This window comes from Danio rerio, chromosome 2, assembly GCF_049306965.1.
Source record: "Danio rerio strain Tuebingen ecotype United States chromosome 2, GRCz12tu, whole genome shotgun sequence".
NCBI lineage: Eukaryota > Metazoa > Chordata > Actinopteri > Cypriniformes > Danionidae > Danio > Danio rerio.
In genome coordinates, this window is record NC_133177.1 from 12,050,524 (window position 1) to 12,338,881 (window position 288,358).

General features: G+C 37.0%; 6 protein-coding genes across 16 annotated transcripts in view; 3 read left to right on the forward strand and 3 right to left on the reverse strand.

Annotated features, from left to right (window-relative positions):
• Nucleotides 1-5,977: 5,977 nt before the first annotated feature.
• bpnt2 (3'(2'), 5'-bisphosphate nucleotidase 2) lies at nucleotides 5,978-25,687 on the reverse strand. The gene is made up of 5 exons (NM_001037568.2): nucleotides 25,021-25,687; nucleotides 19,948-20,107; nucleotides 19,654-19,749; nucleotides 16,947-17,108; nucleotides 5,978-10,767 (listed from the first exon to the last, which is right to left on the reverse strand). Exons 1-5 carry the CDS (start codon nucleotides 25,357-25,359, stop codon nucleotides 10,499-10,501), a joined length of 1,026 nt encoding a protein of 341 aa, NP_001032657.1. The 5' UTR covers nucleotides 25,360-25,687; the 3' UTR covers nucleotides 5,978-10,498.
• A 2,451-nt stretch (nucleotides 25,688-28,138) lies between these two features.
• Nucleotides 28,139-39,899, reverse strand: mffb (mitochondrial fission factor b). 3 transcript variants are annotated; one of them, XM_005171167.4, is made up of 7 exons: nucleotides 39,863-39,899; nucleotides 38,082-38,293; nucleotides 37,797-37,972; nucleotides 35,862-35,950; nucleotides 33,637-33,804; nucleotides 31,294-31,381; nucleotides 28,139-28,681 (listed from the first exon to the last, which is right to left on the reverse strand). In XM_005171167.4, the coding sequence occupies exons 2-7, from the start codon at nucleotides 38,287-38,289 to the stop codon at nucleotides 28,550-28,552; spliced, it is 861 nt and encodes a 286-aa protein (XP_005171224.1). In that variant the 5' UTR covers nucleotides 38,290-38,293; nucleotides 39,863-39,899; the 3' UTR covers nucleotides 28,139-28,549. The 3 variants fall into 3 exon arrangements, with proteins under 3 accessions (XP_005171224.1, XP_005171225.1, NP_001018402.2); XM_005171168.5 differs by having other exon boundaries at nucleotides 39,828-39,899; NM_001020566.2 differs by having other exon boundaries at nucleotides 28,143-28,681; nucleotides 39,542-39,875.
• Nucleotides 39,900-40,896: 997 nt separating this feature from the next.
• On the forward strand, nucleotides 40,897-55,582 carry ftr01 (finTRIM family, member 1). 4 transcript variants are annotated; one of them, XM_073923481.1, is made up of 8 exons: nucleotides 40,897-41,011; nucleotides 43,095-43,177; nucleotides 47,542-47,837; nucleotides 48,034-48,129; nucleotides 49,708-49,941; nucleotides 50,014-50,170; nucleotides 50,283-50,345; nucleotides 53,892-55,582. In XM_073923481.1, exons 3-8 carry the CDS (start codon nucleotides 47,700-47,702, stop codon nucleotides 54,425-54,427), a joined length of 1,224 nt encoding a protein of 407 aa, XP_073779582.1. In that variant the 5' UTR covers nucleotides 40,897-41,011; nucleotides 43,095-43,177; nucleotides 47,542-47,699; the 3' UTR covers nucleotides 54,428-55,582. The 4 variants fall into 4 exon arrangements, with proteins under 4 accessions (XP_073779582.1, XP_073779577.1, XP_073779585.1 ...); XM_073923476.1 differs by lacking the exon at nucleotides 43,095-43,177 and having other exon boundaries at nucleotides 47,368-47,837; XM_073923484.1 differs by lacking the exon at nucleotides 43,095-43,177.
• A 7,203-nt stretch (nucleotides 55,583-62,785) lies between these two features.
• greb1l (GREB1 like retinoic acid receptor coactivator) lies at nucleotides 62,786-211,435 on the forward strand. Of its 4 annotated transcripts, none has more exons than XM_009298040.4 (34): nucleotides 62,786-62,930; nucleotides 137,854-137,938; nucleotides 141,476-141,635; nucleotides 141,946-142,122; nucleotides 149,505-149,681; nucleotides 150,593-150,769; nucleotides 153,943-154,065; nucleotides 154,891-155,007; nucleotides 161,322-161,462; nucleotides 162,881-163,006; nucleotides 163,459-163,599; nucleotides 166,213-166,398; nucleotides 166,526-166,828; nucleotides 168,925-169,053; nucleotides 170,449-170,583; nucleotides 170,694-170,891; nucleotides 172,240-172,420; nucleotides 172,507-172,696; nucleotides 175,335-175,471; nucleotides 180,430-180,769; nucleotides 180,844-180,959; nucleotides 183,614-183,864; nucleotides 187,875-188,407; nucleotides 191,539-191,641; nucleotides 191,748-191,903; nucleotides 191,999-192,144; nucleotides 194,128-194,289; nucleotides 197,142-197,346; nucleotides 200,869-201,037; nucleotides 201,135-201,341; nucleotides 202,837-202,978; nucleotides 204,170-204,370; nucleotides 206,775-206,913; nucleotides 208,366-211,435. In XM_009298040.4, the coding sequence occupies exons 3-34, from the start codon at nucleotides 141,479-141,481 to the stop codon at nucleotides 208,527-208,529; spliced, it is 5,829 nt and encodes a 1,942-aa protein (XP_009296315.1). In that variant the 5' UTR covers nucleotides 62,786-62,930; nucleotides 137,854-137,938; nucleotides 141,476-141,478; the 3' UTR covers nucleotides 208,530-211,435. The 4 variants fall into 4 exon arrangements, with proteins under 4 accessions (XP_009296315.1, XP_068078469.1, XP_021322587.1 ...); NM_001362307.1 differs by lacking the exon at nucleotides 62,786-62,930 and adding an exon at nucleotides 134,230-134,476 and having other exon boundaries at nucleotides 208,366-211,434; XM_068222368.2 differs by lacking the exon at nucleotides 137,854-137,938.
• On the forward strand, nucleotides 126,576-131,592 carry LOC141377798 (uncharacterized). The gene is made up of 2 exons (XM_073923490.1): nucleotides 126,576-127,129; nucleotides 127,211-131,592. Exons 1-2 carry the CDS (start codon nucleotides 126,682-126,684, stop codon nucleotides 129,577-129,579), a joined length of 2,817 nt encoding a protein of 938 aa, XP_073779591.1. The 5' UTR covers nucleotides 126,576-126,681; the 3' UTR covers nucleotides 129,580-131,592.
• A 19,097-nt stretch (nucleotides 211,436-230,532) lies between the features above and the next one.
• abhd3 (abhydrolase domain containing 3, phospholipase) overlaps nucleotides 230,533-288,358 on the reverse strand; it is a 60,174-nt gene continuing 2,348 nt past the window's right edge. The window contains exons 2-9 of one of the 3 annotated variants that reach the window (XM_073915985.1): nucleotides 287,943-288,106; nucleotides 257,180-257,362; nucleotides 245,421-245,466; nucleotides 241,130-241,786; nucleotides 239,198-240,435; nucleotides 236,720-236,768; nucleotides 236,453-236,618; nucleotides 230,533-233,817 (exon numbers count right to left, since the gene is read on the reverse strand). In XM_073915985.1, coding sequence (XP_073772086.1) covers nucleotides 233,636-233,817; nucleotides 236,453-236,618; nucleotides 236,720-236,768; nucleotides 239,198-239,490 — 690 coding nt within the window. In that variant the 5' untranslated portion in view covers nucleotides 239,491-240,435; nucleotides 241,130-241,786; nucleotides 245,421-245,466; nucleotides 257,180-257,362; nucleotides 287,943-288,106 and the 3' untranslated portion in view covers nucleotides 230,533-233,635. 3 annotated transcript variants of the gene reach the window in all.

The window sequence follows — 288,358 nt, forward strand, 5'->3', positions numbered from 1 at the left end:
ACCCTGCTCCAACACACTTACCTGTAGGTTTCAAACAAGCCTGAAGGACTCAATTAGTTTGATCAGGTGTGTTTAATTAGGGTTGGAATTACACTGTGCATAGCTGCGGCCCTTTTGGAACTGAGTTTGACACCGTTGTTCTAAAACAATTTAGCAAAAGAAAAAGTTCACAAAATGTAATAAATTACAGCTTGACCCAAATATACATGTCAAAATTAAAGAATAACATAAAACATTCACATTTTTATGATCACTTCTTAAGGCTGATTTATACTTCTGGGTCAAGATATGGTCTGGCACGTAAAGGATGACCCTTTCAGCCACAGCAGGAGAAGTTGATCATTCCAAATCTGTAATTTCTAGTATGTTACATCATTAAGATGCCACTGACTAAGCATTGCTGACCTGAAAAGACAATGCATGAAAGGACAGGATAGTAAAGAGCGTAGCAATACATATTAAGTACAATGCTACACTTGGATGTGCCCAGTTCAGTGCTCAGCAGTTTAAGCATCTATCTCTACGTAAAGTGTTTTACCAATTTAAAGAATGTGGACATGAAAGACCAAAGCTCTCATCAATTGAAAGAATAATTAAACTAGAATAGATTTCAGACTGACTTCTTCCTCAATGTACTGCCTCTTCTTGTTCAATTGCTGAATGCCTTCTCAATTGTAAGTCGTTTCAAACAAAAGTATGTAAATGACTAAATGTAGATGTAATAATCACATATGACAAAATAAATACGACAAAATACATACAATATTTGCTTACGACAATAACCTCTTGCTAGAAATGCCAACAAAAGGTCAAAACTTTGGTCTCAAATGTACATTTACCACAAATATTTTGTAAAATACTGTACTTCTGTCGTAGACAACACTGGAGATCTATTATCGACACTACCGCATAGCATTTTAGCAAGAAGATCCAGATTTTGGAGCTTATCCAGAGATGGTGAATAAAGACGCCATTAAGTTAAATTCTCTTTAGCACATCAAAGGATCGGCTCTAAGCCTTTTAACAACACATCAATATGACCAGTGTGATGGTAATAGATAGTTACTATGAATAATGCAATAATCCATAAATATGGCCATCATCACAGGAATCAGCAGCCAGTCGTGTTTATCATCGTTTATCATCAGATGTCTCGCACACATCTGTCACATTATAAAACAATAGGCCTTCTCTTTGTAATAACTTCTGACAAACATGAATCAGTCCGCCAGATTGATCTACTGTAAATATGGATTTGTTTGGTCTTCCATGAAGTCATGTCTCAGGAGGTTGGCGTGACTTTTGCATAATTCCGTATTGTCGCAGGGGGTTCATCGGCACACTAAAGTGGAGGATCTGTCATGCTGTGATAATTGAAGACATCTGCAGAAATGAAAACGTAAGCGCTAGAGAAAATAATGCTGCGTCTCTAGCTGTGAAATGCTGGCAATCTCATTTAAGCCGCAAGAGTGTGATTGTGTGGAAAAACAAGATGTCAGGTGCCCCGTTTCACTGCTCACCATCTCCCATGAAGTAACTGATTCTGAGAAAATGCACAGTTTATGCTGGTCTGTGAGATTCTAATTATGCTATACTATGCTTTATCTACAATCTTAGCCTAATATTTTTTGTATAGCATAAAATAAAAATATAATCAGCTGAGTTGCCTTTAGGGTATTACACAAAACCAAGATTAGAGATTACGCCAATAGTATGTTCCTGCACATTGGAGAGGCTGGAACACATTAGGCATGCATTTAGGCATGTAGACATGGTCAAGTCGATCTGCTGCATTCAAATTGAGCAACAGAATGGAGAAGAAAGTGATTTTGGTGACTTTGAATGTGGCTTGGCTGTTGATGCCTCACAGGCTGGTCTGAGTGTTTCAGAAACTGCTGATCTACTGGGATTTTCATGCACAACCATCTCTAGGGTGTACGGTGAATGGTCAGAAAAAGAGAAAATATCCAGTGAGCGTCAGTTCTGTGGGCGCTAGGGTTGGGCATCTAAGCTATAATGCCGATCCGATACGCATCTCGATACAAAGAATACGATCCGATATATTAGCGATACATTTGTGACATATTGCGATGCAACACGATACGATTCACACCCATATCACGATACGATGCGATATTTTAGCACTAACTTATTAGATCAAGTTTATGAGATGATGTGAAAGAGGATGCTGTGCCATTGAATGAGTTTGATTATTTATTAACCAAGCAAAACCAAGACTTTTTTACAAACTGGCTTTTCTCTCAGAGCCAGAGTGTCAGTTTACAGTAGAGGGCCATTTTAGAACATATAGCACATATTATTTAAGCATTTTCAAGATAAACAGAATGTATAAGTGCAATATATATTAAAATATATATATATATTTGCACTCTTTCAACATAAATAAATTTAGCATTGCACAACAAGAATTGTGATTTAACTTTTCAACTATGAAAACAAGTTTTACAAAGATATTTTGCCACTGATTATTCAAAACTTAAGGTTGTGAACTAGCAGTGTTATGCTGCTTTGAAACATCACTGTCACTGTAAACAACAAGCTAATAAAAATATAACAAACCAGCAATCTTCTTGCTGTGAGGTGGTCAAACTACCCACTGTGCCACCGTGACACCCAATTATTTTTATCATTATTATTATTAATATTATTATTAAATAAAAATTAACAGGAGGAGGTGTTTAAAACCTTCGTTCTCCGTGACACTAGGCTGAATATCTTTGCAGATGAACAATGCAATAGCATTCGTTATTGGCGTAGAGCGAGCAGAACTGTTGCGCATGGGAAAAAAAAAACTTTCAATGCTTTTCTCACCACTTTTGGAGCTGGTTGATGCAGTGTGAAAGCCGGGGATGCAGAAACACTAGAAGATGCTTTCACAACAACACCGTGGCGCCGCTTCAAGTAAGATATCAGATTAGTCGTACTGCCCGCGTATTTTACAGATGCGCGGCACATTTTGCAAATTGCATCTGTCCTGTCATGTCGTCCATCCTTAAATCCATAATGTTGCTTGCCATACTTTAGATTTAAAACTCAGTGGGGAATAAAATGTTTGTTTTGCTTCTCGCGCTTTCTGAGGGCGCTCCACTAGCTTCATCCGCACACCTGATACACTGAGTTGTAGTGTGAGTGTACACATCCGCAAATCCGTTGCTAAGGCTTACTTTATGTAGGTCGATTAAATTATGCGCCAAAAACAGGTTGACAACACTTGTTAATAAATAAAAAATACATTCTATATTAAAAATAAAAGCTGTATCTCGGAAAAATCGATGCATCTCGCAAAAACCGATGCATCTCGATTTGCTTCCAAAATTTCATTCATCCTCTGCTGCTCAACCGATGCACTCGCATCGTGCACGCGCATGACCGCGTATCGATACATATCGGTTAATCTTCCCATCCCTAGTGGGCGCAAATGTCTTGTTGATGCCAGAGGTCAGAGGAGAATGGCCAGACTGGTTCCAGCTGATAGAAAGGTAACAGTAACTCAAATAACCACTCGTTACAACCGAGGTATGCAGAAGAGCATCTCTAAGCGCACAACACATTAAACACTGGGTGCCACTTTCTTTCAGCTAAGAACAGGAAACTGAGGCTACAATTTGCACAGGCTTTCCAAAATTGGACAAAAGTTGCCTGTTCTGATGAGTCTTGAAATTTGCTGTGACATTCAGATGTTAGGGTCAGAATTTGGCATCAACAACGTGAAAGCATGGCTCCATCCTGCCCTGTATCAATGATTCAGGCTAGGTCTGGTGGTGTAACTGCATGGGGTATACTTTTTTTTTTTTGGACACTTTGGGCCCATTTGAGTATTGTGTCAGTTCTAAACGCTAATACTAGTAAGGTGTACCTAATAAAGTTGGTGGGTGTAAGCTACCAATGATAAAAACTGTGCTAGCATGACCAAACGTAGTAAAAACATTTTTTCGATGTGCAGATGAGATTCCAGCGAGTAGTTGAATGTTCATGTGTTCAACAAAACGTTAAAAACACATTGACTAGGTACTGTTGTATTAAACGTTTGTGTAATGCAATATAAATTCTGTATATTTGTGAATAAGTGAGCAGGTTCAACACACAACATAGAATGCTATGGTTAACAGGAGTGTCTGTCATTGCCTAGACTGATGCTGATGTTGTATTGGTCACCAAAGGAGGCACTACAACAGAGGTCACAAACACTTTTCCTGGAAAACTACCTTCCTTTCAATTGCTACCCTGAACACACCTGTCTGTAATTATCAAGTGCTGCTTCAGCTCCTAGTTAATTGGTTCAGGTGTGTTTGATAAGGGTTGGAGCTGAATTCTGCCGTGAGGTTGCTGTCCAGGAACATGGTTGGTGACCTACACCTACACCATAATAATGAAATAAAATCTGGCATTTCAGTTTCATTGTCCAAGCCTTGTACATTTTGGTCAAAAACTGTTATTAAAAATTTTAACAACCATTTAAATGTAGGTAATTGATGCAACATGGCACTCAGCCCTGAAAGTATGCCTTATGCCAGAGTAATTTGTGGTTTATTCCACTATGACAATATGACAACCCCTGATGAAACAATGACTGAGTCGAAGGAAAGTGAATGTGTATAATTTAGGGAATAGAAAAAAAAAACCTAGGCAAGTGGCTTAAAGTAGTCTAAACTTGGCAACCTTCATAAATAGGCTTACTTGCTTTACTGCTTAGTCTAAAAAATATAAAAGAAATCATGCCATCTTGTGGTAGAAAAACAGATTTTTATTTTTATGTCAGACAATGTTACTAAAGAAGAAAATATTACTTAAAAAAATAAGTTCATAATTTTATTAAGTTAAACCTAAAAGTAAAAAACAATGCACTGGAAAGAAAAATACTATTTTATTATAGAATTAACTTTGTTAGCACATTATGAAAAACGGGAAAAAAAAGTAGTGACTTCTAAATTTACTTTGACTTGTATTTCATTGCAGACAACACAACAAACATTGACAAACTAACAAACTAACAACAAACTAACAAACATTATTTAATGCGATCCTCATGATTTCTACCTCTTTTTTTTTCTTAAAAATAAAAACATTTAAAAAAAAGTTTAATAGTAAAGCTATAACCTGGTTTTTGTTGTCACATTTTGTTACCACCCTTTTTCTAATGAAGACAGGTCAGGACTGCAGACAGGCCAGTCATGGACACAGCATTTATACATCCCAAAAAAATACCTGAAATACTGATTCATCTGACCACTGTACACGTTTCCACTGTGTGATGTTCCATCCCAGATGCCTCCGAGCCCAAAGAAGTCAACAGCACGTCTGGACACTGCTAAGATAGGGCTTCTTTTTGGCACAGTCCAGTTTTAACTGGCAGTTGTGGGTGTAACTATGTATTGTGGTATTTGACAAAGGTTTGCCGAAGTCCTGAGCCCCGCTGGTGATATCACTTATAAATAAATGGTAATTCTTGATGCAGTGCTGCCTGAGAGATGGGAGATCACGGTTGTTCAGCTTAGGCTTTGCACTCTTGTCCTTTACACACTAAAATTCCTCCAGATTCCTTGAATCTTTAATAATGTTCTGCACTGTTGAAATGTCCAAATGTCTTCCTATCTTTCTTTGTGGAACGTTGTTTTTAAACAATTCAATTTCCTCACAAATTTGTTGGCAAAATAGCGATCCTAGGCCCATCTTTGCAACTAAAGGATTAGATCTTTCTTGGATACTATTTCTGTACCAGATCGTAATTACAATCACCTGTTGACATCACCTGTTTCAAATGACATCCTTTAACCAATTTACTTGATTACTAGCCCTAAACTGTTCCTGTCCCAACATTTTCAGTAATGTGTTGACGGTTTAAATGACAGGAAAGGATGTATATTTACAAATGAAATGAAGTTGACCAGGCGAAACACGAAACATTTTGTGTTCATATTGTCTGCAATGAAATACAAGTAAAACTACATTTTGAAATCACTACTTTCTTTTATTTGCATTTTCCTACTGTCCCAACTTTTTTTTGTTTTGGGGTTGTATAACATCACATAAAAAATGACAGTTCGCTACTCATAGAACCTATTGTCATTTATTTATTAAAGGCAGAATGAAGACGTCGATCAGTGTGATGTCAAATAACATGCCTCAAATCTCTGAGAAGAAAAGGGCACATGCAGCAAAAAGAAATACAAATAATAAAATAAAATCATTCCTCTACATGATTTTTTCATGCACACTTTTTTTAAATCAGAGGGAAAAACAGTACCATGGCAATCTGTGGAATCTCAACAATCATAGCAATGGTATGAATATTCATACAAAAATACATTTTTTAAACCTGCAATCACAGTGAAAGCCCTACAACAAATCAACATCAGTGTGAATAACCCAGGGCCATCATCTGAGCATCTACTCCACTCAATCCAATTAAACTTCCCTTAGAAACAAAATAAGACCTTAATCTTATGCTTTATTTATTTTTATTTACACACTGCTTAAATCTCTGCAGTTTAATTCACATAGCAATTCAGGAATCAGTGTATAAACCATACGAACTGAGATCCGACACAAAACCAAATACACGCTACAGAGAGAAGGGACAATGCAGTGAATTATATGAAAAGTAGTCAAGTCTCTGGATTCACAGTTAAATCTTCACCCATAACCATTTAAACCTGGTTTTACCAGACATTTTGGAAACATTCTAAAAAAAATAGATAAATAAAAATAAAATCACATGACATGACATACAGCTACCGGTTCATCTTGGAGAGTTTTTATTAAATAAAATAAAGGTGACTTGATTTGACCCCAGACGCTGTTAGAGACAGTTCATCCAAAACTGAAAATTTGCAATTAAAGGGTTAGCTCACCCAAAAATGACAATTCTGTTCATAATTACTCAAGTTGTTCCAACTGCTTGATGGTTTAGAACAGTGGTCACCAAACTTGTTCCTGGAGGGCCGGTGTCCTGCAGATTTTAGCTCCAACCCTATTCAAACACACCTGAACAAGCTAATTAAGGTCTTACTAGGTATACTTGAAACATCCAGACAGGTGTGTTGAGGCAAGTTTAGGGTATAGGGTATTAACACAATATCTATATAGCACAGGATTGAGCGAAAGAATATAATAAATAATTTAAATTAAAATGTATTAAGGACCCGGAGGGACTAAGACTGGAAGCAGGAGGAGCTGAACACGCAGTGCCAGCTGACAGCTGAGTCCTGATGGAGAAATTTAGGTAAGCATAATAGTATATATAGATATAGATAGATATGAACTGTAGGTGGTGGTATGTGCATTTTACACCAGCCCGCTAATAAAACTTAAGAAGAAGAAGAAGTGTTGAGGCAAGTTGAAGATAAACGGCCCTCCAGGACCGAGATTGGTGACCCCTAGTTTAGAACATGAATTATGATATGGTAGATGAAACCTGAGAGCTCTCTTATTTCCCATATACAGCAACGATGCTGAAATGCCCATAAAAGGAACTAAAACATTGTCAAAACATTCCATGTGGCTTCAGTGGTTCAACTGTAATCATATTCAGTTCATATTCATACTCCAAGAACATTTTTGTGCACCAAACAAACTCTAGAAATTACTTTATTTGCTTATCAAGGACAGTATAGTGTATTGTCATTAGTGTCAGCAGTGCAACGCACAAGGCTCGTAGCCACCATGATGCAACGTGGAATACAAAGTGTTTTTACAGTATTTTGGTGCACAAGCGTGTTCTTGGAGCTTCGTATAATTACAGTAAACTACTGAAGTCACATGAAATGTTTGGGCTCCTTTATAAATCATACTTAGTCTTATGCTTTTAAACTCTATGAATAACTTTATTTGCTTTTGTCTTCTATTTTAAGACATGTCAGGGTGCGTGTTTATTAAGGGCAGTGCAATGTATTGACACAAGCATCGTAGTGCCGATAGTAAATGCAAACCATGATGCAATGTGGAATACAAAGTTGTTTTTACAGTATTTTGAAGCACAAACGTGTTCTTGGAGTTTCACATAATTACAGTGAACATCTGAAATCACATAAAATGTTTTGAAAAATGTTTGGGTTACTATCCTGGACTTTGAAAGTCTTGTAACCACTGCTGTTTATGGAGGATGAGAGAGCTCCTGGATTTCATCTAAAATATCTTAATTCATATTTTGAAGATGATCGAAGGTCTCAGGAGATTATTGATTATTTTGGGGAAACTAAAACATTATCAAAAACATTCTTGTCAGCGCAATAGCCTAGTGGTTAGCGCACTGACATATGGTGCAATAGCACGTCAGGGCGTCGCGAGTTCGAATACCGGCTCGACGACATTTCCCTACCCTACCCCCTGTCTCTCTCTTCCTGTCTAAAATCTGTCCTATCTTATAATAAAGGCAAAAGGCCAAAAAAATTAATCTAAAAAAAAAAAAAAACAACATTCTATGCCACTTCTTTAGTTCAACTGTAATCATAAAAAGCTCCAAGAACATTTTTGTGCTGCAAAAAACTCTATTAATGACTTTATTTGCTTTTGTCTTCCATTCTAAGACAGGTCAGGGTGCGTGTTTAATTAAATGCAGTTCAATGTTTTGACACAATCGTAGTGACGATAGTAAATGCACACCATAATGCAACATGAAATACAAAGTTGTTTTACAGTATTTTGGTTCACAAACATGTTCTTGGAGCTTCGTATAATTACAAGTGAACATCTGAAGTCACATGAAAAGTTTTGAAAAATGTTTGAGTTACTATCCTGGACTTTGAAAGTCTTGTGACCATTGCTGTCTATGGAGGATGAGAGAGCTCCTGGATTTCGTCTAAAACAGTTGTCACCAAACTTGTTCCTGGAGGGCCAGTGTCCTGGAGATTTTAGCTCCAACCCTAATCAAACACACCTGAACAAGCTAATTAAGCTCTTACTTGGCATACTTTAAACATCCAGGCAGGTGTGTTGAGGCAAGTTGGAGCTAAATCCTGCAGGGACACCGGCCCTCCAGGACTGAGATTGGTGACCCCTGGTCTAAAATATCTTAATGCACATTTTGAAGATGATCGAAGTTCTCAGGAGATTGTTAATTGTTTTGGGGTGAATTAATCCTTGTATTTGCTCACTTTAAGGCTAAGATATAGGTGTCTTTAGTAGTCTCAGTAGTTTTAAGGTAGTTGATAATTCATAAAATGCAAGTTAATGGCTAACGACACTTTGAGAGTTAAAATAAACATAGAGGGAAAAGAAAACGAATACTCCTGATGACACATGACTAATCGTTGTTAACTTTAGTTAAGTTAAACGTTAACTATTAATGTTAATCCTTAGCATTAACTAATCTTACCAAGCCCAACTTTGGATGTTAATAATGCATCATTTTATTCATTTTCCTTCAGCTTAGTCTCTATTTCAGAGGTCGCCACAGCAGAATGAACCACCAACTATTCAGCACACATTTTTAATAATCCACCAATAAATGTTAAACAATACATAATAAAATAAATACATGAACTAGCGGACCGTTATTATATTTAGAAATACATCATACAGTCTGTGAACCATTATTTCCAATGGTTTTAACCTTCTTGTCACATAACGAAACTGTTTTCAACAGACAGGGAGGACACATGTGCTGTACTGTTTATCAAAACGGTATTTGTGCTTATTCTAGATGCTGTAAACTATATAAATAAGCTGGTAACACATTACATTAGTTATAGGTTACATTAGTTAATGTATTTAATAACATGAACATTTAGTTTTTATTCAACTTTGTTTATGTATGTCAATGAAACTAAGTCCATCTGTCTTAGTTTTTAACTCTCAGTGCATTACCTAGTGTTAATAAGCACAACTTTGGAATTATTAGTAAATGTTGAACAATGATAAGAGTATTGCTCGATAGTTTTTAGTTTGTGTTAGTAAAAACATGAATTATCATTAGTTAATGGAATTTTATTGTAAAGTGTGACCAAAAAGATTAATATACATCATTATGCGACAGGAAGTTCACTCTCCTTACTGGTGCGAATGCACTTGAATCTCAAGACTGATTACTGTTAATTGATTGTTTTGCATTAGACCTCAGCGCATCATCACTAGCCATGAAAATGTATTTAGTATTAACTCTCAAAGTGTTCAATTCATTGCATTTTTTAGAATCACCAAGGACCAGAGATTCAGCTAAAAATCATCTTTAAATGTTTTACTAAAGGAAAAGGAAGTCAGCTACATCTTGGATAGCTTTATTGTGAGTAAATTTTAATTTGGATGTACTGTCGCTTTAAATGTGTAGCACAATGCATTATTAATGATCTGTACAAACCAAAGGCACACATCCTTACTATAAAACACATCTCAAACTTGTTTTGGGTATTGTTACACATATTCCAGAGTCAGCGATGTTGGATCAGTCGTTTCCTCTTGCAATCTGTTGGATCTTCATATTTCTAAACGAATATGTGGTACCGAAGAAAATGGGAGTGTTATGAACAGAATTGGTGATTTATTATTGTTTGTTGTCTTCCCAGAGTGGAAGTCTTTTCACCAATGCTTTGTGATCGACTTTCATGCTGGCTAACAGACCGCCCTTGTTTCCTTCTAACCCAGAGTAATCAATCTGCTCTCCTTTCAGAGTCGTCATCTGACCACCGAGAGACTTCAGGATGGCGTCGCCCGCACAGATATCCCACTTTTTGATGTATGTGACGTGGATGTAGATATCAGCAGTCTCTTGTTTGTCATCAGTGGGGTTTAGGAGAGCCAGTGCCTTATATCCTTAAGGGAGAAACAAAGACAGTTTAGAACTTAAGGTCATATCAGCCTTTAATAGCTATTTTATGGTAAACACCGATCAAATTTACAAATGGTTTATAAATATTACTTTTTATAATACATAGGTTTATAACTATAGGTGGGCATAGATAAATTTTTTCTAATCTAAATTATTCTCACTGTAATCTTGGAATTATTCTAGATTAAAATGGTTTTTATTTATTATTTAAAATATGTGCGCTACCCAAATAATGACTTAAATTAAGTCTCTGAAAACTTGTTTCTCAAGCCAGGTGGCGCATTAAACCAGGGGCTCATCTCCTGTTTCCCAAATTGCATCACAAACTGCTTGAGAAACTGTTCTACTATGATAATTGGTGATGAAAATAAATGATGTTCAATTAGATGTACTTGTGTTTACTAACTGTTTATTCAGTTAAACATGAATTGTGAACGGTGGCCTACATAAGATCCAAACCACGTTTTTGATCACCTTAATCCGACTAAAGTCATAACTGAACTAAACAGAAATGGAATTAATTAGGGCTGTGCAATTAATCGAAAATCCCATTTCGATTTCGATTATGGCTTCTAACGATTATGAAAAACCATTAATCGAGATAAACGATTATTGCATCATATACCAAAAGCGCGAAAGACCGCGTGCTTATGTGAGTGTGCAACAAGGGCACACACATAAGCATAAGCACGGTCAGCATTCGGTCTCATTCGCACACTGAGACGAGCAGAGGAGCGCAGACATCTAAAGTAATCTTAACATGAGCGCTTTTATGGTCAAATAGGTGTCAACGCGGTGATTAGTGATTATTCATATTAACCCTCATTTGCGTAATAAACAAATGTGTTAAGAATCAAAAGACACGTAAAAGAGAAACCATTAAAGTGACAGTGCGAAATGCTGCCGCCTGTTTTATCATTAATTAAACGACGAGAACTTCCCTTACTGCTCCTGACTGAAGGATTTTTGTAGCTAAAGTGCTTTTCTTAGGGTGAAGATGCTTAAATCACAGTTTGTTTTATATTTTTATTCTATTGTATTTATTTCTCTTTCCTTTGCAGGGTGGAAAATAACTATATATATATATATATATATATATATATATATATATATATATATATATATATATACAGTTGAAGTCAGAATTATTAGCCCTCCAGAATATTAGCAACCCTTTTCCTCCAATTTCTGTTTAATGGAAAGAAGTTTTTTTTAAACTTATTTCTGAACATAATAGTTTTGGTATATCATGTCTAATTACTGATTTGTTTTATCTTTGCTATGATGACAGTACATAACATTTTACTAGATGTTTTTCAAAATACAAGCATTTAGATTAAAGTGCAATTCAAAGGCTTAATTAGAGTAATGAGACAAGTCATTGTATAACAGTAGTTTCTTCTGCAGACAATCAAAAAATATATTGCTTAAGGGGGCTAATAATATTGACCTTAAAATGGGTTTCAAAATAATTAAATCTGCTTTTGTTCTAGCTAAAATAAAACAAATAAGACTTTCTCCAGAAGAAAAAAAATATTAGAGGAAATACTGTTAAAATTCCTTGCTCTGTTTAACATTTTGGGAAATAGTTATTTAAAAAAAAAAAAATTCTCAGGAGCGCTAATAATTTTGACATCAACTGATGATCGTTTAGAATAATCGTGATTACAATTATGATAAAAATAATCGTGATTATGATTTTTTCCTATATCGAGCAGCTCTAGAATTAATACATGTGAAGTATGCATATATTAGTGACATTACTGAAGTAAACACAGCAATCAAACTATTATCGTCATGTAGGATTTATCATCATATTTTCTGACAAGATTCTGTAAAGGACCACACACACACATCGCGAAATGCAGAAGATTTTTGTTTCCAGTTGGCGTGCATTATTAAACTCCATAACACTCTCACCAGTCCTTACTCCTTATTTGCGTCTAACACCCTAGTTTGTCACGGGGGCATTAATGAAATGTTCATGAGTTAAAGTGAAACTGCCAAACTGCAGTTGAAGTCACCCAAAATTACAGGAAACTCTTACATGTAAGCACTTCATATAAACACCTTAATTATATTATTGTCTATTAAGGCAAATGACTAGACTACAGATTTCCATGTAGCTGTAGTCAGTAGGGTCTTCGAAGAAAGTGAAGGTTTCAGAAGGACATCCTGCTGATTTGATTCAGAAGGGCACTTTTTTGTCAGATGCTCACCGGTTTGACTTTCATTCACCGTCATTCATTTTAAAAAGCACCCGGTCCATTTTATTTGTGTATGTTTTACTCGAACGCATAAACTCTACAGGTGCCTGATAGTTAGATATAAAGCTAACATTAATCAGATTCACTCTAGTGAACTGCATCCATGTTAGCACGTCACGTTTGATGTGGTAATTTCACAGTAGCAATACACACATGTTCGAAGACTCGTTCTCGCCCCCTACAGTGCAATTCAGCCAGGTATACGTCTGAGCAAAAATATCAAGGTGAAAGTCATCATAGCTTGCGTAGAATAGACCGTGCTCCCAACCCAACTTTGAGAATAGATTAACGGCGATATTTTTCACTGTTAACACAGCAAGTTAACGACGATAACGACCCACCACTACTAAAAACAAACATCAACAACAATAAAAAATACATAATATAAGATGTAAAAAAATATATATAAAACAGCTTTTTAAGTTTTATTTTTGGTTAAAATAAATTTATTTTCAACTTTTCTCCCTTTTTTCATCCGCTGGTGCATATTATTATAAATAGAATATGATTGTAGTATGATAGTAGTAGTTAATTATCATTTTTATCATTATATTAAAAAAAATAATTAAGTAGCATTATATTACATTTCATTACATTATACAATTCAAAACTTTTGAGGTGGAACTTTTGGCGGTTAATATTTAAATTTCTCTTAGACATATTAAATACCTTAAACCTGAGGCAGAAATGTCAATATTTGGTATAACATCACACTTATGTTTTAATAAAAGTAAGGAAAACGTGATTGCCTCTGCAATGCTTGTAGCTAGAAGGTTAATATTGCTCAAATGGTCAATACTGATTAAATGCTCTTCAACTGTTTGGGCCTTCAACTGGCTTATGGGCCTTTTACACCACTTGACCTTAGAAAAAAATATGATATGCTATAAGAGGATGTACTGATTTGTTTTATTGTACTTGGCAACCTGTTTCAGATCACAAAAAAAAATCTCTTTCTCTTTCTTCTCTTAATTCCTTTTGTATAATATTCTTTTTTTTATTTCACGGTTTATATTTTTACTGCTACAATTCCAAGACTTTTCCAGAGCTTTCAAGTACATTTTTATAACGTAATGTTTCATGTAATGTCTACATATACAAGGTAAAATTATAAGAAAAACAATGACGTTCAAATTTATTACAGCATATCATAGAACACGCAACTATCTACTTTGTTTCAATTTGCTTTTATATTGATCTTGATAATGCTTATACAGCACTCACAATGTGAAAGCAAGTTTTTGGCCAAGGACAGAAAAAAGTAAAGACAACTAACCTATATTCAAGTTAGAACTGCACAATAGATCGCTTCAATATCGATATTGCAATGTCTGCATCCACAACAGTCACATCGCAGTATATGCAATGTTGGGATTATAGTTTAATATAGAGTTTAATCATGATGGAGTAAAAGTTTATCATCTGCATGCAGTTTTAAAGAGATAGTTCACCCAATAATTACTTAACATTTTCATTTTACCATTCACTTGTTTCAAACATTTATGAGTTTTCTTTTTTTTTTTTAAATGAACACAAAAAGAATATAATTTAATAACTCCTATAGTATTGAAACAAGTGAAGTGTGAGTAAATAGTGAGTACATTTTAATCTTTGAGTAAACTTCCCTTTAAGGCTTGTGACTGTAAATATTTCAACATTCATTCATTCATATTCTTGTCAGCTTAGTCCCTTTATTAATCCGGGGTCGCCACAACGGATTGAACCGCCAACTTATCCACCAAATTTTTACGCAGCGGATGCCCTTCCAGCCGCAACCCATCTCTAGGAAAACATTTCAACATTTTAAATTTTAAAACATCCTGCCAGAAGAATTGCTTTGTAACTTTAATAAAGATTAAATAATACACAATAAAGACTATTATTTAATATTTGTACCTGAATAGTAAATACCTGAAAACTATAATTCACTTTTATCTTTACTATATTTTATGTAAATTTTGTAATGTATTTGTTATATATTATTCAAGATTTTGTTCTTCACAAAATCCTCTCAATCAATCCAAATAAACCCGTTTAATCATCTGGTGAAATTGTATTCACAGCAATATATATCACAGACACACAAAATGCAGAAATGTCAGATTTTTCAAATATCGCGCAGCCCTAGTTCAAGTGTACATTTATTTGTTAAACAAATTACCATGAATTTTCCCAAACTTTTCCAGGACTGGAAAATGCCTTGTCCATGATGTTTCCAGGTTTTCCATGACCACATGAATCATGTTATTTGTATTTCATTTTATTATTATACATATATTTTTACAGAACCTAAAAGTATATGTGCGCGAGTTTGGTTTGCTGTCAAAAAGAAAAGTTTGAACTTTTGAACAACAAAAAAGTTGGGTTTGTTCACATTTCTGAATGTTTTTCAAATAAATCTCTTCATAATCACAAAGATTGCAGAGAAAAACAGTTAAACAGGGTTTCTGCAGATTTCACCAAGTCAAATTTAAGTCTTTTTAAGGCCATGAAAAATGAAATTTCAGACTTATATACAGCTAGACACTAAGTTTTTTTTTTAAATGGCGCAGCAGACAAAAAAATCTAATTAGTCATTATGAGTCGGAATTATTAGCCCCCCTTTGAATTTTTTTCTTTTTTAAATATTTCCCAAATGAGGTTTAGCAGAGAAAGGAAATTTTCACAGTATGTCTGATCATATTTTTTTCTTCTGGAGAAAGTCTTATTTGTTTTATTTCAGGTAGAATCAAAGCAGCTTTTGATTTTTTTAAAACCTATTTTAGGGTTAAAATTATTAGCCCTTTTAAGCTATATATTTTGTATATAGTTTATAGTTCTACACAACAAACCATCGTTATACAATAGCTTGCCTAATTACCCTATCCTGCCTGCTTAACCTAATTAACCTAGTTAAGCTTTTAAATGTCACTTTAAACTGTACAGAAGTGTCTTGAAAAACATCTAGTAAAATCATATTTATTGTCATCATGGCAGAGATAAAATAAATCAGTTATTAGAAATGAGATATTAAAAATATCATGTTTAGAAATGTGCTGAAAAAAACTCTAATAAACAAAAATTGGGGATAAGAATAAACAGGGGGCTAATAATTCTGACTTCAACTGTATATTAAATAATTTGTCAAAACAAACATAGTTGTATACATTACATACAGATTTATTCAACAAAATTTTAAAAACTAAAAGTTTTTTTTTTTTTTACAACAGACTTATACTATTATTCTATTATAATAGAGTTATACTATTAGTTATGAGTAGTTTTGCTAAAAGTTTTATTGAGATGTGTTTTAGATCGATTGGGCAGCTTTACATAAAAGAAAATTATGACCCTTTTAAAATGATTTAAGACAATATTTGAGTGAATTTAAGACTTTTTAAGACCGCGTGGATACCCTGTGATATTGTGAAATATTACCCCAATATGAAATAACTTTTTAAAAATAATAATTTTAACAATACACTTTTAAAAAAGAATTTAATCCTGTGATTCAATGGTACATTTTCAGCTTCACTGTTCCAGGTTTCATTGTCACATGACCCTTCAGAAATGATTCTAATATGCTCATTCATTGCTAAGAAAAAGGTCATTTTATTGTCAACTTATTTTAAAAAATGTGCTTAATATTTTGGTGAAACTGACACATATGTATTATCCTTTGAGGAATAGAAATGTTTAGTATAATTTTAAAAATATTTACCAATTATAATTATTTACATATTTACAATATTTATATATCATAATTGAAATATTTACCAAATTTGGGACCATTATAAAGGCTTTTAATCTCACCTTTGTTTAATGAATTAAACTCTTACTGAGCCCTGCACACATAAATAGTAATGTACATATACAAGTGAAACATGCATTTCAAACAGATCTTCAGAATGCAGTACCTGCGCCCCCTGCTGGTATGATTTCTGTATTGTTGCCGAACGCCGTCTGAACGAAGCTCTTCACTTTGCCCGCGTGAGAGCGAGAGACGATCACCTTCGGAGAGTTTGTGTTGTAGGAATCACGAGGAGCCACATTGGATCCCTCTCCAACAAAACCCCAAACTGAGGATCAGAGCAGAGGTTTGAGCATCAAAGGATGAATCCATTACAGACAAAAGATCAGAGGAGGTTTACTGATACAAACTTGATGAATATGAATAAAATGAATCAGTGACTCTCCATTTTATAGCAGTGCTAGCATTTTTCCCATTTATTTATACCTTTTTGTAAGTGTGGTAAACCTGATTCTAAATATATGTTGTTTTATGGGACCACACTGCAAAAAAAAAAAAAAAAAAAGTATTTTATTAGATTTTGTCTTCTAGTCCAAATGTCTAAAACTCTTAAATCAAGAAGCATTATCTACACAGGCAAAACATATTCTCTTGTTAAAACAACCAATAATACCAATAACCAATAATAATCTGCCAATGGGGTGAGCAAAAGAATAAACAAGACTATTTTGCCCACTCGTGTCCATTATTTTGCTTGTTTTAAGAAAAAACTCACTTAAAATCACATATTATTTCTTAAAACAAAAGTATAGCTTGTCTACGATATGGTTCTTGATTTAAGAGTTTGTACATATTTGGACTAGAAACAAGACAAAGACTCTAAGGCACAGGTGTCAAACTCAGTTCCAAAAGGGCCGCAGCTCTGCACAGTTTAGTTCCAACCCTAATTAAACACACCTGATCAAACTAATTGAGTCCTTCAGGCTTGTTTGAAACTTACAGGTAAGTGTGTTGGAGCAGGGTTGGAGCTAAACTGTGCAGGGCTTCGGCCCTCCAGGAATTGAGTTTGACACCCCTGCTCTAATGTGAGGAAAGCATTTTTTGCAGTGCATAGTGAATTATGGGTATTTAGGTTACTATGTTTGTTATTAATCTTTGTTGTTAATCTGAAGCACAAGCAGTTTCTTAGCTTGTTACTTGCAAAACGAATTATTTTACAACATTTGGAGTCAAAGGGAGTACTAAGATTTGACATGTGGATAGTGAAAGATATTACATTTAGAAAAGAAATTAAATAAACGTTTCATTAAAGAAAGGAAAAGGCATGTTTTTTGTGCATGTGGGATTTATTCATTAAACTGTTTGACAAATCTGCAGATTGTGTTGGCACATCACAGTTTTTGTGGTGTTTGTATTTATTTATTTTTAATTTAACATTTTATTTAGAAATCATGGCTTGTTTTTTTGTTGTTAATACTGTCTCAAGTACGCTGTTATGCAACCACCAGTTTGTAAAAAAAATAATAATAATAATTGTACAAAAATTTATAATATTAATAATCCAAATAATAATAATAACAATTGTGAACAGATTTAACAACAGCAAAAATAGATTAAATCTTGGAACTCACACCAGGTTTGACTTTAAAGGCTTATCAGTAATTATAATACAAAATTTCCTTATGAAGAAAATTAGCTTTAATTCCAGAACCAGACTATTGTGCTCAATAATGATATAATGCTATTGTATTGACATTTCCCTGCTAACCGTTAAGCATTGTGTGATTCTTTTAAAAAAACTACTGTTTTTATGTTAAAAACTAACATTATTTAAAGGGATACCTCACCCAAAAATGAAATTGTGCTGAAGTGGTTCTTAATTTTTAAGAATTTCTTTTTTCTGTTGAACACAAAACAAAACATTCTGAAGAATTGTAGATAAAAACAGCCTTTAACATCCATGGTAAAAAAAAATACAGCAAAATATTGAAAGTCAATGGCTATCTTTCCATCCAAATATGCAAAATAAATTTATGCAGATGCTCTTGACAATTCTGGAGGAAATTAATAGTATAATAAAACTAATACTGGCGTTTTAGAATGACCAAAACAACATTTCAGATGTTTTACAATGTGCTCAGCCTGCTGGTTTGTCCATTCACACACATTTTTATAATCACATGATCTCTTATAACAAAATCTCATAACCTTTTTTTAATGCGCATACTGGAATTTGTTTGGTAAAAGTGTTTCCATCGTAGTTTATGCACATCTTATCGATTAAAAAGTTTATTTTACTGTATTGTTATGTGCATTTTCTAAATTTTTGCGCATGTTGCCGTTTCCATCTATCAATTTTTTATGCGCATCTCCAAAATACACATAAAAATAGGTGGATGGAATACTGTAGCTAATGACATTCTTCAGTAAATCATCTTAAAGATTAAAAAAAAAAAAAAAACTTTTAACTAGAGGAGGATGAGTAAATGAGTCATTTTTGGGTGAATGACATCCATTTTGATATCTTCACTAAATAAGTCATATATTTGAACAGAATTGCTAAACATTTGTAAATGCTGCTTAACAAAAATGATCACACTGTGCTTTAAAAATGCACTGGTTAAGGCAGAGATTACCATTAACTACCATTAATAAATGCTGCAGAAGTGTTTTACATTGTTAGATAATGTTAATGTTCCAAAATGAAACAATCTTACCAATAATCACATTTTTATGTCATCATTAATGCATAAAAAAAGAAAAACTATAAATGTTTTATTTTTCTTAACGTCATACTATTGCCAGAATAGCTCTTGGATTAAGGATCTGTTAGTTTGGTTTTAAAAATGTCTGTGGAGCTCAAATAGACACACCTGTGTACCCAGTGAAGGGTTTATGGATCACACCTATAACAGGTTCCCCGTCCACAGCCACACACACCATGGTTGTGACATACTTCAGGAGATTTTCTGTTGAAAGCACAAACAGGATTTACATCCTGGTACAGCACATGTGCGCTACAGAAACATAAAACCAACCATTCCTCCTAGGACAACAACAGTCTCGCACAGACAATAGGCAAACAATGAGGTGATTCAATGTTTTATATTTCCTCTTGATCCTCTCTCGCAGCTGATTTACAACAGAAATAAAGACTTGCCACAAACCTGTGTATTCCTGAGTGGCGTCCAGTGGATCAATCCAGACTGTGATCTTTTCTGCAGGAATCTCCTTCCCGCCTGAGACTTTAGCAAGAATATCTTCAGGGATCATTCGTGTCCACACTGTGGCCTCACCTTCAGCGTTCGCGTGCTCTTCTGAGTTTACCTGTGGAAGTAAATAAAACACATTTTGAAGAACAATCACAAAGTAAAACACTACTATGAACATCATAAGGTTACAGGTTTTTTGTTTTCATGCTTCGCGCCACAATTATTCATTTATGGGAGAACATGCATCTGTTAATAGATTATATATTTTGGCCACATATAAAGCACTGGGTTTTTACATTTTAAAATAAATACACAGAAAAGTATTTATATGTGATCATTTTACTCATGTTATTAGGAACTTAGACCATAATAGAAAATTTTTTTACTAAGCTGAAATTCAAACCATTTCCCTGATGACGTTTGACAGTCGCCAAATCAGTTAAATAAATGAGCAAACTATCAAATAATACCTGTCATGAGTATAACCACATTCACCATCGGGAGGCGCTATACTCACTCTCGCAGGAGAAATTTGCTTTCACTCAGTAGGTACTGCATTTGAATTTAAACATACTACTCGGCCATTAAAAAAGTATGCTCTATTCAGTATGAATGTGAAAAGTATGAATGGAATTCAGACGTACTACATCCGCCATTTTGTCATGGTCACGTGACCTACCTGCGTCAGTTGCGTCGCCTCACTTCCATTTATGAATTCTCTCACGGGGCATTATGGGATAGCGCACCGTGCATGGGATGCACACTTCAGAATCTCGCCGGAAGTAGTAAGTCATCCGGGTACTTCTCGCCTACTGATTTTCGAATTCTATGAATTCGGGACATACTACTCGGCTCGCATACTGATTTTACCGTACTATATAGTATGGAAGTAGGGCTGGACAATTTTTCGAATTTACGTTTTAAGACGATTTAATTTTGAATCAAATCGAGAAATCACGATTTTCTAAAAAATATATATATATTTAATACATTATAATGGCACCAATGCGCTTTGGTTCACTCTCTATATGAAGCAGGAAGCACACCAGAAGCGCCTCTCGGCTACGCGCAGCACCATGCAGTGGCATGGATTTTAGAATTCTAAACAGGTTTCTATACACACACCGACACCGCACAGCCACAATTCACAAAGCAGTTCATATTTCAGCCAGCCCACAGAGCGCCATCTGATTAGAGCGTGAAGCGATCTGTTAAAGCGTGAAGTCATGTAGGATTTTACTTGTTGCACGTCTGTGTGGATTGTCAAGACATTCCCTCATCAAGTCGATAAACTCGATCTCAACCTGTATGAAGAACGTAAAAGCCTGCCATGTGAAAAACCGCGCCGATCTTTTGGTTTAAACACGAGTACAAGTGAGGGACTGTAGCAGTGAAAATGAAAGTACCCGCCCCCATGACGTCATTTAGCGGACCTAGTTGAAAACCAGACAGATCAGGCAGCATAATACAGAAAGTGGAGCAAAGCGCATAAAATAGATTACATTTATTATTTTATATTAGACACACATCTGGTACTTGTATTTGCTCCTGCTATACGTCCACAACTTCACACATTGGGTTAAATTAGGCTTTACAGTTTCCATGTTCAGTCCTTTTCTTCCACTGTATCTTTTTAAGAAAAAGGCAGCAGCTTTACAACCTGTCATTTAATCAGAAGACAAAGTCAAAGCCGAGCTGACAGCCAATCTTTCCTAGACTCAGCAAAACTTACCTCTAAAATACCTCTGTATTCCTGCAACTGCAATATTTACACAAATATTTCTTATTCAAATCTTCAGCAACGCTTTTTAACTCGTGAATTTGTTTAATATTTATTTACACCTTGACCGATTTTAGTATGACATGGCCATTAAAAATACAATGTTCCTTAACCAGATGGTTTTTCAAGTTATTTTTAAAGACAAAGTTACTTCAGTCATGCTGTTTTAATGTTTTGAGAAGACTAATAACACAACAAAAAAAAATTGAAATCGAAATCGTGAATCGGTCAAACTTTATAAAAAAAAATAGATTTTTTTTTTTTTTTTGCTAAATCGCCCTGCCCTATATGGAAGTATGCGGTTTCGGACGCAGCTATAGTTATCCAACATGTACGCCCGATAGCTCCGCCCCTTCGGCTACGTGAGCAAACCTGCGGTCATTTAGTACGTGAACTGTCCATCATTATACACTTCATTTTACCAGCTGAATGAGTGCATCATCTGGGTAATTAAAGTCCACTTATTATTTTAAAGTTTTCAGTGTGAACACGCTACTTACTGTTTATACTACAAAATGGCTTAGAATAGTGCAAAAGTATGCGATTTGGGACGCAGCTTGTGTTTAACTGCCTAGATCTTATAATGATGACCTTAGTGTCAGCCCTCTTTAGGGTAAAACTAGAACAATTTGCTCTGTCTGTATACCAAGATATTTCTGTTTTCAGGATCTTTGGGCTAGGTCAAGGGGTCACTGGGACCTCTGAGGTGGACTGGACTGATTGACCAGTTGTACTATTGTTAAAAAGTTGATTATATTAAGTGAGTATGTTAGGTAACACTGTCTGCTGTAGTAGAGTATGTTTATTTTAGTATTCTGATAAGATGCCTGCTAGAGAGCAAGTTAGTCTATATTTTGTTATTTCAATTATCATTAATGATCATAATTCTCAATAATTCTCTCTTCATTAAGAATAAAGCATAGCAGGGATTTTATTCTATGAAAACAATCATCTGGAACCGAGTGACATCATTGTTGTTGTTACGGTTGTATCATTGAATGTGTTGAACTTTGTCACGTAGATTCACAATTTCCAGTTTTATCATAGAATACATCCCCATTTGCTACTATTTGTTGTTCCTACTGAGGATGAACAACCCCTTAATACCTTTTCTACAAAAAAAAATCTACTCGAAACGTTTAGTCTCTCAAGCATTTGCTTCTAGCTTTAGCCTGCTAGCATCACTAGCCAGCTAAAGCTACCAGCTCCTTTGACATGTACCTTTTCCCACTTATTACACAGCTACTTGCCACAAAACATAACAATTATGCACTAAACATTGTCCTGAGCTGTAATAGTTTGTCAATTCCTTATTTAAACGCAAGCTGACAAATGAAAACAGCTAATTATGGAGATATTATGAAGAAAGCTGTAACCAAGGAGTTCTATAATATTCGTTTTTCCTTCTAAAGAAGTCAATAATTACAGGTTTTTAGCTTTCTTCGAAAGATCTTCCTTTGTGTTCAACACAAGGAAATCTCATTAGGAACAGAAACCACTTGATGGTGAGTAAATAATGAAAAAAAATGCAATTTTTTTGGCAAACTATCCCTTTACGTAGCTTATTTTACACGTAACTTACATAAAATAGTACTTCTATAAACGTATGTGAATGATCCCTAATATAACATATCTTGGAATGTTGCGACTGACCAATCATAATAAAGTATTCCAGACAGCCATGTAATAATAGTAATTATTAGCGCATTATAGGGTTGGGTATCCTTTGGGTTTTTTCGATACCGGTGCTAAATCGATACTTTTAAAACGGTACCGGTGCCAAAACGGTGCCTGATGACACGGATCGCACATGACAGTTGATAGCATCACACACCAGACGTGCATATTCGCATTTTATTTAAAATGTAACTATTAAGAAGTAGCTCTGTGGCATGGCAGCAGTATAAACAGTCATGAGTCGTGGCTGGCCGCTGGATGCCGCAGACAGCCGCTGACTTGCGAATTCACGTCCCCGAGCGGTGCTTACGGTGCGCGACTTGCTTTATGTTCATGTTGCAGAACCGAAATTTGGCACCGAAATTCATATGCGGATTTGATCTGGTGCATACCAGTTCCAAAGGTACCGGCGCCATAGTGGCACCGAGTTTCGGTACCCAACCCTAGCGCATTACTAATTTTAATGAATTTTAGAAATTCATTTATTGCTTTTTTCCAAATAATAATAAATGTTCAGCAATTACAGGGTTTCTGCAGGTTAAATTTAAGACTTTAAGACATTTTTAAGACCATTATGAATGAAATTTTAGACTCATAAAAGGCTAAACGCAAAATATTTTCCAAATGGCCCAGATAAAAAGTTTTTTTATTAGATTTTAATGCATTTAATAATACTATAATAATTGAATAATAAAAAATTAAAATATGTTAGATATTTCTTGGCAAAACTTTTTAATATTGTTTAAAAACACACAATCTCTACTTTTATCCACACTTTTTACGCAACATAAATTTCTTTAAAATAATAATAAAAAAATGAACGAATGTTTTAAAAAAAACATAATAAACTAAATCTATGCACAACAATATGTCCAGGTCGGTGTCCTTAGCCTTAAATACCTAAAGCACTTTTAAACAAATATTATTGTAATGAAAATAATTAAACCATTATGATTAATAAAGTTAAAAAGTTAAGATAATGTTAAGATAAAAAGTTAAAAGTTTTATTGAGATGGATTGTTAGTAATTGTATGGGTGTATTAGGGAAATTAGGTGGCAATACATGAACAAAGAAAAATTAAGACCCGTTTAAAAAAGATTTAAGAACTACAACACAACATTTAAGTAAATTTTACTGATTTTGAGATTTAAGACATTAAGACTTTTTAAGACCTCGGGGAAACCCTGAAGTAAAAGGAAATCGAACAAAAATGGAAATTCTGTCATTTACTCATTTTGATCTTCTGTTGAAGATATTACGAAGAAAGCTGTAACCACTGAGTTCTATAATATTCGTTTTACTTTCTAATGAAGTCAATGGTTACAGGTTTTAGCTTTCTTCGAATATCTTGTTTTGTGTTCAACCGAAAGAAAAATCATTAAGGACAGAAACCACTTGATGGTGAGTCTAATTTTTTTTGGCAAAATATCCCTTTAAGAGGCTTATTTTTTTACTTATAAGTTGCACAGAATAGTAATTTTGTACTCTTTGGAATCATTATAAGATTTTCTGAACTAACAAAGTTTACAATGCTGTTTTGTACAGCACACCTTACACAAATCAGCAGTACCTGTATATTAGGGAATGTGTTCTTGATCAGGTAGTACATCTTGCGGTGGGAGTTGAGATCCCCCAGCGTGTACTTCTCGCTAGCCCCTTCTTTCGTTTTGCCCTTTGACTTCTCCTCCAGTGTGTTGTCCTCCCGGATCCTCTTCACCTCCCGTCCGCCCTGCACCGCAGCGTCTATGGACAGCGCCAGCAGCTCTCTCAGATCCACGGTCCTCTTCTGGCGGAAAAAGGCGAGTCTGCTGGACAAAACCCCCGCGTACAGGTGATAAATCACACCGACCCCGAGTAAACAGAACACGGCTATGCCGAGCGGCGACAGCCGGATGCCCATAGGAGCCATCGCAATTATAGACGTGCGAGCAAAGCCAGGGGAATGCGAGAACAGTACAGCAGCTTTACCAGTCGTGTTTCTCTTTGCTGCGCATAATTTGAACGCAGCTATAACATAAACGAGAAAATATCTTACGAGCTAATCAAAAGTCACTTGTTTCCTTCACTGGCGAAATCCAGGTTAGGTGGAACGAACGCTTCCCTCATAGACTCACAGTGTATCCCGCGGTCTAAGCATAAATGTCTGGTTTCTTACGTTGACAGATCCATTACGGTGACAGCGACTGATACATTGACGGCATTCCACGTCCACTGCTGTGCCAGGCAGGGCCGAACTGACTGACACTGCGTTTTTCTTCCAGGTCAGGAAGACAGAAACGGTGGACTCATCACGAGAGAGCGCCCTCTACCAACAACACAAACATCTGCTGAGAAAATGCTACCAAAATAAAATGCAATTATTAAAAAAGCTTTAGGTGTTTGTTAAAATAGTGCTTTGAGAATAGGGAAAAGCCTTATAGAACGGTAAGGTAACCCTTATTTAAAAAAAAAAAACACACACAAATAATTACATGTTAAAATCGCATGTGGAAGAACTTTGCTGAAGAGAGAGTATTGTATTTTATTTGAATTAATATTATTATAAATGTTTTCTTTCATTACATATTTAATGACCATGTTAGTGTTTTTTATTTGTGTATATACGTATTAAATTTTAATTGTATTGTTTGTATGCATGTATTATAATTACTTTACTATTTTATCCACTGTTTATGTAATGTGCAATGTTTTGGCACTTGACAAGTCATGCCAATAAATCTAGTTTGAAGTGAATAAAGATATTTATTATTTAATCTTTTGTTAAAGTATTTATTTCTATTTAACAATTTCATGGCGGAATTAATTATCCTATCAATGTCTCATCACAAACCCCACATTTGGGAAACCCTGATATAACATCATGTTTAACACACTTATGTTTTTAAAATAAAAAATAAAATAATCAAAATGTAGTCAGATTACATTACATTATTAAGTCATCTAGATGAACTGTGATTATTTTCATATAACAGCTCCACCAAAAATAAATGGTTTCTTATTTAATATAATTTAAGGTATAATTCATGTCTCAAAGCTGATTTTTCAGCATCATCCTTTTCTTTAGTGTCACATACTTGTATGTATACAAACATACAAATATTTAAATATTTTGATTTGCTGCTCAAATCAACCAGTTGCCCCTAAAGGGATAGTTCACACAAAAATGAAATCTCTGTCATCATTTACTTTCCCTTTACTTGTCCAAAACCTATTTTGAGTTTCTTTCTTTTTCTTTTGAACACAAAATATAATATGGAAAAAGCTGGTTGATAACACCCATTGGCAATAGTATATATATTTGTCATTAGGTACCATTAATCAGCTTATTTCAAAATGCTGTCTTCAACAAAAAAATTAATAAACGCTTAAAGCCACACAAGGGAGTTGGGTGAACTATGTTTTAAAATGCCATTTAAACTATTATCCTCTGCAACTGCTTTCCACAGAACCGATACTTGCTGCAGAAAAAAAAACATGTGACAGGGACTTAATCCTGAAGATTTAGCCAATTTGTTTAAAGAAATAAATTGCCATTTTGAGTTGCAAATATATGTTCTGTAACTTCAGCATGCTTTGACAATAATAAAAATGATTAATAAACTGTTTATACTTTTCCTACAAAGTGGTATATGTTAAACAACTGTTATGTACACTCACTGGCCATTTTATTAGGTACACCTTACTAGTACCAGGTTGGACACCCTTTTGCTTTCAGAACTGCCTTAATCCTTAGTGGCACAGATTCAACAATATATATATATTCTATACTGAGATGATAGTATCAAGCAGTTGCTGCAGATTTGTCAGCTGAACGTCCATGATGCAAACCTCCCGTTCCACCACATCCCATCTATTAAAGAAAATATCTCCCGCACCATTACACCACCACCACCAGCCCTGAACCGTTGATACAAGGCAGAATGGATCCATGCTTTCATGTTGTTGACGTCAAATTTTGACCCTACAATTCAAATGTCACAGCAGAAATCGAGACTCAGCAGACCAGGCAACTTTTTACAATCTTCTATTGTCCAATTTTGGTGAGCTGTGCGAATTGTAGCCTCAGTTTCCTGTTCTTAGCTTACAGGAGTGGCACCCGGTGTGGTCTTCTGCTGCTGTAGCCCATCCGCTTCAAGATTCAACACAGCGTTCAGAGATGCTTTTCTGCATACCTCGGTTGTAACGAGTGGTTATTTGAGTTACTGTTGCCTTTCAACCAGCTGGAACCAGTCTGGCCATTCTCCTCTGACCTCTGGCATCAACAAGGCAATTGCAGAACTGCCGCTCACTGAATATTTTCTCTTTTTCTGACCATTTTCTGTAAACCTCAGATATGGTTGTGTGTGAAAATCCCAGTAGATCAGCAGTTTCTGAAATACTCAGACCAGCCCGTCTGTGACCAACAACCATGTTACGTTCAAAGTCACTTCTGATGCTCAGTTTGAACTGCAGCAGATCGTCATGACCATGCCGCGCCATGTGATTTAACAGATTAGAAATGTGTGCTAACAAGCAGTTGGACAGGTATACCTAATAAAGTGGCTGGTGAGTGTATATTTCCACCCATAATTAGTTAATACAAATGCACTGCAATTTTTAAAAATATGAACTAGGATTTATATACATCTTTTCAAATGAATTATTGGGTCTGAAGGGGAAATACAATAATTTAGTGAATAAAAAGCAAGGAAGTTTATGCATTTTGCACTTTAATTCTTTGGTGATCCCACATCTTTTAATATGTTCCTGCATAAACACTTTTTAATGAAATATAAGTGCAAACTTCCATGTATTCACAAAAATGGAATATTATAAACATTTACATCTTTACATCACAATGCACATAACCATGATACATACAGTTACAAAAACAGTTACAAAAACACCATAACAATGACAAAAAAACAATAACTTAAAAAATAACTAGATACATTTGTTTGAGCATAATCAGACTGTTATAGAAAGTGCAACTGTTATATTATTAAATTGACTCTTTTATGAACTGAAAATCATAAAACACCAACTTTACATTGTGAATGAAACGTATTTTTATTATTTAGTTTGACACTTAAAGGATGTGTGGAAAAAAAAGAGGCTCTCTAGCGACGAAGCCAGATCCATGAGTTAACTAACCAGAATGCAACAGTGAGGGAGTACATGACCATTTCACGCTTGGCTCGCTCTTTATTCTCATGCTCCAGTAGCTGCAGTCTTCGATTCAGCTTGATAATCTGTTCACAACACATGAGAAATCAGCCATGAGAGCAGATTTTTTATGCATTATTTCAATAATGATAATAATAATAATAATAATAATTATTATTATTATTATTATTTTTATTATTTATTATTATTATTATTATTATTATTATTATTATCGTTGTTACAATAAATAACTGCATAATTGAATACGTTATAATTTTATGGTTATAATATTATTATTATTAATAATAATAATTTTATTATATACATTTGCCTTATATTTAAAACACATTAGTATTGAATTATCAAGTAGTTTTTTATTTTGTTGGCATCAGATTTAGAAACAATTCTTAATCAAAATTTTGGAGACTGTGTTTTTAAAAGCACACAATAGGTAACACAAACTGACAGAGCTTATATAGACTAACATAGAGTTTGTATCAGCATTTATTGCAAATCAAGATTCTCATAGACACTGAAAACAAAAACAAAACAAAAACAGTCAGCTAGTGATTTTGTGTTGGCTATCTACAGTTGAAACCAGAAGTATACATACACAGTATAAAAAGGCACATAACCATCTAAAAAAAAAAGTCAGACGTTAATGTGCCTAAACTTTTTCTCTTTCAGGTAAGTTAGGATTATCATATTCGTTTCTGTTATGCTTAATAGCAGAATAATGAGAGATATTTTTTGAGAAATTGTTATAACTTTCCTTGAAAGACAAGCTTGCACACAATAAGATTATTATGCCTCTGAAAAAGTTCAGATCATGGTGTCAAGGTTCTGGAAGTTTCTGATTGGCTAATTGACAACATTTGAGTTAATTGGAGGCACAACTGTAGAATAGTATTTAGGGAAAACCTCAAACACACTGCTTCCTTGTGTGACAACATGGGAAAATCAAGCCAGAGTCAACAAAAAAGCCAGATTACAACTTGCTAAATTACACTAGGAAAAGGAGTAATTTTTGGAGACATGTTCTGTGGTCTGATGGAACTAAAGCCGGCACCCGGTCAGTACCTGGATAGGAGACCACATGGGAAAGCTAGGTTGCTGCCGGAAGTGGTGTTAGTGAGGCCAGCAGGGGGTGCCCAACCTGCGGTCTGTGTGGGTCCTAATGCCCCAGTATAGTGACGGGGACGCTATACTGCTCAGTGAGCGCCGTCTTTCGGGTGAGACGTTAAACCAATCAGCTGGTGTGTGGTGTGCGGTCTGGCGCAAAATGGCTGCCGTCGCGTCATCCAGGTGGATGCTGCACACTGGTGGTGGATGAGGAGATCCCAACCCCTCCCCCCCCATTGTGTAAAGTGCTTTGAGTGCCCAGAAAAGCGCTATATAAATGTAAGGAATTATTATTATTATTATTATTATTATTAAAGCCTGGTTTATACTTCTGCTTCAAGTGACCGGCGTAACCCATGGCGCATGCAACACTCGTAGCTGTGCATTTATACTTCTGCGCGCTGTCTCTGTTGGTCTGTATTAACACTTCCGAAACGCTAGTTGGCAGTGAGGTGTAAATGTTCCTTTTGTGTCGAGTTTCTTCGCTGCTGTTTTGTTTTCCTGAACACTTCCGGGATGTACAAGTGGCTCAAACTCGCTCATTTTGAGGCAGGAACCGGCGGACGTGCAACAACTTTAACTATGAGGTAAACACAAAACAAAACTTTCCATCCGGAGCTCCTTCAAGGGACTTCACACTTGTAAACAATCGCTCCATCGTGCTCGCACCATTCACGCGGCTCTCGGTCCCGCCCACACTCGTCAGCGCTACCAAGCCGACCAATCACAGAGCTTGCGCTACGCAGGGGCAGCAGCATCATGTTGTGGGGCTGTTTTGCTGCAGGAGGGATTGGTCCACTTCACAGCATAGATGGCATCATGAAGAAGGAATATTATGTAGAAATACTGAAGCAACGTCTCAAGACATCAGCCAGGAAATTAAAACTTGGCCACAAATGGGTCTTCCAAACAGACCATGACCCTAAGCATACTGATAAATTAGTTAAAATGTGCTTTAAGGACAACAGAGTGAATGTTTTGGAGTGGCCATCATACAGCCCTGAGCTCAATCCTATAGAAAAATTTTGGGCAGAGTTTAAAAAACTTGCGAGTAAGACAGCCAACAAATCTGACTCAGTTACACCAATTCTGTCGGGAGGAATGGGCCAAAATTTATGCAAACTATTGTGAGAAGCTTGAGGAAGGATACCCAAAACATCTGACCAAAGTTATACAGTTTAAAAGTAAAGCTATAAAAATACCAAGAAAATGTATGTCACTTTTGACTGTCCAGCAATGAATAAAACATTCTACAAAAAAATCTTTAATTATTCTGGCAATTAGCAAATATAAATGATTTAGGTAATCCTAATGGACTTAAAATAGTAAACGTTTAGTATGATTTACCAAAAGACTTTTTTTTTTTAAATTGGTTATGTTCCTTTTTTTAAGAGTGTATGTAAACTTCTGGTTTCAACTATATCTATCTACATAAGTCTGCACAGATTAAATAATAAGTAATATATACAGTATAGTCTTATATAATAATATACAGATATTGTAAAATTGCATACCTAGATTTGTTGACATTTTCTAACAATGAATGAAGAGTTGAAGGCAGAGCAGCGAATATTACCTGTCGTCGCAGTGAGGCAGCGTCTGTTAAACCAGCATCATCAGGAGTGTTCTCCACACTCGCATCGAAAGTCACAAGAGATGCACGACTACAAGAAAAAGAACGTTTACATTTAAAAAAAAAAAAACCTTAGTCAAACTAGCAAATGAAAACTTAAAGGTGCTGTATGTAAGCTTGACTCCTCTAAAGCAAAAAAATACCATAATATGTTTGCAGATATTTAAGAAACATGCTAAGTGAACATTGTTGATTATCTGAAAAACATGGCTGAAGTCAGATATTCTGCTTTGAAAATGTGCATTATATGCTGGAACGGCTGTCTTTGTTTTGGTCATTCAACCCGCCCAATGCCAGTTCAGCCAATTATATTTCAGCTCCCTGAGTTGCCCAATTGGAATACCATTTATTTCATTCATTCGATCAGGAAGGCTCTGAAAGTATGTGCCTGTGGCCGAAATGGACCTCCAGTGCACAGTAGCAGCCTCCAAAATAAGACGCAGATTCAGAGTTCCAAATGAGGTGGCTATTAATTAGCAAATAATATAAATATTCCAAAAGTAAACATTAGGCGAGCAGGTTGCATTGTAACCACATTTCCTAACAACATGCTAAGTGACAGGATTTGCAGTAATAAGCAACTGGGCTGTTTGCACCAAACTAAACATGACAGAAATTTAAATTCAGCGATTTAGAAGCACAGAATAGTGCACTTACTGCACTTCAACAAAATTGTAAGGTTTATAATTAATTAATACACAAATACACATTCAACCTCTTTAACATTATTAAATGCACATCTGTCATTAATATGTGTTGGCTTGCACTGAGTTACAATTTTCAAGATCGAGGTGAACTATCTGCTGCTGCTTTCAGTAGTATGGTAATAAATGTCATGTAAAATGGCATTCAAACTCACATTATTAACATTTCACACTGAATAAAGCACATGAGGTGTACCTGAGGTGATCATTGTCATAGTTTTTTGTTGTTCAGCTGCAAGAAATATAAGCTGTTTCTAATATAAATTGTAGGTGTTAGTTAGAACAAAAACTCCTTTAAATATGGAAAATATTCCTTCTATGACGTGCCATTACTTTTATTTAAAACATGGTTTAAATGAGCCTTAAATCAGGCTTGACAGTCAAGCACACTGTTGTTGGTGTCATCAATCTGGCAACCTACGTTTGCCTTCGTTTTGAATCAGCTGTGCAATACCCAATTCAACCACTGGGTGTCAAACGAGCATACTGCATCTTTAAACAACTTAATTATCTTACAGTTGACATTTAAAAATTTGCAATGGTGCTTACAAAAACATAACCACCATAGTCAATGTAGTGGCTTGATATATTTTGGCTATCTGTGTCGGACTTTGGCTTGAAGCAAGGTAGCACATGAAAATCTGATGAAAAGACAAAGTATGTGTGTGGATACTTAACATCTTTACGTGGTAAAAAAACTACATTTCCATAATAAATTGTGAATGAAAAATAAAAGTAAAGCACAAAAAAACAGACAGAAATATAAAACTATTTAACGTTGCTGGTTGCATCTATATACATTTTTATTTAGTGTTTTATTACAAGTTTTATTGCCAAGTAGGTGCACTTACAAACATACTATATATATATATATATATATATATATATATATATATATATATATATATATAGACAGACAGACACAGTAGATAGATAGATAGATAGATAGATAGATAGATAGATAGATAGATAGATAGATAGATAGATAGATAGATAGATAGATAGATAGATAGATAGATAGATAGATAGATAGATAGATAGATAGATAGATAGATAGATAGATAGATAGATAGATAGATAGATAGATAGATAGATAGATAGATAAAATAACAACATTAGAGCTAGATTTATTTCTTATTATTGAAAATATCTTTCTGTATGGAAAAAACAAATTGAGTTAAACCTACACTGTAGCGCATTATTATCAGAACTGGACTTTTATTTTGACACCTCTAAGCCAGAAGTGTTCTTCATTGGTTTATGTCCTAATATATCATACAGTACTGCAAAGTAATACAGAACAGCACAAATTGTTAAGAAAATAAAGCAACTGCTACATACTGTAAAGAATGTACTGCGGTATTTAACGTTCAACAATACAAGTAGTTGAAAGGCGATGGTTCAAACTAAACAGTGTTATATCACATAGGGCCTATTGCATAAGTATTGACAGATATAGTAGCCTACTGCCAAATGCCTCCCAGCTCTCTAAGATACTGGCATCAGGCGATCACTAATTCATTGACATTTATACTCTGCAAATGCATAATTAACACCACTGCATGCTTCGGTGAGAGCTCACCCGCGCTGACTGTCGTCCAGCACCTCCAGGACCTGCTGGTAAGCCCTGCGAGTCGTGCTCTTGATGTAATTGAGGACACCACTGGCACTGTTTAAATTCTGACTGTCCTCAGGACTTATAAGAGGGGGACAAACACGGACAGGAGCACGAGATGGAGACGGACTTGCACTAAAAGAGAGAGACATAATTGTGACAAAAATCATATGCACATTTAATCTATTAGCATATCAACACAGGTTTGGCTAGACTGACCTGATAAAAAAAAAAATATATATATATATATATATATATTAAGCATTCAAACAGTTATTTCCAACCAAATTATACAATCTGGAAGTCATTGAGCAGCCAGCAGTATGTAAAGCTTAATGTATGTGCATGCTTTGTTTAGCCATCTCCCCTCCTCCTAATAAAACATTATAGACGGGACATTTTTGTCTCAATTCAGACTTGTGATAAAACTCGCAGACTACAGACCTCTTGGATGGACTTCTTGAAGATGCTGTATGACTGCAGATTAACCAACATGTCTTGTTTCGAGTAAGGCAAGGCAAGTTTATCTATATAGCACATTTCATACACAGTGGCAATTCAAAGTGCTTTACATAAACAAGAATAAAAGAAACAAGTAAAATAAAATAAAAACAAATAATAAAAATTAGTAAAAACAGGTCAAATGTGATATAAAAGAATGAAGAAGAAGAGAAAAACATAATAGTGCAATCTGTCGGACGCAGCACAGTGCTCATTCAGTAAAGGCACAGCTAAACAGATGTGTTTTCAGTCTTGATTTGAACATGCCTAATGTTGGAGCACATCTGATCATTTCTGGAAGCTGATTCCAGCAGCGGGGGGCATAGTGGCTGAAAGCTGATTCACCCTGCTTTGACTGAACTCTTGGAACTTCTAGTTTATATGATCCTAAAGATCTGAGTGATCTGTTGGGTTTGTATTCAGTCAGCATATCTGTAATGTATTCAGGTCCTAGGCCATTTAGTGATTTATAGACAAGTAATAATACTTTAAAATCTATTCTGAATGGAACTGGCAGCCAGTGTAAAGACCTAAGGACAGGTGTGATGTGCTCTGATTTTCTGGTTCTGGTCAGAATTCTGGCTGCAGCGTTCTGGATGAGCTGCAACTGTCTGACTGTCTTTTTAGGAAGACCAGTGAGGAGGCCGTTACAGTAATCCACCCTGCTACTGATAAAAGGATGAACAAGTTTCTCTAAGTCTTCACTGGAAACAAAGCATCTGATTCTTGCAATGTTTTTAAGATGATAGTATGCTGATTTACTAACTGCTTTTACATGACTATTGAAACTCAGATCTGACTCCAGAGTCACACCAAGATTCTTGACCTTATTTTTTGTTGTTTGACCTTTAGTGCCAAGGTACGCATTCACCTTGAGAACCTCATCTCTGTTCCCAAACCCAATGACTTTAGTTTTCTCTTTGTTTAACTGAAGAAAGTTTTGGCACATCCAACTGTTCATTTCATCAATACATTGGCAGAGGGTGTCAATGGGGCTGTAGTCATTAGGCAGTAAGGCTAGGTAGATCTGAGTGTCATCAGCATAGCTGTGGTAGGAGATATTTGGCTCAGAGGGAGCATGTAAAGGTTGAACAGGAGAGGTGCCAGAATCGAGCCTTGTGGGACTTCACATGTCATTGGTGTCCACCTCGACCTGTGGTCACCTATACTGACATGGTAACCTCATCCTTCAAGGTAAGATCTAAACCATTTGAGGACCGTCCCAGACAGCCCAACCCAGTTTTCCAGCCTATAGAGAAGTATGCTGTGATCGAAAGTGTTAAATGCAGCACTGCCTGAATCTGTATTTAGGCGTATATCATTGATTATCTTTATAAGAGAGCTCTCTGTACTGTGATGTGCTCTGAAACCAGATTGAAAATTGTCTAAAACCCCCCTCAAGTTTAAGAACTTGGTAAACTGGTTGAAAACAACTTTTTAGTACAACCAATTCTGCTTGTTTCGAGTCTCCTGGACTGGGTTCTGTCTTTTTCACTCATTTATTTTTTTTTACAACACATATTAGATATGGTATTTTTTATTATGCTTTTGACTATCATATGTCATATTTCTAAAGGTTAGCAAATTAAATGTGTAAAGAATATGATTATATTGACTTTATAATTACTGTACAGAAATACTACAGTTCGGCAGGACCAATGTTATTAATGACAGGATTTATTTTTACTTACAAATCATGTTTGTTTATTTGTCCATTGCGACGCATTGTAGAGTTTTCACTCCTACATCGCTCCCGTCTTGACCTAAAGTGAGATTTCATCTGTGAAGAGACAGATAACAGTTCTTAAAGCGATAGCTCACCTAAAATGGCAAATTCTGTCATCATTTACTCACTATTCAGAACCTGTTTGAGATTTTAAAGAAAGCTGACAACCTGTAACCATGACTTCTATAGTATTTGTTCATCCTACAATGCATGCCAAGGGTTATAGCTTTCTTCAAAATATTTTTTTAGTGTTAAACAGAATAAAGAAGCTCCAACTGGTTTAGAAACAAGTGAAAGGTGACTAAATGATTACAGATTGTTCAGTTTTAGATGAACTACCCGTTTAACTCTATAAGGTACATGTCAGGATGATGATTCAGAGTTCCCTCATTCCTCAATGTCAAATTAATTTTAATAGGGCTATTAAAACAACACATGTTGACCAATGCGCTTTACATCATTTAAAACAATAACAAAAATAAACATCAACAAGAATATGCCATGGCAAACAAGTCTTTAACTTTACTTTTAAAAAAAGTGTATAGTCTGCATTTCTGACATGGTGCAGGTAATGTGTTTTAAAGTATTGGCACTAGGGCTGTGTGATTAATTTAAATCATATTTAAAAATTGTGATTTGTACATGTGCGATTTCTAAATCGCCTTACAGCACGATTTTCCCGCAATATGCTGTTTGAACCAATCATAACACAGCGTGCCTAAACAAAGCGCGAGAATAGGAGACTGAGCTTAATTACAAATAGCCTGCAAAAACAGGAATGATGAGTTCCGCCCAGGAGGACTTGGAGTCCAAAAATGTCGACATATGTAGTGTAAGAAATTACTTTGGATAGAGGAAGGCTGATGTATCGTAGAACCAGGTGATTTGTAGGACTTGTTAGTTAAATATAGTGTCTAAAAGCGTGTGGAAAGCGTAAGTAGCATTGCTTCTGTCAGCATTTTCAATGCGCTTTGGGCTTGCGCTCCTTTGTCATTGCTCGGTGTCCATCAAACGTTTTCCCAGGGGATGACAAACTAACAAAACATTGTTACAGCACTGAAACAAGTTTTATTTGTGGAGAAAATTCAATGTTCTTTGTTTGTCTGAGGTAATTATTCTACTAAAATGTGTATATTCTATACAAAGTATGAAGCTGAATAGGTCAGTTCTTGTTAAGAAAAAGTTAAGATGTTTTCAACTTAGTGCTACAGATCTAATTGTTTTCCTTGAGAAATATGTTTTAGATTTACACTTGTAAACGTCTGTGTGTATCAAAAGCGTGATTAAAATTGAAATCAAATTATTGTTCAAGAAAATCATGATAGGTTTCTTTTGTCCATATTACACAGCCCTAATTGGCACCACAACAGAGAAAGCTTAGTCTCCTTTCTGTCTTAATTTTGTCCTTGGCATTTGTAGGAGATATTCAGTTGGTGATCGAAATGTTCTTTCACTCTGATATTCAGATAACAGTTCTGATAGGTAGGATAGTGCAGGGCTATATTAACTTACTGTATATATACACTAATAAAAATAAGCTTGAAATAAATCCTATATTGAACCAGACGCCAGTTTAGAGAGATCAAATACATGAAGTTATATGTTGATGCTTTTTAATGTTCAGTAACAGTAGCATTTTAACCTTCTGTAACTGTAGGACAGATGTTTGGCCGATACACCCTTGTATAATGAATTACAATTGTCAAGCCTTAATTATGTGAAAACATGGATTGCAATTTCGATAATTTTGGATGTCAGGCATGATTTTATCTTTGCTATATTTCTAAAATGAAACCTAATAACTTTTTAATACAGGATTGATTTGAGTGTTTGACTTTAAGGAGCTCTAAATACACACAGCCAAGTTTTTAACCTGTTCTTTGACATGCAGTGATCTCACCTCTTCTCTCGGCTGGGCAGTGGAGTTTGCTGCTGGCTCTGGCTCGAGGAAGTCCAGAGGTTGATCATTGAGGGTAAGAACCCGTGGTGGAGTTTTCAGTTCGACTGTTTCTAGTGGAGTAGACTGGATCAAATCTAGATCTCTGGGTCTTCCAAAGCGAGCGTCATTATCATCTCCTTGGAGAGTGAAAGGGACGGAGGTTGATAGGCATTAGTTGACTTCTGCTAACTTAAAAATTTATTTTGACTTCATTTAACCCAAAACTACACCATGATATGGTATTACCTGCAATCACAATCCTTTCTGGCACATGCATCATAGTACTGTGAGATGCATTTAGGAGACCAGGCGGTTCCTCTGAAGAACCGGAGGCGATTTTGAGCCTCTCAGGTATCCGCATCTGTTGACTGATGCCTTCTGTATATTCTAGTTCATAGTGGATGCGGTTTACTTCTGCCATATCGGCAGAGTGGAAGATGTCAGCCTCGCTCATTTACCTGCAGACAGAAAATTTCATTATAACGCATGCAAGATTTGTTTTACTATAAGACTGATTGTATGTAATCAGTAACAAATAGATAAGTTATGAATTGATAATGACAATAAGCATTCAGACAAGGGCTTCATGATAATGGAATAAATCTGACACTGCAATACATTTTTTTCTGCGATCTTCATTCATTAATTTTCTTTTCGGCTTAGTCCCTTTAATAATCTGGGGTCACCACAGCTTTATGAACTGCCAACTCAACCCAATTCACCTGTACCACATATCATTGGACTGTGGGGGAAACCGGAGCACCCGGAGGATACCCACGCAAATGCAGGAAGAACATGCAAACTTCACACAGAAGCACCAAATGACCTAGCCAAGGCTCGAACCAGCAACCTTCTTGCTGTGGGGCGACAGCACTACCTACTGCGCCACTGTGTTGCATATATAATTTCACCACATGATTTGAATGGCCATTTTCATTTAGATTGGGATAATCAAATCTTTTCTATGCAGTGTGTTTACATCAATTTTAATAAATTACAAGAGAGCAAAAATAAAAGTTAAATAAACAGCGCTTGATGGTTTTTACAGTAGTCTAACAGTATTCAGGTACAGAAAGTAAACAATCAAATGTACAATAACATGGTCAGCATTGTATAAATTATTTAAAAATATTCATATTGCATGTTTTCATCTTTAATGAATAATCAAATCCTGTGATATTGCGAATACACACATTGCGATATATATGCTCAAACGATATATTGTGTAGCTTTAATTCAGACAATGATGCTTCATGTTAAACAGAAGCAGTTATAGAATAGATGCATGTATTCAGGGAGGGCAATTACATGTGTGATTGTAACCTGGTTATATAATGTCGCGTGAATAATTCAGTAATGTTTTATTAAATCAACATATAGATATAGAAAAACATTTGAAATCTAGAATATGAGTATCAAACTAATATCAAAATAAGGGATTAGATTTCAGATCTTTTTTTCTTTTTTTTTTAGAAAAATGCATCGAATGAATAGTTGACACCCATTATACTACGTAAAGTATCTTTTCCACAATAAGTTGAATTGGTTAAATCACTAACATATCCGACCTTACAAATGTTCTGATAGGAAACGAAATCAATAGCGAAGCCGTGCTTGCCGTTGTTTACATTTCAGACCGAAATCCGAGCGTTCATCGAACCACAATGTAAAGCATTGCATAACGTTAAATAATAAGAGATATTTACCCGTTGACTTTGTAACGATCGGCACTTCGGTTGCAGCGGATGTTTCGGATAAAGATTACAACCCCATTAGAGAATAAATATTTCCATCAAACCACCGTAAGTCCCTTGGTACAGCTGTGCTCTGCTGCTGAATGACAACTGCCTGGCTAATCAACGAACTCGCTGTTTGTAAAATAATATTATTGTTATAAATGCTGACAGTAAGCTACGTTTATTTGGCTTATGTTGTGCAAACAGACACCTTGGGATTTATGTTTACTAGGAATGTGGTATCTTTATTACAAACATTTTTATCGGCAAGAGGTCGCTGGTTTCACTCACTTCCGGTTAGCGTTACGCATCCTGCGAATCCTACTATGAGGAACTCTGGGCTCATGAATATAAATAAGATTAATACGTCGAGCTGCAGGCAGACCTTTTTTCTCTGACAGTGTCACCTGCTGTTGGGTTGGGTGAAGAGGCAGTTACGGAGACGCAACTGCACTCTCATCAGACAAACACTTTTTTTTTTACTTTTTTTTATTAACAAACTGCAACATTTACATTACATTATATTACATTACATGCCAGGGATTAAAACAGAAATGTATCTTTTAAACAGATTCACAGTTTTTACAGCTTTTTTGTTAGTACATTCAGAAATCAAAGACATATAAAGATTTAGATCTTAGAGAAAAATCTAAAAGAAAGGTTTACGCTTACAAAATTTACACTTATGTATAAAATATTTGGCCAAAAATATAATAAGATTAAATAAATAAAAAGTATCTGGATGTTCATTTTGATGGTTATATACAAACACTTTCTAGAAAGTAGCAACATCTGACATGCCAGTAAGGTTATTAGCAATTAAAGCGATTCCTGAAAATTGCAAGTTTTATGACATAATGTGGTGTAAAATATTACATTAACAATTATTTCAGTGTTTGATTAAAACATTGATTAAAATTAGTGCCAAAATATATTTTATGATAGTTGCAACTTGCTTTTTTTTCGGTGTTATTGTACCATTCTGGGACAATTTTCTAGCAATGTTTTCTGGCAAAATAATAATAATAATAATAATAATAATAATGTTAAAGTAAAAATGTTAAAATAAAATGTTTAATATATAACACAATTATTATTTGAAAGATATTTTAGAGCTATAAAGGTCTACAACTATTGTATTGTCTATCTGAAAGTGCTACCAAAGACAATAACAGTAACACAGTTTAACAATTATTAAGTTTTGTAATGATTACAAATAAGTTTTTTGGAAATCAAAATATTAGTTAATCTGCATAGAATTTACAATATGAGCTCTCTTAGGTTAAAGCAATAATAATTTGCTTGCGGTGTGTATTTTTTCCCAGATGGATATTACAATTCAAAAAGGGGGTCTCTGCCAACACAAATACAGTGCACCAAAGGCTGAAGATATTTCCACTGTTTTTTGATCGAGAAATGAAAAATCTCCCCAACAAGAATGTAAGCATTTATTTTATTTGATGTTATTTTCTACACAAAAAAAACAAAACATTTTCAATATTCCAATTATTATTTTCACCGTTTTTCTCTGCATTGTTTACAGTTTGATGATTTGTAGGACCTCATTAAAAAGTAAACAAAAATAAAGTTTGTTGTGAGAAAATTACCCAGAGAACTATAATTTATTGTATGTGAAGAAATTCCTTGTAGATAATATTCATTCCCTCAACTCAATACGAAACAGTGATAAATTATTTAAAAAAAAATAAAACAATAAATGTCTGAAAATATTGAAGTTACTGAACAATATCTATTTACGAATGCAATTAATAGATACGACAGAATTATTGCATTAAATCAAAATCTAGTATGTTTAATATCTTATATAATAATGCATTCAATCATAGCGTAATATTTTATAGTTGAAAAATTGTTTAAGTTACAATTTCTTAGCTGCTGAATTCAGGTTAGTCGATCTTTCAAACAGCAGGAGACACTGGAAGGTCTGGAAGTGCAAATCTAGCCATCTGAGCATTTCATTTTTGAAGAAATCCATACATACAATTAGTATCAAGCAAAAGCTAAGTGTGAACTCTTGAAATTTACATCAAAGATATCTGACATTATCAAAATGAATGTCATACAAGCTCCACAGTGGCAAAGCAACCCTGCCTGTGTATCTTAGGTCTCTGGATATTGTGGGGCTGTCTTTGCTAACACGTCTCTACAATATTGCATGAAGGTCGGGGACAGTACCTCCGGACTGGGCAACTAGGGTGGTGGTTCACTATTTTTAAAAAGGGGGAACAGAGGGTGTGTTACAACTATATGGGGATTACACTCCTCAGCCTCCCTGGAAAAGTCTATGCCAGGGTACTGGAGAGGAGGATCTGGCCGATGGTTGAACCTAGGTTTCAGAGGGAAAAATTAGGTTTTTGTCCAGGCTGTGGTTACACTGGACCAGCTTTGGGTTCTTGGAAGTATGCCCAACTAATACACACTTGAGTATGGGGTTAGAGGTGCTCTGTTAAGCACTGTCTCATCCCTGTATAAACAGAGTAGGAGTTTGGTTTACATTGCTGGCAATAAGTCAGACTTTCTCCCAGCGAATGTTGGACTCCGGCAAGGCTGCCATTTGCCACCAATTCTGTGAGCAGCCTTGGGAAGATGTTGTTCTGTTGGTTTCATCAAACATGGACCAAACATGGGGTGTTTTGCTGCTGAGTGTGATGCAGCTGGGATGAGAATCAGCACCTCCAAGTCCGAGGCCATGGTGCTGCACCAGAAAAAGGTGGTTTGCCATCTCCAGGTTGGAGGAAAGTCCCTACCCCAGGTGGAGGAGTTCAAGTATTTTGGGGTTTTGTTCACTATTGAGGGAAGGAATGTGAGATTGACAGGTGGATTGATGCATCGGCATCAGTAATGTGGTCGATGTACCATCCATTGTGGTAAAGAGGGATCTGCGCTAAAAGGCAAAGCTCTTGATTTACCGTCAATCTGTGTTCCTACACTCACTTATGGTCATGAGCTTTGTGTCATGACCAAAAGTACAAGATCTTGGGTACGAGCTGCCAAAATGAGTTTCCTTCGCAGGATGGCAGGGCGCACCCTTATAGAAAGGGTGAGGAGCTCTGTCACCCAGGAGGAGCCTGAAATAGAATCGCTATTCCTCCACATTGAGAGAAGTCAGATGAGGTGGCTCGGGCATCTGTTTCGGATGCCTCCTGGACGGCTACCTAGGGAGGTGTTCCAGGCATGTCCCACTGGGAGGAGGCCTCGGGGAAGATCCAGGACACGTTGGAGGCAATATATCTCTCGGCTGGCCTGGGAAAGCCTCGGGATCACCCCAGAGGAGGTGGAGGAAGCGTCTGTAGAGAGGGAAGTCTGGGGTTCTCTCCTAAGACTGCTGCCCTACAACCCGGCCCCAGAAAAGCGGATGAAAATTTATGAATGAATAAAAGATATCATATTTCTATTTTCTAAATCGTCTGATTGTAAAATGTCAGATTTTTTATTCTTGGTTTCACTCTATATGCATTCAGAATATATCAAATGTTAAAAACTTATATGTGTTTCTCCTTAGATCACTGTCAGCTTACTCTGGATTCAAACACAGTGAACCGTTTCCTCCAACTGTCCAAAGGCAACAGTGCAGCAACTGAAGATGTACTATGTATTATATGTTGGCTTTAATTAATGTTAATATTACTTTATAGACATTTATAAACTATTTACTATTGTAAACTAGTAAAACGATAGTAAAACAATGGTAAAACTATGGTTTTACTATCGTTTTACCATTGTTTTTCTGTCATTTTACTATCGTTTTACTACAATTTAATTATAGTAAATACATACTAAAATCATAGGTAAACTACTATAGTACACTAGTAAAACAATGGTAAAACGATAGTAAAACAATGGTAAAATGATGGTAAAACAATGGTAAAACAATGATCGTCAATGAAACATCGTTTTACCATCATTTTACCATTGTTTTACCATCGTTTTACCATTGTTTTACCATCATGTTACCATTGTTTTACCATTGTTTTACTATTGTTTTACTAGTGTACTATAGTAGTTTACCTATGATTTTAGTTCTGCAATGCATGCTGGGATTTTTGAACTTTGCCACACCCAGCGAGTGTAAGCTGTAGGCCAGATCTGATCCAAAATAAAAGCAAATTGTGGCCCAGGATAGGGTCAGTTCCGGTTCATTTGGTTGAATTCTGGCTAATATGTGGTGTAGTGTTCTCATACAGTATGTATTGTGACTAACTAAACACTGAGTTAAACCATAGCCAATGAAGACAGAGTCGTAGAAAGGTTGATCATTTACTGTCACTCTTCTTATTAGAATTTATGGTAAAAAGGCATTCCTCTGTGATGATTTTAAGCAGATGGTTTAAATCAGTGGTCACCAAACTTGTTCCTGGAGGGCCGGTGTCCTGCAGATTTTAGCTCCAACCCTAATCAAACACACCTAAACAAGCTAATCAAGGTCTTACTAGGTATACTTGAAACATCCAGGCAGGTGTGTTGAGGCGAGTTGGTGCTAAACCCTGCAGGGACACCGGCCCTCCAGGAACGAGATTTGTGACCCCTGGTTTAGATTGTCCAAGAGAGCACGTCTGACAAGGGTTCCACAAAGAGCCAGGAGCACTAAAAGGAAGTGATTTAACAGGAAGTATGTCATAACCCAAAATAAAAGTATTACTTTTCACACATGAAGTAGATTAATTAATTAAATTATGAATTTTACATTTTAACAAAGGAAATATGCATATAAAATAATTACATATTTTAAAGTGAAACTTCTCAAAGGGCAACACATGTGGTTTTGCTTTATTTGTGGCCCAGATCTGGCAAACAAAAGTGGACTGCCCCAGAGCCTACATTTCCATTCAGTATGTGGTCCAGATGTAAGTGTCTGGTGTGGGCCGGATCTGGGCCAGAATAAAAGCAAACTGTGGCCCAGAATAGGGTCAGTTCTGGTTCATTTAATAGAATTCTGGGTGATATGTGATATTGCTATGTCTTAATTGTGGCCCAGATCTGGCATACAGGAACTGCCCAAGTGCCATTATTCCATGCAGTGTGTGGGCCGGATGTAAGTGTCAGGTGTAGGCCGGATTTGAATTTTGCTAGCTGGGTTTCATCTGCTGTGCATCTGGCTCAGTTTCCTCGCTTCAGCCATGTGTCAAAACTTGGGTGTAAGACTAGGCAGTAGTCTAAAATTTGATAAGCAGATTGATTCGGTGATTAAAGCAAGCTTTTTTCAGCTTCGCCTTCTCTCCAAAGTCAAGCCCTTTCTGAGCAAGGCTGATCTTGAGAAAGTCATCCATGCTTTTGTTAGTTCACGTTTGTACTATTGTAATGCACTTTATGTTGGCATTAATCAGTCATGTCTTCATCATTTGCAGCTTGTGCAAAATGCTGCTGCTCGCATGTTAACTAACAGTAGGAAAAGTGAACACATCACACCAATTCTCTACTCCCTCCACTGGCTCCCTGTTAAGTTTAGAATTGATTTTAAACTTTTGTTGTTTGTTTTTATGCCATCAATCTTGCTCCTATTTATTTATGTGAAGTTTTGCACATGCACAAACCCAGCAGAGCTCTGCGATCTGCTGACCAACTTCTGCCTGAAGTCCCTCAGTTCAATTTCAATTCAATTCAATTCAGCTTTATTTGTATAGCGCTTTTACAATGTAGATTGTGTCAAAGCAGCTTCACATAAATGGTCATAGTAACTGGAACAGTGTAGTTCAGTTTTTTGTGTTTAAGTTCAGTTCAGTTCAGTTTAGCTCAGTTCAGTGTGATTTAAAATCATTACTGAGAGTTCAAACACTGAAGAGCAAATTCATCGATGCGTTGCTCTACCAATCCTGAACCATGCGAGCCAGTGGCGACAGGGGAGAGGAAAAAAAAACTTCACCTGATAGGAGTGAAGAAAAAAAACCTTGAGAGAACCAGACTCAGTTGGGCACGACCATTTTAATTTCTCCGCTGGCCAAAAGTCTTGTGCAGCACTTCAGTCACCGCGGTGGAGGCTGGAAGCTGGCCTCAGCGAAGACTCGTCTGTCCCTGGAGCGTCGCTGGAATCAGACTCATGTTCTCCACTCCCCATGACCATCAGTGCAGCAGCAGCTCAGGATATGGCCTGGTCCCGGATATGGAAACCTTGAGATTATCTCGTCGCTGGTCTTGGACCCAATCAGTGACTCTGCATAATCTGTGGACCTCAGGATGAGTATCCCCTGGTGAAAATAGAGAATAAAGAGAATAATTAGCGTAGCTGCTGTTCATAGTGTATATAAGCAAGATGCTAGGTGATGCATTGAGTTTATGCTTTACTAAACAGATAGGTCTTCAATCTAGTTTTGAACTGGGAGGAGGATAAAGGAGGATAAAATTGGGGTGATATGATCATATTTTCTAGACCTGGTAAGAACTCTGGCTGCTGTATTTTGTACTAACTGAAGTTTGTTAATAGAGGATGCTGGGCAGCCAGCAAATAGAGCATTACAGTAACCCAGCCTCGAAAACATAAAAGCATGGACTAGCTTTTCTTCATGAGAGATGGATAGCATATTTTGTAATTAAGCGATATTTCTCAGATGAAAGAAGGCAGTTTATGTGACATGGGATATATGGTTTTCAAAAGTTAGATTGATGTCTAATATGACACCCAGATCTTTTATAGTAGAGCTAACGCTAACTTTGTATCCCTCTAATTGTAGATTGAGTTGCGAGATCTGCTGTGTACAAGATTTAGGCCCAATAAGTAATAATTCTGTTTTGTCGGAGTTTAAGAGAAGAAAATTGTTGGTCATCCAGTCTTTAATGTCTTTGATACATTCAGTTAGTTTAGACAGTTCAGACGTCTCGTCAGGTTTAGTTGAAATATATAATTGAGTATCATCTGCATAGCAGTGAAAGCTGATCCCATGTCTTCTAATAATATCTCCCAGTGGTAACATGTAAATTGTAAACAGCAAAGGGCCTAAAACTGATCTTTGAGGCACCCCATACTTTACTGGGCTGACTTGTGAAGGCTGTCCATTAATATTCACAAACTGGTAACGATCAGTTAAGTATGACTTAAACCATTGTAGAGCCTGTCCCTGGACACCTGTAGACTTTAAGCGATTTATGAGGATAAGATACAAGCAGTGGGGTGATCGCTCTTTTGCAGTGGCAGGTCCTAAACTCTGGAACACCCATCCTACTGAGCTTTGTATAATCCCGGACCTGCCACTTTTTTAGCTTAAGACCCACTTGTTTAAATTGGCTTTTAATGCATAGCACTGACTCTTTGTTATGTTTTAATGTTTCTTGGATTTTATTGATATTTTTTTTGTATTGCTTTGCATCGTATCCTTTTCTATTGTGTTCTATAATTTGCTTTAACTTGTGTAAATCACTTTGGTCAACCGTGGTTGTTGTAAAGTGCTATATAAATAAAAGTTGATTGAAGTTGATTAATAAAGGTTAAAATATCTTAAAAAAATATTTCTATATAAAAAAAGATTTTTTTTTTCAATAAAGGGCAAAGGTATTTCAAATAAGGACAATTTTTATAAACCAAGATTGTTTGTGGACTTTGTACTAAGGTAAGGACAAGTCACACCTTACAGAACCAGGAGTTGATTACTTATTAACTCATCATCTGAGATAACTTGTGTTGTCAAACACATATGAACCTATCTAATCGTGTGTGTACACACAAGGTAAGATGGCAGAAGCTAGTTTTTCTCAGGACCAGTTCAGCTGCTCAGTGTGTCTGGATATCTTAAAGGGTCCAGTGACCATTCCCTGTGGACACAGTTACTGTATGAGCTGTATTACAGACTGCTGGGATCAGGAGGATCAGAAGCAAGTCTATAGCTGCCCTCAGTGCAGAAACACCTTCACTTCAAGACCTGTGTTGTGTAAGAATGTCTTGATTGATGAGATGGTGAAGAAAGTAAAGAAGACTAACTTACAAACTGCTTGTCCTGCCCATGCTCATGCTGAACCTGGAGATGTGGAGTGTGACGTCTGTCCTGGAAGAAAATATAAAGCTGTCAAGTCATGTGTGGAGTGTCTGAACTCTTACTGCCGAAGCCATCTTGAACAACACGAGAATCTGTTTAAAGACAGGAGACACAATCTATTGGATCCCACTAGACAACTCCATGAGATGATCTGCCCAAAACACGACAAACCACTGGAAATCTACTGTCGTACTGACCTGCAGTGCATTTGTTATCGATGTTTAATGGATGAACATAAAAACCATGAAGCTGTAACAGCTGAAGCTGAGAGGACAGAGAAACAGGTATGAACTGAATTTAGTTATTATTGTGCTTATAATTCTGACTTATACTGTACATGCTAACGCACAAATCTACATTGTTATCTTGGTGTCATTTAAAAAGGAATGTAGTAGTAAATAATAGTATCATTGTTTATTAATAAATAATGGTATTATTGTTTATTTGTTGTAATTGTATATCTTCCTGCTTTTCCTACAGAAGCTTTTGGGAAGAATCCAAACAAAGTTCAAGCAAGCAATCGAGGCAAGACAGAAGGAGCTGCAGGAGCTAAGAGATGCTGTGAAGTCTTATAAGGTGAATTTTCTAACGTTTGAGGATACTTTTAAACACATTGAAGCTGACTGAAGGTTCAAAGTGATGTGATGATATGTGTCCTGATGCAAGTCCTAATTTTGCATAGTTTGACACATTCCTGTGTCCTATTTTATAATTCCTGGAACATCATTCGTGTTCAAAAATGTAATCCCTATCAAATTCCTACACCCAAACAGAACCCTGTCCTGTCACGGTTCATATAGCCATTGTAGGGATAGTTTACAGTTTGACCCAAAGAATGACCAGTCTGGTAGAGGAAGAAGAGCCGGAGTCAGAGATTTAAATAAATAAATCAAGTTTACTGAAGATAGTTTGCAGTTACATGAGCAGAAGCCAGCTTCAACACTTGCAAAGAGTTCCTAGGCCGCTCTGCTTACAATCACCAATCAATAACAATTATACTCTCACATAACGTCATTAACTGTGTCACACATACAGGTGTTCAAACCTGATTGGTTAAAACACAGATAGACTAGGAAATAGAACACACACACACTGGTTAAAAACTGGTATAATCTACATTCAGGCAGTTATATTCTTACTATACAAAGTCTATCTTGAATAAAAGTAGAATCACTTTAAAAGATTTAACCGTAAAAATAGCAAAATTACTTTAGACATTTTAGATAGTAATAACTATTAGAAATAACAATAGAAACAGTTGATTCCAGTCCTCAGCCATCAAGAGAAGACTGACTGAGAGGATGATTCCTGCAGATCTTTTATAATGCTTCTTAAAATGAGCTGAATCAACACAATTCTTGAGTGTTTTATGTTCAATACACTTAAATTTGTAGATTAATTGAAATGTGTGGAGCCCAGTGTTTATACGGTGTGGCGATAACACACGTTTATAGCAGGTGAACCTGCTTTTCTAGAGATGAACTGGAATTTTGTTGCCATATGGGTTACACTTTACAATCTTTACTCAAGGTCTCCGTGACCTCTGACCTAGTTTGGTGGCTTCTGGAAATAATTATAAAGAGTTAGGCAAATGCACTGAACATTCTTATATTAAGCAACTTATTCATTAATTAAAATCAATTCAAAGTTAAATACTCATTCAAATGATCAAATATATATATTTAATAAAAAAATTATGAGAAACAAGATGATGAGTAAAGGATAAACGTTGGTCCAAGATGAGACGGATTGGAATGCAGAAATCCGAATCCTTCACCATGTTCTCCTTTTGTTACTGTATGTCTGTCGCATGGCTGTGTTTGTTTACCTTTCCTTGACAGAGCACATTCTAGTCAGCTGACCAATCAGTGAAGCCACCTGCAACCTATTATTGAGACCTACTTAAGGACTAAGTTTCCCACCTTTCAACATTCAGTTGTTCACGTCTCGGTCTGCTGTTCCCCATGACTGTTATCTTGCATTCCTTGCTACCAGAGTTGCTGTCAGCCTTTGTTCCTTGAAATTGGTACCAAGCAATTAAGCTAATAAGCTTTTTCTTGCAATTGGATGCCTTTACATTTCATCCTTGTGACCTGTCCGTAAGCGATTGCTGAAATGTTGTCCTGAGTAAAATCGTATTATGTGTGTCAACAGTGTTCTGCACAGACAGCAGTGGATGATAGTGAAAGGATCTTTACTGAACTCATCCACACCATTGAGAGAAGCCGATCTGAAGTGACACGACTGATCCAAGATCAGGAAAAGGCTGCAGTGAGTGAAGTTGAAAAACTCTCGGAGCAGCTGGAGGAGGAAATTGATGATCTTAGGAGGAGAGACTCTAAGCTGGAGCAGCTTTCACACATAGAAAATCATATTCATTTCCTCCAGGTAAACCCTAAAATACAAGACTTGGTAGGGCTGTGGTCAGGAATTCTGACAGACTTCATGTTTTATTTGCAGATGTTCCAGTATATATCTGAACACCCTAAATCTACAGACACATGTGGCATCACTGTCAGTTCCCTCATCCCTTTTCATGATGTGGTAAAGTCAATCTCTAAGCTGAAGGAAAAAGAGGGTTTCTGTAAAGAAGAGCTAGAAAAGTTCTCTGATAGAGGTAAAGTATATTCATTTACTTTTATTTTGTCTGATATTACATACAAGAATGTCTATTTCTTTTAAATGCTTATTTACATATTGATTAAAGTGTTTCTGCTACTTTTCCATAGTGACATGCAATGACATGACTCCCATCAGTGAATCAGTTCATACCCGGGAACAGTTTGTCAAGAGTAAGGCATTATCACACGCATACACTAGTCCAAAAAAATTCATGATGTAAGGAATAATAATGTTAAAGGGGTGGTTCACTACGATATCATATTTTAAACTTTAGTTGATGTGTAATGTAGCTGTGTGACCATAAACAATATCTCCGAGTGTAAAGTAATGCGCAAAAAGTTCAATACAATGGGAGACATTGGATTTTACAGAGTTAACTTGGAAAAGCCTACAGCAAACAAGTTTGGGGACTACAAAAAAAATACATCCGGGTTAATGAGATCATAAACGCTTAAAGTTACATGCATTTATAGCAGAGAAAGCTAAAACGCTGTCCATACACTGTTTCTGTACTTGGGCTTTCAAAGGACATGACACAAAGAGAGAAATGCTTGCAGTTTAATTTTAATTATGTTCTAGAGAATTATAAAAATATATACAGCTAACCTTTTTACAAAGGAGAACTACCAGAATCTCAGTTCTGTGCTGGATTCGGCTAAAATCTACTCCAACCGACGAAGCTGTGGATTATTAGCCACAACCTGTAAGTCAGGGGTGTCCAAACTCTGTCCTGGAGGGTCGGTGTCCTTGGGCCTCATTTATCAACGCTGTGTACACACAAAAACTTTGCGTACGCCAGGTATCACACTCAGAATGGCTCACGTTTGGATTTACTAATGATGAAATGAATGTGGGATTGTGCGCAGCTCCACGCCAGCTTTATGGCTGGGGTACGCACATTTTTTGTGTTTTTTTCCATTGGCGACTCCTAGAGGCAATTGTGTTAAATTGCACTTTACAAAGTGTCTTTGAGCCGTGTAATGGCAGCTGTATGAGACGGGTTCATCTAGCAGGTATATAAGGTTTCCATACCATGCAGTTGACCAGCCAAATATTAAAGCGCAATTTGCAGCGGTCGCCTGTTTTCCCAATGTAATGGGAGCGATCGACTGCACGCACATTGCTATAAAAGGCACCATTTGAAGATGAATTTACGTGAATCAGAAACATTTCCATTCAATAAATGTGCAAATAAAATATGATGCACAGATTTATTAATGATTCCTACTTGTCTTCCTCTTGATTAATAATAGGCAAAATCTGATATGAATGAATCCAGCAGACGCTGGATTCGAACCGAGTTCATGCTCGAACATGTCAAAATATGATGATATGCATTTTACTAGCTGCACCACTCTGACTGTTAAGAGTATTACATCATTTTGCCCCTATACATCTCACTATCTCTTTTTTAAATCCACACAGTGCAATGTTCAGACCCAACTGTGTTAACCGCATCAGCTAAACTCTACCCACTCTATTTTTTTCTTTTTTTGTTAATTCCGGAGGACAAACTTGCAAATAACACCGCTTTTCTCTGGTCTACCTCCGAAAGCAGCACCTCCAATTCACATTCTGTTCAAAGTTTCTCTTTTTGCTTGCTTTTGCTGTTGCTTTTTCGTCTGGTTTTCTTGCAATTTGGTTTTTGGTTTTTTGGCGCTCGTGCATGTTGCACTTAGTTTCACGTTCATTCGGATGTACAAAGAATATGCGTGTGATTCGGCGTACACAGTGTTTCATACATCTGAATTTTTTTCTGCGTACGCACATTTACAGCTTTGTGCGTACGCAATGTTTTAGTATGATTTCCACGCAAGTCTTTATACATGAGGCCCCAGGTCAGTTTATCGCCAACTCAATTTTACACACCTGCCAGGAAGTTTCTAGTATATCTAGTAAGAGCTTGATTAGCTGGTTCAGGTGTTTGATAAGGGTTGCAGCTAAATTCTACAGGACACCGGCCCTCCAGGACCGAGTTTAGACACCCCTGCTGTAAGTGTTTTTTTTGTTAAAATTTATCAATTACATGCATAGACTGTTTACACAGCACTAACACGTGTGCTCATAGGGGCGTAATGTGGCGATGCGGAGCCAAATCACATCATGTTAGCTGACCAATCAGAGCCTCTTAAGAGCAGGCCTTTTGGAGGAACTATTTTCATGTTAGCTGAGCTGTTTATAATCAAAGTAAGATATATGAACAAATAACATGATTTTCTACAAGCATGAGCACACATTGCTTTGCATCTTATAAAGACAACCAAACCTTAAATACATTGTGGATCACCCCCAATTTTACAAGTACAGTCCCCTTTTGTAATGATTGTAATTACACAGTGAGATTATTATCTGAACAAGGAGTTTAGGCTGATTTATACTTCTGCATCACACGCCGGCGTATGCTACGGCGCTGACGCATAGCCCTTCGCCGTGGCCGTCGGCGTCGCTGACGTGCACCTCTCAAAAAATGTAACTACACGTCGCAATGACGCATAGCGCAAGCTCTTTGATTGGTCGACTTGGTAGTGCTGACGATTCTGGGCGGGACCGAGAGCCGTGTGAATGGTGCGAGCCTGATGGAGCGATTGTTTACAAGTGTGGAGTCCCATGAAGGAGCTCCAGATGGAAAGTTTTGTTTTGTGTTTACCTCATAGTTAAAGTTGTTGCACGTCCGCCGGTTCCTGCCTCAAAATGAGCGAGTTTGAGCCACTTGTACATCCCGGAAGTGTTCAGGAAAAGCAAGAAAGTAGCGAAGAAACTCGACACAGAGACACATTAACACCTCACTGCCAACTAGCGCTTCGGAAGTTTTAATGCAGACCAACAGAGACAGCGCGCAGAAGTATAAATGCACAGCCACGCGCGTTGCATGCGCCGTGGGTTACGCCGGTCACTTGACGCAGAAGTATAAATCAGGCTTTTGAGTACAGCCAGTGCTCCACACATCTAATCTGATCTAATCTAATCATCATTCAGTTTGTCTGCAATAACATGAAAAAACAAAACAGACTGAAGCAAACTAAATCCAGAAGAACTTTGACAACATCTCTAAATGCTTAAAAAAACCTAATGTACCTGGAAAACCATGGGCAGGTGTTCAAAGTGTTTTAAATGCAAAGTGTGATCATACCAAATGTTATTTAATTTATATCATTATTATTATTATTATTTTTATTATTATTATTATTATCATTATTATTATTATTATCATTAATTAATAATATTAAATTTTTTATTGATAAACTAAATATTGAAACCATCCTCATTTTACAGCACTTTTACACAAGTGCCAACAACTTTAAATAGTACTGTACCTTTACAGGTAGGTTTTTTGAAGCATCTTAGAGATGTTGCCAGATTTCTTCTGGACTTAGTTAGCTTCAGTCTGTTCTGTTTCTTCCAGTCAGTCCAGACAGACTGGATGATGATCAGATCTCTGTGTGAAACTTCTTGTGCAGACAAAAATCTCACTGTACAATTACAATTAATAACAAAAATAATTCATATTTAAAACTTGTATGCTACATACAAATATAAACACAACCAACTTTTAAACCTTTTTTTTTTTTGGCGGTGGTGGGGTGAGTGACATTTGCAAAGTAATGTATAAATAGAAAAAACCATGTACACACACGCACACAGAAATATTAATTTATTCACACACTTAAACACGCACATAAGCATTCTAATAAGTAATTGTGTTTTATCTTCTCTAGGTTCCTGTCAGCTCACTCTTGATTCAAAGACAGTGAACCGTTACCTTCGTCTGTCTGAGGGAAACAAAGCAGTCAGTTTCACTGAAACACCCCAGCAGTATCGTGCTCATCCAGAAAGATTTGATGGGAGTTTTCAGGTGTTGTGTAGACAGAGTGTGTCGGAACGCTGTTATTGGGAGGTTGAGTGGAGTGGAATTAATGGTGTGTGTATATCAGTGTCATATAAGAGCATCAGCAGAAAGGCATTGTTTAATGAAGATATGTTTGGATTCAATAGTCAGTCCTGGGGTTTGTACTGCTCTCCCTCCAATTACCTATTCATGCACAATAAGAGCAAGACTAAAATCCCTGTGTCCTCCACATCCTCTAGAGTAGGAGTGTATGTGGATCATAGGTCAGGAACTCTGCACTTCTACAGCGTCTCTGAGACTATGGCCCTCATCCATACAATCCAGACCACATTCACTCAGCCTCTATACCCTGGGTTTGGCTTAAATATCGGCTCAAATGTGAAACTGTGTCATCTAACAACATAGTAGAGAAATTTGGCATGTTACATGATGTAGCTTTGATTATTTTTATTGGGAATCTCTCACACAAGCAGTAACAATTGTGTATAATGTGTAAAAACACTAAGGACTGATGTACTGTAGCTTCTACTTACATAATCGTAGTCTGCTGTCGCAAACATGTCAATGTAAAGCTTTAACTAACAGTAGGGGGTGCAATCACTGTTTGTATGTACTGAAACACTGAAGCGGGAATTTAATTTGTAAAATAACCAACATAGGCTCATTCTGAAAATGTAGCCCTATATACATTTCTGGAAATTGCTAACTATGTAGACAGAAGTGCGTATGGCTGTATTTCATCTTTAAAACGAACGCTAAGGGGCAGTATGACATCGTTCCTTTTCACGCTACCAGCTGACCACTTAGCTCCGTATTAATGGCTTTCCCTCTGTTACCAGTTTGTCAAGTATAGTAGCTCGTCATGTACGTCAATGGACTTGAGACACAGAAAGGAGTTGACCATGATGACGGGGTTCAAGTTTGGCGAAGATCGGTTCCAGAAGTTGGATAAGACAAAAACAGAATAAAATAAAATTAACAAGTAAATAACAGGTTGAAAACGTGGTAAAATCTTAAAACATTGTAAAGTGAGGACTTTTTTTTGTGGATTACTTTTTAAAACTGTCGATTGGGTTTAGTGAAGTGGGTTTTACAGATAGATTGTTGCTTTTACAAATATGATTGATTGGGTTTAGGTCAATTGATTGGTCAGTCAGTCAGTTGACAGCGGTGAATTAACGTGAAAACAGCAGGCGCGAATGGCACCCATGCAAAAAATGAGATCTGAAAAAGTGTACACATCGGCTTCTGGTGGATTCAAGAAAAAAAAAAAAACGGCAAAAAAGCGTACCTCCTGGGTTGTATTTGGCTCTCTCCAGAAATGTATATAGTGGTACGTTTTCAGAATGAGTTCGAGTTGAAAATAACCTTAACAACAAAATAGAAATGTATAAGTAGAACATTAACTCTGATAAGTATGTTATGTCCTTGTATTTTATCCTTCTTTTCCTTCCAAAGAAAATAATGGAAATGTTATGTGATCTCACAGTTCAGTCTCATCATTGACAACCTTTATAATCTTTAAGCTATTAAAAGGATTTGTTCACCCAAAAATGAAAATGATGTTATTAATTGTTCACCTTCATGTCATTTTATTCTTGTGAGATCTTTGTTCATCTTCAGCATACACATTTAAATTTTTAATGAAATCCTGGAGTTCTCTGATGCTCCATAGACAGCAAGGAAGGGTCCTGAGACGTTTGCCTGACTTTGTTCATGTACATCTTCTCCCTTCAGCTGCGTCAGATAAGGATGCTCGTTTACTCTGGTAAATACAGTGCTTGCATTATGTCATGCTGCCTACAGTATACGTGCACCCTAATAATCTCACAAGTAGTTTTTTGCCACAAAATGTGTTCTTCTAGCTATGATTAGAGTGCTGTATTAATTGACTTGGGTCAATGCATTCGGACACATTTTAAAGCAGTCAAAGAAAAGCTTGTGTACATTGGTTAATAATAAAAATAAAAAATAGTAGATGTGCTTGCTGCTCCAAATTGAACTAAATCATTGGGAATTCTTTAAAAGCTTTACACTCAAAAAATGGATTATGGCTTTAGTTGGTCCAAAGAAGATAACTGTTTAACTTAAACAATTCACTTATGTTTGTCTATTAAAACCAAAAGAGTTGTGTTGGAAAAAATAGAAAAAAAGTATGTTTTCAAATTTAAACAGCTCGCTTAAGATGAATGAAAGTGAGTTGTGTTGCTTCTGCAGTACCACATTTTAGTCAATAGGTTAGTTGTTGTTTCAAAACAACAGAGGAAGGAAGATGCAAACCACAACAATCGCTCTCATTAGATGGGAATCATAAGAGAAAGATTACAGTGAAACAATAGAAAAATGCTGTTTACTATGTTCAATGCACTGAAAAAAATATGGTTGATTTTAACCGTAAAAGTCTGTACAGTCCACAGTGAAAATCTGTTCAACAATCAGCAGCTCATATCTGTACAAAATACGGAAAATAACTAACAGATCTAACCTTTATTTTCCAGAATGTATTCAGAGTGTCTGAATCCTCACTATACACCCTTATTCACTAGTCCCTAAATTAGTCGATTAATTTAGTCCACTACACAGAGTGAATGACCACAATGAGTGAATTCAGACACTGAAGAACAGCTGCTGTAGACAAGCTCAATCACTGAAGGAAAGAACAAAGACATAAACACATACAGACACCGCCTCACACTAAACCAACTGAATTAAAACAGATTAAACACCTCCATTAAATAACAGCATTAGCAGCTTGACTGATTACAGCCTGAACACATTTCTGTCATATCTGCAGGAATATTTGATAATTAACAGAGGTTTATATATTTTTTTGAACATTTTTTAATTTGACCTCACCGTCATGGAGATCAGAGGCTGCTTTAGTTGGGCTCTTGATCCTTCACTCTTCCATCCTAATTTTATCTGGCTGTTATTACTGATTTTCTGAAACTCATCAGTTATAGCAAAAAAAGCAATGAGAAAATATACTGTACTAAACAAATACAGATATTAATTCTGAAAATTTCTTAGTTAAAATGTATATGACAAAAACACAAACAAGAATTGCAAATTTATATTAGTGCTGTTTGTTACAATGCTGCAACTTTATTAAGGGAATTATACACAAAACCTTCAGGGCTCCGGGAACATCTTAAGACATGCAGACATCCAGAATCAGGATATGAACCTCAACCATGGTTGCTAAAAAAAAAGCTGCATAATTCATTCATGCTGCAATGCATGCTGGGTGTCAGCATAGTACAAAACTCCCAGCATGCATTGCAGCCTGAAAAAATTATGCAGCTTAAAGTTCTTACAATCTCTTTTTCTGCCTTTAGCTTATGTTGTTTTTAGGAGGTAATATTTCTGTAGAGTGTTTTGTATAGTTCTGGGTTGTTTTTTATTAGATTTTTATGTTTGGTTTGTCACCATTGTTGATATCTGTGTGTTTTTGAGTACTGCCATAAATCAAACATTCTCATTGTGAATGATGTAATTAGGGCTTAAGTTTCAGTGATTTTATTAGCAAATGTTGTTCATTTCTTACACAGAGCTTACAATATATACAAAATATAGACGAGCAAGTGAGGAAAGATACAATATTGTAATTAATCTCGTCAGACTGTTTCCTATATAAATCTGTCATGTCCTTTCATGCTATACTGTCAGTGTGATGAAAACAACTATAGCAGCCAAACAAAATCTAGTGTTGAAATAAGCAGCTGAAGAGCCCAACTAAAGCAGACGCTGATCTCCATCATGGTGACTTTAAATGAACAACAGAAATGTCATGAAGAGCTTAGGTCCACATGACAGAAATAAAGTCAGAGCTCTGTAATGGGTGAAGCTCGTGATGTTAGTTGAATTGTTTAATGATCTCTGCTGAGATCTTCAGAAAGAACATTTTCATTGTTTAATTATTTTGATTATTATTATTTTATTTAGAGTTTTATTTGGTTGATTTCATCTTTGGTTTCGGCTGTAATTTGTGCTATTCTTTCCTTCAGTGATTCTGCTTGTTCACAGTTGTTCATCAATTCATCCTTTAATTAGACTCTTAACTTCATTACTGCCTGAGTGTTCAACCCTCTGTAGAGAGGACACTAGTGAGGAGTTTGCTCTGGGATTTAAGGGGTTAATTGTGTTTGATGAAAAATACAGACTGTGAAATGTATTTTACGTATATGTATATGGATTTACAAATGTACAGTAGATTACTGGTACTGAAATTTAACAGATTTTTTTAACAGTGTAAATAAATTAAAGCTAAATTATAAATGTTGTGCTGATTGAACTAAACATTACCTTTATGTAAATAACTTAATTTTACTTAAATAAATATGCTTTCTTTAAGGTAACTTAACTCAGTTACATGGAACCTGTTGACATAAAAAGTTTATTAAAGCCAACATATAATATTTTTTTGAGTGTAGTAAGTGAAGGAATGTGAGATTGACAGGTGGGTTGATGCATCGGCATCAGTAATGTGGTTGATGTACCATCCGTTATGGTAAAGAAGGATCTGCGCTGAAAGGCAAAACTCTTGATTTACTGATCAATCTGCGTTCCTACTCTCACCTATGGTCATGAGCTTTGGGTCATGACCAAAAGGACAAGATCTCGGATACAAGCTGCCAAAATGAGTTTCCTTAGGAAGTTGTCAGGGCGCACCCTTACAGATAGGGTGAGAGCTCTGTCACCCAGGAAGAGCCTGGAATAGAGTCGCTGCTCCTCCAGATTGAGAGAAGTCAGATGAGGTGGCTCGGGCATCTGTTTCGGATGCCTCCTGGACAGCTATCTAGGGAGGTTTTCCAGGCATGTGCCATTGGGAGAAGGCCTCGGGGAAGACCCATGACACGTTTGAGGCACTATATCTCTTGGCTGGCCTGGGAAAGCTTCGGGATCACCCCAGAGGAGCTGGAGGAAGTGTCTGTAGAGAGGGAAGTCTGGGGTTCTCTTTTAAGACTGCTGCCCCACAACCCGGCCCCAGAAAAGCGGATGAAAATGAATGAATAAATAAAAGATATCATATTGCTTTTTTCTAAATTGTCTGATTGTAAAATGTCAGAATTTTTTTTTCGTGGTTTTACTCTATATGCATTCAGAATATATCAAATGATAAAAATGTATACGTGTTTCTCCTTGGATCACTGTCAGCTAACTCTGGATTCAAACACAGTGAACCGTTTCATGCAACTGTCCAAAGGCAACAGAGCAGCAACTCGCACTGACAAGTCCCAGCAGTATCCAGTTCATCCGAACAGATTTGATGGTTGTGTACAGGTGCTCTGTAAAGAGAGTGTGTGTGGACGCTCCTACTGGGACATAAAGTGGAGTGGAAATAAAGGTGTGTGTATATCGGTGTCATATAAGGGCATCAGCAGGAAGGGAAGCAACGAACGAACGAATTTCTGTTCAGATTTAACAACCAGTCCTGGGGTTAAGTACCAGAAAACAGATGTAACACATTAATATAATTTAGTTTGCAGTCACGCTCATGTAAAAGTCATATTCAAGTTTTGACTTCATTAATTTTTGTTTTTACTAGTGACATAAAGCACGAGTCTTCAAACACATGATTTTTTCACAGCACGTTTTTAAACATAATAGTTTAACTAATTTCTAAGAATAATTAGCCAAGTTATTGTATAACTGTTTTCTTTTGTGTATAGACAATCAAAAATATAAACATTTCGTATGGAGGCTAATAATAATGACCTTAATTAAAAAAAAAAATAAAATAAAAAAACTGCAAGAAAAAAAAAAAACTTTAAGAAACAAGACTCAATATGACTCCTGAATAATTATTTTTGTTTTATAGGAAAAACTGTGAAAAATTCCTTGGTTTGTTAAAGATTACTTGGGAAACATAATTTTAAAGAGCCCCTATTTTGCATTAAAAAGGTCATATTTTGTCTTCACCATGGTGACAGTTAGTGCATAATATTTTACTAGTAATTTTTCAAGATAGTTGTATTCAGATTAAAGTGTAATTTAAAGACTCAACTAGGTTGTGTTAACTATAGGGAAGTTAGAATAATAAGTCAAATTGTTGTATAACAGGTTTGTTGTGTTGACATTCAAAAATGTAAATATTTCTTAAGGATGCTAATAATAATTACCTTAATTTTTTTTATTTTATTTAAAATTTCAAGAGGGGCGAGGCAGTGGCGCAGTAGGTAGTGCTGTCACCTCACAGCAAGAAGGTCGCTGGGTCGCTAGTTCGAACCTCGACTCAGTTGGTGTTTCTGTGTGGAATTTGCATGTTCTCCCTGCCTTCGTGTGGGTTTCCTCCGGGTGCTCCGGTTTCCCCCACAGTCCAAAGACATGCGGTACAGGTGAATAGGATAGGCTAAATTGTCCGTAGTGTATGAGTGTGTGTGTGAATGTGTGTGTGGATGTTTCGCAGAGATGGGTTGTGGCTGGAAGGGCATCCGCTGCGTAAAAAACTTGCTGGATAAGTTGGCGGTTCATTCCGCTGTGGCGACCCCGGTTTAATAAAGGGACTAAGCCGACGAGAAAATGAATGAATGAATGAATAAAATTTCAAGAAAAAACTATAGGAATTAACACTAATTATGACTCCAGAAGAATTATTTGAGTTTTATAGGAAATACTGTGAAAATTTCCTAGGTTTGTTAAAGATCATAGGGAAACATTATTTTTAATTAACAGGAAGGCAAAAAACTATATCTCTTAAAGTTTGCAGGTGCAAAAATGTGCCTTGATGTACTTGAATGTTAAAAATGTGTTATCCTACTACATTACAAAGTTACTTCTCAAATTAATTAACATGGAAGATAATTATTTAGAGTTTAAGTTATTTAATTAGCTTGTTTGTGAAGACTGCAAAGAGAAGCATGAAAAATGAATATAAACAAAACAAATTATGACCTGGAGAAAATCTGATCTGTGCCTGAAACACCTGTAGGTGAGCGTTACAGCCAAAATTCTATTAAAAACATGTTTACTATAAGTATAAAACGTTCTAACTTTTCAGGCCTGTAGCCAGGGGTGTTTGAGTGGTTCAGAAGACCTATCCCTCACAGCCAAAGGTCTAGAGTTTGTGCTACACATGAGCTCATTTGTCCTATTTTGACTGCTATGCCATCATAAATAATGAAAATGATCCATCAAAAAAGGCTTTAAGAGCAAACAAAATCATTTGTCGGCTGTTGCTTTGGTGGGACTATAATCTGATGTGAGAGAAGTCTTCTTTCACTACTGAATTGTTTTTAAACAGATAAAACATTTTACAGGTAACTTTTATTCTAAATCTTGGACCTTATTCCTGAAATAAAAATGAGCAATAAAAAAAGTGTCTTTTTCATTACATTTTATTTGTTTTTATTTTTCTTATACTTGATTCTTTTATTCTTGTTTATGTAAAGCACTTTGAATTGCCACCTTGTATGAAATATGCTATATAAATAAACTTGCCTTGCCTTGCCTTGCCTTGAAGCACCAGAAGTAGACCATATTACATTAATTTGAATATATTTTGGCTACTGTTGATATCCAGGAGTTTTCAAATGTACTTGAAAAATTCTGAAGAATTCATTATTATTATTATTATTATTATTATTATTATTATTATTATTATTATTATTATTATTATTATTATTAATGATATATTTTAATTTTAATTTTTTTATTGAAACGACCAAATTTTGACCAAGGACAGCTGAATGTGCTGGCCAGTTTGTTTTTGTCTAATAAATGATAGTACGATACAGTTTACTTTAAAACTTTAACAGATTGCCATTTTTTTATAATGAAATTTGTATTTTTAAAAATGACTTTTGTTTTAATTTTTTAAATGCAGTTTTTAGGAAATATATTTTAGTACATCAAAAAGTGTGGTTATGATGACATCTGACTAATCCAGCAAAATAAATTTCACTAAAAGGCAGTATTTAAATCTAATAGTTAAATAGAAACTGAGGTGTAGAACTGCAAAAAGGTCCACTTTTTGAGGAAAAAAAAGAACCACCCCTTTTACTTTACCAGGCTGGTTACGGGCCTGACTATTGTATTTCGTGAGGCTCTAAGTCTGAGGTCACTTCAAAAAAAGAAAAAAGAAAAAATCATGAGCCTTCACCCAATTGTCCAGCAGTGGGCGCTGCAGTCCCGTTCTTCCTAATAGTACCTTTAAAATATGGACCTTACTGGGTTATGAGCCTATTATGATTTTCTGAAGGTCTGAACCAATGGTCTGAACACAAATAGAAGATACAGATTCTCTGCTTATGTGTTTAATATATTTAATAATACGCTTTGTACAGTGGCTTGACTATTTTCATACATCTTTTTTATTCCATTATTGAGAAGTTGCATCAACTTTAAAGACATTTGACATATCAAAAAAAAAAAAGTTTAATGAATCCATTGTTCAAACAACAGTCTTTTTGTTGTCCTGTCATAATGTAATAGTGTGCATCAAGAGAAAACGTTGGCAATTTGTTGGTTATTAATGAAATATGTAAACAGCTGATACTGGCTAATTAGGAAATGGGCAATTGTTTTTGTCCACAATATTTCACAATTAAGAAATTGTTTGTTTGTTAATGTGCTTTATGTCGATTTAGTTAGATTTATGATGATTACATTAGAAAACACATTAAGTATATAGTTTGAACATCCCAAAATCCCAAACAGTAATAAAACATTAGTTCGTCCCTGTTTAATTTCACGGAGCTGGATGTTTTGGGCAGATAAACACGCTGAAAACAAACGGTACGTGACGTGACAGAACGTACAGTCAGTCCAGCCGACGTCATATCGAGCTTCCCAAGCAGTCAGTCAGTGCGCGAGAGAGGCAAAATGAAGTGAAATCAGCTGAAAGAGAAGCAAGAGAAAGATTAGCTCACACATCTGGACGAAACCGATAACCTGCTCACCTAATTCGGTAAGTACTGGCTATTCTGAACGGTGCTATTTCATTTTATTTTCCATTGCGTGATAACGCTAGGTTCAAGGTTGAGTCAAGACTGATGGCAAAACTACTTCAGATGCACATGAAAAAGCGTGACTACTCTCTGTGCTTGGTTTTCTAGAATTACGCAATGTCTGCTTGAAAGCAATGAAGCTTGATAGCATATCATGGATCTTTAACTTTATCAACATCATGTCAGCAAACAGATGCTTACAGGACTGAAAATGTGAAAAGATATACAACGCAAACTTTTCTCCGTTTTGCATTCTTAATTAAATGGCCTTAATATAATATTTACGATAAGTTAAATACCTTAGCCTGATGTTAATATGACATTAATGTGTTTAGGAGTCATGCATCAACGTTAAATCACACCATAGGGGCCATACATTTCTAACTTAAAGGATACACCCTCATTTGATTCTAGTGATAACAATGTTGCCAAAACTGATAGTTTGATGGGCTATTATTGTTTGTGTATACAGAGGCTTTGTTTTGGTTCGTTTATGTTGGTTATGAGGGTACTAGATTATAATAACAGTAATAATAATATGTATATAATAAAATTAAAACATTCTAGGTTTAAAGAAAAGACTTAAATCTCCAGTTTTTTTGTCATTTTAAGACTGTTGCAAGTCATTAAGCAAAAAATATTTAAGTTAAAGATTTATGCCAATATGAATGCTGAAAAGGAAAACTGTAAACCTCTAAAAATAAGGTTTATTATTTGGCATCTGTGATTATCTGTGACAATTTTTATTCCATATATATATGCATATATTTTTTAAACTGTTCACAGAACTGTTCTTATATTGTCTCAGTATGAAAGCCTTTTAAAACTTATTTTTAGCAATGTTGTTTTGGATATTTTAACAGGTCAACATTTAACAAAATTGGCTTATTTTTAGAAAGTGTCAAATACCTGATATATTTGCTTAATTAGCTAAACTGATAAACAAAGCGATAATTATGCCAAACGGGTGTTAACATTGTAAAGTCTCCTATTCAATCTACAATAAACAAGGAATCTTACAGTAAGTTGCCATTTTGGTTCAGTGCCTGTAAACCAGTTTATCTCGACCACATTCCCATCTAAACTGGACATTCATCTGAAGTCCTTCAAGGTCCCATGACCTGAAGGTTTAAAGGCAATGTTTTGGTCACATTCCTGTGTCCTCACAGCCTCATTCTTTCCCACCCCCTGAATATTTCTGCTCGGTGGCCTTAGAGGTCACAGACACTTCGGAGCCTAAGTCAAAAGCCAGCTATGAGAAAACTGGACTCCTAAACATGCATTTGCTAATGACACTGAAAATACACCTCAGAATAGAAAGCAGAAGGTTGACTGTTTTTGCTATCTTATATTTGACTTTGGTCTTTCTTGTGAAGTCAAGGTGAAGATATTTTCTGATGACCTAGACCCCATAAAATATTTTATTCACATTTAATGAGCATTTCTCATCATGGGATATTCTGAAAGAGAGCAAAATTATACAAATATAATATAAATAAATATATGTATATATATATATTAGGGATGTAACGGTATCAGAATTTCACGGTACGGTAATACCTCGGTAGGAATGGCACGGTACAGTATTTATTGAATCATTTACAGGAAAAACAAAACTAATGAAAATACCCCAAAAAAAGTGGCAAAAAAGTCAATGACAAACAAATTAGCCGTCTATCTGTAAGCTTTGAAACAGGAACTTCAATTTTTCAATTTTAATAACAAAAAATTATTAAACCATGTAAATAAAATTTAGTTTCAATTTAGTATTGTTGAATCACATTCAACATTTAATCAATCACTCACTCACTTAGATAGAGATGGGTTTTAAGGAAAATTATCATATAACTATAATCTGGTAAAAGCTGGTATCTCTGGGCATTTACAATGTCCCCTGCAAAAGAAAAAAACCCTCTCATTTGGGACTGAGGTTTCTGGGACAGAGATATGACTTGGCCCAGGTTGACAGCTGTGGGTAACGTTGTGCATTGTCTTTTCCCCACTTGAGAGGACAAGCCATGAGTGGTACAAATCAATGTCTGCATCAATCTGAACAGTGTGCTGTATTCTGCAGTCCCCATGACTGTTATTAGTCGTATTCCCCAACTTGCAGGCACGTGCACACACAGGGCTCAACCTGTGCAGTGCACATGCCCTTTTTAGTCTTGTATAGAAAGTGCCCTTCCAAAATGATCAAACGTGCCCCCGCGACGCGACACACCCTCCGCCCCGCTTTACAGTACGTGCGCGTCAACACAGCTGATCAGAATGCGCGCGACAACACAGCTATTCAGTTCTCTTTTTAGAGAGAAACTGAAATGCTTCCTCACATCCGATTTAAAACCCGCTTTAGGTTCGATCATCTCCAGCTCTTTTTCATCCCCGCTACCAGCAGCACACTCCATTTCCGCATTACTGGATCTGTAGCGACAACAGACCGCAAAGGATGATGGCCACGTCTGGGCTGATGGGAATTGTAGTTTCCGCTACCTCCTGTTCGCTTCATTCGCCTGATCAAATTTTCTCAGAAGACCTATAGTTTTACCGAGTCATGCGACTACGGTAATATTGAAAAAAATTGCTATTGCGGTATGACGGTATTTACATATATATATATATCAGTGCTGCCAAAATTAACGTGTTAACGCATGCGATTAATTTTAAATAATTAACGCAATTAACGCAGTTCAGGTTTTTTTTTACTTCAACATGCAATTTGTTCAACATGCAATAAATGTAGATAAGACCAAGGAAGCACTTTTTGAAGGCAAGTTCCAGTATACTACAATTAGTTGCATCACAAGTTATCCAGAGTTTTATGCAATTTCGGGTGTTTCATTTTTAACTTTCGACATCTGTTGTAAGTTGATACCGCATGGCGAACAGAAAGAAAATCCTCCGCATTTCGTGACTCGGTGTTCCTTTAAGGTAAGGTTCCTTTTAAGGCTACACGGTAGAATTTTAATAAGAGTATTATCTTAATCATATTAAAATCGGAGTATTGGTGTCTTATGTAAATGTACTCAGAACGTCTGGTGAAGTCGCGAGCTGTCAAAGAAAGGGCATTACTCTGCCTTTCAGCATGAGCCCTCCAAGTTTAGCGTGTTTCCTCATTAAACGCAACGAAAGTGTATGCTTTGCGTTGTTCTGTCAGAATCCTTGTGAAATACAGTAATACTTTAGGACGCTTAGTTTAGGACGCTTAGCAAATTTGATGAACTTGATCATGCGTGTTGAATCTGAGGGGAGTCGCTCCAGTATGGAAGGCCGTTGGGGCCAAAACATCTGCAGCGCGTTGTGTGTGTCTGTCTGTGTGTGTGTCTGTGTCAGGCCCGTTGAGGGGTGTCAGGGGTGGAGTGAGCGATGTATCTGAGTAGGGGCGAGAGGGGTGTGCAATGTATTTAACGACCGGTTTGCAAGAAATTATCATTCATTTGCGGGCATTTGGGAGTCTCTGTGCACTTGCGGGATACTCGTAGTCTTAGCAACTGGATGAATGTAAAGGAGGATTAGGCAAAATTGTTTCTACTCTATAATTAATGTTCTCAACTTACAGCAATAAAACTTTACAATGAGTGCAACAGTTTGTATTCTATAGTTTATTATTATAATTTTTCATTTTCCATATCTGCAATTTCTGTATTTTGGCATTTTTTTGCAGTCCACTTAGAATCCAACATGGAAATCAATGTTTTCTTTATTGGCATTGATTCTTTTGAAATTTAAATGTCATTAACATGCCTGTGTTTTAGTTTCTGTAATAAATATGGCTGTCAAGCCAGGATCTTGATGGTTTATTGTGGGTATGTTGTTTACATGAAGAAATCTGTGTTACAAGTTAAACAAAAATTCTATTAAACAATAATATTTTGAATTTAAATATTTTTTTCTTGTGTTTACATGAATTTTACATTTAAGTAGGCAAAATGACAAGTTTCAGTATTTTAAATGCGATTAATCGCGGTTAATCGCGATTATTTTTTTTAAAAAGGTGTGATTAATTAGTTAATTTTTTTTATCGATTGACAGCACTAATATATATATATATATATATATATATATATATATATATATATATATATATATATATATATATATAGAGAGAGAGAGAGAGAGAGAGAGAGAGAGAGAGAGAGAGAGAGAGATAGATAGATAGATAGATAGATAGATAKAGAGAGAGAGAGAGAGAGAGAGAGAGAGAGAGAGAGAGAGAGAGACCCTCAAAAGTTTTTTGTTTTCCAAAATCTGACCAGAAATGTGTCTGCAGCATGAAAGCAATATTGAACTTACTTTTTCTAAATGGATATTTATTGAGACCATTATGACATTTTTTATTAAAGATGATACATTTATATGTATATTTATTTATACCTAAAAACTAAGGTTGGGTGGGTCGATAGACAATGCCTTCGACCATTGCTGATGGCCCATAGCATCACAAGGCTGAGCCGACATCATGATTCATATGCATCTGAGATTTAGCAGTCAGCACAAAACGCCAGAGAGCAGTGCACGTCGGACAGTTCATGAAGGATGTACCGGCTGGATCATGTCTTACTATAGTTGTTAAACGTGATATTTAACTCATCTTGTCTATGTCTAACTACTCTTCGGTCTTTTGAAACTATCAGGTAACATGTCACGGCGTCAGTCTTTCGGTTTATGCTTGTACTTAGTAATTTTAACGGAAACCTCAGATAATCTTGGTTGGTGCCTGTTGGTTTTGAAGTTTGTCGATGCCATTATAACGACACTTTGTCGTTATAATGATCACTTTGCCTATTCATGCCAGAGTCCTGCGGAAAAAGTGATTGACGTGGTAACTTGTGCGTAGCTTATTTTTATTTATTTATGATTTGGTTATAGGTAAAACAAAGACCATGCGGATCAGGTAGTTGAAACGGTAGGCTACAAATAATTAATTTGTTATGAATTAATTATTTATTCATAATTAATAATTAATTTACTGCCGCCTACGACGACAGTGCTATCGTTCATCACGATGTTTCACATTAGACATTGTGCGATGTCAAATTGGTCGACATTGCCCAACCCTACTAAAAACATAATTTTAGCTGTCTTTAGTGTGGCGAAAAACTCCTCTACTCTCTTAGGCTGCACTTATTTAAATAAAAACGATAATAAAAATAGTAATATTGTGACATTTTGTGCTGCTAAATATTTTGCTTTATTGGAAACTTTGAAAACAGTTTGTTGCTTTATGTATTTGTTAAAACATTGCCACACTTTCACACATTATGATACATTTTTATTGAACTTTTACTGACAAATAAAAGGGGATATTGATGTGCGCATAGTTCAACAAAGAGAGAGAGTCATTGTTTATTTACATTTAACCCACAGTTGTTGAAATTTTTGATTCTGGTTGGCTGGAAAGTGTGCAAGAAAATCGTTTATTGCAGTTTTAATCACAGTTTGAAATAAAAGCTTGTCCCTCAAACATTAGTAATAGCCATAGTATTAGTTGCAGTAACAGTTGCTGGAGCCTTCATTCCTCTGTGTATTCTCGAGGACACAGACGTGTGCTTCATCAGGGAGCCAGTAGACATCAACAAACAAGCTAGCATGCTAACAAAGATTTGCAGAGCGGAAGTTAACATGTGTTACTATGAGCTTTTAGATTTGATTATGTCATTTACATGCACACACACATGATCTCTCTCTCTCTCTCTCTCTCTCTCTCTCTCTCATGTGTGGTTCCTTTCTATCTGTCTGCCTGATTCAAAGCAGGGAACTATCGTGTCATGATAGATTTTAACTTGGCAATAACTTCATCAGCTTGCTGTGCATTAAAGGATTTCAAATGGAGGCAACCACCATTTGGGGAAGCTACCTTATAGGCAATATATAAATGATATAATGCTGCAATCAAGACATAATAACATTTTGAATTTCAGCAGTAAAATGAGCCACTTCTGACCTCAATGTGTTCTGTAGTCAATGGTGTGTCATAGTCACATTTTTACCATGTCAGTTGGGAATATTTCATAACATTTAATGTTATTTTATTATGTCTAAAACAAAAATAATAGAAAATGCTAGCTGGCCTTTGAATACAGCTGACAAACACAATAGGAACATATAGCACTATAAATATGTATAAATTATAATATTACTATAAAATATATCTCAGAAATAACTTATTAGCAGTGTTTCTACTCATTTTGTGTATTAAACATACTTAAAATTTTGTGCTGTAAACATACAAAGTTTACTTATAAGTTTTACATATGCTAGATCCGTGCTAATTTTGTTGTTGAAAACGTGTAGGGTATGAGTAGCTTGATCCTGAATGGCAGTGTAATATTGTGCATTTTAAATGATGTTGCAAGCATTATGCTGTCTGTTGAAGCACATTTTTTTCAGGTTACTGATGCACTTCGTTTTACTAGTTGTCTAATTTCCCTTAGGTTATGCATGTTAAATTTCATTTCATTTCAGTAAAATGTGAGGCTTGATCTGTTTTTTTTTTTTTTGCTTGTTTTTTGGCTTATTGTGCTCGCTTGCACCCTCTTTTGGGCGTAATAGACAATACATTACTTTTTCCTGTAACATTAAAGGGATAGGTCACCCAAAAAAAAGAAACATTTTACCCAACTTTTAGTTGTTTCAAACCTTTTTTTTTCTTTTATTGAACACAATAAGATATGTTGTAGAAATCTGGAAACATGTAACCATTGACTTTAAAAGTATTTGTTTTTCCTACTACAGATGTCAATGCTTAAGCATTTTCGGCTTTCTTGATATATCTTCTTTGTAAACAACAGAATTAAAACATTCAAACTGGTTTGAAACCACTTGAGGGTGAGTAAATAATCTGAGATTTTAAGTTGTGTGTGAACTATACCTTTAAGGTATGCTTTTAAAATTAGAATATAATAGGCTTTATACACAGAGTTTTAAAGCCAGCGATAAACATCCGGTGAAAGCTTATTGTGACTATTTTCAATTTCACAAGGTTGTTTTTACAGCATTTAGGGTGTAATGTAATTCAGATATAATCAGTTAAGGAGACATTAGCATATGTTTAGTTGTTCAAACGTAAAACGAGATGAAAAACTGTTGTAACCATTAGCTGCTTCAGTAGCAACAGGTTAGCGCAGAAATTCCATTGAAAATACTTGGGTAAAATAAACTGTCATATTTTAATGACATGGCGGGGGGAAATGGGATTTAATGCAGTGCTTCTTGTCCAATCTGAGACCCACTTCATATCGTATATCTAACAGGCTGTGAAGATTGCTGATTTTTAAAGAAATCGCATCTTAAATGTGAATTTTTTTTAATGGAAAGACAAGTCACCGGAAGCCCTTGGGCTGCCTGGCTGAAAATAAAAGTCCATGTGCATATATTCATTCAGTCAATCAGTCATTCATTTTTTTTTCCGACTTAGTACCTTTATTGATTTAGGGTCGCCACAGTGAAATAAACCACCAGCTTTATCCAGCATATGTTTTACACAGCAGATGCCCTTCCAGCTGCAACCCATCACCGGGAAACATTTACACACACTCATTCACGCACATACACTGCGGACAATTTAGCTTACCCAATTCACCTATACCGCATGTTTTTGGACTGTGGGGGAAACCGGAGCACCCGGAGGAAACTTATGCGAACACGGGAAAACATGCAAACTCCACACAGAAATGCCAACTGACCCAGCCGGGGCTCGAACCAACGACCTTCTTGTTGTGAGGGGATTGTGCTGCTGTGATGCAGAAATTTTTATCATACATTTTTTTTTTTTTTTTTTTTTACTTAAAAGAAATCTGAGTTGCAGAAAAAAGTAGTTAATGGAGTGCTTTAAATTAAAAAAAAAGAATTACATACGTAATTAATTTCTGCTATTACATTTATAATTACACTGTTGACGTCCCTTAAACATTAATCAACCTTAAACCTACACATAGCATCTGAACTTACCTAGATCATTCTCAATAGCACCAGTCATGTGTAATATATTATGAACACATTAAGTACATTGTATTTTATTTTTATGTTAGTACATAGTAGTTACTTAATATAAAGTGGGACTGAAAAAAATTATCCTAATTATTATTATTTTTTTGTATTGATAGCTTGTGTTAATGCTCACTGTAAAATGTTTGTACTTTGAAAGGCTGCACTTTTGACTGTGCATATGTTAATGTTCACATTTAAAGAAAAAAATGTATACTTGAAACTTTAAGTTGAAGGAGAATAGGAAGGAAACCACCAAGACTCAAGTAAGGTCAGGTTTTAATCAAGATGGCATTAGTGAGGTATTATGTTATACAGTCTCTATGCAATCAGCCTTTAGTGGTAATTCAATCTGGTTCCTCCTGCTTCTAATTTACCACTCTAGGGTGATTAGTAAGCCAGACCAACTGGCTAAGCTGCCACTTTATCAGCGCGAGCTTAGAGCTTATAAAAGTGTGAGTCCATGTTTGATTGGCTGAAAAGACAAGGTTTGCTGGGTGGCCTTTCGGTGCTGGAGGCATGTGCAGTTGTGTCCCCTGGCGGAGCCTTTAGGTCAGGGGTCTTGGACGGTGACCATCTGGACCTTTAGGGGGTGGTTTCCTAAGATGCTGCCTTTGTTTGCCCAAAACAATTGGAAGTTAATCTGAAGGAGATAAGAAAAGCCTCTGTTACATTGCCGCCATCAGCCAGTCTTCACGTAGTGTGTAAGGAGACATCTCTTTCTCTTTCTTGAAAGAGGTTTTGACTGACTGGCTTCCCTTTTTTTGGAGGGGTGGAGGGGGGTTACAAAATGTGATACTGTAGGCTATAGGAGAAAAAAACGACAGTTCACTCGAAAAATAAACATGCTGTCATCATTTACATTTAACAAGTCTTTATTGAAGAAGATTATTTAAGGAAGATATTTTGAAGAAAGCTGAAAACCTGTAACCATTTACTTCCATAGTATGTTTTTTTTAAACTATGGAAATGAATGGTTACAGATTTTCAGCTAAATTTCTTCAATGTGTTCAACAGTAGAAATATACTCATAAAGGTTTAAGAACTCTTGAAGGAGAGTGAATATGAGTACTTTTTATTTTTGGGTTGACTACAGTTATAGTTTTGCTCAAAATATTTAATCAAACCTTGATTAAAGGGGATAGTTACCCAAATATGACAGATTATGGCCTTTTTCTGTAAAGATGTCTCAAAATCATATGTTATTACTTACTGGAGCAATTTTACAATTATTTCAAAGTTCAAACTGAGTAAAGTAAAGACAAAGTAAAGTTCGTCTTTTGCCATACAAATACCTTATTGTGAACAAAATCAGAGAAGTGTCTTTAAATGAATTCACAGATTCTACCCAGTGAGTAGCTTTTTAAAGAGATTTACATCAGATATTGACACAATATGCACTTTCTGTAAATTATAAAGTTAACAACTGTACATTTATTTCGGTACTGCACCTACTCAAAAATATTTGGGGTAACTTTTGCTAATTTGTGATTGAGTTTATTTATTCCATTTTTTATTTGGTTTTATTGAAACGGACAATAATACTAAGAAAGTGTTCTACTTCCTAAATCTTTTTCTTTTTCTTGCTAAATATTACATCCATAATTGCAAATTTTCCAACAATAAACCACTTTTTAAGGTCTTCATAAGACAATTTAAATAATATTTTGAAAACACTTTCCGGTTCAGGAAACACTAAAGCTAGGAAAACATTATCTTGTCATGCCCTATATTCCCCTGTAACATTAGTACTTTGAAATACTTACATTCTTAATATTTTATTTTTGTTTTAAGCTTTACTTTCTATCTATTTCTTGTTTAACTTATTAAATTTGTATTATTATTAAATAAATATAGTGGCGGTCATTCATCTGTTTATTTCAATTTCTTAATTTAATTTTTTTTTTATTTCTTTATCCTCCTGGAGTCATCTATGTTTCTTCTATAGTTCACTATGTTTCATTTACTGTAATAATTGCTGACAATTTACTGTTCAATAATAATAAAATAAAAGTGGATATTTTTTAATCGTGTTTCTCATTGAGACAGGCACTTTGACAGTCAAGACAAAGAATACCAATGTCTTCTGACAATACATTGAGGTCATGTCATGTAAAATGACCAATCTGTATAAGAAAGTTAACATTAATACATAAAAGCCTGTTCAAACAATCCTGAGTATGTTCACAGCATGAGCTTCATGTTACATAGTGACATATGAGCCTAAACAAACAGCATCAGCTGATAAATTCATTGCATCCCACATACACAGTGCTCACAAATCTATCTTTTAAATTAATATTTTTAATAGGAAGCTTTACAATATTATTTTTGTGCATATACGTACTGAAGCCAAATCTAACAAAATAACTTACGATAATGGTCTAAAAACTACTACATCCAAATTTATGTTATAGAAAAACATTAAATGCAAATTTTAAAAAGAAGAAAACTCAAGAGAAGCAAAAAAATAAAAATGTTTGTTTAAATGTTGTAGTTTTTGCAATATTTTGCTTGAATTTCATTGTATTGTCTTTCAATTTCTAAATATGTTTGGTGATGAAAATATTATTTTAAGAAATATAAATCTAGTTTGTTTAGATAGACCAAAATACATTGCCTATATTCACTGAGAAATGGATAAACATATTAATTTTTAAAATAGGGTGTACTCAATTATGCTGAGCATTGTAAGTCATTGTGTAACAAGAGGCTTGTGCTTACTTTTAGGGGAAAAAATAGGGTCAAAAATGAAGGTCTGTATTTGCCTTAGTAGCTCTATGAAACAAAACCTTTAACATCAATGAATCATTTTATCCCACAAAAGGTTTGTTAAAGAAAATGGATTAATTGGATCATTACAATGTTCAATTTAAAGGGAAAAAAAATGTTTGTTTAAGAACCATTGACTGAAAAGGTCTTTGGGGAACCACAAGTCGGTTCTTCAGTATCATCTCTGTGAAAGCCATTTGGGGAATTCAGATTTAAGAGTGCTCCCGATCAATCTTGGAATAGTTTGCCAAAGCTGTTTATTTGATTATTACAGTAAATGTTATTCAGTTTCTTGCATAGACCAATCATTTTGCATCATAAGACCTATACGATCATCAGGTGCCAAAGATTTAATAGTGTTTTACTGTAATCTATCATAGACTACCAAAGTGCCAGTGGCCATTTTAGAAATCAACAAGGACTCATTCATTCATTTTCTTTATGGCTTAATCCCTTTATTAATCAGGGGTCGCCACAGTGCAATGAATCGCCTCAACAAGGACCAGTTTCATTTAAAAATCATATTTAGTGTAAATTAAATGCAAAATAAGATCAAAACACTCTTTTAAACCAGGGTGACCGCGGGGTCTTAAAAAGTATTAAAAGTTGATAAATCAATGTAGATAAAATTAAGGCCCTTAAAAATTATTAAACTGTCTTAAATGCTATTTTGCAAGGTATTAAATTTTATATCAGTTTTGATTATGCATAGAATGGTTGTATGTAGGTATGGGACGATAACTGTTTTCAAGGTATACTGCGGTTTGGAAAAGTAAAGGTTTTAAAACCACTAACATTTTCAGTAATACCGTTCCAAAGGTATGTGTAAGATTTTTTTTTTACTTTTTTTTTTTTTTTTTTTTAGGACAACAGTATCCAGCAGAAAAAAATATTCAAAGATCCCATTTTAAATTGTAAAGAAATTAGTGTTTTTTGAAACTAATGTAGACAGCAGAATTAATAATTCATTCATTTGAATTATTTTGTCTTGCATGTTTACTGCTCCAAAATATTTTAAACCTTTCAAAAAATAAAATATATTGTGTTCAAAGGGGGAAAATGTGTTGTTTTTACCCAGACATTTAAAAAGAATATATTTTAGACCTGTAATCACGATACCGTGAAACAGTGATATTTTCATCCAAGGTTATCATATACCGTCAGAATCTTATACTGGCCCATGCCAAGTTGCATGCTAAAGTTTGACTGAATTAAATCTGAGAATATCAGAATGCTGCATAGTTTATAAAATCAATGATATCCGACTAGATTTGACACCATGCTGCTTTGTTTACTGCAGTAAACAAGGCAACACCATTATTTCTGCACTTCTATGGGTGCCAACTTAGCCAATTAGCTAGATTAAATATTTTTTTATTCAGTGAATAATGTTTGAATTTCGGATTAGTTACTTATATTAATATTTAGTAAATATACTGCTAGTTAAAATGTTGCCAGTGTTTCCGGTTGAAACCTAAAGTGTTTTTAAGGTCTTAAAATGTCTTAAAATAGGGCTTAAAAGGTATTGAATTTCACTCTGATTCCTGTACTCTGTAAACTTAAATCCCTGAAATGGCTTTAAATGGTGTTTCGTTACAGAGGAAGCAGAATATTCAACGAATAAATACACATTATGTAACCTCACATTAAAACAGGAGACATTTCAAATTCTTCTCAGAGGTCAGGGTTTTATAGTCCAGTACACATCACCAGAATGAAGCTTATTATTTTACTGGAAGATTTAAAGGAGTTGTTACATTGATTATCAAATTACCAGGTCAAAACTAACATATTCTTATTAATAAAAATTACTGATGGTTTAATTTAAAGCTTTATAATTGGGGTATTAATAATATACTTCCAACTATTTTCAGTGTTTGTTTGAAAGAGCTTGTAAAATAACAAAAATAAGCAATATTTCACCTCCTTTGCAGACATTTGGCAGTTTAAAGCCAAATGGTATTATCTGGTTGCGTATAAAAGGCCTAAATGAGCTTTTGAATCTTCATTTTACATCCATATCAAAGAAAATTCTTGCATTTTTGTTTCCAATTTTGCCTGTCAGCTCCTCTTCCTGTAGCCTGAGTTTAAATTCAACATTCGGCTCCAACAGTGTGATTGAAAGAGAGTTTGCTGTGTTTGTTGGTTGCACTCCTTCATTATAAAGCTCTCGTCCACGGTTATACATGAAACCCTTTGTCTCCGTGGGCCAGGAACCTGCAGGGAGGACACAAAGCTTCTGCCGAAAGCTGCTTGACATCTCCTCTACAGATAACGCAGCTGAATGTGACTTAGGCCCTTCATTGTTGATTGATTTCTTATTTTTAGTTTGCCCGTTGCCATGGTTACAGCTTCACAAGGCCTTCTCCTTGAATCTCGGATTCTTTCTTTCTCGGATGTTTTATTATTCTAATGTGTTGTGACATGGGAATGTGTGTGCTGAGCTTTTTCTGTCATAACAGAAGGGGGCTGGAAGAAAATCTAATATAAACTGTATTGGATATCAATAAAGTCAAGAGGGGCCAGCTTTCAATATCCAGTATTGATCTGTGTAACACGATGATCAATCACCGAACAAAGAAGAGCAAAATCAGCAGACAATTAAGTTGTTTAAATTACAATTAAACCGTATAGATGCTGTTTCTTTAATTTATTCCTGCGGTTGATTTATAGTATCACTTATCAGTGGGGTATATGCACAGCTAGTGCTTTTCAGCCAATAATAAACTTCCGAGGAAAGCTTAATATGACTATTTTTAATTTTATAAGGTTCTTTGTACAGCATCAATGTTGTTTTGTAATTACAATACATTCCGTTAAATAGACTTAAGCATTTATTTAGTTGTTCAAGCATAAAACAAGACAGCTAGCGCCGTCAGGATCAGCAGGCTAGCGCAGAAACTCCATTAAAAATACTTCGGTAAAATAAACTTTATTCATTCATTCATTTTCTTGTCGGCTTAATCTCTTTATTAATCTGGGGTCGCCACAGCGAAATGAACCGCCAACTTATCCAGCAAGTTTTTACGCAGCGAATGCCCTTCCAACCGCAATCCATCTCTGGGAAACATCCACACACACTACGGACAATTTAGCCTACCCAATTCACCTGTACCGCATGTCTTTGGACTGTGGGGGAAACCCACGCGAAGGCAGGGAGAACATACAAACTCCACACAGAAACGCCAACTGAGCCAAGGTTCGACCCAGCGACCTTCTTGCTGTGAGGCAACAGAACTACCTACTGCGCCACTGCCTTGCCGGTAAAATAAACTTTCATATTTTAAAGACAGGGCGGTAGGGCTGTGCGTTTAATTGAAATCGAATCACGATTTGAAAAGTTGCAATTAGCTAATCGCAAGAGGCTGCGATATAAGCACACTTTCGTTCTGCCCAATCAGAATTGTACAGCCGAACTGTGCGGAACGCCAACAATAAAAGACAAACAAACAGGAAAGCGCAAACGAGTGGGATCATGGCATCTGCCACTTCAGAAGCATTAACAGACTAATTAATATCAACGAAAAACAGCACATCGGTAATATAGATATGTTTTGGTCACAGCCAACAAACAAAACCAGAACTGTTGCCACAGCGTGAGGAAATACAACAACCACGACCTAAAAAGCACCACAGGTGGTTATATATGGAGCGTCTTGTTAAAAAGTAAACTAAAATTACTGCCAGTGACACTCAATCTAGTAGCAAGCAACAGCAAAGTACAACTTTAGAGATGTTTGCTAATATAAGCTGATTCAGTTCCTTTTCCTTTTCACTGCATTATAGCAGTAAGAAGCTATGATACAGATTATTGAGCTGAAGCTTGACTACAAAATTAAATCGCAAATCAAATAGAAATCTCAATATCTGAAAAAAAAAAAATCTGAAAAAAAAAAAAATCGCATATAGATATTTTCCCCAAATCACACAGCCTTACATGGCGGTGGGAAATGTAATTTCATGCAGTGTTTCTTGTCTGGTCTGATACCCACTATACATCGTATATCTATTAGGCAGTGAAGGTCAGATTTTTAAAGAAATCAGACCTTAAACGTGGCAATTTTGAAGTGATGAGACTGGCTGGCTGAAATTAAAAGTCTGTATGCATATACCCTGTTAATATGCTCATTCCAAATGCTTTTTTTGAAGATAAATGTTGTAGTAAAATAGGTTATATTTGACAAAAAAAATCTAAATCAAGATAAAAAAGAAAAAAATGTTTTATTTGCAAAAAAAAAAGAAAAAAAAATTAAAACCATTATTGTGCTTTATTCATTCATTCATTTTCTTGGCAGCTTAGTCCCTTTATTAATCCGGGGTCACCACAGCGGAATTAACCACCAACTTATCAAGCATGTTTTTAAACAGCGGATGTCCTTCCAGCAGCAAATCCATCTCTGGGAAACATCCCCACACACTCATACAATACGGACAATTAAGCCTACCCAATTACCCTGTACCGCATGTCTTTGGACTGTGGGGTCCAAACAGGAGCACCCAGAGGAAACCCACGTGAATGCAGGGAGAACATGTAAACTCCACACAGAAGCGGCAACTGAGCCAAGGTATCATATATTATAAAGCATTAATACTGTGCAATTAATTGCAATCAAGACTACGATATGGAATATATATGTAGTATTTAATTTCCCCAACCCAGAGCAAATGCCAGTCTTATCTAAGCGATTTACACACTTTATTCTGCCCAATCAGAACTTTTCAATCTGCTTCTTATCAGTAATTTTTGTTTGCTAAGTGTTCTGTATTTTTATAATTATATTTTTGGTTTCTAGAATAAGCTACATTATCTCCCTAATTTGAGTTGAATGTGTTTAAAGAAAGGTAAGGTATTTTTGTTTGCATTTATTGCTCTAGAGAAAAAATAGTAGTTAATTTCTAGATATTTAAAAACAAATTTTAATAAACGTTGAAGTTAATATCTTTTCAGTTCCTTTTTTTAAACTAACACTCACTGCATTTTAGCAGTAAGAAGCTACGATACAGATTGTTAAGCTGAAGCTTGAGTACAAAATCAAATCGAAATTGCAATATCTGTCAAAATAAATAAATAAATCGCAATTAGATATTTTCTCCAAATCGCACAGGCCTACTTTTTGACATTTTTGAACATAATGTTTTCAGTTTCTAATAACTACTTATTTTTTATGTTTGCCATGATGACAATACACAATATTTTACTAGTTATTTTGCCTGAATAATATTCAGCTTAAAGTGCATTTTAAAGGCAAGTTAGGTTGATTTGGCAGGTGTTTAGGGGGCTAATTAGGCATGGGGCGATAACCGTTTTCAAGGTAAACCGTGGTTTGGAAAAGTCAAGGTTTTAAACCACCAAAATTTTCTGCTCTACCGGTTCTATGGTATGTGTAAGATTTGTTTAATTACGTTTTTTTTTTTTTTTTTAGTTTTATAGGAAGACTATCTAAGAATAAGAGTTTCTCCAGCAAAAAACCTCTCCAAAGATGCCGTTTTAAATTGTAAAGAAATCTGTGCGAAAGTCAATGATTGATTTGAATTATTTAGCCTTCCAAAATATTTTAAAGGTTTCTCAAAATAAAATGTATTGTGTTCAAAGTGGAAAAAAGTTTTTGTTTTTTACCCATACATTTAAAAAGAATTTTAGAGCAGTAATCACAATACCGTGAATCTGATATTTTTACCTAAGATTATTATATCAAAATCTTATACCGGCCCATGCCTAGGGCTAATAATATGGATCTTAGCAGTGTTTACATTATTTACATATAGGTTGTGTCCGAAAATGCATACTTCCATACTATATAGTACACTAAAATCAGTATGTGAGCCGAGTAGTATGTCCAAATTCATAGAATTCGCAAATCAGTATGCGAGAAGTACGAAATGGCGAGATGCTTAAGTGGGCATCTCTGTGCTATCCCATGATTACCAATGAGAGAATTCATGAATGGGAGTGAAGTGACGCAACTGACGCGGTAAGATCACGTGACTGTGACGAAATGGCGGATATAGTATGTCCAAATTTCATTCATACTTCTCACATTCATATGGTATAGAATGTACTTTTCTAACAGCCAAATAGTAAGTTTAAATTTAAATGAAGTTCCCGCTGAGTAGTAGGCGGTTTCAGATGCAGAAATAGTTTTTTTTTTATACCCAGCCAAGTTTAAAGAAATAACATTTACCCCAATGCGGCAAAATAATCTAATTTCAAAGCAAACCCAAGATTATTTAGTTTACTCCATTTGCAGATTACTTTGTTTGTTTTAGAGATAAATGTATCTTTGGCTGATCATTTCTAAAAACAAAACAATATTTTTCCTTGTCTAGAAAATGCTTCTTTGTTTTAGACTTTTTAGATATTTGGAGTAAAAACGAGACAAAAACTCTAAGTAAGAGAAGCAGAAGACTCTTTTGGCCAGTGACCACTAGTGTCATGTGCAGATGGCAAGATAAAAGATGCCCGACTAGCTGATAAAATCCCTCCTATTGTGCGCAGCTCTTGAAGAAAGCAGGTGCTTCTTTTTTTAGACAAACATATTGACCTTTTTAAGCAACCGTTCCAGTGGATTTACAACGTGCATGAGTCAAGATGATTATAGCCACACTGTGCCATATATAGGGCTAATGGCTAGATTGAAAAAAAAAAAAACGAAAGATAAAAAATGTGAAAAATGTGTAGTGTTGCCTAGAGATTGCAGTGAAAGATAGCAGATTTCAAGGTGAACAAATACACATTACCTCCTCTTCTTGTGACCATGGTTACCCAGGTGAAGGTCACAGGAGGAGAATCAGCATTCAGCTGTAGGTTTACAGAAGGGATTCAATCAATGCAGCTATGTTTAGGGGTGTAAAGGTACATTAGTACCATGGTTTGATTTGGTTCATGGTAATGAAACCATGGTTTGGCTCGATTCTGTTTGTTGTGTGAGAAGGGTTTGTACTGTGGCATCAGCAATGTTAGCATTAAACGCCACAGAGTAAATTTTAACTGTTGCTGTTTTTCAAATGAACATGCACATTTCAAAACCTTCATGCCGCTAAGTCATTTACTTTTACTAAAAGTGTCTCATTTACAATTTCCAGATGTTAAAAATTGTTTATGAACCAATAAACCACCAGTTAATCTGGCATGTGTTTTATGCCACAACCCAGCACTAGGAAATACCACACACACTCTCATTTACACACTCTGCCAATTTCGTTTACCCAATTCACCTATGCCGCATGTCTTCGGACTTTGGGGAGAACTGTAACTGTAACAGAGGAAATTCATGTGAATGTGGGGAGAAAACGTCTTGAAATGTAATGTAATGTAATGTAATGTGTATTTATATAGCGCATTTATTGTGTATGGCCATACACCCAAAGCGCTTCACAATCATGAGGGGGGGTCTCTCCACACCACCACCAGTGTGCAGCATCCACTTGGATGATGCGACGGCTGCCACAGGACAACGGCGCCAGTGCGCTCACCACACACCAGCTATTGGTGGAGTGGAGGGACAGTGATAGAGCCAATTCAGTGGACGGGGATGATTGGGAGGCCCTGATCGTATGGGCCGATAGAGGGACTTTGGCCAGGACACCGGGGTTACACCCCTACTCTTTCACGAGAAGTGCCATGGGATTTTTAATGACCACAGAGAGTCAGGACCTCGGTTTAACATCTCATCCGAAAGACGGCGCCCACTGACAGTGTAGTGTCCCCTTCACTTTTACTGGGGCATTAGGACTCACTTAGACCTCAGGTTGAGCGCCCCCTGCTGGCCTCACTAACACCACTTCCAACCTTTTTACTGTGAGGCGTGTACCACTGAGCCACTATGCCGTACACCAATCCACTAAAAACATTTTTTTTTTTTTTTGATAAACTCCACAGAAAGTATTACCATTTTCTATCACATCAGTTGAAGTCAACCTGTGGCTTTCCATAGTTTTTGCAGTGCTGCAATATTAATACCCTCATTTCCTTTTTGTTATGAGGCAATGATTCGCACAAGAAAGCTCCGCCTCTACTTAATAGCCAGGATCAGTTGGAAATACATCAACATACTGAAAGAAAAGTCTCAACAACTTCTAGTTCACGATATTGCAGCCCAAACCATCCCTGATCAACTCCCATGCTTCACAATGGGCATGCAACAGTCTGGGTGGTATGCTTGTTTGGGTCTTCTCCACAACGTAACTCTGTTCTCTGGACTCAGCAGAGAACAATACATGTTTCACATTGTCCACAGCCCGAGATTTTCACTGCCGGCACCATTGAAACTGGCAGTTTGCATTGGCACACATCACCAAAAGTTTGGCTGTAGCACCCCGGTCATGTATATTGACCCTGTGGAGCTCCCAAGGAACAGTTTTGATGAAAACAGGAGGGTTGCAGTGTATTTAATTCTGCAGTGAATTAGGCATGTCATGATCATCAGCAATCTAGCCAGTATGATGAACATGAATGAACTACAACTCCCAGAAGTCTTTGCACACACATATTAGTTCCTGATTCCCTCGGATTACACACACACACACACACACACACACACACACACACACACACACACAGCTGGAAGCTCATGTTGGACTAATTAGATGGACCATAAAGACAGCACACACACATCATTGCTGAGTCTTGTGATCTGTAAGTGTGGATTACCGAAGTGTTTTCCTTGTCTTGCCTTGCCGTGTTTTTGACCTTTGTTTTTTTACCATTTACATTGATTTGCTGCCTGTCCTGACCATTTGCGTGTATTCTGACCATGCTTTTGGCTTATCTGCATGCTCCTATCTGTCCCTGTTTGATCTTTGCCTGCTTGACAATTTTCCTAATAAACTGCACATGGATTTTCAACTCCGTTGTACCCCGACTCCTTACATTGCGGGCAGCAATCAGGGTTAGCACCCAAAGCATCCCTTTCAGACAGCTTACTCTTGCATCCACAGTTACTTGATGGTATGCTGACATTACTCTAGATATCGTAGCTCTTTATATCACAAAGTCTTGCTATCTTGGTCACAGACACGCCAGTGCAATTTGTTCTCCTTTCAACTCTGATAGGTCACACATAATGTTGTGTACATTACAATATTTTAAGCAAAACTGTGATAATACTCTGCTAATTTAAGCTCTGCACTCTGCTCGCACTGCAGAAATGTGCAATCAATGAAGATTGGGCACCAGGCTGGTCAAATTCAGCCATGAAACCTCCAACACTAGATTGGCCAGTGTTTCAGTTTCATTGTCCAACCCCTGTATGTTTCTTTATAGTGATTAACATGCTTCAGTACTTTATTGTCAGCTGATCTGGTAAATCTAAATCAAGTTCCTCAACACCTGATTAGGCAGAAATGAACACGTTATGCTCTACATTCTTTGGTCGGTGCATTTTGTTTTTTAATTTCTTTTCTCCATTTGGTTTAAACATTGATACATATTGTTATGTTGTTAGTTTTAAAGTTATTTGAAACACCTAATTGGTTCTGTGAACTGTTATACTACAGAAATAGTTTGCCCAAATTGAAAATTTTGCCATCATTTAATTATTTTTTTTGTCTGTAAAACATGGATAAGACATTTTGAAGGAAGCTGTAATCCTATAAGGATTGACTTCCATAGTAGTTTTTCCAGCTTTCAATAGCTACATGAGTTCAGCTTTCTTAAAAAATATTTCCTTTGTGTTCATTAGAGTAATGAAACTTGTAAAAGGTTTGAAGGCACTTAAGAGTGAACGAATAATGAGTACATTTTAATTTTGGGGTGAATTTTAGTGTTATCATTATCTCAACTGCCACAGCACTTCCGAGTGTTTTGTAAGCAATAATAATGGAGATTTCTGATAAAAAGTAATAGGTAGAAAATGGTCTTTCTTGGCAAGCAGCATGTTTCCATTTGAATGATTATGTGTTTATATAAACCTTTCAGGACACACTGTTCACTCCTGCTTATTCAGTCACTTTAAAAAAGTACTTTCCTCCTCACCCACAAACCACCACTTGGCAAGACAAAAAGTGCATAATATGTTTGAAAGGTGCCATAAAATAAAAAAATGTGTAGGCATAGAATTAGAGTTCAGTACTTGAAAAAAACATACCATGAATCCTGAGATTTTTTTTTACATAATAGTTTCATAATAATAGTTTTGTTAATATATTAAGCAATATATTATGATATCGCAATGTACAGTTGAAGTCAGAATTATTATCCCCCCTTTGAATTTTTTTTCTTTTTTTTAACGTTAATTTTTTAATATGGAAGCAATGCTAATAATCTTAGAGTGTAAGTTTGTCATTTCCAATAGAGGCGCTCGACTTGCAAGACCCGCATATGGGAGTGACGCGCACATGTTGTGCAAGCGGCGCACACATGAACCGTACACATTTTCCAGCCGCACCTAGTTAAAAACATCTGGGGCCTCATGTACGAAGACTTGGGCTGAATTCATACTAAAACATTGTGAACGCACAAAGCTGTAAATGTGCATACGCAGTAAAAAATTTTGATGTATGGAACACTGAATACGCTAAATCCCACGTATATTCTCTTTGTACATCCGACTTAACGTGAAACTGAGCGCACGAGGTAGGCCGGAGAAGTCATTCGGAATTAATACCAAAAGAAACAAAAATAGAGTGGGAGAGTTTAGCTGACGCGGTTAATGCAGTGGGGTCTGAACATCGCACTGTGAGTGAATTAAAAAAGAAATGGTCCGATGTAATGGTGTAAAATTTTGTAATGTCTATTTAGGCTAAGTGCAAGTAGCACACCTCGTTGAAATGAGCTAGAGGAGTGTTTCCCTCCTATCACCGTTTGATTGACAGAGACAACATAACTAACATAACAGCGGGAGTGGCGTAGCTCGTAAATCGCATGGCAACATGTTCGATCATGAACTCGGTTCGAATCCAGCGTCTGATGAACTCATTATTTTTTCCCCCACTACATATCAGATTTTGCCTACTCTGCATCACGAGGAAGACGAGTAGGAATCATTAATAAGTGTGTGTATTATGTTAAGCGCATTTGAGCATCACATATTATTTGCACATTTATTTAATGGAAATGTTTCCAATTCACATATGCAAACTTGTCTTTAGATGGCGCCTTTATAGCAATGTGCATGCAGTCGATTGCTCGGATTATATTGGGAAAACTGGCGATCGCTGCAAATTGCGCTTTAATGTTTGGCTTGTCAACTGCATGTTATGGAAACCGTATATACCTGATAGACATGCAGATGATCCCATCCCATACAGCTGCCATTGCACGGCTCAAAGATACTTTGTAGTGTGCAATTTAAGATAATTGCCTCTAGGAGTCGCCAATAGAAATAAATTAAACACACACAAGAAATGCACATACGCCAGACATGAAGTTGACGTGGACCAACGCACATTTTCACGTTCAATTCATCGTTAGTAAATCAAAACGGGATCGTAAAATCTGGCGTACGCACAATTTTTGTGCGTACGCAGCGTTGATACATGAGGCCCCTGAACTTTTCGGTGTGCCACGAGTGCACCGCGATTTATGTATATATAATATACACATACATTAACGGCAGACAAACACAGCGCACTCAAACACTGCAGTGCTTTTTACTTTTCTCTATAAACTTGCATCAAAGCAGCAGCAATGTTTGTCTGTTGGTCATCCTTTGAGAAAATGGTTGATGGTCACTTAAATACAAGAGACTTGTCAGGGATTTCAAGAAATCCACGTGCACGTGCTTGTCACTTCAGGTTAGAATAACTGTAACACACATGTAAATGAGTGCCATATAGCAGCAGCGAGGAGACTGTAAATAAAAAAGGATGTAAGAATGTCGCCAGAGTGGCTTTTTGGTTTCTTTTTTGTGCATCCCAGCCACTAGCACCCCATCTGAAAGAATTTTGGCTTAGGGGCAATATAGTCATTAAATTCCTAATTTGTAATTTTGCAGTATGTATTAGAATAATGATGGTTAGATCCTTTACTTGAAAGCTCAGAATTAATTATTATATTTTTGTTGTTGAGTGTTGAGGTTTTCTGTGTTATTATTAATAATACCTTAAAGTTTGCTTTGACAGTTCAACATTCACACTTTACCATTGCACACACTTTGTAACATTTTATTCATCAAGTTTAAGTGTCTCTTTATCACTTATGTTTATTTTATAGCAAAGACATCAGGTATTATGTTTAAATATTTTTGTTTTTGACTATTAAAACTATTTGCCTTTGTAATGTTGGTAAATTAAAATGAGGTAGTTAAATAAAAAAAAAACGTAACATTCCTAAATGTATTGATAAAATATATAAAAAATTATCAATATCGAATTATATAAAACATGATATTGTGATAATTTTCTCTTTTTTTTTGCAATATCGTCCAGCCCTATTGCAATGTAAGATTTTTCCAATGCCGTACAGCTCTACTTTTTCAGTACTAATTTCTTTTATTTTTGGCATTATGACCGTAAATAATATTTTAGTAGATATTTTTGCAAGGTTAAAGTGCATTTTAATTGCTAAATTAACTAGGTAAGTTATGGTAATTAGGTATGTTTTTGGATAACAATGGTTCCCCTTCGGTTGGGGAACTTCAGTGCCATGAATGGGAGGATTCGGATCAGAAGCCGCTTATCTGGAGAGTATTGAACGGGCCAATGAATGAAATTAATTGGCAGCGTAAGCTTGCGCAGGTGTGCGACATCTGCAATTATCTCAGCATATAAGCACACCTGAAGCCAGCAGACGCCATCCTTTTCGCTTCAGATCCTTTCTGAGTGAGTCGATGAGGGTTCCTCTTGCTGATCAGCACTTCAGAACGAACGAGTGTGTCTCCCGGTCCAGAGTGGGTCTTCGCGGTGGCAGACGGTCGAGCTGGGTTACTCCCTTGCCTGCGGTTCTTTGGGTCCGGTCCTCCAGAGCGGTGCGTATAGTTGCAACTTTCCTAAAAGAGCAACACAGTCGTGCAGCACGTCCTTTTCAGGATGGCGCTCCGACTGTGCGTTTCTGGATGCGGGGGTTTCCTGTCTCCGGATGATGGACACGATCACTGCATTGCATGTTTGGGGGTCCAGCATGTTAATGCGGTGCTCGCGGGCGGTTCATGTCGTCATTGCGATGCCATGACCGTTGCACAGCTAAGATCGCGGCTAACTTTCGCAAGAGAGCGAGCCACCCCAGTTGCCTCCTGTTCTAAAAAAGCAGCGGGCGCTCGGGCAGATCTGAGGGTTTCAGCGGGAGATAATCCGCCGCCCACGGGCTCGCGGACCTCTCGCTCCTCACGGCGCTCCATCCAAGCTTCGGGTGGTGAGAGTGATCCGTCTAACCAGATGGTAGCTCTCACACTCGCTGACACCGGAGATCAGATGTCCTCCGCGGCATCGGAGGGTGGGCTTTCACTGTCCGACGAAGATCCGGACCCGCTCGCCCCCTCCGGGCAGGTGAGCGCTGTCAAATCGGATCCTGAAGCGGACATGTTAGCCGTGCTTTCCCGGGCTGCTTCGGCCGTGGGGTTGGAGATGGTTTATCCCCCAGCTCCGCGGCCGGACCGACTAGATGGGTGCTACGTAGAGGACCAGAAGGCGAAGCCTTCGAAGCCTCTCGTCCCCTTCTTCCCGGAAGTGCACAGTAGGCTCACGCAGTCCTGGAGGGCACCTTTCTCTGCCCGTGCTGCGAGTGCCTCCGCCCTCACCGCCCTTGACGGCGGAGCTGCCAGGGGGTATGAGGCAATCCCGTCAGTGGAGCGCGCTATCGCGGTCAATCTTTGTCCGCGCGGCGCCTCTACGTGGCGGGGTTTGCCCCGCCTCCCGTCCAAAGCCTGTAGGTTGTCTGCCTCCCTCGGAGCCAGAGCTTATAAGGCTGCGGGCCAGGCTGCTTCTGCTTTGCACGCGATGGCCACCTACCAGCGCTACCAAGCGCAGGCGCTGGCCGAGCTGCACGAGGGCGGGTCCAACCCAAGCTTATTACATGAGCTGCGCACCGCGACCGACTATGCTCTTCGGACTACTAAGTCCGCCGCGTGTGCGCTGGGGAGGACGATGTCCACACTTGTGGTTCAGGAACGCCACCTCTGGCTAAACCTGGCCGATATGCGCGACGTTGACAAAGTTCGCTTTCTTGACTCGCCCATATCCCAGGCTGGCCTGTTCGGCGACACCGTCGGTGAATTCACCCAGGAGTTCAAGGCGGTGAAAGAGCAGTCGGATGCGATGGGCAATGTCATCTATCGGCGTGGCCGTAAGCCCGCTCCGCCCGCCGAGCCATCCACCTCCGCTGTTCCTCGCCGAGGGCGCCCGCCAACGAGTGCTGCCCCGCCCCCGTCTGCGCCTCCGGCCAAGCGGGCGCGGCGTTCACCTCGAAAGCAGGCAGCCCCTCCTGCCCAGGGCGCCGTTAAGTCCGGTAAACGGACCGCGAAGCGTCCCTGAGACAGGCCATCCGGAGAAGAGGAAACTTGCTCTTTCCCCGCTGGAGGGCGGGGCCCCGATAACAACGGTACTTTTCAGTGCCACCAAAACATCAGTAAAAGAGCACTTTTTCCCTTCCCCGGATGTGACTGCACGAGTTCTGCCAGTCCGGGACGCGCTGCCTTCCGGCTCGCAGACTCTACGTGCTTCGCCAGTGGCTCACGAGCGCTGGGGGGACGGTCTCCCTTCCCTCAGCCCTCCAGCCCCCTCTCCGGAGTCAGGGTGCGGAGCCAGAGCGAATCGCTCTCCTCCAGCTCTTCCGCGGGACCCTCGTGCTTCCCGGATCAGCACACCCACTCCGCGCTGCCCCACCGCTGGTACGTCAGCGATTGTAGCGATGACTCCATTAGCGAGGGCTCTGCCTGCCTGGTTAGCGCGGGCCAGCCCCTCGCGGTGGCTCATACGCACAATCAGACTCGGTTACGCGATTCAGTTCGCGAAACGGCCCCCCAAGTTTACGGGCGTGTATTTCTCCAGGGTCAACCCCCTGTCCGCCCCTGTCTTGCGAGAGGAGATTGCTGCCCTCCTGGCGAAGGGTGCAATCGAGCCGGTTCCTCCAGCCGAGATGGAGAGTGGGTTTTACAGCCCATACTTCATCGTACCCAAAAAGAGCGGTGGGTCACGGCCAATTCTAGATCTGCGCGTTTTGAACCGCTGTCTGCACAAGCTGCCGTTCAGAATGCTCACGCAGAGGCGCATTCTCCAATGCGTTCGTCCTCGGGATTGGTTTGCAGCCATAGACCTGAAGGACGCGTATTTCCATGTCTCCATTCTTCCACGCCACCGCCAATTTCTGCGGTTTGCGTTCGAGGGTCGAGCGTGGCAGTACAAGGTCCTCCCCTTCGGGCTCTCTCTGTCTCCGCGGGTCTTCACCAAACTCGCGGAGGGTGCCCTAGCGCCCCTTCGGCTCGCGGGCATTCGCATACTCGGTTATCTCGACGACTGGCTGATTTTAGCCCACTCGCGGGAGCAATTGATTATGCACAGGGACGAGGTGCTTCGGCATCTCCGCCTACTGGGGCTTCAGGTCAACCGAGAAAAGAGCAAACTCGCCCCCGTGCAGAGGATTTCTTTTCTCGGGATGGAGCTGGACTCGATCACCATGGTAGCGCACCTCTCCGAGGAACGCGCTCGCCTGTTGCTGAACTGTCTGAGGGAGCTCGACAGCAAACTAGTGGTCCCACTGAAGTTCTTTCAGAGGCTCCTGGGGCATATGGCATCCGCAGCCGCCGTCTCGCCGCTCGGGTTGCTCCATATGAGACCACTTCAGCACTGGCTTCACGATCGGGTCCCCAGACGCGCATGGCACGCGGGCACACACCGGGTCTCGGTTACTGCGCTGTGTCGCCGCGCCCTCAGCCCTTGGAACGACCCCTCGTTCCTACAGGCCGGTGTGCCTCTAGGACAGGCGTCCAGCCATGTTGTTGTTTCAACAGACGCTTCCAACACGGGTTGGGGGGCCGTGTGTCGCGGGCATGCGGCTGCGGGCCTCTGGAAGGGTGCCCAGCTGCATTGGCATATCAATCGCCTAGAGCTGTTGGCAGTGTTCCTCGCTCTCCACCGCTTTTTACCGGTGCTGGAGCGGCAACACGTGCTGGTCAGGACGGACAGTACGGCGGCGGCGGCGTATATCAACCGCATGGGGGGTATGCGCTCTCGCCGCATGTCTCAGCTCGCCCGCCGTCTGCTCCTCTGGAGTCACCCGCGGCTGAAATCGCTGCGCGCCATTCACGTCCCAGGCACGCTCAATCGTGCAGCCGATGCGCTCTCACGACAGCTGTTACGCCCTGGAGAATGGAGACTCCACCCCGAGTCTGTTCAGCTGATATGGGCGCGATTCGGGGAGGCCCAGATCGATCTGTTTGCTTCCCCCGAGAACGCTCACTGCCAGTTGTTTTTTTCCCTAACCGAGGGCTCTCTCGGCACGGATGCACTGGCCCACAGCTGGCCTCGGGGCATGCGCAAGTATGCGTTTCCCCCAGTGAGCCTGCTCGCGCAGTTTCTGTGCAAGGTCAGGGAGGACGAGGAACAGGTTCTGCTAGTTGCGCCCCTTTGGCCCAACCGGACCTGGATATCAGAGCTCTCACTCCTCGCGACGGCCCTCCCCTGGCGGATCCCTTTGAGAGAGGACCTACTCTCTCAGGGACAGGGCACCATCTGGCACCCTCGCCCCGATCTTTGGAACCTCCACGTGTGGTCCCTAGACGCGAGGAAGACTTAAGTAACCTACCGACTGCGGTGGTTAATACCATCACTCAGGCTAGAGCCCCCTCCACGAGGCGCGCCTACGCCCTGAAGTGGAGTCTATTCACTGAATGGTGCGTCTCTCGCAGAGAAGACCCCCGAAATTGCCAGATTAGTGTTGTGCTCTCTTTCCTTCAAGAGAAGTTGGACAGCAGGCTGTCGCCCTCCACTCTCAAGGTTTACGTGGCCGCCATCTCCGCTTATCATAGCGCGGTAGCTGGCGGCACCGTGGGAAAGCATAACCTGGTCATCCAGTTCCTTAGGGGTGCTAGGCGAATTAATCCATCTCGCCCCCCTCTCATGCCCTCTTGGGATCTCGCCCTCGTTCTCACGAGTCTGCGATCCGATCCCTTTGAGCCACTCGAATCAGTATCTCTAAGATTTCTGTCCCTGAAGACAGCTCTGCTGGTTGCGTTGGCCTCCATCAAGAGGGTCGGGGACCTGGAGGCATTTTCGGTCAGTGACTCGTGCCTGGAATTCGGGCCGGATTACTCTCGCGTTATCCTGAGACCCCGCCCCGGTTATGTGCCCAAGGTTCCTACCACCCCCTTTAGAGATCAGGTAGTGAACCTGCAAGCGCTGCCCCCGGAGGAGGCAGACCCAGCCCTTTCTTTACTTTGTCCAGTTCGCGCTCTGCGCATTTATGTGGACCGTACTCAGAATTTTAGATCATCTGAGCAGCTCTTTGTCTGTTATGGCGGTCGGCAGCAGGGAAGTGCCGTATCGAAACAAAGATTATCCCACTGGATTGTGGATGCCATTTCACTCGCTTATTCGAGTCGAGGTCAGCCGTGTCCCCCGGGAGTACATGCACACTCCACTCGGAGCGTTGCATCCTCTTGGGCGCGTGCACGCGGCGCCTCTCTAACAGACATCTGTAGAGCTGCGGGCTGGGCGACACCCAACACATTTGCAAGGTTTTACAATCTGCGAGTGGAGCCGGTTTCCTCAAGGGTATTAGGTAACCCTTTGGTGATTGAGGAGACAACTCGGTAGGGTGTTGAAACACGCTTGCGGCGCCATTCTCCCTAAACACGGAGGTACGTGCGCCTTTTTTATCTGTCAGTAAAGTTCCCCGTCAGGTGAGCCCTGCAGATTCCTCCGTGGCCCCCAGCACTGACTCAGCGGAGGAGTCACTTGCTGGCCCACTACGTTGTAGGTCTGCCCGCTGGTCAGCCCGCGTTTTGGGTATAGGTGCCTGCTATGCGTGATCCCCACTAGGCGATCCCATATGCTTATTCCGCCACGGTTAAGTCCCCCCCCTGGGCGGACCCGTGTCTTCCCTCTCCGCTAACCACTCTTTTGCTATGCGTACTCCCCCTTTTTAGGGCTAGTCCATAGGTAAATTCTGCCATCTATCCCCCCCTTGGGTAACGGATGGCCTCCGCAGCGTCCTCCCTATCGGGATTGCACGCTTCCCAACGTACTGTCGTATTTCCTAGAATTATCTAGATGCTCACGACTTCCCAAAAAATATATCTAAATCCGTAAAACTTCTGTTGAAGTAGGATAAATTAGGGCCAGGGACACGTTGGAGGACCGCGCCCCCCATGATGTGGGTGCGTCACGCTTGCTTGACTATCTCCTCATCGGGGGTGTTGGTAAGGTGCAGTCATTATGGCGCTTTCCATATTCTCCCATTCATGGCACTGAAGTTCCCCAACCGAAGGGGAACGTTCGAGGTTACAGAAGTAACCCTTCGTTCCCCGAGGAGGGGAACGGAAGTGCCATATTCCGTCGCCATAATGACTGTTCCTTAGCTGTTTGAAAGTCTCTTCAGCTTAAAAGGATGGCGTCTGCTGGCTTCAGGTGTGCTTATATGCTGAGATAATTGCAGATGTCGCACACCTGCGCAAGCTTACGCTGCCAATTAATTTCATTCATTGGCCCGTTCAATACTCTCCAGATAAGCGGCTTCTGATCCGAATCCTCCCATTCATGGCACTTCCGTTCCCCTCCTCGGGGAACGAAGGGTTACTTCTGTAACCTCGAACGTTTGTTCTGTAGCTAATCGAAGAATATTAATTAAGAGGGCTAATAATGATTATATATATATATATATATATATATATATATATATATATATATATATATATATATACATATATATATATATATATACATATATATATATATATATACATATATATATATATATATACATATATATATATACATATATATATATATATTTATATATATATATATATATATATATATATATATATATATATATATATATATATATATATATACATATATATATATATATATACATATATATATATATATATATATATACATATATATATATACATATATATATATATATATATATATATATATATATATATATATATATATATATAYATACATATATATATATATATATATATATATATATATATATATATATATATATATATATATATATATATATACATATTAAAAACTGCCTTTATTCCAAACAAACAAGACTTTCTACAGAAGAAAAAAAATGTTATAGGAAATACTGTGCCTTGCTCTGTTTGTAATGGCAGAAGGCTTTCACAAAGGAGCGAATTCAAATGCAGAGTTGTAGTTCTCAAGCGATCCGCAGTAGCTAGTTTGCTGGTAACTGTAACATTGTTAAACATGACTTAAAAATATTTGAAAAATTACATAAAAAAAAAAAAACATTTCACAAGAAAGCTGATATTTTTGCCTTTAACTGTATATATAAACAAAATTTGACAAAAATTGTTTTCTATGAACAGCAGACAACCTTTCAAAGGTTTCCCAATGCTCAACGACAAGGTTACAGTTCAGTAAATTTCATCAGTTAACAATTACCATATTTAATGGAATTTTATTATACACAATGATAGAAAACGAGTAGTAAAAAATCATACTCAAGTAAAAAGTACCATTACTTGCCTAAAAATGTTGTGCGAGTTCAATTATCTGTTGGACATATTACTCAAGGTATGAGTAAAAAGTAACCCTTTTGAAAAGTACTCAAGAGTATTGAGTATTACGCTGTAAATAGCTGATGTGTTTATGTGTATTTGTGGAGGTGTGTAAACTTAGTACACTTATTTATTGGCCAGCAGGCTCACAATGTCATAAGTAATATCAGGTTAGATTTAGGTTGTGATGGCAGGTGACCAAAATTCAATGTCTAGCCAGCGGCTAAGGACAATGTTAGTTTGACGTCTAATAATGACATCAAATGACGTTGATATCCAACCACGGGCCAACATCTTAAATCAATATCATATTGACGTCAAATACTGATATTTATTCATCAGGTATGGTAACTAAAATCAAACATCTAATAGACGTAATAGTGGTAACGTCCGCACAATGTCAAGCCGTAACATCATTGGATGTTGATATTTGGCTGATTTTAGGTTGGACGTTGGACAACCGATTTTCAGTTTCAAACAAAATGCAACGTCCCCACAACATTGGGATACAACGTCAATCTGACATCATGTTGATGTCTTGTGCCTGCTGGGTGTTTAAAGCTATTTCAGTCATCATACAGTAAACATCTGTCATCTTTTCTTCAGTGACATGCATCTAAACTCTATTGGTTAATGCTTGTAAAGAATTTGGACATCTTATCTGACACTTTTAATGCTTCCAAACAGTTTGCTGCAATTATAAAGCGCACATGTCTTGAGGTAGTTCATTGTGATGCGATTTACCTTCTACGTGCACTTTGATTAGACAGGAATCACAGAACTGGCTTTTCTAATCCCCATAAACAAGAAAAAATAAAGTAGTGACTGCAGGTTGAAGGAAAATAGTGAGTAAAAGTACCAAAACAGCACAAAAAAAAATGTACAAAAGGGTGAGTACACATTTTGAAAACTACTTATTAATTTACAATTCCTGAGAAAAACTACCCAATTACAGTAGTTTGAGTATTTGTAATTTGTTACTATACAAGATATTGGACTAAGGACATTAAGAGCTTTAGATTAGACTTAAATGACAGCTTACATACAAGAAGTTAAAATCTCAATTGAATTGCTTTAAACATTTCAGATAAAAAGACATTTTGAAACACAATATAACCTGAAACAATCCAGAGTGGTAATGACACTGTACAAACTGACCCTTCCTTGACCCTTAATATCCGTCATAAAATGTTCTTTGACCATCTGTCCGTGACACTCAAACCCTCGGTGACCTTTTTCCACAGACTTTTTGTTTTGTCCGCCATAAACTCGATGCTGATCTGAGCTCATAAAGCATCCTCTGCTCAGAAGCGCATGCTCGATTAAAGTTAACTTTGCCTCTGCCTTGATGTTTGAGATTTTTCCGAGTCTTTCTCCCACCTGATGGCTGTGGGAATCAGCGCTGACCCCTGTCCTGTTCCAGCGGAGACCTGGCTGTCTTCTGCCTGACCGCTTGTAAACTTTTAACCTGTCCCCTTGCTTAACGACAGGACAAGAATGCGAGGAACTCTTCTTTGCATTGTCTTTCTCTCCCGTGCATAAAAATGACAGAGGGAATTAGAGCCGGGATGTTGATTGATTTAATAAGAGCCATATTGTCATTATGATCTTTATTACTGTCAATAATGCCACACTGATAACAGAGATAAACGAATGATTCGTTTTAAGATTAGTTATCTTAATTTATTGTACAATTATTACATGATTTTTCAATTTAAATATTTTGTATTACAATCAACTTTTAATTCAATATATTATTTTATATTTATTTTATTTATGTATTATTTTATGTTACTTTATTATTCATATAGTTGAAGTCAGAATTAGCCCCATGAATTATTAGCCCCCCTGTTTATTTTTGTCCCTAATTTCTGTTTAACGAGAGCAGATATTTTCAACACATTTCTAAACATAATAGTTTTAATAACTCATCCCTAATAACTGATTTATTTTATCTTTGCCATGATGACAGTAAATAATATTTTACTAGATATTTTTCAAGACAAGTATTCAGCTTAAAGTGACATTTAAAGGCTTAACTATGTTAATTAGGTTAACTAGGCAGGTTAGGGTAATTAGGCAAGCTATTGTATAAGGATAGTTTGGTCTGTAGACTATCAAAAAAAATTGACATTGAAATGCGGCTTTTAAAAATTAAAAAAACGTTTTTTTCTAGCCAAAATAAAACAAATAGGACTTTATCGAGAAGAAAATTATCATCAGATACTGTGAAAATTTCCTTGCTCTGTTAAACATCATTTGGGAAATGTTTAAAAAAAGAAAAAAATCAAACGGGGACTAATAATCCTGACTTCAACTGTACTTTAACTTATGAAAAGGGGTATTCAAGCATCAAAATATAAAAAAAATTAAATACTCTTATATATTTTTAATACATTTTCTGTAAAAAGTAAAAAGTGAGATAATAATCATGTAATTTTAGCATGTATACAGTATACACATTTTTTTTTTTTTTTTTTTAAGGACAACAATAGTTTATACAGCAGGCATATTCAGAACAAGAATAATTTAACCAAATGGTCAAATACTCTCTTTAAGGATCATGGTGCAGCCCTAAAACAATCAATAATGGTCATTTTAAGTCCTTCAAACCAACTGAATGTACCCGTTTGTCAGTGAGATGTTTGTAATCATTTAAATTATAATTTAGTTTGATTAAATATACTTATACATAACCATCATTTGGGAAATATAAAATAATAATAATAATAAATAAATTCAATTCAATTCAATTCAATTCAGCTTTATTTGTATAGCGCTTTTACAATGTAGTTTGTGTCAAAGCAGCTTCACATAAATGGTCATAGTAACTGGATCAGGGTAGTTCAGTTTTTAGTGTTTAAATAAAAGGAGGACTAATAAATCTGACTAATCTAATGATATATGAAGAGTTCAGATGCAAAAACCTATAAATGCCATCTCAAATGTTCTCCTGAAATGGGAATTTTTCTCAACCTCCTTGGTTTATGTTCAGTTATGTCACTTGAAAGGCAGTGAAAAGAACTTGTTGGTCACTATAAAGATAATTTAACTGAGCCAACAGTTAAGGTTACTCAAACCATTTGATGAAATCAATTGCAACAAACCATGTAAGTTCAAAAACTATTCTAAATGAGTACTGTGAACTTCATTTAAGTTGAAGTGATGAGGTATTTAGTTAACTCATTACCTTCAACACTGAGTTCAAAACTCTTTTCAAATGAGTAAAATTAACTTTCAGTGAATTTTGAGTTAACTACACTTATTTTATTTGATAAAGAAAAAAAATGTATATAATTTAATATATAAAATGTTATTTATATAATTGTTTATTTTTTTTTCACTTTTGAAGCCATTTATTTTTAATTTTTTTTATAAATATGTTACACTTTATTTTTACTTAAGTTTTTAGGAAAAATTAAAAGAGACTTTTAACTTGTATTTAATATCCTTCCCACATATGCATACAAGTCATGTATAAAATTTGACTTGACATGATATTGTCCAAGTGTTTTTGGTGACATTATTTAGTAGCGACAGTTCAGTAAAGACCGATTTCAAAGAAGTGTCTGCCACACAGTCTGGGGTTCAATTCGACAATATCACACAATTGGATCAATGTAGCTAATTTTACAAAAGATCACGTCCCCTCCCCCATCTGAATGGAGATGTCAAAGGTTGGTGACCTCTGCTTTCATGTGCATTGATCGCTTCTCGGGAGGTGGCCTGCTCCCCTCCAAAGCCCTTCACATCAGCTAATATATCTTTGTTTGGACCTGAAAGCTGTTTTCTTACATTTTGTCCACCAGGTTTGCTTCCACATGCTTTATTCTACTGTACAAAATAAAGCAGAACCAACAGCTTAATAAATGTGGTTGCTTTGCTTTTAACACTAACCCCTCAACTACTCATTTGTACTTAAATTATAAAATGGTCAACTTTTATAGTACAAAAATGAACAATAAAGTTGTTGGTAGTGGATATATGGCCATGAACTTTCTTTTGATTAAGATTTTAGTTTGAAATTTACAAAGATGTTTAATTTATATATAAAATACCTGTTTTTTTTTGTAATCACCCTTTGGTCTTCCGTTATAATTTATTTGATTGAAATGTGTTTTATGTTTTAGGTGAAGGTTTTTTAACATTATTTAATGAACAGAAATCCATTCAATTACAATAAAACAGCTAAGTTATCATTATTATTATTATTTTTTTTACTTTTTATTGAAGTTTTTTTTTTTTTTTAAATCCTTACAGATGAGGGAATAAATAAATAAGGGATATTATAACAATTTTAAAATAAAATAAGAAAAATAATACAAAATAAATAAATAAATAAACAAATAAATAAATAAAGTAATGCTATCATAAATACTTTTCAGGGGATACATTTGTACATCAAGCTACATTGTGTTATATTGTAGTCATACCTCTAAATGTACATACTGTATCTTAATATGTTGTAATACTTTTCCACCTCAAAAAAATATCAGTTTGCACTTGTAGACATGCAGTCATTTTTTTTCCATTACATAGACCTGTTTAATTCTCTGAATCCATTGAGGGACCTTTGTAGAACTTTTGTCCATACAATGTCCTGTTATCATTTTATTGCAACCAGTAATAATATCCTCAGTACAAATCTTGTTTCTTAATTAAACGTTTCTTTGGACAGTGCTTCCAATAAGCACACAGCTGGATCGAGAGGTATTTCTACAGTATATCTACTAACTTAATCTGTTTCTTTTTTATTTTTTTTTTATTTTTTTTAATCGTGGAGCAGTCCCAAAAAATGTAGGTATGATATCCAATTTGATCACATATTCTCCAACAACAAAACTAAATTTAAAGATAAGATTTAATGTACAAAACTCATGTTACCACTTTTAAGAGAGTGGTTTGACATTTTATGTAACATAAGCAAAGTAGTAATTATAAATTGTAAAAAAAAAAATTCAATAACAGCAATAGTTTTATAACTTATGTAGCTGATAATAACAGTAATATGTATATAGATATACAGTACCCAGCATAAATAACTACACCCCTCACAAGTCACTCTTTTTAGATTAATATTTTCTATAGCAATGATGCCCAAAGTAGGGCCCGCGGGGGAAAATTGGCCCACTGCAACCTTTGATTTGGCCCTCCATTTCATCTAAGAGGAGAATGAGTATGACGGAGAGGGTTGGGGCGAATGCCTTTAACAAAAAGATCATAATTTTTTATTTAACGTAACCTTTTTGTTTTATCGTTAAGCTACAAAAAAAAAAAAAAGAAATTAAATGTTTCATTTAAATGATGTAAATAAATCTGATTTTATAAATTTAAAATTCTTTCACTCAACAGATAGAAGACTATGCCGAAGACATCGGCGAGCAAATCAAGGCAAAAACTAGTGTAATTTTGTCATAAATTAGATCTTCTTGCTGTGAGACAAACCCACTCTGCCACGATGCTGCACGTTTTGATCTTTATGGGTAATTATGGGTATTTAAACCAAAGATTAAAAATGTATTTCTGGCCACTGCTGTATATATAATTGTTTATTCCTTGTGTTGTCATAAAATTCTGTATATTTCGTTTCTCTCATGGGTCAAAATATGTAGCAGCAAATTTGAATACAATTCTCACATCTATTTGGCACAAAGTAACAACCTTTTCATTCATCACAGACCTTGTGAATGTTTTCCCTTGTCAGTGTGCAGTGTTCCATCAATGTTTAATCAGTGGGCACCACTCAGAGGGGGTGTGTGTTGGAGTATGCCTGTGTGTACCAGTGTGTGCCTACACTTTGTGGTGTAAAAATATAGTTTTTATAACTGATCAATATTGATCCCTAAAACAACGGTTGTACCAAATGTAAAAAATAGAAGATGGTTAGTTTTTTTTTAAATGTTTGGGGTCATTTTAGACAAAAGTATCCAATCTTCAAGGTAAAATAAAACATAATGTAGTTTTTTTCTGCTGTTAAAATGGTCACGGGTCATTTTTACCCCTCTACAGGAGGGTTAGACACATAATTTTGGATGGGCTGTGTGTGCTTCAATGTCTATAGTGGTAATGTCCTTCTGTGATGTTGAGAACTAAACTGTAAATGGATGGGGCCCAATCCATGGTATACTGTATGCACACACAAAAATGTTGTATCATATGTTTATCCAGTTTTATCTGGCGTTTAGGGGGTGTAAAATTATGAATTGTGAAATGCCCTTGCCTTTTTGTCTGTACAGCAAACCCAAGTACACACTGCATGATTTTAGCTCTCATTTTTTAAATCACTAACAAATACCAAAAATCAGTGGCAAATATCAAAAATCACTGGGAGCATCAGAGAAATAACTACTTACAATTTGTTCAAAAAGCATAAAAAAATCTGGTTTATAGAACATCAGGCATATCATTATTCGTATTAGCATGTGTCTACCTATTATGTTACCACTTGTTCCTGCCATCGTAATGATATGTTGTTTAAGTGAAGTTTATTTATAAACTAATTTTGAGAGGAGCATGTGCTTATGATTGATCGCAGCTGGTCCTGCATTAACTAACACATGATTCACTGACCAGATGATTCCTAACTCACTATAAATAACCAGGGTTTCTTACTTTAGTTATCTTTGCCTTAAAGAATACACCCTTCCACCCCTAATCCTGTAGCTTTTACTTAATAGGGCTGCACAGTGGCCCAGTGTTTAGCACTGTTGCCTCACAGCAAAAACATCACTGGTTTAAATTCTTAACAGGCTAGTTGTTGTTTGGGTGCAGAGTTTACATGTTCTCCCCGTGCTAGCGTGGGTTTTTCCTGGGTTCTCCAGGTGCACTCCCACATTCTAAAAATGTGTCATAAGTAAACTGATCAATCTAAATTAGCACTATAGTCAAGCTCTTAGAGAGCAGTATATTTCTATATAGCAATTTATAATCTGTCATTAGCTCTAAATTAGTGGGGAGTGCTTGAGACCGACCTGAGCTTAAAGTTTCCTCTCGCCCTGCAAATGGGAGGGAGCCCCAGGCTCGAGGATCCTATGAGCTCAAGGCTCTTTCCCAGGACAGCATGCCAAACTCACTTTATAATCAATCATCAGCTTAGTGTGAACTCTTGAAATATTGTTTAACTACTCTTATCTCCATTACATAATGTTGGTGTTTTTAGTTTATTTTGCTCTTGTATATTTTATGTATTAAGATCTATTTAACTATGTCTATTTTAGTTTTTCTTATTCTTAAATGATTGTATAATTTTTGTGTTGTTTTTTAGGGTGACAATTTTAACAGCTGTTAAATAATATCTGAAAAAGGCTAAAAACAGCCTTATGATTAATTTTGGTGCATTTGCAGCAATGCTAATTTATGTAAACTGTTCCTGCCCAATAAACAAACAAATCAATAAATTAGTGCTTGTTTCACAGGAGTGACAGTCACACAGTGTGAATTATAAAGCAACTACAATTCCTGTGAAATAATTGGCAAGCTAAATACCAAATCCTGTCTGCGATACAAAGTCACGCTGTGTGAAATGTGTTCTGACTGAAAAACCATGATAACCTACAGCCAATCAGAGAGCAAGAGACGGGGCAGCAGAGAGTTCAGGGAGAGGTTATAAACCACAATATAATAACGAAGCAATGACATTAAGCAGAAACTAAGAAGAAACATTTGCTTGGCCAGCCACAGCAGCATGTTAACAAAATATTTTATTGACCTTCCTGATTGTTTCTAGTGTAGCTATGCAGTGTGTCTGATGCATTGTGCTGATATGTGAACATAGCAGCAACTAAATACTAAACCGGTTAGTCATGAAGTGTGAAAACAGCAGTGAGATGACTACTTTAAAAATCATGCAGTGTGATATATCAGAAGTAAAAGCACGATTAAAAACTGCCTTTCTAGTGTAAACACTCTTCTGGTGCACTGTAAAAAAAATCTGTTATTTTATGGGGTTTTTTCAGCAGCTGGGGTGCCTGAAAAAACTGTAAAATAACAGACGTTAAATTACAGAAATTTACCGTGATTAATAGATGTTAAATTACAGAAATTTATAGTAAAATAACAGACATTAAATTACAGAAGTTTATTGTAAAATAACAGACGATAAATTATAGAAATTTACCATAAAATAACACCGCGAATTACAAAAATTTACTGTAAAATAACAGCCAATAAATTACAGAAATTAACCCTAAAATACCAGACGTTAAATAACAGAAATTTACAGAAAATTTTAATTTCACCCACTGCTGGAAAAAAAAGTTAAATAACGTATTAGTTAGTGAACTGTGAATTGGAAGTGTGAATGCATTTAAAACACCACTATTTACCACCTACATACAGTACTGCTTTACAGACTTGTTACAGATTTGATTACGGATGTGATCATTAGTATTGTGTTATGAGAAAGTACATTAAAACACATGTGAACTAGTTATATCGCCACAGCCATATCACCCTGCAGCCCAAGACTGGTTACTCACTGAAGATAAGCAGGGCTGAGCCTGGTCAGTACCTGGATGGTAGACCACTAGGGTAAACTAGGTTGCTGTCGGAAGGGGTGTTAGTTAGATCAGCAGGTGGCACCCAGCCTGTGTTTTGAGTGAGTCTTAATGCCCCAGCAAAGTGAAGGGGACACCATACTGTCAGTGAGCACCGTCTTTTTTGTGAGACGTTAAACCGAAGTGCTGATTCTTTGTGGTCATTAAAAATTCCATGGCACTTCTCGTAAAAAGTAGGGGTGTAACCCTGGTGTCCTGGCCAAATTCCCTCTATTGGCCCATCATGGCCTCCCAATCATCCCTATCCACTGAATTGGCTCTATCACTCTCTCTCCACTCCACCTATAGCTGGTGTGTGGTGAACGCACTGGCGCCATTGTCCTGTGGATGCCGTCACATCATCCAAGTGGATGCTGCACACTGGAGAACCCCCTCATGATTGTGATATGCTTTGGGTATATGTCCATAGATGATAAAAGCGCTATATAAAAAAAAAACATTACTTACTTTCTCACTTACTCCGAAGGCCATTTTGGAATGAAAATAATCATGGCCACCATATTGAAGTGTAATTCCAAAACTGAAGTGCTCAAAACTGGCCACTTCTAAGGGCCCCTAGGAATGAATGGTTTTGAAGTGTACAACTGATAGACACTTTATCATGATCTATTGTTCAGGGAAGTTGTTTGGTGTTGCATATTGCGATCCATTTGGAAAAGCTCATCCCTATGCCTAATCACTTTGAAGCATGTCAGTGTGGTGGGTAAATCCATCAAATGGATTAGGATACAGAGATGAACCTTTTCAAATAGAACATAGTGTACATGTAAGTTGAAGTCTTCTTGATATTATTTGTGCATCCCTGTGGCCAAATTACAGCACCACACACTGGTTTTGCATATATACTACATCATTTTGTTGTGAGTTTCTGTAGTTTCATGTGTATGCAGATATTTTTAGAGACAGCAAAACAGAGGTCAGGTAGAAAAAACTCTTAACTTTACATAGATGTAGCCTCTGTTTGTACAGTTTAAAATGAGGATTGTGTGGATGTGTTATTGTTCTGGGATGAGGCACAGATGGATGAGGATCTCCTCGTCCTGTCATGGTTATCCTGGGCGCTGACGGGCAGGATGGCCCTTATCTGGAGCAGATGGGTCCTGGACCTCCTCCTCCTCTACTTCAAAAGGCTAATATCTTCAGCGCACGTGGCTTATCTGGCCCGGCCTCCCATTATTTGTTAGGAAACATGTCTGGATACAAATCTAAAAAGGTTGCCAGTAGTTTAGTTTGAAGGAAGACATGATGAAGGATGAGGAGGCTGGGTTTGAGTGCTGTCCAACATAACTGCACTTTTCAACAACTGATCACAGCCCTTGAGCAAGAAGCTGTCAGGCTTAATCCGCACCTGGTGTTAAGATGTTTTTATCTGTCTGATCATGAGAATTAAGCTGTCTAAAAGGTGTCTAAAAAGCATTGTCCTAGATGTTTTGAGCTCGTTTATGTTTTCAATCACTTACTTATGTAAAAACACAATTGAGAAGATTGCTTTTGTAGTGTAAATGATCATCTGGTGAATGCATTTAAACCATTACTAAAGACCACCTAATGTATGTACAAATTAACTCATATGACAACAAAGCTTCAGTAATAATTTGGCAAACATATGATGGAAGGGTCTCAGCAAAATCTGAACACAAATGATTACCAGAGATTATAAGCAACACAGGGTCATGATGAAAACGCACCCCCGTATACCTTTCTGGAGAGTGTGAAATATGTAGCCAGAGCTACGTATGGCTGCATTTTTGTCTTTAAAATAAACACCATGGGAATGATGCTGCCGATGGCTTCTGTTGCTTTTCGCGCTACCAGCGTTGGACGGCTTTTACGCTGTTACCAGTTTACCCAGTAGATCACCGCATACTTTGGCAGGCTTGAGATGCAGAGAGGCATCAACCGCAATGAAAGGCAAAATTAACAAAAGGCAAAAAATAAAAACTAATAAAATAAAATTAATAAAACTAGTAAATAAAAGGGTGAGAACGTAGGTAAGATCTGAAAATCTAGTAAAAATCATATGAAGGCTTTTCTGGATTACGTTTAAAAACATGGTCAGTTGGTTTTAGGGAAGGGGGTGATTGGGTGAATCGTTGCTTTTGAAAACACTATCGGTTGGGTTTACGTAAGGGAGTGCAGGTCAGTCAGTCAGTCAGTCGACAGCAGTCTCTAGTGAATTTACGCAAAAACAGCAGGCACGAATGGCACTCGCACAATACATTTGAAATCTGAAAAAGCTACACAGTGGCCTCTAGTGCATTTGTAAAAACAAAAACTGCAACAAAACATACATCCCGGGACTTATTTTGCGAATTACAAAGATGTATATTAGGATACGTTTCAATGATAAGCCTGGGTTAGATATTAATGTGTATCAGTTGACCACTTTTGATCAAATTACTGAAAATGCATGTTAGTAGGTGGAAACAGAGCCTAGGGTTAATTGTATAACTTGTTTTAGATAATTTACAGCTCCACTATACTAATGAAATTGCTTTCGAATCTGTCAGGTTTTTTAAATGGAACCTATGAGTTAGGTTACAAAATGAAAGTATATGTGTGTGTGTGTATGTATATATATATATATATATATATATATATATATATATATATATATATATATATATATATATATAATTTTATTTCTGTTTTATATATTTTTATTTTATTTATTTTTTTATTTTCTTTAACTTTTTAAAGAAAAAGTTAAAGTAAAGTGAAGTAAAGTGAAATGCTGAGTGTTCTCTCCATAATAAAATGAATACGGAGCAAACACAAAAATTGCAACAATAAATTGCTTTAAACCAAGTAGCTTTACAGTGTAAAGCAATTCGGTTTACATTTTAATTAAGAATAACTCTTCAGTTTTTTCTATAAACAACTTTTTTCAGAGTTTATGATTTTATATTAACATAAAGAAGACTATTATATCATATTAATGGATCAAAGGTGTTTACCAGTTAAAGCAAACTAGTATGAAAAATTTATTTTGGCACTTTTGAAACAGTTATAGACTATAAAAATGCTGGGTCCCACACAATTCTTTCATGTTGTCCCAACACAAATCGATCAAATTACCTTATTTGTAAATGTTACAAATTTAAGTGCATTGAACATAAAACAATTAGGTTGACCCAAATAAATAATATTTACAAATTGTGTTGATTCGGCTCATTTTAAATAAGTAGTTTGAACAAGCAGCAAAAATCATCTTTTGAGTGTGGATTTGGTTTGATTTAGTTAAAAATGACATCTTCTGCTGAAGTAAATTGAGGCATGACATTCAAGCAGGCATCTGAAGCATATCTAATAGCCAGGATGTCTTAAGGGTTTTTACAATGGATTTTTTTGTCTCTGTCAATTAAATACACACTTAGCACCTAACTTCTCGTTTATCATTCAGTATCTTATTAATAGCCCTTAAGGCTTTTGTGTAATTTGAGGTTGTCTGTTTTCTGTTGTAGCAGTATGTAACTCTTCTATTTTTCTGTTGCCATAACCTCACTTGCCCTGTATCTTGGCTTGTTCTCTGAAGTATGTGCTGTTCAGTTAAAATTGAAAAATTGCAGGCAAGAGTAATTTGATTTACTTGCTTTAACAGAGCACAGAGTATGTTTTTCATGAAATGTGCTCTTTTGGAAACTTGCTGCTAACATGATTTAATGATTTTGAGTTCATACAGATGTTGTGATTACTAATCCGATGACTAAATCTATTCTTCAACTTATTATTAACACAGAAAATTGCACTATAATCATAAGAACTGTATGTGCTCTCTGCATTTATGCACTCCAAAGCATTCTTTGGAGGAACAGCATAATCCTGACAAGCATGGCATTTTCTCTTGGAAAAGATTCAGGAGATTCTTTCACTTTGAGGAGATGAAGCTTTTAAAATCACACACTGTAACTGCTTTTCTTTGGACATTCTGTTTTGTTTCCATCTAGAGCTCCATCCAAATGTTTTAGCATTCTTAGACCACTTCTTTGCTCTGCATGAACCCTTTTACACACTCGGCTCAGCTCAAGGTCACCAATAGCGGCTCAGGGGAGATGGGGTGAGGGGTGGGGAGTGAAAGCTAACAGGGCGGGCTGGCCAAAGTCACGGTGACCACGACCCACTGTTGGACTCTACATACTAGCTGGTTGAGAGAGAAAGAACAGAGAGAGAGAATGAGAGAGAAATGGCCGCTGGCTCTGAGTTTTCGCCTGATCTCTGTGGAATACTGTTCTAGATGAGTAATTGGATATTTTATCCGTAAGTGTAGTCTCACAGCTTTCGTTATAGATATTTTTTAAACTCCTCCTAGACTGTTTTTCTGATTTTCACCAAATTTGATCTACTTCAGACCATGCTGGGAAAAAGTTATGGAATTCATGTTGATAGGTGACGCGGTTTTTGTTTAAGGCACTGACAAATGTGGTGACACAATGTCAAAGATCACCTGAGGATGTAATTCTGCAATGTTTAATATATTGCTGAATATATGCTGAACTTCAGGTGTGTCATTTGCACCTCACAATAACCAGAACACAAAAATTCGGTAACAGCGCCACCCAGCAGTCATGCATTATAATCCCTTAACTAACCATCAATAATAAATCTTACAAAATGGGTAATAGATTTTGATTGCACAAGTTTGTTGTGGTAAAAGTGATATCATATAATTTCTTGTGTCATGCCGAGAACATTGATACCAAACATGCCATATTTGGACAAACTTCCTATAAGCCTTTTGCGAACTCCACCTTGACCGTTAATTCAATTTTTACCAAATTTGATTCAGATCATCTTCAGACCATGCTGACCAAAATTCATAGAAATCATATCAATCAGCAAAATGGTTGTCATTTAGGTCATCAACACATGTGCTAGCATGATGTCAAAGTGCATCTGAGGCAGTGACTTTGCAACGCTTACATTTATTGACACTGATCTTTAGGTCTGTCATTGGCAACTCACAAACACGTAAATTTGGTAACAACGCCACTTAGTGGTAACCATCATTAATGACTCATAAATTTGCTAATAACTTTTGACTGCATATGTTTATTGTGGTTAAATCAATCTCAACTTTATCCTTGGGTCATGCTGTGAACATGGATACCAAATATGATCTATTTGTCTAAACTTCCTGCCATATTGATTTTTTTCAAAAAGTTTTTTGCAAACTCCTACTAGACCGTTTGCCAAAATATCACCAAACTTGACTCAGATGATTTTCATACCATGATTACTAAGTCTTGTGAAATTTGTGGTAATAGGAAATGGATTTTGTTTAGGTCACTGACAAATATGCTCAAACGTGCTCATTCTGCCTCTGGACTACTTTACTCATTTTGGCTCTGAACTGCTTCGTCCCGTAATTGCTGCTTGCAGCTATATATGGATATTGTATCCAGAAGTGTAGTCCCACAGCGTTCCTTATACGGCTTATAATGATGTTCTTTATTTGTTTAATTAGTTGGGTTTTATCTTTTATTTCTTAGTTTTTATTCTGGCAAAAGAAAAAGAGAAGGAATCCTACTTTTAGAGCAGAAGTATATCGAGAGAGAAGAATCTCGTGTTTGAAGGGCAAACAAAAAAGCGATTATATGACAAAAAAGTCATGACAATAAATGTTTTATGTTACTATAATATTTTAATAAATAAACAATGTTTCAGCTACATTTTGTGAAGGGGTAGTTCATCCAAAATCTGAAAAAATCATTCATCATCATATTTTGAAGAAAGCTGTTACCATTGACCTCCCTAAAACAAATACTATGGATGCCAGTAGTAACAGGTCTTCAGCATTCTTCAAAATATCTTGTTTAGTGTTCAATACATAAAGGTTTGGATCCAATCGAGTGAGAGTAAATAGTTTGTACATTATCATTTTAAGGAGAAAAATTGTACAAAATTTGCCTAGAATTATGTAAATTGAGAGGACTAAAAAAGTAAATTTGATTAGCAATGGTATTTTTTTTCTTCATTTAGGGGTAGAAATTAACCTGAGCTCTGATTTACTGTTAGCAAACATCAATTATCAATTTACCCACACTGCTGAATATGTCAATTATATAGATATGTTCTATTTTCTCTCTCAATAACAAAAAAAAAAATATATATATATATATATATATATATATATATATATATATATATATATATATATATATATATATATATATACACTATTTTTAAAAAGTAAAATAACTTTCCAGTTTTAAACATGAAAAAACTGTGCCTGTGTTGCTTTTAGTTAGAATTACACTTAATCTACTACTGTAGTTCTTCAATGTTCATGTTTTTGTTTTTGAATGTGGCCTTGACAGACTGAACAGAGATGTCCATAGATCCTCCTCCATGTCAAACAGGGTGGAGCCTCAGAGCCACACTTAACCACATCATCTCCATGAATAAATTAGCCAGAGCAAAATTTTCCATAAAATTTGATTCGCAGAGAGCTTTTTCAAATTCTTGAAACAAAATCTAAATAAATTTATTTTTTTGGCCTGATATAGTATATAGATTTTTCTTAAAGTATAACAGGGCCTTTAAATAATTATTTTATTATAATTGCATATTTTAGCTTTACTTAACTATTAAAAGTCACAGCACTCTAAGTTCAATGAAAAGGGAACTTGCATTTTAAAGCCTACAGCAAATGGCAAAAGAGATGTGACATCACAGAGCCTAATATTTACATAATATTTAAATCAAGACCCCAGACTTGATATTTCCTTCAGTATTAACTAGACGGCTCACGAATCAGAACATGTTTGGCTTCATAGGTCCAGGAAATCAGCTTGTTTCTAGGAGTATTGAAACAGTGCTAAAGAAAAACATTTGAAAAAATGTGATTTATGAAAGGGCGAAGCAGTGGCGCAGTAGGTAGTGCTGTCGCCTCACAGCAAGAAGGTCGCTGGTTCGAGCCTAGGCTCAGTTGCATTTCTTTGTGGAATTTACATGTTCTCCCTGCGTTCGCATGGGTTTCCTTTAGGTGCTTCGGTTTCCCCCACAGTCCAAAGACATGCGGTACAGGTGAATTGGGTAGGCTAAATTGTCCGTAGTGTGTGTGTGTGTGCGTGAATGTGTGTGTTGATGTTTCCCAGTGATGGGTTGTGGCTGGAAGGGCATCCGTTGCGTAAAAACTTCCTGGATAAAGTGGCGGTTCATTCCACTGTGGCGACCCCAGATTAATAAAGGGACGAAGCTAACAAGAAAATGAATGAATAATATTCAATAATAATATGTTAACAATAATAATAATATGTTAATAAACGGATCTACAAAAGACAACACCTCACCTTTTTTGCCAAATGTATAGGTTTTTGTTTTTTAATTGATTGCAGTAAATTAAAATGATACACATCCTCGTGTTCCAAACCTGTAAAGACTAAAAGTAAATAAATAAATAAAAAACTTTTTTCCATGCTCCACAGAAAGAAGAAATTTTATACACATTTGGATCAACCTGAAGATGATTAAATGTTACAGTTTAGCCTACATTTTGGGTGAAATATCCCTTTAACATTTAAATGATTTTACAGATGTTGCTATCTAAAGGATGTTTTATCTCTCAGCGTTAAATACAGTAAATACAAATCCAATGGACTCTTGGAGCTGCTGTGTTTTGGCTGGAGCTCATATGTCCTCAGAAAGCATCCAGACCCATGGCCCTGCTGCTCATGATAAGACAGAGAGCAAATATTTACCCATGAGGAACATACGCTACGGTCTTGATGGCCACTTCTCTCTCTAAATAAACTCTCTTTCTGCCATACTGGAAGACTCATTTAGCACGATACAGTATGCAAGTTGAAATTATTTGTTTTTTTCATTATTTAAAAGTATGCTTTCATTATTTTCAAAGGATTTTATTGGCAAGAACTTCATACGGATCTACAAAAACAACTGAACACTGGTCTATAAAAACACTGAACTATTCATGACAGGTCATGCAATCGAATGTCATGATTGTTTGGTTTTGTCTACATGCCTACATTCTGAATTGTCCCCATTTTTACAGACTCACATTTTTGTAGTTTACATTGAGAAGCAATAACAATACCTTTTTCAAAACTTGCTTTGTAAAATCTGCTTTTAAAAATGTTCAAAATGTAGTTGAGGTGTTGTGCCATTGTATGTGTAAACTACAAAACATGTTTTGTGAAAACAGTGATGTTATTCGTGTGTGTATTACATTGTCTTTCTAAGGGTGTACTCACACTAGGTACAGTTGCATTGAACCGTGCCAGGGTGCAATTGTCTCCCTCTCCTCTCCCCCTTGGCCTGCACTCACATTGCATTTGAATTTCTGAGCCAGAGTACGCTTGCGTTCAGTTTATCTGCCCTTTAAAATTAGCGTCACGTCTTCAGTTTCGTGCCCAGGCACGATTTGCACTCACACTACAAGGGTACCAAGCCAAAGCACACCTCTTCTAACTGGGCCAGGGCCGGAAACTGAACCAAACCTTAGTGCGATTTGGAGCACTTACACTTGTCAAATAAAACGGGAAATCGGGATCAAATGTGCCCGGCCATGGTTCGGATGGTTCGGATAGCAAAGTGTGAGTACAACCTAAAGGCTGATTTATACTGCACAGACTTCGTGTAGTTGCCTTGATGTCTATGCTGATGTGCACATTGCAACGACGTCAGCTTGGTAGCTGTAACGAATGTGGGCCGTACTGAGAGCTGCGTGCCAGATGGAGCAAGTGTTTACAAGTGTCGAGTCCTGTGAAAGAGCTCCAGATGGAAAGTTTTGTTTTGTGATTACCTTATGAATAAAGTTGTTGCACGTCTGCCTGTTCCCGCCTCTGAATGAACGAGTTTTAGCTACTTGTACGTTGAGGTAGTTTTCAGAAAAAACAAAACACCCATGAAGAAACTCGACACAGAGGAATATAACATAACGTACTGCAAGCTAGCGCTTCGAACGTGTTATTGCAGAGCAACACAATCAGCACACAAATATAAATGCACGACTACGTGCAAGGCATGCATCATGGGTCACGGCGATCGCTCGACACAGATGTATGAATCAGCCTTAAGGGAGAGCTTAAAACCAGAACAATAATTGCGAACAACGTGTAACAGACAAGTTGTCTTTCTTTGCACAATGGCAGCTACCGCCTGATGCAAGAATGATATAGGGCGTACTCTCACTATGTACAGTTGCCTTGAACCGGGCCAAAGCACGCTTGTCCCCTCTCCCGTCTCCCCTGACAGCCCGCACTCACATTACATTCGGGCCTGGGCACGCTTACGTCATGCTCTGGTCAGAAGCGCAGCTTGCTCAGCACAGTGGAGATTTCTTCAGTTTTATCGTCGTTTAAGACATTTGATATGCAGTGACACGCAGTCAAATATTTTGCCGAACAGATCGGCCACTTTTGACGCTCATAAACAATCATAAAGTCCTCGTGCTGCAGGAATTAGGAGGTTTGCTGAAGGTGCAGGGCTTTTGTGCAGTGATTGGTTTGCATCTTTAATAATCTACGACAGTTTGTGTTCATTGAACAGTAAGAATGATTAATTAATACATATGAAAGAGTCCCTTTAAAATCACGTCTCGCTTTCAGTTTCGGGCCCAAAGCCCAAGTGAACAGCGCACTCGCATTTTTCAAAAGATCTGGGAAACAGGCCTGGGCACGGTTCGGATAGCATAGTGTGAGTAGGCCCATAGTCTTTCTAGATATTCTGTTTAAATGAGCATGCCAGTATTGCCATACTCAGAAGGTGTTGTTGCCTCACAGCAAGAAGGTCGCTGGTTCTAGACATAGCTGGGTCAGTTGGCATTTCTGTGTAAAGTTTGCATGTTCTCCCAGTGTTCATGTGAGTTTCCTCCGGGTGGTCCGGTTTCCCCCACAGTCCAAAGACATGCTGTATAGATGAATTATACTAATTTGGCTGTAGTGCTTGTGTGACAATAGTCCCTTTCACACAGTGATACCGGTAAATATCTGGAAAATTTCTAGAACGACTTTACCAGTATTTTCAAAAAAGTGCTGTTCACACAGGCGATGACGTTACGGAATTTTTCCAGAAAAGACCGTTCACACATCCATTCCAAAATACCGGTAAATTCTGACATCATTCACCACAAATGAGCTTTCAACGGCTGCGCTTGTATTTGTAAACATTTGAATACATTGCAAACTCTGTGGATGATCAATATTGTGAACAACTTCGATGAAAACATGGAGGATCACTTTGGCATGTCGAGATGTTCATAATATGTGCGTGTGCTGGCGCTCACAGGCTGTTTCACAGGCACACGCAAAGCTTGAAGGTAAACAAACAGTGGCTTATCATAAGCTTCTTATCGATGATTTTTTACACAGTTGGCATTAAGAAGAACATATAAACGTGATCTGACTAACTTCTAGCAGCTAAACGCGTTTGGGAAAATATTCAAAGGCTTTTAATCTCACAAACCGCACGGACGTGAATGCGTCTGACTGTTCTGGTTGGCTAAAGCAGACGTCTCACGTCAGCATGTTCTAGACGTGCACACGCTTTTTCTGGCAATCTTCCTTTTGCATTCACACAGCGCAGCATTCCGGCAAATTACCAGTAATGTTACAACTTCTCTTTCCGGAAAATAGCCAGAACGAATTTACAGGTATTTTCAAATAGGACCTGTTCACACATACAACCTTTCCGGAAAATTGCCGGTAATTTTCCGGAAAGGTCTGTATGTGTGAAAGGGGCTAACGAGTGTGTATGCATGTTTCCTATTACTGGGTTGCAGCTGGAAGGGCTCAAAAATAAAGAAAAGAAAAAAAAAACGTCACTATTGTTAATGTAAATGTAATCCTGAAACTTTTTTTCCTCATATAAACACTGACTACATGACTATGGGACATTAAATATGGTAACAGCAGCATATGCGATTAAAATGTGTGTAAATGAAAGATACCAATTCATGATGCTGTTCTAATGCTTATTTCATGTACAAACATAATGGTTTAAAGCGGTCATTAGTTGTTCAAATGTACGTTATTGCTGGAACATGAACTCTTTGGTTAACATAATGTGTCTTTATGATCAATAACACTAACTTGGAATAACATCACAAAACATTTTAATTTTCCCATCAGGTCTGAGGGATGAGAGCTGAACTGAGAGCAGTCTGACTCTTTACAGTTGATTTGTTTGTGAAGGGGTTTGTGTCTGTCAGCATCGGACAATAGATTGAACCTGCCTTTGTTACATCACAACAACAAAAAAAGAAGTAAGAGGATTTAAATTGTCTGCCCTATCACCGTGGGCAACTCACTTGGCTTTATCAGCATGACACTGCTGTTACCCAACCCACACACACATACACACACACTCAGCAGTCCTGATGTGGCAGAGGCTGCCTGGGGTCAGGAAGAGGAGCATGATGGATACAGTTGAGCGCTCCACGAGGAAGTGGGGAGGGGGCAAAGACAGGGGTCTTTCCTGAGAACATTAAAGACCCTCATTGTTCGTTTGTCACTTACTCATTCAAGGTGGCATTGTAACTCTGAGAAGGGGAAAGCTCTGTTTCTTTGCTCTGAGTTACAAACACTTTTATTTAAACTGATTGCATGATTGATTTGCTCAGTTCTTTTTGGCCGGATATTTTTTTACTCTTTTGAGAATTCCATATGAGCCATTCCATGCAAAAAAGTTTTGACCAAAATAGTGAAATTTTTTTGAGTAGGCTTGTATTTTACAGCACTGTTACAATACTCAAAAATGGCTCTTTCAATGTTTTCTAACAATTATATTTGATTTACCAAAGTCGCACAAGTGGCAATTTCACATATGTCACCTCTATATAAAGCTTTTTCTTCATAAATGCAAAAATGTCAAATTAAATTAAATCTCACAGCAGGAAGGTTGCTGGTTTGAGTCCCGGCTGAATCAGTTGATATCTCTGTATGGAGTTTGCATATTCTTACCTTGTTCGCATGGGGTTTCTCTGGGTGCTCCGGTTTCTGCCACACAGGGCGGCCTGTGGCATAGGCAGTATAGGCAAATGCTACGGGCGCTGTACATCCAGGGGGGGTGCCAGAAATGGGGAAAGAAAAAAAAAAAGTGTAACTTTCACTGTTCTTAAAATTAGTTGGTATTATGACCTATAACATAATACGCCCACATTGACTGCACAGTGCAAAGCCTACTTAGTAGGAGTAGTGGTATTAAGTAATGATAATATAGCCTAATCACCTAAGACACCCCCATTTGAATGATTAGACTTTACCTGCTACAAAGTGTTAGTTTTTTTGATTGGTCAACAAGCTCAACATGTCAAAATGCCTTAAACTGCCTGGTGCGTAGAGGAGGCAAAAAGAAAAGAAGAGGAAGAAAAATGCGACAAAGACAGAGGTAATGTTACAATAAAAATGATTATTTTGCTGCATCCAAGCATTGATTGAACGCCATTAACAATTAGCATGACACATATCAGTCAACCCTCCCGTTTTGCCAGCTATCACGTTTAATTTTCCCATATTTCCCCCGTATGTTTAATCTCTATATGAAAAGTGAAAGTACTAGTTGAGCCGATCTCAGATGTGATAGAACTGCAAGAGCTGATCAAGATAATTAGGCCTATGCTTTCGCTTTATTTGGGCTTGAAAGCATGTTAAAATGAATATAAAAACGTCTGCATTCACGTTCTTTCAATTAAAGCTAAGCGTCGATTGTTGCAACCGCTGAATTCAGTGTATGGATGCTGACTGACGGACGCGCTCCGTATGATAAACTGTTCCCAGATCAGCTTCTCTTCACATCATTTAGAGATGAGCGAAAGTTGGGATACTTTGGTGATTCGATGTGTTTTTAAGCAGACAAATACACTTAAAAATATGTAAACATGTCCGTCCTGCGTGTTTTATTTTAAACATAACAAATTTTCTCTTAAATGAGCACAAACAGTTACTAAAGTAGTAAATATTAACTAATAATAATAATTAATAATATTAATCTATTCAGCAACAACATTAATTGCATTGGTATATGTATCTGACGTTCATCAAAAAGCTATTTAGTTACTTATGACTATATGTACACTAGCAGTGTAATTTACTGCGATGTGATGGGGTGCCACCTGAAATCTTGCCTAGGGCGCCAAATTGGTTAGGGTCGGGCCTGCCCCCACAGTCCAAAAACATGCACAGGTGAATTGAATAAACTAAAATGGCCGCAGTGTATGTGTGTGAATGTGAGAGAGTATGGGTGATTCCCATTGATGGGTTGCAGCTGGCAGGGCATCCACTGTGTGAAACATATGCTGGACATGTTGGTGGTTCATTCTGCTGTGAGCCCTAATAAATAAAGGGACTAAGGGCCTACTCACACTGTCCTATCCGTACCATGCCCAGGCCCATTTCCCGGATCGTTTGAGAAGTGTGAGTGCGCTGAAAAAGGCTCGGGCACGGTTCACTTGGCCGGCTTGGCCCGGTTGGAAGAGGTGTGCCTAAGCGCGGTTTACTTGTGCAAAGCCCGAAACTAAAAGCGAGACGTGACTTTTAAGGGACTGTTTCATATGGATTTATTAATCATTCTTACTGTTCAGTGAACGCAAACTGCCATCGTTTATTAAATACGCAAACCTCTCACTGCACGACAGCTGTGCACCTTCAGCAAATCTCCTAATTCCTGCAGCACGATGGCTTGATGATTGTTTATGAGCATCAAAAGTAGCTGGTCTGTTCGGCGAAATATCTGACTGCGTTTCACCGCATCCCTAAGGACTAAAGCGATATAACTAGAGAAATCTCCACTGTGCTGAGCGAGAGGGCTTACTGAACAGCACAGCATCGATGACGTAAGCTTGCCCAGGCCCGATTGTAGTGTGAGTGTGCCGTCGGGGGAGACGGGAAGGGGAACAAGCATGCTTTGGCCCGGTTCGTAGCAACTGTACATAGTGTGACTACGCCCTAAGCCAAGGGAAAATGAATGAATGAAACTTAAATACTTAGGAAATGAAAAAGGCTTCACTTTTTTACCTAATTTACTGGTTAATTAACATATTTCACAAAAGTGTTAGCTTTTCACAATAAATTTAAAACAGACTTGTGATTTTTCTGACCCCAATTGATGCTTTGTTTCCAAGTAGAACTTTGTTTTCTTTCATTTTTGTGAATAAATCAACAGGGGCTGTAATGTTACACAAGTGACTGTTATACTTGCTGAGGGATATTGTACACAGTGTTCCGTTGTCATGTTTTCAGTTTCAAGTCAGTGATCCATAACAGTTAACCTAAATCAAAGGTAAAAGTTAACTTCAGATTGCTGACCTGATCTAAATTTAAGTGCTCCAGTCAGTGCTTCCCTCAGACACATGAGCAGCTTCTTGCTCAGCCTCACTGCATGTGAGTTAGCCAAACCCATTTATTTACTTGTCACTCTTTACATTGAATTTTTAAAAATCTATTATGGTTTACAAATTTTTTTGTCGTAAACATATGTACCGTCATATTGCCCAGCCCTAGTGTAGACACTCGTGTTTGAACGCATTTAAACAGCCACAAATGACCAGCTACTCTTGACCTACTAACCTCATTCTTAAAACACTACAGAAGGTGTTGAAGTTGTTTGACCAGCCCCGGTTCTAAAACAAACCAACAGTGTTTAACATAAACTAAAGCTGCTTACCTCTGTTTCATATTCTGTTGTTCTTTGTGCTCGTTCAAATTAAGAGTTTAGATGCAAAACACTTTAAGGGCTATCTGAAATTTTCGACTCCTGTGTGGTTCAGTTATTTAACTTTAATAACAATGAAAAGCTTGTTTTGATTGCTTTAAAAGGGAAATAACTGAACACAAACATATGAGGATAAAAAAGCACACATTTTAAAAGGAAATTTCAGATGGCAGTAGTCACATCACAGATGTTTTCACACTGCATGACTATCTGGGTTACCATTCCGCTCCTGCTGTGTTTACATTGCAAGATGGATTGGCAACAGGGAGTTTCACACTGCATGACTTTACAATAGGAAGAATCGCTAACAACTTTGACGCAAACTACTTCTCACAACCAAACACATGTGAGAAGTGTAAACAAAGTGATAACACGTAGTATATTTTGTTATTAACTTTTTCATGAGAAAGAAACCTTTAGTGTGGTAGAAAATGTAATTAATTTGCTTACCTGGGGGAATTAGCAATTTTTGTCCTCAACTTTATTCTTCTTTGACCCACTTGTGGTGTTGCTCAGATGACATATCAAACAGACACAGGTGCTCCTGCCAAATTTCCATTTGTTTTCTTGGGTCCAAATAGACCGAAAAAAAAAAACTTCTCCCACAATCTCTCTTTGGTCTGCAGATACCTATACTTGTGGATGCTGCTTTCATTGGTTGTAGGTAATCGTCAATGTTATTTTCAATAAGAACGCATTTCACACAGCTTGATTTTGAATTGCCGACAGCTCCAGATATTTAGCAAGCCAAATATCACACCGGTCTCATCAACGATTCTCTCAGATTGTGTCTTTGATAGTTTACACTGTGTAATTTTTTCTCACATGAACAAGCATCGATTTGTTTGTGATTTCAGGCGTTGGTCTGCGATTCCTCAAAACTTTCTACGAGTCAAAGTCGGGGCTAAAATCACGCAGTCTGAACTTGGCATTAGAGAGTTTTGCATCTAAACTCTTAAATGTAAAAAAGCTTTACCTGCACACTCAGAAATAAAGCTATAAAATCTGTCACTGGGGTGGTACCTTTTCAAAAGGTACACTTTTGTACCAAACAGCTGGACAATCGTACCTTTAGGGGACACTTTTGTACATTTAAGATTCTTTTTTGTACCTTTAAGTTTCTATAAGGTACACATTTGTACTTTTTGGGGCATTAATATGTACCTTTAACGACCTGTTAGGAATAAAAATGTAACATTTGAAATGGTACCGGCCCTAGTGGTAGATTTTGTATCTTTATTTCTGAGAGTGTGTAGCTGAAATAGTAGAGTATAGCACTACACTGTAAAACACGACGAGTTACTTAAAAAAATTGTAAACCTGTTGCCTTAAAAGTGACAAGTTGATTTCACTTAAAAAAAAGAGTAAATCCATTTACACTTGGAACTTTTAAATTGACTTATTTTTTTTGCAATTCTGTACATCTTTTAAAAAAAATTATTGGTCTACTTACCTTTTTTAAAGTAAAGTAAACTAATCTCTTTAAAAGCAATGCATTTACTCACTTTTATATAATGCCAACTAATCACTTTTTACAGTGCAGCAATGCCAATGTTGTGAATTCAGTTCCCAGGGAATGCAATTACAATGTGTAGATTTAATGCAATGTAAGTCTCTTTAAATAAAAGCATCTGCCAAATGTGTGTGAATATAAATTATCCAAGCTTATTTGATCTACTGTAGTGTGATTACTGTAGTTGCTTTACGTAAAAAAAAGAGTAAACCTGTTACCTTAAAAGTGACAAGTTAATTTTACTTAAAAAGTGAGTAAACCCATTTAAACTTGGAACTTTTAAATTGACTTAGCTTTTTTTTTTGTAATTCTGCATATTGTTAATTGACTTTTTTTCGTAACTCACCTTTTTTTAGTAAAACTAAATAGGTTTAGGATGCTTTCACACCTAGACTTTTGTTTCGGAACCTGTTTGCCCAGTTAGCGCAGTTAGTTTGGCATATGTGAATCCAGCAATCACACCAAAACAATCATTCTGAGATAGCCTGAATGACGTGGTCTTGTCTCTATTGAAGCGACCTCTGGAGCTGATCGATTGTAGTGAAAATATGATCTGAGTCTGGCTATATCACAGTGTATTATGGATATGTAATAGACATATACAGCTATATGAAGAGAGAATGATGAGTAAACTGCAGTAGTTTATGTTATTTATTTCTATAATGTAAAGCCTATAATGCATAAGCCAACTGCTGTGTATGAGAAAGTCTTACCTCTGCTCTATATTTAGTGACAACGTCTGTGCGTGTCAAAATTCAAAATTAAAGCACAGCTTTTCGCTTATAATGTCTCATTGCTTATTGTCATAAATTAAAATAGGGATGCTTGACAGCTGAAACTCTGGAAAATAAACCCTGAAACTGACCAATGTGAGGAGAGTTTACTCGTACTTGTTTTAGCTATTTTGGTCCATTTAGAAACTTTGCCATGTGAAAGCGAACTGCACCAAGAACAAAGTTCAACAATATAAAAATTGTAATCGCTTTTTTGGAAAAAAATAATCGATTCACTGGTGTGAAAGCACCCTTACTCACTTTTTAAAATAATGTCAACTAATTGCTTTTCACAGTGTAACAATGCTAAGGTTGTGAATTCAATTCAGGGATTGCAATAACAATGTGTACATTTAATGGAATATAAGTCTCTTTAGATAAAAGCATTTGCCAAGTGCATGTAAATATGAACTTTCCAAGCTTATTTGATCTATATTAAACAGAAACTTAATACAGGACCATATACTCACACATAGACTGTCTTCAAAGAAAAGTGGTCAAAAGAGGTTAAAACACCAGGAGTGTGTCTCCATCAACTGCATCTAAACTCTTCAAATGTAAAAAAGCTTCTCCTGTGGCTGAAGTTGTAGAGCATGGCACTACACTGTAAAAGGTGATTAGTTAACACTTAAAAGAGTAAATCTATTGCCTTAAAAAGTGAAAAGTTTTACTTTAAAAATGTAGTAAACCCATTTATACTTGGAACTTTTAAGTTGACTTAGCTTATTTTTGTAATTCTGCACATTGTTTATTTACTTTGTTTGGGTTACTCACCTTTTTTAAGATAAGTCAAATAGGTTTACTCACTTTTTAAACGTCAACTAATCGCTTTTTACAATGTAGCAATGCCAATGTGTGTATTCCGTTCCCAGGGATTGCCATAACAATGTGTACATTTAATGCTATGTAGATCTCTTTAGATAAAAGCATCTGCCAAATGCATGTAAATATTACATTTTATCAATATTATACAAAAACTTAATACATTACCATACACTTACGTATAAACCCTGTCTTCAAAGAAATTAGAAAAGTGGTCAAAAGGGGTAAACACAAAGAGTGTGTCTCCATCAACTTGTGATCTGATTGACCAAAACACATCTAAAAACAGGTGCTAACTGGGTCTTTGGTTGTCATCAAAGCAGTCTAGTGAGAGAGAACTCATAAAATGTATAATCTGAAGAATTTGAAAAAGTCAAAAGATACAAAGTTAAAGCTAATTTTATGACAATTCAATTTGACAGTTTATAATGGGGCTGCACAATCGAAAAATCGAATATTACAATTTTTTGTTTTTCTGCAATAAGGACTTGACATTAACTTTTTTGACATTAACTACTTCTAGTAGTTTTCCAATGTTTCTAGAAGTGGCCATGTTCACTAGCCACAATTTTGTTGTTGAGAAAATATATTTTAAATGCATAAATTTGATTTGGGCATTCTGAAATATCTTTATTTTATGCCTCATCGTTCATTTATCTTTTATTTGTGTGTCGTCTATGACCTTACTCTATAAGAATGTTCAAATGGGTTGTGGTTGCACAGTGTCGCATTGCAATTAATTTTATTTCACATGACATTTTTTAGGGCTCAACACTAACGATTTAGCCCTTTTTTTCTGGCCAGCACCAAGCTAGTTTTTCCTTGCCACAAAATTTGAACAATGTGTCAAAACAAGCTATATAGAGCAGTACACTAAAACTAAACACAAGTTTTATACATAAAACTATACATAAACTAAAATTCTAATCTTAAGTGATAAGCCAGCACTGGCAATTAAAAAATTTCTTTCAACCAGCCAAAGTGGCTAATGAGGGTGGCTTTCTAACACCTGATTTATTTTTCTGTGTCGAGTGATCGCCGTGACCCATTGTGCATGCCTTGTCCATTGCTGTGCATTTATACATCTGCACTCTATTTGTGGTCCTCTGTGTCAAGTTTCTTCTCTGATGTTTTGTTTTTTCTGAAAGCTACCTTTTTGTGCAAGTTGCTAAAATTCGCTTATTCAGAGGCGGAAACCGGCAGTCGTGCAACAACGTTAATTATAAGGTAAACACAAAACAACAGTTTCCATAGTGAGTACTCGCTCCAATGGGTTTGCGCGGCTCTTGGTCTGCCCCATACTCGGCAGCGCTACTAAGCTGACCAATCACAGGTTGATCAGCTTAGTTGACCAATCACTGGTTGGTCAGCTTAGTATGCATCGTTGCGATGTGTAGTTGCATTTCTTGAGAGGTGCGACCACGCGAAGGCTGCACCTAAGCATATGCGTGCGCTTCACACAGAAGTATAAGGCCCCGTTTACACTAGTGCGTTTTAGTTTTAAAATGCCGTTTTAGATCAAAAACGATCTGCATCAACACTAGCGTTTCACCTAGCGTCTCTGAACATATCTCCGTACACACTACGCCACCAAAAACGTATATCACGTGACCATTCGCGCACTCTGGGCATGCGCGTTCTAGTATAAACAGAAAGCATGCATCTCGCTCTGCATTTGGTTATTGTTAGTCAACAAACGCTGGTTGTAAATTAAACGCGATGGCAAAGAAAGTAAGAGAGGTATTTTTGTGAACAGAAGACGAGGTCGAGTTGTTACTAAACGTAACAAATGAATAACTGCCCAATGGTGCCTAAAACAGACAATAGTGCAAACAACGCTCCCAGTTGTGTCTGTGTTGTTGTTTACAGTGAAGGCTGGTCTGTTGTCTTCAGGTAGCTTTAAAGCCATGTGTTATAGTCATGTGATAGGTGCTTGAGAAATAAGGGAAGGATACGCAATGACACTAAAGCCCCAATCAGGTAGCGAATCTCAGCAGCCCCACCTCCGTTTTCAGATGTCTGCGTTTTCCCATCCACACTGAAACGGAGCAGCAGCATTTTAGAATGAAAACGGCCTCTCCAGCGTTTTCAAAATGCTCTGTTTTCGGTGCTCGAGAACTCCGGCGTAGTGTGGACGGATGGCGTAACCGTAGCAAAACTTATGCGTTTTAAAACAAAAACGCATTAGTGTAAACGGGGCCTAAGTCAGCCTTAACCTGCTAAAGATGAAATCTAACTGCATTTGGCTGGTTGGCAGGTGTTAATGTCAAGCCCTCTCTGCGGAATTTCACCAGATGACTTGAATATCTCTATTTGGAAAGACTGAATTATTTTAGATTGATTAGGATGTTTCTGTAGGGGAGTGAATTATGCAAAAAAACAAAAAAAAAAACATAAATACAGATACAATCTACGAACATAGGTAAATACAATAGAGAAAAAGATACAAATGAAAGAAACAGTGTTTTACATTTGTTTGAGGTATTCAATTACTGTATTCAGGTACAGTAATTGAATAATCACATGTAAATAACACTGTGTAGCCTTCATCGAATAAGCAATTCAATAAAGATTATCGTTATTAAAGTTACAAATGGTACAATTTTCTTATGCTTGAATGCGTTTAAAATCTTCATGCCGCAAAAACACATGCAAGTAAACCATAAATCAGACTTAATAATGCCTTTGCTGCGATGTAACTATTGTGAATGATCACATTGCCATATCGATGCTGAAACGATATATTGTGCAGCCCTAGTTTATAATGCTCAAAAACTACAGATGTTGTTCCGATTGGACACAACCTTGCACTGTTTCAGAAAATGTTCTTCAATTTATTCTAAATATATAGGTTTGTTCCTAGTCTGTTTGCTTGCATCCCTGATTAGGTTACAGTAACAATTAAACACAATTTATTAACACTGTTAAGTGTAATCTTTGGCAAATCTCAAAATGAACATCTATTTTCATATTGCACTTTATAGTCTTCGTTCATTTTCCTTAGTCCCTGAATTATCAGGTGTGGCCACAACAGAATGAACCACCAACTATTCCACCATATGTTTTACGTAGTGGATGCCCTTCCAGCCGCAACTTTAAATACTTTATAGTCTTGTGGTTCCTAAATTTAAAAGGTTTTAAATATGTTTAGACAAAACATCAGGATATAAGTATCAACCATTTATCAGTTATAAGTAGGCCCACCCAGAATCTGTGCGCGCAGATTTTTAGCCCATCATTAATTCTGTTTATTTACTTGAGTAAATGTGTGTAAATCTATATTTATTCAGTTTTTAAATTAATTAAAGTAATATTATTGACTAATGTGAAAATGTTCATCTGATTTATGTGCAATGCAGTTTGTACAGTAATATCTTCTTTTAGTAGATATATTATGTGATAGACTTGCTTTATTTACCAAATAAAGTGAATATAATTGGATTTGCAATTTAAACATTAAATAAAAGTTAAAAAGATATTATTGTTTATTTCATATATTAGGTTTGAGTTATGATACTCCCAAAATAATTTCACAGAAATCCGCAGGTTTTTACTAAAATTCCCTGCAGAAATAACAAAAGACGTCCACAGATTCTGTCTGGTTCTAGTAATAAGCAGATCATGAGAGCAACTGTTTGTTTCTATTTTAATTTTTTATAGATCTCCACCTAAAAATAAACATAATTGTGGTTATACTAACAAGGAAAGAATTCAGCATTAACATGTGGTTTCAACACTTTGCCTTTGAGAGAAAGGTGTAAAATTGTGGTTGACCATTATCAGTTAACCAGATGTGCAAGATCAGCGAAGCAAAGATTCAATCAAACAGTGCTGAGAAACTGTTTTCTCGTGTTTAACGTTTTGAAATTCATACTAAAACAGATGGATTAACTTTTGTGTCGTCATAAAACGTTTGCTATAGTTCTTCAGCATTTGTTTTCACTTGCATCTGGTTGAACGACAACGTGAATCATCGGTTCTTGACCAGCAGTGCCATTCCTCGCCCGAATAATGATGGATGAAGCGTCAAAGCAGGAGGAATTGTGTCAGGAAGCACATCTGACCTCTCTTTGGCCCTTGTCACCTGATAAGGCTTGTCTGTTTTGATAATATGTGCTTCATGTGACACAGGGCCATTAAACAAGACCCTATTTTACACTGTAAAAAGTAAAATCTCAGACTATAATGGCCATTTAATCAAGAGAACAAGAGACGGACAAACAAACCATTAGGAACCATGAGGTAAATGTGCGCGTTTACCAAATGTTAAATTAAAACATAAATAATTCAATTTGTCAAATCCCAAATGGGATTGAGCCAAATGGGATTCGGTCATCAGCACATAACTGCAAACAAATAACAAATCACACAGCGAAAAAGAAATGAATTTAACCTGTTAGTTGAACTATTATTGTCCCTAGTGAATAACAGCTGTGGTCTGTTGTAAAATGCAGGGCTGGGTTCATCGGCAGGTCTCTGGTTTATTGGCCAGAGTAGCTTTGCTGGTTTTTACCCATATTGAGCTCTTTGTTTGTTGTCATGGTATCGAGGCACTTAATTCTCCCATGGACACCATAGATTTTTAGGTCTTATTGTTTTATTGTTGAGAATGCACTCCCCTACGTTGAAAAATATTTGCACATAACTCTCAATACTGGTGTCGTTATTTGTTGTTTGGACACTTTTGTAAGACTTTTTGTAAAAATGTAGTGGAGGCTTCGCATGGAAGAATTAATACTTGTGCAGATCATTGGGAACGCTTACTAGATGAAGATATGCATTGGATTTAGTCATTTCGTTAACCTCTATCTAATTATTCAATGCGACTTCCATTTTGAATAACAATCTGCCAAAAAAGTCTAAGAGCAGTCAGGTTAAGTGCTAAAATCCACAAACAATTTGGATTTATTAAATATTACATTTAACAGTGTTCGAAAATGTTACTTTAAATAAGATTTAGATTATGACAAAGGGCAATCTAAATGTTAAAACTGAAACAAAAGCACATGCACAATGAAGTCATTAATATTAATCAAAACCAACGAATTTAAAAAATTCTAAAAATGGCCTTTAATTGATATAGTTCAATCTGTGAATCACCTTTGCCAGCGTTCCTTAATTGCACTAATATGAGGTTCCAGAGGGGCCTTTGTTAATTACCGACGTAAAGCATTTGTCTAAGTGCAGGAGTTGGTTGAAGGTTAAATTAAAGCAATTCACTCTGGATGAATGTGCGGCAAGGTCAACACTCTAATCAGTGCTTCGCTCACACAAAGACCCATTTCTGACTCTAATAAATGAGCCCAGAACTCCCACGATCCCATCCCGCTGCAGTCTGCTGACCGTACCTCGGGGTTGCCCTCTTGCCCCTCTCATTTTCCAGTCACTTTTATAACTGGACAGTAAACTTCCAGTGGCTTAATGATGATGACTTCTTCATCTGCCCAAATACTCCTTTTGTTGATCCTCCCAGGCCTCCACCCCCTTAAACCCTGGCTAACCTTGGCCCACCACCACCCCCGTCCACTGCTGGACTAATCCTCTCCCCAGGCTGTCACCTCCACCCCCCGCCAGCCAATCCCTTGCTGACCAGTCAGGGTTTTCTCTCCTTTGCCGATTTCAGCTTTGGCTTTCAGCTTGTTGTGTTGCCTCCCCCATGCCTCCCTTCCCCCCTTGGTTTGTGTGGCCAAGTGGAGGAGGTTATCTCCAAAACCCTGGCTCATGTTGGCCTCGCTGGAAAAGCCCCGATTTGCACTTCAGGACCTCAGCAGGAAGTCCGTGAGAAGGCTTTAATAGGCAAATGAGCGCAGGGCTTAAGGAACAACAACCTGCCAGCGGTGTGACAAGCGGCGTGAGACCCCACGCCTCATGCCCGGAATAGACCTTATGTGGTCAGGGAGGCAGAACGTGCCACGGTAGCATTGGCTTTCACGTGACGTCGACATTGTCAGGCTGTTGTAATTGGCCTGTGTTAAGGTGGATTTGTTTTTTCTGACACTGAGTAGATAGCTCCTGAAGAGCACAATAAGCTGTGGCACTTGACACCTCCATCTCTCCCTCCTACCCAGCTGATGCTCATTTGTCACTGCGTTAAAATCACGTTCCGCTATCACCTCATCGATGTGATTCTCAGTTGTTTTTACAACCATGCTAGGATTAGAATTTCATCACACTTCTGAAATCCTGCACTCGAAAGGCTTCCCATAAAAGAGGCCAAACCACTCTTTCCATCACTCTTTTCACACTGAACAAAGCAAACCAGATAATGATATTCATAAATAGATTTTCATATAGGGTAACACTCTATTTTGATGGTCCATTTGAGTATTAGTAGACTGCTTAATATCTGTTGATACTACTTCTTCAGCAGACATTTAACTGACTATAAGAAACTTCGCAAGTACATGTCAACTTACACTAACCCAAACCCCAACCCTGACCCCAACCTAAGAGTCTACTTATATCTTAGTTGCCATGTAGATGCAATGTGTCTAAACTCAACGAACGGACCATCAAAATAAAGGGTGATCTTATATAGCTCCTTTTTAAAAATATATATATTTTTAAAGCTCTTTACGCATAAAAGAAATAAAACAATATCATGTAACAGTATAACCAGTCGATATAAAACACATAAAAAGCACACCTCACGGATATATCTAAAGAAGTGTGCTTTCAAAGATGATTTAAATACCTCGAAAGGTTATGCAAAGGTTATAGCTGTCGAAAGGTTATAGGTTATCGAAAGGTTATAGCTGAATTCAATCAGCTAGTGCTTTAGGGGTTATATAAACAACTAGTTCACCGCGGCAGCGGTCGCGGCAGCCTCGTGTGAAGACCGCCTCGTGTGAAGACCGACGAGGGTAAAGACCATCGACTCTACCTGCGCGACTCCACCGAGCAAAGACACCGACAAAGCACTTGAGTACTTTACTTTATTGTTTTACTTTACACTTATCTTTTTTTGTTGTCAGTGCACTTTTATTATGTGTTTTCTAATTCCTGTTGTTACTAACACTCGCAAAACACGGGAGGTACGCTGCAGGCGTAATCCTCACAACCTTCGTTCAATACATGTATCTACTATTTCACAACTCTCTCTCTCCGTGGGCCTCTGGAATTGTCAATCAGCTGTTAACAAGGCTGATTTTATTACCTCCATAGCTACATATTCTGACTATAATCTCATGGCTCTAACTGAGACCTGGTTGAGGCCGGAGGACACTGCTACACATGCTACTCTTTCTGCTAATTTCTCTTTTTCCCACACTCCTCGTCAGACAGGGAGAGGGGGTGGGACTGGACTACTAATTTCCAAAGAATGGAAATTTACTCTGATACCGTCCCTGCCAACAATCAGCTCCTTTGAATTCCATGCAGTCACCATTATCCACCCCTTCTACATAAATGTGGTTGTCATCTACCGCCCACCAGGTAAATTAGGTCACTTCCTAGATGAACTGGATGTTCTTCTCTCATCTTTTTCTAATTTTGCCACTCCCTTATTGGTGCTAGGTGACTTCAACATTTACGTTGACAAACCGCAAGCTGCAGACTTTCAGACTCTGCTTGCCTCTTTTGACCTAAAAAGAGCACCTACTTCTGCTACCCACAAATCGGGTAATCAGCTAGACCTTATTTACACACGACACTGCTTCACTGATCAAACAATAGTAACTCCACTACAAATATCTGATCATTTCCTTCTGTCTCTCAACATCCACATTACTCCTGAGCCGCCACACACTCCAACACTGGTCACCTTTCGCAGAAACCTACGATCTCTCTCACCCAATAGACTATCCACCATTGTTTCAGACTCTCTTCCTCCATCTCGCAAACTCACTGCACTTGATTCGAACAGTGCCACTAATACACTCTGCTCCACACTAGCATCATGTCTAGACCGATTATGTCCTCTTGCATCCAGGCCAGCCCGTGCCAGTCCTCCTGCACCCTGGCTCTCGGATGCTCTCCGTGAGCATCGCTCAAAACTTCGGGCTGCAGAGAGAATTTGGCGGAAAACTAAAAATCCTGCACACCTCTTAACATACCAAACTCTTCTGTCCTCTTTCTCAGCTGAGGTTACTTCTGCAAAGCAGACGTATTACCGTCTGAAAATCAACAATGCCACTAATCCTCGCCTACTTTTTAAAACATTTTCCTCCCTCCTCTATCCTCCTCCTCCACCCGCATCCTCCACACTTACTACTGATGACTTTGCTACATTCTTCTGCACCAAAACTGCAAAAATCAGTGCTCAATTTGCTGCACCTACAACAAACACGCAAGATACAACACCAACACCACACACACTCACCTCTTTTTCTCAGCTCTCTGAGTCTGAGGTGTCCAAACTTGTGCTATCTAGCCATGCAACCACCTGTCCACTCGATCCCATTCCCTCTCATCTCTTGCAAGCCATCTCTCCTGCAGTCATACCAACACTGACTCACATAATTAACACATCTCTTGACTCTGGTTTATTCCCCACTACATTTAAGCAGGCTAGGGTAACCCCACTGCTAAAGAAACCCAACCTGGACCATACGCTACTTGAAAACTACAGACCAGTATCCCTGCTTCCATTCATGGCCAAGATTCTGGAGAAAGTAGTGTTCAATCAAGTCCTGGACTTTCTTACTCAAAACAATCTCATGGACAACAAGCAATCCGGCTTTAAGAAAGGCCACTCAACTGAGACTGCCCTGCTCTCGGTCGTGGAGGATCTCAGACTGGCTAAAGCAGACTCTAAATCATCAGTCCTCATTTTGCTGGACTTGTCAGCTGCTTTTGACACTGTCAACCACCAGATCCTGCTATCTACGCTTGAGTCACTGGGCGTTGCGGGCACTGTTATACAATGGTTTAGATCTTACCTCTCTGACAGGTCATTCAGGGTGTCTTGGAGGGGAGAGGTGTCCAACCTACAGCATCTAAACACTGGGGTACCTCAAGGCTCTGTTCTTGGGCCACTTCTCTTCTCCATCTACACATCATCTCTAGGACCAGTCATCCAGAGACATGGATTCTCCTACCACTGCTATGCTGATGACACCCAGCTATACCTCTCTTTTCATCCTGATGATCCCTCGGTTCCAGCTCGTATCTCAGCCTGCCTGTTGGATATTTCACACTGGATGAAAGATCATCATCTTCAGCTGAACCTCGCAAAAACGGAAATGCTTGTAGTTTCTGCCAACCCGACTCTACACCATAACTTTTCAATCCAGATGGATGGGGCAACCATTACTGCATCCAAAATGGTGAAAAGCCTTGGAGTAACGATTGATGACCAACTAAACTTCTCTGACCACATTTCTAGAACTGCTCGATCGTGCAGATTTGCACTCTATAACATCAGAAAGATCCGACCCTTCTTATCTGAACATGCAGCTCAACTCCTTGTTCAAGCTCTTGTTCTCTCCAAACTGGATTACTGCAACTCTCTACTAGCTGGGCTTCCAGCTAACTCTATCAAGCCTCTTCAACTGCTCCAGAATGCAGCAGCACGAGTTGTCTTCAATGAACCTAAACGAGCACATGTCACTCCACTGCTAGTCCGTTTGCACTGGCTGCCAGTTGCTGCTCGCATCAAATTCAAAACTCTGATGTTTGCCTACAAAGTGACTTCTGGCCTAGCACCTTCTTATCTGCACTCACTTCTGCAGATCTATGTGCCCTCCAGAAACTTGCGTTCTGTGAATGAACGTCGCCTCGTGGTTCCATCCCAAAGAGGGAAAAAATCACTTTCGCGAACGCTCACGCTCAATCTGCCCAGTTGGTGGAATGAACTCCCTAACTGCATCAGAACAGCAGAGTCACTCGCTATTTTCAAGAAACGACTAAAAACTCAACTATTTAGTCTCCACTTCACTTCCTAAGCTGCAATTGCCTCTTTGAATATCACACTAATTGTACAAAAAAAAAAAAAAAAAAAAAAAAAAAAAAAAAAAAAAAAAAAAAAAAAAAAAACTACTAACACTTCCCTTCTTAGACTTTACAGACCTGAAACTTGCCTTTAGTACTTATTCATTGTTGCTCTTGGTTGTGTAAATTGCTTCCTTGTCCTCATTTGTAAGTCGCTTTGGATAAAAGCGTCTGCTAAATGACTAAATGTAAATGTAATGTCTCATATTATAGGGTAGTGACTTCCAAAGTTTTGGGGCAAGGTGTATGGGCTATAAGCACAGTGTTTTTCAGCCAACCTCCGGTCAAAACTTTATCCCAGCAAACTATTTTCTGTTTAATAGACGTCTAATAGACATCTAAACGTAGACAGCTTGGCTAAAACAAGGCTAAACTTAGGCTGTCAGTGAAAATCTAATAGACATCTAAGAATAGCCCAATACAAATAGATTAGACAGACTTTACATTGTGTAGACATTTGCTTCTGTTTATTTGATGACTACTCTAGTTTTGGCCTATTCTGCAACGTCTATTACATTTTTACTGACAGCCCAAATTTAGCTTTGTTTTAGCCAACACGACTATGTTTAGATGTCTATTAGACATCTTTTAAAAACAAAAAATGGTTGCTGGGCCTGGGATGTAAATATTTTCCATTTCATAAGGTTCCTCTTACAGCATTGATGTTGTAATGTAATTCAAATATAATCAGTTAAAAAGACTTAAACATGCATTTAATTGTTAAAGTGTAAAAAGAGACAACAAAGTGCTTAAACACAGCCGCCGTCATTAGCAAAATACTGTGGTAAAATTAATTTCCATATTTTAAAGACATGATGCGAAGCAATATAATTTAATGCATTGCTTCTTGTTTGGTCTGATACCCACTTTATATCATATCTCAGCCAGACAGTGAAGTTTACTGTTTTCTTAAAGAAATCAGATCTTAAACCCAGCGATTTTGTGTGGAATGACAATTAACCAGAAGGCAGGGGCTTCTGACTGAGAATTAAATTAAGAATTAAATGGCTGACTGAAATTAAATTAAAGTCCATGTGCATATACCCCATTGAGGAAACTGTTAAAAAAATAATAATCAAAAGCACAGAGATCACATTTTAAAAGTTCTTATAAAAAATGTTCTGGGAGATATTCTGAAAGGTCAGTAATTAGGTTTTAATTTACTTCAATCTTGGCTATATACTGGTATGTTCTAAATCCAACATATCCTGTTATGTTTATACATGCCAGTATAAGCAGACCTCTTTTTTCAGATTTCAGTTAAAGGCATTGGTCCCTAGCATACTTTAAAATATTTAATTTATGTTCAACAGAATAAATAAAATCAGGAATGCTTGGAACAACTGGAGAGCAACCAATAGTAAGTATTTGTTATTATTAATACTGAGGGAACTACAGTCAGAATTATTATGCCACTGGCTTGCAAGGTTCAGGATCTGTAAAGCTACGCATCAATGAATTTGCTCTTCCGTGTTTGGACTCTCAGTCATGATTTCAAACCACACTGAACTGAACTAAACTGAAATGAACTTAAACACTAAAAACTAAACTACCCTGATCCAGTTACTATGACCATTTATGTAAAGCTGCTTTGACACAATCTACATCGTAAAAGCGCTATACAAATAAAGCTGAATTGAATTGAATATTAGCCCCTCTTTGTAATTTTTTTTTTCTTTTTGTAATATTTTCTAAATTATGTTTATCAGAGGAAGGACATTTTCACCGTAAGTCTGATAATTTTTTTTTTTTGTTCTGGAGAAAGACTTATTTGTTTTTTTCGGCTAGAAAGAAACATTTTAAGGTCAAAATTAGTAGCCCCTTTAAGTCTACAGAACAAACCATAATTATACAATAAATTGCCTAATTACCCTAACCTGCCTATTTAACCTAATTAACTTAGTTAAGCCTTCAAATGTCACTTTAAGCTGTATAGAAGTGTCTTGAAAAATATTATATACTGTCATCATGGCAAAAAAATTAGTCATTAGAAAAGAAGTTATTTAAAACTATTATGTTTATAAATGTGTTGAAAAAGATCTTATCTCCATTAAAATTGGGGAAAAAATTAACAGGGGGGCTAATAATTCTGACTAACTGTACATCTTTAAGATCCATTTTGTTAATTAATTGACCTTTAGATTAGATGTTTCTCAGAAAAGTGTATAGGAAAAGATTTTCAAATCTTGCATTTTGCATTTCTTTTTTTCTTCTTTGGTTTTACTTTTTTTATGGATGAAAGCCAGGAACACTTTTTAGTACTTACATTGTGAACTTTTATTAATCCAATGCTTGGATCATGTTTTTCCCATTGGAACTGAGTTGACTATTTCTCCAGAAAGAAACCAAGGATGAATTATAGTATAAAACTCCGATTCTGTACTCTATAATCCTGCTGTGGTTTACCACAAACTGGGCTTTTGTCGGTTCAAAGATTTACCCATTAGTGTTTGTCTCACTGGACCTAAACAATGATGCTCTCTGTCTGGAATGAGCCAGTTTTGCTGTACCTTAAGAATGTAGCACTTCTCAAAAGGAAGTAGAGAACAAGACAAAGCAGAACTCCAGAAGATGTTGAAAGAGCCGCCACCACATGACTTATCTATTCTCAGGTGGCAGTGGAAAAGATACTTCCCATTGTCAGTGCCCAAGGCTGGAGACTCAAAGCAGTGCTGAAGGATGGGTGAGAGGAGGGCCAGCTCACTCACTGAATCTTTTGTTTTACCCACAAGCTCAATTGAGCAAAGGAAATCCCTGCTTTGCTCTCTTTCTCCTTTTTCACTGACCTATTATGGTCTGATAGTGTTAAAGCCAGAGACTTGATTCGGCACTTCAGGTTACACAGAAGAATGAACTTGTTCTGCGATACTATACATAAAAATCTTTTCTCGTTCAATCTTGAAAAAGAGTCTTTCACAACAAACAAAATGAAGTCTCAAATGAAATGCATTTACCAATCTCTATTCCTCATTACACATTAATGGACATTGTGTGGTCCAAATGATATCTTAAGGAGATACCTTGCAATTAAAATAAACAATGTTTAGACAAAGCCTCTAGATTAGCTGGAATGACAGCATTAATGACTCTGAGGGGCTAATAAAGCCCACTGAGGGCGGGAGGTCATTGTTTAAAGCTGACTCCCATACTGCTTTAGCCCCTATCTACTAATTCATATTGGGGTGAGAAGAAGTATACAGCTTGATCTTGACCAACTGTTGTGTTTGTCCTGCAACGAAAGATATAAAAAGCATAATAAATAGCTTACATACTGTGCAGCTTGATCAAAATTTATTTCTTTTGCTACAAAATGTTAAATTCTCACAGCAAAATTATTTTTTATTGTTAAAATTCTTTTGCTTTATTACATCAAGTGCTTGCCTGTAATCCATCTGATACTTTGGTTTGTTGACATGGCTGTTTTGTTGTTTGCCTGACAAATTCTTTGTGTCTTTAACTTTGACAAATGCATTTCACTGGTCAGGTTCTCAGCACACTCTTTGAACTGTTGCGTCAAGTAACCTTTTTGTTTCATGGACAAGGCTATTATCAATTATTAACAAATCTCTCTACTCACTGCAGATAAAATAGGATCTTTGGGTGTGTTGATTAAATCTACAGTGTATATTTAACCTCTAAAGTCAAATGATAGGGTCATGCTAATGAAACTTGTGGTGACATTACCAGAATAGGGCAAGATTAGTGTTTGAGGTGCGTGTTGCATACATGAGTCATATTGTGTCAGTTCAAATGGAGTAGTCCTGTTTTTATTTCATTCATTCAATTACTATTCCTGTTTCCCAAGATTCTACCGAGTCACAATATTTTGCTGTTGAGAAAATGAGAAATGAAGTCATTGTTAGAGAGAGCCTGAAGCACCAGGCGAACCCGATCCTCCTGTATTTGCGTTTAAATCACTGTTGTGTTCTCAACTTCCTCTGAGCCTCTTCTCTGTGGCACGCAGTAGGAAATGATCAATCCCGTAAAGAGCAAAACATCAATCTTCTATTAAGCTATTTTGACCAGATGAGTCCTTGCCATTCGGCTATTTACAATGGGCCTAAATTCTCAGTTAATCGTCAACCTTCAGTGAGGGGAGGGCCATGAGTGCAAGCAAGGCTGATGGACAAACTGTGGACTGACCCCACATTCTTTAGCAAGTGTCCCTAGTTTGCCATTGGTGTGCCCTATCAGTAAAATGGCCCCAATAAAACGGGGAGCGGCAGAAGGGTAAGAAAATGATCCTTCGTCTTACACTTTTGCCCCATCTGCAAGTGCAGATCTTTGTGTTCTCCGGTGTCATGTCAAGAGCGAGGCATCTGCACATCGTGCATAGCGACTGCAGCACGCGTGTGGCGCATGGAGGTGGCTTGCCTCTATTGTACCGTGCCTGGCAGTATGGCCCTCTCCACAACAGCATCTGTCACCTTAGGGGGTCAGCAAGGGCCAAGATGAATGAGTCCTGAGAGAATGCCCCTCTCGCCCCACAGAGCAAATGGCCAAGAAGAGGGAGGGGGCAACGGGAACTGGGGGAGGGCCTGCTGTTTGTGTATGTGAGTGTTAGAGGGTTTGTGTATCCAGATCTACCGAGTACAGGACAGAGAGGGTGGCTTCACTGGAGTTCCTGGAATCAGGCATTGCTGCCCCGACTCAGGACTATCATGACCAGGGAGCTGCTAGGTCGCAACAAGGACAAGGAATACCATTACCACACACACAGCCTTGATGTTGCTTTTGGATATTTGAAGGACGTTTACTATGGAAATGGAGTCTCTTTTTTTCAGTGATTTGCCTTAAGGTCTACATTGGGACTCGTCGAGGCACACTCCACACCCTGGATGCTTATGAAAGGTACAGAAGCATCATGTTAGATTCTTTGACACTCACCGGCTCCTGTTAACATGGTGTCAATGGCTATGGCTCTTAACACCCCATTTACTTAAACATATTTGCATTTTTGCATTGACTAAGCTCTTTCCCATCCCCCTTGCTCTATCTCTCTGCCTGTAAGTGAATGTCTTTGAATGTAAAATTAAAACTAAGTGTGAACTGGTCAGTGATAAGTGTGAAGGTCAAAATTTAAGAAGTACTGTGTTCATTTTTTGTTTATGTTGAAAGGCAGGCACTATTGATTTCAGGCAATAGTGTTGCTTTGGGCTTTTAGTCATAATTTTTGAGTTTTGTAAGTGTTTTTTTATTTTGAGGAGGATTTTTATTAAACAAAAGTTGATTTTGTTTATTGAAAATGTATTAAAAGCTAGCTCTGCTCTTTCATTGTTAGTAGTTTAATAAAAGTATGCCGATAAGGTGAAAAACTTTAGATGAGTGAATAGAATGAAAGAGAGAAATTGATTTAGTGCCACAGTTTTTCTGTAACCACTTTTTTTGGCCATTTTTAATAACTTTTTACTTCTATGAATTGTATAAATGTTCAGCAACATTCTACCAGCAAGTTCTGGTTCTGATGCCAAAGATAACTTGCAAGACAAAAAGCCTGCATTCTAAAAGTGGCCAACAATATATTTAAGTACTAATTTTTTCCTGCTATCATTATTAATACAGCAACCTGTTATATGGACAAGTCTACTTTTCACAGTTTGTGTTTTCATCATGTGGCACTCAGATAGTGGGTCATGTTGTGTCTGTTGGAGCACATTGTTGCAAAATTAATCATTTGAGACATAACAAATGTTACCAGCAATGCAAGCAAATGTTTGAAGTTTACATAATTATGTCTATGGCTTGGTTTGTTTTGGCTGCCCAAGGTGTTGTTTCCTTTATTGGTTGTGTTGTTTATACTTTTGGTGCTTTTGATTTCATTAGTTAGGAATAGACAGCCTTGCAGGACACAGAGTCCTTGGTTATAAGTATACATGTTTTTTGAAGCCAATGTGTTGATCATTGCTTGCATGCTTTCAACGTCATATTGACTTATTTCTGTGTTTCGGTGGAGGCATATTCAGATTTAGAAAGCAAACTGAAAGCCTGCATGGAAGCAGAAACAGAAACAGCTTACAGCCTAAAGGCAGGGCTCTCTGCAGGCATGTCCACATTAGCATTTAACACTCCTTAAATGTCATTAGCAGTCAAACTGGACTCTGAAAGCCCTGAAGGCAGCACAGAACTGTTTGGTTGCTGCTGCCTCACTTTTCCTCTGCTTACCATAGTACCTAGATAAGTGATTAGATGAAACTAGGCCCAACAGGCCTTTGGTGAGCTCTTTGTAAAACAGGGCGTGCTACTAGTTGTTAAGATATTCAGTGGTGGTATCAGTCGATTTGACTCATCTTCTGTCACATAAAAGATTTGCCATGTTAATTCTTTTATCTGAAAACCTGATCCACTTCTATGTGCAAGGGAAGGTATTTTAATATGGTAACACACATCGCTTTCGACTGCAATCTCTATTAGATCTCATTTTGTTGGTAATCAATTTACCATGTAATAGACAAACACATCATATTGTAACGATAACGGAGCTAATATGCTTAAAAAGTAATGTATTAGTTCCTGTCCAAAATAATGCTGTTACAGTAACACATTACTAGTAACGCATTATTGCCCAACACTATCAATCACAAAGTGAACATTTTTCCAAAAATTGGACATGTAATACTTTATTAATTAATGGTAACTGTTGTTTTTATCTTGAACCCTACCCTGGTGGTAAAAGTAGAGGTACTTAAACTTAATAGGATTATTGATGCAAAAATGTAAATTCGGTCCATATTTATTTACCCTTCCATTGTTCAAAACCTATTTAAGTGTACTTCAATAGTATTTTGAAGTATATTATTTAATAGGTCCTAGCAACATAGATTCTTTAAAATATCTTCATTTGTGTTCAACAAGGTTAAATTCACTTGAAGGAGAATTAATGATAAAGTAATTAAATTCTTTTGGGTGAACTGTCCTTTTTAAACTAATCAAATTCATCTCAAAACCTACACTGTGAAACCCAACAGTTAACTTTATAAAAATGAAAAATAAGTGTGGTTAAATCCAAATGTACTGAAAGTTATTTCTACTCATTTTAAAAGAGTTTTGAACTCAGTGTTGAAGGTAATGAGTTAATTGATTATTACAACTTAACTCACATTTACAACATAAATTGGAGTAAGGTCACAGTAATCATATAGATTCATTTTTTTTTTAACTCAAATGGTTTGTTGCAATCTGTTTCCTCAAACAATTTGAGTTGCCTTAACCTAACTAGTTTTACATTACTCAGTTGGTTTGAGTTCTCTTCCTTTATTGGGTTTTACTGTGCTCAAATTGCTTCATTTACTCAAATAGATTAAGTTCCCGGTGATCATTTGGATTCGTTTTTGAACCTAAATGGTTTGTTGCAATCGGTTTCCCCAAATGGTTTGAGTTACCTTAACTTTTTGGGTTTTACCGTGTAGTCTCTAAAAACCTGTATTAAAAACAGCCCACACACTTTTCAAAAGTGCTCCAGTCACATAATCCTTGGATACTCAAAACAGAGGTATTAACTGGTTGATTGATAGCTTTGCTACATTTCACTCTTGTTTTAACCAGGCCCAAAGAACAAAACCTGTCCCATCAGTCTTTGTGTAAGCCTGGAAGTAGGAGACGTTGAGTTCCTTTCCCCGATGCGTTCTACAAACATTCCCTTGAGGTCACAGTGTAACTCATCCTTCAGTGTTATCAGTTAACAGCTACATATGTTGAAGATCACTGCAGTCTGTTCGACTTTGCAAACAACTGTCTGATTGGAGATAACGTAGATGAATACTCACAGCATACTATTCGCAATACTCTATTTAGTGCTCTTCAAATCAAACTATGCCTATTGCCAGTTTCTAATAATGCAATAGTCACTTTAGTTTAGGTTACAATTCACGCTATTAACTAATAGCTTATTACCTGCCTATTAGTAAGATATAACTGTTCCTCAATAGTTAAAAAGTATAATCTTATGCTGCATTCCTAATCCTACCCAAAACCTAAGCCCAACTTCTGCTTTAAAATCTATTAATAAACAGCTTATTAGTAGTTTATAATGCTAGTAGTGTTAGTTAATGGTTTGTTATTACCATGAATTGTGACCTAAACTAAGTAGCCGAATTTAAATGCATACTAGATGTGTATTAGTCTTGTTTTTTTAATGTATTAGCTAGCAGAAAGTTTTACCGTAAGCTAATTTATGTACATTTTATACTGTAAATCAAACTGTGATTTGACCATCTGCCCCATGTCTGTAGGTGCAGGAGTACTACAGTTACACTTTGATATACCATGGAGAAGAGGTGATCTTGTTCTTCTGCAGCTAAAGAAATATAATCAAAGGTATAGTGGCTTCCTGCTCCTTGGTTGTAGCAGAAATTTTCTACATTGATGTTTTGCGTGTTTTTAGTACCCCTTTTCGAGGATACACCTTTCAAAATAAAGGTTTTCAAATGCTGTCAATGGAGCAGTGCAAAAGGTGCATGTTTGTTCTTTAAAAAGTCCATATTGATCCAGATATTAGTATATTTAATCTTTCAATTTCCTTCAGCTTAGTCCCTTATTTATCACGGGTTTCCACAGCGGAATGAACCATTAACTATTCCAGCATGTGTTTTACATAGCGGATGACCTTCTGCACTGAAAGAAATGATGTTTGCAAAATTTTTGCAAACCATTTATATGTGTTAAATTCAAACAAACAAAATAAATTTAATAATGTTCAGCTTAATTTTTTTGTTTAAATTCAGCCCAAATAAACCACTTAACTTAAAGAAAATTAGTAAATCCAAGGAATCATATTTGAATAATTTTTTTTCAGTGCAGCCGTAACCCAGTACTGGCAAACATACTAATAAGTGTATTAGTACATAAAAAGTATGAAAAGATACCTCTCTAGTGACAATTTGTTCTTTATTTCAGAGAATGTAGAAGTTGTCAAAACTCTTGGGCTTTGCTATATCTTTGATAGTAACAAACTAATTTATCATTATTTGCTGTATGATAAATACAAACAGAAACCAATACTGAGCTTATTTCTAAATGTTTAAAATGAAGAAAATGTAACTAGAAGTGAAAATTAAAGCGTCAATGCGGAGCAGATGGTCTGACAGATGAGAAGGGTATACCTGACGTGTGTAGTTGTTTGTTACGTGCTAACAGTTGTATTCCATGACAGGTTGTCAGGGGCTATGTGTATTATAAATGGCCACTGTTTCTTTTCAATATAAATACTTGTTTATTTTATTTATCGGTGTGTAATTCAATATTGGGCTACGCAGTGACGCAGTAGGTAGTGCTGTCGCCTCACAGCAAGAAGGTCGCTGGTTGGAGCCTCGGCTGGGTCAGTTGGCGTCTCTGTGTGGAGTTTGCATGTTCTCCCTGCATTTGTGTGGATTTCCTCCGGGTGCTCCGGTTTCCCGCGCAGTCCAAAGACATGCGGTTCAGGTGAATTGGGTAGGCTAAATTGTCCGTAGTGTATAAGTGTGTATGGATGTTTCCCAGAGATGGGTTGCAGCTGGAAGGGCATCCGCTGTGTAAAAACATATGCTGGATAAGTTGGCTGTTCATTCCGCTGTGGCAACATCAGATTAATACAGGGACTAAGCCGAAAAAGAAAATGAATGAATGAATAATTCAATATTACCACACTACCAAATTGTTTTTTGTAGCTGTGCTGTTCTGGAGAATTTTGAGAGCATGTAAAATTCATGTTGGATTATTGTTATGTTTGTTTTATTTATTTTTATTATTGTGGAGTTAGTATTGTGTTGGTACTTCTCTCTGTAACATCTAGCAAAGAGACGACCACCAATAAAACTTGCCTTTGGGCTAATTTGTTTACATTTACATTATTGAGGAATGTTGATTATTGTACACTATCTTTTCGTTGTAAAATAAACAAACAAACAAACAAATAAATAAATAAATCAATAAATAAATAAATAAATGTTTTTGGCAGCCCTATTAGTATGTACACTTTTCAAAATAAAGGTACAAAAGCTGTCAATGGAGCAGTGCAAACGGTGCGTGCTTGTACCTAAAAAGTCCTTATTGCTGTCATGAATTCACATATTACTGCCCTCAATCATTCAATTCCCTTAAGCTTAGTCCCTTATTTATTAGGTGTTGCCATCACAGCGGAATTACCCTAAATAATTATTATTATTAATATATTTGTTTAATTTATTTGTATTAATGTGGAATTTGTAATTTGTTGGTATTTCGGCCTGTAACTTCTGGCAAAGAGATGACTTCTAATGTAAACTACCTTTGGGCTAATTTAGATAAATTTTCATGATTGGGAAATTTAGATTAATGTACAGTGTCTCTTTGTTGTGAAATAAATAAATTAATTAATTAATAATAAAGAAGTAAGTGAAACGATACCCTTGGTTTTGACATCAGGTTGTTGATCATCCTATTAAGTTCATTTTGTGATAATGACCATTTGACCTATACATTATCTCCTACTTGTCTATTGTTCATAGAGCACAATGCAGATTTACCAAAGAATACCAAGGAAGAAAGTCATTTTTATTGCGTTATAGATAGTCAGACCTCCCTTCCAGTCTGATTTGGATTTCCTACTACAGCCAGTACAGACATTTAATCTCTATGCTGCAATTTACACAGTGATCTCATCACCTTGACGTTACTTTGAAATATTTTTCAAACTGGTAGAACCAGTTATCGTTTAGTGAAATATATTCAATTGAATAAAATTCATGTTTATTTATATAGTGCTTTTGCAATGTAGATTGTGTCAAAGCAGCTTAACATAGTTGTAGTAAAGTCTAGATTTCATAGTATACGGTGTATCACTGTCAACATCTCAAAAAATGTGTTTTGGTGATTCGTGACCCTTTAAAATCAAGCCTTGTAAGACTTTTGATGAAGGATAAATGCTGATGTTTCTGTTTTGGGTCTGATTATTTGTGATAGTAAAGGCTCAGATATAATTACAAATGAAATCAAAGAACAAACTAGTGTGATGTTACTTCAGACCAAAATGAATTTTATTTGAAGCACTGAAAAAGTGGCTTTTCTGTGAACAAATTGTATTCTTAATATGACAGATTCAAGGACTGTTCTACGATAGATTAAAACTAGCCTTGTTCAGACTGGAACGAAAGCCTCATCTTGCAGTCCATCAGAAACATTTCATTAATTTTGCTTCCGTCTCATCTTCCTTATAGATGAAAACATTTGAAATGAAACCCTCGTCTACCCTATTTAGACAAGACACAAATCTGAACTGATCACAGAGTGTGTATGTGATGTTTGTAAAGGATATACAGTTGAACTCAGAATTATTAACTCCCCTGATTTATTAGCCCTGGTGTTTATTCCCCCCCAATTTCTGTTTAAGGGAGAGACAGCTTTTTAAACACATTTCTTAACATAATAGTTTTAATAATTCATTTCAAATAACTAATTTATTTAATCTTTGCCATGATTACAGTAATAATAATATTTTACTAGATATTTTTCAAGACACTTCTATACTGCCTAAAGTGACATTTAAAGGCTTAACTAGGTTAATTAGCTTAACTAGACAGGTGTAATTAGGCAAGTTATTGTATTATGATGTTTTTTTCTGTAGACTATCGAAAACAAATAGCTTAAAGGGGCTCATAATTTTGACCTTAAAATGGGTTTAAAAAATTTTAACTGCTTTTATTCTAGTCAAAATAAAACAAACAAGACTTTCTCCAGGATTAAGAATATTATCAGACATATTGTGAAAATTTCCTTGCTGTGTTAAACATAATTTGGGAAATGTATAAAAAAGAAAAAAAATCAAAAGGGGTTTAATAATTCTGACTTCAACTGTATTTAAACTAAGTTAACATTGAAAAATATGATATTTTGTTTCAGATCATGGGAAATTCATACGCGGGGCAGCTGAAATCTGCTCGCTTTGAGGAAGCTCTCCATAACTCAATAGAGGCTTCATTAAGGTCAAGCGGTGGTGACCCACAGCCGGTTTTCACACAGCTATATCTCGAGCCTGATCAGTATTCTGGCCATGTAGAAGGTAAGCAAGGCTATTTGTCCTACAGGAATTGATATTAACTTTTATTATCAGTCATGAATTGCATTTTTTAGCTGATCAACACAAATTTAAAAAGTTTTTTTTACTTGTTCAGACTAATTTAAAATGAGCTAAAACAACACAGTTCTTGAGATTTCATTGGTACAACTTCATGGGTAATCGATTTGTGTTGGGACAACTTGAATGAATTGTGTGGAACCCTGCATTTTTTACAGTGAAAAACTAGCTCAGAAGAGAACTTCATGCTCTATATGGTAATTATGCTGTATATTTTCCGTATTCTGCCCTTCAGATATTAAGCCCAAAATGGACCTAAGCCTGAGATCCGACCCATCCACCCATGTGCTTGTGAAATGCCACTCTTCAAATTCTGTAGAGGATATGGATGACGAGGACGATTCAGACACCAGCAGCCCACCATTGCCTTACCTGCAGGGACCCCCTCCTGATGGCTGCTGCACTGTTGATGGTTGGGAATTTAATCTAGATTTACAGTGACAAGTTGTTTATTATTTACCCGCTCTCAGAGATGGCAAAAGTACACACATCCTTTACTTAAGTAGAAGTACAGATACTCATATTTGAAACGACTCAGTACTAGTCAGTACTTTGCAAGTTGAAGTACTGACTACACTTTTGTACTCAGGTAAAGAAGTACGACCTAAAAAAAAGTACTTAAGTAAAAAGTATTCATTGGTATACCTGTTTTAGTTTCACGGTCATAACTACACTGCACATTATGAACATCTATACAAAATAACTTACATTTCAAATTTTTTCTCAAAATTTTGTTGCCAATGTTTAGCGGCAAAGTAGTCATATTCTAGTAGTAGTATATTCCAAAACAAAATTCTTCTGCCTATATACTGTATTTATAACTCATAATTGTCTTAAATTTAACACTTCTTTTTGTCCAAAACATATTTTAGTTTTTTTTTCTTTTTATTAAATAAAAAAACTGAATGTATTTGAGGATAAATAGTTTTTATGCATTATGCTAAAGCTGCTTCATTTTCTTCAAAGAGCAACACTCTTGCAGCTCATATGATTTCACTGTTTGTTTTTTTGTTTTGTTTGTTTTCAGGGTATTGTGTATATTTTATTTAACATATTTTAAAGTCATTAATGCTGTTAATACACATTTTTGCATCATCTTTCTTCAGATGACAAATTCCTTGTCCTTTGCATTATATTTATATTCATAAATCACCCAGTATAAATGCTTAATTTTCTAAAATATTTATCTAACATTTTGTCTAACAAATTTAAACAAAGACAACAGTGTATACAAAATATACACATTGAAACTATAATACAGAATGAATTATGTTTCAGGAAAATATGAACTCGGAAACTTAGGAAAGAAACCTCATTGCATAGTGTGTTAATAGGTATTTAATTGCTTTAGTACTAACTGTACAAACATTGACAAAAAAAGTACATGATTGTTATGTATTTATTTATTTATTTTGCTGTATTAGATTGAAAGATTAGATGTACAGTACACCATAGTCGGAAGTGGACAAAAGACTTTAATCCCATTTAAATGCCAGATTTAAACAGTAATGCGTCTCTTGTTTGACCTGTGATCTGATCTACCAAAACACATCTTATTACATCGCGGACTCCCCCTGTCTCATCCATGTTAACCGTTCCCATGTTAAGCTTAAATAAATAAGGTTGATAATAAATAACACGATGACAAATAGATTGAGAGAAACAAAAAGGCGTTCAAATTGCGTAGTGACAAGAAATACTATAGATAGCGCCTCAAAATACATACAAAACGAAAGTAACGAGCTCGATTTAAAAATGTAAAAAGTAGAAAGTACAGATATTTTTGTAAAAATGTAAGGAGTAAAAGTAATAAAGTTGTCCAAAAAATAAATAGTGAAGTAAAGTAGTGATACCAGATAAATCTACTTAAGTACAGTAACGAAGTATTCTCTGCTCACTCTAATGATATAAGTTTGTCAAGTGAACATATTTTTTTTACTAGGGCTGTCAATAGCTTACATTATTTTGTTGTGTTCCTGGACATCAAAGCAGTCGTCTTTAGCTTGATTATAGATCTCATCAATCAAAACAATAGGATTCTGGTTTGCTTTATGCAAATGTAGTTTGCGTAAAATTTAGCCAAACACTGAAAAAAATGATTCAAAGATGATTCCTTGGATTTACAATTTTTTTTAAAGTTAAGTGGTTGTAAGTAGTTTATTTGGGCTGAATTTAAACAAACAATTTAAATAGAAAATTACAAAATTTAATTAGTTTAAATTAAACACATATAAGTTGTTTGCAACAATTTTGCAGACATCATTTTTTCAGCGCTTAATTTGAGCTGGATCTTGCCGGATCCTGTTCTGGAAAATGTCAAATATTTTTCATTCTTTTTCTTGTCGGCTTAGTCCCTTTATTAATCCGGGGTTGCCACAGCGGAATGAACCGCCAACCTATCCAGCAAGTTTTTACGCAGCGGATGCCCTTCCAGTTGCAACCCATATCTGGGAAACATCCACACACACATTCACATACACACTCAAACACTACGAACAATTTAGCCTACCCAATTCACCTGTACTGCATATCTTTGGACTGTGGGGGAAACAGGAGCATCGGAGGAAACACACGCGAACGCAGGAAGAACATGCAAACTCCACACAGAAACACCAACTGAGCCGAGGCTCTAACAAGCGACCCAGCGACCTTCTTGCTGTGAGGTGACAGCACTACCTACTGCGCCACTGCTTCGCCCGTCAAATATTTTGTGTTCTGATATTTATTTTAATGGATCTGACATTAACTTGTGCATGGTGAATACCTGTGTGTGTGTGTGTGTGTGTGTGTGTGTGTGTGTGTGTGTGTGTGTGTGTGTGTGTGTGTGTGTGTGTGTGTGTGTGTGTGTGTGTGTGTGTGTGTGTGTGAGTGAGTGAGTGTGAATGAGTGCAAGCAAAGGCTGTGTAGATTGTGTGAGCGCACGCACACACATGACGGTTGTCACTATGCGCACGATAAAGCATTTTCAGTCAATCGGCTTTCTTATGTTTACGGTCACTCTTAAATTAATTAGCAAAAATAAGTAATGGCATAGTGGCCAACCTAAATAATATTTGTATTTTCAAAATGGCAAAGAGATAGTCTTGCATATTAATTTTTTTTAAAACCACGAGTATGATAATAATGATAATGTGCCTGATCAAGTCTAATGTGCGTTATCAAGTCTGAAAATGAGCCTGATCAAGAGAAGATGAAACTGCGGGAATGGATCAGGATAGCAGGAGACAGAAGCAAAGCGATATTAATTCAGCCAGAAAACATGACAGAAGAGGTAACTGTGGGCTTTTCTTGAAGATTAGACTAAGTCATTTAATTATTATTTTTCATTTGGCACATAATAGTGAAGTAAACTGATTGTTCATACGATTTATGTTTGTAGCTACATGTTTTTAATATCCATGACTGGCCTATAACGTTTTATAGCACAAAATAATTAAAGACTGTTCCGAAATGTGATGCTATTTTTTTGCAATATCACCGATTAATGACGTCATGTTCTGGGAAAACTGAAATTGTTTGGTAGAAGTCGGTCAAGGTAACGTTTATTTTTTTAGTTTTGTTCCGGAAATTATTTATTTCTAAATTAAGCACTGCATTTTTTTTATTGTACAGTGGTGAAAAGGTTTGACATTCTGTTTAGTCTGTACACTTTAAAAAAATAATTTTTGCTGCTTGTTCAAACTACTTTTTAAAATAAGCTAAAACAACAATATTTTTGAGATTTTGTTGGGACAACATTTTTGTTTTATATTCAATCCACTAAAAAAAAAAAAAAACAATTACATTAACGTAATCGATTTGTCTTGGGACGGCATGAAGGAATTGTGAGGAACTCAGCATTATTAACAGTGTATGTCACAGAGCAATACACAAGCGCACTTTGGAGACAATCACAGAACATAAATGAGCACAGCACACTAAAGTGAATAAATAACTGAAAACTGGTCAGGAATAACTGTTCTCTTTACATCGGGGAAGAACCCTGCCTGGTTTTTCAGTCCAACCTCATAGGACAACTTAACTATTTTACTAATCGAATATAAAATGTCAGTCATACTAAAACAGTGGTTCTCAAAGTGTAGTATACGTACCACTAGTGGTACGCTGGCTTCATTTTAGTGGTACGCAAAGGAATACTGGATAATGTATGAAAAAAACATGTATACACTTTTAACCCCTTGATGCGAAAGATTACACTGATGTTATCAGCACTGGCTGTACCCTGAATTGTCCGATTACATCGGTGTGCTTAGAATGCTTACTGTTGTTCATCACGCATCAGATGCTAATCAATAAACCCGCTTTGGCGAGCCAGAGAAAGAGGTGCGTGGCCGCGACGCTTGTGGAGCAGATATACGCTAGAGAAGCACTTTTGCAGACCAGTGCTGTTATGTTGGCATTTCAGTTACTGCAAACTCGGTAAATAATTTTACATGTAAATAATTATCACAAATATGTTCGATTTCTGTTTGGAGTTGTGTAAAACAATGCGTGTTTAAAATATATAAAGTTATTTGTTTTTGTAAAGCAGTGTGGCTTTCAATTAATTTGTTACTTCAGATTTAGCCTAATTCATCTGGATTTGTTTTAAATGTCGCAGGACACAGAACATAGACTCACGCAACTTTCTTTTTACTTTAAGAACATTAGCCATTTTTAATTAACTTTTAAAAGCACATTTTTTAATGTTGACTTTTTATTAAATTTTTTACCTATAAGCACAGTACAGTGTTAATGATCAGACTATTTAAAATGTTTAACGTGGCTGACAATCATAAATATTTTTAATAATAGGAATTGTTTTGCCTCATCATTATGGGGGTACCTGGAAAGATAATCATTTTCTGAGGTGGTACTTGATGAAAAAAGTTTGAGAACCACTGTGCTAAAATCTAGCAATTGTTTGAATTTTTTTTGCAAAAAGAGAAGCAAAATTGGATTAGGGTGCTTTGTTAAGAAATACAGATTTGATTGTAGTGGTAGGTACCCAGCAGGCACACAACATCATAAGACATTAATATTTGGTTAGATTTAGGTCATGACGTCAGGTGACCAAAATTCAATGTCTGGCCAGCATCTAAGGATGTTATTTTGACGTCAAAAAACGATTTTAAATTACGTTGATATTTACTTGATTTTAAGTTTTGTTGGAAAGTTACCAAAATCCAACATCTGATAGATGTCATAGAGGTAACATCCCCACAACGTCAAGGTGTAACATGATTAGAGATTGATATTTGGTTGATTTTAGGTTAGACATTGGGCCTGATGTTGGGTTCTGACGTCAAGCTAATTTTCATTTTCAAACAAGATCCAACGTCCCCATGACGTTGGGCTACAACATCAATATGACATCCTGTTGATGTCCTGTGCCAGCAGGGTAGAATCACAAGTTTCATAAACATCTTACTTTTAAGATTACCTGATTTATCTGTGTAACATAAATGACCTTTAACTGCTCCACCAAGAATTTGGTATGCATTTGTTAACTCCTTATGTTGCTAGTTAACACACTCAATGCATTTTTTTGCAACATATCCCATAATTTCTAAAATATCAACCTCTACCAAATGGTTGATATGTCAATTTTTGGTAAAAGAACCAGAATTATTACATGTATTGTAATAAATATGAAAATATGAAGTGTAAGACCATTTTAATTAAAAACAATCAAAATAGAACATTTTTGAATACTAAATCACCTTTTTTTTAACTATGCCCATTAAATATTTCAGATTCTCATTTAACATGTTTTTCTTTTTTTTTTTCTTTTTTACAATAAAACCACAATCAAGTGTAGTAGTGCAACATTTTTTTTTGTAAATAAAGAATAAACTTACCCAAATGCAGTACTAATAAATACTTACGACTTACATCTAAACTTCGGACATAAGCAAGCGGCTCATAATCAAATATCCCCCTAACTAACCCACATTTCCCACTAACTAAACTTACCTAACTCTTCTGTGTTTTCCCAAGAGTCAAGCCTCTTTAAGCAGCTAATACCACTGCTGCACAGCTGAACTGTCGGCTCAGAAATGCAACCACGGCCGTGCACTTAACCCAGCAAAACACCAAAAAATAAAAAAAACTATAACCTATCCGGGCATTTCCAAAACATATTATGAGCCGAACTTACCTGTCCGAAGCCAAACGAACGCTCTGCTCTACCAAAACATGCACCTGATTCTCCTTAACAATTACCGGTCCGCATGCCTCTCAATAAGACAAGCCCCCATATGTTACAACCGGCTCAACGTTGCAACATTAGAGAGACAATAATGACCAGGTAAATTGAAAAGACAAATGATTTATTAACAAAACGTATAGTTAACAAAAATATTTAAAGCAATCAAAGTCAGTATAAGTGAAAGTCAGTAGTGAGAAGCATGTGTATGGTAGTGTACTGAGCTCATGATCCAAACGCAAACTAAAATAAATCAAAAGCGTCAAGCAGAGACGTCCGGCTAATCGAGCTCTCCCAGACAGAATGCCGGACTCCTTATTAACACCACACGATGAGTCTCAGGTGGGATGACCAACCCACCCCTCTGCAATCATCATGCAGGCTCTGCAAATCACAAAAACACACATACAAACAGGTCCCACATGGGACCTAACACTAACTGTGTGTAAACCATTATTTAAAACAGTCATTCTTTAAATAACTTTATATATATTATTTAAAACAGTCAAAATATGGTCAACCATTTGGTAGGGCAGGCAGTTAAAGATAATAAATCTTAAATTTCAATGTGCATTGCTCCTAATATATATTTTTAGCTGCACGAAAACAGCAGTTATTTCACCAAAAAATAGAAAATTCTGTTATTAAAACTTCACCCTCATGTCTTTTCAAACACCCGAGATTCTTCGTTCCACTTCAGAATACAAATGAAGATATATTAGATGAAATCTGAGAGCTTCCTGATCCTCCATAAGCATTAACAGTCCTGATTCGTTCAAAATCTAGAAAGGTACCAAAAAACAGATCATGTGACCCCAGTGGATTAATCTTAATACAATTTGTGCTCACAGAAAACAAAAGTAACAACTATAGTCAACACTTTCTTCTCCTCAGTGTCAGTATAAGGCACGTGTTCACAAGTGCTGTGCATTGTTGTATACCCCAAATGCCCATGCTCGACTATCTGTGTTTGAAAAAAGCACAGACTTATTCAGGGAAATATACTAACAACAAAACTGAGCTTGGAACATGAAGGCACACCCTATACTGACACTGAGGAGAAGAAACTGTTTAATAAAGCTGTTATTTCGTTTTATATGTGCACACAAATATTATTGTAGCTTCATAATATTCTGATAAAACCACTAAGTGCATATGGTCTGTTTTGAAGATGTTTTTTGTTCCTTTTCTGAACTTTGAACAAGTTTGTGGTTGATCAGGAAGCTCTCGGATTTCATCTGAGATATCTTAATGTGTGTTCTGAAGATGAATGAAGGTCTCAGAGTGAAGGTCTCACCCACAAAATAAGGGTGAGATGTTGATAGAATTGTAATTGTTTAGTGAATAACCCTTTAGTTTTTCTTTTTCAAAGCTTAATGATTTAGACTTCCTGTGCATTTACAGTAAATGCTTGCTTGTGCTTAGCAAATTGTGAATTAAAATGTAAAATGAAAAAAGTAGTTGATTTAGAGACAATTTGTCAGTGTCAAGGTGAAATACATGAGAACGGTTTTGCAGAACCGCAGACGGTAGCATTAAAACATTGTGCAAACTGTGAATCATCATGCTTTTTCACTGTATAGCTGACTCAAGTCATCTGTGCACAGGTTTCTGTCAAGCAGGAAAAGATCTGCGCCTGGTTTCCATGGCAACAGAGTCTATCGAGGTTCCTGCAGGGTTTGAGCTGGTCGGTGCCAAATCGCCCAGCATCCCAGAGCACATCCTCGTCTGTGCAGTGGACAAGCGCTTCCTGCCAGATGAGAATGGGAAAAATGCACTTTTAGGTTGGTGTTCCAATACATTTTCACAACTTCAAATGATTAGTTCACTCAAAAATTAAAAATCTGTCAATAATTACTACTCCCCTTACCCTCCAAATATCTGAGGCCCTCACTAAACCTCATTTCAAGAGTTCACACTTAGATATGCTTAGCATTATAGCAGGTTTGGCATGCTGTCCCGGGAGAGAACCCTGAGCTCGGAATTATTTGAGCCCAGGGCTCCTGCCCGGTCAATAAGCATATCAGAGGATCCGAGATCAGGAAGGTCTCGATAGTTCCCCCTTTTAGAAAGGGGAGAAAAAAGAGGAGATGGGGTGGAAGGGGGGATTCTTCCGAAACGAAGATAGGGAAAAAGGTTACAAAGTGATCCATTTGTAGTAGGCTAGGATCACTCGGATTGGATTATTACTGATTACAAATGAGTGACCAGCTGTGCTCAATCATATCACGTGCTCCTCTCGAAATTAGTTTATGAATCTTCACTTATTTTTGGAACACAAACTAAGATAATCTAGATGAAATCTAAGAACACTCTTATCCTCCGTAGACAGCAATGGTCATGACTTATTCCTGAAAAGTATGTCTACTGAAAGCATATGAAAGTCTGTATTGTTTGTATACTTTGGGACCATTGTGGTCAATGAAAGACGAGAGAGATCTCAGATTTTATCTAAAATGTCTTAACATCTGTTTAGAAGACAAACAAAATTCTCAGGGGTCTGGAACTATAAGAGGCTGAGTAATTAATAACATAGTTTTCATTTTGGGGTGAAACTAGATGAACTAGATATTGTGATTTGGACCAAATAGTGGTCATGTTCAATGTCTGTATATATAAACAGCATCAAAAAGACTATTCTTTCTATCAGAGTCTTTCACAGCAGGTAGTGATTTGTGTTTGTGTGTTTCTAAAGGGTTTTCAGGGAACTGCGTGGGTTGTGGTGAGAAAGGGTTCCGTTACTTCACCGAGTTCTCTAACCACATTAACCTGAAGTTATCCACTCAGCCGAAGAAGCAGAAGCACTTAAAGTACTACCTGGTGAAGAACTCTCAGGGTGCTCTGTGCAAAGGAGCCCTCATTTGCTGGAAAGGTACTACACACGTGCAATATATGATAAATTAGCATTAATTACTGGTGCCAATAGCATAGTATTTAAGTGCATCGACATGTAGCACTGAAGTAGTCAGTCCAAGATCGTGGTCCTTTGCACATCCTTCTTTCATTCTGCTTTCCTGTCTCCAATATATTGTCCTATAAAAAATAAAGGTTAAAAACCAGGATTAATCATCCAAAGGTCCTTATTTTTGCCTTGTGTTTACATATGTTCTAATTTCTAATTTCTAATTTATTGTTGAAACTATTCTTGTTTTGTCATGTTCTACATCTCTTTCATGGAGCTCTCAACATAACACAAGTACTATTGAATTAATGAACCCATGTTATGAATGTCTAAAACATACAAATTAAAATGACGAGTATGCCAAGAATGCATTACCATTACCTTTTTTGGGTTAGCTTACCCACAACATATGCTTGGTCAGTAGTTTCATAAAGGGACATTTATTTACATTTTAAAAGTGAAACAATATATACAGTCAAACCCGAAATTAATCATACCCCTGGTGAATTCTGACTTAAAGTTATTTTTAGGGTTTTTTTGGACCGGAAATTGCCCAGGCTACTACCTAAATATAATAAGATGGTGTACAAGAGGCATAACTGTGAAAAAAAAAAAACATATTTCTCAGATTTTATTTACATTTCAACAATAATTTGCCAGGTGTATAAATATTTTTGGCTTAACTGTATACAGTTGAAATCAGAATTATTAGCCCCCTTTTAATTTTTTTTCTTTTTTAAATATTCCCCAAATAATGTTTAGCAGAGCAAATACATTTTTACAGTATGTCTGATAATATCTTTCTTCTGGAGAAAGTCTTATTTGTTTTATCTCGGCTAGAATAAAAGCAGATTTGAATTTTTTTAAAACCGTTTTGAGGTCAAAATTAGTTAAGTTATATTTTCGATTGTCTACAGAACAAACCATCATTATACAATAACTTGCCTAATTACCCTAACCTGCCTAGTTAATCTAATTAACCTAGTTAAGCCTTTAAATGTCACTTTAAGCTGTATAGAAGTGTCTTGAAAAATATTTAGCAAAATATTATTTACTGTCATCATGACAAAGATAAAATAAATCAATAATTAGAAATGAGTTATTAAAACGATTATGTTTAGAAATGTGTTAAAAAAATCTTCTTTATGTTTTACATTAGGGATGTCCTGATCAGGTTTATTTGCCTTCAAGTCCGAGTCTGAGTCATTTGATTTTGAGTATTCACTGATGCAGAAACCCAATCGGATACTTCTATAATACATAAAAAAATAATAAAAAAGAGCAAAGAAACAGATGCAGGATGTTCCTTATTTTTTATATAATTCATCTGATTTATTCAACTGTATATATATATATATATATATATATATATATATATATATATATATATATATATATATATATATATATATATATATATATATATACTATTGTGAAACAATTACCTTAAAGGGGCTAATAATTTTATAATATATATATATATATATATATATATATATATATATATATATATATATAATATAATATAATATAATATAATATATATATATATATATATATATATATATATATATATATATATATATATATATATATATATATATATATATATATATATATATATATATATATATATATATATATATATAGATCCCCCTTTGATTTTTTTTAATATATTTCCTAAATTATGTTTAACAGAGCAAGGAAATTTTCACAGTATGTCTGATAATATTTTTCTTCTGGAGAAAGTATATATATAAGTATATATATACTATTGTGAAACAATTACCTTAAAGGGGCTAATAATTTTATAATATATATATATATATATATATATATATATATATATATATATATATATATATATATATATAATATAATATAATATAATATATATATATATATATATATATATATATATATATATATATATATATATATATATATATATATATATATATATATATATATATATATATATATAGATCCCCCTTTGATTTTTTTTAATATATTTCCTAAATTATGTTTAACAGAGCAAGGAAATTTTCACAGTATGTCTGATAATATTTTTCTTCTGGAGAAAGTCTTATTTGTTTTATTTCAGCTAGAATAAAAGCAGTTTTTAATTTTTTATACCCATTTTAGGGCCAAAATTATTAGCCCCTTTAAGGTAATTGTTTCACAATAGTCTACAAAACAAAGTATAACTATACAGTACCTTGCATAATTACCCTAACCTGCCTAGTTAACCTAATTAACCTAGTTTAGCCTTTAAATGCTACTTTAAGCTGTATAGAAGTGTCTTGAAAAAGATCTAGTAAAATATTATGTACTGCCATCATGGCAAAGATAAAATAAATCAGTTATTAGAAATGAGATATTAAAACTATTATGTTTAGAAATGTGTTGAAAAAAAGCTTATCTCTGGTAAACAGAAATTGGGGAAAAAATTAAACGGTAATTTTTTCCCCAATAAATCTGATCTCATGATTGGAAATTTTGCCTGATAACACGGTTTCAGATTCATTCGGCGTTGGATGTTACCTAATATACCTTATATATATATATATGTATATATATATATATATATATATATATATATATATATTTATATATATTTATATATATTTATTTATATATATATATTCGACTTTTAAGGTGACATCCAATGCCGAATGAATCTGAAACCGTGTTATCAGGCCCAATTTCCGATCATGAGATCAGATTTGGACATCCGTACTTGCCCAGCTCAGACATTATATCAAAATGCAAAAATGTAACAAAATAACACTTTGTTAAACGTTTCAAAATCACGAGATGTTGGAGCGGAGATCAAGGCCCCATAATGCAATTTAAAAGCATGAATATTTTTTTTTTTTAAATTTTTTTCTTTGAATCACAAAATACAGGAAACAGAGAATCTCTATAAATTTTTACAATGAGATTACTCCCTCACTTTCATTCAGCTTAATCTCTGTTTATCAGGTATTGCCACCACGGTAAAAAACTGCCACATTAAGATTATTTATTTAGAAATTATAGAAGAGGAATTAAAAAGTAAATACAGTTGTGTTTGTTGTTACTAAACCTGTTAAATATGATAGAGAATGTTTCACCAAACATCATATTTTTTTTCAACACAGATTGTAAGACACGACCATTCTCAAACAGTGCTTCTTCATCCAAGCCTAGTTCCTCATCCTCACTAAGCAGCAAAGAAAATGGAGACACAAATGGCCACAGTCCATCTCCCTTCCCCCTCTCAGGTGAGTGGACGTGTGGACCATCAAATATTGTATGCCTGGTCGCACGGTTTTGTTCTAAAAGCTTTCTGGTGTTTACTGGAGGACCAGTGTAAGACAACACATGCAGCATCTGTCCAGTGGAGGTTGTCCATCTTCTGCTGGTTTCAGCATGCACAGAGGTCATGTTCTGTTTTGGGGGGAGGGGACATACGGGGGTGGGGGTGAAACCTGGGGTTAAAGAGAGCTGGGGGGGGGGGGCTACTCAGCATTTGGTGACATCTGGCTAGAGGCCACACTGTGTTTACCCAACAGTGTTTGGTGAAAGAAAGCAAGTCATTGTCTCATTCTTCCTCGCAACACCATTCAGAGAAACAGGCAGCTGGCAGCAGAGTGCATCCATTAGTGCTGATAGCAGTCTTTTACAGTGACTAAAATAGGTTTAGGAGAAGGGCTTATTAATGTACACCAAATTTGATAAATGAAGGCTTTTTGTCTAATACATTCCGGATGGGATAACTCACTCAAACATGAAAATGTACTTACTATATACTCACCATCGAGTGGTTCCAAACTTTCATGAGTTTCTTTCTTTTTGAAGAAAGCTAGAAAACCTCTAACCATTAAGTGACTTCCATAGTGTTTGTTTTTCCTACTATGGAAGTCAATGGTTACAGGTTTTTGGCTTTCTACTAAAAGCTTTTGTGTTCAACAGAAGAATAAAACTCATAAAGGTGTGGAACAAGTAAAGGATGAGTAACTGAGGGTAAAATACAATTTTTTTGTCCATCACTTTAACCCCCAGTAAATCGTTGTGTTTGTATAATATGTTGTTTTTCTGACCTACAGACTCGCCTCCTGCCCGCATGCAATCTGGCTCATCCTCAGGGATTTTTGGACCCCAGGAGCTGGGCTTCCTTAAACCATTGAACACACCGACCCACGGGACCAAGACATTACCGATCGGTATCAGATATTTGTCTTCATTTTGAATTCAAAGTAGCATTGATTTCTCATAATACCAGGCTAAAGCCATGAATCATTCTCTACTGAAGTAGATATTTCTTTTGAAAATGCAAGCAGTTCATAAATTATTTTGTAATTTCAGCAATATAAGCTAACAATTCAGCATGCTAAACAAATAACATGTTTTTGCTATACCCTATGTTAATGGATTACACATTTGAACAGGTCACAGTGTACAAACCATACGGGGATATTTGACCCAGAAATGAAAATTACTTCATCATTTATTCTCCCTCATATGGTTTAAACTCGTAGAACTATTATACCAAGAACTATTTATTTGGGCTTACAACTGTAAAACCCAACAGTGAACTTTATCAAATAAAATAAGTTTAGTTAACTCAAAATTTACTTAAAGTTAATTCTACTCATTTGAAAAGAGTTTTGAACTCTTTTGTTGAAGGTTATGAGTTAATTAAATACCTCATCACTTCAACTAAAATGGAGTAAGTTCACAGTATTCACATAAATTATTTTTTTTAACTTAAATGGTTTGTAGCAATCGGTTTCCTAAAACGGTTTAAGTTGCCTTAACTTATTGGGTTTTAAAGTACTCAGGTGGTTTGAGTTCTCTTAATTTATTGGGTTTTATTGTGCTCAAATAGCTTCTTTTACTCAAATAGATTAAGTTCACAGTATTCATTTGGATTAGTTTTTGAACTTAACTGGTTTGTTGCAATAGGTCTCCTCAAATGGTTTGAGTTACCTTAACTTTTTGGGTTTTACAGTGTATGAAACTCTATTGCTTGCTTGTTGGTCAGTAACTTTATAATTATTAATTAAAAAAATGTCTCATTACGCAATTAATATGTAACCCACTTGTCCTACTGCACCCAATCTTTGCTGGGATCGAACCGGCGATTCTTTGCATGGGAGTCAGTTGCTCTAACAAGAAGGCTAAAGGCCATGGTCTCTAGTGTCTGTCGCTAGAGCACCTTTTGAGGTCAGAGAAGTGAGGTTTACCTGCATAGCACATTGCTAGCTAGCCTCCGTTACAAATATCTAGCACTATTTAATAATTATCAAATCGCACAAACTATATTATGGTCTTTTATGTGCAATCAATCAGATTCAAAACAGTCTGAGGGAATCTTTGGAAGCAAAGATTAAACAAGAATCAACCTTAGCTTAATCATCTTCCTCTTTAACTGCTTTAGCTTTAGCTATATATGGCCATGTATGAATGTTTATACATATAATTCATCTAATTGTAACTTTAATGTGCAATAAGTCTGATTCAAAACAGATTGAACTGCATGGGACGATAATCTTTTTCAAGGTATACCGCAATTCAGAAAAGTAAAAATGTTCTGCTATACAGTTCCTAAAATATATGTAAAAAGGTTTTTTTTTTTTGTTAGGTGTGGGGGGTGGGGGGAGGGGGTTAGAGGAAGGAAACTAAAAAACTAAAAAAAAAAGTAATGAAGAGCTCAGACGTCAATAATTTATTTGAATTCTTTAGCCTGACATGTTTGCTGCTACAAAATATCTATTCTCAAAATAAAATATATTGTGTTCAAAGGGGAAAAAAGGTTTTGGTTTTTTACCCAGACATTTAAAAATAATATATTTTAGAGCAGTCACAATCCCGTGAAAATTATTATACGGTTTTTATACCGTCAGAATCTTATACCGGCCCACACCTAAATGTGAGCAGCACATAATAACAGTGTTCAATTTCAGCATCTCAGAGACACTCTGATGCACTTCATCTCTCTCAAATCTTTAATAGTTCTTTGTTTAGGTCACTAAAAACATGCATTTGAAATAACAAAATAAAACTCCATCAAACTAGAAGCTTGTCTGCAGTTTTCTACCAAAATAAAAGCTTTTGGATGCAAAAATTAAATAGGAATAAACCTTAGCTTAATCATCTTTCCCTTAAACTGCTTTAGCTCTAGCTATACATGAAGGTTTATACATATAGTTTCACCTACTATATCAGAAAATAAATGTACCGATTAGTATTTCCAATGGTTAATATATGAGAATATACAGTTAGGTCCATAAATATATGGACATAGACACAATTCTAACATGTTTGGCTCTATGCACCAACACAATGGATTTAAAATGAAACAAACAAGATGAGTTCTAGAGAGGTCTGGCAGAGCACCACCAGGAATGAAAGACAGCGTCTGGTCATGTCTATGCATTCCAGATTTCAGGCTGTAATTGACTGCAAAAGATTTGCAACTAAGTATTACAAAGTGAAAGTTTTATCTGATTATTATTCTGTCCGATTACTTTTGGACCCTTAACAAGTGGGAAGCACATGTGCAAACTGTTGTAATTCCTACAGCGTTCACCTGATTTGGATGTAAATACCCTCAAATTAAAGCTGACAGTCTGCAGTAAAGCACATCTTGTTCATTTTATTTTAAACCTATCGTGTTGGTGCATAGAGTCACAAATATTTATAGACCTAACTGTATATAATAAATATGTAAAAACTGCTATTTTTGCTAATATTTTTTAAAAATATATGTTGCATATATGCATATAAAACAATACAAACCACACAATATACGTTAAAAAAGACAGTTATGCCAATATTTTATCAAAGATGACTGATAACACACATCAGTAAGCCTAGGGTTTATGAACAACATTAAAATTAATTATTTCAAGAATTCTCTAATCAACAGATAAACTTAGAGATCAAATTTTTCATCAAAGCAAAAATTATTGAGCTCTTACCTTACAAAATAGTTCACTTACACTAAACCATCTTCAGTAATGACGTGGCTTAAATATTTAACAGTTTTACTAACATTTAAAACATTTTCTCTGACAAATAAAAATCTAGAAAAATCATATCTCTATGTTCTTTAGTTCCACATGTCATTTAAATTCTCTTTTTTTATTATTATATTGTACATCATATCTCTGCCCATAATCTGCACAAATATTAAACAGCTGCTGAAAACCAGCACTACTTGGGCAAAAGATCATCAGCATACATGTAATGATTTATTGTAGCATCACCAAGCACACAGTCAGCCCTACAATCACTTAATTCCTCAGACAACTCATTCATGCAAACATTAAAAACGGCAGGTGAACATAAACCTCCTTGTCGTACTCCATTACATACTTTAAATGTTTTAGATACAAAATTGCCAAACCTTTATTTGGGTACTTTGATTAGTGTACCAGTAAATTCTTTAAATACTATTAGGTATTCCTCTTAGTTTTAATTTACTAAAAAGCTTTTGATGATTAACCCTATCAAAAGATTTAGGGGCATCAATAAAACCAATTATAACTGTAGAATTTAGCCTTTTATACAGTTCTAATACTTTCTTTATAGCATAAATACATAAATCATTACTGTGATGAGACGTTAAACCAAATTGATAAACAGTGGTCCCCAGAAATGAACCTAATTTGTCTAACATTTTATATATATTTGGAATCCAAATATCAACTTGTTTGTCATGTATGTCATGTGCATATATTGCCATATGTTTCCATATAGATATTGTAGCTATTGTTTTGATTTTAGATTTTTTTTTTAATTACATTAAGCAGCCACAAAGCTGTGTTCGATGTTGTTAACTGCCTTGTTTTTCTACACAAAAGGACAAAATAAATCTCCTCTTTGAAGGTCATTTGTATTGGCTGCTTACCATCACAACCCCTGTGCACACTTATGGAATCGCACACAATAAGTCACTCAGAAACATCAATATAGGTCTAGAAATACTAAATTAAGGGTCTTAATGTCACCGCCACGCTTCAATATTTTTCTGATTGATGTTTAAGACATTTATGTTACTATTTGTGTGTGTGTCAAGAATATTAGATGCAAAAGTGGCCCAGCAGTTCATTATCAACATGCCATCAGTTAAAGGAAATCAATAAACTGTTCCACAGGAACCATTCTTCTTCAGAAATGAGCAAGAATGCATTCCCTGTTGAATTTGTGTGCTTCTAGGTAGGCATTTGCATAGTTTGTCACAAAAAGAGTAGCTATTAGCAATTAATGTGTAAAACATGACACCTTTTGGGGCACATTGGAAATTGTGGAATATTCATTCATTAATTTTCTTGTCGGCTTAGTCCCTTTATTAATCCGGGGTCGCCACAGCGGAATGAACCGCCAACTTATCCAGCAAGTTTTTATGCAGCGGATGCCCTTCCAGCCGCAACCCATCTCTAGGAAAGAAATTGTGGAATAATAAAAAAAAAAATTATAATTTTATCATTTGTGTGCGGAGCCTAATACTACCATTTTGAGACTCCTGAAAATATTTTACCAGCCTGTTTTTTAAATGCATATAGATAATCAGATGAATAAAGATATATCACTCTCTATATCACTACATATATACTGCTGACCGTGAAAATACTTTACAATAAGGTTGAATTAAGCCTCAGTCAGTTCACATGGCTTTTATTGTCGATTACAAAAGTCACTATGTCAGATTATGCGATTTTTGTCGTGATCAAATTTTCACTTGTCGTGGGTAACAAATGTGCCAGACTACGTTCCTTCACGATCAGTCATCCCTTGATGTGTTGCTATACAATAACATAAGTAGTATAACAATACTTCTTATCTTAATTACATTTTTTTAATCTCATTTCGATCTCAATTTAAAAATGATGCTTGCTTACAACTTGGCTACATCATTTAATTTAAGTTCTTTGCTTTACATTGATAGGATCAATCTTGCCTAAACAGTCCCTCGCCTGGACTTGCCATGAGTGAGATGGAAAAAAAAATTAAAGTACACCAGCACCAAGGAAAAATCAGAAGCTCAAGACAATCTTTAAAATACTGACATAACAAAAAAATAGCAAATATATGATAGAGGTTTGTGATACAACAGTAACAGTGAAGCATTAATTAAATTCTCCTTTTCCACGGAGCGAAACAAATCATCCACCTGCACAGTTGAGTAGTGGACAAACACAAACAAAAATATAATTTGTATATTTTTCTTAAAAAATATATCTTTTTGAAACAAATTTTGTTTGATTTAATTTGTATATTAATTCTAATGTACTTTTTGTTGGTCAGTTATCTACTAGATGAACAAGAATAACGAATAACATTTGAGGTTAAGTGCTTCAAAACAAGTCTGCTATATACTTCAGCGCCAAAACACGAATTGCCATTAGATTGTGTTGGTTTGTTGAGTATAATGATAATCTAGCCCAAATAAAACAAAATATTCACAGTTTCAGAGAAGCCTATATTAAACTATTTCACTGTTAATGACAAATTTGGATTAGCAGCACATGCTTTTACAATGTATTCGCAGCACTAAACATGTTACCAGATTACCTCGGAAGAACAAACTCTTTTGGAAGGATGAGAGAACTCAGACTCTTCGCACTGTCAAAGCACAGACCCGCACAGAGACCCACACCTTTTTGCATCCAGCTGAGGTTTCTAAACCTACTAAAATGTCCCGGATTTGGTTTTGCTTTCATTTTCTAAGCTGTCAATAAGTTTATGCACAGAGCCGCAAGAGAGACATTAAATAATTAATTTTGTAATGTAAACGACTCTGAGAGGACGAAAGTACATTCAAAGTGCCTGCAGAATATTTTAGAATTAGAAATAAGCAATTAACTCATTCATCTTGTTTAAATAATCTAAACGTTTTATTCATGCAATTACAAATGTATGAACTTGACTGAGAGATAGAGAGGAGCAGATTTGACATGTCAGTGCCTCATGCCTCCTGATTAGCATAAAAGAGAAACAGTGGATTTTTATTTATTTATTTATTTCAACAGTCTTTTTGTACTTTAACCCATTGAAAAGAGAAAGTTTAAACGGCTTATAATAAAAATAGTGTTAAAAAATCTAATTATGTTTTGTTCGTTGCGTATGGTTAACTGTTTAAGTGCAGTGGGTAAAAGGTGTTTGAATCTGGCTACCACCACAAGTATATTACAAACCTGTAGGAAGCACTGTATGTCCATACATGAGTTATTATTGATGACTGTATAATTACTATCTAACAATTATGCTTTTTGTTTTCAAATTTTAAACCATATTATTGTTATTTATGTGGGGAAAAACCCATTGCTTCACTTTTGAAAACACCATTATCATGAACCGTTCATGTAAAATCTTTAAAATCTTTAAAAATTCATTGTATTTGTATTTTTTTGCTATTGTTTTGATCACATAGATAGCACTTTTTTCAGGAAATCTATTCCAACCCCACACTTTTGAACTGTAGAATGTTTTCTCTGCACTTGTTTTAATTCTTTAAATATTTTTATTGCAGTTCCCACTGCCCTCCGAGTGAATGGTCTAACTAATGGTCTCAGTATGGATGGACGCTCCACTCTACTGAGCCCACCTCGTACAAACCCACTCTCCACCCCTAGTCATGGCTATAGAACCACAGAAACAGGAGACAGTCCAGGTAAGCATTACACTGGCCAATCGCAGCACTACCTGGTGAATGCCATTAATAATCAAATCACCTTGCTTAAGGCTGATTTATACTTCTGCGTCAAGCGCACGCGTATGCTACGGCGCAGCCTACACGTTGAGGCAAAGCCCTACGTCATGGTCGTCGGCGTAGCTGACGTACACCTCTCAAAAAATGCTAAAAAAAAGCGTCGTGAGCCAGATGAAGCGATTGTTTACAAGTGTGGAGTCCCGTGAAGGAGCTAAGGATGGAAAGTTTTGTTTTGTGTTTACCTCATAGTTAAAGTTGTTGGACGTCTGCTAGTTCTTGCCTCAAAATGAGCGAGTTTGAGTCACTTATACATTCAGGAAGCGTTCAGGAAAAGCAAAATACCAGCGAAGAAACTCAACACAGAGAAACATTAACACCTCACTGCCCACTAGCGTTTCAGAAGTGTTAATGCAGACCAACTGTGACAGCGCGCAGAAGTATAAATGCACAGCTACGCGCGTTGCATGCATTGTGGGTTACGCTGGTCACTTGACGCAGAAGTATAAACCAGGCTTTATACATATGCAATGGTCTATTTTAAACATAGGGTCCTTCTGAACACCTAGCCCTATATACATTTCTTGAGATCGCAAATTATGTAGCCAAAAGTACGTATGGCTGCATTTCGTTTTTAAAACAAATGCTATGAGGCAGTATGATACTGTTCCTGTTCAAGCTTACAAGTTGACCGCTTACCTCCATAAGGATAGCTTTCCTTCGGTTACCAATTGGTCTAGTTAGCTAGTAATTTACGTTGGCAGACTTGAGACGCAGAGAGGAGTTGTCCACAACAACTGGGTTTGAGTCCAGTAAAGAATGGTTCCAGAAATCATATAAGACAAAAACAGAAGACAAAAAATAAAATAAAAATAAATAACAGGGTAAGAATGTGGTAAAATCTGAAAACGTGGTAAAAATCAGGCAAGTGCTTTTCTTTTTCTGGATTGCTTTTTTAAAACTGTCGGTTGGATTTAGGGAAGTAGGTGAATGGGAGGGTCAATCGGTGCTTTTGAAAACACTATTGGTTGGGTTTTGGGAAGGAGGAAGGTAGGTCAGGCAATCCGTCTGTTAGTCAGTCAGTCAGTCAGTCAATCGACAGCTGGTGGATTTACACGAGAACAGCAGGCGCGAATGGCACTCGCTGGAGAAATTTGAGATCTCAAAAAGCTGACAAAGCGGCCTCTGGTGGATTTGTGAAAACAAAAACTGCAAAAAAACTTACCTCCTGGAACGTATTTCGTGATCTCCAGAAATGAAAATATTGGTACATTTTCAGAAAGAGTCTGGGTTGTCTATTTAAACTCATCAAATATTTCCACTATCCAATTTGAAATTACATATTGAGTAACAGATTCACCATCCTATGTTCTTTCTCGCAGCATCCACTGCTATGTCGACAGGTCCACCAAAAAAGCGGCATCGTAGTTGGCATCCCACCACTTTAGTGCCCATCCCAGCCACAGCTGTTCCTGTACCAGCCATCCGACCGCTGACCTGCAGCTCTGGTAAATTGAAACTCAATCACACTCAACCTGTTGTTTTTTGATTATCAAATTTGTATTGCCATTGGTCAGTTCATCCAGGGTGTTTATGCATGTCCCTAAGCAGACATGAATTTGTTTATCTCTGCTTTTCCTTTTAACAAGTACCAAGTGGTATCCATGTTTTCTATCCACAGGGATGATTTATTAATTGTTTCTGTATATAGAGGAGTGAAATGTCAGGCTAAAGCAGGTTCTGAACTGTTTCATAGCAGCTTGAAAGGTTCAGCTGAGGAAATGGAGCTTGGAGATTCATGACAATCTTAGTCACCATTGATTGGAGTGCCACATTTACAAAGCTTGAGGGAGAACTGTGAAGAGATCCATCCAAAGTATTATTATCATTCAGCAATGGCTTGACCCCTCACTTTATATGTTCAAGTACATGGATTTAATGTTTTGCTCTTTCCTTTCAGGTCCTTTATTGTCACTGTCCAATCAACAGCCTGCATCGGTGTCAGGGGTCATACAACCACAGCCAATCACAGCTGGAGAAACGGTCATCATTCCTGATAACCTTCTGAACTCTTACGGGGTCCGGCCAGTCCTTCTCATTGGTTAGTTTTTCGTTTTTTACTTACACAAAGATTTAATTTCTAAATAAAAACTTTAGTTTTTTTAGTTGGAATAAAGTAAAAATGGGTGTTTAGCATTGTCGCCTCACAGCAAGAAGGTTGCTTGTTCGAGTCCCGGTTGGGTTAGTTGGCATTTCTGTCTGAAGTTTGCATTTTCTCCACCTGTTCACATGCGTTTTCTTCGGGTGCTCTGGTTTCACCCACAGTCCAAAGACATGTGTGGTATAAGTGAACTGAATAAACCAAATTGGCCGTAGTGTATGTGTATGAATGAGTGTGTATGGATGTTTCCCAATACTGGGTTGCAGCTGGAAGAGCATTCACTGTGTAAAACATATGCTGGAGAAGTTGGTGGTTTTTTCCGCTGTGGTGACCCCTGATGAATGAAGGGACTAAGCCGAAGGAAATTGAATGAATGCATAAAGTAAAAATGTGACAGTTATTTAGGATTGACATATTTGCTTTTTCTACCAACTATGGCACTCCCACTGTCAGTTTGTGTTTTTTTTTTTCACAAATCTCTTTTTAAAATGGATGTTTCTGGCAAGAGTAGGCTTGATCTTTGTATATTCCGCAGTCGGACGGTTCCTGATGTCCCATATGAGCACCTTTTTATAGATTTTCAAGTCTTCCAACGTTATTCCAATCCACTATTTTTTAAAATGTCAGATAGCAACAGAAGCCCTAAAATCAAATCTGATGTGTCAAATTACCTGTCAAACAATCTCTCCGCAAATGCTCAATTAAAATGAAATCAAAAATATTATATTCTTAAAAAGTAGATTTTAGATATGGCATCATAGACAGGATCATTTATTTCAGTTATTTAATTTTAGACTGAGGTTTCATTTGTTACATTACTTAAATGCGCAGTAGATGATTGTCTTCAGAAACAGTTTTTGTTGTGCTGGGCTCTTCATTTTCTGATTTTAATGATTAAAGTAAATGATCTAAATGTATTTATTTGTATTTTTATTTTCTGGTTGAGGCATAAGACAAAAAAATGTTTGTCTAATTAAAATTTGTCATGCTGATAATTCCCATAACTCTGATTAGTAGCCCAAACTCTCTGTCAACAAAGTGTTGCACCTCTGTTCATGCAGATCCACCGTTTGCATGTGAGAGAGTGATAGCAAATTTAAAATCCTGAAACAATATTAGAGTTACTTTGTATTGAAGTATTTGTTTTAGACAGGTCATATTATGTTTTAAAACTGTTTTAGTCACACAAAGCTGATGTAGATTGTGTTGTTTTACAAATAGGTTATATGCACAGAAGTGTTGTTCTGCCAGTGAAATATTCTGGTGAAAGATTGATGTGACTGTATTTAATTTTATAAGTGCCTTTTACAGCATCGAGAATGTAGATTTTTTTTTAGTTTTACAAAAAAAAAAAAAACAAGTAAATAGCGCTATTCCGCCTAGCCTGCTTTACTGAGGTAAAGTTGGTTTTATATTCACATTGGGTCATTTTTGAACAATGGCAACCTGTAACGCGCTCCCTATATTGTTTACCATGCTACTCTGAATATTCACTCTGAAATAGCAAGTATGACTTCTGTAATAAGAATAATTCCTGCACCCCGCTGGCCAAGCATAGTGTAAGCATAGTTGCTAGATATAATAATTGTAGTATTTTAAAGTACTATAAAAATTTCTAACTGGCAAATGGCATAATCCAGTGGGTTTCTGTCATCTTTAATGTGTGCGTTCGTGATATTAGGAGGTGTGGCTTTGGACGGGAGGGAAGGGACTGTGCTTTCAAAGCTATTATGCTAAAGGATAACATTTTTGTCAGACCACCTACTGCACCTTTAACTATATTAGTTAACATTTCTGCACATTAGTAGTTAATACTTCTACAGTATTTTTTAATGTTAATGTTGAGTTCAACAAAATAGTTTTTTAATGGACTTGACCTAAAATGAACTAACAGTGAAAAGTTGTATTATTACTGACTAACTTTAGTAATGACAAATACATATTTGAACATAGTAGTAGACTTTTAGTTACTTAATAGCTAGCCTAATGAGCTATTTATTACTAGTTAGTAAGGTAGTAGTTAGGTTTAGGTATTAGGGATGTAAAATAAGATCATACCTTATTAGTTCACATTAACAATTAATAATTTAATAATAGGCAGATAAAAGTCAATAGTTGATAGTGTGAATTGTTACCTTAACTAAAGAGTTACAAAATAATTTATATATCAATAAGTATTTTCCCAGAGATGGGTTGCAGCTAGAAAGGCATCCGCTGCGTAAAAACATCTGCTGGATAAGTTGGTGGTTCATTCCGCTGTGGCGACCCCAGATTATTAAAGGGACTAAGCCGAAAAGAAAATGAATGAATGAATGAAGAATCAACAAATATCTTATGTATTGCTCATTGCTAGTTCATTTTTGTTACTACATCAACATCTGTAGAGTTTTCTACTTTTTATTTTTTTTTATAAAGCCACTTTTATATTAAAGTAGCATAATCTGAAATAGTATTTTCACAATGAGGCCCATTTTACAAAAATAAGTCACCTTCACCTCAAAGAAGTGTTTAGATGTTTGTGTGAACTCATGGTTGTTTGAATTTCCTCTCCAGGTCAAGGCACTTTACCATATTTCTTTGGCAATGTGGGTGATCTGGTGGTGAGCCCCCTGCTGGTGAGCTGCTACAAGGGCAGAGAGCTCAACGAGAAGACCCTGGCCAGCCTGGGCATGTCAGCAAACCAGTTACTGACCACAGAGACCATGATACTGCTCACACTGCAGTACCTCGCTCGACTGGGTATATGATACTAACACGCCTAATGAATTTGGATTTGTAATACATCAGTTCTAACAGGTTTTAATGGATCAGAACCAATAATTTATCCATTGTGAGATCAACACATTCTTTTCAATTGTCTGTTCAGGTACAGAGCAGATACCGTTACGGGAAGAGTTTGAGCAAATCATGTTGAAGGCTATGCTGTGTGGTCCGACTGGCCCTCCAGTGTCGCCTGCGCAGCTGCCCTGGTTAGCCCGAATGGAGGCCAGTGTGTCAGGGGGCAGTGTTCAGGTGCTGGTCACCCACGGCTCTCTTGGTGAGGGTATCTCTGAGTCTCTGCGCTCACTGAGTGAAACATCACCACAGCAGCAGCAGTGTCTCCCCAACTATGTGCTCATTATCTGCACCTCCAAAAGTGGAGCCAATGAGTTCTGTGTGCTCGTGTTGGGTAAGTTTTGCTTTATTCTCCAGTTCATGGTTTAAAGAAACACTCCCCTATTTTTAGAAAAGTAGGCTCTTTTTACAACACTACTAAAGTCAAACAGTTCAAAGAGTTTTGCAATTTTTGAATCCATTCAGCCGATGTCTGGGTCTGAAAAAGGGCACTTTTAGCGTATTTTAGCATAGATCATTGATTCTGATTAGACCATTAGCATTAGTACAGTGTTTTGATAATTTTCCTATTTAAGGCTTGACACTTCTATGGTTATGTAAATGAAAAGTTATTTTCATTTTTTTTCGAATAGCTATTTTCTAGGTGGATATTGCTAAGAATTATACTCTGGATTTAGTGTAATAATTAAGGAATTTTGCTGCTGTACCTTGGCTGCAGCACATATTCTAACTTGTAGTGCAAGTGTAGGGCTTGGGTACTATTTTCAGGTACAATGTAATATCGTTGCACCTGCTAAAGCCATTGTTTTGGGAGCTGTTGGTTTGGTACTTTCAGTATTATCTTTGCGTGAACTGGCCCGATCTAATCCTGTTTATATGAATTTAGCCTGCTCCCAAGTAGGTTTGAGCTACCAGAACTGTTGCTATGACAACAAGTCTCAGATGAGTTTTGAAGAATAAAATGATCCTGGATCATGTCAAATCGGCAGTATCCAAATCCAGCTAACTGAGTAAGCCATGTCCGAAGAACAGACCTCTGCGATACAGTCAGTCAGCGCAGTCCTCCCTCCAAAGTAAAAAGCGATATTTTGTGTCTGTTGGAGTACTTACAGGTGTTCCATTGGCATTTTTCTGCACATTAATTCTGACCAATCGATAAGCAGTTTAGGAATTATGTTCAGTATCATCTGGCCAAGGAGTGATGTGGATTTTGTCACAAGACTGCATTTTGGTTCTTTTCAAGTGGTTCGGACCAAAGCAATCAGTGTAAAAAGAACCCAAAAATGGCAGAAAAATGCTTTAATGTATCAATTGTTGCCCTTAGTCTGGACCAAATGAACCGGACCACAGATGTGAAAGCCCTTTTAAACAGGAAAATGTTAAAAACTCTTTGGACATTTTTGAGGTTGATGCTAATGGTCTGATTCAATGATCTATGCTAAGCTAAGCTAAGGCTCCCGCCAGATCTAGAGTAAGCTGAATGGATGAAAAATTGGTAAAACTCAACTGTTTAACTCCAGGGAAGCTGTAAAATAAAATAAATGTTATGTTTCTTTAATCTTTAGAAACTTTAAACGATATCAAAAAGCAACTAATGCTGAGTTCACACTGCATGATTTTAGCCATGACTTTCACTGAATCACAAGTTTTACAAAATTATGAAATTGTCCTATTGTTTGAATTGATTTCTGACTGATAAATACATCTGGGATGACCTACAGCCAATGAAAGTGCAAGATACAAGGCAGCAGGCAGTTTGGTAGGAGTTATAAACCACAATATTATCAAGCATAGCTTCATTTCAGAGAAAGACTTCTTATTGTTTCTAATCACTTCTCTCGAAAAGGTGATTGTGGACAAGACAGAGCATATTATTTTCTTGTCGACTTAGTCCCTTTATTAATCCGGGGTTGCCAGAGTGGAATGAACCGCCAACTTATCCAGCAAGGTTTTTTTTACGCAGCGGATGCCCTTCCAGCCGCAACCCATCTCTGGGAAACATCCACACACACATTCACACACACACTACGGACAATTTTAGCCTACCCAATTCACCTGTACCGCATGTCTTTGGACTTGTGGGGGAAACCGAAGCACCCGGAGGAAACCCACGCGAAGGCAGGGAGAACATGCAAACTCCACACAGAAACACCAACTGAGCCGAGGTTCGAACCAGCGACCCAGTGACCTTCTTGCTGTGAGGCGACAGTACTACCTACTGCGCCACTGCCTCGCCCCACAGAGCATATTAGAATCATCATAGACGTGTGGAATCATCACAGAGCATATATAGAATCTTCATATTATAAAGTGTGTAAAATCCTGTTGCCAATCCATTTTTGCAGTGTAAACAGATAGCTGTGCAATGTGAAAACAATGACCATTATTTGGATTTGCCAACTAATTATTTTATGTGGATCTTTTATTTAGGTAAGTATCAGTCTCGAGCCTTGGCAGAGAGCATGCTGTCTACAAACGAGTTTCTGAAGGAGATCAGTTATGAGCTCATCACAGGGAAAGTTAGTGTACTAGCCTCACACTTCCAGAGCACCTCTTTAGGTGAGTATCAGTGCATGATAAATAGTGGATCCAATCTCTGTCGTCATCATCTTTTCATTGTTCTTTATTTAGAAATGAACTGAAAAATGTAAATGTAAGCAGCTGTTTGTGGAGAACACAAAATGTCATGCTCATAGCCAGGCAGCGTTTGGTCATGGCGCCCTCTCTGGTTATTTTTGAAAGTAGTTAAAAGACTATAGTTCTTTTAAAAGGCTATAGTTCACCCAAAACTGAAAATGTACTGAACTTCAATTCCTTTTAATGTTAAAGACACAAAAAAAGATAGTTTAAAGAATGTTCAAACCTGTAAAACCTGCAACCTCATGACTTCCATAGTAGGGAAAACATATAGTAAGAAAGTCAAAGGTTCCAGGATTCAAGCTTTTTTTTTTTATATTTTGAAGAAATCTCAGGTTTGTAAGAAGTGAAGGATGAGTAAATGCTGTCAGAATGTTCAGTTTTGTGTAAATTATGCTTTAAAGCTTAGAATCACTTGTACACTTCTATTATAATATGTTATAAAATAATTTCTACTATGCCTTTTAATTGTACTGTATTTTAAATTGTAATTTCCTACTGTAATTCAAGGCTAAATTTGGTGCATGATTTCTCCAGTTTTAATATGCTTTTATTATCATTCCAAAATGTTTTTGTTGTCTCATGTTTTATAAAAACTGGGGTCCATTTTATTTTTTAAGGATTCTCTTTTGTTAAAATAGAGACTATTAAAAGGAATATCAGTTATTTAACATAGCCATTCCTTTGTAACTATACTGTCACTTTCAGTCAGTTTATCTATGTCAAGGGTGTCAAACTCAATTCCTGGAGGGCTGCAGCCCTACAGAGTTATGTTCCAGCCCTGCTTTAACACACCTATCTGTAGGTATTAAACAAACCTAAAGCACTCAATTAGTTTGATCAGCTGTGTTTAATTACGGTTGTGGTCACACTGCACTTTTTTCCCAATAGACTTCCATTCATATGCATGCAAATGCGTCAGACCAGAAACGCAAGCTTGTGCAACAAGTTTCGCAGTTTGCTGCGGTGCAAAGTTCAAGCTTGCTGAACTCTGACCTGCGAAATCACATAACGTGATTGTGTAAGACCAACCGAAGATCAAAAGATGTCCTTTCTGGACAGAAATTTAATATATGGACCAATCGCTTGCTTTTTAAATGTCTAATCATCTTGTTTAAACCCGCCCCTTTTCACAGCGTCGTAGTACAGAATTTCACATGCTCAAACTTGAGTGTGATCACAGCTTAAACTGTGCAGAGCTGCAGGAGTTTAACACCTGTGATCTATATTAACTGTTTACTGACCCCAAACTTTTGAGTGATAGCAGTGAGTGAGAGTGTCCCTATTATTAATTTCATCTGGCTTGTGGGGCTACAGGTGACAATATGGACAAACAGCTGGTTCGTTATCAACGTAAACGCAAAGACAGGGTGGTTCAACCTTTTCAGGGGCATCTCACCGAGTACATCCACTCCCAGGAAGCTGCGACCATGATACCAGAATCAGGGCCAGGTGAGACTTTACTGTATATCACAATCTGTCATTTTTTCTTGCCTACAATTAAAAGGTTTACTGCCATGATAAATCTTAACGCTAAAATAAACATTTAATATGTGTTACAGATCTGCTGAGCGATGACTTTCAGATACACCCTCCTCAGTTGAGCGTTGCACGAAGCCTTTTGTCACAGGTTTGTGCTATTGCCGACTCAGGGAGCCAGAGCTTAGATCTGGGCCGATTCTGCAAAGTAGACTTTCTGATTCTGGTGCCGCCCTCCCATGTTCTGGTTCACCAAACAGTCCAGCGAATACGACAATCAGGTACATCACAACGGAAAAGAAGACAAATTTGAAGCAATATTGCTGTTTTTCTACTCATGTCAAACTCACTACTGAATACAAATCAATCGTTGAAGGTTCTTGAATTTCTGGAATATGATGGAATTTTAAAGTGTCTATTCCAGACATTAAAAAACAGGGAATTTTTATATATTTTTATATTTAAGTCATGGAATATTAGAGATTTTTGTTTTGTCTCTTAACATTTTAGTTTCTATTTATCAAAATGTAATTTTTATTTGCCTTTTTTATTGTTTTGTTTCACACTTGTTGTCATGGTTAGGCTATTTTTCAATTCAGTTCAGTTCATCTTTATTTCTAGACCACCTCAGCAGGCACACAACATCATTAGACTTTAATATTAGGTTACATTTAGGTCATAAAGTCAGGTGACCAAAATTCAATGTGTAACCAGCATCTAAGGACAACGTTATTTTGACGTCCAATAATGGTGTTAATTACGTTGATATTTGGTTAATTTTATGTTGTGTTGACCAAAATCCAACATCTGATAGATGTCATAGTGGTAACGTCCACACAACATCAAGGTGTAACATTATTATACAATGACATTTGGTTGATTTTAGGTTGAGATTAGGTTGGACGTTGGACATTGACGTCGGCCTGATGTTGGGTTCTGTCGTCAACCCGATTTTCGTTTCCAAACAAAAATGGACTACAACGTAGTCGGCTACAATGTCAATATGACGTCATGTTGACGTCCTGTGCCTGCAAGGATTTTTACAATGTAGACTGTGTCAGAGCAGCCTAACAATGAAGTGGTTCTAGTAAATTGAAATTGCTTGAGTCCAGTTTTCAGAGTTGAAGTTTAGTTCAGTGTAATATTAATGTCATCTATATTTTACAATCATTTTACGCTCATCAACTGGCAAAAATATAATTCATAGGCAGTCATCAGACTGTACCTGCTACCTGAAGTTAACATGCCAGCAAAATATACATTTTAGGAGCTTTGGCTTCAAAGAATGGGTGTTAAAAGCAGACAACGGATAGTAGTTTGCAAAACTACTATCAACTATCAAATTTGAAAGAGGGAGCCGTGCAAACAGTGAGTACAGTATCTATTGTTGTTCTCATAGTGGCTGTTAATGTTCTGCAGATATGATATTTAAGCTAAAACTAATCTAATATTATGCAAAGCACAACAGCAACATGTTTTCTGTTCATTATAGGTAAAATTATTCTTTTTATTTAGTAAAAGTAAGGGAAGAGTCATAAATTTGATATTTGGCTTAGAGTGACAACCCTGATCATTAGAATTGCTATGATTTATTACAATAATATTACACATTGTTGTCCTCATGTCTAGGCGTCCTAATAGATCTCGGTATAGAGGACGTGTCATTAGCCATGCAGAAGTCTGACAAGTATGTGGTGCGTCTGGACACAGAGGTCCACACAAAAATGGAGGCCTTTATGAGGAAGGTCAAGCAGAACCCTTATACACTCTTCGTCCTCATTCATGACAACTCGCACGTGGACTTGACAAGGTGAGAGATGCAGCTATGTGCTTTATTGCAGGATTTGTCAGGAATATCTTGCGTTAACGTCTTGTCTTTTTCTCTTGGTCCACTAGTGCTCTTTCAGGGTCGGTTTGTCATGGGGAGCTGCAGGGATTGGCTGATCGCGTGGTGAACTGTCCAGAGGTTCTGGAAGCAATAAACTTACTGGTGCTGCAGGTCAGCTGCTTCCCGTTCACCCTGCAGAGCCGGCAGTCACGAATCAGTACCCAGAATGAAGTGCACTGGCCCGACACTGAGAACCAGGTGAGTTTCACTGACCACCAGTAGATCTAAAGGAGTATGTGGAGGATAGAAAAGACTTCAAATAGCCAGTGGTGTAAACTAACAAATTACAAATACTCAAATTACTATAATTGAGTAGTTTTTCTCAAGAATTGTAATTTACCAAGTAGTTTTCAAAATGTGTTCTTTTACCTTCCTTTGAGTACATTTTTAGTACAGTATCAGTACTTTTACTCCACTATTTTTTCTTCAACCTGCAGCCACCACTTTATTTTTTTCCTGTCTATAGGAATTTAAAAAAGTCAGTCCTTTGATTCTAGTCCAATCAAATCGGACATAGAAGTAAATAGGTAAATCGCATCATAACGAACTACCTCAAGACATGGGTAATTTATAATTGTAGCAAACTGTTTGGAAGCATTAAAAGTGTCCAAGAAGATGTCTAAAATCTTTCCACGCATTGACCCAGAGACTGTTTGGATGCATGTCACTGATGAGAAGATGACGGGTGTTTACTGTATGATGACCGAAATGGCCTTAAACACCCAGCAGGCACAAACATCAACATGACGTCAGATTGACGTTGTACCCCAGTTTTGTTTGGAAATGAAAATCAGATTGATGTCAGAACTCAATGTCAGGCTGAAGTTATTGTCCGACGACCAACCTAAAATCAATCAAACATCAATATTGATGTCAAATGATGTTACAGCTTGACTTGTGTGAACGTTACCACTATGACATCTATCTATATGCTGGATTTTGGTTGCCACACCTGACAAATAACTATTCAGTATTTAACGTCAATGATGTTGGTTTAAGATGTAGGCTCCATGTTGGATTTTGGTTGCTTTCTAACACAACCTAAAATCAACCAAATGTCAACATCATTTGAAGTCGTTATTGGACGTCAAAATACCGTTGTCCTTAGACGCTGGCTAGACATTGAGTTTTGGTCCCCTGACATCACAACCTAAATCTAACCTGATATTAACGTTTTATGGCATTGTGTGCCTGCTGGGCAATAACTAAATAAACTACAGTATGTTATGTTTACACACATGCACAAATTACATGTAAATGCATCAGCTTTTTACAGCGTAGTACTCACTATGCACTACTCTTGAGTACTCTTGAAATGTCTACTTTTTACAATACTTTGAGGAATATGTACAACTGATCATTTTTAATTTTAGGCAAGTAATGGTACTTTTACTTGAGTATGATTTTTCACTTCTTTTTCCACCACTGCAGATAGGTGATGTGCGTTTATATGCATACACATTGTGACTTTGCTCATGAAAGTGTCATGGGTGTATTTTTATTTATTTATTTATTTAATTAATTTTGAACATTTGTAAGTTTTACAATTGAATAACTTTGTTGAAATAAAACAGTCATATCTATTTTTCCCTGACTTTTACTAAATATGTGTATATTTCCTTCTAACATTGTTATTTATTGAAATGACAAAACACAAAAGAGTTCTGATTATTTCAACCTAGAACTACCATAGCGGCGTTTCAATGTCTGCTACTTTTCCCAGTGACTTTAAATATGCATGTTTCTGTTGCCTAGCAATTTCCTGCTAACAAAAACACAACTTTCTGTTGACAAAAACATAACTTTACTTCAGATTTGTCTTTCAAATCAGCATATTCATTGGCATGAAAAAGCCTTCTCTCCTGCATGTGAAAGTGAAAAGTGCTCTATTCTTGCTTAACTATTCATTTATAGGCTGTATTACCAAAAAAGATCATATGTTTAGCATCATGACTTAATTAAATATGATGACAGACATTCAAAGCATCTTTGAAATATCCTAATAGAAGCTTTGAATGTAAATATGATGTCTTACATGAGAATGTCAGAATGTGTGCTATGGTATTTCTAGTAACCATCATCTGTAAGTGGCCCTCTGACTAAAAATCATAGATAATATGCCAGGAAATGCATCATTTTTATATTTAAAGTGTGCTTATTTTAAAGTATAGACACAAACATTCCTAGCTTTGAAGGGACTGAAAAGTGCTGGGGCACTTGAGCATTTGAAAGTTTGATTGTCAGCATCTGAATGGCGTTTCATTTCAATGACGATCAGCTGAAAAATGCAACACTCCAGTCTTTCTAGTGTTCTTGTGAACGCTCTTGTAAAACGGTGATCATTACAGCAAATCACAGCCATATTTGTTGAGAATGTGAACACAATGGCAAATCAGCAGTGTTCAATAATGTATGTGGGAAATACTGCTATTGTCACAATTTTTACATTTAAGTAGACTTGTGAATGTTGTAGATCCATAAAAAAAAACACTTTGGGGTCTCATAGTTTGACCGAATAACTCAGAAACAGCTTTTCTCATATGATAAAAAAATCCAGACTTGTGAATAATATATAGACATTGACACATCATTGAAGTATTCACAATCATATGCTACATCATCACAAGTGACGCCACCCAGTTATATGTTTAAAAGCCAGAAGAAGAAAAAGTTGGAGGAAAGTTGAAAGCCAGATACTCCCTCCAGTTAAAGCTAATAGGTGCAAACATTGTCTTTATTGATGTTCAATTCAAACTAATCTGCAAAAACCTTAGGAAATGTAGTCCAGGGTTTCATGATGCTATGAAATGACGATGCTACTGTTTGCATGTAACAGCAGGGTGAAGCTTCTCCTAAAGACTTGATCTACTTTGGGCTGAAGGACTACAGCAAGTCTCTGCAGTGGGGAGTGGCGAGTCCAATTCTGCGATGTGATGACGCCTTTGAGCGGATGGTTAAAACCCTGTTGGAGAGGTTAGTCCATTTCACATAGTTGAATGTACTTCTGAAATAAAATCACATGAAGAAAATAGAAAAATATTGTTTTTGTTGCTCTGATCAGTTCTGAGATTTTGTTAAAGACAAAATCAGGAAACGAAATGTGGATTACGTTTGTTTATACTATGGTCCGTAACTGACCCGCATGTGCAGAAGTAAAGATACGGACAGCACAAAATGTTTAATTATGCACAAGTTATACTGTATGAAGTAAGCCCGCTGTCAGATCATGCTTATATGATTATTGCCCTTTTCACAGACAACCGTGGTGTATTTCATGAACTGTAAATGATTGTTCTGCTACTACTAATTTGGGTTTCGGCATTTTAAATCTACAATAAGTCACTTGTGAATGAAAACACTGATGACTACCGCGTTGCACGTTTGTTTGATCACCGGTGTAGTGAACTCAAGGGTTGATGAGCAGCCGCAGACAACTGTGAAGGCGGAGTTGTTTTATCTCCGTTTGCACTTCGTATTTTACTTCGTTATAAACAGCAGACACGTACAGAAGGTGGGTTTGGGTGCTCAAACACCTGCCCTTTGTTCTCTTGGAGAAAGTTCTCCCTCCTTTGCACTTGGATCCCTTATCCGTAACATGCACGAGGCTCTTCAGCTTCGCGATCAACCCGTGCCCCAATCCTTAACAAGCACCAGTTTTGCCTCCAAAATTTTTTCAAAATGAACAACCATCTTTTTTGTGGTAAAACAATTGCCATGTGTGCTATTCTACTATGCTGCTGAGAAGTAGAGGATGTTTGCAGCACAGAATGATGACGCATGTCACTCGAATATTATGTAAAAGTCGCATGAAATTCGACATAACCGTTTACACTGCGGTCGCACTGCAAAACATCAGATCTGTGTCTGATTTAAGACTACATATGAGAGGCTACGTTCACACTGCAGGTAAATGTGGCACGAATCTGATTTTTTCCCCCTCATGTGACATAGGTGATGACAGTGTGAACAGCCCAAACCGCATGGAATCTGATCTTTTCAGGTCAGATCTGTGCCACTTTCATATGTGGTCTTAAATCAGACACAGATATTTTGCAATGCGACCGCAGTGTAAACGGTTATGTCAGATTTCATATGACTTTTACGTAATCTTTGAGGGACATGCGTCATCATTCTGTGCTGCAAACATCCTCTACTCCTCAGCAGCACAGTAGAATGGCACACAGGGCGATTGCAGTAGCACAGAAAGTTGGTTGTTCATGTTGAAAAAGAATTTGAAGGCATAACTGGTGCTTGTTAACTAATCTGGTTAACGATTGAGGCACGGGTTGATCGCGAAGCCGAAAAGCATTGTGGGTGTTGCGAATGGGGGATCTGTGTGCAACTGAGGAAGAATTTTCTCTCCGAGAGAAAAAAAGGGCAGGTGCTTGAGCACCCAAACCCCCCTATGCACATGTCTGCTGTTTATAACGAAGTAAAATTAAATAACTCCACAAACGGAGAAGAAACCCACCCCGCCTTCACAGCTCAGCCTGCAGCTGCTTATTAACCCTTGATGAGTTCACTACACCGCCGGTGGTCAGAGCGCCACGCACCGCGGTTGTCATAAATCACAAATGATCAGTGTTTTGTTTTTTTTTTAATCACAGGAGACTTATTTTAGATCTCAAATGCCGAAATACACAGTAGTAGTACCAGAACAATCATTTAAAGTTCATGAAATACACCCCGGTTGTCTGTGAAAAGGGCAATAATCATATAAGCGGGATCTGACAACGTGCTTACTCATGCAGCACACACGTGTGTGGATAATTAGACATTTTGTGCTCTCCGTAATGCACTTTTGCGCATGCGGGTCAGTTTAGGACCATGATCTGTTCACACTGCAAATCTGATATTGGCCACATTTATAAGATCAGTGTGAACAGCCATGCAAAACAATCAAATCTGAGAAAAAAATCAGATTTGAGCACTAAGCCTTGCAGTGTAATTGTAGCCAGAGTTGCACAGATCTGACCTGAAAAGTTCAGATTCCATGCGGTTTGGGCTGTTCACACTATCATTACCTGAGTCACATGTGGGCAAAAAAATCAGACTCGGGCCACATTTGGCTGCAGTGTGAACGTTGCCTTAATGATCTGTTTACACAGCAAATCTGATATTGGCCACATTTCTAAGAGCAGTGTGAACAGCCATGCAAAAAAAATCAGATCTGAGTAAAAAAATCAGGTTTGAGCACTAATCCTGGCAGTGTGAACGTAGCCTAATGCACTTTATCTGTTTGCATCTCTGGATTTAAATTACACTACAAAAAAAATGATGTCCAGAGGAACTTATGAATGATATTTAGCTTTAACCTCCTAGGGCTTAGTGGCCACATACAGAACGTGGTCAGCACATTTTAGCTCTTAAGTGGCTATTTAAAATACTTTGAATGTTTTATATTTTGTTACAGACATACAGATTCATTCTGCAACTGTTTTGCAGCATGTGAAATGTCCCAAACACTATTTTTAACTGCCCTAAATGGGGGAAAATATTTTTGTTTTTACTCTGATAGACAAAACATGTTCAAATATGTTTAAATATACATTACAAATCAGTCAGGAATTTAGTGTTTTATGTAAATTTGGACCACAAGTCCACATATATATCATATTTCTCTAAAATAACATCATATCAAAAGATGATACTTAGATTTTATTGTAATTAGGTTCTAATAAGCCTAAATAGCAAAGAAAAATAAAAAAAATGCATGTAAACAAAACACCTTAGGCCTTTAGAGGTTAATAATCCTACAAGTTTAAAGGAATTGTTCACCCAAAATTAAAAATTAATTTACTCACTCTTCAGTTGTTCCAAACCAGTTTAAGGTTTTTGCTTTGTTGAGCACAAAAGAAATTAATTGAAAAATGTTGGAAACCAGTAACCCTTGTGTTTTATAGTATTTGTTTTTCCTGCTATAGAAGACAATAGTTATCAATGAATATACTTCTTTAAAATATGTTCAGAACACACAAGCAACTAACAAGCTTTTTAAGTGAACTCTCACTTTCAATAGACTATTTCTAATTTTTATAATTTTGGCAAAAGAAAAAAAGCATGTATTCTCTGGAAAACCTGGAGACTCTTTTACACTATTAAATAATTACAATATGCTAAAATCTACATCACCAACAGTAAGTTTATATAAAAATAGACTAAATATTTGCATTACTTTCGGCTCTATCTTTTTAAAGACGGTTTTCTTAAAATAATTTGTTTATTTACATTCAAAAAATGTATGTACGATTTTAGATGACAAGCTCTTCAAAACTTTTCATACCACATTTGCAACGTTTTCCTTATTTTATCTCAATAAAATAATACTCAATGAAATACTAATCAAAATATTTATTCTGACAAACGAAAAAAATACATTCACTCAAATGTAAAATGATGTTTCATTAGACCATGAGTAAATTTGTTTCATTATGTTCAACTTAAATATTTATTTGTTTTGGAAAAGATCTTTTATTTTTTACTACAAAATCGAAGTTGTACTGTTTGACCAAATAAATACATGTAACATTAGGCAATGCTATTGCAAGTTATTTTATTTTCAAGATGTGAGGTAAACTATCAGCTTGTGCTTTTAGTATGGCTATAAATGTCACGCTAGATCAGGGGTGCTCAACCATGTTCCTGGAGATCTACCTTTCTGCATAGTTCTGCTCCTACCCTGATTAAACACACCTGAACCAATTAACTAGGCACTTGAATGATTACAGGCAGGTGTGTTTGATGTGGGTTGCAACTGAAATCTGCAGGAAGGTAGATCTCCAGGAACAGGGTTGACCACCCCTGCGCTAGATGGTAATCAAACTTATATTGGAAATATAAAAAATTAATAGCAGTACATTTTTTAGTGGTGGGCAAAGCGAGGCTTCATGAAACACTGAAACAGTTGAAGCAAATTTGTCCAAGCTTCGATACGTTTTGAAACCCCACTCTACAGTAACACTTAGTGGTCATTTTTTGATGTATTGCACTGAAATCGCTTCAGCATAGAACAGTTGAGCAAATTGAGGTACTAAACTCCACTTTGTAGAGTTGAACGTTCAAGTGATTTAGTGGAGTGGTCAGGGTTCCTGACAACCAGCCAGGGATAGTGAGTTTAAATTCAGGCTGATACAGCTATTTTGAAATGCTTAATATCAATTTGAACTGCTTTGTTCTTGTATTGTTTTGTTTCAACATTGGTCATTCGAATAAATGCTTTGTGAATAAAAATGTCTTGGTTTGGTTATAAAACAAGATTGTTGCTAGATCAGACAAGGTTGTTGTTGAAAGTTAACAAGAGTTATTTATATTATTAATTAAATTTCCCATTTATTGTATTTTATTAACGTCTACCCAAACCCTAAACCCAACCATCACAGTACTGTAAAAATATTAGTTATTGTTTTACAGTGTTACAAAAATGATGCTAAATTGATGGCCTATCCGCAGCTGTATCCTATCTGGACTACAGCAGAAAACAATAACATTATTAAAATACAAAAAATCTTGATTTCTGAGAATTCGAACCCAAAAGCCATTTGAAGCACATTAACAACGTGTACTCTCATGGTCCACTAGGCTATATGAGACAAACACATTTTCCGACCCTGTCAGTTAAATCCAGATTCGCAAGGGCTTGAAACGCTTCTGAACTGATTGATGCTTTGAGTCGCTTTAGACACGTGACCAGGCGTTTTGAAACACTTTAGTCATGTGACCTGGGTGTTTCAGATCATGCTTTGGTGCAGTGTTTCAAAACATTTGCACTAAGGAATCTCGACACTGTGTCGAAACATCAGTTTCATGTTAGCCATCCCTAGATTTTTTTCATAGTCATATAACATGAAAACTATCAATTTTGTGAAAAATCTAATGTCTCTGTCTGTTAGTATACTGTATCTCAGTCATGAAACCTTCCTCGCTGATTTCAGGCACCCACATTTGCACAGTATGGTGATCCGCAGCTACCTGTTGATCCAGCAGTACACAGAGGCTCTGATGGCCCTCACAGCGGCCCCTTCTTTGCGGGATCACGTGACCCCTCAGACACTTGCCATGGTGGAGGATCTGCTGAGTGTGCCAGGCCGCAGCAAGCATGGGTGCGGACACATGCTGCTGGTGCGTGTGCCTTCTCTGCAGCTGGCACGACTGGCACAGGAGCGGCTGGAGGAGGCTCGGGACAAGCTGGGGCTGCAGTACCGCTTTGCCGTGCTGCTAGGAAGCCCTGCTGCGGAGATCAGCCTGCCGGTGCACTTCTGTGCCCGTCTGCGGGTAAGAATCCGATCCTTATGCGTCTGGCTCTTATCACGAGAATAAACATGGAATAAGAAAACTGTGTATTTTAGGCTTGGAGGGGCTGTAAAAATGAGGAGTGGGTCCCACATACATATGAAGATCTGGAAGGACTTCCATGCATTGTCATCCTCACTGGAAAAGATCCTCTTGGAGAAACCTTCCCGAGGTACTTCATGCCAACTGTGTGAAATTATTCTTTCTGTGTATAATATGTACTATATATACAGTTAAAGTCAGAATTTTTAAACCCCCTTTCAATTTTTTTTTTATTTATTTATTTATTTTAACAGATTAATTTATTTATTAACAGAGCAAGGAAATTATGACAGTATGTCTAAAAATATTCTTTCTTCTAGAGAAAGTCAAACGTGTTTTATTTGAGCTAGAATAAAAACAGTTTTTAATTTTTTAAACCCCATATTAAGGTCAAAAATTTGTAGCCCCTTTAAACTTTATTTTTTCTGAAAGTCTACAGAACGAACCATCGTTATACGATAACTTGCCTAATTACCCTAACCTGCCTAATTAAGCTAATTAGCATAATTAAGCCTTTAATGTCATAATTAAGCCTAAATGTCACTTTAAGCTGTATAGAAGTGTCTTTAAAATATCTAGTAAAAAATATTTACTGTCATCATGGCATAGAGAAAATAAATCAGTTATTAGAAATGAGTTATTAAAAGTCTTATTTTTAGAAATTGGGAAAAAATGAACAGGGCAGCTAATAATTTAGGGGGGCTAATAATTCTGACTTCAACTATAAGTACTTGTAGAAAACCTAAGTAAGTAGACAGGGTGTGTGTGTATATATATATATATATATATATATATATATATATATATATATATATATATATATATATATATATATATATATATATATATATATATAAATGTCTATGAAAAATAAAAATGTAGTTTTTGTAAATAGGAAATACTAAAAATAATTAGAATATTATAATATAATACAAAATATTAGAATGACTTCTGAAGGATCATACGAAAAATCAAAACAATATATTCAATTTTGGAATGTGTTACAAAAAAAAGATAATTTTAAATTGGATGAATATTTCACAATATTATTACTATAATTTTAATAAAATAATTGCAGTCTTGCCGAGAAAAAGAGGGAAAAATTAATATTTGAACTGCACTATATAACATAAATATTTTTTATTTATTCATTAAATAAATGTAAATAGGTACAATTTAACAAGGTCAATTCAAGCTAATAGAAATTAGCTACAAATATGAATACATTTATTGTATTTTTGACAATTTTTGTGTAGCCTTTTTTTAAACCTTTTTAGATTCATAATAAAAAATAAAACATTTAGTTTTAAAAGTTATGTATGATAGATTTAAAAGTCAAATAGATATTTTAAATATAAGACATATATTTTTCCCAAAACTTCCCAAACTTTTCAGCCCACGACCCTCAAAATAACAATGCCAGTGACTCGTGACCTCCAATATCCTCTGAGGTGGTTACCAATAGGTCGAACTCTATTCTTCGGTTTTTTTTTTTTTTAATGTAAGTGAGTGCTGTAAATGTGCCAGAAAGTTTAAGCTGCCACCATAAAATCAATCTTCTGCATCTGACGCTATTGCTCTGTCTTTAATATAATATAATCACCCCAAGGGTCATAATCCAATACGAAAAAAAAGATTGCTACTACTTAAACTACTATTTTAAGCTTCAAAATAGATAAATATGGCAATTATAATGGTTTAATAAAATTAATTTGATTTTTGGAAATCAACAAACAACCCTTTGTCCAACTCCTATTTTGGGAACCACTGATCTAGATCAATAAAAATGCTGCACAGCACATGTAAGTATTTTGATTGACTTTACTTGCCTCTTAAAAAAGAGCACCACCTTTTGGCTACTGCAGTTGCTACAAACAAAATAAACAGTTATTTAGATTTAGATTAAAATTTTATAGAAAAACTTTCAGGATGTTTTAGAACTTCTCATCGAGTAACATTTACTGTCCTGTAGATTTTTTCCAAGATATTTTTGATACACTGAAGATTAACATCCTGTAATGTCTAGTTCAGACTGCATGATTTTCAAAGTAGTCGTGTCACGGATGTTTTCACACTGCATGACTATTTGGGGTAGCTTTCCATCCGTGCTGTGTTTACACTGCAAGATGTATCGGCGACAGGGGGTTTTCACACTGCATGACTGCATTTTACTATATATATATATATATATATATATATATATATATATATATATATATATATATATATATATATATATATATATATATATATATATAGTAAAATATTGTAATATATATTTTGTTACTGCATAATGAGAAAGAAGCCTTTAGGTGGGGTAGAAAATGTATTTATGTTGCCCACCTGGGATTGAAGGGAGCAATTTCTTTTTTTATTTTTCGACCCAGTTGTGGTATTGCTCAGATAACATGTCAAACAGACTTGGGTACTCCTGCCAAGTTTCCACTTGTTTTGCCTCAATTTCTTTGGTCCAAGTAAACTGAAAATGAGCACTGTAAACTTCTCCTCCAACCTCCTGCTGACCTGCAGATACCCACAGTAGTGGATGCTGCTCTCTCATTTGCCATAGGTGATTGTATTTCACACAGCATCATTTGAATCGCAGACACCTCCAGATATTTAGCTAATTTCTGAAATCCTGTCGCCAAGTCAAAATCAGGGCTAAAATCATGCAGCCTGAACTCGGCATAAAGTTCTACTGGATATATCAAAATCAAAAAACGTTTTGACTTCAAAATAATTCCATGGAGACTACTTAACATGTTTATTCCTGTATTTGTATAGGTCTCTAAAGTACTGTGACTTGCGGCTGATTGACTCCAGCTACCTGACACGCACAGCGCTGGAACAGGAAGTGGGTTTGGCCTGTTCATATGTGACACGTAGAGTAATCCCTAAGACCAAAACTGCCACAAGCAGAGAAGAGAGACCGAGAGAAGGTGAAAGGAGCTCTGGAGAAACAGCAGAACACGATGATCTCCCTATGGAGCTGGAAAGACCACCCAGCAATGCCAGCGCTGCTACTAGGACCTCCGGTGAGTGACACTGGACTCAAGGGTCCTCCTGTTCAGACAGTACAATTTCAGGAGTGACAACTGCATCTGAATATAGGAGAGAATTATTTAAAAAAGGTCACACTTTATTTTGATTGTCAGTTTGTTGAATTTAAGTTACATTGCAACTAATTCTCATTAGATTATAAGTAGATAATGTTAAGTTGGGGTTAGGGATAGTGTAATTTGACATGTACTTGCAAAGCTTCTTATAGTCAGTTAAATGTCTATTGAAGGAGCAGTATCAACAGATATTAAGCAGACAGTCTTCTAATCCTCAAATGGCCATCAAAAAAAGTATTACCTAAGATATTTTTATGCACAAAACATGTACTCCTTAACACCATGGTAACCATAGCAATGTAGTTGAGTGACACCTATTTGATCTCCACCATTTGTAACCAATTTTCTGTCATTTTAAGTAAATCACTGTGAACAGATGAAAAAAGCTCTTTCCTTTTCAGCATTTTCTAGTGTTTTTCAAAAGTTTCTCTTCCACATTTAAACATCTAAAAAATGCTGACATTGTCTGTGTATTGTTCATCAGTAAATCCAGACAATAATTTATTGAGTAAACATTCTGTCTTAATTGAAAAAAAGTGCTATCGATCGCTTGTGCAAACTAAGATTAATCTTTAAAGAGCCCATATTATACATGAAATAGGGTCATATCTTGGTTGTAAGGGTCTCCAACAACAGTTTAATATGCATGCAAAAAACACTTTCGTGGTCTTATAATCTGCATTTATTTTTACCTAATTATCCCAGTGACTCACGTATGAATCGTCCAGTGATTCATTTGTTTCCAAACCCCTCCTTAGCGCGAAGCTAATCTGCACTGATTGGACCAATGACAGTCTGTTGCGATTGGTCGACTGCCTTCAGTCAGAGAGTGAAATGCCAAACAGCTAATCAGCAATATAAAAGTAATCACAGTTCATACACGCTCGATAGTGTAGGCTTGGACTTTAGCTGCCAGTGGGTCAATGTAAATACAGACGATGGACTTGAAAATTCAGACGACTAACTATTTTATTGAGCAAAAACTCCAAAAACAGTTGAGGAGATCTCCTAGCTTCTCACTCTGCTCTTTTCACAGACACACACACACACACACACACACACACACGCACTTAACCCTGCTCCGGACGACAACGCGCGCGCACACACACACACACACACACACAATTACAAACACCTCCGGACGACATCGCGCGCACACGCACACACAGACACACACACTACTCCTCATCCACAGAGCTCCGTTAACAAAGCTGCACGCGTCGCGTTTTTAACGTGACTTTGCACGCGGTAAGAGAATATAGCCAGTTAACCTGATACAGTACACGCGGTTACAAGTAACAAATCACAACTAAATACATTTGCAAGCTAGAGTCAACGAGGCAACTTTAATCGCAAGTACTTACACTTGAGAAATGGAGGAAGAAAAATCCATCCTGACGTCCATCAGTAAGTTACTCTTTACTGATCCTTCCTTTAACAAACGCTGATGAAGTACTCTTTGTAGCATGTAGTTTCCAGAAGTTTCCAGTAGTTTCCAACTGCTTGGCTATAATGCTGAGGTTTCATCTTTGGGTAGAGACTCAATATATCCATCTGCAGTGTGACTTCAATCGACCGGCATGTTTGTGTGTGTGTGTGTGTTTGTGTGTGTGTCTGGGTTTCTGCGTCAGAGGGCGGGGCCTCAAGTTTGAAACCTCCCGGGTTTGCGCGTGCACGTGAATAACTTGGTTTCGTTCGTACGTCATGGCGAAACACCTAATGAGTCGGTATCAAGGCGACTCGTTTAAAGCACTATGAGTCGACTCTTTTATAGATGAATCAACAGTTTTAAACACTGTACACAAACAGATTTAAGCCTTAGCTGGATACTTCACTTCACTTAGAGCTGTGTTACACACTACATGGAGGTGAATTTTCAAAAACCCATAATATAGGCTCTTTAACAGGACTGTCAAAGTAGAGAGCAGACAAAACAATGGTGCAAACATCATCCACCATCTAGATTTGGGCCAAATGGATCACATGATTGCATCACATGAATAAAAATGCATAGTAGTTTGCCTAAATGCATATTTTACTGGCTTTCTTCCGAACAAACCATCATTATACAATAACTTGATTAATTACCCTACCCTACCTAGTTAACCTAATTAACCTAGTAATGCCTTTTAATGTCACTTTAAGCTGTAAAGAAGTGTCTTGAAAAATATCTAGTAAAATATTATTTACTTGTACCATGGCAAAGATAAAATAAATCAGTTATTAGAAATGAATTATTAAAACTATTATGTTAAGAAATGGGCTGAAAAGATTTTTAAAGAAATTAGGGGAAAAATAACAGGGGGGCTAGTAATTCAGGGGAGATAATAATTCTGACTTCAACTGGATGTAACTTTACTCTTATTGTATGTGTAATAGCGTGTTTTTTTATTTTAGCTTGTGTTTTTAAAATCTGGCAGGGGCAACAGATTAAAATTAGCTTATGTGGCTGAGTCTGACTTATGTACAGTTTTACTGTTGATTAATGAACATTGTCCCTGTTACATAAATACATTTCAAAAAAATTTTGTAGTATAGTATAGTATAGTATAGTATAGTATAGTATAGTATAGTATAGTATAGTATAGTATAGTATAGTATAGTAACCTTCCTTCTGGCAGGCGCTTCAGGTTTCCCCGGAGAAAAACCAGCAGACTGAAAAACAGCTTTTTCTCCAGAGCTGTCTCCCTTTTAAACTCTGACCCCCACTAACTGTTTTACACCCCACTCCCATACAAACATTATTTAATATTTACAATTTAACAAATAAAATTGCACATATTAGCACTATATTGCACATTTCATCTTGTTTAAAACACAATACAAAATATAAATATAAAAAATAATATAAAAAATATATATTTTTTAAAACAATATAAGGACAAAATTATTAGCCCCGTTTTTTTTCGATAGTCTAAAGTACAAACCATCGTTGTACAATAACTTGCCTATTTAGCCTAACCTGCCTAGTTAACCTAATTAACCTAGTTAAGCCTTTAAATGTCACTTTAAGCTGTATAGAAGTGTCATGAAAAATATTTAGTCAAATATTATTTACTGTCATCATGGCAAAGATAAAATAAATCAGTTATTAGAAATTAGTTATTAAAACTATTATGTTTAGAAATATGTTGAAAAAGCTTCTATCCATTAAACAGAAATTGAGGAAAAATATAAATGGTGGCTAATAATTCTGACTTCAACTGTACATTTGTAATTATGTTCATATCTATCTGCACACCCTGATTATAATAGTATATATTCATCTATTGTAAATCTCTGTTCATAGTTAATACAACCTGTATGTAATGCTTATAGTACATCCATCTGTAAATATCACCTAAGTTTTTTTTTTTTTTTTTTTTTTATAAATGCACTTTACAACATATACCTATATCCAACACTTGTTGCTATTGCAGTCCTGGAGGCCTTGTACATGTGTAATGACAATAAAGTTTAATCTAATCTAAATCTAATCTATAATACTGTATTGGTATGGCATTTTAACAACTAGTATTTGATATAATGTGATGAAGTATGTATGTAAATGTGTAATTTGCATATATGTTACTTGTACAATGCTGGAAATGTTTGAAAATGCACCTGAAAAAGTGTTAGAAAAGTGCTAAAGTTTGACTTTGAAAAATGTGTAAGAACCCTGAAAATAAAACTGAAGGCTCTTGACAAAATCCAAACACGGGTGTTCTCAACAGATTTGAATGCATGTTATTATCATGTGGAAACTGGCCCTAGAACAAACTAAGAAATATCCTTAAAATCACTATTTGTTTTGAGCAATAAATCAGTAAACATCAAATAATCCAAATTTAGCTGCAGTATGAAGTGAGTTTGTTGGTGAACCAGATTGTTGTCTTGTGTGGTCGCATGATCTAATATAATTCATTACAATATATTCTCTTCTCTATCAGGCTCCACCACAGAAAATGGTGTCAGTTCCTCAAGTATACTTGACAAGCCATCCTCGCAGAGTGACCCTTGTGGAAGCAGGACTATGATGGACTCTTGCTCCTCTCCTGTTCGCTTCAAGCAGGAGTGCGACTCTCAGGCTCCCTCATCATCCAGCACGTCCTCATTCTCCTCTGCTTCCTCCTCCTCTTCTTCTTCCTCGTCTCCGGCAGCTCAGAGACCGAGTCAGTCTACACAGGCTCCACGTGAATGTAACAGGACACAGGTCTTTCCCCGGACGGCGGTGCTGTCTCGGGCTGCGTATACCCTGCTGGCTCCTGAAACTCTGGGTCATCCCAGTTCTGCCTCTCTGCTGCCACATGCGGATGTGTCGTGGAGCAGTCCGCTCAGACCACCGGTTCCTCATGGCCTTGGTGGAGCAGAGCAGTCCCTCTACTATCGTCAGTGGACCACAGCCAGGCAACACCACGCTGATTATGAAGGCCCAGTACCCCATCCCCACCCAAGAAGACTGCTTCTGAGCGGCCCACCACAGGTCAGGAGTTGCTTTAAAAATCATGATCTATTTCTATTTAATGGATTGTGTGTTTTAATGCAAAGCATCACTACTATTTGTGACATTTACACAATAAAGGGACCAAAATACAGAAAGGATATATTAAGTATTTATTATTATTGTATAATAGTTATAAAATAAGCGATGAAAGTAAATGGACAAAAATACAACAAATATATTTTTTAAATGTTTCAAATATTAATCTATATAAAATAGGTCAAATAAACAGGATACATTGTTTACTAATGTGCAAAACACTTTTTTGTTTAAATATGCAGAATGCATCACGTAAATGCACAAAAATAATTCAAATTGAAATATAAGAAACCTTTAAAATATAGGATACACTGTTAAAGTATACAAAATAATTTTACTATAAAATGTAAAAAATTAAATAAACAAAAATATTTTACATTTTTAATACACATTGCACTTACATAAATTTATTTTTTTAATAGTTAACAAAAACTGTTGTTGTAACGGAGTTGAGGATCCACTTGCAGTTAATTTAGGAGAATAGTCAGGCAGGGAATGGTCAAAACAGGTTTAAAGAGGGATGGGTGACGTGAAACTGACCCAACAAACATGCATTTTTTCAAAGGCAACGTCGCCACTTACGTGCTCGCTACATTGTTACAACGTAGACATAGAAGGCTGTTGTAACATTGTGGTGTAACATTCAGAAACCTTGAGACGACGTTCTTACTACATATTACTACATATACTAAATATTGTTCATTCATTTTTCCCTTTTAATTTAATAGCTGCATATGTAAACTTTAAAGTGTAAAAATGCCACACAAATGCATATAATCAAACTTAAAAGTATACAATCAAGAAAAGTAAACAAGAAAGCAAATTAAAATACAGACACTGAGCATCGAAGCTCTGGACTGGAGAATACAGCAGACCGGGGAGCGCAACCGAAGACCAGACATAGTTGTTTGTACGGAGAAAGCAGTCATACAAAGAAATCCAACAAAGAATCCAGTTCAGAGATGGATCCACAGCAGCCACAAGTCAAAATAGGTAGAGAACAAGAGAGGACAGATCAGAGCTTGACACAACAGACAGACGCTGAACGGTCTGTTGAAATTTGAACTAATTCATTGATGACGAGAAAATGTTGTAGAATGGTCGTCCACAACTTAAGGCAACGCCGTTTTTGGCAACATTATGACACCGTTGTGACAACCTTTAGCAACAACATAAATCCTCAACCTCTTTACAAGTTTGGTACAATGTTGTAAGATCATCACTAGGTTGAGGCAAGGTTGTGTGTTTGTTGGGGTTTCGTTACAGTGTCGAGATTTTGAAGGCCAAGCTTTTTAAAACACTGCACTGAAGCATGATCCCAGGTCACGTGACTAAGGTGATTCGAAACACACAGGTCACATGACTAAAGTGTTTCGCAACACTAGGCCATGTGACTAAAGCAATTCAAAGCATCGGTCATTTCAGAAGTGTTTGGAGACCTTGCTGTATTTTTAATAATGTTACTGTTTTATGACCAAAACAAGACATATTTATTTACAAAGTGTTCATTGGGACGTCAGACCAGTGTCGAAACAAAATATGTTACAAGAACATAGAATTTAAAACTAACTATAACTGCATCACCCTGGATTCAAACTTAATACCTCTGAATACTTGTCAGAAACTCTCATCGCTTCACTAAATCAATTGAAACCTCAACTCTACAACGTTACAACGTGGGGTTTAATACCTCAATTTGCTTAACTGTATTTTGCTAAAGCTGTTCTAGAGCAATACATGAAAAATTATCACTGAGTGTCACTGTAAAGTGGGGTTTCGAAATACTTCGAAGCATCGACACACTTTCTTCGACTGTTTCAGTGTTTTATGAAGTAGGTACAAACTGGAAAGGCTTACAGAAAACAGAAACAAGACTCAGCAAAGAGTGTGTGAAACTGTAGTGTATATATAGTCCATGTAAACATTTAATGGTGAACTTCAGGTGTGCTTGTGTGCGTGTATGCGTGTGTGTGTGTGTGTGTGTGTGTGTGTGTGTGTGTGTGTGTGTGTGTGTGTGTGTGTGTGTGTGTGTGTGTGTGTGTGTGTGTGTGTGTGTGTGTGTGTGTGTGTGTGTGTGTGTGTGTGTGTGTGTGTGTGTGTGTGTGTGTGTGTGTGTGTGTGTGTGTGTGTGTGTGTGTGTGTGTGTGTGTGTGTGTGTGTGTGTGTGTGTGTGTGTGTCACTATCCAGATGAATGTCAGTTGTGGCAGGAATGATAGGAGCAATGACTTCTGGGAGTTGTGATTCGGTCCAGTGGCAGAATTGTAGTCAAATGTTAGATCGCTGGTGATCAAGACATTAATGTTTATTAAAATTCATTCATTCATTTTTTTAGCTTAGTCTCTTTATTAATCTGGGGTTGCCACAGCAGAATGAACCGGCAACTTATCCAACACATGTTTTAGTCAGTGGATGCCCTTCCAGCTGCAACCCGTCAATGCAACATGTCAATTTAGCTTACCCAATTCACCTGCACCCCATGTCTTTGGACTTGTGGGCAAACGGGAGCACACGGAGGAAACCCATGCGAACACGGATAGAACATGCAAACTCCACACAAAAACGCCAACTGACCCAGCCGAGGCTCGAACCCGAGACCTTCTTGCTGTGAGGCGATTGTGCTACCCACTGCGCCACCGTGCTGCCAGGTTTATTAGAATATGTGTAAGAATTAAAATATATTGAATATACAAAAATATTTTAAACTAAGAGGACGACTCTGTGGCTCAGTGTTAAGCACCGTTGCCTCACTCAAGAAGGTCGCTGCTTTGTGTCCCAGTTGGCATTTCTGTGTGGAGTTTGTATGTTCTCCCTGTGTTGATGTGGGTTTCCTTCGGGTGCTCCGGTTTCCCCCACTGTCCAAAGGCATGTGGTATAGGTGAATTGAATGTTTAAATAGCTTAAAAAATACATAAAACTGCAAAAGATTTTACTGTTCACATTTTCTACATAAGGTTTATCCATTTAAAATGAGACTTCTTAAACAAGAAGCTTATTTTACATTGACCTCTGATTCAGCTTATTGCCCCTTTGCCAGGCATCCAGTGCATCATTCTTTGTTTTTCCTCTGTGTTAGGTTGGAAAAACAGGTGCATATCTGCAGTTCCTACGAATTCTGTTCCGTATGCTGATTCGCCTTCTGGAGGTAGATGTTTATGATGAAGAAGAGCTGGAGGAAGGTAAGAAAGCTAAAAGTGTCCTTTTCATCTTTTTTTATTTAACCTAGCCATATGAGATGATACTTATGTAAAACTGTTTTTAATTATCTTAAATTACAATCTCTAGATGTGCAAGACAAATCAAAGGTTCCCCCTTCTAGTGGGCCACAGTGGCCTGATGTGGAGGACGTCCGCAAACTAAGATTTGACCTCTGCCCTCATGACTGCAAGTTCAAATATTCAAGTCCAGTGTATGCCAACAGGATGCCAAAAACACAGAGTGGTATGAAACTGCTTTTTTATGATGCTGTAAGTCAGTTTAAAGCTACAGTTGTGTACGTATGCTGATGTTGTTTTGTGTGTGCTCATAAAATGTAGGGGTTAAAACCGAAAGACTGGATACAGAAGCGGACCCACCAAAGAGAAACACAGTATCTGTTAGACTCAGCCTTTTTGCAGCCCACAATGCATTTCACCACTGTGAGCAGTGCCACCATTACAGTGAACCTATTCCTGCTGCTCAGGTATGTAAAATGTGATGATCATGTGATGCATCCGGTGGTGTAGTAGAGGCCATATATGTTTTGTGCACTCGTGTTTTTATTGGAGCTCTTTAAATGCTTGAAAAAACAAAATTAACTCTGCTAAGAAAAAAAAATACTCAACGTCATTCAGTGATTCAGTGTTTTTTTTTGCCTAGCAACATAAAATAACTGCAGCATATTACTCTTTTCTAAATTAAAAAAGTTCACCAAAAACAAGCTAGACAACGTAGTTTTTAAAAAAGAAAAGCACATTCTATATAGATATATACAGTATGTACACTTACCGGCCACTTTATTAGGTACACCTTACTAGTACTGGGTTGGACCCCCTTTTGCCTTCAAAACTGCCTTAATCCTTCGTGGCATAGATTTAACAAGGTACTGGAAATATTTCTCAGAGATTTTGCTCCATAATAACATGATAGCATCATGCAGTTGCTGCAGATTTGTCAGGTGCACATCCATGATGCGAAACTCCCATTCCGCCACATCCCAAAGGTGCTCTATTGGATTGAGCTCTGGTGACTGTGGAGGCCATTTGAGAACAGTGAACTCATTGTCATGTTCAAGAAACCAGTCTGAGGTAATTTGAGCTTTATGACATGGCACGTTATCCTGTTGGAAGTAAACATCAGAAGATGGATACACTGTGGTCATAAAGGGATGCACATGGTCAGCTACAATACTCAGGTCGGCTGAGGCATTGACACGATGCTCAATTGGTACTACTTTTGGGCCCAAAGTGTGCCTAGAAAAATCCCCCACACCATTACACCACCATTACCAATCTAAACTGTTAATACAAGACAGGATGGATCCATGCCTTCATGTTGTTGATGCCAAATTCTGACCCTACCATTCAAATGACACAGCAGAAATTTAGACTCATCAGACCAAGCAACGTTTTTCCAATCTTCTATTGGTCAAATTTGGTGAACCTGTGCAAATTGTAGTCTCGGTTTCCTGTTCTTAGCTGGCAGGAGTGGGTCAGAGGAGTGGTCTTCTGCTGCTGTAGCCCATCCGCCTCAAGGTTGGATGTGTTGTGTGTTCAGAGATGCTCTTTTACATGAGTAGTTATTTAAGTTACTGTTGCCTTTCTATCAGCTGGAACCAGTCTGGCCATTCTCCTTTGACCTCTGGCATCAACAAGGCATTTGCGCCCACTGAACTGCTGCTCACTGGATATTTTCTTGTTTTCTGATCATTCTCTGTAAACCTTAGAGATGGTTGTGCGTGGATATCCCGGTAGATCAGCAGTTTCTAAACTACTCTGAAGGACCAGCCTGTTTGACACCAACACCCATGCCACAATATTATATTTGTCCAGTATCAATCAGTACCAAAGCCAAAACGTTACCTAACCTAATAAAACAATTTAGCACACCCAAATTAATATGTTGATGTAAAATATTAAATAAAATTGTAATAAACAGGAACAATCATAAAAAAGAACATAAAAATTATTCAAGGTAGACATTTTTGAAAAGAATTGAAAGTTTATCTTTTTTGCTCATTTGAATTTAAATGTATTAGCTTTATATTCCTAAAGATATCAGAAGACCACACTATTTTTAAAGAATATATATATATATATATATATATATATATATATATATATATATATATATATATATATATATATATATATAATTTTTTATTATTTTTTTTTTTTTAAATGCGCAAAAAAATTATTGGCTGTATTCACTGAGAAATGGATGAAAATATGCATTTTTTAAAAGGGGGTGTACTCATTTCTGTATTTGTCAGTGCTGTATATATTGTTATATATACATATATAATGTTCTACTGATCTACTGAAGAACAAAGACATATATAATGACTAATAATGACTAATTTAACAGTAAATCTCAGAGTAAAAGTATGCTAATCTATGGTTCAGAATAGCTAATCTAGAAAGCTGTTTGCCTATTGTAAGATTGTGTTATGTGTGTGTGATTGTAGCTCTCTGACTGCACCTTCCACGCTTTCACCTTTTGCTCATCTATGCTGGGAGAGGAAGTCCAGCTGCACTTTATCATCCCTAAATCCAAAGAGTCTCATTTTGTGTTCAGCCAACAGGGCAGTCACCTAGAGAGCATGAGACTGCCTCTGCTTTCCGACAAGGTGAGTTACACTCATTACATTGCACTGCCAATATATATAGGGGTGTCAAAATGAATTGTTTCTTTGATGCACTACGATGCAGACGTAGACAATTCAGTATCGGTTCATTAATAGATCATTACCGGTTATTACATACAGTACTGGCATTTATTTCATTTGCACTATGTCGTGGTAGAATACCATTTGAACGAGGTGAGGGCGAGTAATTAAAATGCTTCAACTACTTAAAAAGCAGGAAACTGTGCACAATTCACTGCACTTAAGTTTGCTGGACTGTGTTTCACTGACACTGAAGTACAGCATAATCAGAATACACTATTTTACTGCTAGGGAGAAATTGAAAGCTCTTTCTCTCTCTGTCTCTCTCTCACTTTGGATCTTTGAACTGCTGGTATGTTTGTAAGGTAACTTTTCCTCTATCACTATTAAAGTGATATTTGTGGATCCTGACACAAGTGTGTCTGTAGAGCGAGTTTTCCCCACGCCATCTATTATGAATCAGCTATGATAAATGCACAATGTGCGCTTTACTACATGCATATAGACTGTTACCGCTCATTTTTCAGTGTCCGTGTCTCTTATCAGGGAAAAGCACTGACCGTTTTTGAGCCAATTGCAACGCTTTCTGTTGAGCATGTGAACATAATGATCAATCATAGGCATGTAAGAACACACTCGACAATGCTCAAAAAGTGGAATAATATTTACATTAGTTTATTTGCTATAAATGCTCATGTTGTCCTCTTTGAGTGTACTTGAGTTTTGTTTGATAGATCCAGAAAGAGTGTTTTCTGCGAGCAGGTAAAACTAAGGGTAGAGTTTAGGATTGAGCTGAGACCTATGACGATTTTAAAGACAATATTTAACTAGTTTCACATAATATAGACCTATAACATGTTTAATTACATTGAATAAAATGACTATTATTATTATTTTTAATCATCATCTAATAATAAATGAACTACAATTCAAGAGTTCACACTTAGCTTATGATTTATAAAAGCTTGTTTGGCATGCTGTCCCGGGAGAGAGCCCCAAGCTCAAGGACTCCTCGAGCCCGGGGCTTCCTCCCGTGTGGCAGAGCGAAAGGGGAGCCTGAGCTCGGTGGATCTCAGAACTCCCCTGCTGCGGTAGTTAAGGGAACACGAGGGGTTAGATAAATGCTTGGTTGTTATGTATGTTGAATGTCTTTGGATGGTGGGAGGAAACCGGAGAACCCGGGGAAAACCCACGCGGACACGGGGAGAACATACAAACTCCTCACAGAAACACTCACCGGTCTTGTGGAACCAGGGCCGGCAGTGTTCTTGCTGTGGGGCTCGCAGTGTTAACCAGTGGGCCGTCGTGTCGCCCAGTCAGAGGTAAAGGAGGAGAAAAGGGGAGGAGGGGGGTTTCTTCCAAACGAAGATAAAGTGAACTGAAAACGGTGGTTATTTATAGTAACTTAGGGCTCGTATGATTGGAAGATATTGATTAGCAAATGCGAGACCGGCCGTGATAAATCATAAGCACGTGATTCTCTCGAAATTAGTTTATGAATAAACTTCACATAATTTGACGGCTTCAGCTATGCACATCAACGTCACCTAACTGACACTTTCAAACTACAGCATCCGACACAATGCATTATTAGCATAAACAGAATATTAAACTAACCTACTTACAGGAAAACATAAAATATTTTTTTTAAGGGTGATTATACACCTATATTCACAGTTTCACATAAATCAGCATGCCAAAAATGATTTATCTCTCTTTCTTGCTGGCATTGCTCTCTTGCTCTCTTTCTCTCTCAGAAGTAGCAGTTGATGCACACACTGCACGTAAGGGCACTGCAATACACAGCCACATCTCATAGCAAATTCAGGCTTAAGAATTAAAAATGATGCAATTTTTAACTATTTGAAATTGAATTTGGATTACATATTTTGGAATATTTGTAACGACCCTACCTTCTAAGTAAGTAATAAGACTAAAGGTTCAGAAAAAAGAACATTTAACTTGCACACTTGCATAGTCTGTTTGTTTCAAGACTTTTTTATTTTATTTTGTTTAATTTTTTACATGTTAGTCCATACATTTACAGCTACATTAATGGTTGTAAATGCAGGTAAAAAAACAAATGCATTTAAAAGTGGAAAGTAAAAAGAAAAAAGACGGAGGAAAAGAAAAAGCCAGAATAAAGTGGATAAAGAAATGAGTGACTTTGTTCATATCATTATGGCTCGTTATTGAGGTATTAAAATCATGTCGGAGGTCCATCTCTTTAGGAAAATAGTTTTTTTTTTTAAATTCGCAGTGCATTTTTTTAATTATTTTTCCTTTTGTTTTCCTTTAACTGGTTTTGTCAATATTATATATTTACTTGTGAAAAATGGTGAGGCTCATCTTGCTGCTGTCTTTATTAAGCACACTGTTAATATTGTTAACTATTTGGTTGGTTGTTTGATTATTTATTTTATTATTTTCCTTTTATTTTACAAATTTGTTGAATAGGCGATTATAGATCATTCATAATTAGATTTTTGTCTAAACTTTACTTAAACATGTTAAACATATTGAAAAAAATGCCAAACAGAAAATGTGAAAGCATAGTTTCTATATGGCATGAATGGAAAGCTTTAAGAAAACATCTAGGATCAGCTCTCTGTATCTAGAAATACGTTAAACTCAAGGACAATGCGAATAAATTTAGAGATGCATCTTGATTTACTGTAAGGAGCACCTGGAAACCTGAGCAATGCAGAAAATCCTGTGCTTGCTGAGTCATCTCTCAAGTGTTCTTACGGTATGTTTTCTTGGTTGTGTTGCACAATTTCTAAAAAAAAGTGTTGCACTGTTTGCTGATTCAGGAGTCGGGCATGATGAAAAGCCCAATATTCACCCCAACCACGGGCCGCCAGGAGCACGGCCTTCTCAACATCTACCATGCCATGGAGGGAGCCGAGCACCTGCACATCCTGGTGGTCAAACAGTATGAAATGCCACTCTATAGGAAATACTGGCCCAACCACATCCTGCTGGTGCTGCCCGCCATGTTCAACAACTCAGGAGTCGGTGAGTATTGGTGTCAATGATGAAGAGGAATGTGCATTGTGTTATTAAAGGGCCATGAAACCCCCCACTTTCGGTTCAAGTCTACCGCAAATGTTTTTCAAAAAATGCATCATAATAGACGTGGAACTCTGCGAGTAGAGGCAGGAGTGGGCATGGCCAGCAGAACAGAGTAGAAGGAAGGGAGCGAACAACTGTCGTCAGTCAGCTTACAAAATGAGAAACAAACCATGAGGAGACCCATGATTTTATAGTTTACAAAGTTAAAATGCAAAGAAATAAACAGTAATTTAATGTCCTGCTACATTTTTTATTCGTAAATTCATATACTCAGTTCAATTCAATCTCAGTTTATATCATTATAAAGATAATCGAGTTTATATAAACACTATAAATGAGGACTTCTCCCTCAAGCTCCGGGTCTGAATGCAGACTCAGTGCAGCAGGTCTCTTACCCTGCCTATTTCAACCATTAGCCCTGCTGGTAATCTGGAGGATTTAGGCGTACTCAGCAGCACGGCGATGTGTCTAAATTAGTGCTGTCAATCGATTAAAAAAAATTAACTAATTAATCGCACCTTTAAAAAAAAATTATCGCGATTAATCGTGATTAATCGCTTTTAAAATACTGAAACTTGTAATTTTGCCTATTTAAATGTAAAATTTATGTAAACGCAAGAAAAATTCAAAATATTATTGTTTAATAGAGTTTTGTTTAACTTGTAACACAGATTTCTTCATGTAAACAACATACCCACAATAAACCATCAAGATCCTGGCTTGACAGCCATATTTATTACAGAAATTAAAACACAGGCATGTTAATGATATTAAAATTTCAAAACAATCAATGCCAATAAAGAAAACCTTGATTTCCATGTTGGATTCTAAGTGGACTGCAAAAAAATGCCAAAATACAGGAATTGCAGATATGGAAAATGAAAAATTATAATAATAAACTATAGAATACAAACTGTTGCAGTCATTGTAAAGTTTTATTGCTGTGAGTTGAGAACATTAATTATAGAGTAGAAACAATTTTGCTTAATCCTCTTTTACATTCATCCAGTTGCTAAGACTAGGAGTATCCCGCAAGTACACAGAGACTCCCAAATGCCCGCAAATGAATGATAATTTCTTGCAAAAAATTTCTTGTCGTTAAATACATTGCACACCCCTCTCGCCCCTACTCAGATACGTCGTTCACTCCACCCCTGACACCCCTCAATGGGCCTGACACAGACCCACATTTATTGCATGTTGAACACACGTCCACCACAACAGGAAGTAAAAAAACCCTGAACTGCGTTAATTGCGTAAATTTTTTTTAACGCGTTAATTATTTAAAAATATTTAAATTTATTTTAATTATTTAATTTTGACAGCGCTAGTCTAAATGTGAACGAACTTAACTTTTAAAAGACAAAGTCCGTTATTCTCCAATTCTCGTACTGCTCTCTCAACAAAAATGCTTGTTGCGCACATACAGCTTTGCTGTATCAGCCCTGACAGGGTCGTGGGGAAAAGCATGCAACAAACCCAGTTGATCATGGAAACAAACACATACAACCCTTCATGATAGGCTAAATATTGTGTGCCGTGGGTCTGTGGACGCGGTCTCACTCAGTCATCAACATAGAATCTCACAGCTTGGCACTGGCAGGTCTGTCTTGCCTTCGAAAAGCATGCACAATCATGAATAATTAAGAAGCAGGCTCTTCCCATGGGATAAGAAAACTCTGCTATGAATAATGAGAAACCGACGCGTCATCACTCCACTTGTAGTTTTGAGCTATGTCACCGGTTTTGATCCCGCCCCAAAAATCATTTTAAACCCGGAAGATGAAATTAGCTGACAAAAGCTCAAAATGATCCAGTTTTACCCACAATTAAAGCTAACAGGTGCTAATATTGTCTTAACTGATGCCCTACACGCACAAATCTGTTAACATTTCAAAAAAAAGTACTCAGGGTTTTCTTGAACCTTTAAGCGATTGTTCACTCATTTGTCATCACATAGTCCTCCTCTTTACTAGTTCTAAACTTTTCTTTCTTCTGTTGCACTTAAAAAACAAGATTTTCTAAAGAATTTTTGAAACCAGCTGCCATTGACATCTATAGTACTAGAAAAAGAAAATAATGTAGGAAGTAACTTAAACAGGTTTCAAACCAGTGGAGGATGAGTAGATGATAGAATGTCTATTTTGGGGTGATCTATGCCTTTAAGAAAACATCCTATCATACAGTATGTTAATGTATGATGTATTGAATGGGGAAACATCAAATTCTCCAAAACTGTTTGCCAAGGTTACGATACATTACAAATTTGGAATCACAGATATTTCTGATCAGATTTTCTATTTTTACAGACATTTCTGAATGTTAGAATCAAACAAAATCTGCATCTTTGCTCAAGCTAATGTGCATGCACACTTCAAAGGAACGAGATCACAACACTTCATATATGGCCGTTCTTCAGGACCAGCAAAACTTGAGAATAATAGGGCCGAGGAAAAAGGAGCTGGATAGCTGAGAAGAGACTGAAGAGTGACAGAGAGAGGGAAAAAAAAAAATCTGCGTACGCTGCCACACACAGATTTTGGCATTATGGTGGACAGCGGTGACTCCCCTGGGCTCTCCGGGATGGCCCTTCCGGTGGTGAGCCCCACATCCCCTCCTCCTCCCCATGCTGGGAGACGGTAGCAAGCAGATCCTTTCCTTGCCAGCCTCAGGCCGCCCTGGCACTCTGGGCAGATGAATGGTTTCTCCCACACTCGGGTTAACTCCCGAACAATCGCACTCCCTCTCATCGGTGAGGGCAACTGGACAATGTGTCCCTCCTTCTCCCAGATTTCAGCATCCCTGTAATGAAGTTTTTGGCCACCTGGCCGCTGGAAAGAAGGTGGAGAACTGACAAGCTTTTAATACATGTTTAATTAGTAAATAAAACAAATAGATGTTTTTGGTAGAAAGGAAACTAGACTGACTAGGCAAACGGATAAAACAGGAAAAAGCTGAAATAAAGACTTCTAGAATCTTAAAGAGAGTAATTAAACAAACAAAAAGACAACTAATAATAAACTACTACAAGACTGGGACTAACGAAAATGGTTATAAAGATAAAAGCAAGACAAGATTAAAACACAAAATTAAGTAAACACTAGGAACAAACTCAATGTAGTAACAACAACAAACAGTAAATAAACAAGATAACTAGATTAACAGGCAAGACTAAACACTATGTATGGAGACGAGGCTAAGATACAGGATAAGCAAAGACAAGCTCACATGGAACGAACCAGCGAAGAAATGAGAACACACTGCACAATATATAGAACAAAGCACACGAGAGGCAGGTGAAAACAATCAGGAAACAAATGTGAGGTGACTGAAAACAAGGAGGAAAGACAAGAGGAGCACATGACTAACACTAATTAAGGCAAAGCCATGTAAGCAAGCACAGGACAAACGAGACTTTCAGTTCAGGACCATGACAGACTTAAATGAATTGAAATGCTGTTTCAGGTGCGGCTCGATTCATGATCAAAGAACTGTCCTATCACAACCTGGAGCTTGAGAGGAACCGACAAGAGGAGCAAGGCGTCAAACGGCAGGACGTGTGGCCCTTTATCGTAATGATGGATGACTCCTGCGTCCTGTGGAACGCCCAGCAGCCTGGACCAGACGGCAAAACGTATGTAACATTAGAACTGTTGAGCAAGCAAACATTTTTTTGTTCACACTAATATCTTGATTGTGTAACATGCATGGATTGTGTGTGTGTGTCTCAGCGAGGTGATGAACGTGTCTCTGAAGAGCGTCTTGCAGCACATGGAAGCCACTCCAAAGATCTCCCAGTATGCAGTTTGTGGCCTGCGCAAATGGAGCAGTAGTTTGTCTTCTCAAGCTCCCACAAGCCCTTTCTCTCGCTGTCATCTCCACGACCTCATCTTGCTGAATGTTGACCTCACACAGAACGTCCAGTATGACCTCAATCGGTGAGCGTTTGCTTTCTCTTGTTCAGTAAAAACAATATACACTATGATAAATGTAACCCTGAGGCTAAATAAAAGAAATTTGTAACATTTAAAATATATCAATTCTAACCTTCATATGCCAATATATATTTTAAAATGTATTTCAGGGTCACGAAAATACATGTTTAACTTCACAATAGAATGTGGATCGAGGTAGAACGATATTAGAACGAGATTTCTCAATGTAATTTTTTTTGCTGTATTTTTGTTGTGTATACCTTTCTTTAAAAATTTTACACATAAAAAATAATGTTACATTAATTCATGTTCTTATTAAATAATTAGGCTTTTAAATTGCTTTAAAAATCCATGATTAAAATACATATTTATGTAAGTTTATATGGATGTATGTATTATAGATATATATATTTTTTAAATTATTTATTTATTTTTATTTATTTATTTTAACATTTTTTTGTTTTTTATTTGTTTGTTTTTATTTATTTATTTTTATTTTTATATTTGTTTAATTTTATTTATTTGTATATTTGTTTTTATTTATTTATTTATTTATTTATATGTTATTATATTATATATTATATATATATAATGTTTCAACATTTGAAAATATATGTGATCCTGGATCACAAAGTCCATTGTTAACATTTTAATTTTCTGAAAAGCTGAATAAATATTTTTTTTATTTATGTCGCATAAGACCCACTTGTCCAAAATGACTGAGCACTTAGACTTTTTTTCTATTTTAATGTTTTGCTGCAATTTATTGACCTTTCTTCTATTGTTTTTGCATTGTTTGCTTTCTAGTTGTGTTGTATAATTTGTTTTTACTGGTGTAAAGCACTTTGGTCAACCTTGGTTGTAGTAAGTTGCACTATCGGTCAAAAGTTTGGGGTCAGTATGATTTTTAAATGTTTTAAAATCAGCTTCACCTGCTCATTAAGGCTGCAATTATTTAATTAAAATACAGTAGAAATTGTGAAATGTCATTGCACTATGCCATGTATGGTTATAGTAATACAAGCAACAATGTCTGTTATAGAAATAATAATAATTTCATTTCAAACTACATACAATAAGATTTACTACATGAATAATTTTTTTAACAAAAAAAATGAAAAAAACACTTTTGACTTGTAGTGTAAATAAAGGTTGATTTGTTTTTTACAAACTTAAATTTAAAAAAATAGTGTTAGATGATCCTTAATAAAATTATAATGATTGTTGATGTAAAAAAAAAAAAAATATATATATATATATATATATATATATATATATATATATATATATATATATATATATAATATATAATATGATTTATACAATATAGCTATTCCCACAAATATACCCATGCAATGTAAGTTTTGTTGTCTAAGGTTACATATTATATTTAACAGTTAGGATTAAGTAGGAAGAACAACTCTTTTTTTGAGTATGCATGTATTATTATTGTTGTTTTGAGTCTTAACAGTCTGGATGTGTGTTTTTGTACATGTAGGTTCACATGTGAAGAGGTGGACTTCAACCTGAGGGCAAACAGCAGTGGTCTTCTGCTCTGTCGCTTCAATCAATTCAGCATCATGAAGAAACACATTCCCATCGGAGGACATAAAGACTTCCTCATCAAACCCAAGCTCATGGTGAGCTTCATAGTTGCCCTTCAGTATGCTAGTTTTACATCCAAAAAAGTAAAATTACAATATATGTTGATGGTAAAACCCAGATGGTGAAGGTCACACCAACAGTACTGCATAAGCTTTAGTCCCAGGGGTGGGGTGGGTTTTATGGTTTAGACATTTTGTGATTTTTGAAATGTGTTCTGGGTTTAAACGAATTACTTATTTATTTATTTGTTTTTTAATTATTTATTTTATGTGTTATTTAATTTGGTGAATTCTTTTTTGCAACAAAAAATAAATAAATAGAGATGGTGTAATATTTGCTGTAATGCTGTGCAATGCAATGCAATGAATATCACAATAAAAATCTTTTAAAACAAAAAATATGTTGATGGTAAGTGCAGTTAGATAGTATGTTCACTAGTGGGCGCTACAGTAATGGTAATTTTTGTGCATGTTGAACATGAATTTTGTTTATATTAAAGAACTAGAACTTTAGAAATATATATATATTTTTACAATTCACAGTGCTTTTGTACATTTATACAACAATTGCTAGTATTAAATGTAAATCAATATAATGCATTACACTATATATTACTGTAATTTATAAGTTAATGTTTATATTTATAATAATAATAAATATTATTATTATATAATTGTTTATATATAATTTATATTTATATAATTACTAACTATTTACCATTTTATTTTTAATTAAATAAATTAATAATACACTTATTCAGCATTTACAATAAATATGTTTATATTTGGAATTCTATTTCAGATAAACATTTTTGAAAGATTTTTGTATGAACATGTGACCGTGAATGCTGGAGTAAACAGGGCAACAATAAACTACATTTTAAAATGTAATAAATATTTTAAAAATTATGAAAAAAGTTTTTTAGTGTAATTTGACAATTTCTTTACTGTATTTTTGGTCAAATAAATGGAGCCTTGGTTAGAAATAATTATTTAAATATTTATTTAAAAAAAGGAATTTCTTTCTAAAATATAAGACAAAATGACCACAAACATTTAGTATTTTTTATTTTTATTTTATTATTTAATTAAATTTTTTATTAATATATATCACATTCCATTTCATTTGTCACATTTCTGGAACTCTGAAAGCAGTGCTTGGTAAAGTGCAGTGTATTTGTAAAAGACAGCTCAAAAATAACCTCTTCCTCCTGTGTGTGCCTGCAGAGAATAGAGACGCCGGTGCGTGTGTGTGCGTCTCAATATGTGTGCGCTCCGGACAGTGAACAAACGTTGCTGGCTGCGCCAGCTCAGTTCCTGCTGGAGAAGTTTCTGCAGTCCTGTAGCCATCGGCTCTTTCCTCTGGCTCTCAGTAACAGTGCTAACCCTGTGTTGTCCATAGACAGCTACCTCAACCTTGGACCAGAGGTAAAAAGAAAAAAAAATACACACACACACACACACACACACACACACACACACACACACACACACACACACACACACACACACACATATATATATATATATATATATATATATATATATATATATATATATATATATATATATATATATATATATATATATATATACATACATACATACATACATACATACATACATACATATATATATATATATATATATATATATATATATATATATATATATATATGTATGTATATGTGTATATATATATATATATATATATATATATATATATATATATATATATATATATATATATATATATATATATATTAGTAATTCCTCACATTTGTTATCACAAGTTCACAAAGTTACTAAATTAAATTACTGATTTCACTAGTTGGTGCATATTATATCTGAGGTCATTATGTTAGTTAGCATCATAGACTGTAAAAGATATGGACGTAGTATTCGTGATGTCACCCATAGGTTTCTGAAGAACGCAAATGAAGCTACTAGTAGGCATGGCCAACGGTTGCCATTTGTTCGTACATTAAACAAGTGCAAAGAGGCATAGCTACAGACACCTGCTAGCATTTTGCTTTGACGTATTTGGGAAAACAATACTTCATTACCTGCAACTCATTTCTGTTTTGACTACATGTGTTTGGTTGTATACTATAGCAATAAAGTGTTTAGTTCTTTAAAAACACTGTTGTAATACATTGAGCCACTAAACCTTGTTCTTATGATACTCCTCTACCAGAGGAAAAAGCAAATTACTGCCAAACTCTTCAAATATAGCCAAGTAAGTGAACGCAAGGCCACTTATGAAATATAGGCATAACACTGTATGACAACACTTCAGATGACTGTTTTATAGCCTACAACTAATCAATCTGTCAGATTCTGGAGTGCATTACAGGTTTAAAGAAAATTATAAATGATAAATGATCTTAAATAAAGCAAATACATTTATAGAGATGGTATAAAAGTATATAATTTCACTCATCTGGGAAACAGAGTGTAGGAAATAATCCCAAAAGGCAATTGACTGTGTAAAGCCACATAAAGCAAAACAAAAACACAATGCATATGCCGAGTTCAACGGCTAATCAGCTGGAATTAGCTGAGGTGAAGTGTTGGCGACCAGAGAGACCTTGCTGTCACTCAAGTGGCCATGCCCTTGATTATGCAAATAATATAACTTAATATAAACGAAATGCATGAGTTATAAAAAATTCACCCCCTCAAAGTTCTCATGAAGGGTAATATTAGCTATATGAACCAAAATTGTTCTTTGCACCAGGCCTTCTTTGTAAACACCTTTTTTTTGCTGTAAAGTTGGCCATTTTACAGAGGGGTCAATAGAAATGTGCTTTATTATGGTGCCAAGACTAGTGGAATTTCGATGAATTGCAATTTCATTTACTTCTGTAGGCCTATTTGCTTCACAAGGGAGAGCGGGAGGTTGCCAATTGGTTAGCATGCACTGGTCATCATAATGCAACTTGCTTTGAAGTAACTGGGAATGTTTGAGACTTGCACACTGTAAAAGCCTTAGTGAACAATGAGGAAAACACAATTCACTTGAAAAGAGTCGATTAATGTCAGTCAGAACATAAAAAGACAAAATGTTTTGTGTGGCTAACTAGCTAGTATGCTAGCTAGCATACTGTATGACTGATCAAATGAATGTTCTAGACTGGTTTATAATTTGATGTTTATGACTTTTTGGATGTTAAAAGAAAAGTATTTGTTTACATTTTAAGAAATGGCGATATTAATATATACAACAGACTATTTTGTCACTTTGGATTCTGGCTAGTTTTACTGTAGAGTCCCTAAGAATCTTATGTGCCACGGATCATATGTATAATTTTTTTCATGACACAATGAATCAATGTAGGACCCATTCATTTCTGTTTTCAGAGGCTAAATAATCACAATTTCAAAGAATAGTTCCCTCAAAATCATCAATTTTTCATTCCCTAAAGGGATGGTTTTCCAAAAATGAAACTTTTGTCCTTCTCTTGTTCCAAACCTGTTTAAGTGTCTTCAATTGAAAACAAAAGAAGATATTTTGAAGAATGTTGGAAAGTAGCAGCTCTTGACTTCTATAGTATTTCTTAGTTTCTACTATGGATGTCAATGGCTGTGGCTGTTCCAACATTCTTCAAAATATCTTCTTTGGTGTTCAATAGAAGAAAGAAACTTAAACAGGATTTTAAGATGAGTAAATGATGTCCAAAGATTTAGTTTTGGGTGAACTCTCTTTAATAATGCTCCATTACTGGTAAGGAAATGACTGAAATATATTGTTGACAGGTTATATTCATATTAACATATTGGAGTAGTTGTTAAAAATGTTTGATTTGTTGCGTTTTCTTTGCTTTTGCAGGTTCAGGTGTGTTATGTGAGCTCGCGACCTCATTCGGTGAATGTAGATCATCAAGGTGTCATTTTCAGTGGCCTGCTGCTCTACTTGTGTGACTCCTTTGTCGTTTCAAGCCTTCTAAAGAAATTCAACTTCCTCAAAGGTAAGGCCAGGTCTATCTAGAACAACTATCTAGAACAAATACCTAGACAGATAAACCATCTAGATAAACTAAAGATACCTCTTCTATCTAGACACATATATTAACAAATATCTATAAATATTACATCAAATCTTACTGACCCAAAACTTGTAAATGGTCGTGAATTCTTTATTGGGGATGCACTGAATTTTTGGCTGTTGAAAGTTATCACCTGAAAATGGAATTTTTGGTTTTCGCGCAAAAGAGAGAAAAGTCTGAAAATATGAGGCGGAAAAAAGTTGATGCTGCACCACAGTGTTCAGCACGCTGGTTTCACTCTCCCTTCAGTCATAGTCACTGCACAGTGTACACTGTACAGAGCTTTGACACAGGATGTGGAAGTCACTGAGCTTTGAAACACATTCATTTCAATGCTCTATGCAAAGGCCTCTCAATTAATACACTGCCAGGACATTCCTATATAGTATACCTGTTCCAACTACTTGCAATAGTGCTACTGTTCTGTCGTAGCAACACTTGTAACATGACGCCTTTTTACTGTGAATAAAATGTGGTTATTTTATATACTTGTTTTTTTTTCATCTATACAATCTAAATTATTGAGTTATATTTAAAAAGTCTTACAAAATTATATTCATTAATTCATTCATTTTTCTTTCGGCTTAGTCAATTTATTAATATGGGGACGCCACAGCAGAATGAACCACCAACTTATCCAGCACAAGTTTTACGTATGGGATGCCCTTCCAGCTGCAACCCATCTCTGGAAAACATCCATACACACTCATTCACACTCACACACTACGGAAAATTTAGCTTACCCAATTCACCTGTACCGGATGTCTTTGGATGCTTCGAATTCCCTCACAGTCCAAAGACATGCCGTATAGGTGAATTGAATAAACTAAACTTGCCATAGTGTATGTGTTAATGTGTGTGTATGGATGTTTCCCAGTGCTGAGTTGCAGCTGGAAGGACATCTGCTGTGTAAAACATAAGCTGGACAAGTTGGTGGTTCATTCCGCTGTGTCGAACCCTGATTAATAAAGGGACTACGCCCAAAACAAAATGAATGAATGAATAAAGTTGGCGGTTCATTCAGCTGTGGTAACCCCTGATAAATAAAGGGGAATTGAATAAACGAATTAATATTACACAGTACTTGAGGTTTTTGGCCAAGTTCGTTGAGAATTGTCGGTTTTGTTTTCCTTTTGGCAAATAATTTTCATTTCAGTGCATCCCTAGTTTTTATTTATATTTATATTTTAGAACTGAAATTACATCTAACCTAAAAGAAAAATCATTGCAAATTAGGATTTGGTTGGTCTGAAATCACTCTCCACTCAGACATTAATTATTAAGTTCATTAGAACCACCAGGAAAGTAATAGCACACCCAGCTCTAGACATTTTGATCCCATAAGAAGCTTTAAATGATGATCATTTCTTGCAGGCGCCACGCTGTGTGTGATCTGTCAGGACCGGAGCTCTCTGCGTCAGACTATTGTACGTCTGGAGCTGGAGGATGAGTGGCAATTTCGCCTGCGAGATGAGTTTCAAACGGCCAACTGCAGCGAGGACCGTCCGCTCTACTTCCTCACAGGACGACATATCTAATCTCCAAATTTCCATTTACCTTTAACTCTTTACCCCCAAACACACAAGACGTTTTTCAAGCTGAAAACTCTAGAGTTTCTGCCTCTGAAGAGAATATATTAAAGGCTCATTCACACTATGAGTTACTCACAGTGGCAAAGCGACCATTCATTTCAACTGAGAGTGAGCAACCTCCGTCGGCTTGAGCAACAGTGACCGTTGGTGATCAGGCAACAAAGTTAAGAAACCTTCAGCTTTATGCAAATGAGGAGCAACTTTCTTGAGCAACAGCCAATAGAAGCACCATTAGAGCTCACATGATCTTCTCTAAGCTCGCTCAGAGGCCGGTTGTATTCTCCGTGCTATAAACCTACAAAGAGCTGCGTTTGCAGCAAATTGCCACCAAGAGCGACAGGCAGCTCCAAAGACACTGCTTGTGTGAATGAGGCATAAGACTTGAGATGCTACCTTGGATGAGGTTTGAGGATAGATACTCTGGAGTGTGTCCAAAAGAACAGATACTGTGCTGGATACAGCTGTTGTGCGTTTCAGTTTTTGTACGTTTTAGAAAAACATTGAGAACTTTTTGGTGATTTTGATTTTGTGTGTATTATCACGCAAGGACAATGCGAAGGACAGATATGTCCTTCTATATATCTCAGGGTTTTTTGTCTGAAGACAAAATGACTTACTACTGGTTTCCTTTCCTCTCCCCTGCTTCATTTACTTCTCACGCCATCCAAAAAAGACTGATGAACTCCTCAAGCCTCATTCACACTATGAGCGACTCGCAGTGGCAAAGCGACAAGCAACTTCTCATTTCAATGTAAAACTAGTGTGTCCTACACAAGCAACATCGACCCTTGGTGACCAGTTGGATAAAGTTGAGAATCGTTCAACGGAAAACAAGTGACTTCCGGCGACCTCCAACTACGCAAGTGGCATCTACCATTGGAGACCAGGTGGACAAAGTTGAGAATCGTTCAGCAGAGAACGAGTGACTTCTGGCAATCTCCATCTACGCAAGCGACATCAACCGTTGGCGACCAGGTAGACGTCGCTCAGAGGCCGGTTGTATTCGTGCTGTAGCCTTACACAGACCTGCGTTTGCAGCAGGTAACCACCCAGAGCAACAGACAGCTACAAAGTCGCTGCTAGTGTGAATGAGGCATCGCACTACAAGTGACTCGCAGAGGCAAAGCGACAAGCGAACATTCGTTTCAAAAGGAGAACGAGTGACTTTCGGCGACCTCCATCTACGCAAATGAAAGCGACCGTTAATGACCAGGTGGGCGTGCCATGCGATATGTCAAAGTTGAGAATCCTTCAACTTCATGCAAACAAAGAGCGACTTTCTTGAGCGACAGCCAATAGGAGCACCAGTGATCCTATTTCAGTTCCTTCAGAGGCCAGTTGTATTCTCCGTGCTGTTGACCCACACGGACCTGCATTTGCAGCAGGTCGCCACCCAAAGCAAAAAACAGTTACAAAGTCGCTGCTAGTGTAAACGAGGCATCACACTATGAGCGACTTTTATCTGCAAAGAAACAAGCGACTGCTCATTTCAAAGGAGAATGAGCAACTTCTTGGCAACCTCAATCTTAGCAAGCGACAGCAACCATTGACGAGCAGGTGTGCGTGTTGAGCTACTTTGTCGCTGCTAGTGTTAATGAGGCATCACGCTGGAAGCTCACACAATGGCTGGTGATACTAGGTTTGTTGCATTTCAGTAATACCAACATATGTCATAAAGGTTCCGATGTCTAAAAATCTTATAGTCTTTTATCTCGCCAAAGACATTACCTTACGCTAGCAAAACAAGTTCAGCATTTCAGTGAACCATAAAGTCAATTACTGATGTCAAAGTCTGCTATTTCCGATACAACTAATGATGTTTTTTATGATTGTAAATGTTAGATGATGCAAAGGTACTTTTATTTGAAGTAAGCATCTACTAGTCATCAGATTGCAGCTTTTTTTGAGGTAGCTGGGTACAGAGTTGCACACTGTAAATGCCTTAAGAAACTATGACATTAACATCAGAAGGGTCAATTAATTTCAGTCAAAACATTAAAGATGTTGCCTATTTTGTGTGGCTAACTAGCTAGTATGCTAGCTAGCATATATGTCTGATCAAATGAATGTTCTAGACAGATTTATCTTTTGGTGTTTATGACTTTTTGGATGTTAAAAGAAAAATCTTTGTTTACATTTTAAGAAATGGCGATATTAATATATACGACAGACTATTTTGTCACTTTGAATTCTGGCTAGTTTTACTGAAGAGTCACTTTGAACTGAATGTGTCACAGATCAGAGATGTTCTTTTATTTTTCCATGACACAATGAATCTACCTAGGACCCATTGGATTCTGTTTTTGGAGTGATTTATTTAAAAATTAGATGAATGGATCCCTTTTTTTAGGGATTGTTTTATTTATTAAACAAGCTTCTTGGGACTGATAATCATTGAAATAGGTCAAGTCCTTCAATTCATCGCCAAAACCTTTGCACACTTCCATCAAAACTAGTATGTACAGATGATGTATTAGAAATGTACGAATGTAAACAAGAAGCTGTACAAATAAATGCTTTACCAAATGGAGTGTTTAGTATGAGAGGCATCAGGTCCTGCGATGATACTGATTGTAACGATGAAGAAAGCCAAATACCCACTGGACAACCTTTAGAATGTGTCTCACTTGTAGATAATTTGATGTGCACATAAATTATGCAATTTGCTTCTCACAATCTTTGCATTTTGTTTCTGTCAGCTGTGAATATTCTCAACATATGTAGCACCAATCCATTTGAAATCGTCTACCTCATGATCTACTGGCCGACTGTGGTTCAGTGAACGTTTGATTTCAGATACATGTTCGTTTTGCAGTTGAGATGATGAATGTAATAAAGTGTTATTAACAGCCGTAAAGTGTTGGAGTGATTCTTTCAGATATCAAAAATGTAGAAAACAATTGTGAAACCTTTACTTTTGCCATCATGTGAGGGTGGCTAAGGGTGCTTGTTGTTGACGGTTCAATTTAAATGACAAAATGGAATTTCAAAATGATATTGAGTTCTTTTACTTGAATTTGATTGGCTAAGTGTTGTTTCAAGAGAGCTAACACCAGTGCTGGGGACAGTCTGTCTTCAGTAGTGGGAATTTTCTAGTAAGCTTAATTAGTCTAGGTTACATCCCAGGAAGCAAAGTATTCTGATCAAGATTTGTTATAAAAGCTGGCACAGCAGGCATTCGTTCGGCACTGGCATTAAGCATGTGGGCCAAACATGGCCCAAGTTTGGCAGAGATGGCAGCACATAGGACTTGGGATCAAATGTAGTATTTGACCCAGATGTTAAAAATGTATATGCTTGGCCTATCGTGACCCACTTTTAAAATACATAATTAAATATTTTTAAAGTAAAAATTCTACCAATCAAATTTTGCTATGTGGGATTGGTACACCAGTAGGTGGCAAGAAACTACTCAAACCATTTCTTCCTTAAGAAAATTGACCATGGTTTTATAATAGTAAGTGTGAAGTAACTTCCACGATGGGGATTTCGTTCAGAAAGCCAATCATCTGAAACAGTATGTAAACAGGCAAATGAAATGCCAATGAGTTGGCAGCTTCAGTTTGCGCAGCTGATGCTCATTGCAATCAATTTGGCAATATAAGCACAGCGTGTGCAAAACTGAGCATCCTTTTTTAGCTGAAGAAACTTTCACCTCAACAGCTAAGGGGCAATCTTTATGGCGAAGGAACATAGAGGAAGGAGGATTACTTTAGTTACTGGAGCATTCCCCTTCGTGAGGGGAACTTCAATGTTATGTGGAAAAACTTCCACTATGGGGAAATGTATGGCAAACGCCATAATGATTGAACCTTACATTCGCATCCAATGAGAGGTTATGCCAAGCAAACGAGAGCGTGAGCGTACCTGCAACACCAGAGGCGCAGTCTTCCAACCTGTTCCCTGGCGCTTACTTATCCCACTTCAACAGAAGATTTACGGATTTATATATTTTTTTGGGAGTCGCGAATGCGTCTACATAATTTCTAGGAATTTAAATATGACTGTACGTTGGGAAGCGCAATAGGGAGGATTATGTGGAGGCCACCTGCTACTCATGTGGGGAAACCTGGTGGCAGAAGAGCATCTTATATTTATAGGCATATAAATATAAGATGGTTAGCAGTGAGGGAAGACACAGTCCGCCTGTGAGGGGGGACTGCACCGTGGCTATATAAGCATTTGGGATCGCACACCAGTGGGCAGACCTACAATGTAACATGCCAGCGCCTGACTCCTCTGCTGAGTCAGATGCTGGGGGCGACGGAGAAATCTCTGCAGGGTTTGTCAAGCGGGGAACTTTACTGACAGCGTGAAATAAGCGCATGTATCTTATGTATCTTATGTATGTTAGGGAGAATGCCACAGCATTGAGCCAGGGTGAGCCACAGCTTTTTATATAAAAACTGTATATAGTTATGAAGGGGCTGGGTCTGCCTCCTCTGGGGGCAGCACTTGCAGGCTCACTACCTAGTCCTTAAACGGTGTAGTAGGAACCTTAACCACGTATCTATGCCGGGGTCTCAGAACAACGTTAGAGTAGGCCGGCCCGAATTCCAGGCACTATTCACTGACCGAAAAGGCCTCCAGTCCCCCGACACACTTAATCGATGCCAATGCAACCAGCAGAGCTCTCTTTAGGTACAGAAATCTTAAAGATACTGAGTCAAGTGGTTTAAATGGATCTCGGCGCATGATCGTGAGAACAAGGGCAAGAGCCTAAGAGGGCATAAGAGGGGGCGGGGTGGATTAATTTACCTAGCACCTCTGAGGGACCAGATAATGAGGTTATGCCTTCCCATGGTGCTGCCAGCCACTGCGTCATGGTAAGCAGAGATGGAAGCCATATAAACTTTGAGTGTGGAGGGTGACAGCCTGCACTGCAGCTTCTACTTGAAGGAAAGAAAGCACAACGCTGATCTGGCAAGTTCCGGGGTCTTCTCTGTGAGAGACGCACCCCTCAGTAAATAGACTCCACTTCAGGGCGTAGGCGCGCCTCGTCAAGGGGGTCGTAGCCTGAGTGATGGTATTGACCACCGCAGTTGTTAGGTTACCTAAATCTTCCTCGTGTCTAACAACCACACGTGGAGGTTCCAAAGATCTTGGCGAGGGTGCCAAATGGTGGCCTGTCTCTGAGAGAGTAGGTCCTCTTTCAAAGATCTGCCAGGGGAGGGCCCGGATATCCAGATATCCAGGTCAGGTTGGGCCAGAGAGGCCCAACTAGCAAGACCTGCTCCTCCTCCCTGACCTTGCACAGTAACTGCGTGAGCAGGCTCAATGAGGGAAACGCATATTTGCGCATGCCCCGAGGCCAGCTGTGGGCCAGTGCATCCGTGCCGAGAGAGCCCTTGGTCAGAGAAAAAAAAACACTGGCAATAAGCGTTTTTAGGGGAAGCAAACAGATCGATCTTGGCTTCCTCAAATCACATCCATATCAGCTGAACAGACACGGGTGGAGTCTCCTAAAAGCTGCCATGAGAGCTCGTTGACTGCACAGTTGAGCTCACCTGGAATGTTAATAGCTCTCATCGTTTTCTGCCACGTATGACTCAAGAGGAGCAGACGGTGAGTATGCCGTGACATACGGCAGAGAGCAAGGAACACTACCAACACTAGGCAATACATATGCATATGCAACTGGGTTCCTTTCCATAGGCCTGCAGCTGCATGCCTGCAACACATGGCCCCCCAGCCCGTGCTGGAAGCATCTGTTGAAACGACAATATGTCAATATGTCCCTTAGGCACTTTAGCCTGTAGGAACCAGGGGTTGTTCCAGGGGCTGAGGGTGCGGCGACACAGCGCAGTGACAGTCACCCGATGTGTGCTCGCATGCCATGCGCATCTGGGGACTCGATCGTGAAGCCAGTGCTTAAGTGGTCTCATATGGAGTAATCCGAGTGGCGTGACATATGCCCCAGGAGACTGTAAAAGATTTCAGTTGGACCACTTTTTTGCTGTCAAATTATCTCAGACAGATCAGCATTAGCTGAGCACCCTCTCTGGAGAGGCACTCTGTCATGGTGACCGAGTCCAGCTCCAGCCCAAGTTTGCTCTTTTCTCTGTTGACCTGAAACCCCAATAGGTCGAGGTGTGAGAGCAACTTGTCCCTGTGCATAATCAATTGCTACTGCGAGTTAGCTGAAATCAGCAGGTTGTCAAGATATTGGAGTATGCGGATGCCGAAGGGGCACTAGGGCACCCTCCACGAGCTTGGTAAAGACCCACGAAGACAGAGAGACCCCAAAGGGGAAGACTGTACTGCCAGGCTCGACCTTCAAACGCAGACCACATAAACTGACGGTGGGGTGAAAAAATGGAGACATGAAGTACGCGTCCTTCAGGTCTATTGCTGCAGACCAAGCCCAAGGACGAACGCACCACAGGATGCGCTTCTGCATAAGCCTTTTGAATGGCAGCTTGTGAAGACAGCAGTTCAAAACGCACAGATATAGGATTGGCCGTAGCCCATTGCTCTTTTGGGTACGATGAAGTAAGGCTGTAAAACCCGATCTCAATCTTGGCTGGAGGGTTTGGTTAGATTGCATTCTTTGCTAGGAGAACCGCAATCTTCTCTCTCAAGAAAGGGGCAATCACAGGGCTGACCCTGGTGAGATACACACCTGTGAACTTGGGAGGCCGTTTTGTAAATTGAATTGTGTATCCGAGTCTGATCGTGCGTATCAGCCACCGCAAAGGGCTAGCCTGCACAAACAAGGCAAGCAGAGTCCTCGCTAATGGCTGCATCGCTACAATCTCTGACGTACCAGTAGTGGGGTAGCATGAAGTGGGAGTGCTGATCCGGGAAGCGCTGGGGTCCCGTGGAAGAGCTGGAGGCGAGAGATTCACTATCACCTAGCACCCAGACTCCGGAGGGGAGGCCTGGAGGTGTGGGAGAAAGGAGACTGTCCTCCCAGAGCTCGTGAGCCACTGGCGAAGTGCACCGATCCTGCGAGCTGGAAGGCATCGCATCCCAGACTGGCAGTATTCAGGCTGTCCGGGAAAGTAAAAATGCTCTCTCTCTCTGAGGTTTGGTGGCGTTTTTTAAGTGCCGGTGGATGAAAAGCCTGTCCCCCACCAGGGAGAGAGCTCAGTAGCTCTTTGTGGCCCGTTTTACCATACTTTACTGTGCCCTGGGGTGCTGGTTGCCTGCGAGGTGCTCGGCACTGGTGCATGACCAGAGGCGCTGGCGGGGCGGAGCAGCTCTCATAAACTCAGCCCATTGTATACGACTGCACCGCTGTGAATTCCTGGGTATCCACTGACAGTGTCGCCGAACAGGCCAGTTCGGGGTTATGAGGGAGTCAAGAAAGTGAACCTTGTTGACCTTGAGGTGGCACTCGTGAACCACTATTGTGGCCATCGTGAGGTGCCTGGAGCTCAGTCGGGTGCAGGGAGGGGCTTGTAACAAGCCTGGGTCAGAACCACCCTCGTGCACCTGGGCCAGCATGCAAGCATAAACCCTAGCGTGCAGGGTGGAAGCAGCCTGGCCCGCGGCTGTGTGGGCTCTGGCTCCGAGAGAGGCAGTAAACTGACACGCCCTGGACGGGTTTGACTTCAGCAGAAAGAGGCACCAAGCGGGCCCACAATGGCACTCTCAATCTGGGGAATCGACTTGTATACCTGGCTGCTCTACCATTAAAGGTGGTGAAGGCGGAGGTGCACGCAGATCAGGCAGAGAAAGGTGCCCTCCAAGACTACGTGAGCCCACTGTGCACTTCCTGGAAGAAAGGGATGGGAGGCTAGAAGGTCTTGCCTTTTTAGTCCTCCACATACACTCATCTAGTCAGTCTGGCTGCGGGGCTGGGGGATAAACCATCTCCAGGCCCGCAGCCGAAGCAGCAGAAATCTTGAAAAAGACGCGCTGCAGGATCGTGTTGCTCTTTTAGCAAAATTAGAAACAATAAAAACTGCTTTCGAGGACCGGATCCAAAGAACGCCAGGCAAGGGAGAAGCCCAGGTCAACCGTCTGCCAATGCGTGTCACACACTCTGGACCGGGTGACCGCCCTTGTTCACTTTCTGTAGTACAACTTGAGGAACCCTCATTGACTTTCAGAAGCTTTGTGAAAGACTCTGAAGTAAAAAAGAATGCTCAGCTTTGCACGCACTGTGCTTTTATTGTCAAATTGATTGCAACGAGCATCAGCTGCGCAAGCTGAAGCTGCCAACTCATTGGCATTTTATTGGCCCTTTTACATACTCTTTCAGATGATTGGCTTTCTGAACGAAATCCCCATAGTGGAAGTTTTTCCACGTAGCTTTGAAGTTCCCCTCCGAAGGAAACCATGTTTACATGTGAACATTGGTGGTCATGAATTAACTACAACAACAATGTTTTTTGTATAATAACTATGGTCATTTTTTTAATTAATAATTTATAATAACTATGGTAAATTTTTATAACTTACCCATGGTTAAGGGGTTGCTTAGCTGTTTTTTTTTTCCACAGGATGGCAATAAAATCATTAATTGTTCAATACAAAATATTGATACTAAGGTTTTTTTTTTTTTAAGGCAGATTTCTTTATTTAGCAACAAATTTAATTAAAAAAATTGTGTAGCAGAGCTATATGGACCTTGTCTCAATTGGTATACAATTATAAAACACTGCTTTTTTTTTTTTTTTTTTTTTTTTGCTTTTTTTTTTATGGGCAAAATTTTTAACTTTTAAAGTTCAGCCAATCTTCCGGTCTGGCAGAAATATTTCTAGCTTAGCACAGATCATTAAAGCAAATTAGACCATTAGCATTTCACTCAAAAATTTACAAAAAATTGTTTCAATAATGTTTGTATTCAAAGCTTGATTCTCTGTAGTTCCATCATGTACTAAGACTGACAGAAAATGAAAAGTAGCTTTTTTTCTAGAGCGACATGTCTAATATACCATTATTTTGTCATAAGAACAATAATGTTTAATATATAATGATCAATAATAATAATATAATTGTGCCTGCAGTTGCAGCAGCATGGTACAGCAGCAAAGTTTCTTGATTATTACGCTAGAATGAAAATGGAGGCTTTCACAGAGGAGCAAATTTTATTTGCAGATTTATTCAACATTAGTCAGGAAAGCATTGGTCAATCGGGTTCATACAGATAATCCGGAAGTCATTGTCAAGGAACAGGCAAATGGTCAAAACCGCAGAATGGTAGGATAAACTAGGAACAAGGCTAGAAGTAGATAACATAAAAACATAAAACATAAAAACATAAAACGTAAAAAAATGCTACCTAAAGTTAAAGGTTCGTTTAAACTAACAAAACAAATAAACAACACTCAGCAATGTGTGTGAGCAAATGTGGTGTATAAATAGTCAGTGTAATGAGTCCTTGAGCAGCTTCAGCTGTGAGTGTTTGCAATCAGAGAGATTAGGTGTGTGTGCGGTGTATGCTGGGATTTGTAGTCCATTTGGTGGCTTGAAGTTGTAGTTCTCTGACTGTAACAGAAAACATAACTCCTGGACACAGGGCCACCCCAATATGATTTTGCTGTTGATATTATTAAATTAAATGTACTTATGTAAATTCTAATGTTTCTATAAATAAATAAATAAAAACGCAGCTACTAAATTATTGTTGGTGCCACTGACTTAGCTGAATGACTGCCCCTCTCCCTCCCCCAGTGGCAGATTTAGGCATGGGCACGGAGGAGACGGTGCAAAAACATTAAAAAAAATAAAAATAAATCCCCTAAATGCATTGGGATACGATTTACTTTATGCAAGTGTATTAACTTTTTGTGAGTGGCAATAAAGATGTTAGGGGTCGTTCACAGTTGGCATCTTTTGCAAGCGTTCTCTATGTGCAACCGAAACAATGCTGGTGAAAGCAAACTGACACATGTGCACAGAGAACCATTCCCGTGCGCCTCACGTGCTCCTGTGTGAATCCCTGTGTGAAACCGGAGTAACAGCCTTTTGTGCAGAGGTGTCGGCATGCAGGTAGTTTTGAAAGTCGACAAAACTTGAGTTTAAATAATAAGATGATGATGTTACTTTCATTAAGCATGGCTATAAGGCAGAAAACAGGAATAAAGAGTCAGGGAGGTAAGACTTCATAACATTAATTCTCGGCCATGAGTCAGGTCTAAGAGCACAGATAATTTTATAAAACATTTTTATTTTTTGTATAGAATTGTCATAATATTCATGCAAAAGATTTCTTAAGTGATCTTGGCATATCACTCCGGTTGTTACATTGTTTTCAGTAACATTTAGGATTTATTTCTGTTATTTATTTAGAATAATAATTGTATAATAATGTTAATAATTGTATTTATTTAGAATAAATATAAACAAATTGATATGTTTATTGAAAAATAAATCTAACAATTTGAGAGGTTGGGGGTGTATGGGGTGGTTTGCCCAGGGTGTCATTTAAACTAGAACCGCCACTGCGGGCCTCCTCGATCGTCTTTGATAGCACGCATACATCTTCAATAGACAGCAATAGCAGTTTAATATTTACCTTAGGGTACATTAATAGAAGAAGCTGCATTAATAATATTGTGGCTCAAAAAGAAATATGGATAAATTATAGCATAGGGTCTATATAGTGAGTGTGTGTATATAGTAATGCCTTTTGTTCAGTTTGTTCAACTGTTTGTTTTATTAATTCATTTATTAATTTTCATTAATTATAGACATGGGTTATACTGTATGCGGTACAATAAAGGTATGTGAAAAATAAATAAATATATGTATGAAAAGTGTTTTTAAACTAAATACAAATTTGGTTTGCACATGTACTTGCTGAATTATTTCAATGAATAAATAGCAATATTTCAAGAGTAATTATCTAAATGAATTAAAACCACATTATTTTGTTTACCAGAAACAATTTTCAACATTACATTCAATTCATTAATTTTTGTGTGCCGCCCTAAGATTTGGTGTGGCCTCTTCTGGCCACCCCTAAGAAAATTTTCTGGGGGCACCACTGCCTAGACATCAGTCTAGGAAAACAGCAAACGTTTCATTTTCCCTAGTACACAATGTAACTACCAAGATAGCAAAGAATTCTGGCCCAGATTTGGCATGAAACTACCACAGCAGGCATTCATCCGGCACTGCCATACAGCATGTGGCCAGACATGTCCTGGGTTTGGCAGAGGTGGCACCGTCTTTAAGGCGGCACACAAGACATGGGCCAGAAGTCAACTGTAGTATTTCACCCGGATGTTTAAAAACTGATTTGTGGGCCATGTAAGTTTGACCCATATTTAAATTACATTTTATTTTTGAATAAAGAATTAACTTAGCTGAGACTTGCCCAGATAAGGTCCGTTTTAGACCTTGTCTGGAAGCCAGACTTGGTCCAGTCATGAACCGCCATTCACAGAAGCATCTGGGCTAAGCAAAGGTTGATTTTGTGGGCCAGAGCAAGGCCAATGAAATTTTTGCTATGTGGGTACAGAACAGTCCAGCTTTAAATAGGAACATCTGAGAACTCTTTGGTCATTTTTGAGCAAGAGGCTAATGATCTAATCCAATTTGATGGTCAGCAGTTGGGAATTTTATTTTTTTTTAAACAAAACAAGTAAACTCTGCCTTTAATCATTTAAAATTTCTCTAATCAAAGTGTCAAAAATGGATGTTGCTCAAATTCCCACCATGCTCATCTAGAACTGTTGGATATTCACAATAGAGAACATAGCTTATACACTGCAATTCAACACTGTACACACAGACTAATGTTTTTTTTTTTTTTTTTACGTAATGATGAGAGGTTCCATAAACAGTGAGTGTTATTTGATGAGTCCAACCATCAATCATCAACCAGTAATGAACCTTGCATACAGTCCCCTCTGTCCTATATATTTCAGTATAAAATCAGATCACAGTTCAGCCAAAGAATTAAAGTGAACTTTAGCCCTATTAAAGCAGAGTGACACATTATCAGTCCACTCTGGTTATCCAGGAAATCCTCTTAATGCGTGCCAAGGGTGAAAGCTTGTGGGAGTTTTCTGTGTTTCTAGATTGAAGTGTAAAGTGCTCAGTCCAAAATAAATCTGGCACTCAGGTTTTTTTTTTTTTTTTTTTTTTGTGATGCTTTAGTACATCCTATTAAAGTCTGAAGAGCCTATGGCCTACTTACATGCCCAAACAGACACAAATTCACAGTTTGGTACATCTGAGATGCAGGAAAAGCATGGATCCATCTTGAGTTGTATCAATGGTTCAGGCTGGTGGTGGTGGTGTAATAGTCAAACCATTTGAGCACAGCCTACCTGACTATTGTTGCTGACCATGTCTAGTGTACCCATGTACTGATGGCTACGGGAGATTCACAGTGCATGCTGCTATCATGTCAATATGAACCAAAATCTCTGAGGCATATTTCCAGTTTTGCCAGTTCTGAAGGCAAAAGGGAGTCCAACCCAGTACTAGTGAAGTGTATAGTGAAATAATCAATAATGGCTGAAAAAAACAAATTGAGAAATTAAAAATAATAATTCCTTTAATATTTACTCACCCTTGCGTCATTCCAAACCCCTGAGATTTTTGTTCATCTTCAGAACACAAATAATGATATTTTAAATGAGACCTCCATAGACAGCAGTGGTCCTGAGACGTTCCAGAAAGTCCAGAAAAGGAGTCAAAACATTTGTGATCAAAAGTGTTCTTGGAGCTTTGTATGATTAGACAAAAGGTCAAAAACTTTCCATCTACATTTTTTTTAATTTTAGAATTGAGTTTATTTCAGAAATACATTTTATTTTTGACCAGTTACTCTGAAAAAGTTTATTTTATAATTATTAATAAATAAAAATAAATAATTAATAAAAAAAAGAAAGTACACTGTAAAAATTATATGATCAGTTAGCCATGACAGCATATGTTTTTAGTTCACAGTAACTTATTAAACTAAATTAATCATGTTCTAACTTAATTTTATAAGTCAGGCAAGCTATTTTAGATTAGTTTTACATAATATTAGTTCATATTACTCGTGAGGTTCTCTTTCTTCAGCTTACTTACAGCTTACAACCATGATTTTTTTTACAGTTTATAAAGGACAGAAATTTGGTATTGACGGATATCACTTTGAAGGCACAAGAGAGCAGTAGGCAAATATCTTTACATATGAAAAAATTTTAAATATTAAGGATATATATATATAGGATATAATAAGAATATATATATATATATATATATATATATATATATATATATATATATATATATATATATATATATATATATATATATATATATATATATATATGATATAAATATAAAGGATTAAAATATTACAAAACATATTATTTTCTAGCCTACATAAATATGAAAAACCACTGCTTTTATGCCTTCTTCATCTCGGGAGGCTTTTTCAGTTCATTCATAACAATTTGCTTTTGTATAATGTTATTATTATTAGCAGTATCATTTATTATATCCATATTTATATTTGTTTTATTAAAAACAAGCTTAGATTTGCCCACCTGTCAGGTTTAGACCATATGGGGCACAGCATGTGTTTTAAGATATAACTCATTATATAGCACATTTTGCTATTATTATTCATTTATTCGTTTGCTGGAAATTAGAACTGAATTTAGAAATAGTTTTGAAACGAATATTTGCGCTTAACAAACAAAAGTATTTATTTATAGACTAATTGATGTCTGTGCGTAAAGGTTTTCCTATCCAAGAGCGAAAGTGATCCATTATCTCTCATTCTCACGCAGTAGATGCTCTGTTTAACAGTTTTCTGTTAAAAAACTGTCAACTGTTAACTGTTTGCTTGTGAAATGCTCATTTTTTCCACTTAGAGTTACTTTGCGTCCTGTAAATATCGAATGCGCTCTTGGCGCGACACAGCTGACTCTTAAAGGGAATGGGAGATGAGACTCTAATTGGTTTATTCTTAAAACACACCTATAACTCATTAAGAAAATAAGCGCAAGGCAGATTTCCCGTCCTTAAATTAGCAAAAACGCGTCCTGACACGCCCTGAAAGCATTTGCGCCCTGCGTTTTGCGCTTTGCGCATGGACCGTCAAAATAGAGCCCATAATGTTTTAGAACTCTGATTAACGTAAAGAAACTGCCCCTTTTAAGCTTTTATCCAAATTGTGTCATTTTGGTGACTGTTGCTTCAAACTCAAACGAGATTGTGCTCCTATGCCTCTCTAAAAAAGAGAAAGGAGTCACAAAGATCTATGCATTAGCATAGCGGCAAATTAAAAAACAAGACTAACATTATCTCTGTGAAAAACTGAAAATGGCAAAAAAAAAAAAAAAAAAAAAACAGTGGCTTAGAAGAAGATTGTCTATATCACACCGAATGAGCATTTACGTTCCAAAAACACCTGCATCGCACTGCCTTGTTGTTGACAAGAAAAAAAATAAGAGCGGTGCACTTTTTATGCCGCTAGGTAATGACTAAATTAGCTGTGTATTGTGTGCGAGTGTTGCTGTTGATGTTGTTATAATTGTAATATTTATTAATATTGTGATATTCAAGATCTGTAAAGTCATACAGGTTTGTGTAACTCTAAATAGTAACCACTAATCTCTCCTCCATCTTTAAAAGTCTCCTTAGTTGTCTTGATGACAGAAACACTGATATGATCTCAACTGAAAACCCCACCTGTGCTTTCATTTGATTGAAGAATGAAAAAGATACGACTGACATAACGCGGTTTTTCCGCTCAGAGTTGACTTATTTCCAACTGCGAGGGCACAGCCTGCAACGACAAAAACATGAGGCAAATAGGGCGCATAAGCCCTAAAAAAGATGCGACATAACGCGTTTTTTCCACTAAGACTTTTTTCAACTGCAAGTGCACAGCGTGCAACCGCAAAAATGTGAGGTGCAGTAGGTGGTTAAAACGCAAGGCAAATAGGGTGCATAAGCAGCGCCCAAGATGCTTGTGGCCGTCAGGGGTGATCACACCGAACAAGCATTTACATTCTAAAAACATGTGGGGCACTGCACTGTCTTTTTGTTGACAAGAAAAAAGAAGTGCAGTGCTGTTGGCTTTTTATGTCACTAGGCAACGACTGAATCAGCAGTGTATTGTGTGCGTGTGTTGCTGTTGATGTTGTTATAATTGTAATATTTAATAATATTGTAATATTTAAGATTTAAGAGTCATACAGCTTCAGATAACTCAAAACAGCAACCACTAGTCTCTCCTCTACCTTCAAAAGTCTCCATAGTTGTCTTAACAACACAAACACTGCTGTCACCTCAACTAAAAACTCTGCCTCTGCATTCATTTAAATGGAGAATGAAACAGACGCAAATGACGTAATACGCTTTTTCTGCTCAGAGTTGTCTTTTTTTTAACTGCAAGTGCACAGCACGCAATGGCAAAAACGTGAGGTGTGTTGGGCATATAAGCAGCGCGCAAAACGCTTGTGGCCGTTTGTAAATCATTCCAAAAAGACGCCTCTCAACACAAAAAGCATGTTCAGTGTGATCAGCCCCAATAAACCATTTAAAAGATGCGCTTCTCAAAGCAAAAAGTGTGTTCAGTGTGATCAGCCCCAGTAAACCATTTAAAAGATGTGCTCCTCAAAGCTTAGTCTGTGACATCTTTGGTAGGCATGGAGCAAAATCTCTAACGATGGACAGCTGCTTCTCACTCAGGGCTGTTTTTGCTAATGAGGGAGAGATCATCACTAATGTGCAGGACTTTTCTCTTCCTGTGAATGTCAATCAGAGTGTTTCTGCAAATTGTTTTTCTGAAGTGTTATTATAAAAACAATAACAAATTTTTAGAAATAATACATTTTTACTATTACAGGCTGGCTTTATTTACACACGTTGCCACAACAGCTGTGTTTAAACCCCTTATAAAAGTGATCCATGCACAATAGGTCCCCTTTAATGTCACACCCCCCTTGTTGGCAACTAAACCCCTCCATGTGGTTGGAAGTTTATAATAAGATTATAATTTAACAGCTGTGATATTCACTCGTGGGTTTAGCTGTCTGCCTTTTGGGTGGGATTTAAAACAGAAAAGCGCTTGGTTGGGAATATAGATCAAAGTTCTTCCAAACAATGTCTGCATCAGGATCATCTGGATATGATCAGCACAGATGCAGATGATCACTGCATTGGGGTCTCCACAGCAGAATGAACTGCCTACTTATCCAGCATATTTTTTTTACGATTGATTAGCATGTTGCTAAATTATTTAGCATGTTGTTAGTATGTTTCTAGTATGGACTAGTATATTGTTAGTATGAATTGGTATGTTGTTAGCATGTCTAATGTAAAGTCAATGGAAGTTTTTTTTTATAATGGAAGTCTATGAGACAGTTGCTAGGGTGCCGTAAGTGGTTGCAAGGGTGTGGCTAGTAAGTTGAAAGGTCATCAGTGAGGGGCAGATTAGTAGTCTGGGTTTAATGAGCCCAACATTAAGTCTGTATGTCAGTTTAGAGCAGGGGTCGGCAACCCAAAATGTTGAAAGAGCCATATTGGACCAAAACAAACAAAAAACAAATATGTCTAGAGCCGCAAAAAATGTAAAGCCTTATATAAGCCTTATAATGAAGGAAACACATGCTGTATGTATCTATAGTAGCTATATTAGCCTACTATAAAAATTTCTAAGTTGGCTACAAATACATAATGAGTCTTCATGATTAAATAGCCCCTGAAATCAGGTGGCTGGTGTTTATTTTGTTGTCATTTAAACACTTCAGCACAGCCTCTGGTCTTTCAGTGGTATTAATTTGATCATTTCTTCTTTCGGCCCATCAGAGTTCACATACCTGCATAAAAGCGCATTGAAAATCGGTCACATCACAGGCAATTGAGTATGCTGGCACTGAATTAATGTCCTTGGTTTGCTGATCTGTGATGTTACCTGCCATTTTAATAGCCCTTTCCTTCACTGTCTTAGCAGAGAGGGGTATATCTTTAATCTTTGTATTATTTTGGTTTTGTTTTTGAAGTCTACAAATAGGTGTTCTAATATGATGATGAGACTCCTTCATGTAGTCACCATCTGTGAACGGTTTTCCATGCTTTAATATCTCCCGGTTTGTTTACAACAGCCACCTGCCTGGCATCCCGCCCTGCTGATGGAAACCTGTGTCGCAGGCTATGACGCAAATCTTCGTTGACAGAAATGTTGAAATTAAATATTAATTCTACACACTTTTACAGCATTTGAAAACGTTAAAATTGTTTGTCCTCCTATAGAAATCATATTAAAACAAAAATATATATTAACCTTCCCCATCTTTTTGAACATTTTTGAAAAAGCTCCAGGGAGCCACAAGGGCAGCACTAAAGAGCCGCATGCTGCTCTAGAGCCGAGGGTTGCTGACCCCTGGTTTAGAGCAAAATTATGAAGTCAGAAAGTTTGGTCCAATGTTAAGTGAATGGGACTTCTCAGAATTTTCCGGGACAGTTTTCAGAAAATCGTAAGTCGGTTCAGTTGGAAAAGACATAGCAACTTAGTTCAGTATAGTTTTAAGGTTTGGAGTTAGTTTAGTGGTTGTAATATAAATGCTCTAGGAGGAGATGCGTTTTTAAAATAGAAAATGACTCAAGAATGTTAAGTTAATGTAGTATAACAGTATGTTGGCTTTCTCAAGCCATCATAACAATAATGACAACAGTAAAAGTTTTCAAGAAAAAAGCAATTTAGTGTAGCCTGGAACCGCCATTAGGGAAGATTAAATGCACTCGAAAAAAGGTGAGTCTTTAACATCGATTTAAAAACAGATATAGTTTTTATAGTCTGTATAAAATGTTATAGTCTATTCGGAAATGTTCCTGCAACCAATGTAGTGATCTCAATATTTTGTGATATAATCCTATTTGTGGCTACTTGTAAGCAAACGGGTGGCCACATTTTGGACCATTTGAAGATTAGAAATAGAAGATGAAGTTCGACCAATATATAAAGAATTTTGATAATATAATCACATGGAAATAAAAGTATGAATAGTCATTTCAAAACCCTTCCTGCTCAGAACAGGATAAACATCCTTAAAACTATAATATATGGGTTAAATACATGTCAATCTTGGGTATTTTTGATAACTGTTGCATATACAATAATACCGGACCTAAGTAATCTCCACATATCTATTAAACACAGGAAAAATATACAGTTTAATTCCATCATTTATTTAAGACCACAAATGCACTCATAATCCAAGTACATGTGCATATATTTATTCTACAGAGACATAAATCTTGTCTTAAAATCGTATTGCTGCACATGTTAATTACACAATCCTTTTATAAATCTATAAAAGGAAAGACATCTTGGGGAGGAAAAAAACATGTCTGTTGTGCTACAGGTTTATGCAATGCATGGCTGTACAGTTACTCAAGACACTTAGAACAGTGACACATGCTACTCGGAAACAGGATGGACGGAAAGCAGAGAGGAAAGCGTTTTTTTTAAAAGTCCACAGAAGCAGCAATATGAAGCAGCACCATAAGAAAAAACAGACGATGGTCAATATACAACGCATGGCCGTTTTAATAAGATCTAGTTTGGGACATCTTGTCATTCTTCTATGAAAATTTAAAGTTATATTTGGGCATAGTTATTTACAGCTTTCTCGTCAAATCACAATGGCATACGTACATCTTTTATTTTGTTTTGAACTCTTCCTGTCATTCTCACACAAATAATGGCTGCTCAAGATTTTTTTCTCTTGTTTTTTTATATAGCCTAATTTAAAGAGATAGTTCAATCGAACCTCAAAAGATATTTAGGTTAGTAGGTGACTTTGTAGCATTAAATAATATTTTAGCTGAAACTGGTCTAGGGTGATTCATAAAATGCAAGAAAATGGCTACCAGGACTTAAGAGTCAAAAACAAACAAACAACAACATTAAAAAATTATATATTTTGCATGCAAATCACTGAATTCACACGCATAAAAAGTTTTTCTGCTTGCTTGATGTGGTTTTGGACCTGTGTGAAAAAGGGTTAATGAAAATAATAATAGATGGAAACATTTCCCAGCAGACACACAACATCATAAGACATTAATATGAGGTTAGATTAAAGCTATAGATGGTCACTAACACAACCTAAAATCAACCAAATATCAACGTCATTTGATATCATTATTGAACGTCAAAATAATGTTGTCCTTAGACGCCGGTTAGACATAGAATTTTGGTCACCTGACATCACAACCTAAATCTAACCTAATATGAGCTTATGACGTTGTGTGCCTGCTGGGCCATAATTAAATACACTACAGAATGTTACGTTTACACACATACACAAATTACATGTAAATGTATCAGCTTTTCAAAGTGTAATACTCACTACTCACTACTCTTGAGTACTTTTTGAAAGGACTACTTTTTACTCATACTTCGAGTAATATTTACAACAGATACTTTGACTACTTGCACTACATTTGGGCAAGGAATGGTCCTTTTTTTTACTTGAGTAAGATTTTTCAGTACTTTTTCCACCACTGACTTTCATACACAGATTTTTATGCGCATTTTGAACTATCGCATTAAAAAAAAAAAAAATCTAAATGGAAATGCCAATACGCTCCTTAATTTTGAGTAGGATAAACTTTTTATTATGTAAGAAAAAATGTGCATAAAGTACAATGGAAACACATCAATCATATTTTTGTTTGTTTATTTACCATAAACACATTCACCAGCATAAAAAAGTCATGTGATTTAGTTTTAAAAGATAATATTATCATCATAAAAAAGCTTTCAAGAGTTCACACTTAGCTGATGATTAATAATAAAGCTTGTTTGGCGCGCTGTCCCGGGAGAGAGCTCTAAGCTTATAAGATCCTCGAGCCCTGGGCTCCCTCCTGTTGCAAGGCGAGAGGGGAGTTTGAGCTTAGGTAGATCGCAATGACTCCCCCTCCTGCTTATAGTAGCTAAGTGTCGGATATGGATGCGGAAAAGGTGTACTCAGAGTTTGGCTAAAATATTTTGGATTAATTGATTAGGGTGCTTGTTTTTAAACTGTGGGAGGAAAACGGAGGACCCGGGGAAAACCCACACAATCACGGGGAGAACGAGCAAAACTCCGCACAGAAATGTTGCCTGGTTTGAAAGGGAATTAAACCACTGGCATTCTTGCTGTGAGGCAATAGCGCTAATCACTGGCCACCGTGTCACCTGTTTGAAAGGAGGAAAAGTAGGGTTGGGTGGGAGGGTTTCTTCAAGACAAAGATATTAAGATGAGAAAAGTCTGGTTATTTATATTGAGTTAAGGATCGTCTGATAGGATAATCAGTCATTAGCTAAAGTTGGAACAGCTGTGAACAATCATAAGCATGTGATTCTCTCGAAATTTGTTTATAGATAAACTTCACTTTCTGTCAAATCTGGGGCACAATGGAATGCCATTAATAGACAAACTAGTGGTCAAACCACATTGCCCGATATCTGAAATGTTGTTTTGGTCTAAACATTCTAAAATGACTTTTTAGCTTTAGGTCTCTCTTTAAAGTGGTTCAGTATTATCATCTAGCAGAACTATTTGAGAGACTGAACTCCTAAAGAGTAGTCTCGAGCCTCCAAAAACCAATTATAATTTCATTCAGTTAATTTCGTTTTTGTCTTCTGAGGTGCAAGTAATTTATTATATAAGAAAAAGGCCCACAGTGGCTTCTCCTACCATAAGTAAAATTCCATTTTTCTTTTTGATATTTGGTGCCAATTTATTAGGAAGGGACCGTTTTGTTGTATTTGCTTTTTTTTTGGATGAAAATAGTGCTTTTTTTGCAAATGTTTATAGAAATGCAATATTCCAGTTCTGTGCATAAGCTTAATTTGTAAATTTTAAGACCTCAGTGTAGCCTGCAGGCACAGAACATTAGATTGACATTGTACAATTTTAGCTGGTTAATTCCACAACCTAAAACCAACCAAAGATCAACATCTACTTTTGTTACACTTTGAAATTGAATAGACATCACATTATGGCATTAAGATGACGTTGGACTTTGGTTGGTAAGTTTCACAACCTAAAACCAACCAAAGATCAACATCTGTATGGACATCACATTTTAACGTTAATATGATTTTAGATTTTGGTTAGTTAATGCCACAAATTTAAACCAAGCAAAGATCAGGGTCTACTGATGTCAGACTTTGACGTTATACGAAAATCAAAATATGACGTTATGTTGACGTTGGACTTTGGTTGGTTAATTCCACAACCTTAAACCAACTAAAGATCGGCGTCGACTGATGTTACACTGGCATTGTATGGAAATCCCATTATACCGTTAATATGATGTTGGACTTTGGTTTGTTAATTCCACAACCTCAACCCAACGAAAGATCAATGTCTACCATTGTTACATTTTAACGTCATATGGATGTCACATAATGATGGTAAAACGGCATTAAACTAAGGTTGGTTAATTCCACAACCTAAAACCAACCAAAGATCAGCGTCTACTGATGTTAAACTCTGACGTTATCTGGACATCACATTATGATGTTAAGATGATGTTAAACTTTGGTTGGTTAGTTCCACAACCTAAAACCAACCAAAGATCAGCGTCTACTGATGTTACACTTTGACATTGTATGGACCTCACATTATGATGTTAATATGATTTAGAATTTTTGTTAGTTAATGCCACAAATAAAAACCAAAGATCAGCGCATATTGATGTTAGACTTTGGCGTTGTATGAACATCACATTATGACGTTAAGAAGTCGCAACCAATATATAACCAACTACCTAGAGTATCATATGACATTGTGTGCCTGCTGGGTAATGTCACAAATAAAATATCCTGCATATTCATGATTGTTTGACTCTTAAAGTGCCGATGGTATTTACTGACTGACAATCTGTGAATTACCAAAGACCAGAGTTTCAGCAAAAATGTACTTCGATGTTCTACTGTAGGAAAAAAAAAGTCTGAGGTACATCGTACATGTTCAGTTCAGGGTGAACTATCTCTTTAAGAATTCATTGGCGCATTAATATAAAAAGCATTTTGAGTCTTAAGTGAATTTAAAGCATATATTAAAAGCATGTAACATATTTTACAATGTTCAGACAAACAGTAGCTCAAGTCGTTTTCACATTCACAGAATCCTTGAAGCCACTTTCGTTAAGTCCAAAATAACACACTTTACCTCCACAGGTTTAATGCCATCAACAACAACAAATTTCACATTCCAAGTCAAAATGATTCATTTATCGTTCACAAAGTAGTCAGTGTCAACATTGAAGTAATGAATGAGAAACAAAGTGCGTGTGGTACATTCTTTTGGAAACTTAAAAACCGTGATATGGTAAATACAATCTTTTCTTGCCTTAAAAATGCAAACTAACATGACACTTACATGAAACTCAAACAAAAAAGAGAAATTGGGGTCAGTCCTGAGGGCTACAAAACAACAGACATGTAAGATACATGGTGAAAATACGGATAATAATATATAAAGCTTCCTTTTAACACTAGAATGGACCAAACTGATAAGGCCTTGGTGCAGCATATCAACTGCTAGGATAAATGGTCATTGACATGTAGGAGGTCAAACATGGTATGATAAACACTGAATTAATCTTTTATGTTTACATAAGAAGGTAAAAGTGGAGCTGGAATATGACCTCCTTGCTTCACTGCATCGTTTTTTTTTTTTTTTTTGGAAGAGTTTAGGTGAAATCCTTTTTTATAATTAAAAACAACTGCACAAATGCCCTTGACCTTCACGGCTACAATCACAATTTGATATAGTGCAATTTGACTAAATCTATTAACAAAGGTATTGAGCTGTTTTCTTTATTTTTTTCTTTATTTAATGACAATTAAAGAAGCTCTTATGTTTTTTTTCTGATAAATTCTGTTCCTTTGGAGGTTCCATGTTTTAAAAACTAAATGGCCTAAAAGATATATTTACCACCCTGACTAACCAAAAATCTTTTCATAAAAAACTTCAATTGTAAATATTTCGCTAATATTATTTTCATTGATTTATTTATTTTCCTTTGGCTTAATCCTTTTTTTAAATCAGGGATCGTCACAGCGGAATGAACCACCAACTTATCCAACACATGTTTTACGCAGCGGATGCCCTTCCACCCATACACTCTGGCATTCACACACTTTGGACATTCGATCAATCATTTTCTTATTGGCTTAATCATTTATTAATCAGGGGTCGCCACAATGGAATGAACCGCCAACATATTCAGCATATGTTTTACGCAGCAGATGCCCTTCCAGCCGCAACCCAACAATGGAAAACACCCATACATACATTCAATTCACCTATAGCATATGCATTTGGACTGTGAGGGAAATCAGAGCAAACCCATGTGGACATGGAAAAAAATACTCAAACTCAACACAGAAATGACAATTGGCCCAGCCGGGGCTCGAATCAGCACACCTCCACACAGAAATGCCAATTGGTCCAGCTTGGGCTCGAACCAGCACACTTCTTGCTGTGAGGCGATAGTGTTAACCATGAGCCACTGGGCCACCCTGATACTATTTTGATATATATTATCTTAAAAGATAGTACACCCAAAAATAAACCATTTACTCACCCTCATGCGGTTTCTTTTTCTGGTAAATGCAAAAGATTATGTTTTAAAAAATGTTGGTAACTGATAGCCAGTTACTTTTATAATACTATGAAAGAAAATAGCTCCCGGTTACCAAACATTCCTCAAAATATCTTATTTGTGTTGACCACAAGAAACTCAAATAGGTTTAAAACATGTAGAGGATGAGTAAAGTCATTTTGGAGGAATAATTCTACAAATACGCTGTAAAACCCAACAGTCAACTTTATCAAATAAAATGAGAGTAGTTAACTCAAAATGTACTGAAAGTAAATTTTACTCATTTGAAAAGAGTTTTTAACTCAGTGTTGAAGGCAAAGAGTTAATTAAATACCTCATTACTTCAACTTAAATGGAGTAAGTACTCATATAAATTAGCTTAACTCAAGTGGTTTGCTGCAATTGGTTTTCTCAAACGGTTTGATTTGCCTTAACTTACTGGGTTTTACAGTACTTAGTTTGAGTTCTCTTCATTAATCAGGGGTTACTGTGCTCAAATTGCTTCGTTTACTCAAATAGATTAAGTTCACAGTTCTCATTAGGATAAGTTTTTGAACAAATGGTTTGTAGCAATCGGTTTGCTCAAATGGTTTGAATTACCTTAACATTTGGGTTTGACAGTGTATTTATTAATTTATTCCCTTTCCGTCAGCTTAGTCCCCTTAATCATCAGGGGTCGCTGCAACCTATCCAGCATATATTTTACACAGGGAATGCCCTTCCAGCTGCAACCCAGTACTGGGAAACATCCTTACACCCTCATTCATACACATACACTACGACCAATTTAGTTTATTCAATTCACCTATAGCACATGTCTTTAGACTGTGGAGGAAACCCATGCCAACATGGGGAGAACATGCAAACTCCACACAGAAATGCCAACTGACTCAGTTGGGACTCAAACCAGTGACCCTCTTGCTGTGAGGTGGCAGTGCTAACCACTGAGCCACCATGTCGCCCATATTCCATAAATATATCCACGATGATACTTAGCACTGCATTATGAAACAGGAACGAGACTATTTTGCATTACAGTAATGAAGTTATTCTAAATTAGGCTTCATTTTCTTTCTGCAGCTACATATTCTTATTTTTTATTTTTCTTTAGTGCTGATTTGATTTAGGTTCATTTTGATTTAGTACACTTCTCCACATAATGTTGAGTAATGTCATCTAAATAAGTGCTTCAGTTGGTTGGATGGTTTATCATGCCCTTCAGAGTTAAAGCATATATAAAATTACATAATTAAGAGAGTCATACACACGCATGCAAGTCACAGATGAATGCAGCTTAGAAACAAATAAGTGCACTGATGGACGGATGAACAAATGTGCAAGTCAAAGAATCATTTTTGTTCAATAAATGAAAATCAAAAAGTTAAAACACTACTAAAATAATTCAATAAATATATGACTAGACTTAAAAAAAACTATTCTGGCCTTCAAGTGAACCTGTGCCTGTCATTTTGGAAATGAATAATTTTTTTTTTTTTTGCTCACAGCTGTTCTGTTGAGGGAATGGAATGAGAGGGTCAGTAGAGATCATCCAGACCATTGCCATTCTCAAACACAGCCTTGGTGAACTGACGAAAAACGCGGTCCATGTAGGTGCTCTGCCGAGGCCACAGACCCTCCAGGAAGCCAATATGGCCACCATGACAGGTGATGAGGAGGGCCACATTGGGGTTCTGCTTCACGGCCTCCACTGGAATAGCTAAGCAAAAAAAAAAAAATGGCCCAAATGTAAGTTTCTTTCATTACAAAGCTTAAAGGGCACTGATTTTGCCCCCTTTTTTTACAAGATTTAAACAATAAGTCTCTGATGTCCCTAGAGTGTGTATGTGAAGTTTCAGTTCAAAATATAAAGGGTTAGTTTTAACTCTTTGAACTCTGTGATCCAAATGATGCTGCTTGGTGACAGTTCCTTTAAATTCAAATGAGTGCTTTTTAAAAGAGGGCGGAGCTACAGAGGCATTGCCTATTACCAAAGCAGCAGATTTAAAATCGAACTAATGAAATCTCTGTAAAACTGCAAAATGGCTCAAGTGTGATCCCCTTGTAGTGCACTATGGAAAAAAAATATGCCATTTTGTTGCAGCTATGGCTCATGAAGACGGTGACTTTTAAGATTTACAAGTGGATTTCTATTACATTTTTCAAAGCTTGCGAAAACAAAAAATAAAGATTAACAGTATTCATTTATATTAAAAGTGTATCTTTACTTTCCATATATGAAACATTTATAGTGTTCATTCATTCATTTATTTTATTTTCGGCTTAGTCCCTTTATTAATCTGGGGTAGCCACAGCAGAATGAACCGCCAACTTATCCAGCATATGTTTTATGCAGTGGATGCCCTTCCAGCTGCAACCCATCACTGGTAAACATCCATACACACTCATTCACACACACATACACTATGGCCTACCGAATTCACCTGCACCGCATGTGTTTAAACTGTGGGGGAAACCGAAGCACCTGGAGGAAACCCACACGAACGCAGGGAGAACATGCAAACTCCACACAGAAACGTTAGCTGACCCAGCCGAGGCTCGAACCAGCGACCTTCTTGCTGTGAGGCAATAGCACTACCTACTGCGCCACTGCGTCACCCCATCTATAGTGTTTTAGTAATTAATTCAATATATATATATTCATTCATTTTTTTTTGGCTTGGTCCCTTATTATATATTAGTGTTTTATTTATAAATTTATTAACATTCAGTTGAAGTCAAAATTATTAGTCCCCCTTAGATTATTTTTTCTTTTTTTAAATATTTCCCAAATGATGTTTAACAAAGCAAGGAAATTTTCACAGAATGTCTAATAATATTTTCTTTTTTCTTCTGGAGAAACTCATTTGTTTCAGTTCGGCTAGAATAAAAACAGTTTCTTTCCATAATCTACATAAATAAATAAATAAAAAAAAAAAAAACATCATTATACAAAAACTTCCCTAATTACCCTAACCTGCCTAGTTAACCTAATTACCCTATTTAAGCCTTTAAATGTCACTTTAAGCTGTATAGAAGTGTCTTGAAAAATTTCTAGCCAAATATTATTTACTATCATCATGGTAAAGATAAAATAAATCAGTTATTAGAGATGAGTTATTAAAACTGTTATGTTTAGAAATGTGCTGAAAAAAAATCTTCTTTCCGTTAAACACAAATTGGGGAAAAAAATAAACAAGGGGACTGATAATTCAGGGGGCAAATAATTCTGATTTTAACTGTATATTAGGGTTCATTAAGAGCTTCATTTAAAGGTATAGTTCACCCAAAAATAAAAATTTACTCACTATTAACTCCCCATCAAGTGGTTCCAAACCTTTATGAATTTCTTTCTTCTGTTGAAAAAAATGTTGGAAACCTGTGACCAATGGCACCCATAGTAGAAAAAACAGACATTATGGAAATCAACGGTCATCTGGAATTCCAACAATTTTTAAATTATCTTCTTTTGTGTTCAACAGAAGAAAGAAACTCATAAAGGTTTGATACAAGTTTAATTTTTTTGTAAACCCTTTAAGAATGCATGGAAAATTATACACCTACGGAAACAAACAATTTTTAATACATATTATTATTATTATTATTATTATTATTATCATCATTATTATTATCATTATTTATATTAATATGATGAGTGTAACTCATTTTTTTTTTTTTCGTTTTTAAGTATTTCCCAAATCATGTTTAACAGAGCAAGGAAATTTTTACAGTATGTCTGATAATGTTTTTTCTTATGGAGAAAGTCTTATTTGCTTTATTTCTGCTAGAATAAAAGCAGTTTTTAATTTTTTTAAATACATTTTTTGGGGGACGAAATTATTAGCCCCTTTAAGCTATATATTTTTTGATATTCTACAGAACATACCATCATTATACAAAAACTTGCCTAATTACTCTAAGCTGCCTGGTTAACCTAATTACCTAGTTAAGCCTTTAAATGTCACTTTTAAGCTATATAGAAGTTTCTTGAAAAATATCTAGTCAAATATTATTTATTGTCATCATCACAAAGACAAAATAAACCAGTTATTACAGATGTGTTATTAAAACTATTTTGATTAGAAATGTGTTGAGAAAATCTCTCCGTTAAACAGAAATTGAGGGAAAAAATAAATGTTCTACTAATATATATTTTATAAAATATAAATATATATAAATCATGTGTTAACAGATTTTATCTAAAGACATTATTATGTCTTAACTAACATGGTTCAAACGATGGATCTCTGACAGAGTTCAGGAAACACTACAAACAAACTACAAACAAACTTTTGTAGGCCAGCCGTAAGTTACAGTATGTCATTGTTTGATAAACGCTCTGCTGGCCGACTCACCGTGATTGGGGGAAAAGACATCATCAGCTGCGTTGAGGCACAGCATTGGCACCTGCACAGACTTGATCTTGTGAATCGGGCTAGCGTCTCTATAGTAGTCATCATTGGATGGATAACCAAACATGATGGACGTGAAACGTTCATCAAACTCTCGTATAGTTTTAGCCTGTGGAACGCATAAAGAAAGTCAAAAACAGCACAAGAATAATACAAAACACATTAACATGTTGTAACAAAAAACGTGACGAGTCAGAATAAATAACTCACCTTCATCACATGGTCTATGTCGTATTTCTTTTCAAGAATGGTTCTGTGACTGTCGAATCAAAACATGAAGTGTCACAATGAGGTATGAGGCAATCTCAACAAGTATAATAATTGTGACATTTGATATTTAAAGGTGACATAGAATGAAAATCTGGTCAAATATGGTCAAACCCAATTTTTTTTTGTCTAGGAGTAAATTTTTTATAGTTATGAATGAGCTTTTAAATTGTTGAATAGCAAAACACAAAGACAGAGGATACACTTGATTTATTTTCATCTTTGTAATTAGCTTTTTATGCTCTTATTAAATCTATATTAATGTCTTCCCTGAACAATGTTTTTTTTTCAGTGGAACATAAACTCATTTGCTCTCAGTGAATATAAAGCTGCAACAATACACACCTTTCAGGGTTTTTGGTCACAGATTTAGTAAATACATTCAGTAAAGAGCACTGTCAAATAAAAATACAAATAAAAATACTCTACAAGCTAAATATAATCCAAAAATGACTATAATATGGCAAAGATAATATTAATATAAACAGTGCTTTTCAGGTTTTTCATGCATCTGTATCAGAGATGCCCAAACTAAGGCCAGAGGGCCAAAGTTGGCCCATGGTAACCTTTAGCCCACCAACCAATCAGAGAAAAGAGACAAATGATGGGGAAGGTTGGGGCAAATTACTTATATATTTATTACATAATTGTTTACATAACCTTTTGTTTGTTTGATTAATTGCTGAGCAACAAAAAAAAGCACAACTGAAAATAAATGTTTTAATTGAATGTAAATTAATCAGATTTTTAAAGGGTCATGAAAGCCTAAAACACTTTTTTTTCAGATTTTGACATATATATATATGTGTGATATATGTGTGGGACGTTGTTGTTTTAGTAAATAAATAAGAAAAAAACATTGGTCTCCATTATGTTATTACTAAACCCCATTATGTTTTATTGTAAGAAGTACATTATAAAATGTTAAATATATCTATAATTATTGATACGATTAAAGTATTTTTTCTATTTTTTTATATTATTAAATTAGGAAGTTACCAAGGCAGCTTTAATGTAATACAGTTAGGTGTATTTAGCCTTAGCCCACCACGCCTCAATCAAGTTTTGGCCCTTTATAAGAAAAAGTTTGTGCACCCCATCATATATCTACATTGTAAATCTGTTAATTAACAGGTTTTGATTCAAAAGTGTTTTCTGTTTATTTACAATGAATTGCATTATAGGACCTTGATCTCTGCTCTATCGACTTTTGATGTAAAACACTTTATTTATATATATGTATATATATATATATATATATATATATATATATATATATATATATATATATATATATATATGTATGTATATGTATATATATATATATATATATATATATATATATATATATATATATATATATATGTGTATATATATATATATATATATATATATATATATATATATATATATATGTATATATATATATATATATATATATATATATATATATATATATATATATATATATATATATATGTATATATATATGTATATATATATATATATATATATATATATATATATATATATATATATATATATATATATATATATATACATACACACACACACACTTTCTGGCCATCTAATATTAGGCATGCATCAATCTAAAATTATTAATTCGTCTGAATTATTAGCCCCAAGTTTATTTTTCTCCCATTTTACGTTACATTTCTAAACAATAGTTTTAATAACTCATTTATAATACCTGATTTTTTTTTACTTGTGCCATGATGATGATACATAAAGTTAATTAATAAACATTCTTCAAAATATTAGCATTTAGCTTAAAGTACACTTTAAAGGCTTAACTTGGTTAATCAGGTAAGTTATGGTAAATAGACAAGTTATTGTGTAACAGTGTTTTGTTTTGTCAGAAAAACATATTGCTTCAAAGGGGTAATAATCACCTTAAAATATATATTTTTTTATTACATGTTAATATTTTTATTTTGAAGACATGTTCTCTGTAGATTATAAAAAGCCCAAACAAATGACCATCTCACTCATAACACATAGTGATAAATGCCAAAGTCAGATAATCGATAATAACTATGACGCAGTATCTTATTTTTTTTCCAGAGCTGTATATCAAACACCAACACAGTACCATGATACCGCCATGTCATTTTTTTGCAAGTTGTTGATAAGCTGATTAAAAGTTAATTAAAGCAAAATAAGCCCCATATGTGCAAAATGTTCATTTAATTTCTACTCCCTGTTCCCAAACTCTGTGTGCTTTAGCAAAATACGTAACAGATTCAGTTTAATCTTACTTGGCACATTTTATAACATTCAAAACGACATCAGACTCAATAAGAGAAGGTGGGGGCGCACTTAGGGATAATATCCCCTGTGACTACACACACACTCATGCACACACACATTACAGGCTTATCCCCCTCTGACCCCACTGACCGGTCCACGGACGCCTGCAGGCAGCTGGTGAGGTAAGAGTTGAAGAGAAATCGGTCCAGGGGTTTCTCCAATGATGCTGTGCATTCAAACACATCCCAGCCTGCCGAAAAAACCACCACACCCTTCAAGCGCACTTCAGAGCCTTTACGACCCAGGTAGTTCGCCAACATCATCCTGCAGGGTGTCATGATATTATAAAAACAGCAATGAAAAGCACAAGCGTACGCATTAACAATCAGTTGATCTATATGTACTGTATATGTATGGCTGCTATATTTTTGGGCATAAGCCATGTGATGCTGACCCGTTTCTTTCTGTAAGACGGAGAGGATTACAAAACTGCACTGCACACTCAGCTTTTACTTAAATCTAGTGTGAAATGGTGCCGTGGTGGCATCTAGGGGATAATATTACTTCTGCATCACGTGACGGAAATAAATCCATGATAAGGCAACACAATACAGTAATAAATGACTAAAAAAAACATTTTATTTTAACAACTGGTGTGCTAACTGCTTATTATTAAGATATTTGTTAATTTTTAGTACTTATAATGTATGATCTTATCTTATTCCACATCCTTAATCCTACCCAATACCTTAACTTTATTTACTATTAATAAGCAGCAAATTAATAGTTTATTGAGCCTAAAGTCTAAGTTAAAGGTTTATTAATATCAAGAATAGTCTCTTAAAATAAAGAATGAACAAAAATGTAATATTATATATGCATATCATTGAAATAGCAATGTAAAATGTGTAGCAAAGTCCTAACAAGCTATAGTAGAGAGATTGAATAGGTGGTATTAGGAGTTTATTGAGCTTAAAGTCTTAGTTAAATGTTTACTAATAGCGAAAATTGCACCTTAAAATAAATAATGCACAAAAAATTATATTACATACAGTAAGCATATCACTGAAATTGTATTATTATGTAAATTATGTAGCAAAGTCTTATCAAGCTATAGTAGAGACTTTGACTAGGTGGTATTAGTTGTTTATTGAGCTTAAAGTATTAGTTAAAGGTTTATTAATAGCGGGAATTGTATCTTAATATAAAGAATGACCAAAAAATAATATTACATATGCTTATCATTGAAATTATAATGTAAAATTTGTAGCAAAGTCTTAACAACATATAGTAGAGAGTTTGGATAGGTGGTATTAGTAGTTTATTGAGCAAGCTAAAAGTCTTAGCTAAAGGTTTATTAATAGCAAGAATTGTATCTTAAAGGGCACCTAGGTTACCCCTTTTTTCAGATTTAATATAAGTGTTTTGCATCTCTAGAATGTGTATGTAAAGTTTTAGCTCAAAACACCCATCAGATTTTCATTATACCTAGAAGATCTTATTTTTCCACCAGGGGGCTGTTTTGTCCTACTGCGCTTTTAAGGTTAATCCTCCCCGCCGATCGTATCTACGTTCCTTTCTGCATGCCTTAATCTCCTCCCTCAGCTGCGTCAGACAGACTTAAAGGAAGAAGATCTCACATATCTTTTGTGAGAAATACTACAGTAAGAACTTTAACAAACAATGTCTTTACAAACAACATCACAAACAATGTCTTTACACAGTTCACGCACACGCACACATACAGATACACATGCATTTTAAGCATGTGATCACATTTGATGATGATTGATGATCCTAGCGAACAGTAAATACACGTGACTACCAGGACATGTTAATACGCGCAGCTGTCAATCAATTTGGTGGGCGGGGGACCGCACTCCTACGCCAAGTTGCGGTCGGTCTAAAAATCGCTCTAATTGGTTCACCGTTTTTATGTTGTTAAATTAAAAAAAAGAACTGGGTGTGTTTATATCACCCCAATATGACTGTCTATACTCTAAATCTACACATATGTTTGTCCAAACAGCTTGAAAAGTAGATTTTTTTTTACCATAGGTGCCCTTTAAAATAAAGAATGACCAAAAAAAAATTACATTTGCTTATCATTGAAATTGTAAAGTAAAATGTGTAGCAAAGTCCTAACAATGTATAATAGAGTTTGGATTGGTGGTTTTAGTAGTTTATTGAGATTAAAACCTTAGCTAAAGGTTTATTATTAGCAGGAATTGTGTCCTAAAATTAAGTATGAACAAAAAAAATAGTATTACATATGCTTATCATTAAAATTTAAATGTAAAATGTGTAGCAAAGTCTTAACAAGCTATAGTAGAGAGTTTGGATAAGTGGTATTAGTAGTTTATTGAGCTCAAAGTCTTAGATGAATGTTTATTAATAGCAAGAATTGTATCTTAAAATAAAGTGTGCCCAAAAAAAATAATATTACATTTGCTTATCATTGAAATTGTAATGTTAAATGTGTAGCAAAGTCCAAACAGCCTATAGTAGAGAGTTTGGATAGATGGAAAAAACATTGTCCTAGATTTTCAAAGTATGTGTGACTATATCAGCTGAATTCCCATATACGGACAGGATAAATCCATGAGTGTGTGCGTTTTAAACTCACCCGCCCATAGAAACCCCAGCCGCCATGAGCGGAGCTTTGTTAATGGTCCGCTGGACATGCTCAATGACTACTTCCAGATCCTCTGTGTTGGCTGCACAATAAGTCCTTGGAGTCTAGAGCACAGTGGAAGGAGGATATAAAAGAAGGCTCGTATCCTTAATCACACACACACACACACACACACACTGTAAAAAATTGCTGTTAAAAAACGGTCAGATTCTACGGTAAAATAATGTTTTTTCACTAAAACAGTAATATTCTGTTAAAAACAGTGCTTTCTGGGTAACATTTTTTTTTTCGAGAAAGTAACCAACTGCAGAAAACTGTGAGCTAACAGAGTTCAGATTCGATGTTTTGAAGTCTGTGTTTGAAATTACACTTTGTGTCCTTGTTCACTATTTCATACACTAGTTTACTAATATAGTTCACCTGACAGTTTTAATGAACACTAATGAGTGAATTCAGACACTGATGAACACCTGCTGTTAATAATTACAATTACTGAAGAAAATAAACAAGAAACACAAACAGTGACTTGAGTTACAACATTAAATAAAATCAAATAAAATAAAACACCTTCAGTCTCAGCAGAGGATCATTAAACAACTCCACAAACAACAGCAGACACACTTATTACTGACTGATTTGACTTCCATACTATTCTCATTGAGATCCAACAGAAATTAAGGTGTTTTTTGTGTCACCGTAATGGAGTGAGGGGCTGGTTTAGTTGGGCTCTTCACCCTTGAACTTATTAATTCAGACTCTCCAATTACTATAATGAGTTAACAAAATGCTTGTATTATAGCAATCAAGTTGGAAAGTCAATAAATAGAGAAATCTATTTGTCTGAAATTAGTTCTGATAAATGTTTTGTTATAAATCTGGAACAAGGGCCTCATACAATAGATTTTATGCTTAGTTTCAGGTATTAATTTAATTAATGAGAAGTGGAAACAGAGAAGATATCTCCGTATTTACTTAACAGTTAAGAAATAGCATACAAAAACAGTTCAGTTATGACAAATACACACTCATATCTGATGAATCTGACCTTGTATCTCAACAATGGTAACATCTCAAATGTTTCATGCTGCAATGCATGCTGGGAGTGGCACGGTACAAATATCCCAGCATGCATTGCGGTATAAATAAATGTTGTATAATGGTCTAACAGTTTTCTTCATTTGTGTTTGATTCTGCTGTTGTTTATGTTTAGACTTTCAGTTGCCTGTTTGTGAGTTAAACTGTTAATTTTGTTAGTTGTCACCATTATTGAGGTTCATAAGCTGATTATTGATGTCTCTTTGAGTGCGATTTACACCATGGAGCAGTGTTATTGTCCAAGATATTCTTAAAAACATCCAGAAATCATTGCCAAATAATGTAAAACAATAGATTTAACATTGAATAGGAGCAGTAAATTTTATTATATTAAATGAGAACAGACTCTGCCATTTATTAGCAACATGAACATTACCAGATCTCATTTAGGTTTTTGGCTGGCATGCCACAACAAAGGAGCTTTTTAAACAAAGTTCTTAACAATTGTAGCAGCCAAGATATATAAATGTTAAAAATGGCAGGGCTAAGAGCCCAACTAAAGCAAACTCTGTTCTCCATGATGGTGACGTAAAACTTTAACTTTTTCTCAAGAAGAACTTTAGTAAATGTTATACAAAAATACATGTATTAAGTAATAAGTGTAGCTGGTGATGATGTTTGTAGACTTGTTTAATCATCCGCTGATCATTTAAATGATTTAATCATTTGTTGTTCTTCAGGTTATTTCATTATAAAGCTGTGACTAAAGTTTTGTATGTTCTGTTCTTGTTTTTTCCCTTCAGTATTTCTTCATTTGTTCATTGTTAATCCTCAATTATCATTTAATTAGTCAGTTAATTAATGAATTTACTTCAGCTTTGCTACATGTTTCTTGAACACTCAGTAGTGTGGACACTTCAATAAAAACTGAAGTATATGCTCTGGGGTTTAAAGGGTTAAAGGTGTGAGAGGTAAAAACACAGTGTAAAAATGTATTTTAACAGTAATATATTGTTAATTTACACTACGGAAATAGACTGTAAAAAAACAGTAGATTGCTGGCAACCACAGCTGCCAGTAGATTACCGTTAAATCAAGGAAAAAACAGTATTTTACTGTTAAACCTGAAGCAAATTTCTTCTGTCTGTCACCGTTGTGAAGGAGAGTAGAGCCAGTGTATGAGTTAAAGATGAACAATGAACTGCTGATGTTATTCTGCATGTTTCTCTATTTAAAGATAGCGGCTGTTTAGTTGCTGATGCAGTCAGAATCTCTCTGGTGATTCCAGATTTACATGTATGTGTGCTTTTGTGAAAAATAAGACATTAGAGTTAAACCGAACTTTTCTAATTAACTAAAATAAGTTATCATTATAAGTATGCTTCTAAGCATATATAGCACATTACTTCATAAACTCATTCAGCAGTTGACCAAGTTGAGGCAGTTGCTTTCAGTGAGCAAAATGAGTTAACTTGAGTATTGTGTAAATCAATGTAGTCCATGTATTTTTACAGCAACATACTATAAAATAACAGTACATTGCTGGCAACTGCAGCTGCCAGTATTTTACTGTTTTTTAACGGGACAATTTTTAACAGTGCACACACACACACACACACACACACACACACACACACACACACACACACACACACACACACACACACACACACACACACACACACACACACACACAAACAGACTCTCAAAAGACTCTCACTCTTTAAAGCTCACATGAAACTGAATTGTAATCCTGAAATCTTAAAACATCAGGACATTATTTAATATGAAAATGAAAAATCACATGTACATAAGTATTCACAACCTTTGTCAAGAAGCTCTAAATTGAGCTCATTCTGTTTCCACTGATCATTCTTGAGATGTTTCAGCAGTTTAATTAGAGTTCACCTGCGGTAAATTCAGTTGATTGAACATTATTTGAAAAGGCATACACCTGTCTATATGAGGTCCCAGGGTTGACAGTGCATGTCAAAGCACAAAACAAGCATGAAGACAAAGGAATTGCCTGTAGACCTCCGAGACAATGAGTGGCCCAGCCAGAGCCCAGATCTAAATCCTATTGAACATCTCTTGAGAGATTTGAAAATGGCTGTACACCGTTGCTTCCCATCCGATAGAGCTTGGGAGGTACTGCAAAGAGGATTGGGCAAAAATTCCCAAAGACAGGTGTGTCAAGCTTGTGGCATCATATTCAAAAAGACTTGAGGCTGTAATTGCTTCCAAAGGTGCATCACAGTATTGAGCAAAGGCTGTGAATACTGATGTACATGTGATTTTTTAGGTTTTTTATTTTTAACAAATTTGCAACAATTTAAAAAAAAAATGTTTACATTGTCATTATGGGGTATTGTGTGTAGAATTTTAAGGAAAATAAATTAATTTAATCAATTTTGGAATATAGCTGTAACATGTTTTTCCAAAATGTTGAACGGATGCACTGTATCTATCGAGAAGATAGTATTGAAATAAGCAAATACCCCCTTAGCTATCATCAAAGCTCTGTATAGTTGTGTTTGATTAAACAGTTTAAGTTAAAATAGTTATTTACATTTAGTAAAGACATTATGTCTGAATTTGACTGTTTTGATATTCATGCTGACAGCAGTGTGTGTCAACATGACAATGAAGCCGAAATTATTTTATTGAGGAGAAATCAGAAGAGATATAAAAGATTATCCTTACCAATAACTTTTCACCCGATACGCCTCTGTTATTGAACACCACGCATCTGAAAAACATAAAAAAAGGAGTCAAAAATGTGTTTCAACAACAATTTTTTTTTTTGAATGAATGAATGAATCGACTGAATCAGTGATACATTCCTATAGTTAACTGCTTTGCTTCTAAATGAATCAGCTGTGTGAATCACAAACAGTTTGAATTGAATTGTTGTTTTGATTCAAAAAGACCTTTAAAAAGACTTGACACTTCTTCGATATTGTAGGTTTAAGATCTTTATTTGTCCACGACAGGTCTAAACCAAACACATTCTCAGGAAAAAAAAAAATTAATATTGAAATGCCATGTTTTTTCTTAAATTACGTGATTTTCTGAAATTGCAACACCAAAGCATCTACTAAACAAATGAATATGAGAAAAGGTAATGATTTAGATGTGGTTAAAATATTACTGTATACTCGCGTAAATCCCCATCAACTATTGATGTCAAGCTAATTTCTAACATTAGCGTAATAATAAACGTTTATATTTAGAACAACAGAACGTTCGAGGTTACTAAAGTAACCCTTCGTTCCCCGAGGAGGGGAACTTCAGCACTATAAGTGGATTTGATTTGTAAAATCCACGCATTGGGAGGATTCGGATCAGAAGCCGCTTGTCTGGAGAGTATTGAACGGGCCAATGAATGAAATTAATTGGCAGCGTAAGCTTGCGCAGGTGTGCGACATCTGCAATTATCTCAGCATATAAGCACACCTGAAGCCAGCAGACGCCATCCTTTTAAGCTGAAGAGACTTTCAAACAGCTAAGGGACAGTCATTATGGCGACGGAGTATAGTGCTTCCGTTCCCCTCCTCGGGGAACGAAGGGTTACTTTAGTAACCTCGAACGTTCCCCTTCGGGGGGAACTTCAGCACTATAAGTGGATTTGATTTGTAAAATCCACGCATTGGGAGCCCATTGAAAGCGCCATAATGACTGCACCTTACCAACACCCCCGATGAGGAGATAGTCAAGCAAGCGTGACGCACCCACATCATGGGGGGCGCGGTCCTCCAACGTGTCCCTGGCCCTAATTTATCCTACTTCAACAGAAGTTTTACGGATTTAGATATATTTTTTGGGAAGTCGTGAGCATCTAGATAATTCTAGGAAATACGACAGTACGTTGGGAAGCGTGCAATCCCGATAGGGAGGACGCTGCGGAGGCCATCCGTTACCCAAGGGGGGAGATAGATGGCAGAATTTACATATGGACTAGCCCTAAAAAGGGGGAGTACGCATAGCAAAAGAGTGGTTAGCGGAGAGGGAAGACACGGGTCCGCCCAGGGGGGGGACTTAACCGTGGCGGAATAAGCATATGGGATCGCCTAGTGGGGATCACGCATAGCAGGCACCTATACCCAAAACGCGGGCTGACCAGCGGGCAGACCTACAACGTAGTGGGCCAGCAAGTGACTCCTCCGCTGAGTCAGTGCTGGGGGCCACGGAGGAATCTGCAGGGCTCACCTGACGGGGAACTTTACTGACAGATAAAAAAGGCGCACGTACCTCCGTGTTAGGGAGAATGGCGCAGCAAGCGTGTTTCAACACCCTACCGAGTTGTCTCCTCAATCACCAAAGGGTTACCTAATACCCTTGAGGAAACCGGCTCCACTCGCAGATTGTAAAACCTTGCAAATGTGTTGGGTGTCGCCCAGCCCGCAGCTCTACAGATGTCTGTTAGAGAGGCGCCGCGTGCACGCGCCCAAGAGGATGCAAGGCTCCGAGTGGAGTGTGCACGAACTCCCGGGGGACACGGCTGACCTCAACTCGAATAAGCGAGTGAAATGGCATCCACAATCCAGTGGGATAATCTTTGTTTCGATACGGCACTTCCCTGCTGCCGACCGCCATAACAGACAAAGAGCTGCTCAGATGATCTAAAATTCTGAGTACGGTCCACATAAATGCGCAGAGCGCGAACTGGACAAAGTAAAGAAAGGGCTGGGTCTGCCTCCTCCGGGGGCAGCGCTTGCAGGTTCACTACCTGATCTCTAAAGGGGGTGGTAGGAACCTTGGGCACATAACCGGGGCGGGGTCTCAGGATGACGTGAGAGTAATCCGGCCCGAATTCCAGGCACGAGTCACTGACCGAAAATGCCTCCAGGTCCCCGACCCTCTTGATGGAGGCCAACGCAACCAGCAGAGCTGTCTTCAGGGACAGAAATCTTAGAGATACTGATTCGAGTGGCTCAAAGGGATCGGATCGCAGACTCGTGAGAACGAGGGCGAGATCCCAAGAGGGCATGAGAGGGGGGCGAGATGGATTAATTCGCCTAGCACCCCTAAGGAACTGGATGACCAGGTTATGCTTTCCCACGGTGCTGCCAGCTACCGCGCTATGATAAGCAGAGATGGCGGCCACGTAAACCTTGAGAGTGGAGGGCGACAGCCTGCTGTCCAACTTCTCTTGAAGGAAAGAGAGCACAACACTAATCTGGCAATTTCGGGGGTCTTCTCTGCGAGAGACGCACCATTCAGTGAATAGACTCCACTTCAGGGCGTAGGCGCGCCTCGTGGAGGGGGCTCTAGCCTGAGTGATGGTATTAACCACCGCAGTCGGTAGGTTACCTAAGTCTTCCTCGCGTCTAGGGACCACACGTGGAGGTTCCAAAGATCGGGGCGAGGGTGCCAGATGGTGCCCTGTCCCTGAGAGAGTAGGTCCTCTCTCAAAGGGATCCGCCAGGGGAGGGCCGTCGCGAGGAGTGAGAGCTCTGATATCCAGGTCCGGTTGGGCCAAAGGGGCGCAACTAGCAGAACCTGTTCCTCGTCCTCCCTGACCTTGCACAGAAACTGCGCGAGCAGGCTCACTGGGGGAAACGCATACTTGCGCATGCCCCGAGGCCAGCTGTGGGCCAGTGCATCCGTGCCGAGAGAGCCCTCGGTCAGGGAAAAAAACAACTGGCAGTGAGCGTTCTCGGGGGAAGCAAACAGATCGATCTGGGCCTCCCCGAATCGCGCCCATATCAGCTGAACAGACTCGGGGTGGAGTCTCCATTCTCCAGGACGTAACAGCTGTCGTGAGAGCGCATCGGCTGCACGATTGAGCGTGCCTGGGACGTGAATGGCGCGCAGCGATTTCAGCCGCGGGTGACTCCAGAGGAGCAGACGGCGGGCGAGCTGAGACATGCGGCGAGAGCGCATACCCCCATGCGGTTGATATACGCCGCCGCCGCCATACTGTCCGTCCTGACCAGCACGTGTTGCCGCTCCAGCACCGGTAAAAAGCGGTGGAGAGCGAGGAACACTGCCAACAGCTCTAGGCGATTGATATGCCAATGCAGCTGGGCACCCTTCCAGAGGCCCGCAGCCGCATGCCCGCGACACACGGCCCCCCAACCCGTGTTGGAAGCGTCTGTTGAAACAACAACATGGCTGGACGCCAGTCCTAGAGGCACACCGGCCTGTAGGAACGAGGGGTCGTTCCAAGGGCTGAGGGCGCGGCGACACAGCGCAGTAACCGAGACCCGGTGTGTGCCCGCGTGCCATGCGCGTCTGGGGACCCGATCGTGAAGCCAGTGCTGAAGTGGTCTCATATGGAGCAACCCGAGCGGCGTGACGGCGGCTGCGGATGCCATATGCCCCAGGAGCCTCTGAAAGAACTTCAGTGGGACCACTAGTTTGCTGTCGAGCTCCCTCAGACAGTTCAGCAACAGGCGAGCGCGTTCCTCGGAGAGGTGCGCTACCATGGTGATCGAGTCCAGCTCCATCCCGAGAAAAGAAATCCTCTGCACGGGGGCGAGTTTGCTCTTTTCTTGGTTGACCTGAAGCCCCAGTAGGCGGAGATGCCGAAGCACCTTGTCCCTGTGCATAATCAATTGCTCCCGCGAGTGGGCTAAAATCAGCCAGTCGTCGAGATAATTGAGCATGCGAATGCCCGCGAGGGCACCCTCCGCGAGTTTGGTGAAGACCCGCGGAGACAGAGAGAGCCCGAAGGGGAGGACCTTGTACTGCCACGCTCGACCCTCGAACGCAAACCGCAGAAATTGGCGGTGGCGTGGAAGAATGGAGACATGGAAATACGCGTCCTTCAGGTCTATGGCTGCAAACCAATCCTGAGGACGAACGCATTGGAGAATGCGCCTCTGCGTGAGCATTCTGAACGGCAGCCTGTGCAGACAGCGGTTCAAAACGTGCAGATCTAGGATTGGCCGTGACCCACCGCTCTTTTTGGGTACGATGAAGTATGGGCTGTAAAACCCACTCTCCATCTCGGCTGGAGGAACCGGCTCGATTGCACCCTTCGCCAGGAGGGCAGCAATCTCCTCTCGCAAGACAGGGGCGGACAGGGGGTTGACCCTGGAGAAATACACACCCGTAAACTTGGGGGGCCGTTTCGCGAACTGAATCGCGTAACCGAGTCTGATTGTGCGTATGAGCCACCGCGAGGGGCTGGCCGGCGCTAACCAGGCAGGCAGAGCCCTCGCTAATGGAGTCATCGCTACAATCGCTGACGTACCAGCGGTGGGGCAGCGCGGAGTGGGTGTGCTGATCCGGGAAGCACGAGGGTCCCGCGGAAGAGCTGGAGGAGAGCGATTCGCTCTGGCTCCGCACCCTGACTCCGGAGAGGGGGCTGGAGGGCTGAGGGAAGGCAGACCGTCCCCCCAGCGCTCGTGAGCCACTGGCGAAGCACGTAGAGTCTGCGAGCCGGAAGGCAGCGCGTCCCGGACTGGCAGAACTCGTGCAGTCACATCCGGGGAAGGGAAAAAGTGCTCTTTTACTGATGTTTTGGTGGCACTGAAAAGTACCGTTGTTATCGGGGCCCCGCCCTCCAGCGGGGAAAGAGCAAGTTTCCTCTTCTCCGGATGGCCTGTCTCAGGGACGCTTCGCGGTCCGTTTACCGGACTTAACGGCGCCCTGGGCAGGAGGGGCTGCCTGCTTTCGAGGTGAACGCCGCGCCCGCTTGGCCGGAGGCGCAGGCGGGGGAGGGGCAGCACTCGTTGGCGGGCGCCCTCAGCGAGGAACAGCGGAGGTGGATGGCTCGGCGGGCGGAGCGGGCTTACGGCCACGCCGATAGATGACATTGCCCATCGCATCCGACTGCTCTTTCACCGCCTTGAATTCCTGGGTGAATTCACCGACGGTGTCGCCGAACAGGCCAGCCTGGGATATGGGCGAGTCAAGAAAGCGAACTTTGTCAACGTCGCGCATATCGGCCAGGTTTAGCCAGAGGTGGCGTTCCTGAACCACAAGTATGGACATCGTCCTCCCCAGCGCACACGCGGCGGACTTAGTAGTCCGAAGAGCATAGTCGGTCGCGGTGCGCAGCTCATGTAATAAGCTTGGGTTGGACCCGCCCTCGTGCAGCTCGGCCAGCGCCTGCGCTTGGTAGCGCTGGTAGGTGGCCATCGCGTGCAAAGCAGAAGCAGCCTGGCCCGCAGCCTTATAAGCTCTGGCTCCGAGGGAGGCAGACAACCTACAGGCTTTGGACGGGAGGCGGGGCAAACCCCGCCACGTAGAGGCGCCGCGCGGACAAAGATTGACCGCGATAGCGCGCTCCACTGACGGGATCGCCTCATACCCCCTGGCAGCTCCGCCGTCAAGGGCGGTGAGGGCGGAGGCACACGCAGCACGGGCAGAGAAAGGTGCCCTCCAAGACTGCGTGAGCCTACTGTGCACTTCCGGGAAGAAGGGGACGAGAGGCTTCGAAGGCTTCGCCTTCTGGTCCTCTACGTAGCACCCATCTAGTCGGTCCGGCCGCGGAGCTGGGGGATAAACCATCTCCAACCCCACGGCCGAAGCAGCCCGGGAAAGCACGGCTAACATGTCCGCTTCAGGATCCGATTTGACAGCGCTCACCTGCCCGGAGGGGGCGAGTGGGTCCGGATCTTCGTTGGACAGTGAAAGCCCACCCTCCGATGCCGCGGAGGACATCTGATCTCCGGTGTCAGCGAGTGTGAGAGCTACCATCTGGTTAGACGGATCACTCTCACCACCCGAAGCTTGGATGGAGCGCCGTGAGGAGCGAGAGGTCCGCGAGCCCGTGGGCGGCGGATTATCTCCCGCTGAAACCCTCAGATCTGCCCGAGCGCCCGCTGCTTTTTTAGAACAGGAGGCAACTGGGGTGGCTCGCTCTCTTGCGAAAGTTAGCCGCGATCTTAGCTGTGCAACGGTCATGGCATCGCAATGACGACATGAACCGCCCGCGAGCACCGCATTAACATGCTGGACCCCCAAACATGCAATGCAGTGATCGTGTCCATCATCCGGAGCCAGGAAACCCCCGCATCCAGAAACGCACAGTTGGAGCGCCATCCTGAAAAGGACGTGCTGCACGACTGTGTTGCTCTTTTAGGAAAGTTGCAACTATACGCACCGCTCTGGAGGACCGGACCCAAAGAACCGCAGGCAAGGGAGTAACCCAGCTCGACCGTCTGCCACCGCGAAGACCCACTCTGGACCGGGAGACACACTCGTTCGCTCTGAAGTGCTGATCAGCAAGAGGAACCCTCATCGACTCACTCAGAAAGGATCTGAAGCGAAAAGGATGGCGTCTGCTGGCTTCAGGTGTGCTTATATGCTGAGATAATTGCAGATGTCGCACACCTGCGCAAGCTTACGCTGCCAATTAATTTCATTCATTGGCCCGTTCAATACTCTCCAGACAAGCGGCTTCTGATCCGAATCCTCCCAATGCGTGGATTTTACAAATCAAATCCACTTATAGTGCTGAAGTTCCCCCCGAAGGGGAACTTTAAATTACTTTTAATGTTTCATTAATTTCCTAGCACTGGATATTTCCAGCTTTTCCATAATAGTGGAAAGATTGCAAATAACAATGATATCAAATGTCAACAATAGATTGGTTTCCAGCCAAGTGTCATGCCTCTTGACAGTACAGCTGTGTGAGGTTTGAAAGACATTTGTTCATGCTGACCTTAGTTCGCCACAGCCTTTCCACTGGGTCAGTGTGTTCTTTGGTCTGGTATTTCTGCAGGGTTAGCTTTACTTTATGCCAGATCATCTTGATGCTAAGTTGGTTGTCGAAATACTTACACCTCTAGCGGTTTCTGCACATTGGTGTACATTTGCTAGAGCTTTGGTGGTTGCTTGGTTGAAGTCTGATAAATTAATTAGTCATTTCTTTTTAATGTATCCTTTATATTACAACTTTTATAAGCGTGTGCAGCCATTGGAATCTTTTTGGCTCAAGACTTTACCATTAATTTACCACTTCCAATTTCCATTACATTTCATGTTGCAAACTGATCTTTTCTCTTTATATCATTCTCCTTTTTATGTATAGTCATGAACACACTTGTTTGTAGAGCAAGTCGTTTGAGACTTTTCTGCCATTTATTATTCCTAATCGTTTCTCCCATAGGAAACTAAATTAGATGTACTAAAACAATCGCAAAAATGAAACTTCCACATTGAAAAATAATGTAAATAGTGCCACTGATATATTGTTATGATCACCAGCGATCTAGCGGCTCGGTTTATGGACTACAAGTTCCAGTTATGCACCGCCTACACACACGCCTGCTCCTAGTTTCCAGTTATTACACACACACAGAGACATAGCTGAAGCTCATCATTCATTATCCAGACTACTGTATAAAAATGTTTGTTTATGTTGTCTGCTGACTGCCTGTACTGACCATTCGCCTGTTATCTGACCACCACTCTGAATTCCCTGTATACATCTGTTTGCTCCTGATTGTGATCATTGCCTGCCTGACCATTCTCTTTATAATAAATCCTGCATTTCGATCTGCACGCCGATGTCAGCATCACCCCTGTGACATTTATAAAATCTCTTTTTTAGGGAGTCCTCTTTAAAATGGCAGGACTAAAAAATTCACAAATCAGAAACAAATGGTGCTAGTAGTCTAGTGGTCAGTGCGCTGACATATAGCACAACTGCGCTAGAGCTACTTTTCAGACCTCACAAACCTATCCCAATCGAATTCCCCCTTTCTCTCTGACTTCACTTCCTGTTAATATTGTTGTGTCATAATAAAGATAAAAAGGCCAAAAATAAATCCTAAACAAAACCAGATACAAAAATTTAAATTAGCTCTATTTTCATTTTACAATATATACTCCCCGGCCACTTTATTAGGTACACCTTACTAGTACTGGGTTGGACCACCTTTTGCTTTTAGAACTGCCTTAATCCTTCGTGGCATAGATTCAACAAGGTACTGGAAAATTTCTCAGAGATTTCGCTCTAAATTGACATGATAACATCAAGCAGTTGCTGCAGATTTGTCGGCTGCACATCCATGATGCAATCTCCTGTTCCACCACATCCTATTGGATTAAGTTCTGGTGACTGTGGAGGCCTTTTGAGTACAGTGAACTCATTGTCATGTTCAAGAAACCTGAGTGGTGCACCAGTCTGAGATGATTCACACTTTATGCTATGGAGCGTTATCCTGCTGGATACAGCCAAGAAAATATCCCCCACACCATTACATCACCACCACCAGTATGAACCACTGATACAAGGCAGGATAGATCCATGATTTTATGTTGATAATGTCAAATTCTGACCCTACCATTCGAATGTTGCAGCAGAAATCAAGACTCATCAGCCCAGGCAACGTTTTTCCAATCTTCCATTGTCCAGTTCTGGTGAGCCTGTGCGAATTGTAGCTTCACCTAATATTAATAGGTATATAGGTGTTAATATTAATAGGTTAATGGGTGTGCCTAATAAAGTGGCCGGTGAGTGTAAGAAAAATAAAATCAGACATAATAGAAACAGTTTTCATAGCAGTTAGAGAATGCTTTGCTTCAATTGAAAGCATTATTAATTAATAAAGGAAGGAATCATAAATCTGTAGCTTAAATGGTGCAGGATGAGCTGTGTGCCAAAGAAATGAGAGGTTTGATCAACATGTAAAACCTGCCTTGACTTCCTCAGTATTCACATACAATGACAGCATTTGTGCCACTACATTACCCTTTGTGTCACTTTTTTTCTCTGAGACAATGATGTCTTTTGACCATAATAAAGTACCATTTGTAATTTTGCTTAGCTGTTTTTATCTCATGCTATCATTTCCTTGCACATGAAAGCTTTGAATAAACCCCCATTCCGCTGCCACTTTATCACACGGAGTACATGTATAAACTGATAAGAGAAGAGTTATCTGACATAGCATGTGACATGTGAGTTGAACGTGCAGTCAATGTGACCTACAGTCAAAGCACATTCCTTCAGGGCCAGTAGTTCTTGCAGTTTTTATCAGATGATAACTTCTGGTTCTGTTTTAATTTTTCTAAACATGTTTTATGTTGCTCTATAAAGCTGATTTGCTTTCAATCTCTATTTTTGGTATTACAGTGGTGTAAAAAAGTGTTCGCCCCCCTACTTATTTCTTATTTTGAGGATCTTTTGGTCTACGTCACATTGTTTGGCAGGTCCTATTTAAGTGATTTCATGATAGCAAACAGGTGTGGTAGTAATCAAGCCAGGGTGTGGTACGAGAAATTAAACTCAGGTATAATAAATCAAGGTTAAGTTTTGTTTTAAAAGGGTGGCAAACACATTTTCACACAGGGCTATAAAGTTTGGAATTTTGTTTTCCCTTTACAATAAAAATCTTAATTTAAAAACGGCATGCTTTGTTTACTTGTGTTATCCTTGACTAACATTTAAATTAGTTTGATGATCTATAAAGTGTGGCAAACATGCAAGAAAAAGGAAACAGTAAACACCTTTTCACACCATGTATATACTATACGCATGTCTTTCACTACATTCAAAATCATTCCCGCCATGGCTACATTACAGCTTCTCATTCAAAATCGTCAGCTGTTGGTGTTTTTTTTAATAGTGGGTTATAATCGCACCAAAACATAATAAAATGTAAGTAAATTATTACAGTGCAAACTTTTCTGTAATCGTAGCAGTGCTGTGTGTTATTTGTTTAACCATTTAAGGCAGGGATGTCCAAACTTCGGTCCTGGAGGGCCAGTGTACTGCTGAGTTTAGCTTCAACTTGCTTCAGGACGCCAGACAGAAAGTTTCTAGTATTTCTAGTAAGATCTTGATTAACTGCTTCAGGTGTGTTTGATTAGGGTTGAGCTAAACTCTCTAGGACACCGACCCTCCAGGACCAAGGACACCTCTGATTTAAGGTTACATGCTGACTGACTGACAAGGCTGCATGATGCGGGAGGCCAGCAAACACGATGTAGCTTTCAGTTTTGATAAACACAATTTCCATAATCATACTTTATTTATAGATAAATGGCTATAGTTTTGCATACAATTACTTTATCTTGCTGGAGTTTATGTCTGTTTCACTTTGCTTTAGGGCACATCAATGTCGTTTTGTAGGTTTAATAGAGACATTCATAAATGTTCCTATTGAATCTAATCAATGTTGGAGACATACTTGTTACATAAACGCACTATTTGCCCTCTTCTGTGGTTTGAAATGTATTGGCCGGTACAAATGTCTTGATACCTCAGGCTGTTGGTGTTGTCATCCAATCTGCAGATCTTTCACACACCCCCATACTGAAAGTAACCCTAAACCATGATTTTTCCTTCACCAAACTTGACCGATTTCTATGAGAATCTTGGGTCCATGCAGGTTCCAATAGGTCTTCTGCAATATTTGTGATGATCGGGATGCAGTTTCTACCTAAAATCTACCTTCTACCACTTTTCCAAATGGTCAACTAGAAATCAAGCTATTATTTGTCGTTCTATTACAGTCAGGTAGTGTAAGTGAAACACCTCAATAACAATGAACATTTGAGTCTGACTTGCATGTATTTTTGTCTTTTTTAACTGCTTAAGTACTGCTTATTGCTAGCTTCATGAAGAAAAGGATGAACAAAACAAAACACTTATATCATGGTTTGGCATGCCAGTGTCTGGCAGAGTTTTTATGAACGATCTCCTTATCAGCTAATGTTCAATAAGTTTGACAGTAAACATTAATTTTGGATTGATCATTGTTTAGAAAATATCTTTACAGATAAGTTTGCGACAAACAGGATTGAGTTTATTAGTTTCTTCAGTCTCTGCAAACAATGACTGACTGTAGCTACTTCTAACAGAAATCCATTGTTGTCAAGGCTGTAACGTGATTGGTTATCAAATCCCATGTGATCCAATCTGCTCTTTACAGTTTCTAAACACAAATACAGAGCTTATGGTCAGCTGCAAAATAAAATTGTTTATATAACATACGTCACTGCTTATGTGTTACATTTAGAAGCTAGTGGGTCTTTTTTTCGCTGTGGAATGGAAAGTTGGTCTTAGCTAAGCTGCAAAGCTGGACAAAGCTGCAATTCATTAAGCAGAGAACAGAGGCCAAAGAAAGATGCTGAGTGAGCTACCCTGCAGCTTCACGCCTCTGCTGCTTACAAGAATGCCTTTCTGACAGATGCCCAAACGTGGAGAAAGTGCCCATCTCTGCATCCTTTAAGGGTTTAATACAGAGCTCAGTTATTTTTTGCTGGTTGCCACACTACATCACTCTCTCATCAGAGGCGAGGCCAATAAAGATGTTACAGTAGCACTGTAAATACATTAATCTACTTCAGTTACATGTGTTCTGAAGCCTGCTAGGGCAATGGTTACAAAAGCAAAAGGAAAAACAAAACTTTTTTTTTAGCTTAAACCTATCATGTGCGTTTTCCAATCTGACTACCATGACTCGACTGGAAATTATAAAACAGTTTTCAAAAGCACTTACAGTACATTTTCATTTCTCATGATATGATTAATACTCGTGAATTAGCCTACTCACCTGTATCCTAGATCCCGGCTCTGCTGTACCATATGCAGAATGTAGGATTCGCGGCTGGTGCCTGTGAGTCCTGGGAGCAGCAGCACAGTGGGTCGCGTGGACTGGTCCGGGTGGGACACACTGTCATCATTGTCAAACCAATCCAGAGAGATCTGGCCTCCATCTGGTGCTCTAATGAGCTCACTGCCGGACACAGAACAGAGAGAAGCAGCTTAATTTAGCCAGAGGAACATTCAGTGAAATTGTGCGTTAATACTAGCTTAAGTTCTCATAAATAGTACAAAGGGAGAAACTGTTTCAGGCAACTAACAACATGACCATAACATACCATAATAGCACAATAGTAGCAAAGCTGTCTGTATTACACCACAACGACCCCTTTACATCGCATTTAAAAACGTACACTAAGAATCAGTGGTGTAAAGTAACAAATTACAAATACTCAAATTACTGTAATTGAGTAGTTTTTCTCAGGAATTGTACTTTACTAAGTAGTTTTAGAAATGTGTACTTTTACTTTCCCTTGAGTACATTTTTAGTGCAATATTGGTACTTTTACTACTTTCCTTCAACCTACAGCCACTACTTTATTTTTTCTGGTCTATGTGGATTTGAAAAACCAGTCCTGTGATTCCTGTCCAAACTTATCGCACATAGGAGGTAAATCACATCATAACGAACTACCTCAAGACATGGCAATTTATAATTGCAGCAAACTGTTTGGAAGCAGTAAAAGTGTCCAAGAAGATGTCCAAAATCTTTACACGCCTTAAACACCCAAACCTTAATGGGTTTAAACACCCAGCAGACACAAGACGTCAACATGACGTTAGATTGACGTTGTACCCCAATGTCATGGGGACGTTGCATTTTGTTTAGAAATGAAAATCGGTTTGACGTCAGAACTCAATGTCAGGCCGACCTCAATGTCCAACGACCAACCTAAAACCAACCAAATTTCAATGTCTAATGATGTTACAGCTTGACGTTGTGTGAACATTATGTCTATCAGACATTGGATTTTGGTTACCATACCTGACGAATAAATGTCAGTATTTGACATCAATATGACGCTGGTTTAAGATGTTGGCTCGACGTTGGATTTTGGTCACTTTCCAACACAACCTAAAATTAACCAAATATAAACGTCATTTGACGTCGTTATTGGTGATCAAAATAGTGTTGTCCTTAGACGCTGGCTAGACTTTAGATGCGTTCGACATGAAGCACAGCTGCAGCCGCAATCAACATGATTAGCTGAGTGCAGTTGGGGGCCGAGTTGAAAACAGAGCTTCGGGGCTCAAAGCTGTGGGAGTCATGATGACCAATCACATGCTGTGATCATTCATTTATTTATTTATTGCAATAATAACAAAGGATTTCCAGTACAAACATAACAGAATACAGTCTCTACAAACTACAGTTAATTTTTAGACACTAAGGCAATTATGAATAGAATTTAAGTAGCCTATTTAACAAACGCATGAGAAATCAGGGAAAAATGAGAAGGCACATAAAAAGGAAATAAATATCCACAAATAGGCCTATTAAACACAAATAACAAGCACAAATTGTAGGAATTGAAACATCAGTCTTTCAGCTACTAAATGTTGAATGGTATGCCAATATTGTTCCAGTTCTTGTTTGAATATGCCAAAAAGGGTTTACATTTATGTATAAAAAACTTTCCAATATATAATAGTGTAAAACCCAAAACAAGGTGTTTGATTAAGTCTTAAACAATGATTAAGATTATTTTGGATAATAAAAGCATTTTAATCCAAAAAGATTGAATAAAAGGACCAAAATAAGTGAGCTACACTTTAAGTAGAAATTTCCTATAAAGAGCAAGGTACATCAATATCACTTTTAAAATTTCTGCATGATCACAAAAAAATATATAATCATATATATTTATATTTAATAAAAATATTTTTACTTAATTTGTTAAAAAATCTTTATAGGGGTGTCAGGATCAATGATGATAATCATTTTATTACAATTCTGTAAGACTTATTTGAGTTAATATTCAGGTTATTTACTAAAATATATCATTTAAATCATTTATGGAGCTGAATACAGTATTCTTTTAAAACTGAAAAATTTAAAAACCTATGCAAAGAATGTAGCCATTATAAAAAAATTATTTAACAAAAGATGACACTGCAGCAAAAAAATTGTAGTCTTTTAATAAGCCTAATGTGTACAAGATGGAGATGGCATAAAAAGTCATGCGGTAAACTTGGCCAATCGTGTAATATCGATGTCATCATGGCAGCTCCTGCAGTTACTCTACAGGTTGCTGCACCGTCTGATTCAAATCAATCGTCTGATTTCAGAGGGCTGTCGTGGTACTTTGATGCCACATGTGACAGTCACGTGGCGTTGGCACAGCATCAAGCCGGACAAAATTTCTTACTGTCATGCACAACTTTAAGACCTTTAAGGTCTGCGCAGCGCTGCATAAAGTTGAACGCACCTTTTGAATTTTTGTCACATGATGTCACGACCTAAATCTAACCTAATATTAACATCTAATGACGTTGTGTGACTGCTGAGCAATAAATAATTCAGTACAGAATGTTACGTTTACACACATTCACAAATTACATGTAAATGTATCAGCTTTTTATAGCGTAATACTAACTACTCACTACTCTTGAGTACTTTTGAAAGGTCTACGTTTTACTAATACTTTAAGTAATATTTATAACAGATATTTTAACTCAACTTGCACTACATTTTTAGGCAAGTAATAGTACTTTTGCATAAGTATGATTTTTAAGTACTCTTTCCACCACTGCTAAGAATACATTAGCATTGCTTTTATAATGCAAATAATTAAAAGAAGTCCTATAATCTAGTTTAAAAAAGAAAGAAGACATTTTGAAAAGGTGAAAAGTAAATGAAAACAGATTTTTTTTTTTTTTTTTTTTAGTGAACAATCCCTTTCCGCCAAGTTTCAATCCCTTAAGGTTTCCACCAAATCTATTTAGAGTGACTGAACTATTTCTCTAATGTTGTGTTCACACTTCTACAGTATTTCAGATTTCTTGGCTAGTCAGTCTGGACCAAAAACAAAAATGATACATATGGTCCTGCATGCTCTGATTTTGGTTTGTGTAGATCACTTGATTCAGGTATACAAGGATTCATTTAGACCGCACAAAAAGGTTAATATGGCATGTTCATACTTATATACATTAACTGATTAGAACAAGCACACCAATCACTTGTTTGAACCAATCACAAAATATGTATTAATAATATAATAAATTATGAAACAAATCTATAGTTTTAGCATTTTTTATATATATATTTGCACTTTTTTATGTTCAAGTCATTTTTACATTACTTTGTTAATTTTGTCTAATATCTATAAAATTTTATGAAATTGGATTTTTTTTAATCAAACAACACTAAATGAGAAATAATGCCCCAATATTTGCTTGAACATTTTAACATGAAGCTATTTTATTCTATCATTTATTTATTTATTTATTTATTTATTTATTTATTTATTTGTTTGTTTGTTTGTTTGTTTGTTTGTTTGTTTGTTTAAATTATGAATTTACACAACACTTCACATTTTGGATAAAGTCACAAAATTTTCAGGTCCAAAGCCAAAGTCAGCCTGCAGTCTGGCATAATCCACATCCCACCTGTGCTTTGGGCTGACATCACTTCCCCTGCTGGACAGCAGTTTGACTCCAACCTCTTCTAGCAATGTAAAATGTTTTTCAGTTGTACTTGTATGTTTTCAAATATACTGTATAATGGGTCTAAACAAAGTCTTTCATCTAAATTTGTTTGTATCTACTTATAAAGGTTTAGTTCACCCAAAAATATAAATTCATTAATCATTTACCCTCCCTCATGTGTTGCTAATTCCACCTCTTAGCCTCTTTCCCCTTACCCCCAGCCTTTGTTTTGCACATTCCCGTGAAGGGGTAGGGGTGTCCCAATTCTCTTCAGCTTGAGGGCGTAGGGCTAAGGGTATAACTCCTTAACTGATAACTCCTGTATAGCAGTCCCACAATATTCTGTCACTCAATGACACTCTAATACCCTGTCAGAAAAGTCTAGTGGCTGTCAATGAGCTTTTTACAGTGTCTGTTTAAATGTTAATGTTGTTTTTGGTGTGTTTACATAGATGAATAAGGCCACTGTGTTAAATGCACAGTACAGTTACGATCTTATTGCCACATTATATCATTATGGTAACATAATATATGTCTTCAGTGATTTCTTGAAGATAAATACCAAAAAAATAAAACAACTGGAATAACTACAGCAGTCACTATTGTCTAATCTTTTATATAGCAAGAGATTGCGATGACATATGATGACGTGTGCAGGTACTGTAGGGCTGTCCCAATTCTTAGGGGTACATTTTGAAGGCCTTCCCCTTCAAACTGGGTTTTAAAGGCCAAGGGGAAGGGGTAGGGTTACAAAAATAAAATTGGGATTGGGCCTAAATATGTTAATAGGTTATTTAAAAATCTGATTTTCCCAGAGATGGGTTGCAGCATCCGCTACGTATTAACGTGCTGGATAAGTTGGCATTTCATTCTGCTGTGGTGACCCTGGATTGATAAAGGGAGAAAACACGGCCCACTTCATGATATAAGGATCATGCCCAACATATGGGGTTACCTACTATTCATATATCCTTCGAAAAATGGTGTAAGTCACAAAAATGAGGACTTTCTTGTGTCTCCCATTCAGTTCTTTACTTCCTGTCCCATAGCTTGGCTGCTTTTTTTTATAACCAGCCCATAGCATTTCACATTTCGGGTTGAGCATATCAAAACCTAGAGAGGATTTGATTGGTCAGAAAATTGGATGAGAAAATTAAGTATAGGGTAATGTAAAAAAAAAAATGTTGATACATTTTGCAGGAAGTGACAGAGCTAAATGTTTATTTATTTTAAATGCAAATTCTGTCACTGTTTTGGAGCACATAAGATTATAGATTACTTTAAGACTAACATAATGACACTAACATCTAAAATAATTTTATTTTTATTCAGGAGCAGCTGATCACAGAGGGTTGGAACAGATCTTTTAATCCCAATTCCTTTGCAAGCCCTGTTCTGTGGACATGCTTACATGCATTACTATGGAGACATAATGATACTAACATCTAAAATACTTTCATTTTGATTCAGAAGCAGCTGATCACAGAGAGTTGGAACAGATCTTTTAATCCCAGTTTCTTTGCAAACCCTGTTCTGTGGATATGTGTATATGCTTTACTATGGAGACATAATGAAACTAACATCTAAAAAACTTCATTTTAATTCAGAAGCAGCTGATCACAGAAAGTTGGAACAGATCGTTTAATCCCAGTTTCTTTGCAAACCCTGTTAGTAGATACAGTATGTGTATATGCTTTACTATGGAGACAAAATGATATTAACATCTAAAAAACTTTCATTTTAATTCAGAAGCAGCTGATCACAGAGAGTTGGAACAGATCTTTTAATCGTGGACATGTTTATATGTGTTTCTAAAGAGACCTAATAATACTAACATCTAAAATACTTTCATTTTGATTCAGGAGCAGCTAATCACAGATGCCGCTTTTCCACTATCGTGCTGAGTCATTCTGTATGCTGAACCATTCCATTCTGTGCAAAACTGGGTAAGACAGCATGGATACGGTTTTATTTTCCACTGTCCTGCTGCAACAAAGCTCTTTGGAACGTTACACAAAATGCATCAGTGGTTGCCTTGGTAACCCCATGTAAACAGCTCCATTTAATTTAAATAAAAGCCAAAACCAGTTTTTTCATGTTTACGTGTAAAAGCGAAAACCACGTGACTAAACACTGTTATGCTGCTCTCTTATAGGGATGCTAAATAGATATGAAGTCACAGCCCCCTTTATTTAGAGGTCATGTTGTGCGGCTCTGGGCAAATTTTGTTTGGAGGGAAAATAATCAAAATGTAACGTGATGATTAAAAATGTTAGGGGAGGGGAAATAAATATTATATTTAAAATCTCTGGTCATAACAGAAAAATAAACAATGATAATGCAACAATAATAATGCATTTGCATTAGTGGCAGAAATATATTTTTGGACAGGCCTTGTGAAAAGTGAGCGGGGGCACTTTCACTAATAAAAAAGGATAGCACTTAAATTATTTCATTTTTAACAATCAATTAAATTACACAGTGGTTTTAAATCAAAGGTTGATAATGATATAAAATATACTATGTTTTGATGGTAAAATATAACCATTTAAACAATGGCTGTTATTTGTTTTCAGTATTCAAACATTAAATAATGAAATGCATCAAGTGAAATAAAAACGAATATGAAACAACACATAGCATATCAAGATACAAAGCATATAAAGGACTATTATATTTAGCAATATGCTGCTCTTATTTGCTTTGCATTTTTATAATTTTATTTTTGTTATATGAATATTTTTTTTTCTTCATAATTAACTCATGAGCTATAGACAAATTCCTGCTTGACATTTTAGAAAATTGTTTGCGCAGCTACCCAGTATATAATAAAGATTATAGAGAACAAAAAGAAAAAAAAAACACTGAAACATGTTAGGCTACATAAAGTTATATTTAACTAAATTGTATAACGCCCTGTAGCTATATGTTGATAATTGCTCATTTTATTTTTATATAACATTTGTCAAAACATATTAATATTTTTTTGAGTAAAAAACTAAACCAACATTTAAGAACCCATATTTATTTTATTTATTCATTCATTTGACTTGTTTATTGGTGCATAGACTATAATTTAAAGGGCACCTTTGGTGAAAAATCAACTTTTTACGCTGTTTGTACAGATATATTTGTAGGTATAGTGTATAGACAGCACATTTGGGGTGATAAAAAACCTGCTCAGTCATTCAGTCATTAATTTTCTTGTTGGCTTAATCCCTATATTAATCTGGGGTCGCCACAGCGGAATGAACCGCCAGCTTATCCAGCAAGTTTTTACACAGCGGATGCCCTTCCACCCGCAACCCATCTCTGGGAAAATCAACACACACATTCATACACTACGGACAATTTAGCCTACCCAATTTACCTGTACCGCATGTCTTTGGACTGTGGGGGAAACCGGAGCACCCGGAGGAAACCCACACAAACGCAGGGAGAGCATGCAAACTCTACACAGAAACGCCAACTGAGCCGAGGCTCGAACCAGCGACCATCTTGCTATAAGGCGACAACACTACCTACTGTGCCACTGCTTCGCCAAACACGCTCATTCCTTTTTTTCAATTTAACAACCTAAAAACGGTGGTCCAATTGGAGCGGTTTTGAGACATAGGAGTGCGGTCCCCCCGCTCACCAATATTGATTGACAGGCACTCATTACCATATCATCAGTTTGTTGTTTCACATCCCACATTTTCAGCGTGTTAGTCATAGCGATGTCACCAAAGAAACATTCTTGCTCTATTTTTAGATGTAAGGTTCACTGAGCTTAACACAATATCAACATTTGTGGTGTGATTGGTGTACGAGACATTCACCACATGATCGCTTTAATCGGCGCCATTGTTTGTAACTTTAGGTGGGTTTGCAAACGTGTACTTTTCATTGTGTCTTCCTTGCAAACTTCAGCCGTTTACATTACCTGCGGTCACAGAAGCTCCCTTTGATCTTAACTAGGTACAGCTAGAAAGTGCGAGCACGTTGCCTCATGTGCGCGTCCATCCATTGAAAATAACGAACTTATGTCCACGCAGCCAGCGCCATGCATTTAAGAATTCTAAACATAGGTTTCTATCAGGGTGCATACACCGGCGCCGCAGGTCGGTGGCTGTCCGTGGTACCCAGCCACGACTCAGAACACTGTTCCTAAGTTTGCCATCCCACAGAGTGCCATCTGAAAAGTTTCATTTTAAATAACACGTAAATGTGAACGTCTGGTGTGCCGTGTTGCGGCTCTGAGCGGCGCATCCAGTGTGTGAAGCCCTTTAGTTTTAGTATCAGTCAAAGTTAATTCAGTGTGTGTGGTTATTAGTCTCAGTGTACAAGCTCGGAACTTTAAACTAGCACACAGTTGGCTGTAAAACTATACAAAGACACAAATGATTTCGTAGTCTCTGCTTGGTCTGTGTCCGAGTGGCACATGTATGGCTGAATGCTGGTCCTCTCACTCATGTTACTTCTCTCTGTCAGCCTGTCTGTTGCCATACACAAAGCGGGGGAGCTCTTGGCTCCGCCCCCTTGTTAAGTTGGGTGGGAAGTCAAAACTAATTTTCATGTGAAGCAACAAGCCCCTAAAACAACGAGCTGTGTACACTCCCCCAAAATGACAATTTTTAACACATAATAATAAAAGATCTGAATTGTGTTTTGAACTGAACCTAAACTGAAACACTCAGAAGAATCGTAATATTATTATTAAATTTTTAAAAAATGGGTAAACTAGGTGCCCTTTAAATTATACAAGTGTACCTTGGACAGCTACTGTGCCACTCTGTAAAGCTTTCAAGCTAACTCCAAAAAAAATTAAAGAAAGATTTTACTTTTTACGGTGACGGCTAACATCACACCACGCCGTAACGGTGCTTTAGGTGTTACAGGTGGAATTAAACTACTAAACAAGCCATCTGGGCTTTAAATTAAAAAGTGCAATTATTTCCTCATTGTTCAAAAAGACTGCAAGTTCGTGTTCCATAGATATAGGATGTTGTGGATTGTGGACATCGATGATGTTAAGCGTGTCTTTATTCGATGCGCAGCAGAAAAAAAAGTCTTTCAGCAGTGCATGTAGTCATTGGTAAAGTTCTCACCTGGATCAGAGCGAGTTTATGTGCTACCAAATATGTGCCAAATACAGCGCTGCATGCAATAATCTCACACTCAGTCACAGCGAACTAAAGGTCTTGTTGCCTTTTAGATGACGGGCTAGTAATTATATTATACGTGGTTAATTATTTTCAAGTCAATTAAATAATAACTTTATTAAATAAAATATGTTCGTAAGAATCTGGTGGGCCAGTGACTGCCTTCTCTGCCAAAAACTGCTCTGATTTTAAAACCCTTTTCAAACTGTATTGTTTAGACCTGTATCATTTTTTATATTAAATATAGTGTACTTTACTTGTGGATAACTGATGATTAGTGCGCTTAGGCTGAGCTAGCTGTGGTAGCTTGGCAAGAGAGCCGTGTCGTCAACACACAGTATTTGTCGACACAGTTCAGCACGGTTGTCTAACCGTGCCGAGAATTTTTGGGTTAAGAATGGTTTGTAATCGTGCTGCACTGTTCCAGGTTCAGTGGAGAAACAACCGTAACTGTACCGAAGTGTTCTTAGAACGGTTTGGCACGAAAATGGAAAAGCAGCTAGAGAGTTGGAACATATCTTTTATTCTCAGTTTCTTTGCAAACCCTGTTCTGTAGACATGTTTATATGTGTTACTACAGAGACGTGTTAATATGCTACTGTCAATTTGGTGCGCAGGGAAAACCACACTCCTACGTCATGTTGCGGTGGGCCTCAAAATCACTACGATTTAGATCCTAATTTAAGTAAAAATACTTGTGTTTGTATCACTACAATATGACAGTGGACACACTAATGGCCCTTTTCCACTCAGTGGTACGGTACGGTTCGGTTTGGTACGCTTTTATGGCTGTTTCCACTGTCGATTATCGTGCCAAACCAAATCGTACCGTACCACTTTTTCGGCACCCTTTCGAAGAGGTACCAAACAGGAGAAAGGGTACCAAAAGGTGGAGCTACACATGCAGCTGAACGCTGATTGGTTAGAGATACGTCACAAGCTCGTGGAGCTAGACAGAATGAAACAAAGGAACCGCCATGTTTTTTTAAATACCAAACCGAGACATTACTTGGAATTACGAGAAATACTATATGCATATAATAACGAGCCATGGATGACCCGGAACAAACCTTGTCGTCATCTTGATGAACAGACACAAAGCCAGGAAGAAAAATCTGCCGTGTTCTGTTGTTGCTTTACGAGCCCGTCAAAAGTGCGAGCAGTTTTCGCTTTCTTCCGGGAGCTTGCGATCGCGTCTAACGTTATATTCCATATAACAAACTCTTGAGCTGATGATAATAACGTGTGTGATTATTGAAGTGTCTCCATTATCTGATCCATTCAGAAAGCAAAGGACAAGCGCGGGAATAAAGCGTGGAAAAACAGGAGAAGCCCGGCAAAACACAGGAGCAAAATTGTTTTAGCAACCTGATTCATGAACAAACTGCCATGATTATCTTTGCCTTTTGGACTATTACGAACTGGGAATGATAAAATTACTCTGTAACAGAGCTTGCATGTGCTGGTGAAGATTACAGACACAGATGAGAGGTTTGCGCTGACTGTGGGCTATATTGCGTGTGTTTTTGAACTCAAATAAGTACTAAAAGTATGTTGTGTGTAGTTTTTCTGTAATTAATAATATATCGGAGACTGTAGGGGCTGTATGTGTTCATATATATTGCATTTATATATTTATTTTATATATTTACAGATGTTACAGTAGCATAGAGTAGTCATTGATCTGCAGTTATAATCAAATCATGTTCATAGAAAAGTTAGTAATAAACAGTTATAAACAAGTATTTATGCGTATAAAGCATCTGTTTTGTGAGAAGTGCTTCTCATATGATATGTAAACGACCCGTACAGCTTTACTGTAGACATTTTTTGAGCGAGCATGACGTCGACTTAAATTTTATGTCGTACACCGCGCCCACAGTTCGAGAACAGTACCTACTCGAACTGTACCGTACTGTACCAGTCAGTGGAAACGAGCCATTAACCTACACACAATTTTGTCCAAACAGCTACCAGAAGTTATTTTTGTACCATAGGTGGCCATCTAAGTAGGAAGTTATATATTTACAACTGCTCAAATTCACTTGACATTGTTTATGGAGGATGCATTTAGTGGACAGACTTTCTTGTATACTGCATGTGTTTTCTACAGCCTCATCATGACTCTGCTGAAGTGTCTGATTCCTCCAGAGACGCTGTGGAGAAAATCTGTGTCAAAGGGCTCTCGTGTTGTCTTACAGCAGAGACCAGCCAGATCTACACGCTTAAACCAGCATTCTCAGAGATCCGACGGACACGTAAAGCTATACATGTGTGGAATGTAATTTCAGAGGAATCATTAAATATGCACTCCAGACCAAGTGTGTCTGCATTCAGTGTCGTCAAGAACAGCCGGCAATCTGAATGTGGGAAAGTTTTTTATAGACATGTAAATCCCACCTTTCAGAACAGCAGATAGCGAGAGAGCAGTCTAGCACAGCACTCAGAAATGACAATCGACTGACTCTCAGCAATATTCCTGGAAGAGAATGAATCAGATCTTATGTCTTCAGGTCTTCCATCAAATAGGTTACATTAAAAGTATCTTACTTTTTTCCTACTTTATATTCAATTTAAATTATTTTTCTTTAGCTTTTTTTTTAAGATTACTAGTTTTTTTGCTAATATTAATAATAATAGTAGTAGTAGCAATAATAATGTATATTGATAAAATTATTCATTAATTATTATTATTTTTTTAAGGATGATGTATATTACTATTCTATTTTAAAATACCATTAAAATGGCAATTATATAGAACACGTAATAATTTTGTATTATTATTGTTATTATTATTATTAGTGTTGTTGTTTTTGTTACTGTTGTTGTTTAATGACGATGTTTATTACTATTCTATTTTAAAATAGCAACATACTTGGGCAAACATTATGTGCCTATTGATGATAATAATAATAATAATAATAATAATAATAATAATAATAATAATAATAATAAGTGACGCAGTGGTGCAGTAGGTAGTGCTGTCGCCTTACAGCAAGAAGGTCACTGGTTTGAGCCTTGGCTGGGTCAGCTGGCGTTTCTGTGTTGAGTTTGCATGTTCTCCATGCGTTCGCATGGGTTTCCTCTGGGTGCTCCGGTTTCTAAAGTTTAAAGACATGCGATACAAGTGACTTGGGTAGGCTAAATTGTTCATAGTGTACGAGTGTGTGAGGATGTTTCCCAGAGTCGGGCTGCGCCTGGAAGGGCATCTGGTGCGTAAAAACATGCTGGATAAGTTGGCGGTTCATTCCGCTGTGGCGACCCCGGATTAATAAACTGACTAAGCCGAAAAGAAAATGAATGAATGAATGAATGAATGAATAAATAAAAAATAATAATAATAATAATTAACCTTTTTGTTAGACTACCCAATTTATCTATTTTATGATGATGATGATGATGATAACCTTTTTGTAAGACTACCCAATTTGTTGAAGAGCATCTGCTGCATAAAATATATGGTGGACAAGCTGATGGTTCCCAGATTAATAAAATTAATGAATTATTATAAATTTTTATTAATTATAAATAATTACTAATAAAAACAAATAATTTGTTGTTTTTGTTATTATTATTATTATTATTATTATTATTATTTTATGCCTAATAATAATAATAATAATAATAATAATAATAATAAATAAGGCGCAGTAGGTAGTGCTGTCGCCTCACAGCAAGAAGGTTGCTGGTTCGAATCTCGGCTCAGTTGGCATTTCTGTGTGGAGTTTGCATGCACTGCGTAAAAAACTTGCTGGATAAGTTGCCGGCTCATTCCGCGGTGGCGACCCCGGATTAATAAAGGGACTAACCCGACAAGAAAATGAATGAATGAATAATAAATAAAATATTTTGTTATTTTTAGAATTATTGGTTTTATTACTTTATGCCTAATAATCATAATAATAAGTAGAAGATGAAGAAGAAGAATTCGATTTTTTTGTCTACATAATTTGTATTTTTTGTGATGATAATAATAATAATAAATAAAATAATGTGCTATTATTTTTATTGTTATTATTACATTATACCTAATAATAATAATATTTAATATTTTTTGTTATTATTATTATTAATATTATTATTTACCACGATACAATTATTATTATTAATATTATTATTATTATTAATAGGTATTATTATGTAAAAAAGCTCATTTCTTTTTCTTACAGAAAAAAAATATTTTAATATTTACCACAACCTTGACCCTCAAACTAAACTGTTCACTGTAAAAATAAAATAAAATAAATTAAACATAGATTATTCCATTAAATCTCATAGTGAACCTAGACTCCTTTGGTACCGATATTTTAGGCAGTAAATCTGCACTATCCCACTTAGATCTGTATTCCCAGGACATTCTGTTTCCAAAACAGAAGCTCCAATTTCACACCTGACTACATGGCACTGAAGCTTGCTGCTTCACCGAATGACATCGCGCACACAAGAGCATTCAGTGTGTCCCAGCATGCATCACACCCTTCCTTCCTAACGGGAATGTGCAGCTGCCGGGACGGTCAAACTCAGACGCCCTTGACTTCAAACACTCCGTCCTCGATCATTCCATATAACAGCAGGATCCGTAAGCAGATTTGCTGGCTTGAACACATGTGTGTCTCTCACGCCGGCTGCATATTGAGAGGGAGGCAAAGGATTAGCTATTGATTCCAATCTCGTTAAAAGCATTTTAAGGTGACGAGAAAGGTGGACGCTATTGTTTGTGCATGTGTGGATCTTCTCTGAATGCTCAGCAGAAATCCACAGCAGCCCTTTATGCTGGTTCAATGCAGCACTGAATCCAGATCGATATCTGATGCTTCCGCCATTAAACAAACACCCAGCAGTTCACCTTCCAGACTGCATTGTTTTACCAACACACTGCACTAACTGACTGTAGGCAAGCATTATTATTGCTTTTATTATTGTTTTCTTTAGCTTAGTCCCTTTATTAATCTGTGGTTGCCACAATGGAATGAAACACCAACTTATCCAGCATATGTTTTACCAAACGTATGCCCTTTCAGGAGCAACCCAGTACTGGGAAACATCCATACACACATACACTATTGCTAATTTTTCATTCATTCATTCATTTTTTTTCAGCTTAGTTCCTTTATTAATCTGGGGTCACCACAGTGGAATGAACCACAAACTTATCCAGCATTTGTTTTACACAACGGATGCCCTTCCAGGTGCAACCAAGTACTGGGAAACATCCATACACACACATACATACACTATTGCTAATTTAGTTTATTCAATTCACTTATAGTGCTACAGGTGGGAATCAAACCAGTGACCTTCTTGTTGTGAGGCAACAGTGCTAACAACTGAGCCACCATGTCAACCTATTATTATAATTCATTCATTCATTTTCTTTTCGGCTTAGTCCCTTTATTAATCTGGGGTTGCCACAGCGGAATGAACTGCCAACTTTTTTAATATTAGGCCTGCACAATACAGTATTTCAGCATCGAAACCGCAATGTGATTATTCACAATAGTCACATTGCAAGATATGCACTGTTGAGTCTGGATGATAATGTATAATTTGCATGTGCTTTGAGGCCTGTGACTGTATGAGGATTTTAAACGTATTTATGCATGTACTAATTGTAACTTTAATAATGATTGATTTTATTTAATTAAGTATACAATGAAGAATATGCAGTATTATGTTAAATTGAATTAATGAACTACCATACCTTGGTATGGTAGTTCCTCTGATGTCATTGTTTATTTTATTTGTATCTTGTTGTGTTTATCAATGCTCATAGATTGTTTATTACATTTTATGCAGATGCACTCCCCTAGAAACAACCCAAAACAAAACCTAAAATTCTAAATATTTTCCAAATAGAGACATTTAAGTCATCTGGTGTAACTGTATTTGTATTTCAGGGTGCTTTCACACCTAAACTTTTGTTTCGGAACTTGGCACATTTCGCCATTTAGCGCAGTTCGTTTGGCATATGTGAATCCAGCAATCGTGCTAGGATCTGCACCAAAACAATCAGTCCTAGATCGCCTGAATAAAGTGGTCTTTGGCTTGATTGAAACGAACTCTTGAAGTGAATTGACTGTAGGGAGATACGATACGATACAAACCAGGCTATATCACAGTGTGTTAAGGATATGAAATAGCCATGGCTTTATGAAGAGAGAATTATGAGTAGGGTTGGATGTCATTCCTACCAGTAAATGTGTTTCAAGTCAAATACAAAAGTGAAAGCTTGTTAACTGTTAACAAAAGCTGTGTATCCAGCCTGATCTCACAAGAAAACGTAATTTTTTTTTTGTTTAGTCGTACGAAAATATACAATTTTAAAAAGGAAGCGTAGAACCCAATCCTGCCCTAAACCTGTCGTGATGAGCTAAATTGTACAAAATAGATTGTCCGAATTCATACGAATTAGCCACTAAATCCAAAAGTTACGAATTGCCATGAGATTGCGTTGGTTTATCTGTTAGGAAAATTGACTGAACAGCAATCTTGATTTATCTGTTATTTCAGTCTTGATTTATCTGTTAATGCCTGTGAATATATTTCCAGACACATTTACAGTAGCTTCTAGACGTCAGATAACATTTCTATGTTCCTTCTTAATGCCAACTGCGTAAAAATATTGATAAACTGCTAATAATAAACCACTGTTTGTTTACCTTTATGCTCTGACGTGTGTGCACGCAAAGCAGCACTGAGCGCCAGCACACAAACATATCATGTACATCTCGACATGTGAAAGTGTTCCTTCATATGTTTTCATTGAAGTTGTTCACAATACTCATCCATCCACAGAGTTTGTAATGTAGCCAAATGTTTACAAATACAAGGGCTGCCGTTTAGAGGTCATTTCTGGTTAATGATGTCAGAATTTACCAGTATTTTGGAATGGATGCGTGAATGCTCTTTTCTGGGAAAATCCCATAATGTCCTTGCCTGTGTGAACAACGCTTTATTTGAATTTACTGGTAAAGTCGTACTGGAAATTTTCTGGAAATTTACCAGTATCACTGTGTGAAAGAGGCTATAAACAACTTTAATCGATGTTTCGGAGCAAAAGAATCGATTCACATGTGTGAAATTACCCTCAATATTCGGTTGAAGTCAAAATTGTGATTTTATTTCTTCGTTTTCAAAAATTTCCCAAATTAAGTTAAACAGAGCAAGAATATTTTCACAGCATTTCCTATAATATTTTTTTCTTATTGAGAAAGTCTTATTTGCTTTATTTTAGCTAGAATAAAAAAAGCAGTTTTAAATGTTTTAAAAACCATTTTAAGGTCAATATTATTAGCCCCCTTAAGCAATATTCTTTCCAATTGTCTACTGAACTAACTATTGTTGCAATGATTTGCCTAATTAACTTAGTTAAGCCTTAAATTGTACTTTAAGCTGAATGCTAGTAAAATATCTAGTAAAATATTATACTGTCATTATGGCAGATACAAAGAAATCAGTTGTTTTGAAATTAGTTATTAAAACTACTATTTTTGAAAATGTGTTGAAAACAATCTCCATTAAACAGAAATTGGTAAAAAAATTTGCAGGGGGGTAATAATTTAGGAGGGTTATTAATTCTGACTTCAACTGTATATCGCAAAATAACAAAAGACTGCAATGTTACATTTTTCTAATATTGTGCAGTTCTAGATTTTATTATTATTATTATTATGATTATTATTATTATTATTAGTAGTAGTAGTAGTAGTAGCAGTTAAAATGTTTTAATAAAATAATTAATCTTTAAATATATTAAGGTGAATCTCTATTAGGGGGAAAAAAGTTAAACCGGTAGTCTACTGGGTTTTTTAGAAGCCTTGATTGTGTTTATCGGGTGCCAAACAATGTGTGCTCATCCTTCATTTATTCAAGTTTATTTTGCTTACCAAATTGGCAGATTATTTTGCTTATTTTAAGAAAAAAACTCACTTAATTTTGATTTATTTCTGAAAACAAGACCATATTTTAGCTTGTCTAGAAAATGCTTCTTGATTTAAGAATGTTTAAATATTTAAACTAGAAACAAGAAAACAAATAAAGTAAGAAAAGTGTTTTTCTTATTATTAACTCTCATTATTCAGCTATGCAGGTATAGACCATTTCAATGTGGTCATGTAATTGGCCCATGAACATTTCCAGCTTGTTATCAAACTATTTCATCACTGTAACAAGAGAATTCAATCATAACTTCATGTTAAACAGCTATCATAACAATATTTATATATATGTGTCTTTTTTTAGTTTCTTAGAAGCCTATAGAACAGGGGTCACCACACTCTAAAAACATTGAGTTATTTATTTACCTCAATGGTTGAGTTAAACATATTAGGTGATTTGTTGGGTCATTTTTAACCTTTATAGGTTATTTAATAATACCTTAACCAGTTGTGTTAAATATTTGATGTTTTGTTGGGTTATTTTTAACCTTTATTTGGTTATTTATTTAATAACTCAACGAGTTGGGTTAAAAACACAAAACATAAAACAGCTGTATTAATATGCGTGCGTAATGTTGTTTTAGCGTTAGAAAATGTATTCAAGCTCTAACGCAATAATATATATATATATATTTTTTTTTAATCAAATTACCTCTCCGTGTCATGTTTTTATATCCAGCAGCTGCAGCAGGCTTTACTGTGTCCACAATGTACAATAGATTTTAACAACATCCAAACTTTTAAAAGAGGGTCTTGGATGGTGTACCATCCAAGACCCTCTTTTAGAAGTTTGGATGTGGTTAAAATCTATTGTACATTGTGGACACAGTAAAGCCTGCTGCAGCTGCTGGACAGTCTCTACAGCTCCATATTCTGCTCAATCAACACACGATTTTACGCTTGCACAGTTTGTTCTGTTTCTTCGTTGTTTGTGATTCTCGATTTAATTTAACAAAAGTGTCTGGAACTAAAATGTAATGGAAATGAAGCATTTTCAATATTTTTTGAAAACTGTATGTTATTCATTTACACAGCCATAATTATAAAATGAAAAGTTGTACTAGTAATAGTAGCAATATTAATACCAGAATAGAAAATAATAGAAAAAATAACATATAATCAAAATAACCCAATACATTGGGTTAAATTATATAACCCAGTGCATTGGGTTAAAATAACTCATAGTTGGGAAGGTGCTATAATAACCTAGTTGGGTTATATGCTGTGCATGGTATTTTTAACGTAACTATTTTAAGAGCAAACTTTTTGAAACTGAGAGTGATTCTTGGGTACTGATTAATGTGAAAGGCTACCAGTTTGAAACACACTTATCAAATAACAAATTTGCTCAATTTACTTTTAATTATATGTTATTATTAATAATTAATGATATTCATCTATGTGCAGACACTGATCATGTTAATGATTTCTCACAATAGTTTAGTCAATAGACAATAGTCAACAATGGTTTAACAAGGTAGGAAACAGATAAATAAGAATATGCAACACTTTATTTCTATAAATATACAATAATTTATATTTTAAAATTATTTCTTGTACAATATTTTCACTTGATATTAACAATTTAACAAATCATGCACTACAATGTACTGTTTGTTCAGATTATCAATTGTGTAACATAAATTAACTTTTAGATTTTACTAAAATTATCACCAAATTTAGTAAGTACAGTATTTTTAACATTTTAAAAGAAGTTTTTTTTTTCTTTTTTCTGCCATGTTTTCAAATCATCTTCTCCCCTTTACTGCACCCACAACCATTGTTATAGAGGCCAGCTCTGATCTAATAGGAAATATTTTTTAAAGATTCTTCTTCTCAAATTTACACACAATGCAAGTGTGATTTAAAAAGAATAGCTTTAAAAATATTAGATGCAGCTTACTGGTAAGTGGTGCTATGGTGAGCTATTTTTAGAACAGACCCACGGGCAACTCATGTGATCTTCGCAGGCTACCTGGTGACCGCGGCCAGCATGTTGGTGACCCCTGCTATAGAATATGTTGGGATCATTGTTTTTGTTTATTTCATTCAAAATGGACTATATCCATATTTTCATTAAATAGCACCTTGCTGGTTTTTTAAAGCATGGCAATGCTGGTTTTACTAGCATACAGTGCTTTCCAAGTGTTTATTTTACGTACCGGTTATAATTTAGAATTGCACTTTTTTTTTTTTTAATTGTCATCAAAATAATCTACCTGCAAAACAAATCCTAAAAAGGTATATCTGTCATTTTAATATATGATGTGCTGGTAGATATGGTAGATATTTTTATATGTGGTCAGCAATCATCAATTTATTCCACAACTGAAAGCCATATTTCACAGGAAGATAAAAGAACAGAGATAAAAATGTCATTGGATCAACACAATCCTTTTCATCTCAGACTCTTGGTATTTTTGAAATTTCGAGTTATTGTCAGTATTTTAACATATGTTTAGGTATTATTAAATTCTTCAAACTAAATTAACTGAAAGTGTTTTTGTTATTACCAAGACGTTTTTATTTCTTGTTATAGGATAAAATAAGACTCATTTTATTGAAATAAAAGCAACCAATATGCCCTTTACTTGCACAAGTGTATTGATTACATGCAATCATCATAGGAGAGTTGATATAGGCTACTACACTCTTTCTGACGTTATACTGCTGAGAACAGGCTGGACATAAGAGCTGTTCTATTACTGTATCAGACAATCAATGGAATAAATGCTGAAAGAAGCTCTCTTATCCTCTACCAAGACCACTTGTGCATGTAAAAGAAGGCAAAACATATCTTCAAGTGGAGAAATGGTAGTGTTTTCAGCATAAATTTGAAACCTGCATTGATTATCCTTTGAGTAGAGAATACTGAGACTCAGCTTGCAGAAAATTAATTACACATGGACACTGACTGTTATTCCTTCTTAAAAGGGGTCATGATATGAGCAATCAAACTTGCCTTGATCTTTCAACATATGTTGTACCATAATGCATATTTCATCACTTAAACATCATCCTTGTTATAAACAAAGATGCACAAAAATTTAAATCCTTTGTAATAATTACTTATTATTTTATGAAATAATATCGTTTCATTATACTTTTTAAATGTAATTCTTTTGCAAAGAGGTTTTAAATATTTCTGCTGACCCTGCATAGTGAAGTCTAGAAGGGGTACAGCTGTATAGTCTAGAAGGAACAAAGCTGAAAATACATCAACATAGCATGTTTACACTGCAATAATTGACATTTTTTAGGATTGTGGGTGTAGAGTAGGGGTGGGGGTAAACCCTATAATTAATAAATAATTTAAATATTTCTCTCTACACTGTAAAAAGCAAGAAGTTGGCTTAACTTTAAAAAAGGAGAGTAAACTCAATGCCTTATAATTATTAAATAAACAAACAGTATAATTAGTCAATGGGTTCACTGACTTTATTTAAGTAAAATCAACTTGTTGCTATTGATTTTTTTAAGTAAAAGTAGCTAATTGCTTTTTACAGTGTATAATAATTGTTTTTTACATTTCTGTGATGGTTGGGTTTAGGGTAGGGGGTAGGGTTGGAGGTTAATAAAATAGAATTAATGGATAATATACTAAATAAATCATTTAACTTCCTGGAGCAGCTGCATCCCTTCTAGCAACAAACCCCCTGCCTGAGTTTTTATTGTATCTGTTTTTAGAATGCATCACAAGTTCCCATGATGACGTGTCAAGTTTATCTTGTGACACCTCAGTCCCAATTATTTTGTTTTGTTTATTTTATCCCTTTTCTGCAAATTTTAACAAACGTCCTAATTATATTGTGAAATATCTGACATTTCAATTCTAAAATATGTGAACTAGGCTTGCCATGATAGACGGTGTTGATGGTGTTACCAGTTTTAAGGTACAACACCAGAGACATCACTTTTCCACCGTGACACTGTCCCCACATTTGTTTTTTTTAAGTATTAATTTTTTAAAAAATATTTATTTGAATTACACGGAAAATATAATTCTAAATAGTTTACTTTAGACGAGAGCATGCGCTACAATTAAAATCTGAACATAGCTATAATGCGTCATATTTCATTTATCATGTGGGGAGAACGAGAGAAGTCGAATTTACAGAAAGAAAATGGCAGACGATTTAGTGTCAAAACGCAATGCAAAAGCACCTGTTTGGCAATATTTTGGGTTCTAACCAAATGCAAAAAGAGAACCTGAAAACATTAAAGAGGCAATCTGCAAACTTTGCCTGACAAAGGTGGCAGCATCTGGAGGAAACAACTAATTTATACATGCACCTTCAACGCACCTACTTAATGTTAAACTATGGGTAGGTCACGGGTAGAAAAGATCAATAGCCATAAATACGCAACGCATACTCTCATTTTAAAAATCACGCAACCATCATCTCACATTGTTTAATAATAAATAATCGTATTTGTTATTAAAACGAGTGGTTTAGCAATGCCGCACCATTAATAAGCCAACTGCAGAGAAACAAAGCAACCATCGCGGCAACCGCAGTGATCACTTTTTCCAGTGATCATTTCTGTTCTTTTTTGCACTTGATTATTATGTGTTTAATGTTAAAAAATCAATAATGAATAGGCCAACAAGAGTGTATCCTGTGTGTGTGCGTGTATTATATCACTGAAGCCTGAAGTTGCTTCATCTGTCTGGCAATATTTCGGCTTTTAATCGAATAAAAAGTTAATTTAGATGAGCCAATATTAAAAAAAATGCAGTAAAGTCAGTGTTTCCTCTAGGATTTTTTCCAGCTATGGTGGCAGGCCTTTTTTTTAACACAGATTTGTAATGTATGTAATAGCCTACAGCACGCGGATCTCTTTGCTTGCGTGCCAATTTCCTCTGCTCGTGCACAAAACTTCTTGCACGCCCCCTCAAATAAACGCCGCTTCAAGAGTGCGCAGATCTTGTGCGCTCTAAAATAAATGCTGCTGAAGTGCGAATTAGTGCGTTTATGTAACAAGTATGTCTCCAGCATTTATTAGATTTGCTAGGAATATTTCTGAATGTCTCCCTAATAAACCTACAGAGCGATATTAATGCGTCCTGAAGTAAAGTGAAACGGCTATACGTTGTGTTTGCTGGCCTCACGCATCATGCACCTGTCAATCAGCCAGACAGTCAGTCAGCACGTAACCTTAAAGGGTTAAACAAATGACGCAGAGCACTACTACTGTTACAGAAAAGTTTGCGCTGTTATAATTCACTTACCCTTTAATACATTTTGGTGCGATTATTACCCGCTATTAGAAAAATAAAATGTTTTGAATGAGAAGCTGTAATGTAGCCGTGGCGGCATGAATTTGGGCGTGATGCCCCGCCATGGAAGAATGAATGTAGCAGAAACCATGAAAGTAACTGTGACGTGCGGCCACACATAGAATCAGAGGTCTGATCTTATCTTTCTCTCTCGCTGTAATCCAGACATTGATACAGACGCCACACAAGTCAAGTCGCAAAACTGAAGCTGGTACCAGCTGACAGGTAGAATAGCTAAAGCCTTTAGGAAATCCATCAAAATACAGCACTGAAATTAACAGGCATATGTCTGAGCCAAAAAGTCTATCTGTAGGATATCTGTAAAACACAATCAGAGTCAATATTATGTAGAAGTTGTGTAGCCTAATAATTATATTAATTCTAATAAAATGAAAACCAAAATAAACAATTCATTGCATTTTTCGTTTGATAAAAAAATATACGGAAACGAAAAAAAAAAAATCAAAGGGTAGCTAGTTTGTATAAATGTGTTTTAATATTAATAAAATATGCTCAGCCTATTTAGGCTTAAAGGTTATATACGCCGCCAATAGGAAGCCATTCGAAAAAATATTATTTTTCGTTGTACTGGGTTATAATTTATATTTTACAATCAAAACTAAATGTAGCATGTCTCGCTGTCACTTAAAACACGCAATTCATAACACACTGGAGGGCCTATAGGCCTATAGCAATGTGTAAACTTACAGGCTGGTGTTGGTCAATAGTCTGAAAGTATTATATGCACGCATTTATAAGCTATTTAAAAGCAGAAAAAACGAGGAAAAGAGGAAACCCCCACCCCCACAGTGATACCGGTATTACTGGTGTTGTCACATGTCGATTAGCCGGTGGGGAAATTTCCTCATTGCCACAACACTAATAAGAAGATGTATTGTGTAGATTTTTCAGCTTATTAGTGATTATATTATTTGATATATGCACTGGTAATTGATGACGCCGTGTTTAGTGTATGCTCCAAAATTGGTCAGATCTTCTTGATTTACAACAGCTGCGTCCCAAATGGCACACTATACACTATGCACTCATGCACTATGTACTTATGCACTTACACACTCAACAGGATAGTATATGCATGTAGTGTCGTCCCAAATGGCACACTAATGTTTTTTTACTAAGCGGAAATTCAAACCGTTTCCCTGATGACGTTTGACGGTTGCCAAATCAGTGAAATAAACGACCGAATTATCAAATATTACCTGCCGTGAGTGTTGCCGCATTCACCATCGGGAGGTGCTATAATCACTCTCGTAGAAGAATTTTGTTTTCACCATCCAAAATAAATAAAGTTATTCAACATGTGCGTCCGATAGCTCCGCCTCTTCCGCTACGTAGGCAAACCTGCGGTCGTTGAGTGCATGAAGTGTCCATCATTACACACTTCATTTTAGCGGCTGAATGAGTGCATCATCCGGGAAATTAAAGTGCACTTATTATTTTTAGAGTTTTCAGTGTGAACACACTACTTACACTATTTATACTACAAAATGGCGTAGAATAGTGCATAAGTATGCGATTTGGGACGCAGCTAACATGTTTATTTATCATTTTCTTCTGAAATACATGAAAGTGGCTTTTTAAGTGAGAGAGGAATAGAGTAAATTTTCTAGAGACATAAATAGTGTATTTTACGTGAATAAATCACATGCTCGCATTATATTTTGATATTATTGGCATCTCCATAAACATCATGTAAAACTTAAATGTTAAATTTTGCTTGTAATAATGCTGTTTTTCCCCTCTCCGCTGTCGCCTCTAGCTTGAATGGTTTGGGATCGGTAGAGCTACCCATTGATGAATTTGCTCTTCAGTGTTTAGACTCTCAGTAATGATTTTTCAAACCACACTGAACTGAGCTAAACTGAACTGAACTTAAACACTAAAAACTGAACTACTCCAATTTACTATGACCATTTATGTGAAGCTACTTTGACACAATCTACTTTGTAAAAGCGCTATACAAATAAAGCTGAATTTAATTAAATAACGTGTATTTGAATGTCTGAAACCAAAAATAAATGTTTGAAAACACTGATAAATTGTGATTTATGACATCCACCATGCATCTCTTTCTATGCCTCAGCGTGAACTTTTAGATTTGAATTTAGCAGATTATGTGCATTTTGAACATTAAAATCACACCGGTGTGATCGCACACGTGAAAGGATTATCTTAATTTAGATAAAATTGATTTTAAAAAGAAAACAAGAAAATAAAAGAAGGAGTTTTTATTGACAGTGAACGAATAGAGAGGCGTCATTTTACCAGCATGGCCACCTAAAGCACAGTCGGCAGCAGGAACAAATTGCCCTACCAGCCTGTTATTTGAATGGAGTTTGCTTTTTCTGGTGAGCATGTACAGTTCATGCGTCAATCATTTTACCTGTTCATGGACAAAATATCAAAACAGCGGAATTTTAAGGTATTTTGAACTTTGACTGAAATGCATGAACTCTGCTGCTCTTGCGTTTCGGTCGACACAGCAAAGAAAATGGCCTTTGCATTGTCCAACAAAATGAATGGGTTTCATAGCACAGTGCTTTCTAAAACCGGAGTGTAAGCCGCTTAACTGGCTGGAGGTAGAGTAAAACCAACATTGTGTGTTCAGTACAGGACATCATTACCTATTTTTCAGCTCATATTTTCTGCCATTTTCACTTTTCAGCCAAAGCCATAGAGTCTAACAAACATTTTGAAACAGCTTACTGGAATTGGACTAGCATTTAAACATGAACACAAAATCTATATAAACAGATTTTAATTGGTTTATTTTGTTAGAAAACATTCTTTGTCCTATCAGAGATTTGTTCATATAAAAATTTGCTCCAATTGTATCACACTTTGTTTGCCATTTAAACTGATTTGAATCATCACGTATTTGAATTGATACTCAACAAGGTTACAGTTCATTGTTACATTCATATTTCCTTTGTCTGCAAATGGTCAATTTATATTTTATGTTGTGAGTACACATGTGAAAACATGTGCAATAGCAAGGAGGCATTCATATATGGTTTCTTATGCAGTGTTATGAGTTAAATTAAAACAGTGACCATTTACTGACTTAAAGAAGTAAAAAATGACCTTCCATGAAAATGACCTTCCATGTAGTCAGTGTGTAACACAGCTCTTAGTGAAGTGACATATCCAGCTAAGGCTCAAATCTTAAAGTGCACAGTGTTTAAAACTATTGATTCATGTATAAAAGAGTCTACTCATAGTGCTTCAAATGAATCGTCTTGATAATGAGTCGCAACAGCCTGTTGTTGGAGACCCCCGAAACCAAAATATGACCCTTTTTAATGCAGGGCTCTTTAAAAGTATATGTCCCATACTAATTCATTTTCCTTCGGCTTCATCTCTGATTTATCAGAGGTTGCCACAGCCGAATCAACAGTCAACTATTCCAGCACATGTTTTATGCAGCAGATGCCCTCCGGCCACAACCCAGTACTGGGAAACACCCATACACTCTCAAATTCACACTCATACACAAAGGCCAATTTTATTTAGTTCATGCAATTCACCCATAGCGCATGTCTTTGGACTGTGGGGGAAACCGGAGCACCCACAGGAAACCCACACAAACATGGTGAGAACATACAAACTCCACATAGAAATGTCAACTGGTCCAGCCAGGACTTAAACAAATGACCTTCTTGCTGTGAGGCGACAGTGCTAACTACTGAGCCACCGTGCCACCTTATGCCCCTAAAAAACAAGTAAGTTCAGAAACAGGGGCACAATAGGGGGTTTAAAAGAATTGGTTTTGTGCCAAAACTAGACTTTGCTGCTCTAAAAACAAATGACCATAGACAGTGTTTGTGCAAGCAGCATATTAAGATCTACCATTCTGCTGGAAATACAATTATTGAGTTTTATGTTTCATGACTCGACATTAAATCGTGCATCACTCTAGTTACCCATCAACAGGAGGATTTATTTAAAAGCAGAGTGTGGACTACTCTGTCAGTCCCTAGCCCACTCGTTTTTCTATTTCAAACTCACAAAATTGACATTAGCATTTTTGCAGTGGGCAGATGCTTTGGAACATGATTTACAGTCTTTTCAAGGTGCACATATTAACAGTGTGTGTTCTCTGGGATCATCTAACCCAGTGTATCTCAACCACATTCCTGGAGGACCACCAACACTACATGTTTTGGATGTCATCTTTGTCTGTCACACCCATTGCAGGGGCCTCATGTATCAATGCTGCGTACGCACAATAACTTTGCGTACGCCAGGTTTCACGCTCAGAATCGCTCACGTTTGGATTTACTAACAATGAACTGAACGTGGGAATGTGCGCAGCTTCACGCCAGCTTTCTGGCAGGCGTACGCACATTTTTTGTGCGTGTCTGTTTTATTTCCATTGGCGACTCCTCTCTACAAAGTGTCTGAGCCGTGTAATGGCAGCTGTATGAGACGGGTTCAGCAGGTATATAAGGTTTCCATACCATACATTTGACCAGCTAAACATTAAAGCACAATTTGCAGCAGTCGCCTGTTTTCCCAATGTAATCTGAGCTATCTACTGCACGCACATTGATATAAAGACACTATCTGAAGATGAATTTGCATGCGTGAATCAGAAATATTTCCATTCAATAAATGTGCAAATAAAATATGATGCTTATTGATATGAACTTATTGATGATTCTTACTTGTCTTTCTCGTGATAAATAGTTGGCAAAATCTGATATGTAGCGGGGGAAAAAACAAGAAAGAGCTCATCAGACACTGGATTCGAGCCGAGTTCATGCTCGAACGTATCAATTCATGATCACAAGCGTCTTACGAGCGCGCCACTGAGACTGTTAAACGTCCTGCAACATTTTACAGATATAAACCACACTATTTCTTTTTTTTTAATGCACTCAGTGCAATATGTTCAGACCCAACTGTGTTGACCGCATCAGCTAAACTCTCCCACTCTATTTTTTTTCTTTTGTTGTTAATTCCGGAGAACAAACTTGCAAATAACACAGCTTTTCTCCGGTCTACCTCCGAAAGCAGCACCTCCAATTCACATTCTGTTCAAAGTTTCTCTTTTTGCTTGTTTTTGCCATTGCTTTTTCGTTGGGTTTTGCCATTAGCATAGTCATTAGCATATTCATACGGAGGAGGAGGCAGGGAGGGGTTTTGTGCTCGTGCATGTTGCGCTCAGTTTCATGTTCATTCAGATGTACAAAAGAATATGCGTGAGATTCGGCGTACGCAGTGTTTCATACATCTGAAATTTTTTCTGCGTACGCACATCTACAGCTTTGTGCGTACGCAATGTTTTAGTAAGATTTCCACGCAAGTCTTCGTACATGAGGCCCCAGGTCTTTCAAGCCGCGGTCACACTATAGTTTTCACCCTATAGACATGTGAATGCAGCAGACTATAAATGCAAGTTTGTGCGAGAAGTTTCGCAGTGTGCTGCATTGCAAAGTTCAAGCTTTGTGAACTCTGACCAGCGAAACCGCATCACATGACTGAATGAAACCAATCAAAGCTCAAAGCATGACCTCTCTGTACCAAGTTTATTATAGTTAACGAAAACAAATGAAAAAAATAAAAAAATAAAATGTCAATTTATTGTCGTTAACTAAAATAAAAATAAAAACAAGTTTTTTAAACACTAGAACTAACTGAAACTGTATTGTGTACATACAAAACAAACTGAAACCAACTAAAATTATAGCAAAAACCTCCTTCGTTTTCGTATTTGTGAATGTATTTAATACATAATCTTACTGTAAACCATTTAGAAGTAAATAATATAATTAGCGCTGCAGGTGTTTCGCACCCCAGAGTCTTTAATCCTGCTGCCATTGGCCAGATCAAGCCAGTTCTCCTTCAGTCAGTCCTCGCTTACCCCGTGACAAAAACGAGTGGGCATGACAGCAGCACAACGACAGGATTACAGGCACTTAAGACTATTACTTTAACACATTTGTGCCCAATAATGGCTTTATTTCTGTATTGCAATCGTGAACGAATGTTTTTACCCGGATCTTCTAAGTGAACTGGTTAAACTAATTCACCAAATCAAACTGAATCATTTGAAATGATTTGCGTCTCCAGTAAGCACTTATCCACACACTACTTACTTTTAACAGGCCTAATACCCTCCTCTGACTCAAAATAATCCAATATATACTCTCATTCAGTTATTAGAACAGTAACGTTACACTGAGATTAAATTTGAGAAGCGGTGAACTAATAATACTGCGCATGCGTGATTCAGTGAACCAAACACAAACAGTACATGACAACCTGCTGTGACTGAACTAAATTTGAACAACTGCACCGCAGGTAAACTGAAGGCTTAAATAAGAGGATCTGGTGAAAAAACATAAGTTCATTCCTTAACAGAAAACTGTAATGGAATTTAAATAAGAGAATCATGATTCTGTTGGGTTGCAAAACTTTACTGTAAGACATTTCTGAGATCATGGTGATGTTTTAACTGACTGCAGTCACGATTGCTGAACATAAATTTGGTATGTTAAGTCCAAACATCCACGTTAAATATCTGAACTTCCCATCAGTACTGTGTACTCAGAGCAGCCTTGCACACATATTGTACTTAAGGCTGCAATCTTGTGGGCTGCTGTATTTGAATTTGAGGATGGATATGGTAGTGGTAGATCAGGGGCGTAGTCCTTGCTATATGCACGTATACTCAGTAGGCCTACTTTTTTCCACAAGCTGTTTGGGTATTGCGACTTCTGAGAATCATAGCCTCAGTATACTTGCATGTTTTGGTTATTAGAATTCCCTAATTTTTGTGTATTGAGTTTGAGTATTTGAGTTTTTTGAAGATCACAACAAATCAGCTGAATGATGTCTTGCTGAAACGTTCAAGTAAAATTATAAAACAGCATGGTCGTTGCTTTAGCCCTCCTATATTTCCATTCAGCAGCCCCGGAAACTGATGTTTAGTATATCAAATGAATCAAAGACACATTTACTTTCATCGTTTCTTTGCCTACTTTTGGATAAATTTGGATTGGGTGAGTAATAGTACACCATTTTTTTATTTTAGGACTACACCACTGTGGTAGATGATAGTGTTTATGTATCCTCTAAATACAGGTTCCAAAAAAATGTTTGGTTGAGTTTTTATTATACAATATTTATTCTATTGATTTTGAATCTTGCACCTTACAAATATCTTTATTTATATAAAAAAACTAAAATTAATACTAAAACTAATAAAAACTAAACTAAAACTAAGTAATTTCAAACTATAGAAACTAATAAAAACTAGTAGATCTGCCTCTAAAAACTAATTAAAACTAACTGAATTTGAAAGCAAAAAGTCAAAACGAAATAGAAACTAAAACTAATGAAAAATTCTAAACTATTATAACCTTGCTCTGTACAGAAATTGAAAATATGGACCAATTGCTTACTTTTTAAACGTCTAATCATCTTGTTTAATCCCACCCCTTCTCGCAAGATAAGTCTATGAGCTGATGACCTAAATCAGGTGTGTTTAGAAGGAAACAGGGAAAATGTGCAGAGCTGGTGGTCCTCTATGAGCGTGGATGAGAAACACTGATCTAACCCATGACCGTTGCACTACTACAACACAATTCTGGATTTTCCAGTAGTTTACAATTCTATCCCGTTATCATGTCAAAAAGGTATTTTCCCGTATTTCTTCTGTATTGTCAATCTTTCAACGAAGGGTGGCAAATTATAAACATTAAAGAGCTGATCCTCCGTAAAGGCAACCAATAGCGCTGAAGAGCCCTTGCTCTTAAATGTGAATCTGTTCTGTACTTTCATATTGTTTATAGGCATGAAAACTCTTTGAAATAAATATAAAAATGATGGGATTCCCTTCCTTTCCATTACAGGTGCCAATGCCCCTCCTATGCAAACCTCAAAACAGTCAGTTCATGTAGCGGTGCGTGACTGTCAGATGCGCTCCATAGTGATAAATAGTTGCTGTTTCCCAAATGGATTCTGTACACGCAATTTAAAGTGGAGTGAAAGTGAAGGGTTTTGTGTACGTGTTTGAACAGACATACATATAATAATAATAATAACCTCTAAACATGTAAATCTTGCTGTTTTTTCTTTTAAACACAACAAATTTTGTTTTAAATGAGCATAAAAAATTGAATGCTCTCATTATAGACCTGTGCATTTTTAAAGTGACACCTCTGTTATTTAATGTGATCAAACGAAGCAAGGGGGGAGGCTATCCCTTATTTTCACATCTCAGTGTTGACAGGTATGAGCTAAATTAATGCCTGATGTTGATAAAGGGGCACAATGTATGTCTTATTTGCAGTAGGGGCACTATCATCGTATGCACTCCTATAACAAATGACCTATACATAATAAGATATTCCATGTTATGACCCCTTTAACACCTAAGAATAACTATTAATAGACCCAATAGCAAATATTTGATTTGATTTGTGTAATTAAATATAGTGGTAGCTACATTAGATATATATAAAGCCAAAGTCGAAAGGATGTGCACGATCTGGCACTGTGTAAACACTTAGAAACCACTTCCTCTGACATCAAGTCTTTTAAATGGTTTGACTTTAAAAGATGCCAGAGTACTTCCTATTCATTACCATTTATTGCTTAGCCATCTCTTTGAAAACTTTAAACAACTTTGGAAGAATTAAATGAATTTATTAGTTAGGGGAATGTGCTCACTTTCTGTAGTTGACCCAGGGTTTCGCAGTCACAAAGGGTCTGAGCAGCGTTTGAACTCTGCTCTCCCAGCACCAGAAAGTGGGGTAGTATGTCTCTGAAACCACGGGGCATTGGTCCCTCAGGAACTGATGAAACTTATTTCCTCCAGCTATCAGTAGAGGTTTCTGCAAAAACAAAGTGCACAGAGGTTGGTATTTATCTTGAAAAACATAACTGTGTGAAAACTGCTGAACTTCTTTTCTATATTATACAAGCTGAACTTATATCATATATAACTTAATGATGTTAAATAATCATATTGATTATTGCTATTATCACTGATACTATTTTATTATAAATGTGCATTTAATATAAATAAAACAATTGTTTAATTGTCATTTAAATAATATAAAAATACACTTTAGGAAAAGCAAAAC

Coding starts and splice junctions, on each gene's coding strand:
- LOC141377798 (XM_073923490.1), top strand. CDS start 126,682: ATGTGTTTTCTAATTCCTGTTGTTACTAACACTCGCAAAACACGGGAG. Junction 127,130..127,210: donor TGTCATCTACCGCCCACCAG/GTAAATTAGGTC, acceptor TATTGGTGCTAG/GTGACTTCAACATTTACGTT.
- mffb (XM_005171167.4), bottom strand. CDS start 38,289: ATGAGCGAGGCTGACATCTTCCACTCTGCCGATATGGCAGAAGTAAAC. Junction 37,973..38,081: donor AGAAAGGATTGTGATTGCAG/GTAATACCATAT, acceptor TCACTCTCCAAG/GAGATGATAATGACGCTCGC. Junction 28,682..31,293: donor CTGCCTCACTGCGACGACAG/GTAATATTCGCT, acceptor TGTTGTGAACAG/ATTATCAAGCTGAATCGAAG.
- greb1l (XM_009298040.4), top strand. CDS start 141,479: ATGGGAAATTCATACGCGGGGCAGCTGAAATCTGCTCGCTTTGAGGAA. Junction 161,463..162,880: donor AGAAACAGGAGACAGTCCAG/GTAAGCATTACA, acceptor TCTTTCTCGCAG/CATCCACTGCTATGTCGACA. Junction 201,038..201,134: donor CCTGGACCAGACGGCAAAAC/GTATGTAACATT, acceptor TGTGTGTCTCAG/CGAGGTGATGAACGTGTCTC.
- ftr01 (XM_689057.10), top strand. CDS start 47,253: ATGGCAGAAGCTAGTTTTTCTCAGGACCAGTTCAGCTGCTCAGTGTGT. Junction 47,838..48,033: donor CTGAGAGGACAGAGAAACAG/GTATGAACTGAA, acceptor CTTTTCCTACAG/AAGCTTTTGGGAAGAATCCA. Junction 48,130..49,707: donor ATGCTGTGAAGTCTTATAAG/GTGAATTTTCTA, acceptor GTGTGTCAACAG/TGTTCTGCACAGACAGCAGT.
- bpnt2 (NM_001037568.2), bottom strand. CDS start 25,359: ATGGCTCCTATGGGCATCCGGCTGTCGCCGCTCGGCATAGCCGTGTTC. Junction 20,108..25,020: donor ACACATTCCCTAATATACAG/GTACTGCTGATT, acceptor TTACTTCCACAG/GTAAACTCAGAAGAGCACGC. Junction 17,109..19,653: donor ACCCTTCACTGGGTACACAG/GTGTGTCTATTT, acceptor TCTGATCCTCAG/TTTGGGGTTTTGTTGGAGAG.